Below are 288,358 nucleotides of genomic sequence, written 5' to 3'. Positions count from 1 at the left end.
GTCTGTGGAGTCGCCACTGGGGAGCCCCCTAGGTAAATCCATTCCCTCACTGCCTCTCAATAGGAGGTGATGAATTGGTTGCAGTCAGCCCCCCACTGGGGTGAGCCGTCGCCTGTCGTGACACAAGCAGAGCACATTGTGGCCTTTATGTCAGCACTTGTGATGGAGCAATCCCAATGTGGGGGGGCCTCACTAATCAATAATTAATCTAAACATTAAAACACATTTTCGTTGTGTGACAGGCCAATGGGGGAATCAGAGAGAGAGGGAGGGAAAGAAAGCGCTACTTTTCCAGGCGCAAGGTATGGTGTGGTGTCCACGCCACCCTCCCCGACCTAATTGCGCCCCACTCAGACTCCCTGCTGGTTTAAACAAGGTAAATCATCACAAAGTTTCTCCTCTGACCCTTAAAATGAATCTGTCACGACGGGATTGGGTTAAAGAGAGAAGCCCTGACACGTGATGAGCATTAAGTTCTCTTTGTAGATCGGCTCATACAGTATATACAGTGGGGCAAAAAAGTATTTAGTCAGCCACCAATTGTGCAAGTTCTCCCACTTAAAAAGATGAGAGAGGCCTGTAATTTTCATCATAGGTACACTTCAACTAAGACAGACAAAAGAAGAAAAAAAATCCTGAAAATGTGCAAATGATGGTGGAAAATAAGTATTTGGTCACCTACAAACAAGCAAGATTTCTGGCTCTCACAGACCTGTAAATTCTTCTTTAAGAGGCTCCTCTGTCCTCCACTCGTTTGAACTTGTTATCAGTATAAAAGACACCTGTCCACAACCTCAAACAGTCACACTCCAAACTCAACTATGGCCAAGACCAAAGAGCTGTCAAAGGACACCAGAAACAAAATTGTAGACCTGCACCAGGCTGGGAAGACTGAATCTGCAATAGGTAAGCAGCTTGGTTTGAAGAAATCAACTGTGGGAGCAATTATTAGGAAATGGAAGACATACAAGACCACTGACAATCTCCCTCGATCTGGGGCTCCACACAAGATCTCACCCTGTGGGGTCAAAATGATCACAAGAACGGTGAGCAAAAATCCCAGAACCTCACGGGGGGACCTAGTGAATGACCTGCAGAGAGCTGGGACCAAAGTAACAAAGCCTACCATCAGTAACACACTACGCCGCCAGGGACTCAAATCCTGCAGTGCCAGACGTGTACCCCTGCTTAAGCCAGTACATGTCCAGGCCCATCTGAAGTTTGGTAGAGAGCATTTGGATGATCCAGAAGAATATTGGGAGAATGTCATATGGTCAGATGAAACCAAAATATAACTTTTTGGTAAAAACTCAACTCGTCGTGTTTGGATGACAAAGAATGCTGAGTTGCAGCCAAAGAACACCATACCTACTGTGAAGCATGGGGGTGGAAACATCATGCTTTGGGGCTGTTTTTCTGCAAAGGGACCAGGACGACTGATCCGTCCGTGTAAAGGAAAGAATGAATGGGGCCATGTATCGTGAGATTTTGAGTGAAAACCTCCTTCCATCAGCAAGGCCATTGAAGATGAAACGTGGCTGGGTCTTTCAGCATGACAATGATCCCAAACACACCGCCCGGGCAACGAAGGAGTGGCTTCGTAAGAAGCATTTCCAGGTCCTGGAGTGGCCTAGCCAGTCTCCAGATCTCAACCCCATAGAAAATCTTTGGAGTGAGTTGAAAGTCCGTATTGCCCAGCAACAGCCCCAAAACATCACTGCTCTAGAGGAGATCTGCATGGAGGAATGGAACAAAATACCAGCAACAGTGTGTGAAAACCTTGTGAAGACTTTACAGAAAACGTTTGACCTCTGTCATTGCCAACAAAGGGTATATAACAAAGTAATGAGATAACATTTTGTTATTGACCAAATACTTATTTTCCACCATAATTTGCAAATAAATTCATTAAAAATACTACAATGTGATTTTCTGGATTTTTTTCTTCTCATTTTGTCTGTCATAGTTGAAGCGTACCTATGATGACAATTACAGGCCTCTCTCATCTTTTTAAGCAGGAGAACTTGCACAATTGGTGGCTGACTAAATACTTTTTTGCCCCACTGTATACACTAATGCATGTACTGTATCTAACACAGACACTTTTTCCAAACATTGCATCTCTCCCCAGACTTCACATAACATTTTCAATTTGCTGACTTTAGGGATGTTTTCTAAAAGGTTGCGAAATTAAATCATATGAACTAAAAAAAATAAAGTAATCACTGAAATTCATCTTTGGGGTAAGCTATGGGAATAGATGCTTGCAAATCTCAATCATATTTAATTTCAATCTCACATTTGGATGGATTTAGTTCCTGGAACAACACCAATGGAATAACTCTTCCTTCTCTCGAAACATAAATATTTCCATCATTGCTCAAATAGAACCCAGAGCCAAGCCACTGTCATACTTGAGTGATGGCATCTGTCAAACAAATGTGATGTGAAGAAGGGGTCTGATTATGTTGTATCATCCTGCATCTTTTGTCTTGTTGCCAGTGAGATGATGGAGGGACCTTCTGTCGAAGGTCAAAGCACTTTGTGTCAGACAGAAACTCATGTGTCCCAGAGACCCAGACAACACTGAGAAGCCGCAGATCAGATGCAGTAAAAGCCTCAGTTACAGAGAGAACATATGGATAACATGAGCGTGATTCAACACACATGTGAAAGCACTCTGAAATTATCTTCTGTAGGCACATGAGCACTGAGCCGGGGTTAAAATGGTGGGGTGTGGTTGGTTGGATCCCCACCCCATTGGGATGAGCAACAACAAAGTGGAGCTTAGATAGTGGAGCGTAGATTTTCATAGAAAATTATAATGGAATTTTGGGGAACAGTTATAAAACCTATAAAATCCCAATCCAACCCCATGTATGTGAGAAGCTTGTTGGGACATTTCAGTGACAGTGGAAGGAGACATTACTGACATGTCAGACATTACTGTTGCTGTAGAGGAGGATGTAACCATCAGAGCTGCATTGTCTAATCCTCAGTTATGTCAGCCAGACTCTACTCTTTGTTCGCTCAGGCTTACTAGCTTTAGAAAATTAGCCCACATAACACAGTGACCTGTAAAGAGAGGAGGAAATGGGTACACAAAGAATTAAACGAAGGCTAAGTAGGTTTAGAGGAGCCACATGTTCATTAAATGATAAGCAAATGTCATTTAGCTGTGATTCATGGTGTAGGAAGCACCAGTGACCCGGTCAATAAGAAGGTGGTCAGATGAAGCAGATGCTGAGCTTCAGGACTGATTTGCTAGCACAGACTGGAATATGTTCCAGGAATCCATCGATGGCATTGAGGAGTACACCACATCAGTCAGTGGCTTCATCAATAAGTGCATCGATGACGTTGTCCCCAAAGTGACCGTACGTACATACCCCAATCAAAAGCCATGGATTATAGGCAACGCCCACACTAAGCTAAAGGGTAGAGCTGCCGCTTTAAAGGAGCAGGACTCCAACCCGGAAGCTTATAAGAAATCCTGCAATACCCTCCAAAAAACCATCAAACAGGCAAAGCGTCAATAAAGGACTAAGACTGAATTGTACTACACCGGCTCCGACACTCGTCAAATGTGGCAGAGCTTGCAAACTATTACAGACTATAAAGGGAAGCACAGTGCGAGATGCCAAATGACAAGAACCTGTCAGACAAGCGAAATTGCTTCTATGCTCACTTCGAAGCAAGTAACAATGAAACATGCATGAGAACACCAGCTGTTCCGGACGACTGTGTGATCACGTTCTCCGCAGCCGATGTGAGTAAGAACTTTAAACAGGTCAACATTCACAAGGCCGGGTGGATTACCGGGACGTGTACTCCGAGCATGCGCTGACCAACTGGCAAGTGTCTTCACTGACATTTTCAACCACTGAGTCTGTAATACCAACATGTTTCAAACAGACCACCATAGTCCCTGTGCCCAAGAACACTAAGGTAACCTGCCTAAATGACTACCGACCCGTGGCACTCACGTCTGTAGCCATGAAGTGCTTTGAAAGGCTGGTCATAGCTCACATTAACACCATTATCCCAGACAACCTAGACCTACTCCAATTTGCATACTGCCCCAACAGATCCACAGATGATGCAATCTCTATTGCACTCAACACTGCCCTTTCCCACCTGGACAAAAGGGGTAGGCCGTCATTGTAAATAAGAATTTGTTCTTAACTGACTTGCCTAGTTAAATAAAGGTTAAATAAAAATAAATAACAAATTAAACACCTCTGTGAGAATGCTATTCATTGACAACTAGTGCCCTCAAAGGTCATCACTATGCTAAGGACCCTGGGACTAAACACCTCTCTCTGCAACTGGATCCTGGACTTCCTGACGGGCCGCCCCCTAGGTGGTAAAGGTAAGGAACAACACATCCACCACCCTGATCCTCAACTCGGGGGCCCCTCAGGGGTGCGTGGTCAGTCCCCTCCTGTACTCACTCACTCATGACTGCATGGACAGGTACGACTCCAACACCATCATCAAGTTTGCCGATGACACAACAGTGGTAGGCCTGATCACTGACAATGACGAGACAGCCTATAGGGAGGAGGTCAGAGACCTGGCCGTGTGGTGCCAGTACAACAACCTCTCCCTCAACGTGATCACGACAAAGGAGATGATTGTGGACTACAGGAAAAGGAGGGCCGAGCACTCTCCCATTCTCATCGACGAGGCTGTATTGGAACAGGTTGAGAGCTTCAAGTTCCTTGGTGTCCACATCACAAACAAACTATCATGGTCCAAACACACCAAGACAGTTGTGAAGAGGGCATGACAAAGCCTATTCCCCTTCAGGAGACTGAAAAGATTTGGCATGGGTCCTCAGATCTTCAAAAGGCTCTACAGCTGCACCATCGAGAGCATCCTGGTTGCATCACTGCCTGGTATCGCAACTGCTAGGCCTATGACCGCAAGGCACTACAGAGGGTAGTGCGTACGGCCCAGTACATCACTGGGGCCAAGCCTCCTGACATCCAGTACCTCTATACCAGGCAGTGTCAGAGGAAGGTCCTAAAAGTTGTCAAAGACTCCAGCCACCCTGGTCATAGACTGTTCTCTCTGCTACCGCACAGCAAGCAATACCGGAGCGCCAAGTCTTTGTCCAAAAGACTTCTTAACAGCTTCTACCCCTAAACCATAAGACTCCTGAACAGCTAATCAGCGGGCTACCCAGACCCCTCTGCTGCTACTCTCTGTTTATAATCTATGCATAGTCACTTTAACTCTACCTACATGTACATATTACCTCAATTACCGGTGCCCCCCACATTGACTCTGTACCGGTACCTCCTGTATATAGCCTCGCTTGTTATTTTGCTGCTGCTGTTTAATTATTTTTTGCTTTTAATTTTTCACTTATCTATTTTTCACTTAACAGTTGTTTTTTCCTTAAAACTTCTTAAAGCATTGTTGGTTAAGGGCTTGTAAGGTAATACCCGTTGTATTCGGCACATGTGACAAATACAATTCGATTTGATAGTAGGCAATAGTCTGTGCCAGGACCTGGAATTTCATCCTAATGCTTCAATTTCTTAAACGCACGATAGGGCTCTGTAGTGGAAATATGTTAGGAGCTTTCAGTCCTTGTCACTTGTCCAAAATCCTAACCAGAGATTAAATTGTGCAAATGGTAAATGGAGACTTAATGGTTAGAAGACTCCAGCCTCAATATCACTCGGCGGAGTGCACACACACACTCATGTATGGGTTTATAATTCATTAAGCTCTGAATATTAATTAAGTGAGATAACTATTTCTTTTTTGTTAAATCAGATTAGAAATGCTTACTCGATTCCCAATTAGTTCCTTAATTAAAGCTCTGTGAGCATGTTTGTGTGAAGCAGTGTTCGTTCCAAAACTAATACCCCATATGCTAATTTCTGGATGGAAAAGGACAGGGTCATCCAACAAGAGAAACAGAAATCTGTCTGTGTGGAGGTCACTTTGAAAGAGAGGTTCTAACAGCTCTAATAGTGACGCGAGTAGGGGGCTGGCTTACCATGAATAGGCTCTGTATCAGAAACACAGCTTCCTTTAATGGGCTAAAAAGAACAGACATTTGCGGCCTGAATCCGAACCTATTCATATTTACTGAGACGCTTAAAGTGGTCTTAATTCAAAGAGTGTCTGGGCACTTTTGAACCCATTATCTCAAAACAACTAATTTCTACTTCTTCAAAATGTAATTTCTTTGTGTGATGAGAGGTGAAAAACAGGTGGAGGAAAACAACGTCACGCACTTCTGCCGTTAACCATCTGGTGGCACTGTTCCAGCTCCTTTAAATCCATCACGTTACCTCATCCATAGTCATCCTCCCATTACAAGACTAAAAGCTTCAATGTCCACTGACTGAACAAAGGATGCCACTGTGGAGATTGTTTGTGGTTAAAAAGTTACATCTGATCACTCAGATCTTACTTTCATCAAGTCAGAGACACGATTTGCTCATGAGAGTCTCAGTGTCGTCCTATTATTGTCTGAATGTTTTGCTTATTGGTCCTGCAGGATTTGGGCATCAATGCAATAAACAATGAATCTTAGTTTATCTAAGGTCACCCCTCTGGTCACTCTGAGAAAATTGGTAAACATTTTTTTTTTTAAACATTCCAGACAAAATATCCTACATATTATGCTGTATATACATACACATACTGTATCACCATCATACACACTGTATCACCACAGATAGCAGTTAATGAGATGTATCACCTTATGCCTATATCTGTGGTGAGGATAAACTCTTCAATAGCAGTTTTGTATTAGAAGTCATTAGGCATAATTGCTGGAAGATTTCATTACGTTCTAATAGAGAAGAGCTCATTTTGACTGGCTAAGACCTTGCTATTACAATCATTTTTAGTTTCGCTCAGATAATATTATCTTTTGGTAGAAGAGATCATTTAAATGTTAATGATCAACCTCCTTCCTCACGATTTCTACTGCCTCCCCTTGTCAGTGTGTTACATAGGCTACTGTAAGTGAATTTAATTCAGAACAGCAGCCTCTGTACTGACGGTAGCCAGAAATGGACAAAGGCCCAGTATTCCCACTGTATATTGTACTGAAAAAAAATAGGGGTTACATTTGTACAATGCAAAATCTGTGTATATGTCAACAAAGAGCTTAGTCCGAAAAAAAAGTAAATGGACCAAATGCTAAAAAGTCGCACACAACATGACTCCAAAAATATACATAATCCCGTCCCTAATGCACCCCTCCATGTGCAGCTCTCCTTTGTGTGTGACACGATGGCTTCACTGCAGTGGGTCACGCCATGAGCTAGGATGGCCCTTAATATGAAAAAGGGTACAGCCCCCTCTCTTCTCAAAATGTGACTGTCAGAGCCTCCCCTTGCCCCCTCCTGGGCCCTCCTCAGTCCTAATGAGCCATCTCCTGGGGCAGGGCTTTAGCTTTACACTTGCCAGGGGTAAAGAGGCCATCATGTTGCACATTTAAAGACGACACATAGCCATGACTCCCCCCAATTGTGTTGGCTCATTTGTTTTGGTCGTAAAAAAAAAAAAATGTCCCAATATTTTGTCCTCCCCACTGGTAGGCTGGCTGTGACCAATTTGGTGAAGCGGGATGTTTTTTTTGTGGGACTGGAGAGACTGTCTCTCTCTGATGTCTGAGAATACACAGAGACTTACCCACAAAAGGCAGACACTTATAAGACGCTCTAAACATTCTAAACACATAACCATACCCATTCATGTGCACGTGCACACACACACACGCGCCCGCCCACACACACACACTGAGACGAGACCTCTGGGGACTGTGTGATTGCCGTCGGTGGCACATTTCAAAGCGGTAAATATCAAAAACAGCCTGAATGAGACCTGAACGTATGAAAAGAGACCTTTAGCTGCCACATTAAATATTGATGCTCTAAAGTTATGCAGATTGTTCATTGACCGGCTTCAGAAGGGAAATGGGGGAGAGAAAAACATGTTTGGCCTGACTCCATTGCTATTCTAATTAGTTTGGTTGATTTCTGAATTCTACTTGAATGTGCTCGCCTACCTCCTCATGTCAGCCGGATTGTAATTACCAGAAATAAACAAACAGTTAAAGGAATAATTAACTTAATATGCTGTCTTGCTAAAGTGGTCCTCTGGTATAACGTTAACACTTTGGCTTGCACAGAAAATACACACTTAGTGCTGTACTACCCTTTCACTGCCTCAATCAGGCACAACTACTTTCCCATAATGATTACGACCACAAATAACTGTTTATAAACGTGGATATCGACTTTACCCCTTCAGCATGCTTTTGTGGCCCAGTCGATGCCATGGAAGGTTGAGGGTTAGCAGACCACCACAGACGAGCTCACACTCCCTACACCTCTTATTACACTACGATCAGAGCCGACTGCAGATAATGATCAGCTAGGGGGAAATCAGATATTCAACATTTTGATGCTATATTTCTAATTATATAAAATATATGCAAAATTCCGCCAACAGGTTTCTGTGAAATGCCCCACACAACTAATAAGGCAAGCATAACTGTATACCGATTACTGAATTTGGGCACCTCGATATCATGGTTTGCATTTTCAACACCACAGTCAAACAGAGTATGTCAATCTGGACAAACAGGAAATACATCCCTCCCTACCATGTACACAGTATCAAAGGCTTAGCTTGACAATCTTCAAATGTCATAAAACGTTTTGGTGTTTTCTAAAATATGTCTTTTTCCATTCAACAAATTGCAGGTGCACAGGTTGGATTCTGGAATCATTTTAGAGTGGAGTGGACGAACGTGTGCAGGTTGCCTACGGGAGACTTTTGAAGAAGCCTAATCAGATTAAAACGTTGTGACTGGTTGTGTTTATGCCACGTAATACATTTTAAAAGTTAAATAACAACTATTTAGGCTATATTGAAGCATTAGGTTCTAGGTTCGTAAGGAATAGAAGTTCGGGGTGGAGAGGAGGCAGAGCGCACATTAAGCTTTCCTGAATAACTGAGCCTGCTGGGAACATAGGCCTCTGTGGCCACATTATTATAGGACGACTTGGGAGAATGATGATCTGCAACTGACCGTGCATCTCAGTATCAGAAGAAATTATACAGCCAGACTGGCCTGTAACTGTGCCTTTCTAGACCTTATAAACTGTCGATCCAAATTTGTCTAGGGTGGAAGAAATTAGGGCTAAAGTAAACCAGAGACAAAAACGCATTACCCTCCCCTGTGCCCAATAAAAAAAAACACACAACCCTCCCAAGCAAAAAAGAGACAATTGTCCCCTAAGTGGACAACCCCCCCAAGTAAATTTTGAACAGTATTAAAGAGAGAGTGCCCCTAAAAATCTACTTTTTTCGTTTTGAAAATGGGTATGAGTCAAACATTTATTCTAGTATCAGAATTGACTACAAAATAAATAGAATAATTTTGGTCATGAAGTCACTCTCGTCCAAAACAAGATTTGCGAGATGATAGAAAAAATTATGTACACTACCGTTCAAAAGTTTGGGGTCACATAGAAATGCCCTTGTTTTTGAGAGAAAAGCACATTTTTTGTCCATTAAAATAACATCAACTTGATCAGAAATACAGTGTAGACATTGTTAATGTTGTAAATTACTATTGTAGCTGGAAACGGCAGATTTTTTATGGAATATCTACATTTCTACCCGCAAAACTCCAGTCTCATCATCAACAGTGAAGAGGTGACTGCTGGATGCTGGCCTTCTAGGCAGAGTTCCTCTGTCCAGTGTCCATGTTCATTTGCCCATCTTAATCATTTGTTTTTATTGGTCAGTCTTCACTGCTGACTTTGAGACGGGTGTTTTGCCGGTACTATTTAAAGAAGCTGCCAGCTGAGGACTTGTGAGGCGTCTGTTCCTCAAACTAGACACTCTAATGTACTTGTTCTCTTGTGGATTGTGCACTGGGGCCTCCCACTCTTTCTATTCTGGTTAGAGCCAGTTTGTTCTGTTCTGTAAACACAGCGTTGTATGAGATCTTCAGTTTATTGGCCATTTCTCACATGGAATAGCCTTCATTTCTCAGAACAAGAATTGACTGACGAGTTTGATAAGAAAGTTATTTTTTTATGGCCATTTTGAGCCTGTAATCGAACCCACAAATGCTGATGCTCCAGATACTCAACTAGTCTATAGAAGGCCAGTTTTATTGCTTCTTTAATCAGAACAGCAGTGCTAACCTAATCAGCTGTGCTAACCTAATTGCAAAAGGGTTTTCTAATGATCAATTAGCCTTTTAAAATGATAAACTTGGATTAGCTAACACAACGTGCCATTGAAACACACGGGTGATGGTTGCTGATAATGGGCCTCTGTACTGTAGATATAAAAATCTGCAGTTTCCAGCTACAATAGTCATTTACAACATTAACAATGTCTACACCGTATTTGATCATCAATTTTCAATTTTATTTTATTTTAAAATGGACAAGATAAAGCGCTTTTCTTTCAAAAACAAGGACATTTCTAAGTGACCCCAAACTTTTGAACGGTAGTGTATGTCACGGAATGAATGGTACCGTAACAGTTTGGGTTGATTTTAATCCTGCCCTCATGCCCACATCTGACAGCACCCAAATAATCATCATTTTGGAACGCAGCTGCACATGACTCGATCGTAAAGATCATGGTAAATTTTACATTCAATATCCCTGTGGGTCTAGGGACCATAAGTAAATTAAACAGTTTATATGGGACAATATTTTAATTGCTCTAAAATTCAATGACAAATAAATCTCAAACCAACAATAAATGGTCAAAAAAAATCATATTCAAATATTGAAAGCATTTAATGAGACAACTTAAAGATATGCAACATGAAAATATTGTCCCATATACATTGTGCAATTTATTGATGGTCCCCAACTATACCCAGAGATAGGCTATTCAAAGTCAAACCAACTTTGCCACGGTAGCACACCAGCTAATTGGCCAAATTATTTGGCTAATTCTTCCCACCTGCGAACACACAAGAGAGTCACTCACAGTTATGGACACTAGCATTCAGTCATTGCCGCTAGCATTTCTTAATGAACCAAATCTAAAACACTCAAATATCTCAAATATCACATGAATACATATTAGACTTGGTAAAATGTATAGAATTGCAAGAAAATGTGCTTCAAAACTGCTAAACGTTCTCTGAACTCGTAAATTGATAGTGCAGTTTGTTTACATTACATGATGATATTGTGTTTGGTATTATTGTTATAGCCAACCCATAGAGAGAGTATTGCATTGTGGATTTTGCAGTTGACTTCAGCTGCAACAGATTTCCACAATGATTTTTCATGTAGCTTTTTTCCCATTATTTTGTTAACACTAATATGTGAGAACAATATTTTTTTGTGATTTACAGCAATGAGTGGGTGGATTTTTCCTTTAATCAGGGAATTAGACTGGGAGGGGGGGGGGTTGGAGTGGCAAGGTGAAAAAGGAAGAACTACATTACATAGAGCGAACAATGGAATGAGAATGTGTGCATGTGAGAGAGTCATGGGTTTAGAGAGAGACCATGGTTTTCTAATGCCACATGAAGCCTAATATCCTAATAGCATTTTATATCTTAATGTAAAATTCTACAACATCAATTACACTCTTGATGCTTAACGACGGCCCAATACGGCCGTTTAATCATATCAAATATCAAATCCAATTTGCCACGAATACGAATGTGGTCAGAAGATGCATATGTTACTCTACAGGACTGTTTTGCTAGCACAGGCTGGAATATGTTCCAAGATTCATTCAATGGCATTGAGGAGTATACCACCTCATCAATAAGTGCATCGACGATGACATCTCCACAGTAACCGTGCGTACATATCCAAACCAGAAGCCATGGATTACAGGCAACATCTGCACCCAGCTAAAGGCTAGAGCTGCCACTTTCAAGGAGCGGGATACTAATCCGGACACTTATGCCCTCAGACGAACCATCAAACAGGCAAAGCATCAATACTGGACTAAGATTGAATCGTACTACACCGGCTCTGATGCTTGTCGGATGTGGCAGGGCTTGCAAACTATTACGGACTACAAAGGGAAACCCTGCTGCGAGCTGCCCAGTGACGCGAGCCTACCAGACGAGCTAAATGCCTTTTTCTCTCACTTCGAGGTAAGCAACACTGAAGCATGCATGAGAGCACCAGCTGCTGCGGACGACTATGTGATCACGCTCTCCGTAGCCGATGTGAGCAAGACCTTAAAAACAGGTAAACATTCACAAGGCTGCGGGGCCTAACGGATTACCAGGACGTGTACTCAGAGCATGCGCTGACCAACTGGCAAGTGTCTTCACTGACATTTTCAACCTCCTGACCGAGACTGTAATACCTACATGTTTCAAGCAGACCACCATAGTCCTTGTGCCAAAGAAAGCAAAGGTAACCTTCCTAAATGACTACCGCCATTAGCCATCACGTCAGTAGCCACAAAGTGCTTTGAAAGGCTGGTCATGACTCACATCAACACCATTACCCAGGAAACCTAGACCCACTCCAATTCGCATACCGCCCCAACAGATGACGCAATCTCAATCGCACTCCACACTGCCCTTTCCCACCTGGACAAAAGGAACACCTGTGTGAGAATGCTGTTCATAGACTACAGCACAGCTTTCAATGCCATAGTTCCCACCAAGCTCATCACTAAGCTAAGGACCCTGGGACTAAACACCTCCTTCTGCAACTGGATCCTGGACTTGCTGACGGGCCGCCCTCAGGTGGTAAGGGTAGGCAACAACACATCTGCCACCCTGATCCTCAACACTGGGGCCCCTCAGGGGTGTGTGCTTAGTCCCCTCCCCCCTGTACTCCCTGTTCACCCACGACTGTGTGGCCAAAGTTAAAGCTTGGTCGCAAACGGGCCTTCCAAATGGACAATGATCCCAAGCCTACTTCCAAAGTTATGGCAAAATGGCTTAGGGACAACAAAGTCCAGCAATTGGAGTGGCCATCACAAAGCCCTGACCTCAATCCTATAGAACTGAAGAAGTGTGTGCGAGCAAGGAGGCCTACACACCTGACTCAGTTACACCAGCTCTGTCAGTAGGAATGGGCCAAAATTCACCCAACTTATTGTGGGAAGCTTGTGGAAGGCTACCCAAAACGTTTAACCCAAATTAAACAATTTAAAAGGCAATGCTACCAAATACAAATGGAGTGTTTGTAAACGTCTGACCCACTGGGAATGTAATGATAGAAATAAAAGCTGAAATAAATTATTCTCTCTACTATTATTCTGACATTTCACATTCTTAAAATAAAGTGGTGATCTTAACTTACCTAATACAGATAATGTTTACTATAAATAAATATCAGGAACTGTGAAAATCTGAGTTTAAATGTGTTTGGCTAATGTGTACGTAAACTTCCGACTTCAACTGTAGGTGGTTTCAGAGGAAGGCCCAAAAAAATTTCAATGACTCCAGTCACCCAAGTCATAGACTGTTCTCTCTGCTACCGCACGGCTAGTGGTACTGGAGCGCCAAGTTTAGGTCCAAAAGGCTCCATAACAGCTTCTACCCCAAAGCCATAAGACTCCTGAACAATTAATCAAATGGCCACCCGGACTATCTACATTGACCCCCCCCCCTTTGTTTTTACATTGCTGCTACCTGCTGTTCATTATCTATGCATAGTCATTTTACCTCTACCTACATGTATATTTTACCTCAATTACATCCACTAACCTGTACACTCACACATTGGCTCTGTATCGGTACCCCCTGTATATAGCCTCGTTATTTTATTGTGTTACTTTTCATACATTTTTTAAATGTTTTCTTAACTCTATTTCTTGAACTACATTGTTGCTTAAGGGCTTGTAAGTAAGCATTTCACGGTTGTATTCGGCGCATGTGACAAATAACATTTGATTTGATGACACGTCAATGACTAGTCTACAGTAAGACAGGCAGGGAATGTTAGAGCCCCAGGTAGGTTGACTTTCCCCCTCTCTTTCTGATTCTGATTCCACACTGCTGTCTGTTGCTACAGTGCTATGCAGCTCTCAGTGCGCCCGCTGTGACAGGTAGTGCCAGGGTCCTGTCTCCATCCCAGCGTGGCACAGTGTTACTGTGCATGTCCTGACTTTCTGTTCATCCTGCCACTCCAGCCCAGGGCTTGCAAACTATTACGGACTACAAAGGGAAACCCTGCTGCGAGCTGCCCAGTGACGCGAGCCTACCAGACGAGCTAAATGCCTTTTTCTCTCACTTCGAGGTAAGCAACACTGAAGCATGCATGAGAGCACCAGCTGCTGCGGACGACTATGTGATCACGCTCTCCGTAGCCGATGTGAGCAAGACCTTAAAAACAGGTAAACATTCACAAGGCTGCGGGGCCTAACGGATTACCAGGACGTGTACTCAGAGCATGCGCTGACCAACTGGCAAGTGTCTTCACTGACATTTTCAACCTCCTGACCGAGACTGTAATACCTACATGTTTCAAGCAGACCACCATAGTCCTTGTGCCAAAGAAAGCAAAGGTAACCTTCCTAAATGACTACCGCCATTAGCCATCACGTCAGTAGCCACAAAGTGCTTTGAAAGGCTGGTCATGACTCACATCAACACCATTACCCAGGAAACCTAGACCCACTCCAATTCGCATACCGCCCCAACAGATGACGCAATCTCAATCGCACTCCACACTGCCCTTTCCCACCTGGACAAAAGGAACACCTGTGTGAGAATGCTGTTCATAGACTACAGCACAGCTTTCAATGCCATAGTTCCCACCAAGCTCATCACTAAGCTAAGGACCCTGGGACTAAACACCTCCTTCTGCAACTGGATCCTGGACTTGCTGACGGGCCGCCCTCAGGTGGTAAGGGTAGGCAACAACACATCTGCCACCCTGATCCTCAACACTGGGGCCCCTCAGGGGTGTGTGCTTAGTCCCCTCCCCCCTGTACTCCCTGTTCACCCACGACTGTGTGGCCAAAGTTAAAGCTTGGTCGCAAACGGGCCTTCCAAATGGACAATGATCCCAAGCCTACTTCCAAAGTTATGGCAAAATGGCTTAAGGACAACAAAGTCCAGCAATGTCTGCTGCAGAGGAACAAGAGAGAGAGCATGAGAAACAAGTTTTGATATGTCATGGAAATAAAAAGTGCTGCAATTATAAAATAAAATAAAATCATATTTAAAAAGATGGAGAACAAACTATGAAGGAAAATTACTGGTATTTTGGTTCATGTACAGCCAACTAGTGCAACAAATTATATTATATTGCAATATTGTCAAAATTATACGATAGTCAAAAATAATATTACGATTTGTAACTGTATAGATCCCCCCCATCACTACTGCATACTATCACTTTACCTTACTGTTGAAGTTAAATGGTACTTTTGACAAATCACCCTGATATGAACCATATTAGAGCCATGTACACACAGAAGCAATTTAATTAGGGGTTGTGACAGAGCTTGTCAGTAGTTGGATGGGTGGTGTGATGAGCATATGTGTGTACCTGCAGGGGATATATTGTGAGTGAGAGAGACAGTGATGGATGGTATATGGTGTGTGTGTGTGTGTGTAGTGTGGCTGCATGTGTGTGAAAGAGAGAGTTTGTGTGTTTTTGTGAGAGAGAGAGAGAGAGAGAGAGAGAGAGAGAGAGAGAGAGAGAGAGAGAGAGAGAGAGAGAGAGAGTTTGTCTGGGTGTAAGGGATTATCATGCTAGTCTGATTGGCATGCAGGTACGGTAGCACAGTGTCTGAATTCATTTCCTTGCCGCCCTTTGACAAGCAGGTGCCACTCAATCATGTGAGCCCCATTCATTTGCCTTCCTGAGAGAACAGATGCTGGGTTGTTTCCTTAGCTTCTCTCCATTCTATATGTACACGCACACACACATAATGCAATATACACTTCAGTTAGTTTTAATGTGTGAACCTATTGTCTTACTACAGTATGCATCTGTTCCTTTACGAGTAGTGCTCTCGGCCTCTAGGGTAGATTCTGAGAAGGTTCACACCCAGCATTGACACTCAATACAGCATCTCACAGACAGAATGTGTCAGAGAGGCTGGCTGCTATCAGGCAGCAAGTAACTTTGTGGCCTCCTAGAGAGGCGACCCCTGGGGTTTAAAGTGGCCCTAGCCATCACCAGATCATCATCTCTCTCCAAAATGAAAGGCAGCAGCGAGTGAGAGAAGGTTTGTTCACATTGCCAAAGGTGACACTAACAAGGAGTCAAAGACATCCTTATACAGTACATTACAGGTAAAAAAAATTGAGGTATTTTGAAAGAGTGTTGTAAGCCAGGAATGTTGGACTACTGATAGAGTAGCCATCACAGGCTAAACATATCTGTTAGTGCAAATGACACGTGTCATCAAGTCATCAAGGAAGTGTTGCTGAATATTTGGATCTCTTACACATCCAAATAATGAGGGGATCACTCTCGCCACTACACACGGTTCCATAGGGATAGATGTGGTGAGTGGAGTCCAGCATCAGTAAGTATTTGAGAGGCTTATTTCTAAAAGTGGGCCCATTACACAGTGTGCAAGCTGACACCTCTCTAGCCAATCCAATCCAATCTAACGCCTCAGCTCTATTGCAGACGAGGCCATCATTATCCCCTCCTTTCCTCTTCTCTTCCCTCGCTCATCAGTGCCTACGTCACCCTGCCACTGACACCTGACCCTTGCCGGTCCCCAGGGTCAGCACCAGGCCTAATGAGTGAGCAACCTAACAATTTACAGCCACACAGACTAGACGAGGGAACAAGGGTTTACAGAGGACTTGGCTATTGGCCTGAGGGGCTAATCTCAACAGAGAGTCAGAGGAAACAATTAAATCCAACAACTTGTGAGAGCATTGCATTTCTAGCCATCCATTCAACTGTCTTGGGACAGGCAGGGTCTATCAACACTTCTAGATCTAGAAGTGTAGAAGTGTGGAGACCCCGAGGGAGCAGGTGTGGTTGTAGGCTGGCAGGAAACGAACCAGTATCCAGCTCTAACACATACAGCCACTCACATCCTCCACACTGGAATGGAGAAGTATGGCGAGGCTATAGAAGCAACACTGTGAAGAACTTACTTAATAGCTTCAAACAGCCTATGAACACTTACGCCCAGCAAAGTGCTGTTGTTCCTATTCACATCTGTCAATGTTTTGGGTATGTCTATGAGGAGGGATTTGGTGTCAATGCGCAGAACCATTGCTTTACTTTATATCCCTGCCAGTATTTTGGATCCTGAGGGGCTCATAGTAACAAGCTGACACCATTTTGTCCATTAAGTTGAAAATGAGCAGAGTCAGTGCCTTGTACTTTTACGAGCTTATCCCACTTGCCCGTGAATTCTGGTGCTCATGGTATGTCTGACGCCCAGGGCTTGGAAAATAGAAAACTATAACTGTATGTGTGAGTGTGTATATGAAGAGCGAGACAGCAAGAATCAGTATGCATGTGTGGGTGGCATTGTTTTACATGAAAAGGTTAGTCATTTAGCAGACACTCTTATCCAGAGCAATTTACAGTAGGAATGAGGGTTAAGAATGCCTTGCTCAGGGGCACAGACAGATTTTTCACCTAGTCGGCTCAGGGATTCGAACCAGCAACCTTTCGGTGACTGGCTCAGTGCTTTTAACCACCTTCATGCAACACTAGACACTTCTCTATATTCTGCATTCCATATTTCCACTGGGGGCCAGCACAGAACACACCTGAGGTGTGGCCTGGTCAGAGGGCCAGGTTAAAGGTCAGGTCTCGGGGCAGGATGTGTTTGGGTCTGAACTTTGCCTGTTGGTTCCAGAGCAGCCTCCTGGGGGAGTTGAGATAAAATGAATGAATGACACCACCCCGTTCCACCCAGCCAGCCAGGTACTGTGTCTGATGCAGCCCAGCAGGTTGGAAGGGAACCAAGCCAAGAATAACAGCAAGCTCCTGAATCAATGCACCATAGAAAACAATGGCAGAGACTGGTTGCTGCTCAAATCCCAAAAGCTTATCGAGTCCGCTGTGTGCTACCTCAGGGCGAAGGCTTTGCTTTTACAGGAGACACACATCTGGCGTCCAGGTTTGCCCCCTGGGGTCACTACCTGCTTCTACATCAACAGCCAACCTCAGACACACACAAACATCCCAAGAAAGGGTACACACGCATTCCATCTTCCACAGCGGGACAAGAGACCCATGGATGGCACCGTACTGAATGGCTGCCATCATGCGAGCTCTGACCCAACTTCGCTATTTTGTGATTCTTTTGGCGTTTATCTTCACATTTTTGGCAATATAGCCGCTATCATTTCTTATGATTCTTATGATTTTCTTATGATTGACAAGAACTTTTGTACATCAGATTGGCAGTTACTAACCTCAATTCTGGCCCCAACTTCGACTCATCTGCCCTGAGCTCTTTGTGTAATTCCTACCAAATGTTTGGGCTATCCAAGAGGAAACACCAGCAGAAAAGAGGCAGGAGAGGGGGAGCCCTGGTGAGATTAAGGCAAAGAGAAAACCAGTCACCTCTTCCCTCCATTCTATTGTCTTGACAATAAGATGGATGACCTCCGATCGCAGATTTGCTATCAACGGGACTCTTGCAACTGCAATATTCTCTGCTTTTCTGAAACATGGCTTTCGGACAAGATACCCCCCATGGCTATCCAACTCAATGGATTCTCAATTCACTGAGCAGACAGGGCATTGGATTCAGGGAAATTGAGAGGGGTAGGGGGATGCCTCTTCATCAACAGCAAATGGTCTGCTGACTTTGAAGTCTCAACCCATTGTTCATCCGTCTTGGAATAACTGATGGTCAAATGTTGACCCTTCTACATCCCGAGGGAGTCTTCAGCTGTTATCGTGACACCACTATGCTGAGGTGTGGTATGATCTTTTGATCTTTGAGGCATGAAAAGATAAAAACAGATGAAGACAACACAAATCCGAAAACACACATACAATTCTCTCTTAATGCTAGCTAGCTCATTCATTATGACACACGTAAGAAATATCTCTGGCCTGGCACTCCCAACTGTTCGCTGATGTCGTTCCAAACATCTGCCCTGTTTAGGACATCCCTGTATTTTTTAAAGTTTTGATGTAGAGCTTTGGGTGTAGCTCCACAAAATTAATCAGCCTCTCGTCCTCCATGTTGTCTGAATAAAAAATTATAATATTCGAACTCACCGCCAGCCTCAGAGGAATTTACCATTGTGCTCTCATTGAAAACCATGACATCTGGTTTGCTATCTAAACGTGTAGCATAATGCCCAACTTCCATGAACACATCTCCTTCGCCACTAGGGGTGATACATTTGACCAATGTTACTCTACCCACAAGCAAGCATACAGTACATACCCTTCAGCAAATCAGGTCATGACTATACACCTGCCTACAAGCAGAAGCTCAAACAGGAAGCACCCGAGACGTGCACCGTTGAGAAATGGTCCTCCGAATCGAAGGCTATGTCACAAGACTGCTTTGCTAGCGCTGCCTGGAATATGTTACGGGATTCTGCCCATAGCATCGACAAGCTAACCACCTCCGTCACCGGCTACATTAGGAAATACACTGCCAACATTGTCCCTACAGTGAAGGTTCACTGCTTCTCCGCATCCCCAATCAAAAGCTCTGGATTAACATTGAGGTTGGCGCTAAAATAAAGGACCGGGCTAAAGCACACAGGCCTATCGCAGCCAACCCATAGGCTGAGGACATGAACAAGTACTAGCAGTCCCTCTACGACCTCTGCAGCAGCCATCAAAGAAGTAAAAGGACATTATAGGAAAAAAGTGGAATCTCTGCCGCATGTGGCATTAAGGATTACAAAGGCCAAATCGTGATCAGGCCAAAGATGCCTCTCTACCAGACAAACTTAATGCATTTTATACACCCTTCGACAAAAACAACACCGAGCTGTGCATGAGGGCCTCCACTGACCCAGGGGACTCTCCAAGGCTGATGTGAGTAAGGTTTTTAAATCAGGTCAACACTTGTGAGGGCGGACAGTATTCCAGGGCGCATTGTCAGAGCAGGGCTTGACATTCACTTTTTGAGCCACTCCATCATACAAGTAGTACTGATGTTTTACTTGTCCAAAAGCTCAAGTAACAACATTTTTACAAAATTGTATGATGCAAGGAACCACTTTACAAAATACAATGCATTACTATCTTTTTTACAATAGAGAATCAGACAAAAAATGTATGCTACACTGCCTATTGGCATCTTTGCATATTCAAGCCTGTCTCAAAATACAACAATGCCCCTTAAAGGCTCTCCTGGAGGATGGTTGGTCCCCCTTGGTAGCCTACAAGATATTGCAACATTAGAATTACAACCAAAAGCGTATGTCTTTATAAAGTATTTCCCTCAAAATGAAGGGCATCCTGTCATCCCTTGGACGATAAAAACATCCAGACTCTGGGACAGTACTGGGATGACAGATCCAAAATTCATACAACCACTGCACATTAAAACATCTATAAAAAAGCAAATGAGGCTGATGCAACAAAATGTTGATAGTTTAATTTCTTCATATCATAAGCAACAACGCCCCCATGTATTTAGGCTACGAGCGAACGTTCCAAAATGCAATTAGCTTGAAAATTCTGTTCTCAAAAGCACTCTGGCACAGGTTTTCATCAAGGATGTTTCTATACTTTGCGCCATTCATCTTTGCCTCGATCCTGACTAGTCTCCCAGTCCATGCCCCTGAAAAACATCCTCACAGGAAGATGCTGCCACCACCATCCTTCACCGTAGGGATGGTGCCAGGTTTCCTCCAGACCTGATACTTGGCATTCAGGCCAAAGAGTTGAACCTTGGTTTCATCAGACCAGGGAATCTTGTTTCTCATGGTCTGAGAGTCTTTAGGTGCCTTTTGGCAATCTCCAAGCAAGCTGTCATGTGCCTTTTACTGAGGAGTGGCTTCCGTCTGGCCACTCTACCATAAAGGCCTGATTGGTGGAGTGCTGCAGAGAAAGTGGTCATCCTGGAAGATCTCCACAGGGGAACTCTAGAGCTCTGTCAGAGTGACCATCGGGTTCTTGGTAACCTCCCTGACTAAGGCGCTTCTCCCCTGATTGCTCTGATTGGCCGGGCGGCCAGCTCTAGGAAGAGTCTTGGTCAAACTTCAATTTAAGAATGATGGAGGCCACTGTGTTCTTAGAGACCTTCAATACTGCAGACATGTTTTGGTACCCTTTACCAGATCGGTGCTTATACACAATCCTGTCTCAGAGCTCTACGGACACTTCCTTCAACCTCATGGCTTGGTTTTAGCTCTGACATACACTGTCAACTGTGGGACCTTATATAGACAGGTGTGTGCCTTTCCAAATCATGTACAATCAATTGAACTTACCACAGGTGGACTCCAATTAAATTGTAGAAACATCAAGTTTCTGCATCAGATGACCTGGCCTCCCCAATCACCCGACCTCAACCGAATTGAGAAGGTTTGGGATGAGCTAGACCACAGAGTGAAGGAAAAGCTGCCAACAAGTGCTCAGCATATATGGGAACTCCTTCAAGACTGTTGGAAAAGCATTCCAGGTGAAGCTGATTGAGAGAATGCCAAGAGTGTGCAAAGCTGTCATCAAGGCAAAGGGTGACTACTTTGAAGAATCTCAAATATAGAATACATTTTGATTACTTTTTTGGTTACTAAATGATTCCATGTGTGTTATTTCATAGTTTTGATGTCTTCACTATCATTCTACAATGTAGAACGTAGTACAAATAAAGAAAAACACTTGAATGAGTGGGTGTGTCTAAACTTTTGACTGGTACTGTATGTGAAAATGTTGTTCAAATGTAGTACCACTTGTCACCAAGCTTAGGATCCTGGGACTGAACACCTCCCTCTGCAACTGGGTCCTGGACTTCCTGATGGACTGGGTAGCCAACTTCACCTCCACCATGCTGACCCTCAACATGGGGGTCCCATTGGGGTGTGTGGCTAGTCCCCTCCTGTACTCCCTGATCAACCACGACTGCATGGCTAAGCACAACTCCAACACAAGCATCAAGTTTGCTGACGACATGATAGTGGTAGGCCTAATCACTGGTGATGATGAGACCGCCTACAAAGAGGAAGATCTGTGGTGTCAGGACAACAACCTATCCCTCAATGTTAGTAAGACCAAGGAGCTGATCGTGGACTCGATGGGACAGCAGCGGAGCAGGTCGAGAGCTTGTGCAAATGTGCACAAATGTGTGCAAATCCCTAAGGAGTTAAAATGGTCTACATACGCAAACAGTTGTGAAGGCATGACAGAACCTCTTCCCGTTCAGGTTGAAAAGATTTGGCATCAAATCCTCAAAAAGTTATACAGCTGCACCATTGAGAGCATCTTGACTGGCTGCATCACTGCTTGGCATGGTAACTACACCGCCCTCAATTGCATGGCGCTACAGAGCGTGGTGCGGACGGCCCAGTACATCACTCGTTCTGAGCTCCCTGCCATACAGGACCTCTATATCAAGTGGTGTGAAAGGAAGGCCCGGAAAATTGTTAAAGACTCCAGCCATCCAATCCATAGACTGTTCTCGCTGCTTCCAAACATTAGCTGTACCGGAGAAACAAATCTGACACCAACAGGCTCCTTAACAGCATCTATCCCTAAGCCATAAGACTACTAAATAGCTCAAAATTGGCTACACATATGATCTGCATTGACCTTTCTATTTTATTTCTATTTTTACACCGACTATGCACACTCACGCTATGCACACTCCCTTAGACACACTCACACTTCATTTGCTCACACACACACCATTTTTTTTTTTGAATGGAGCAATATACAAACGTTTTTGAGAAAAATTATTTTAAAAATACAATTTTATTTAGTAAAGGTATTTATTGGTTTCTTTTCATGTTGATGAATGCAATGAATTGAAGGTAGGTGATGTAAAAATCTAAAGTTATTGATTTTAAGTTTGTGTCATTAGATTTGGGGTGGGTTGCGATCACAAAAAATTGTTGGGGAAAAAATGGGGTCCCCAGTGAAAAAGTTTGAATATCACTGCTCTGCACAAGGTTAAATACAATCATCATATGTACACTGCTGCTACTCTGTTTATCATATATCCTGATGGCTAGTCACCGTACCCCTATACACATCCAACCCTACCCCTCCAGTATCCCTGCACATTGCAAATATGGTATTGGCACTGATCCTGTAAATACAGTTGAAGTCGGAGGTTTACATACACCTTAGCAAAATACATTTAAACTCAGTTTTTCACAATTCCTGACATTTATTTCTAGTAAAAATTCCCTGTCTTAGGTCAGTTAGGATCACCACCTTATTTTAAGAATGTGAAATGTCAGAATAATAGTAGAGAGAACGATTGATTTCAGCTTTTATTTCTTTCATCACATTCCCAGTGGGTCAGAAGTTTACATACACTCAGTTAGTATTTGGTAGTATTGCCTTTAAATTGTTTAACTTGGGTCAAACGTTTTGGGTAGCCTTCCACAAGCAATAAGTTGGGTGAATTTTGGCCTATTCCTCCTGACAGAGCTGGTGGAAGGTTTGTAGGCCTCCTTGCTCGCACACACTTTTTCAGTTCTGCCAACAAATTTTCTATAGGATTGAGGTCAGGGTTTTGTGATGGCCACTCCAATACCTTGACTTTGCTGTCCTTAAGCAATTTTGCCACAACTTTGGAAGTATTCTTGGGGTCATTGTCAATTTGGAAGACCCATTTGCGACCAAGCTTTAACTTCCTGACTTATGTCTTGAGATGTTGCTTCAATATATCCACATATATTTCCCTCCTCATGAGGCCATCAATTTTGTGAAGTGCACCAGTCCCTCCTGCAGCAAAGCACCCACACAACATGATGCTGCCACCCCCATGCTTCACGGTTGGGATGGTGTTCTTCGGCTTGCAAGCCTCTCCCTTTTTCCTACAAACATAACGATGGTCATAATGGTCGATTTTTGTTTCATCAGACCAGAGGACATTTCTCCAAGAAGCACAATCTTTGTCCCCCTGTGCAGTTGCAAACCGTAATCTGGCTTTTTTTATGGCGGTTTTGGAGCAGTGGCTTCTTCCTTGCTGAGCGGCCTTCAGGTTATGTCGATATAGGACTCGTTTTACTGTGAATATAGATACTTTTGTACCTGTTTCCTCCAGCATCTTCACAGGGTCCTTTGCTGTTGTTCTGGGATTGATTTGCACTTTTCGCACCAAAGTATGTTTATCTCTAGGGGACAGAAGGCGTCTCCTTCCTGAACGGTATGATGGCTGCGAGATCCCATGGTGTTTATACTTGCGTACTGTTGTTTGTACAGATGAACGTGGTACCTTCAGGCATTTGGAAATTGCTCCCAAGGATGAACCAGACTTGTGGAGGTCTACAATTGTTTTTCTGAGGTCTTGGCTGATTTTGATTTTCTCATAATGTCAAGTAAAGAAACACTGAGTTTGAAGGTAGGCCTTGAAATACATCCACAGGTACACCTCCAATTGACTCAAATGATGTAAATTAGCCTATCAGAAGCTTCTAAAGCCATGACATCATTTTCTGGAATTTTCCAAGCTGTTTAAAGGCACAGTAAATTTAGTGTATGTAAACTTCTGACCCACTGGAATTGGGATGCAGTGAATTATAAGTGAAGTAATCGGTCTGTAAACAATTGTTGAAAAATTACTTGTGTCACGCACAAAGGAGATGTCCTAACCGACTTGCCAAAACTATAGTTTGTTAATAAGAAATATGTGGAGTGGTTGAAAAGTTTCAATGACTCTAACCTAAGTGTATGTAAACTTCCAACTTCAACTGTACATGTAGATTAGTTACTTTCTGTTCTTCTTCTTCTTATTTGTATTTTTGGTGTGTTTTTGTTCTACTTGATTTATTACATTTATAGTACTACTGATATTGATTACTGCATTTTTTGGAAATAGCAAGCAAGAAAGGCATTTCACTGTACGTGCATGCGACATAACTTTAAACAAACCCACACACTCATAGAAACTAGCCCTGTAGAATTCTCTGCAGAGGCACTAACACATACTTTAAGTACACTCTATTGACATCTCTGCACCAACAGCTACAGTCAAAGCATATGGCTTATGTACAGTATAAACGTTTGTTAAGCTGTCAAACACAAACATAGCATACACATATGCTCCTACAGGGAACATCCCATGCAGAGAGGAGTAGCTGTGGTGACATGTCGTAACAGTGGGGTGTTTTACAGGTTTAAGACAGTGGGTCTCATGCCAAAGTGTAAATCACACACTGCTGTTGTGCTGTGCTCACTCCCGCCGGCTCTCTCTTTGGGTGACAGGCAGGCCCAGACCTTGTCTCATCTGCTCCACACCTCAGCCCCAGTCCACAGAAACTCCCCGAATACAAACATGCAGCACAGTAAATACAGGGAGAAGTCTGCATTTACAGTCACTTCAGATTTGCACTGGCAGTAAATCAAACCCATCTGCATTTAATTATCCTTGGGATGAAAGTGGGGTTTCTGTAGAGTTGTCTGCGGTGACACTTTCTGCAGCACAAGCCTCCAACTGTAGGGACCTCCTACTTGCATTCAAGCTGCAAAATGCACATTTAAGCTGTAGAAGTCAGTGCAGAGCCCAACTATATAACATGTCACAACTTACAACAATGTGCATTTGTGTTGAATAAGACCAAACTATTCCATTCCCCTACCTTAATGTGGCTAAAATAGCCCCCAAAATATTAATTAGTTAATAATAATAATCCTTTCAGGTAAACATGCCTTTTGTGATTCCATTTGGACAAGAAGCTGTGAAGCCAGAGCACTACAAACACTAGAGGTATGAATGTAGTGAGGGTTTTGCCTATCCTGACATCAATTGCACAAAAGAACATTACATGAAGCGAAAGAGGAAGACAGGAAGGCTCCAAAGCCCTATTCCACCACAAAAGCAATTACCATTTTCTCATTGAAAGTGACAGATCCGCTTTGTAACACAAATGTATGTCCCTGTTTCTCTCCTCCATCTGCAGAGCCATTTGTTTCATAATGCTTTCTTTCTCTCACAGTCCCCCTCCCCCCTATCTCCTGTTTGGAATTATTGAGGAGGGAATTCCATGTCAAATTGACTGAGTGTGGTTGCCCTTGCACATATTATAATAGTTTTTCCTGAAGATTGTTTAAATGTGTCCTTCTGCCCATAAGGAAATTAAATAGGAGAGCCTAACACACAGGCATCCATTGCAAATAAAACAGAGAAAAGTTATACACAGTGCATTCAGAAAGTATTCATACTCCTTGACTTATTCCACATTGTGTTACAGCCTGAATTTAAAATGGATCAAATAAAATCTAAAATCACCCATCTAAACACAATACCCTATAATAACAAGGTGAAAACATTCTTTGCAAATTTATTGGAAATTAATTATGGATTAGACATTTCGATAAGTATTCACACCCGAGTCAATACATTTTAGCATCACCTTTGGCAGCGATAATGGCTATGAGTCTTTCTGGGTAAGTGTCTAAGAGCTTTGGATTGTACAATATTTGCCAATTATTATTTTCACAATTCTTCAAGCTCTGTCAAAATTGTTTGTTGGTCGTTGCTAGACAACCATTTTCAAGTCTTTCCATAGCTTTTCAAGCAGATTTAAGTCAAAACTAACTTGACCACTCAAAAACATTCACCGTCTTCTTGGTATGCAGACTGAACCAGGTTTTCCTCTATGATTTTACCTGTGCTTAGCCCATTCCGTTTACTTTTTATCCTGAAAAACTTCCCAGTCTTTAAAGGGGAATTTCACCTTGGGGGAATCTGGGCTTGTTTTCATCATGTCTAAGGCATTTTCTAGGACAATGAGATGTGTTTCATACATAATTGCCCAGGAGGAAGGCAGGTCAGGGCTTCGCGCATTGAATTATACATCCTATGATGGCTTCCTGTGTTTTGATGGGGGGGGTTCTAAAAATGTATGTAGTCCTGCTTTCGCAAAGGCTCTATGTTATACTGATCGCACCACATGTTTTTGTGGGTGTAGATATGATTGTCCTTGTTCGATAGAGCCATTGGACCTCTTTCTGCGATGTTCCTATAAGCGGATTCATTGCTAAATATACAAGCAGACACATTTTTTCCAGTCTCTGAAAGACTACAACTTGTGTTGGTCACTAATTCACGCTCTGGCCCCCTTCCCTCCCACAAGGTGTTTTTTTTTTAAAAGAGGCAGACAATAATTATTTGGGCAAAACTGAAATATTTTGATTTGAAAGAACTTACGAGACGCAATAGCTTCAAGTGATTGCTCTCATCAACATTAAATTGACGATGGAGCATCTATTAGCTACATGGTGACATTCAACCAACCGTAATATAGCGAAGAGGATTCGAAACAAAAGAGTTTGGCCAGCACCAAGTGAGCAGATGACAAATACGGTGCCTTCCTGCAAGCCACCTAGCTAACTTTAGTTTACCTACTAAAACACAGTGTATTGCTGGCTAACATAGTACTGTGTTACAGTGGGGGGAAATCAAAAAATATATGTTTACCAACCTAGTTAACTAGGTAGCCTAGCTAAACAACTATATCTATGCCAAAAAAATATAAGATGTTTTACAATCTGTGTTCCAGTTCCCGCCAATATTCAGCAAATGCAGACAGCCATTAAAGGGAAAGGGAAGGGGGATACCTAGTTAGTTGTACAACTGAATGCCTTCAACTGAAATGTGTCTTCTGCATTTAAGCCAAGAGGAGTGGGAGAACATTCCACAGGCTACAATCAACAGACAGATCAACTGTGTTGCGCTGCATGAGGCAAATGGTGGTCACACCAGATACTGACTGATTTTCTGACCACACCTTTACTTTTTTTTAAGGTATCTGTATTCCCAGTCATGTGAAATCCATAGATTAGGGCCTAATTCATTTACATTGACAGATTTGCTTATATGAACTATAACTCAGTAACATTTTTTAAATTGTTGCACGTTGCATTTATATGTTTCTTAAGTATATATATTTTTATTTTTATTATATATTTAAAATGTTTTACCCTTTTTCTCCCTAATTTTGTGGTATCCAATTGGTAGTTACAATCTTGTCCCATCGCTACAACTCCCATACGGACTTGGGAGAGGCGAAGGTCGAAAACCATGCGTCCTCCGAAACACGACCCTGCCAAGCAGCACTGCTTCTTGACACACTGCTCACTTAACCCGGAAGCCAGCCACATCAATTTGTCAGAGAAAAAACCGTGTCAGTGTGCCCAGCCCACCACAAAGTTGTTTTCATTGCAAGTTAAAGCTTGCTGATAGCTAGCCAGCTGAAGTTCGATGGCTGGCTGGCTTGCTAGCTAACATTGAACCTATTTGGTTAACTTTAGCTAGCTATGACAATCGGTTTGTTTTGCTAGTACTCTATGGATTGGGATTATAGTTCATTGTTTAGCTAGCTAGCTAATGTTAACATTACATGTCTAAACAAAAGACCCCAAGTGAAATCTTGCTCTTAGCTTAGGTTAGATTGCTGGCTTGCTAGCTAACACTAACTTACGTGTATGAACTGTGTGTAATGTTATTGTTTTCTCAGAATGCCATTTCACATTGCTACAGTGGTTCTTCCTTTAAAAGTTACACGCTTATGCCGCGACCGTTAGTGGTAGATGGTGGCATTATGTCATTGCACCACACTATCACAAGGGGGAGTTAGAACGCTGATCTATCCGTAGTCAAAACTGTGGCACAAATTGACTATATTTTCATAAATGAATGGAGGCGTTTTCAGGCTGAGAGTCTCTCTTTTCTGGCACTAGAGTCCTGCATCAGGTAACAACAACAAAAAACTGTCTGTGTTCCTGGAGTTAGGAGAGAACTTTTTTAAATAGGCAAGGTGGACTTTTGGTTTCTCTCCCTCTAAAATAAATAATCTAAATAACAAACTGTCTTTATTTACAAATTAGTAAGAATGTCTCACCCCATGTTCAAGAACAGCCCTTTCCCTTTATTCAGATTACAACCGCTCACTTCCGGTTATTTGAAAAATAAATCTCCAAAACTATCTATATTTTTTAAACAAGCCATAGAAAGTTGGTTGCAATTTCAGTTTAATCCACCAGAAAAGACAGAACAAATAACACAACAGATATTGTGGTTAAACTGAAATATAATAATTGATCCGAAAAATATATATAAATTGGAACCTTTATCAAGTGGAAGGGGGAAAAAGTAAGGAAGTTGTCTGTCGACCCTGCATTAAAGACCAGAATTAGTTAAAGAAAATTGTGATGAATAAAAATATATACCACTTTCATTTAAGGACCAAAAAATTGACAGCTGTGCCACATAGATTACAAAATAGTTGGGAAGAGATTCTCGATGTACCAATTCCATGGCACATGGTTTATGAATTGACATGCGATTTTCAGTTTATTCTAACCTACTGCAGGCCTAAAACCTGCAGGCCTAAAACCTACCTTCTAAATTAATGAGTTCTGAGAGCCGATCTGTTATCCAACGATTATTATTAACCCAGAGTTGCAAAGAAAGAGCCATATCTCAGACTGGCCAATAAAAAGAAAAGATTAAGATGGGCAAAAGAACACAGACACTAGACAGAGGAACTCTGCCTAGAAGACCAGCATCCCGGAGTCACCTCTTCCCTGTTGACGTTGAGACTGGCGTTTGGCGGGTACTATTTAATGAAGCTGCCAGGTGAGGACTTGTGAGGCATCTGTTTCTCAAACTAGACACTCTAATGTACTTGTCCTCTTGCTCAGTTGTGCACCGGGGCCTCCCACTCCTCTTTCTATCCTGGTTAGGGCCAGTTTGCGCTGTTCTGTGAAGGGAGTAGTACACAGCATTGTACGAGATCTTCAGTTTCTTGGCAATTTCTCGCATTGAATAGCCTTAACTTCTCAGAACAAGAATAGACTGATGAGTTTCAGAAGAAAGGTCTTTGTTTCTGGCCATTTGTGCCTGTAATCGAACCCACAAATGCTGATGCTCCAGATACTCAACTAGTCTAAAGAAGGCCAGTTTTATTTATTCTTTAATCAGAACAACAATTTTCAGCTGTGCTAACATAATTGCAAAAGGGTTTTCTAATGATCAATTAGCCTTTTAAAATAATAAACTTGGATTAGCTAACACAAGCGTGGATCACAGGCGTGATGGTTGCTGACAATGGCCTCTGTACGCCTATGTAGATATGTTATTTTTTTAATCTACAGTTTCCAGCTACAATAGTAATTTACAACATTAACAATGTCTACACTGTACTTCTGATCAATTTGATGTTATTTTAATGGACAAACAAGTATTTGATACACTGCTGATTTCGCAGATTTTCCTACTGACAAAGCATGTAGAGGTCTGTCAATTTTATCATAGGTACACTTCAACTTTGAGAGACGGAATCTAAAACAAACATCCAGAAAATCACATTGTATGATTTAAGTAATTAATTTGCATTTTATTGCATGACATAATTATTTGATCACCTATCCACCAGTAAGAATTCAGATCTCACTGACCTGTTCGTTTTTCTTTAAGAAGCCCTCCTGTTCTCCACTCATTACCTGTATTAACTGCACCTGTTTGAACTCGTTACCTGTATAAAAGACAACTGTCCACACACTCAATCGAACAGACTCCAACCTCTCCACAATGGCCAAGACCAGAGAGCTGTGTAAGGACATCAGGGGTAAATTGTAGACCTGCACAAGGCCGGGATGGGCTACAGGACAATAGGCAAGCAGCTTGGTGAGAAGGCAACAACTGTTGGCGCAATTATTAGAAAATGGAAGAAGTTCAAGATGACGGTCAATCACCCTCGGTCTGGGGCTCCATGCAAGATCTCACCTCGTGGGGCATCAATGATCATGAGGAAGGTGAGGGATCAGCCCAGAACTACATGGCAGGACCTGGTCAATGACCTGAAGAGAGCTGGGACCACAGTCTCAAAGAAAACCATTAGTAACACACTACGCCGTCATGGATTAATATCCTGCAGCGCACGCAAGGTCTCCCTGCTCAAGCCAGCGCATGTCCAGGCCCGTCTGAAGTTTGCCAATGACCATCTGGATGATCCAGAGGAGGAATGGGAGAAGGTCATGTGGTCTGATGAGACAAAAATAGAGCTTTTTGGTCTAAACTCCACTCGCCGTGTTTGGAGGAAGAAGAAGGATGAGTACAACCCCAAGAACACCATCGCAACCGTGAAGCATGGAGGTGGAAACACCATTCTTTGGGGATGCTTTTCTGCAAAGGGGACAGGACGACTGCACCGTATTGAGGGGAGGATGGATGGGGCCATATATCGCGAGATCTTGGCCAACAATCTCCTTCCCTCAGTAAGAGCATTAAAGATGGGTCGTGGCTGGGTCTTCCAGCATGACAATGACCCAAGTCACACAGCCAGGGCAACTAAGGAGGGGCTCCGTAAGAAGTATCTCAAGGTCCTGGAGTGGCCCAGCCAGTCTTCAGACCTGAACCCAATAGAAAATCTTTGGAGCGAGCTGAAAGTCCGTATTGCCCAGCGACAGCCCCGAAACCTGAAGGATCTGGAGAAGGTCTGTATGGACGAGTGGGCCAAAATCCCTGCTGCAGTGTGTGCAAACCTGGTCAAGAACTACAGGAAACGTATGATCTCTGTAATTGCAAAAAAAGGTTTCTGTACCAAATATTAAGTTCTGCTTTTCTGATGTATCAAATACTTATGTCATGCAATAAAATGCAAATTAATTACTTAAAAATCATACAATGTGATTTTCCCTCTCACAGTTGAAGTGTACCTATGATAAAAATTACAGACCTCTACATGCTTTATAAGTAGGAAAACGTGCAAAATCGGCAGTGTATCAAATACTTGTTCTCCCCACTGTATGTAATATATATATTTATATATAAGGGAGGCAGGTAAATACCTGAGCTGTGTAAAGACAGACAGAGGGGTGAAACAACTAATTGTAATTACATTTTAATGTTCTTTTGTTGTTTGCAGGTGCACTATCCTTCTGAACCTATGCAGCCAGGTCCCATCTACTTTTTACCTCCTCTCAAGTGTGGCTTGTTTGGTGTCTGCTGTTAAGGAATACCACAACAAGTCAACTACTTGATTGATGAAGGCATGTCATCCAGTACGGAGATTGCTGGTGTTGTGAAGGACAGCACTGTGACAGGGGTTCAATATCCCACAGCTGGTTGGACTGGAGGATGGTACGGTGCTGGTGGAAAGCTATGGCTGGCAACAACACCTGACTCCATACTTCAGGCCGCTGCCACAGATCAAGCAGATCCAGCACTTTAGGCCAATATAATTTTCATTGCATTGTATGAGGCTATTCTTCTTATCTAACTTGGGAGGTGAATTGATGTTGTGCAACGTTGTAATGTCTTCTATTTAAATGTTTTTATTTCCTGTTTTAAAGCTTTGATGCTCTGGAGCCTGGTATTGTCGCCAAGAAGAGTTCGGACTCAGTCGGGACCAGGTTTCACCTGCTGTCCAATTCACACACTTATCAAGAAAACATCCCTGGTCATCCCTACTGCATCTGATCTGGCAGACTCAAATGCTTTGTTTGTAAATTATGTCAGTGTTGGCGTGTGCCCCTGGCTATCAGTCAATTTTAAAAAATTAAAAATGTGCCATCTGGCTTAATATAAGGAATTCTATATGATTTATAATTTTACTTTTGATAATGAAGTACATTTCAGCAATTCCATTTACTTTTGATACTTAAGTATTTTTAAAACCAAATACTTTTAGACTTTTACATTTTCTATTAAGGTATCTTTACTCAAGTATGACAATTTAGTACTTTTCCCACCACTGGATGTGGCTGGGGGTTATAGCATTTCTTTGTTTCCTTGAGATGTTTTCAAAAACTTTATTGGAGTCCACCTGTGGTAAATTCAATTGATTGGACATGATTTGGAAAGGCACACACCTGTCTATATAAAGGTCCCACAGTTGACAGCAGATGTCAGAGCAAAAACCAAGCCATTAGGTTGAAAGAATTGTCCATATAGATCCGAGAAATGATTGTGCCCTGCAGCATTGAGGGTCCCCAAGAACACAGTGGCTTCCATCATTCTTAAATGGAATTAGTTTGGAACCACCAAGACTCTTCCTAGAGCTCGCCACCCACCATACTGAGAAATCTGGGGAGAAGGGTCTTGGTCAGGGAGGAGACCAAGAACCTGATGGTCACTGACAGCGCTCCGGAATTCCTCCGTGGAGATGGGAGAACCTTCCAGAAGGACAACCATCTCTGCAACACTCCACCAATCAGGCCTTTATGGTAGAGTGGACAGACGGAAGCCATTCCTCACTAAAAGGCACATGACAGCCCACTTATTGTTTCACAAAAGGCAACTAAAGGACTCTCAGACAATGGAAAAACAAGATTCTCTGGTCTGATGAAACCAAGATTGAACTCTTTGGCCTGGGACGAAGGTTCACCTTCCAACAGGACAATGAACCTAAGCACACAGCCAAGACAACGCAGGAGTGACTTCGGGACAAGTCTCAATGTCCTTGAGTGGCCCAGCCAGAGCCCGGACTTGAACTCGACTAAACATCTCTGGAGAGATCTGAAAATAGCTGTGCAGCGATAGTCCCCATTCATGCCTGACAGAGCTTGAGGATCTGCAGAGAATAATGGGAGAAACTCCAAGCTTGTAGTGTCATACGAAAGAAGACTCGATGAGTAATGCAAGATATAGAATCATTATTAAAATGGCTAGTGTTTCATTTCCTTAAATCAAAATCAAATCAAATGTATTTATAAAGCCCTTCTTACATCAGCTGATATCTCAAAATGCTGTACAGAAACCCAGCCTAAAACCCCAAACAGCAAGCAATGCAGGTGTAGAAGCACAGTGGCTAGGAAAAACTCCCTAGAAAGGCCAAAACCTAGGAAGAAACCTAGAGAGGAATCAGACTTTGAGGGGTGGTCAGTCCTTTTACAGTCCTAATCCACATTTTGTGGAGATTATAACAGAACATGGCCAAGATGTTCAAATGTTCATAGATGACCAGCAGGGTCAAATAATAATAATCACAGTGATTGTCAAGGGTGCAACAGGTGAAACAGCACCTGAGGAGTAAATGTCAGTTGGCTTTTCATAGCCAATCATTCAGAGTATCTCTACCGCTCCTGCGGTCTCTGGAGAGTTGAAAACAGCAGGCTTGGGACAGGTAGCACGTCCGATGAACAGGTCAGGGTTCCATAGCCGCAGGTGGAACAGTTGAAACTGGAGCACGGCCAGGTGGACTGGGGACAGCAAGGAGTCATCAGGCCAGGTAGTCCTGAGGCATGGTCCTAGGGTTCAGGTCCTCCAAGAGAGAGAGAGAGAAAGAATTAGAGAGAGCATACTTAAATTCACACAGGACACTGGATAAGACAGGGCCAAACAGGCAGGATATAACCCCACCCACTTTGCCAAAGCACAGCCCCCACACCACTAGAGGGATATCTTCAACCACCAACTTACCATCCTGAGACAAGGCCGAGTGTAGCCCACAATGATCTGCGCCACGGCACAACCCAAGGGGGGGCGCCAACCCAGACAGGAAGATCACATCAGTGACTCAACCCGCTCAAGTGACGCACCCCTCCTAGGGACAGCATGAAGGAGCACCAGTAAGCCAGTGACTCAGCCCCTGTAATAGGGTTAGAGGCAGAGAATCCCAGTGGAGAGAGGGGAACTGGCCAGGCAGAGACAGCAAGGGCGGTTTGTTACTCCAGTGCCTTTCTGTTCACCTTTCCGTTCACCTTAAAGTGGCTAGTGATTCCTCATCTATGTCTATAGGCAAAAGCCTCTGATGTGCTGGAGATGGCTGTTTAACAGTCAGTGGTGTAGTATAGAATATACAGATGAGATGGGTAATGTAACATGTAAACACGATTTAAAAGTGACTAAGATACCATAGAATAGCGTAGAGTGCAGTTTATACATATGAGATGAGTAATGCTAGATTCGGAAACATTAAAGTTGAATCAGTGTTTGAAATTCACTGCTCGACTGACGGACCTTACAGATAATTATATATGTGGGGTATAGAGATGAGGTAGTCATTAAAAAATAATGTTAAACACTATTATTGCACAAAGAGTGAGTCCATGCAACTGTAACACAACAAAATAAAATGTGGGAAAAGTCATGGACATGGTCAAAACGTATTCTATCATTTAATAAATAGGCCAGCGATTAACTTCTTCGAATGGTAAAAAGAAAAACATTATAATACTTCAGTCTAACCTGAAACCAGATAGAAATTGTGTACAAATGGTAAGACTTTTACAACTATTTTCAACAGAGGTATTAACACTGCTATTTATCTGATTCTGTTGATCTCAAATCAGTGAACTTGTCTACATTTATCATCAATAAACCAGATCAATATGGAATTATTGATCATGAAAGATGTGGAAAATGTGTTCCCTTGTCATATAACTGCTACAGTTATTATCAATACAGCATTGAGATTGCACTTCGGTTCATTGTTTTCCGCGATGCAAATATTGGATTGCGACTGAGGAAACCGTGTTAAATTTGGGTCCCAAGATTAAACCAGTTGAGATCCACTGAACATGGCCATGTCCACACATTTGCTATCATCTCTTGTTTTTCGAAAGATAATTGGTTTTGTGATTTGGCATATACCTCAACACCAATTGAGATAAAAACAGGTTGCACGTTTTTTGGCCCATTCCTCCATGCAGATATCCTCTAGAGCAGTGATGTTTTGGGGCTGTTGCTGGGCAACACGGACTTTCAACTCCTTCCAAAGCTTCCACATCTGCTAAAATCAAGAAGCTGCTCCAGTGGGCACACTATCACCAACAATGGACAATTGAGGAGTGGAAAAACGTTGCATGCGTTCAGCTTACTTGAGTGGCCTGCGCAGTCCCCAGACCTCAACCCAATTGAGAATCTTCGGGATGTGATGGAATGGGCTGTCCATGGCATGAATGTACCACAGCAACTGGGTGATGGTCCAATTTCTGACACCTTGTAGGATACCCCGAAGAAGTCAGGTTATTATGGAGGCAAAGGAGGGTCTGATGCGGTACTAGATGAGTGTACCTAATAAACTGTATACTGTACCAGTCAAAAGTTTGGACACACCTACTCATTCAAAGGTTTTTCTATATTTTTACTATTTTCTACATTGTAGAATAATAGTGAAGACATCAAATCTATGAAATAACACATATTGAATCACGCAGTAACCAAAACAAAAACTTGTTAAACAAATCAAAATATATTTTATATTTGAGATTCTTCAAAGTAACCCTTTGCCTTGATGATAGCTTTGCACACCCTTGAATGAGTAGGTGTGTCCAAACTTGTGACTGGTACTGTACACTCCTTAGTCTCTACACTCAATACATAGGGGGTGGCAGTGCTTGGTTCCAACCATGAAATTATCTGACTATTCACTGGGTTATCTGCACATCTTAATAGTGGTGAGCAACTGTATTCTCAGCCTGCAGAAACCACCACAAAGCCAGATTCATTTAAATACAAGGGGAATATGTTTGAAATAGAAATAGGTAATTGTATCTCGAGATAAACCAGGCTATGAATAAAAATGGCACCCGTCAATATACCGTTATCAAGCGTGACAAGGAAACTTGACATTTATCAAGAGGCCATGGCAGCACTCTCTTTAATTTGGACAGATCCAAGTCTTTTCTAGATGCACTTTGCTTACCATTCATACCTTTGTGTTCAGTAATCATCCATTCCCTACACACACCTCATTAATCTGTGATGTCCACCCCAGACCATCTGGTTGTGGAGCCTCCTCGCTGACCTTTAGGGTGAGGCCCATGCCTGGGAGTCCGTCTGCTCAAGCCCTGCTCTGCTCTACACAGGAGTCAGTTTTAGTCAGGATCCCAGACAGGGGGGGGGGGGGGGGGGGGGGGGGGGGCTGACCTTGATAAGAAATGGGGGATAATTATATCCATTTAAAGCAGAGGAGGGGTCAGTTCTGCTCTGTCTCAATCTGACAGGAGTGACAGTGCTTTCATCTAACAGCTCCATTACCACATTCTGTCTGACAATGTTCTGACATGACAGGACAGGTTGATGATGGCACACGGAGACTGGATCCACCCTGAGGTTTAAACTTTCACTTCGCCTCGTAAAACAGCCTCCTGTAAAAGACATAAGTAATTACACATACCTGGATAATACGGGAGATAAAACCCTGCCAGAATGACACAGCCTACATGATCCGTTTACCGCAATACTGACCACTGGCCTCTTGTCAGAGCGGTTTATTGCCTCTCCTCTCTTCATCTTTTCAGACTGGCCTTGCTGACTAACTGCTGAAAATGTTTAATATGCATTCAAACGACTTGACTGCTACTTGGAGTGTGCATAATAACCTAAATTGTACCCGCTCTATCGCAGCTCTCTGAAAAGGCTTTCCTTCACAATCAGAGAGATTGTGTGTGTGTGTGTGTGCTCTCTCGGTCAAACAGAGGCCACATTATTGCAGCAGACTACAGAACGACTGATCTGATCTGAATGGAGCCGCAGCACCGATTGACCTGAAAGTCAAATGGCGTGTGCAGAATCTCCCAGGCTAAGGCAAAATCAGGCAGGCTCTGCTGCTCCTAACGCCACTCATCTGTTCTCATCTAGAGCTCTGCTCTGGGCTGCGCAAACCTGCATTATATAGCACTCAATGTCTTTTATACTGCCGGCCCAGCCAGACCATGAGGAGAAGTCACTTCCAAACAAAGATTTCATGAGGACTCTGTCACTCTTTATTCACTTCACTGCTGACAAACCATGACCCCCCCCCCCCCCCCCCCCGATCCAGAACAGTCGCATTTATTCACACCCCGAATAGTGAAATATACGTCCCCACTTTGAATACCAAGGGAAGCTATAAACAGTTCCCCAAAATAAGAGCGTCCAGGAAATTAAAAGTATGGCATTTGAAACAACACAACCACATTTTCCTTTTAGCTAACCAGGCCTAAATTGGCACTTTTGCTCAAGAGCATAAAACATTCTAAGCTAAAGCTTAGTTCTGCTACACACTGATTTTTTTGTGTTATTTTATGTGTGCTTGTAATGCCGTCTCTTCACAGGGCTTGTAACTAGTTAATCCTCTAAGTGGTGAAGTTAGGGTAAAAAAATAAGTCAAAGCTGACAGCTAAGAGGGATGTGCATTAGGACTAAGTAAGAGAGGGGGGCAAAAAGGGAAGGTCAGTTTTTGTGTGAGAGTTAAGATCAATGTGTTTGGAGGTGAGGTAGGGCAATGGTTCAGATATTCACAAAGACAAATGGAAGCCCATTGTAGAAGACATTGTGATGATTAAAACTGCAGGGTAAGGCTCAGACAATTTACCACTCTCTCTCATCTACCACTTTGATTACTGCAGCCTGAGTCTGGTCAGACTGGCAGCATGTTTTAGAGATGCCTTGGTGCCGTTGTCACAATGGGTTGGGTACAGGTGTCCCATGGTGCACTTGTCCTGAGCACGTCCCTGGATAACTCAGGGAACAGTGGACAGAGGCTGACACAGTCAGTAGTAGTCCAATATTGAATGTCTTTGGTAAGCTGTTCTCTTCAGCTTCAGGTCAAGTTCATAGTAATAAGCCATCATTCTAGTGCAGTTTTGGAACTAAATTTCCAGTCTGCTTATTCTGTAAAATACAGACTAGCTAGAAAATCAATCCAGTGTTCAAGTAAGAAAGAAGTGGGATAAATTGTCTGTACAAACATAAAAATCAAGGCAACATTTTATTCACTCTGTGAAATTCAATTTTCCAGTACGTAACTGGCTGGGCATTAGCACTTGAGCCCAGCTAAGGAAATATGAAACCCTGAAATGAAAAGCCGGCAGTAAGCATGAGGTTCTTGGGCAGGAAATTACAGTATGTCTGAATTATCCTGCTCTTTCAAAGCAGTAGTGATTTCCCAAAAATGGCTGGCTAAAGGGTTATAGTGTGCCATGTCAAAATGACAGTATAATTATTAAGAGGAGTGCCTCTCTGCATTGGTAGAATAGAATAAGCTGAAAGGAGTCCAGAGAGCAGACATAACAATGAGGTAACTTGCGTTTTATATCTCAATCTCAAAATAAGTGTGTATAACTGCTTTTCTGAACATAAAATATACAGAGTTTAATTTATTGCACTATTTTTTCCCAACATCTTTTCTGCACCAGTTCCATAAGGTTGGAAGATGTACTCTGATCCCCATCCAGGGGGTCTGCCAGGGCCTCGTGACCTCTGTCCCCCTGCCCCTGGCTGAACAATGATGCTGGGTCACCTCTTCACCCCCCTGGCTAGATGGCTGCTCCTCGATGGGGTCCACCTCATGGCCAAGGTCACCCCCAGCTCCCCTCAAGGTCATCCCCCAGCCCCCCTCAAGGTCACCCCTTCCCTCCCAGCACGTGCCGTCCCAGGGACAGGGACACTTACCCTGTTTAACCCCAACCCCCAGCAGTGCACTGTTCAAATGGACAGGCAAAGAAAAATGAACCAGTATGTATGACAGTAATGAGTGAAGAGCTTAATTACACTAAAGTACATTACTTTAGATATCCTCTTCCCTAGATACATCCCATGCTATCTAATAGTAAGAAAAACACATACAAACCAAACATGTCCTGGAGATATTGGAATGACAAATGATATAAGATTTCATTACTGTTCACACAAAAAAAAGATGCTTACCATAAAACACAGAAGCATGAAAACTTAACATAGCAGTCCAAATGGTTTGATAGATCACAGATGTCTTGCATACATTATCCTGAATCAATTGGCACCTGTGTCATCCTAAGCGGACCACACCATTAAGAGAGGAGGGGGGTGGTATTGACTGGGGGCTATTATCCATGAGAGTGGATAGTACCTATCAGAAAGGCAGGGGTCCCTCCCTCTCCCCTTCAATAGAGCGACCCATCAGATCAATGCACAGGAAGAGAGTCCTCCCCCTGCAAAACTAATTATCTGAGCGTTTTATACAGCCAAGTCTCAGAGCTTTGTTTATGTAGGGTGCAATTAGGGAGATGGTCAATAAAAGCAGGAGGAGGCCTGACTGACAAAGGCACAATGGGAGAAGGTGAGAGGTGGGGTCACGTCAACGCTACCAGCGCACCGTCAATGATGCAACCCAGGGAGGAAGGGAGGGAGGTAGGCAGGGAAGGAATAATCACTGTGACTGAGAAGACTGCAGAAATACCAGATAACGACCATAAAGACAGGATTCAAGACCTAATGATGCAGGTTACCTTTAGTTTTCAGTGCAGTCCAAGTCAACTGCCCTGCTCAAGCATAGATTTCCCACAAGTATGGTGGTGTTGCTTTACACCAGCGAATCAGCACACACTATAAAGTTGTTGTGAATATTTATGATGTCTTTAAAGACAGGTGCTGCAAAGCAGCTGTAATCAGAATTGAGCGAGGCCTCCTCTTCCTGTCAATAGCCTCAAAGTCCACTGTTTGTTGTAGAAGCAGATGCTCTTCTTTAAGTTCATGACTGGGAAAGGACACTAGCAGGCCTTAGGAGGACCTTGTTCAGCCCGGCACAACCTCAATGCTACATACTTTTAATAAATGAGAATGAGTCCACAGTCCAAAGTCAAGTTTCTCATGTTCATAAAGTACTACTGTGGTTATTATAATGGAATTTAAGCCACAGCCTAAAATGTATTTCCATGTGGAAATGTGAAACAATATTCATGTAGGACATTTCTCTGAGGGGATAAAAATGTTTTGACAAAAAACAAAAAAAAATTATACAATAGAACAAACAGTGATTTTGTACTCTACTCTCTCTGAGACAGTCAATCGCAATATCAACATGTCACCAGAAGTGTCTACTCCGTCTGTGTGAATGGTTAGCACAGGGGGAGGCAGAGTGAAGCAAAACACTGATTTAGATTTTACCCCGCCTCCTATTTCCCACAGGGATGTAATGATAGCTTGTGTTCCCTGCATGTCTCAGGCCTACCATCTGTCAGGGGAGCTATTTTGGAGTCGTCTGAGAATGGTCCAGGTGGTAGCAGTTCTGTGGGGCGGAAGACCTTGAGTGGATTAATGTGGATTCACACTTTTAATAGAATACCAAGGTGTACTTTTTGGTTGAGTTTCATTTTTCATATTTTTTGTTTACCGTAAAACTTCAATTAAATGTCTAAAATAGCTGCTGTTCTTTTTAAATAGCCAGGCATCGGAAATCATTTCAGCAAATAAATGCCTGTTTCAAATAAATGTTGTGACTAAATAAATTATTTATGAGGTCTAATATTCCCACGGTCATGTTCATTAAACATTTATTTATTTTGTCACTGTTGCTAGCCATGGTGCCACCTTAGCCACGCTACCGCTCTCCATGGTACAGTATGTGTATGATAGGCAGCCCAGTCTGCAGATCTGCAATGGAGTAGTTATTATGTTTAAACTGGTCACAATATTTTATTTCAAAATGTTATTGAGCAAAACCTGTGTGCATTAAGGAAATAGACACCTGCCTCAAATAGAAGCCTGTCTCTAATAAGCGCTGAATGTGTTCAGTGATTGAAGCAAATAAAAGCCTGGGCTATTAATTGAAGTTGCATGGTAGTTTAATTTGACATATGTGTGTGTGTGTGTGTGTGTGTGTGTGTGTGTGTGTGCACATGAACAGGCTGGTTCTATATGGGCCTGGTCTGTCTCGCCTTCTCAATATATATACACTCTGTGGCCAGTTTATTAGTTACACCCATCTAGTACTGGGGTCAGACCCCGCTTTGCCTCCAGAACAGCCTGAATTCTCAGGGGCATGGAAACATAATTGGTTTCAAGGGACCCAACGTGTGCCAGGAAAATATTCCCCACACCATTACACCACCAGCCTATACCATTGACACCCAGGCAGGATGGGGCCATGGACTCATTCTGCTTACGCCATTAGCATGACGCAACAGGAACCGGGATTTGTGGGACCAGGCAATGTTTTTCCACTCCTCCATTGTCCAGCGTTGGTAATCGCATGCACACTGGAGCCGCTTCTTCTTGTTTTTAGCTGATACAACTGGAACCCAGTGTGGTCGTCTGCTGCAATAGCCCATTCGTGACAAGAATCGATGAGTTGTGCGTTCCGAGATGCCGTTCTGCACACCACTGTTGTACTGCAGTTATTTGCCTGTTGTGGCCTGCCTGTTAGCTTGCATGATTCTTGCCATTTTCCTTTGACCTCTCATCAATGAGCTGTTTTCACCCACAGGTCTGCCGCTGACTGGATGTTTTTTGTTTGTCGCAAACCCTAGACACTGTTGTGTGTGAAAAGCCCAGGACAGCAAGCTACAGCCATGTGACTCACAGCTTGTACAAGCAAACCATTCTCGTGAACGGGTTGGTGTACCTAATAAATGGACCACTGAGTGTATATAGCCATGTTAATGCTAATATGGTCACCACTTCATCTTACCCCCCAACCTGCCCTGCATGGCCCAGAAGCTTGTAAAACTCAGAGACCTTTTGTTAGTACTGCTCCATAGTGCGGATTCTTATCTTTAATTAAAACCTCTATTTCCCTTTGCAGATAGCGCATTTCCTCCTGGTCTAATTACTGCAGTCTAACTTGTGCATTAGCGTGTTGCTGGCTACCTGGCAGATGATTCATCCACAGAGCATTGATCCCTGACCAGCAGAGCTCCTAACATTCATTAAGACACTTTATACCACCAGGCCTGAAAATAGCAGCCTAGTGCACCACCTCTGATTAATACTCACAGATCACTACAGAGAACCACCACTACCAGTCTCTTCTACTCTGATGGTGCGTCATATACTCGCACCAGACATTCTTCAGTCAGTCATGTTTTACTGGTTCCTAACTCGTTAATAACATTATAGAAATAAATCAATTTCACAAGGTACACATTGGTTTCCCCTGAAGGAGTCCTTCAACTACATTGGAATTGATGGGATGAAAGTTAGAGCCCAGAGTAATTTTGCGGTTTTAGTTTGCATCCTGTCTTTTGAACAGAGATGTTAAGAATGACATGGTGGACCGAGTTAGCAGCTTCCCTGTCCTACAGGTATGCACACAAGTCTTCTTTGTTTGGGATTGTGCCCTGGAGGCATTCTGTGGGTACAGCACTGGTGGTGGTGCCTTCTAATCAGCGGAGAGGTAGGGACTCCCATGTGTGACTAAGGCCCTCTGGACAAACCAAAAAATAAGTGTTGTTGTGCTTCACCGTTCTCTCTGTCTGTGGGTTGTGACTGGAGGCTGGGGACTCCTCTGGGTTTGTGATCTCCAGACAGCAGCGTAGATCTAGTGAAGGAGACTGGGGCTGGCAGACACCACACATTATCCTGCCTCACTGTCTTAGGCTTTAACCTTATCATATCCCCGGGAATGAGTCCGCTCTGATTGTGCTAAGATTTGGGCAAAAAGTACCACAGTTTGTGGTTTTTACAAACTTTTTCAGGCATTTTGGTGTTCTCTAAATGTCTGCATTTGGGTAAAGCAAATCAGAGAATAGTTGAAAGTAAAAAATGAGTATTGCATTGCCCTGACTGTCTGTCATTTCTAATGGTAGTGGATGTCTCTGCATGTGTAAATGTACATAGTAAGCAGGTTGGCTCATGTTCTCTTTGTTACAGTTCTTCTGTCACACCACATTCTCTCTCTTTATATATTAGCCTTTTCCCCTTCAAAAGGAAAATAGACGTTCACATTGCATTTGTTTAAGAGATATTTCAAATTAAAGACGTACTCTAAATTCCCCAAAAGCAAATCAAATCAAAACAATATTTAAAAAATGTAAGATTGTTCTGGCAGTGAAACAAAGGATTTTCCAACTCAAAACATTTTCCTGCCACCCCCAACAGAACAGAGGAAAGAGTAAGCATCCCTTATCCCAGTGGAAGGCTCTCTTTGTTCTGAACACAATGGTGAACATCTTTGACAATATCAAAGAGTTCCAGTGTGTTTCTCAAACCAACTCACTAATGAGAGACGACCGTCCTGCACAATTGTGATTATAGCAGCTTCATTAACAGGCCGTCTGATGCAGTATAATACACTCTGTTCTGGAGCTGCTTCTGCTACAGCCACCATCAACTCCTCTCCTACTCACTCAGAACAACATCTGTTTGAGATGAGTGACAGGGAGAGAGAATAACTTACTGTTCAGGCATTATATACTGAATCATTAGCAGATTAAAAGAAATGTACATAAACATGACATGGGGTGGTAAATCTAATGGACGACTAGAACGGATTGTGTAATTACCCTAACACCTTCCAAACACACATCCTTGACCAGGGCTTGACATTAACACTTATCCACTTGCCCAACTATTCAACAAAAAAATAATTACTTGTCCCGGACAAGTGCAATATAGATTTAAGTTGTCCAAATGGACCAACAAAAAAAAAGAAACACGATATAAACCAATTACTCTGATCAGAATTGGATCAAAGTGGATGCAATGTGTTGCCCACTGATATCCTGCACAGCGCATCGGAGTAGAATTACTGCATTGAGAGGCACAAGTAGTCTTTCAATCACCCGTGGCCACCCCTACTTTAGATCTTTACATTTGTTTATATTAGATGCATTCTGACAAGCTCACGACGGTTGAGCAAGATTTCAAGATGTAATTGCGGGTAAAACACAATTTTTAAAACAACTACTGTTACTGTTGTTACAGAGAGGGTCTCAGCTTTCTGTGAGTGTAATTATTTCCCAACATTCAATATTGAGTAAATACCACCACTTTACAGAGTACATCATTGAGATGATGTGCTGGCGGAACGGAGCAGAACGCTGTGCGGACCCTTTTTAAATCCAGACATGGCCCTCGAGCCAAAAACTTTGCCCACCCCTGCTTTATATCTTTATAAACAGCTCAGAGAGGTAATGGCAGAGGGCCCATTTATCAGAGAAGTTTATCACTACAATAAGATTTAAAAAAAAATGTATCCACTGTTAATAAAAAACAAAACAAAGCCAAATCACTATAGGTTGTTATAGCCAGAGTCGTGGACTCGAGTTAAATGACTTAGGCTAGAGTCTGACTCGTGACTCGACAGAAAATAAAATATCTTGAGACTTGACTTGGAGCCTCAAGACCCGGGACTTGACTTTGACTTGAGACCAATTACTTAATTATCTGTTTTGTCACTCATTTCGTGGCACAGTCTCGGTGGACTACCTGCCATGCAACCAGAGACAGTAGCTGCAGCATCTCCCATGCAAAGAAAATGTGCAACAGATTGGTTAGTGAAATGCACTTGGCCCTCTGATTGGACTAGCAAACTATCAAGCAACACAGTTCGGGTGAGCTAGCTAACAGATAGCTTCACAGCAAATCAGCAACAGGATCGGGTGCAGCGCAAACGTCAAATTATAGTGAGAGGGGATTGCCATAATACATCAAAATTCAGCTCCAAAAATAGGTTTAGTGATCAAGAACATAAACAGTTTACTTTGTAAGCTCCCCAGCAATGGGACATCAAGCAACAATTAGGCCTAATCTCATAGGCCTACTGCTCTTTTGGTATGTCAAAATTGCTTGAAATTGTTCAGTTACTTATGAAGCTTGCATCTGGAATTTTCTTGTTAAAATGATTAGTCTCCACTAGCGCTCTCCAAACTCCGGCCAGTGGAGAGCACTTTGTTCTCGTGGAAATGTTTCCTGTTGCTTTCACACATTTAAATGCACATGTGGTAAAACTATATTCCATCTAATCCTTCAGTTCGCTGCAGCTAGTGACTGGAACGTGTTGTGGCTGCTCTACCTTCTTGCCCTTTGTGCTGTTGTCTGTGCCCAATACTGTTTATACCCGGTGCTGCTTCCATGTTGTGTTGCTACCACGTTGTTGTCATGTTGTGTTGTTACCATGCAATGTTGTCATCTTAGGTCTCTCAAATGTAGTGTTGTGTTGTCTCTTGTCGTGATGCGTGTTCTGTCCTACATATTTATTTAATTTATTTTTAATTCCCCGTCCCCGCAGGAGGCCTTTTGTCTTTTGGTAGGCCGCCATTGTAAATAAGAATTTGTTCTTAACCGACTTGCCTAGTTAAATAAATAAATCAAATTAAAAAACAATAACTACTAGTGTTTCATCATTCCATCCCTGTACTATTTATTGAAACACTTAGACATTTCTGTTTCATGTTTGACATGATACATTTTAGCGATGTTTACTATGCACATGACTCATGAGGTAGAAGTTCTGTTTATTTCATTCAATGTATGGATTCCTTTGTTCATATTTCCCGGTTGTGTGTAATAGGAGCATGGGTGCATCAGTGCACATAGAAATAAGCTACATGGCCTGCGAGGCATTCTTTGGAGTCAGTACATTGAATATGAGAAAAATTGGTCCATGTATGAATGGTGATGAAATATCATTAATAATCAAGTCTGATTAAGACTAATGTGCCAATGTAACAATGGATGGAACCAGTTTATTGGTTGTAATCATAGACATTAAAACCAGTAGAGAGTGATGGCGCTGACATCCTCCACTGTATTCCTATGGAAAACTCCCGATGTCGCATGAAGCCGGAAGTATTTGAATTTGAAGCATAACAAGGTAGTTAACCCACCGTTCCTAGGCCATCATTGAAAATAAGAATGTGTTCTTAACTGACTTGCCCAGTTAAATAAAGATGAAATAAAAAGGTGTAAAAAAAAAAATAAAAATAATAATAATAATAATAATAATAATAATAATAAATATATATATATGCCAAATCGGTGTCCAAAAATACAGATTTACGATTGTTATGAAAACTTGAAATCGGCCCTAATTAATCGGCCATTCCGATTAATCGGTCGACCTCTATTACATATCATCTGAAACATGGGCAACTGGATGCAACAGCAGAGAACAGATAATGGAAACAACTTGACCCTGAATTAAATTTAGTCTGCAGGGGACAGCACACCACTAGGAGGTTATTTCCACCACAGACTTCAGCAGTCATGCATCAAAGTCACAGCATCTAGCCTCTGTATTTACAGCCTGCTCGCCCCACACTGATATTGTTATGGATTATCCCATAAAATTGGGTTTTGTAATTTATCGTAGTTTATGGTTGGATTAATTGCTTGACCTTTTTGGCAGTGTATGTGCATCCACATGTGCATGCGTGTCTGACTCTTTTGAGAGAAAGGCACAGGATGACAGACAGATATGGGCTTACGGAAAGACCATGATTTCAACCAACCTCATGACCCAGCCTAAACCACCTACAGACCTGAAGGCACAGCTTGATGACCTACTGAACAAACAGTATCCCATGAAGATATTAACATAGTCATGGCCCAGTTACCCAATATTTCCATGCCAGTATACATCCAGCACCTGTCTTTCCAGATCATGTCGCCGAAACAAAAGGATTATTACATACCCATTCATAAATCCTATGTTTTGCGATTAATAATATAAGTACATCCAGTAATGAACCAAATCAGAGTGAACTACATTGGCTTCAACAGGAAATCAATTAGTGATCCCTCCAGTGATTTCTGCAGGATAGGCCTGAATCCCTTCTTTCCACATTTCATATCCAAACCTTTCTCCTACTCCTCCAAAAGTGGGCAAATGGTTCCACCCTCCCTAACCCCCCCTTCTCCTCCCTCCATCAATATTTGAGGTGCATTAGGCCTCCCATTAAAATGAGCAGTGTTTTATGGTAATTATTTTTGAGAAACATTGTTGATGGGGGAGATAATTATCTTTATTATTCAGGATCTATTATTCAGGCTGTGTGGAGCAGAGCGGCTCCTCCCCTCCGCTTAGGGCCCATTCCTTCCCACAAGTGGAAATAATTGTAATGTGGCAGATGTTTAATTACTGTTATTTTAAACAAAACAGATCATAATGAAGTGTGTATTATCCTTACATTACCACCCATCATATTCATATTCTCCTTCATGCCCAATATAAAGCCTATAGAGTGTTTGTTTTTTCTTGTGTAAATGTAGTTCTTAAAATGTTCATTAAGTATCACTATATCGCCCCTTTTATTAACAGGATTCCCCCCACATAAAGGCACAGAAGCTGAGCACAAACATTGAACCCAAATACCCAATAGATATAGAATACTACCTCTAGGAATAGTTATATCTGAGAAGGCTACTCACTCAGATTAATTAAAATATGTACATTTCCAAAGAAATGACCACCAAGCAACTTACTTTAGACTGAAAAGTTTGTGTAGGTCCAGTACATTTTATTTATTTATTTGTCCATCCGTAATTTGACTGAGAACACATTCTCATTTACAGCAACGACCTAGGGAATAGTTACAGAGGAGAGGGGGATGAATGAGCCAATTGTAAACTGGGGATGATTAGGTGACCGTGATGGTTTAAGAGACAGATTGGGAATTTAGCCAGGACACTACTCTTATGATAAGTGCCATGGGATCTTTAATGACCTCAGAGAGTCAGGACTAGAGGTCGACCGATTAATCGAAATGGCCGATTAATTGGGGCCGATTTCAAGTTTTCATAACAATCGGAAATCGGTATTTTTGGGCGCCGATTTGCCAATTAAAAAAAGTATACATATATTTTTTTATACCTTAATTTAACTAGGCAAGTCAGTTAACCTCTAGTGACACCCCATCCCGTGAACCGGACCGTTGTCATCATCTGACACTAATTAGCATAACACAACGGACATAAATATTACTAGAAAATATTCCTATTCATGAAAATCACAAGTGAAATATATTGAGACACAGCTTAGCCTTTTGTTAATCACCCTGTCATCTCAGATTTTCAAAATATGCTTTACAGCCAAAGCTAGACAAGCATTTGTGTAAGTTTATCGATAGCCTAGCATAGCATTTTGTCCAGCTAGCAGCAGGTAATTTGGTCACAGAAATCAGAAAAGCAATCAAATGAAATCTTTTATCTTTGATGAGCTTCGGATGTTTTCACTCACGAGACTCCCAGTTAGATAGCAAATGTTCCTTTTTTCCAAAAATATTATTTTTGTAGGCGAAATAGCTCCATTTGTTCTTCAGGTTTGGCTGAGAAATCGCCCGGAAATTGCAGTTACGAAAACGGTGAAAAATATTCCAAATTAGCTCCATAATATCAACAGAAACATGGCAAACGTTGTTTATAATCAATCCTCAAGGTGTTTTTCAAATATCTATTGATAATATATCCATTGGGACAATTAGTTTATCAGTAGGACCGATTGGAGTAATGGCTACCTCTATTTTACACGAGAATCTCTCTGGGAGCATCAGGTGACCACTTGCGCAATGTAGCAGCCTACGGGTATTCTTCAACATAAATGCATAAAACTACGTCAGAATGCTGTAGACACCTTCGGGAATACGGAGAAAGAGTAATCTGGTTGATAGCCCATTCACTGCTCAATAGGGACACATTGGAACGCAGTGCTTTCAGAACATGGGGCACTTCCGGATTGGATTTTTCTCAGGCTTTCGCCTGCAACATCAGTTCTGTTATACTCACAGACAATATTTTTACAGTTTTGGAAACTTTAGAGTGTTTTCTATCCTAAGCTGTCAATTATATGCATATTCTAGCATCTTGTCCTGACAAAATATCCCGTTTACTACGGGAACGTTTATTTTCCAAAAATGAAAATACTGCCTCCTAGTCACAAAATTAAGAACACATTCCTATTTTCAATGACGGCCTAGGAACTGTGGGTTAACTACCTTGTTCAGGGGCAGAACAACAGATTTTCACCTTGTCAGCTCAGGGGATCCAATCTTGCAACCTTACAGTTAACTAGTCCAATGCAATAACGACCTGCCTCTCTCTCGTTGCACTCCACAAGGAGACTGCCTGTTACGCAAATGCAGTAAGCCAAGGTAAATTGCTAGCTAGCATTAAACGTATCTTATATAAAACAATCAATCAATCATAATCACTAGTTAACTACACATAGTTGATGATATTACTAGATATAATCTAGTGTGTCCTGCGTTGCATATAATCTGACTGAGCATACAAGCATACAAGTATCTAAGTATCTGACTGAGCGGTGGCAGGCAGAAGCAGGCGTGTAAATATTCATTCAAACAGCACTTTTGTGCGTTTTGCCAGCAGCTCTTCGTTGTGCGTCAAGCATTGTGCTGTTTATGACTTCAAGCCTATCAACTCCCGAGATGAGGCTGGTGTAACCGAAGTGAAATGGCTAGCTAGTTAGCACGTGCTAATAGCGTTTCAAACGTCACTCGCTCTGAGCCTTCTAGTAGTTGTTCCCCTTGCTCTGCATGGGTAATGCTGCTTCGATGGTGGCTGTTGTCGTTGTGTTGCTGGTTCGAGCCCAGGGAGGAGCGAGGAGAGGGACGGAAGCTATACTGTTACACTGGCAATACTAAAGTGCCTATAAGAACATCCAATAGTCAAAGGTTAATGAAATACAAATGGTATAGAGGGAAATAGTCCTATAATTCCTATAATAACTACAACCTAAAACTTCTTACCTTGGAATATTGAAGACTCATGTTAAAAGGAACCACCAGCTTTCATATGTTCTCATGTTCTGAGCAAGGAACTTAAACGTTAGCTTTCTTACATAGCACATATTGCACTTTTACTTTCTTCTCCAACACTTTGTTTTTGCATTATTTAAACCAAATTGAACATGTTTCATTATTTACTTGAGGCTAAATTTATTTTATTGATGTATAATATTAAGTTAAAATAAGTGTTCATTCAGTATTGTTGTAATTGTCATTATTACAAATAAATAAATAAAAGTCGGCCGATTAATCGATATTGGCTTTTTTGGTCCTCCAATAATCGGTGTCGGTATTGAAAAATCCTAATCGGTCGACCTCTAGTCAGGACACCCATTTAACGTCCCATCCGAAAGACGGCACCCTACACAGGGCAGTGTCCCCAATCACTGCCCTGGGGCATTGGGATATTTTGTAGACCAGAGAAAAGAGTGCCTCCTACTGCCCCTCCAATACCACTTCCGGCAGCATCTGTTCTCCCATCCAGGGACTGACCAGGACCAACACTGCTTAGCTTCAGAAGCAAGCCAGCAGTGGTATGCAGGGTGGTATGTTGCTGTAAAGCATACTACCACAATTGGACTGGTAATAGTACTAAATCACAAATCTCCACTGCATTGTATGGCATAGCGCAACGCCAGGGTAAGCTGATGAATCAATGCGCTCTTTTGAAAATACCTTCTAAAACGACACCAAAGGAAACGAGCCTGCGTCTGATATGATCTGTATTTTTCTTAATAACAAGGGTAGGCACAAGAGCACTGGTCCCAAAGGACCACATCTATTATTCATCTAAAGATCTCATGAATTAGCAATGAGAATCTAACCATATATGTTTTATATCAGAAACAAGAAAAACAGTTACCACTAATATCTATTTTCCTTTGCGCGATTAGAAGTTCAAAAGAAGCATCTGATGTTCTGATACATTTGCAACGTGACTATTTTTTCAAACTGAAAGCATTATGGACAGAAAGACATGCCACGGTTTATGGTGCAAAATATCTATATATTTGATTCAATCGTTTCATGGTTGATGCCTATACATTTCATGTCCTATTGTATAATGAGCTCATGTCCAATGTATAATGACACTCAGAAGGAAAAATCACTCTTGCAATAGAGATGTCTCTCTCACACACACACACACACACACACACACACACACACACAAACTCAAATAAATGGGTGGTCTCAAAGAGCAGCCAGTGTAATGCAATGGAATTTATTCAGACTGAATGCATTTTCTCTGGTACTGTAAGTACAGTAAATAGATTGAGGGTTAGATAGAATACTCTTTATTCCCCCCATACATGCCTTCTCCATTTTCACTCTATTCCTGCCTTACTGTCCCATTTTTTTATACTGTAGCTGGCAAAATAGACTCCTTGTGAGGTCAAGAATCTGACCATATTGCAGAGGTAGTATTCTGACTCTAACCTTGTTGTCAGGTTACTTACTAAAGCTCTGAGTCAATATTTCTGCCAGGGTGAAAATATATTAGCAAGCAAATTACAGTAACTTGAATTCACTGCTTTGGACATTGTCCATATTTCAGGCTCAAACATATGGCCATTAGACTACGAATAAGATAAATAATACTACTTCATTCGAGCAAGATACAATCATCTTTTTCACCATTTCATACGACAGCAAAGGATTTGTTGTGATTCATTAATAAAACTATTATGAATCATTTGGACACAGCGTAACAATTGTCTTGTTTTTCCAACTTAATGTAGTGCAGTTAAGACGTCAGAGAGCACAATAGTTTATAATCCTTTCTACCATCTTGCTCTAGCAGTGAAGGTGTCCCTCGCCCTATGCCCCATCACTGCCTTTCTAGGGTTCCCTCTGACGCAGGTCGCTTTTAATTAAAACGTTGTACTAACCCTGAGCTGAGTGTGTTGCACACGACAGGGTACCATCCTCCTTTAGGGGAGTAGGCCTATCCCAGCACCCCCTATAGAGGATGTCAAGGGCCCGCTGGGATGGAGACGTGATAGGATCAGACGTAACGCAACTGTCTCCATCTAGGGTGGAGCTAAGACTGCCCTGCTCCACCAGCCCATCCCTCACTGGCCAGCCAACTACACTACAGCAACAGGAGAGACTGGAGCAAATCAAGAAGCTTAACCCAAATATTTGGCACGAGGGCACAAGTGATCTTTCACAGGTCAGACTGTCGTAGAGGGCCCTGAATAGGACTCACAAAGAGAAGCTCTCAAAGATGAATCCAATATGATGAATATTTTTGGTACAGCTTTTCAGCACATAGGACAGATGACTGAGGCATCACTGCCATGTTGTAAAAGTCAAATCCCTTACAGCATAAGCAACAGCTATAGCGAGCACAGGCCCCTTAAAGATGGAATCTGCAGTAACGGGAAACCGCATCCTCTGGCCACCACACCACTGTTATTGTTTTGTTGTCGAGCTGAGATACATCGAGTAGTACATATTGGGTTTCCCAACCCTGGTCCTCGAGTACCCCCAACAGTACACATTTGTATTGTAACCCTGAACACCTGATTCAATGAATCATCAAGCCCTCAATGAGTTGGATGTGGTGTGTTTGTCAACGGCTACAGCGAAACTGTGTACTGTTGGGGGTACTCAAAGACCAGGGTTGGGAGGACATGGAGCCTGACATCAGCCAAACAGGTTTAAGGCACACCAACTGTACAGGAGAACACAATCAGCTACAGTATAAAGCACTGTAATTACAGAAACCTCAGAAAAAAAATATTCAGAATCAATTCAAGATTATTTGTTGCTTTATTCTGAAATTTGAATTCTCCATTTTTGTAGTATTCTGCATAATTCAATTGTTCCTAAGGGGGAAGCCCTTAGCTAAAATGTAAATTCTTGAGGGAAGCCATCAGAATAGATGAGAACTATTCTTCAACATTTCGTGAGGCAGTTAACATATGCATGAAATGACTCGCATGAAAATAGATCGAGACAATGCGTGCATAGGTGCCAGGCTGAATGTGCCTGGTATCAGATTTGTGCCCAACTTTCTCTTTGCAGAACACAATTATGGACCGATTTACACCTCCTCGTCTCTGTTGGCCATTTATCTTAAGCAAAGTGCACTTAGGTTGAACTAAGCACAACAATGTTCTCTATTCATGAACACGATCAAAACAGGGCTGAATTGTCTGAATCGCATGCCATATGCTCATCCTCCATACACACAGGTTGCCTCTCCCTCAAAATGACTTTAAACTAAAGGGATTTAACTCTTCTGGTTTGTTATTTAAAATTCTGTTCGCACTAAGTCCATTTTCGAAAAGCATCAGATTGTGGCTAATTGATCTTGCCTGATGACAGGAAAGATGGCAATCTCAGGAATGTCTCAAATGGAAAATATGTAATGTTTGATATTAAAATACCTGCATACAATAAACTGCACACTGTAACCATTTTGTTTGACATTCATGTTTTCAACTGTTCGTAGACAAGTGTCTATGTCTACGAACAGCCCAGACGCTGCCTTAAACAATGCCTGATGAATATTCAAACATCTCCTGTACTACCAGGGAGGGAATTCCTACCAGCCATTTTAAAGAGTGTGCTGCAGTTAATTATATCAGTCCCTAAAATGGAGATCAGACGCCCAGTATTGTCTGATGCCCTCCAGCTTTTAATTAACTAAATTACAGGACACTTCTCCCCCACTGACGACTGTTAGGGGATTCATTCTGTTTTCACACAGCATAAAAGTGCTCCAGGTGTGAAAACTGGTCCTAATGAGGGAAGCTTTGTAAACTGCAGAAAACAAAATCTCCTAAAATAAAAAATTAACTATGCTTTGTCAATACTATGCATACAACTTTTTTTTATCAGTTTATTCATGTTTCAAACTATAATTTACAATCATTTCGCTATGTGGTCCCCAATACGTGGACCAGCCTTTTTTTTTACTGTTCAAGTACTCACATGGATTTTTCTGAGTACTCAATTTTAAAAAATAAGCTATTTTTAGAACAAGGGTCAAAATGGGAAAAATGTCTGCATTCATCGAAATGCCAACAGTGCCTAATTTATAACCATTACAGTTAACTAATCGCGTCATTATATATATATATATATATATATATATATATATATATATATATATATATATATATATATATATATATATATATATATATATATATATATATATATATATATATTTTTTATTTATTCAGTCAATCCAAAAAAACAAGTGCCATTTAAGATTAATTTATTGAAACGTAATATTTAATGGTTATATTATATCGTGGAACACAATCTTCAAAAGGGTAGTAACCTCAGCAGTGGTGTTACGATCTACTAGGTGTGGTGGGTGGAATCAGGCGCAGAGAGCAGGTTCAGTCGTTTTCCTCAGATTTATTCCCCAGCGCAACAAAAACAGTCACGCCAACACACAGGGCGTAAATACGTTGCTAGTCCAAAACAACTACAGGACTAAACAGTCCGGAGAATAAATACAATAATAAATCACACCAACAAAACACAGAGTAACAAAAACAAGCCCGCACAAATACCCAGCGGGCCTAGTGCCCTTAAATACCCTACAAACAAATCCTAATACAAAACAGGTGTACCCAATTAACCAATAACCCAAAACAAACGGAAAGGGAATCGATGGCAGCTAATAGGCCGGCGACGACGACCGTCGAGCACCGCCCGAACATGAAGAGGCACCATCCTCGGCGAGGTTCGTGACAGTACCCCCCCCCTGACGCGCGGCTCCCGCAGCGCGCCGACCCCGGCCTCGAGGACGACCCGGAGGACGAGGCGCAGGGCGATCCGGGTGGAGGCGATGGAAATCCCTCAAGAGGGAAGGATCTAAAATGTCCCTCCCCGGTACCCAGCACCTCTCCTCCGGACCGTACCCCTCCCAGTCCACGAGGTACTGCAGGCCCCTCACCCGGCGTCTCGAGTCCAGAATAGCTCGTACTGTGTACGCCGGGGACCCCTCGATGTCCAGAGGGGGTGGAGGGACCTCCGGTACCTCACCGTCTTGTAGGGGACCAGCTACCACCGGCCTGAGGAGAGACACATGAAACGAGGGGTTAATACGATAATAAGAGGGAAGTTGCAATCTATAACACACCTCGTTTATCCTCCTCAGGACTTTAAATGGCCCCACACACTGCGGCCCCAGCTTCCGGCAGGGCAGGCGGAGGGACAGGTTTCGGGTCGAGAGCCAGACCCTGTCCCCTGGTGCGAACACCGGGGCCTCACTGCGGTGGCGGTCAGCGTCTCTCTTCTGCCGTTCACTGGCCTGCCTGAGAGAATCCTGGACTGCCCGCCAGGTCTCTCTAGAGCGCTGTACCCACTCCTCCACCGCAGGAGCCTCGGTCTGACTCTGATGCCACGGAGCCAGGACCGGCTGGTAACCCAGTACACATTCGAATGGCGACATATTCGTGGACGAATGCCGAAGAGAATTCTGGGCTAACTCTGCCCATGGGACGTACCTTGCCCATTCTCCTGGCCGGTCCTGGCAATACGACCTCAGAAACCTGCCCACTTCCTGGTTTACTCTCTCCACCTGCCCATTACTTTCGGGGTGATAACCAGAGGTAAGGCTGACCGAGATCCCCAGACGCTCCATAAACGCCTTCCAAACCCGAGATGTGAACTGGGGACCCCGATCGGAGACGATATCCTCTGGGACCCCATAGTGCCGGAAGACGTGGGTAAAAAGAGCCTCTGCAGTCTGTAGGGCCGTAGGGAGACCAGGCAATGGAAGGAGACGGCAGGACTTAGAGAACCGATCCACAACGACCAGAACGGTAGTGTTCCCCTGAGAAGGGGGAAGATCAGTAAGGAAATCTACCGAGAGATGGGACCATGGCCGTTGTGGAATCGGGAGGGGCTGTAACTTCCCTCTAGGAAGGTGCCTAGGAGCCTTACTCTGGGCGCATACCGAACAGGAAGAGACATAGAGCCTCACATCCCTAGCTAAGGTGGGCCACCAGTATTTCCCTCTAAGACCCCGCACTGTCCTATCGATCCCCGGATGACCCGCAGACGGTAGTGTGTGAGCCCACCGAATCAACTTATCACGAACACCAAGCGGTACGTAACTTCTGCCAGTCGGACACTGTGCAGGCGCAGGTTCAACCCTCAACGCCCGCTCGATGTCCGCGTCCACCTCCCATACCACTGGGGCCACCAGCCGAGAAGCAGGAAGGATGGGAGTGGGTTCGATAGACCGGTCCTCGGTGTCATAGAGACGGGACAGCGCGTCGGCCTTAGTGTTGAGGGAACCTGGTCTGTAAGAGATCGTAAATCTAAAACGTGTAAAGAACATGGCCCACCTAGCCTGGCGCGGATTCAGTCTCCTCGCTGCACGAATATACTCCAGATTACGGTGATCAGTCCAGATGAGAAAAGGGTGTTTAGCCCCCTCTAGCCAGTGTCTCCACACCTTCAGGGCCTTTACCATAGCTAGTAACTCCCGGTCCCCCACATCATAGTTCCGCTCTGCCGGACCCAGCTTCTTAGAAAAGAAAGCGCAGGGACGGAGCTTCGGTGGCGTACCCGAGCGCTGAGACAGCACGGCTCCAACCCCAGCCTCGGACGCATCCACCTCCACTATGAATGCTAACGAAGGGTCCGGATGCGCCAACACGGGAGCCCCAGTGAACAGTGCCTTCAACTGGTTGAAGGCTCCATCAGCCTCTGCTGACCACCGCAAACGCACCGGCCCTCCCTTCAGCAGTGAGGTAATGGGCGCCGCTACTTGGCCAAAACCCCGGATAAACCTCCGGTAGTAATTGGCAAACCCTAAAAACCGCTGCACCTCCTTTACCGTGGTCGGAGTCGGCCAATTACGCACGGCGTTAACGCGGTCACACTCCATCATCATCCCCGAGCTGGAAATGCGATAACCCAAGAAGGAAACGGCTGGTTTGGAAAACACACATTTCTCAGCCTTGACGTATAGGTCATGCTCCAGCAGTCGCCCAAGAACCTTGCGCACCAGGGAAACATGCGCGGCGCGTGTGGCAGAATAAATCAAGATGTCATCAATATAGACTACCACACCCTGCCCGTGCAAGTCCCTGAGAATCTCATCTACAAAGGATTGAAAGACGGCTGGAGCATTTTTCAACCCATACGGCATGACGAGGTACTCATAGTGGCCTGATGTGGTACTAAACGCTGTTTTCCACTCGTCTCCTCCCCGAATACGCACCAGATTATACGCGCTCCTGAGGTCCAGTTTTGTGAAGAAACGCGCTCCGTGGAATGATTCCACCGCCGTAGCGATGAGAGGTAGCGGATAACTAAAACCCACTGTGATCGAATTGAGACCTCGATAATCAATGCACGGACGCAGACCTCCCTCCTTTTTCCTCACAAAAAAGAAACTCGAGGAGACGGGTGACATGGAGGGCCGAATGTACCCCTGTCTCAGAGCTTCCGTGACATATGTTTCCATAGCCAGCGTCTCCTCCTGTGACAGTGGGTACACATGACTCCGGGGAAGTGCAGCGTTCTCCAGGAGGTTTATCACGCAATCCCACCGTCGATGGGGTGGTAATTTGGTCGCTTTCCTCTTACTAAAAGCGATAGCCAAATCGGCATATTCGGGGGGAATGCGCACGGTGGAAACCTGGTCTGGACTCTCCACCGTCGTGGCACCGATGGAAACTCCTAAACACCTCTCTGAACACTCGTCTGACCACCCCTTAAGAGCCCCCTGTTTCCAGGAAATAAGGGGATTGTGAATAGCCAGCCAGGGAACCCCCAACACCACCGGAAACCCAGGTGAATCAATAAGGTAGAAACTGATCCTCTCCCTATGATTCCCCTGCGTTACCATGTCCAGCGGAATCGTGGACTCCCTGACCAGCCCTGACCCTAGCGGTCGGCTATCTAAGGAGTGCACGGGGACAGGTGGGTCTATCTGCACTAACGGAATACCCAATTTACGGGCGAGTCCACGATCCATAAAACTCACAGCTGCGCCTGAATCGACTAGCGCCTTATGCTGAAGAGAGGGGAAAAATGCAGGGAAAAAAACTAACAAAAACATGTGACCAACAGGGAGCTCTGGGTGAGTTTGGTGCTTACTCACCTGGGGTGGCCGAGGAGCGCTCTGCCGACCATCTCGACTCCCAGAGGGACTCCTCCAACACCGGTCCGAAGTGTGTCCTCTCCGTCCACAATAGGAGCAGGAGGAGCCCCCTCTGATCCCCCTAGATGCAGCTCCTCCCAACTCCATCGGAGTGGGAGTGGGAGAGCTGGACGGTGGAATTAACAGGACCCCTTCTGAACGCCCGCGGGCAGCTAGCAGGTTGTCCAATCGAATAGACATGTCTATTAGTTCATCCAGGGAGAGAGTTGTGTCCCTGCAAGCCAGCTCCCGGCGGACGTCCTCCCGGAGACTACACCGGTAATGGTCCATCAGGGCCCTGTCATTCCACCCAGCACCAGCAGCTAGGGTCCTAAACTCCAACGCGAAGTCCTGCGCGCTCCTCGTCTCCTGTCTGAGGTGGAACAGTCGCTCACCCGCCGCTTTACCCTCTGGTGGATGATCGAACACTGCTCGGAAACGGCGGGTGAACTCCAGGTAGTTGTCCCGAGCTGAGTCTGGACTGTTCCATACTGCGTTAGCCCAGTCCAGGGCCCTGCCCGTTAAACAGGAGACGAGGAGGCTCACACTCTCCTCACCCGAGGGAGCCGGACGCACGGTAGCCAGGTAGAGCTCCAGCTGGAGCAAAAATCCCTGGCACCCAGCAGCCGCTCCATCGTACTCCCTCGGGGGGGAGAGACGTAGTGCGCCGGACCCAGAGGACGATGTAGGTGGAGTAGGTGGTGTCGGGAGTGGGGGAGCTGGGGTAGATGTCGGGAGACCACTCCTCTCCCATCGTTCCATCCTCTCCATCATCTGGTCCATCGCGGTACCAATCCGATGGAGGACAGCGGTATGGTGATGAACGCGCTCCTCCATAGTGGGGAGAGGAGTGGTCGCTGCTCCTGCTGACTCCATTTCAAGGGTTGCGGGCTTCTGTTACGATCTACTAGGTGTGGTGGGTGGAATCAGGCGCAGAGAGCAGGTTCAGTCGTTTTCCTCAGATTTATTCCCCAGCGCAACAAAAACAGTCACGCCAACACACAGGGCGTAAATACGTTGCTAGTCCAAAACAACTACAGGACTAAACAGTCCGGAGAATAAATACAATAATAAATCACACCAACAAAACACAGAGTAACAAAAACAAGCCCGCACAAATACCCAGCGGGCCTAGTGCCCTTAAATACCCTACAAACAAATCCTAATACAAAACAGGTGTACCCAATTAACCAATAACCCAAAACAAACGGAAAGGGAATCGATGGCAGCTAATAGGCCGGCGACGACGACCGTCGAGCACCGCCCGAACAGGAAGAGGCACCATCCTCGGCGAGGTTCGTGACAAGTGGCGCTTGCTTGTAGAAGCAAATGGCTGTGCAATGGCATAGCCTTGTTTTGTTAATTTAGCAGACAAGACAATCTTAATTACCAAGCCCTTATCACAGTCAATACACCCATTTTATTGTAAAAATGTATCAATAATAATAATAATAATAAAACAGAATAAAATACAACAGAATAGTGCGAAGTGATTTGCATCTCGTGTCTTGGACATTTCCTCCCAAAGAGTGATCATTTGAAAACGGGGCTAAATTTGGCAAGTTCAAAGACATTTTTAAGGTTATAAACCAAAATGTGTCTTCTTTTCGATAAACAGACGTTGGATTTATACTGAACAAATATATAAAAGCAACATGTAAAGTGTTGGTCACATTTTTCATGAGCTGAAATAAAATGCTCCATTCGCACAAAAAGCTTATTTCTCTCAAATTTTGTTCACAATTGTGTTTACATCCCTGTTAATTAGCATTTCTCCTTTGCCAAGATAATCCATCCCCCTGACAGGTGTGGCATATCAAGAAGCTGATTAAACAGCATAATCATTACACAGGTGCACCTTGTGCTAGGGACAATAAAAGGTCACTCTAAAATGCACAGTTTGTCACACAACACAATGCCACAGATCTCTCAAGTTGAGGGAGCATGCAATAGGTATGCTGACTGCAGGAATATCCACCAGAGCAATTGCCAGAGAATTGAATGTTAATCTCTCTTCCATAAGCCGCCTCCAATGTTGTTTCCGAGAATTTGTCAGTACGTCCAACCCAGCCTCACAAGTGCAGACCACGTGTAACCATGCCAGCCCCACGACCTCCGAATTCGGCTTCTTCACCTGCGGGATCGTCTGAGACCAGACACTCGAACAGTTGATGAAACTGTAGGTTTGCACAACCAAAGATTTTCTGCACAAACTGTCAGAAACCGTCTCAGGCACGCTCATATGCGTGCTCGTCGTCCTCACCAGGGTTTTGACCTGACAGCAGTTCACCCATTGAGCATGTTTGGGATGCTCTGGATCGACATGTATGACATCGTGTTCCAGTTCTCGCCAATATCCAGGAATTTCACACAGCCATTGAAGAGGAGAGGGACAACATTCCACAGGCCACAATCAACAGCCTGATTAACTCTAAGCGAAGGAGATGTGTCATGCTGCATGAGGCAAATGATGGTCACACCAGATACTGACTGGTTTTTTGATCCACACCCCTACCTTATTCATTTTAAGGTATCTGTGACCAACAGAAGCATATGTGTATTCCCAGTCATGTCATGTCTATAGATTTGGCCCTAACTTTATTTAAATTGACTGATTTCCTTATATGAACTGTAACTCAGTAAAATATTTGAAATTGTGGCATGTTGCATTTATAATTTTTGTTCAGTGTACAGTAGTTAATTACGTCTATCCTCTGGAAGTTTCTAAATGGATTAACAATCCTCCATTGAACAGTGCATGGGGTTATGAGTTATGGACAGGACATCTGTCTGGTGAGCAGGCCTAGGCTTAACGATTCTGCTGAAAATACGCTCAGTTTTTGCATATTTTCAGTGTTTAACCTGCCTATGCTTAGGGGGGGTAATAGCCTAGGACAGGTATTCCCAAACTGCAGAATTCCCACAGGGGTACGCGCAATGCCGTCAGGAGTACGCCAAATAAAAATAAAAAAAAATGTGAATCACATTTTTATGTTATAAAATCTTCACATTTTCAAAAACATTTCCATTTATATTTTCCAACTAGGCTATACATTTGGGTGAGGATTTTTCTTGCCTGTAGCCTTGTTTCACTGCCAAAAATAAAATTAAACCATCTAGTATTCAGCGAACTAACAACACAATGTCAAATACAGGTAGCCTAGTCAAATAATTAACATCCAATCACATTGGCCGTAACTCTCTCGCGGGAAACCTTCACTCTTGCGCAGACATTTAGAAACGAAACACGGGAGTTTTTTTGAGTGAGAATAAACATAACTTTTCAGTAGTAAGACATGTATAAAAGCAACAGATTCCATTAATAAGCCAGCAGCATACCACCCTGCATTCCACTGCTGGCTTGCTTCTGAAGCTAAGCAGGGTTGGTCCTGGTCAGTCCCGGGATGGGAGAACAGATGCTGCTGGAAGTGGTGTTGGAAAGCCAGTAGGAGGCACTCTTTCCTCTGATCTAAAAAATATCCCAATGCCCCAGGGCATTGGGGACACTGCCCTGTGTAGGTTGCAGTCTTTCAGATGGGACATTAAACGGGTGTTATTACTGAGGTCATTAAAGATCTCATGGCACTTATCGTAAGAGTAGGGGTGTTAACCCTGGTGTCCTGGCTAAATTCCCAAGCTCTCCAGCATACAGCCACCTAATTAACCCCAGTTTACAATTGGCTCATTCATCCCCCTCCTCTCCCCTGTAACTATTCCCCAGGTTGTTGCTGTAAATTAAAATGTGTTCTCAGGCAACTTACCTGGTAAAATAAGAAGGGGCTAGAAGCATCTTATATGGTGAGTGGCTAGGACAGGTGAGCCCCATACTATTGTGGAGGACTTCATTCTTCCTGCTTATTCAAGCCAGTGAATGCCTTACAGCGGGATGTGTCAACAGACGTGGCGGGCCTGGTATATGTCTGTTATGTTTATGGGGGGTTAATTAAGGAAACCAGGACAACATGAGAGGATATTTTTAAAGAACTGGACAGCTTTTTGACATCAAATGGACTTTGGTGGTCAAGATGTGTTGGTATCTGTACTGATGGCGCAAAAGCCATGACAGCGAGACATAGTGGAGTGGTAATGTGCATGCAAGCAGTTGCTCCCGACGCCACTTGGGTACACTGCAGCATCCACCGAGAGGCTCTTGCTGCCAAGGGAATGCCTGACAGCTTGAAAGACGTTTTGGACACTACAGTGAAAATGGTTGATTTGGTTAAAGCAAGGCCCCTGAAATCTTGTGTATTTTCTGCATTATGCAATGATATGGGCAGCGACCATGTAACGCTTTTACAAAATATACTTTGCCCCTTGATAACCAGAAGTGCGCTGGTTATCAAGGGGCAAAGTATTGACCCTTTTTATTAATAGAGAGATGAACTTAAAGTATTTTCTTTATTGACCATAATTTTCACTTGTCTGACCGCTTGCATGATGACGAGCTTCTCACACGACTGGCCTATCTGGGTGATGTTTTTTTATCGCCTGAATGATCTGAATCTAGGATTACAGGGACTCTCCGCAACTATATTCAATGTGCGGGACAAAATTGAGGCTGATTAAGGAGTTGGAGCTCTTCTCCAACAGGTCCAACATGTCTTTCCATCATTGTATGATTTTATGTGCAAATGAACTCAAGCTTACGGATAATGTCAAATGTGATATAGCGAAGCACCTGAGTGAGCTGGGTACGCAATTACGCAGGTACTTTCCCGAAACGGTTCTGTGAAAATTGAAGCCACTGGCAGAGTTCTTGATAGTGCTGCGCTCAGAGTTTCTTGCCTTGGCAAATGGCGCTGTAAAGACACTGATGTCCTTTACAACCACGTACCTATGTGAGAGTGGATTCTTGGCCCTCACTAGCATGAAAACTAAATACAGGCACAGACTGTGTGTGGAAAATGATTTAAGACTGAGATCTCTCCAATACAACCCAACATTGCAGAGTTCTGTGCATCCTTTCAAGCACATCCTTCTCATTAACCTGTGGTGAGTTATTCACCATTTTTGATTAACAAAAAAAGGTTTTATATTTAAGATAGCTAAAAAAGAGCAAAATTATGATTCTTATTATATTGTGTGCCCTGGTCCTATAAGAGCTCTTTGTCACTTCCCACGATCCGGGTAGTGACAAAAACTCACACTCATTCTTATGTTCAATACATTTATTGTAGTGTGTCTGTGGCAGGCTTACAATGATGGCAAAAAAAACAACATTTTAGAGTGCAGTGACCCTGGTGCTAGAGGGGGTACACAGCTGGAGGTTGAATGTTTGAAGGGGTACAGGACAATAAAACTTGATCTCTGGTTAAAGATCGAGTTTTGACGTCAGTTCAAGTATTCGATTACTCATGCCCATACCTACAAGTACAGAGGACATTTGTAGAGGTCACAGTGCTGGTTTGCAATTATTGGCTTGGTTGTTCTAGCGGGGAGCCATGTCAGTGACCACCACCATCCTCCCTGTGAGTCATGGAACACAGTGGACCACCTGACCTCCCCACAGGGCCAACAGTAACACACTGATATACTCATCCTATGATTGGAGCCAGTGGGGAGAAAACCCCCATTTTAGCCGTGCACCTAAACGACACAGGTAGAGCTATTTCACAGACACAGGCGGAGATAGGAATTTGACCTGTTCCATCTGCAGCCGTTCCATCTGCAGCCCTTCCATCTGCAGCCCAAAACAGATCATTTGGACAGAGTGAAATTGCCTGGTTAAATTGAGTAGGATGGCTGAATATGTGTGCTGTGTGGCAGAGAGAGTAGAGTGGTAGCTAGTGTCTTATGTGATCAGCCAACACTCCCTCGGTCTCTGGAGATTACTGGAGTGGATCTCATCCCCCAGCTCACCTTCAGGCTCCTTCAAAAGTGGGACAAACATTCTCCCCTTCTCACCAGTAATAACCTGAACTAAACCTCCAGCCAAGCCTATTTGACGGGAAACATGATTAGATTCAAACTGCCCACATAGTCAATCTAATAAGGCTCATCAGCAATGAGTGGAGACAGAGCAAGGATGACGAGTAGTCATTTTACTTAAATATAATTACACCAAAAAACACCGACCTACGAAAATCAAAGTCATTTGAAAATAGGCTTACATACTCTTCCAAAATAATGGAACTGGTGCAGGGTGCAGGGCTAGTGGTAGAGTGCCGCAGCAGACCCCACATTGCCCCTAGAGGCACGGTTCCAACTCTGACTGTGGTCCTTCTCCATCTCAATCACTTCTTCACTGTATCTACCACTACAAAATACACTGCTCAAAAAAAATAAAGGGAACACTTAAACAACACAATGTAACTCCAAGTCAATCACACTTCTGTGAAATCAAACTGTCCACTTAGGAAGCAACACTGATTGACCACAAATGTCACATGCTATTGTGCAAACGGAATAGACAACAAGTGGAAATTATAGGCATTTAGCAAGACACCCCCAATAAAGGAGTGGTTCTGCAGGTGGTGACCAGACCACTTCTCAGTTCCAATGCTTCCTGGCTGATGTTTTGGTCACTTTTGAATGCTGGCGGTGCTTTCACTCTAGTGGTAGCATGAGACGGAGTCTACAACCCACACAAGTGGCTCAGGTAGTGCAGCTCATCCAGGATGGCACATCAATGCGAGCTGTGGCAAGAAGGTTTGCTGTGTCTGTCAGCGTAGTGTCCAGAGCATGGAGGCGCCAGTACATTAGGAGACGTGGAGGAGGCCGTAGGAGGGCAACAATCCAGCAGCAGGACCGCTACCTCCGCCTTTGCGCAAAGAGGAGCAGGAGGAGCACTGCCAGAGCCCTGCAACATGACCTCCAGCAGGCCACAAATGTGCATGTGTCTGCTCAAACGGTCAGAAACCCTCACTCCATGAGGGTGGTATGAGGGCCCGACGTCCACAGGTGGAGGTTGTGCTTACAGCCCAACACCGAGCAGGACGTTTGGCATTTGCCAGAGAACACCAAGATTGGTAAATTCGCCACTGGCGCCCTGTGCTCTTCACAGATGAAAGCAGGTTCACACTGAGCACGTGACAAACGTGACAGAGTCTGGAGACGCCATGGAGAACGTTCTGCTGCCTGCAACATCCTCCAGCATGACCGGTTTGGCGGTGGGTCAGTCATGGTGTGGGGTGGCATTTCTTTGGGGAGCAGGACATCCCTCCATGTGCTCGCCAGAGGTAGCCTGACTGCCATTAGGTACCGAGATGAGATCCTCAGACCCCTTGTGAGACCATATGCTGGTGCGGTTGGCCCTGGGTTCCTCCTAATGCAAGACAATGCTAGACCTCATGTGGCTGGAGTGTGTCAGAAGTTCCTGCAAGAGGAAGGCATTGATGCTATGGACTGGCTTGCCCGTTCCCCAGACCTGAATCCAATTGAGCACATCTGGGACATCATGTCTCGCTCCATCCACCAACGCAACGTTGCACCACAGACTGTCCAGGAGTTGGCGGATGCTTTAGTTCAGGTCTGGGAGGAGATCCCTCAGGAGACCATCCGCCACCTCATCAAGAGCATGCCCAGGCGTTGTAGGGAGGTCATACAGGCACGTGGAGGCCACACACACTACTGAGCCTCATTTTGACTTGTTTTAAGGACATTACATCAAAGTTGGATCAGCCTGTAGTGTGGTTTTCCACTTTAATTTTGAGTGTGACTCCAAATCCAGACCTCCATGGGTTGATACATTTGATTTCCATTGATCATTTTTGTGTGATTTTGTTGTCAGCACATTCAACTATGTAAAGAAAAAAGTATTTAATAAGAATATTTCATTCATTCAGATCTAGGATGTGTTATTTTAGTGTTCCCTTTATTTTTTTGAGCAGTGTACAAACAAATCTTTAAAAAATAAAAAAAACTATGGAATTTCTCAATCTTCTCCTGATGCAATATGAGCTGTGGCATACCAGCTAAGTAAAACACTCAGAGGATTCATGTTTCAAGCAAGAACCTTTGCCCTGTAACAATTCTTCACTATTCTAGGAGGGCTTTCTAAATGTCCTCATAAGGAGGGCTGCGCCTGAGGCTTGCTTAAAGGAGGCTCAGAGCTGAAGCTTTTTGAAGAAACCTGCTCCGTGACTGTCAAATGGAAAAGAGTGGTCTACAAAACCAACATATATTTTTTTAAGAGCACCCTAGTTTAAAAAAGTACCATTCAGACTGTCAAAGTCCCTGTGAATGATATCTATGAGCAGGGATGTTACAGTTAATTTAGTTCATTACAGTATTTCCTTTATCCCATGGCTTGCTCCAAGCAATATTTCAGGCTTTAGACTCAATTACTGACACATGACTCTAGTACACACAGTATACTACTGGAGAGATCAACATGATAGACATGTACTGTAAGGTAAGGAGAGAGGAGTTGTGCTCCACTCTGTCCAGCACCCCATTACACGTGTGGGATCAGGATATGATATGGGCTTTCTGTATCCCTCTCAATTTCTTTGGAGAGGCGGACCGCAGAGCTGACAGGCTGAGGCAGTTAATGTCATGCCCGTCTCTTGCCCTCTCTCCTCATCATCCTCTCGCTCTCTCTGGACCCACAGGACACAGCCTGTAACACATGCTCCTGTGAGTTAGACTGTGAACACTCACACATTAAGAGAGCCTTCAGACAGTGCTGACATATTCCAGGGCCCGTTTTAACAGATGGGCTTTTTATTGGTACTGTTTGTTGTAAAGAACCCCGCTCAAGGGTACAGCAGCTGTCCCACCACAAATTGGATAGAACCCCCTACCTCCATCCCCTTTGCCCCTCTCCTCCCCCTTAGAAAGCAGTTGAGTTCTGTGCATAAAACCATACTGCCTTGTGTCATATTATACCATATAATTATTCCTGGGCACATAGAATACCTACACATCACTCATTCAGATGCCACAGATTGGATGTCCTGATTGAACGAGAGACTACATTTACCTACCCACCAAATATCTCAAGTATTGCATTAACAAATACATATCGTTTTTTCCCCCCGGCTCAGCTCCGGTCCTGAGCTGGCACTGTGTAAAATCTCATTTCTGTGGCAACTTCAGCCGCACAGACCAGTCCAAGCCGCCATCACTCACTGGGCTCAATAACCTTGGACTCATTAACACCTTACAATATCACATTGCGGTAGAGGCTGTGTTGATGTTGATGTCTCCACTACTTTACTGTCCTGTCGGTCTCTCCCTGTTATTTATCTGGCCCACTGTGACCTACGCAATGACACATGAGCACCGCCCAATCGTCCATTCATCTCCTTGTTAAATTATGTACCAAAGAGATCAGGTTGTGATCAGAGGGCCGAGGTAAAGTATGCTGTGTGATGAAAACTCTGTCCGCTGAGTTACGAGCAGCCAGGAGTTCATCTGAAGTTCTGTTACAGAGCATTCTCCTCTTCCAAGCTCTCAAAAGCTGTAAAGATAGTTAGGTCTTGCATGTAAATCTATGGTTAGTTACATTCTGCATCGGAATGCAAAGGAGTCATTTGTCTTAGGGAAAATCCACTCAAAAGTTATATACATTACCGTTCAAAAGTTTGAGGTCAATTCTAAGAGACCTTATTTTTGAAAGAAAATATATTTTTTTGGTCCATTAAAATAACATAAAATTGATCAGAAGTACAGTGTAGACATTTTTAATGTTGTAAATGACTATTGTAGCTGGAAACGGCAGATTTTTTAAATGGAATATCTACATAGGCGTACAGAGGCCCATTATCAGCAACCATCACTCCTGTGTTCCAATGGCACATTGTGTTAGCTAATCCAAGTTTATCATTTTAAAAGGCTAATTGATCATTAGAAAACCCTTTTGCAAATATGTTAGCACAACTGAAAACTGGTGTTCTGAAAACTTGCCTTCTTTAGACTAGTTGAGTATCTGGAGCATCAGCATTTGTGGGTTTGATTACCAGCTCAAAATGGCCAGAAACAAATAACTTTCTTCTGAAACTGAGTCTATTCTTGTTCTGAGAGGTGAAGGCTATTCCATGCGAGAAATTGCCAAGAAACTGAATATCTTGTATTCGGCCCCCTTGAACTTTGCGACCTTTTGCCACATTTCAGGCTTCAAACATAAAGATATAAAACTGTATTTTTTTGTGAAGAATCAACAACAAGTGGGACACAATCATGAAGTGGACCGACATTTATTGGATATTTCAAACTTTCTTAACAAATCAAAAACTGAAAAATTGGGCGTGCAAAATTATTCAGCCCCCTTAAGTTAATACTTTGTAGCGCCACCTTTTGCTGCGATTACAGCTGTAAGTCGCTTGGGGTATGTCTCTATCAGTTTTGCACATCGAGAGACATTTTTTCCCATTCCTCCTTGCAAAACAGCTCGAGCTCAGTGAGGTTGGATGGAGAGCATTTGTGAACAGCAGTTTTCAGTTCTTTCCACAGATTCTCGATTGGATTCAGGTCTGGACTTTGACTTGGCCATTCTAACACCTGGATATGTTTATTTTTGAACCATTCCATTGTAGATTTTGCTTTATGTTTTGGATCATTGTCTTGTTGGAAGACAAATCTCCGTCCCAGTCTCAGGTCTTTTGCAGACTCCATCAGGTTTTCTTCCAGAATGGTCCTGTATTTGGCTCCATCCATCTTCCCATCAATTTTAACCATCTCCCCTGTCCCTGCTGAAGAAAAGCAGGCCCAAACCATGATGCTGCCACCACCACGTTTGACAGTGGGGATGGTGTGTTGAGCTGTGTTGCTTTTACGCCAAACATAACGTTTTGCATTGTTGCCAAAAAGTTCAATTTTGGTTTCATCTGACCAGAGCACCTTCTTCCACATGTTTGGTGTGTCTCCCTGGTGGCTTGTGGCAAACTTTAAACAACACTTTTTATGGATATCTTTAAGAAATGGCTTTCTTCTTGCGACTCTTCCATAAAGGCCAGATTTGTGCAATATACGACTGATTGTTGTCCTATGGACAGAGTCTCCCACCTCAGCTGTAGATCTCTGCAGTTCATCCAGAGTGATCATGGGCCTCTTGGCTGCATGTCTGATCAGTCTTCTCCTTGTATGAGCTGAAAGTTTAGAGGGACGGCCAGGTCTTGGTAGATTTGCAGTGGTCTGATACTCCTTCCATTTCAATATTATCGCTTGCACAGTGCTCCTTGGGATGTTTAAAGCTTGGGAAATCTTTTTCTATCCAAATCCGGCTTTAAACTTCTTCACAACAGTATCTCGGACCTGCCTGGTGTGTTCCTTGTTCTTCATGATGCTCTCTGCGCTTTTAACGGACCTCTGAGACTATCACAGTGCAGGTGCATTTATACGGAGACTTGATTACACACAGATGGATTGTATTTATCATCATTAGTCATTTAGGTCAACATTGGATCATTCAGAGATCCTCACTGAACTTCTGGAGAGAGTTTGCTGCATTGAAAGTAAAGGGGCTGAATAATTTTGCACGCCCAATTTTTCAGTTTTTGATTTGTTAAGAAAGTTTGAAATATCCAATAAATGTCGTTCCACTTCATGATTGTGTCCCACTTGATGTTGATTCTTCACAAAAAAATACAGTTTTATATCTTTATGTTTGAAGCCTGAAATGTGGCAAAAGGTTGCAAAGTTCAAGGGGGCCGAATACTTTCGCAAGGCACTGTATATATATATATATATATATATATATATATATATATATATATATATATATATATATTTTTTTTTTTTCTTCATTAGTCCACTTTTTATAGTTACAAAATGTTTTGGATGCCAGCAGACAAGTTTTGCATCATATGACGTGGCCGGTGACTAGGGTTGCAAAGGGTCAGAAACTTTCTGGGAAATATTCCATGGGAAGTTAAGCCTGGGAATTGTGCTTAAATTCATTTAAAAAAAGTTAGCTTAGAACAGTGAATCTTTTTTGTGGGATACACATATGGCAATTCCAGGTCTTGTGGCATATTTTGGTTAAACAATCCCCAATTTAATGGAATCGTAACCCTCTGTATGCACAGTGCATTCTTCCATCACATGTACAGCAGATTCTCAAGACCTTGCACAGTAATGAGATGCTATTGAACCCACACTACTACTTTCTGGTAAGTTTTGATTACAATACTGGGTGGGGTGAATATATTTTATACGACATACATGATTTTTTTGTTAACTAGTAAATTAGTAGCCTACAGTGTGTTTAAATCATTTCTAACTTGTAAACAATTTCTGCTAGTTAGTTTTTGCTACCATTTGCTAACTGAGGAGTGTTAATTCACCTGTTTCCATACATGCTTCATTTTAAACATTGATCTTACAAAGGAGTTGTTTAATCTAACTGCTTAACTATTTATCTGTATATGGAATTGTATTTTAATTTGTATTTACTCATTATTTTCTAATCTTTACAGGAAAATGCCACAGGCACTATTTGATGTGTGGAGACATTTCACTGCAGGTAATGTAGAAGGAAAAGCTGTGCAAATACTGTGCCAAATCATATGTGAAGAATGCAACAGAGATGCAGAATCATCTGACCAAGTGCATAAAGTTCCCTCAGCACTCACAACAAGCAACCTCGGAAAAGAAGTAGAGGGACTTTTGTCGAAGGTGAAAATGATGAATCAAACACCTTATCGATAGCAACAGCTCATGGTCCTCCTGGAATCAGAAGGTTTTTTGACTCAATGGAGGAACGTAGTCAGAGAAATGCTGATGAATGTCTTGAGCGAGCTGTGTATGCAACTGGTTCACCTCTGATGCTCACAGGCAATGTGTATTGGAAGAGATTTCTGAATGTTCTTGGCCCAGCATACACCCCTACAACCAGACATGCTTTATCTACTCATTTGCTGGATGCAGAGTTCAACAGAGTTCAAGTGAAGGTCAAGTAAATCAGAGAGAACGCAGACTGTATTGCAATCATCTCTGATGGGTGGTCGAATGTTCATGGCCAAGGAATAATTAACTACATCATCTCCACCTCTCAACCAGTATTCTACAAGAGCACAGACAAGGGACAACAGACACAGCAGTCTCTACATTGCAGATGAGCTGAAGGCGGTCATCAATGACCTTGGACCACAGAAGGTATTTGCACTGGTGACAGACAATGTGAACATGAAGGCTGCTTGGTCTAAAGTAGAGGAGTCCTACCCTCACATCACACCCATTGGCTGTGCTGCTCATGCATTGACTCTGCTCCTCAAGTACATCATGGCACTGAAAGCAATGGTTACACTCTACAAGAGAGCCAAGGAAATGGTTAGGTATGTGAAGGGTCATCAAGTTATAGCAGCCATCTATCTACCTCACCATGCAAAGTTAGAATAATAAGAGCACCACATTGAATCTGCCCAGAAACACCCTTTGGGGTGGTGTTGTCATCATGTTTGACAGTCTACTGGAGGGGAAGGAGTCTCTCCAAGAAATTGTCATATCACAGTCTGCCAATATGGACAGGCCCATCAAGAGGATCCTCCTGGATGATGTATTTTGGAAGAGAGTGGTAAGCAGCCTGAAACTCCTGAAACCTATAGCAGGAGCCATTGCACAGATTGGGGGAGACAATGCCATCCTGTCTGCAGATGTAACAGAAGAAATCCGTACTGCCCTGCCCACTTCAGGGTTGCTATAAGCAGAGGAAACTGCAGTTCTGAAATACATCAAAAAGCGTGAAGACTTCTGCCTGAAGCCCATACACGCCGCAGCATACATGTTGGACCCCAAGTATGCTGGCAAGAGCATCCTGTCTGGTGCAGAGATCAACAAGGCCTATGGTGTCATCACTACCGTGTCTCACCACCTTGGCCTGGATGAGGGCAAGGTTATTTTGCCGTCTGGCGAAGTACACTTCCAAGCAAGGGCTTTGGGATGGAGATGCAATATGGCAGTGGTGCCAACATATCTCATCAGCCACCTGGTGGAAGGGACATTGTTGATCTGAAGCTCTTTCTCCTGTTGCCTCCATCATCCTCCAAATCCCACCAACATCAGCCGCCTAAGAGCGCAACTGGTCTTTGTTTGGGAACACGCACGCCAAAGCACCCAGCAGGCTGACCAGTACAAGGTTTGAAAAATTGGTGGCCATCCAGGCAAATTTGGGGCTTTTTGAGCCTGACAGTGAGCCATCCTCAAAAATGTTGGAAAGTAACAGTGAAGATAAGGCCTCAGAGTCTGATGTTCAAGAGGTGGACATTGAGGAGATCCAGGGAGAAGACATGGAAGCCTAAAAGGAAGACAACCAAAGCTTTAGTTTCTAGACTATCATTTTACAGATGTATGTTGAAGATGATGGATCAATGAGCATCATTCAATATTCCCTTTCTTTTGTTGTTCAGTGAAATCATCCCATGTGAAGAGTCAATTCATTTGAATTAAAGTTCAATTTGTAACTAAATTGTTTTTTATATTACTATTGAAAGGATTTAATCATTTGCAATTATGTCTACATATGGTAAGGTAAAAGGTTTATCTTTCGGTCTCCATTTGATATGGTAAATATATCCAATGCGAAAAACATCTACATTTAAATGGTATTTATATTAATTTGCATATATTTCTGTTAATTCCCATGGAAAGTTTCTCTGAATATTCCCCAAAATGTGCAACCCTACCGGTGACACTGCTTTTTGAAAGCCCAATATCATTCAATATCATGGAAGAGGAACATGTGATGTGCTACTACACTGTGATACAAAATAACCAATGAGTCTTTACCTAAACTCCTGATGTCTGAGAGGCTAACAAGTGGTACGGTTTACAGGTACACATACATAGTCATGTTATTTTCAAAAGTGTTTCCCTGTATGAGCTATAACACCGTGTTTTTAATCTAAAATCATACTCACTCTGTGTGGGAACACAATTGGAGAGGGGGAGAAAATCTATATACATATTTTCTCTTAGCCCCAATTATTAACAACTGTCTATGATTTTTAGCAGAAGGTTGTGGAGTGATCATCGAGAGAGTAAGAGAGTAGAATGGATCTCCCCACCTTTTAGCAACAAATAAAACAGATATGAGGGGCAATATGTACATTAAGTATATGGGTATGTCATTATGTACATGAGGGGAAGGAAAGGGGATACCTAGTTAGTTGCACAACTAAATGTATTCAACTGAAATGAGTCTTCCACATTAAACCTAACACCTCTGAATCAGATCGGTGCAGGGGTCTGCCTTAATCAATGTGCATGTCATCGGCTCGCAGGGACCAGTTGTTGTTGGAGTTAACTGCCTTGCTCAAGGGCAGAACGGCAGTTCTTTCCACCTTTTTCCGACCTTTCGGTTACTAGCCCAATGCTCTTGACCGCTAGGCTACCGGTCGATCTCCCTGTTACTCATCTGTCCCACTGCGACCTACACTATGACATATAAGCATCGCCCAATTGACCTGCTTCACGATGACGAGCACATACAGGAGTTTTGCAAACAGCCGAGCCAACTAGTAAATATAATAGCATGCTGAAGTAAAAGTCACTACGCTCAAATCTGAGCGTGAATTGAGACATCCATTAGTGTCAAGACATTACATTTTAATATACGCCAATGAATTGAAATACATTTGATGAATAACACTGTGGTGTTATTAAATTGGCTCAGATATGCTGTAACTTCACTGAACAGAGTCTAAATATAAACATACAGTACTCTGTCTGCAAGGCAATGTCCTTGTCCATTACCAGTCTACAGCCCCAATTTAGAGAGAAGAATATGCAAGGCTTGTCAACCGTTCAGACAGCATTTCTTCCAAATAAGTCCCAAAATACAATTTATTTATTTACTTGCACTAATCGTAATTCAGTATACGCCAGCCTGGTCTGGTAATTACTGCATTCTGCATGCACTCACTAGCAATAAACTGGAACCTGGGTTATGGTAAAACACAAAACTGCAAACACGTGCAAAAACGTGTTACATAAATATGCATGGAATCGTAAACATGCACAATGCAACATGCAGAATGAGCATCCTTGATTAGGGTGTCCCCTGATATATTGGCCTTGGTACAGTAGCTGTGTACAGCAGGAACAGGGAATACAGAGTAGTAGTAGAGACAACTTCTTCTAATTGGCCAGAGATCATTATTACCATGATGATGCCCTTTCACAACAGTATTTTAGTGGCAGCATTCAAAATGTCAGCCCAGTTGGGTAATTACCATATCCCAGTTTCCAGCACAACCCAATATCCTTCCTTTACAAATACCACAGATAAAATCTTTGTCCAGAAGACGGTCAAAACCAGTTGCTAGGCTTTTGTCAAAGATTTAACCACATATTTTGCACAATGCAGACAATTGAGTTCCAGTAAATCCATCAAACTGTAATAAAGATACAATCTAATTAATTACAAAGAGGAAATTACTGGACATAATTGCAGTGCCGCTAGAAATTTAGCTGAGCTTTGTCCAAAGAATCATGTCACTTAAATTCAATTTTGCTGTTGAAACAAAACTGACCGACAGGACTAAACAAAAGGAGACAAGGGTTTTAAAAATGGAGGCATGAATGAAATAGATTACATTATGTTAGTAGATTTCAAATGCAGGGTGTTACAGCAGTACAAACACAGCTGGCATATCAACTAAACATTTCTTAATTCCATTTTTTACTGACAAATTTAATGCAGATGTTATCAAGGACAAGACAAACGTGTCCTCCAGAACAAAAGCGTAACACTGGTATGAGAGTAAAACAATTATAGCAGATAAACAGCAAGTAATTCAATCTATGGGGCAGGACATGTCATGTCAGGGGGGTGTATTGATTGACGGTCCATACCAGGTTTATATTGATCCAGGGCACAGCATGTGCTGATGCATCATTGTGTAAATTAAAGTCACTTACTAGTCTCCACCACCACCTTCAGCTATAGGCTGAAGAAAAATGGCCAGCTACAACATCTTTAGAGGAATACAAGATCTGGGTTGCATTCAAGATTTCAATGCTTTAGACCATTTTGGTCTACATTTCCTGTCTATAAACTATACAACTGTCCGCTCCATTGTCACCTGTTTAGGAGGTGTTGCAGCTGAGGAATAATAACATACTGGATTGCACTCAGTCCACATCATAGCTCCCCTGCATGGACAAACTCAGAATCCATATGCCATTTATTAAATACTGTAATTAACGTCTGGCTGAGAATGAGATGAACTTTGATTTCATTGATCTGCTCAGGCCTGGATGAGGAGAATTGATGGGCTACAATGGATAGGCTCAACCTCCAAACTGTGAATCTGTTGTGGCTGGAGGATTTATTGAACACATTACAGCGGAGAGCAGAAACAAGCCTGTGTCACCAGCATGACAAATATCATTACAGAACAAAAACTATAGTTTGTGGGGACTTAATCATACAGACAAAATACATAGTCCCAGTCCTTCCCTGTGTTCAAAGGTGCTGCCAAAAGCCTTTTACAGGGGTAAGAGTGGCAGTGTCAACAAACAAAGGGGAGGTAGAGGTAGGTGGGTCCTCCCATAGACAGGCTGTGCTGTCACCAGGGGCATGGAGGTGGCTGATATTACCTGGGACACAGCTACTGCACCATGACTGAGACAGGGGCTGCCGGCCCTATGGGTTGGGGGCTTCTTCTGCCATACTGTCCCTGACAGGACACCACCAAACACAGACACACACAGAGGAGTAGGGGAAGAAGACATGGCACCATGCACTCAGGAACCTGCTCCTTTTTCTGCAAATTTCCTGATGCTGTCTGCCACCCTCTTTACCAGATTAACTGCACAGGGCGGAATGAAGGGAAGAAGAGAGAGTGGGCATAGGAACGAGAGGGTGGGGGAGCTGGGTTGAGTGCCGTCAAAGTGCCTTTCTCTTCTATTTTCTCCTCTCCATCTCTGGCTCAGCCTGTGTGTAAAATGAGTGCCTGTGCAACTGTGGGCAATCCAGACAGTGAATGGTGCCCTGGGGGTCCAAATTGAAACTATTTTCCAGCTCACCAGGGGATCCAAAGAGGGTAGAGGAAGGAGAGTTGAGAGGACTGGCAGAGAGGAGACTCAACATGGAGGCCAAAGTACAGTACACGGTGTTAGTGCGGGTACACCTTAAGTTCCTACATGCTCTCAACATACTAGAACAGATAGATAGGTCTGTGCATAGTAGGAATAGCAATGGACAGTACACACAGCGCTCCAGCCCACCTATTATAATTTCATCCATCATGTCAGGTCTCTGGGACCAAAGGCCTTGGACCTGCATCCTTTCTCCAGTGGCTGGCCAGAGTGCATGAGGCTGACCTTCAACCCTGAGACACACAACCACACACTATTGTATTGCTGTCACAAATCCCCTGCCCTCTCTGTCCCCTGTGTGGGTGTAATTTCATTAGGGACTCAGGCCCCAGCCCGGCCTGCATGGACCTGGTCTCTATACGGCTGCATATCTTAACATGAGCCTTTCCATAATCCTGACCTTGGGCACTATTAACAACCTGGCTGTTTGTGTTTGAGAGGCCTCTCCTCTACATCCTGTTTAATAATGAAATACCCCTCCACTCCCAATGCAACAACACTCTAGTCACTTGGATTACTCTCACCTATCTTTACTCTCACCTAAGCTTTTGGGTACTTTCTGAGAGAAGGTTTATTGGATAATCAGTCAATCCATTAAATTTGGAATATATTGAGTTTTCCTGAATCTCATTTGGTTTGGTTTCTAGTCTCCTCTCTCCCGTTCATTCCTTTATCCTTCCTCACAGTAAGATAACATTTGTATTTTATTATAGCTAAAAATAGAATTTGGACATAGATTGCAAATATACATCAGCTAGAACAGATATCTTTTAACAATATATTTCTGAAATATTCTTGAATACATATCATTAACGCAGAATTATCCAGCTTGTTTCTATTTGTTAGTCAAGTCAATCAATCAAAGCAGGTCACTCTGACAAGACATGACCGTGGTGAGTGATTGGGTCAGATGGACACTCTTCACCCTCTCTTTAAAAGGCAAAGAGGGGCACGGCTGTGTTCCTTTACAACACATTAGGCCAAATTCAATCCAGGAAGGGTGGAGGTTGCCGTCCTAATCTGGTTAGGGAATATTTCCTCGTCTTGATAATTGGTTTAGCACTCAACCTGAAGTTGTAATTACATCACTAGGTTAATATCAGCATTGGGCTTCTGTTAATTTAATTATGGGAGGAGTGGGTGAGCATAGCTGTTAAATCCTGTTGATTGCGTTATGGACTATATTTTTCAGAGCTACTAAATGGGTGATTCACTGGCTCACGCTTTCCCCAAGTTAATCTAATCAATACCCCAGCAGACATGAAGCACAAGTGACAGATGAATCACTGATTCAAAATAAGACAATCACACTTTTACAGCTCTTGTACGACGTAAACATTCACCAACCCACACAAACTGACGCTGCTTAAAATGCACACTGACTAATTATCCCCATTATCCCACTCTGATAGTCTTGGCATCGGCCAGATCGCACAGACTCTTCTCAGTATTTAATCCAAATCACATATCCTGAGCATCAGTGATTCCTGAGAGGCGAGGAGTCAGGAACAACAGAAGGCACACCTCACCAATAACAACTCATCCTAATGCTTACACTGGCTCCAAACCAGGCTGGCATCTCATGATTGGCGAAGAATTGTGCAACTCAACTGTTCCTGTCAATCCGTGGTCCTCTGTAGAATTATATATTTTTTAACAGGCCTTCAAAATTGCATAAAGAATTCAGTTTCAGTATGCTCAGGGTCTTTTTGCTGAGATATGGATGATCAACCATCAGCTTATATTCACTAGAAGACAGTTGAGATCAATTGAACTATTCCCCGCTGATGAATAGTGGAGCTCATGACAAATCTCTTAATATCTTGGTCTCTTTATGTGCACAAATATTCAACAGTATTGAATAATACTCACTGAAGACTAGATTGATTTGGGAAGATAGGTCAGTAGGCTTTTGGTAGGTCATTTGTCAAAATAGAGAAATCCTCACAAATTAAATCCTCTGGGGGGTGGATCCCAGCATCATGCTCACACACAGATGATGCTAGACTACTGTGCAACACTGGCCCAATTCCCATACAATACCATAATGTTTACTCCATGCCTCTTCCTTTGTAGGATGCACACTTGTGATTTTTACATGCCGTTTCATTCTTTGAAAGACACAAACAGCTCTTTCTAGAGTGCTGGCATTGTGGTGCGTTCCAGACCCAGTGCAGCTCCCCCCCAGGGCAGGACCCACCAAGGCTCTTCCTAGAGCTAGCCGCCCGGCCAAACTGAGCAATTGGGGGAGGTGATAAAGAACCCGATCGTCACTTTGACAGAGTTCCTCTGTAGAGATGGGAGAACAATTCAGAAAGACAACCATCTCTGCAGCACTCCACCAATCATGCCTTTATGGTAGAGTGGCCAGACGGAAGCCACTCCTCAGGAAAGGGCACATGACAGCCTGTTTGGAGTTTGACAAAAGGCACCTAAAGGACTATCAGACCATGAGAAACAAGATTCTCTGGTCTGATGAAACCAAGATAGAACTCTTTGGCCTGAGTGTCAAGTATCACATCTGGAAGAAACTTGGCACCATCCCTACGGTGAAGAATGGTGGTGGCAGCGTCATGCTGTGCGGATGTTTTTCCAGCGGCAGGGACAGAGATTAGTCAGGATTAGAGGTCGACCGATTAATCGGAATGGCCGATTAATTAGGGCCGATTTCAAGTTTTCATAACAATCGGAAATCGGTATTTTCGGGCGCCGATTTGCCGTTTTTATTATTTGATATATATAATTTTTTTATACCTTTATTTAACTAGGCAAGTCAGTTAAGAACACATTCTTATTTTCAATGACGGCCTAGGAACGGTGGGTTAACTGCCTTGTTCAGGTGTAGAACGACAGATTGTCACCTTGTCAGCTCGGGGGATCCAATCTTGCAACCATACAGTTAACTAGTCCAACACAATAACGACCTGCTTCTCTCTCGTTGCCCTCCACTGTTATGCAAATGCAGTAAGCCAAGGTAAATGGATGGCTAGCATTAAACTTATCTTATAAAAAACAATCATTCATAACTACACATGGTTGATGGTATTACTAGATATTATATAGCGTGTCCTGCGTTGCATATAATCTGACTGAGCATACAAGCATCTAAGTATCTGCCTGAGCGGTGGTAGGCAGAAGCAGGAGCGTAAACATTCATTCAAACAGCATTTTCGTGCGTTTTGCCAGCAGCTCTTCGTTGTGCGTCAAGCATTGCGCTGTTTATGACTTCAAGCCTATCAACTCCCGAGATTAGGCTGGTATAACCAAAGTGAAATGGCTAGCTAGTTAGCGCGCGCTAATAGCGTTTCAAACGTCACTCACTCTGAGCCTTGGAGTGGTTGTTCCCCTTGCTCTGCATTGGTAATGCTGCTTCGACGTTGGCTGTTGTCGTTGTGTTGCTGGTTCAAGCCCAGGGAGGAGCGAGGAGAGGGACGGAAGCTATACTGTTACACTGGCAATACTAAAGTGCCTATAAGAACATCCAATAGTCAAAGGTTAATGAAATACAAATAGTATAGAGGGAAATAGTCCTATAAGTCCTATAATAACTACAACCTAAAACTTCTTAGCTGGGAATATTGAAGACTCATGTTAAAAGGAACCACCAGCTTTCATATGTTCTCATGTTCTGAGCAAGGAACTGAAAAGTTAGCTTTCTTACATGGCACATATTGCACTTTCTCCTCCAACACTTTATTTTTGCATTATTTAAACCAAATTGAACACGTTTCATTATTTACTTGAGGCTAAATAGATTTTATTGATGTATTATATTAAGGTAAAATAAGTGTTCATTTAGTATTGTTGTAATTGTCATTATTACAAATAAAAATAGGCTGATTAATCGGTATCGGCTTTTTTGGTCCTCCAATAATCGGTATCAGCGTTGAAAAATCATAATCGGTCGACCTCTAGTTGGGATCGAGGGAAAGATTAACGGAGCATAGTGCAGAGAGATCCTTGATGAAAACCTGCTCCAGAGCACTCAGGACCACCTCAGACCCTAAGCACACAGCCAAGACAACGCAGGAGTGACTTCAGGACAAGTCTATGAATATCCTTGAGTGGCCCAGCCAGAGCCAGGACTTGAACGTGATCGAACATCTCTGGAGGGACCTGAAAATAGCTGTGCAGCGACGCTCCCCATCCAGTCTTACAGAGCTTGAGAGGATCTGCAGAGAAGAATGGGAGAAACACCACAAATACAGGTGTGCCAAGCTTGTAGTGTCATACCCAAAAAGACTCGAGGCAGTAATCGCTGCCAAAGGTGGTTCAACAAAGTACTGAGTAAAGAGTCTGAATACCTATGTAAATGTGATATTTCAGTTAAATAGTCTCAACGTCAACAGTGAAGAGGCGACTCCGGGATGATGGCCTTCTAGGGACAGTTGCAAAAAAAAAGACCAAAAAAAGCCGTATCTCAGACTGGCTTTTTTTTTTTAAGATGGCCAAAAGAACACACACTGGACAGAGGAACTCTGCCTAGAAGGCCAGCATCCCGGATTCACCTCTTCACTGTTGACATTGAGACTGGTGTTTTGCAGGTATTATTTAATGAAGCTGCCAGGTGAGGACTTGTGAGGTGTCTGTTTCTCAAACTAGACACTCTAATGTACTTGTCCTTTTGCTCAGTTGTGCACCTGGGCCTCCCACTCCTCTTTCTATTCTGGTTAGAGCCAGTTTGCGCTGTTCTGTGAAGGGAGTAGTACACAGTGTTGTAACAGACCTTCAGTTTCTTGGCAATGTCTTGCATGGAATAGCCTTCATTTCTCAGAACAAGAATAGACTGACGAGTTTCAGAAGTTCTTTGTTTCTGGCCATTTTGAGCCTATAATTGAACCCACAAATGCTGATGCGCCAGACACTCAACTAGTCTAAAGAAGGCCAGTTTTATTGCTTCTTTAAATCAGAACAACAGTTTTCAGCTGTGCTAACATAATTGCAAAAGGGTTTTCTAATGATAAATTAGCCTTTTTAAAATGATACACTTGGGTTAGCTAACACAACGTGCCATTGGAACACAGGAGTGATGGTTGCTGATAATGGGCCTCTGTACACCTATGTAGATATTCCATCAAAAATAAATAAAAAATAAGTTTCCAGCTACAATAGTCATTTACAACATTAACAATGTCTACACTGTATTTCTGATCAATTTGTTAATTTAAAAGGACCAAAAAATGACATTTTCTTTCAAAAACAAGAACATTTCTAAGTGACCCCAAACCTTTGAACGGTAGTGTAAATATTACCTCGGCTAACCAGTGCCCCCGCACATTGACTCTGTACCGGTACCCCCTGTATATAGCCTCGCTACTGTTACTTTAATGTTGCTCCTTAATTATTTTTCTTATTTTTTTACTTTACTTTACAGTTTATTTTAGTAAATATTTTTAAGACTTAAAAAATAAAAACTGCACTGTTGGTTAAGGGCTTGTAAGTAAGCGTTTCACTGTAAAGGTCTACTACACCTGTTGTATTCGATGCATGTGACATAACATTTGATTTGAGAGCGAGCGAAAAGAGACTTCATTTGAATAAGAACATTATACTGCCAAATGGGTTGAAGAACAGTAACATATCCAAACTCTCAATCCAGGGCATTCAGACATGGTATTCACACATACAATACCTGAGGAAGAGGGGGATGGAGGTTAAGAGTGAGAGATAGTGAGTGCTGTACAGTATGCACTCATTTTCCGTCTATCTGACATGTCAGATCCCTCTACCACATGTAGTAAAGCTTTCTAAGGGCTCACAACTCACAGCGATTGTGCACCAGCCAACGATACACATCACATCCATGAAAGTGTCTGTGTGTACGCGCATCTCTGCCTCATGAGATTTGCTTTGTTTGTGATCAACCATAGCCATACTGCAGTAACAATATCTGTGAGTGTGTATGTGCTCAAGACTATTTATGTTCTAGAGCTCCCTCGGTTGTTATCATGTAACCTTATTTATCAAAGCATTTGGAGGTTTTATGATGTGATTTACTGTATATGGACTTGTGGCACGTTAATGATGCCAGCGAGCCATGCCTGCCATCCATATTCATGAACTGTGTTAGGGGAGCAGTGGGAGGAGCACCACTACGTGTACCAATGCCAAAACTCTCCCAGGCACGAAGTCTGGAGAGCAGAGCTGCCAAAGGCAAGAGTTCACCTGCCTGTAGGGCCCACCTGTACAGTACAGTAGGACCAGGCAGACGATTAATGGCTGAACGGGAACAAAGGAAATACATGCTGACTTTTGGATATCTGATGCATTTATCATTCCTCCTGACATTTTGAATCACATACAGTAAAAGGCTGGGAGGAGAGCAGAGTGGTAAGTGCACTCCTGGATCTAAAGAGTTACCTATCACACTGCCCGTGGACTCGTAGCAGGAAAGGGAGTCAGCTAGTGAAACCTTCAACTCCCCAAATTCCATCTCAGTAGCCAAATCCACCATGTTTAAAAGCGATACTGGGTCGATATAGCAATGCAGCTGGCGGTTAACTGCTTTTGGACAATAAGTCAATGAATGAAGGCAATAAGCCCAAAAGCTTTATCCTATTTGGCAACTAGATTTAGAAACGGGGATTACAATGTTCAACTGATAAATCAGCATGGCCGAGCAGCAGATCCTTAACTTGTCCACAGACCCAAAGGGTCACCGGTTCAATCCCAGGATGTGATTTGGCATACAGCTGCCATCAGCAGAGGAGTGCATTTCATTTGCAGTGGATTACAAAAGGGAAGGTTTGCATTTTGAAGTGCTGGTAGAATTTGAATTCCACCAATTAACTGTAGAGCTGCGCAAATACTGTTACAGTTTCAAAGTAAGCATCAAGAGCCACATTCAAAGCAACCAATCCTGTTTAAGGATGATGTTAATTCTACCCTTCCCTCTATACTATCCATTTCAATTAAGGAGCAGCAGGATTTCACGTTCTATTAGCCATCATGGCCTAATCAATGAGCTGTGGCCCCAAAACATCTGACAGCTAATTACTAGGGCAGTTCTGTCTGTACTGTCGGCCAGTCAGGTAAGCATCGGTAATTAAAAGCAGGGATAAATATCTATTCAAGATCCCTGTTACTGGGAGGCAGCAGGGAGAGCAAAAATTATTGTACTGAGACTCCTGGCTGAAACCTAATTTGCTGCTGAACCAATCAATAAAACCATTTCATCTGGGTTGCTCTGAACAACATATACTAAAACACAAAGAACATTTCCTTGGGGACATTGAAGAGCATCTTGTTCTTGTTCTTTTGATGAAGACATTTTTCTTTTAGAAAGATGCCTGGTGTAAAAGGAGCAGTGTGTAGTGTAGTCAAGAACATCTCTTTTGTCCCCTTCGAGTCTCCAAAGCCTTACATCTGTACTTTCATTACCGTGTTCACACAATGGACTGGAGAGTTGACTCATCCACCACAGTCAACATACATTCCTTTGATACAATACAGAACGCACACGTGTGTATCAATCAATCAGAGTACCTCAAAATTATGTCCTTTTCGTCACCCGGCATGTATAATCCCATTAGCAGTCTCACATAATGGTCCACAGTATATAACATGGATTGCACTTATCAAACAAGCAAATATCATTCAATATGTGTTCAGAATGACCAAACAAATTACTGGTATGTTGGAGTGTCTGAAATAATTAGCTTTGACTATAAAAAGTTCAGTTCAGTCATGCCACCAGAATTATAGCACATACCGTAGCACTGCTCATAAAAGCAAAGGCCGTCCACTTTTTTCTATATACTTTTCCACAGGAGAGACATCGGTAAAGGAAAATAATTAGAACACTCCTATCAAAGCCATCTATGCATCTTTTGATATCCAAACGTCTTTGTAGAACAAGCAGGTACTGTGGGCCGCTGGAGAGCAAGGCCCTATATACCTTACCTCCAGAGCATAGATTGAGGTAATCCCATGGGGAAATTGCTATCACAGCCTTGGTAAAACATGATTACAGCACATACATCTGACATAGATCTGAGAGAAGGCCTGGTCTCTCGGAATGCCAATGGACCAGAGAGGCAAACTCACTACGGTAGTAAGATCACATGTAAATGAATAAAATCACTAGGGGAAAGTTGAACTGATGCTGGAGAGAGCGAGAGAAGAGACAGAGTTCTCCGGATTCTCCCACCCTCTCCATCATCCTACCCATGCACCCCGTCTCAAGTTTCCTCGCCCCCACTCATTACCAGTGTGCCAAGTGGCCCCACAGATACCCTGAGTGTGAGAGGAGTGGATGTGTGGGTCTCAGGTCAGGGAGGCCAGGCTCTAATGAGAGCTATGGCTGGATGAAAGGAGTACTCCTGGGCTGGAATGGACGGGAGAGTGATGGGGCTGTTGACACGGGGCCAGGGGGTGAGAGCCACATGGTTTAAGCTGTTGATGTGGGTCATCGTGTTTAGGTGTCAGCACATGAGAGGGCGTGTGAGAAATCCAAGTCTCTCCACAGCCCAGAACCACTTCAAAGTTCTTCCCTGACATGGGTTCCTGGAATGGGTTCCTGTTGTTTAACATCTGTTTGCACTTCACACCATTACTCCTTCTACTCACAACAGTAAACAGGCTGCTTTCCATTGGCAGGTAATTACACTGCCTGTCAGCCATTTAAAGAAAGCCATGAAACAGCAGTGTAGCCAGTCATGCTCCCCGGGCCTGGGTGTCCTTAAGAAATGTTTGCCGAACAAGTTCTATTTTGTTGGCCTCCGATAATGATAGTTAGATTGTACTTTTAACCACTATCAGGAAACAACACTCAAGTGTTAGTTTCATCAGCTGTTTTACAATATGGCATAAATCACACAAAAACATTTTTTGACTGCACTGTGCATTTAAAGTTCACATTGGCTGTTTGAAGTGACTCAAATCCTTTTTTTGCATACACAGTACATATACACAAAAGTATGTGGACAACCTTAAAATTAGTGGATTCGGCTATTTCAGCCACACCTGTTGCTGACAGGTGTATAAAATTGAGCACACAGCCATACAATCTCCATAGACAAACATTAGCAGTAGAATGACTATACTGAAGACCTCAGTGACTTTCAACGTGGCACCGTCATAGGATGCCACCTTTCCAACAATTCAATTTGTCAAATTTCTGCCCTGCTAGAGCTGCCCCGGTCAATAGCAAGTGCTGTTATTGTGAAGTGGAAAGGTCTAGGAGCTACAATGGCTCAGCCGCATAGTGGTAGGCCACACTTGCGCACAAAACGGGCCCGCTGAGTGCTGAAGCAAGTAATAGTCTGTCCTCGGGTGCAACACTCTCTACCGAGTTCCCAACTGCCCCTGGAAGCAACATCAGCACAAGAACTGTTCGTCTGGAGCTTCATGAAATGGGTTTCAATGGCCGAGCAGCCGCACACAAGCCTAAGATCCGCATGCACAATGCCAAGCGTCGGCTGAAGTGTTCTCTGGAGTGAGGAATCACGCTTCACCATCTGGCAGTCCGACGGAGGAATTTGGGTTTGGCGGATGCCAGGAGAACGTTACCTGTCCGAATGCAGTGCCAACTGTAAAGTTTGGTGGAGGAGGAATAATGGTATGGGGCTGCTTTTCATGGTTCAGTCTAGGCCCCTTAGTTCCAGTGAAGGGAAATCTTAACGCTACAGCATACAGTGACATTCTATATGATTCTGTGCTTCCAACTTTGTGGCAACAGTTTGGGGAAGGCAGGAAGCCTAGTGGTTAGAGCGGGCCAGTAACCAAAAGGTTGCTGGATCGAATCCCAGAGCAGACAAGGTAAAAATATATTGTTCTGCCCCTGAACAAGGCAGTTAACCCAGTTATATGTGGAAGACGCATTTCAGTTGAAGGCATTCAGTTGTACAACTGACTAGGTATCCTCGTTGAACAAACCGAGGTCCATTCAGAAATGGTTTGTCGGGATCGGTGTGGAAGAACTTGACTGGCCTGTACAGAGCCTTGCCCTCAACCCCATCGATCACCTTTGGGATGAATTGGAACGCTGACATGCTGACCAGACCGTGCACCATCACAGACCGTGCGCCAGTTGATTTTGTCAACCCACACCAGACGAGATCAGGATACGCTGGTTGAAATATCAAAATGAACTCTGAACCAACTATATTCATTTGGGGACAGGTCAAAAAGCATTAAACATTTATGGCAATTTAGCAAGCTAGCTTGATGTAGCTAGCTAATTTGCCCTGGGATATAACCACTAGGTTGTTAATTTACCTGACATGCACAAGGTCCTCTACTCTGACAATTAATCCACAGATAAAAGGGTAAACTGAGTTCTTCTAGTAATCTCTTCTCCTTCAGGCTTATTCTTCTGACTTTATATGGCGGTTGGCAACCAACTTAACAGTGCACGTGACACGAGCAGTGTGGTCAGCATGTGACTGCAAACCAGGCCTAATCGCCCAACATCAGTGCCCAACCTCACTAATGCTTATGTGGCTGAAGGGAAGCAAGTCCCCTCAGCAATGTTCCAACATCTAGTGGAAAGCCTTCCCAGAAGAGTGGAGGCTGTTATAGCAGCAAAGGCGGGACCAACTCCATATTAATGCCCATGATTCTGGAATGAGATGTTTGACGAGCAGGTGTCCACTTACTTTTTATCATAACTATTAAGTTAACCATCTAAAATGTGCTAAATGCATTTGGTTTGCTAATTTTGTAGCTAGTTAGCTATCTAGTTAAGTGATTAGCTTCTTCCAAAATCACACTTTGCTTGGTTACAGTAGAGAATCCTGGTTCAAGAGCCTTGCTGTCTAATATTAGTTTTTTTGCGTGCAGCATACTGAGTGGCATTTTTTGAGTTACTTGTATAAGTTGATGAGCTGAGATCATGTCTATCCTGCAAATATTTAGGTCAGAGACTGCATTACATTTTGGCAATGTGCTCGTTATCATTTAGTTATCATTCTCTATGGGATTTTACATGTAATTGTTGGCATTGCTAACTTTCGGATTACATAAACTCAGTGGGGTTTGAAAATAGCACCCCTTGAGTTAAGTGCCGGTAGTACCAAATATCCTGGTATGGCACAAGGTCGGTATGAAGGTATGACAATCTAGATACCGTTTAAGCCTAAAGAAAAGAATAGGCTAAGTGAATTTCGGCTCAACATTACCGCATATGGTACGTGCAAATTCGCTCACATTATATGGGACGTGCTAATTCATCCTTGGTGTACATTTTTGGGACTGCAACCACAGTGCACACAACATACACACCCAGGTACCAAGAGGCGGGACAGACAGACTGTCAAACCAGCAGTTTCCCTGTCATCGCTCACTTTGTGACTGACAGGTGCCTATCCTATCAATAGATTGCTAGATGATGCATATCGTTCATTCTAGCGTTTCTCTTACGCCTGACACGCTATCTTAATTCTAGCAAGAGAGCGTTGGCAGACTTTTTTTCTGACTAGCAAATTGAAAAGTAGCCTAGTTAATTTAAGCGGGAAAAGTACTTAAAATTAGTCTGTAATCTGCTGTATAGCCGACACTAGTGGAAAACACTGAAACAGATGGCAAATAAAAACAGAGCATGTCCACAACATAGTTGGTAAGTTATGTAAGCATTCACCAGTTGAGTCTTAAGTACTCATTTAAATGAATTCCAGAGAGTGAGTAATGATAGATTGTAAGCCCCTTTGCTGTAAACAAATGCAGAGCAGGGGAGTACCTACTAGTACCTCAGACCTGACTAGTGAAGCACCAGAGACACAAGGAAGAATGATCCAACCCATCATGGCATCAAAGGATGCATTGATTCTCCACCTTCTTTGGCTGTGGATGAATAGTGATGAGAAAGCGAGGGGATTGTACCAGTCTGCAAGCCAAATCAAATAGGCAAACAGCAGGACATGATGCTTCCTGCCAGACAGGCCACCGTCACGGCAACTGTTGTCACGGTACAGAGCTGCCAGGCTTGGTTTGATCAGCATGCGGAGCGGAGGCTGGGATGTGATGTCAGGATGAGAGGAGAGAGTAATGGAGGAAGGGATGGCGGGGGTCTTAAATGTTATGTAATTAACCTCTTCACTTCGCTGTATTCCACTTCAGAAATCAAAACGATTGACAGCTTCCTGTCAGCAGCCTGCACCAATCAGCCCCTAATCTCCCTAACAGAGAGAGAAAACACAAAGACCGTGTTGAGCCCGTCAGCGTCGTGGTGTCACTGACAGAATGAGGAGACACACTGCTGACGACTTCGTTTTGACAATGAAAGGCATTCTCACTGCGGAGATGCAAATTTGGGGCAATTTAAACAAATTATCCTCAGTAAGCATCCTCATCATACGAGTGCATATTGGGGCGGCAGGTAGCCTAAAGCGTTGGGCCAGTAACCGAAATCTGTCGTTAAGAACTAATTCTACCAGAGAAGAGTGGGTTAACTGCTTAAATTTAAAAAATACAAAACTAAATATTAAAAAGACAAAACAAAGGGGATTCAGACAGAAAAGCAAAAGAGGATGGGGTAAGGGATGATTCCACCTCAAAAACAACAAGAAAGAGGATTGCCATTCCCACCATCTTATGTTCTGAAATCGGTTTTGTTGATAGAACGTGGCACCATCACAGAGAAGATTGAGATCAAAATAATGTTGCAGAAATTAAGCTAATTGATTACATTAAATTGCTATTTTGAATTTGTAGGATTTATATTATATTCAATAATTATAGCACCTAATATCCAATTTAGACTAAACTTTTTTCTAGCAATGAGTTTGACATGAGGAATCCAAAGGAATGGTCCAAAGCCAGCCATGGACCCGCAACACCCCACACCAATCCCACCCCAAAAACAAGTACATAGTATCAGTTCTCTGTGTCTGACAAGTAGTATGGAGCTGCGGCTCTGAGTATTGTTTTTCATCCTATGTAATGTATTCCCAATGAATTTGGTAATAGTTTCTCTCTTCAGAGAAAGGTTTATGTCCCATCCTATATCCTGATATTACCAGGTTCTGACCACTATATGTGATGTTCCTGCAATTAGGTGAAAAAAGTTTTGAAGTTTTTTCCCCTTCCCCCTAATGATGATGAAGGGATAGTTCCACCACTCAATCCCCACCCCCTTTGTCACTTTGATATAACCTAGGTTTAGCCTACTCTATTGACATGGTATGACAGCAACCCATGCTTTGGTTTTGTAGGCCACTGTTTAAAATGCTAACTTTTTAGCATTTGTGGCACAAATACAATGCAAGTCAATGGTATCTATATTAGCATTGTCATGTTCATGTTCAAATCACCCTAAAGTATATATATATATATATATATATATATATATATATATATATATATATATATATATATATATATATATATATATATATATATATATATATATATATATTATTAATTAGGATATAGATTATTTTTATTTAAAGCGCAGAAATTATATAGATACCATTGACTTGGGTTTGTGCCACAAATGCTTAGGATGCTCTGGTAAGGAAACCAATAAATCATATTGTAATTTGTGGGAAAACTATGCCTTCAACATTGAGGGGGGAGAAAAGAAAATCACTTAACAGCAGGAACAGTACCATCTAGTGGTCAGAACCTGGTAAATAACAGGATGTAGGATGGGACATGAATTATTAATTAAGTTGTTAGGTTTATCTGAACGGGGTTAAATAAAAACATCAAATTAGGGTTGGAAACTTTCCTGTAAATTTCCAGAATTTTTCTGGAAATTTTCCATGGGAAGTTAAGCCCGGGATTTTGGGAATTTTGCTTAAATTCATTTTTAAAAGGTTAGCTTATAACAGTGAACCTTTTCTGTGGGATACACAAAGCAATTATAGGACTTCTGGCATATTTTGGTTAAACAATCCCCAATACAATGGAATTGCAACCCTCAGCGTGCACAGTACATTCTTCTATCACATGTGCAGTGCACTCTTCAATCACATGTGCAGCTTATTCTCAAGACCTTGCACACTAATGAGATGCTATTGAGCCCACACTACTACTTTCTGGTAAGTTTTGATAACAATACTGGGTGGGGTGAATATATTTTATATGACATACATGATTTTTTGTTAACTAGTAAATAGTACCCTACAACAAAGTGTGTTTAAATAATTTCTAACTTGTTAACAGTTTCTGATTGCAGATGTAACAGAATAAATCTGTACTGCCCTGCCCACTTCACTGTTGCTTCAAGCAGAGGAAACTGCAGTTCTGAAATACATCAAAAAGTGTGAAGACTTCTGGCTGAAGCCCATACACGCCGCAGCGTACATGTTGGATCCCAAGTATGCTGGCAAGAGCATCCTGTCTGGTGCAGAGATCAACAAGGCCTATGGTGTTTGCCACCTTGGCCTGGATGAGGGCAAGTTTCTAGGCAGTCTGGTGAAGTACACTTCCAAGCAAGGGCTTTGGGATGGAGATGCAATATGGCGGTCGTGCCAACATATCTAATCAGCCACCTGGTGGAAGGGACTTTGTGGATCTGAGGCTCTTTCCCCTGTTGCCTGCATCCTCCAAATTCCACCAACATCAGCTGCCTAAGACCCCAAACAAGGATTGGTTGCGAACACACACACCAAAGCACGCAACAGGCTGACCAATACAATGGTTGAAAAATCGGTAGCTATCAGGACAAATTTGAGGATATTTTAGCCTGACAGCGAGCCATCCTCAATGAGGTTGGAAAGTGACAGTGAAGACGAGGCCTCAGAGCCTGATGTTCAAGAAGTGGACATTGAGGAGGTCCAGGGAGAAGACATGGAAGCCTGAGAGGAAGACAACCAAAGCTTTAGTTTCTAGACTATCATTTTACAGATGTATGTCTTAAACGTTTTTGGGAGATGCGATGGATCATTGGGGATCATTCAATATTCCCTTTTGTTGTTCAGTGAAATCATCCCATGTGAAGAGTCAACTCATTTAATTAAAGTTCAAGTAGTAACTAAATTGTTTTTTTTCTATTGGAAGGATTTAATAATTTGCAATTATGTCTACTTATGATAAGGTAAAAGGTTTATGTTTGTCGCCATGTGATATGGTAAATATAGCCAATGCAAAAAGCATCTACATTTAAATGGTATTAATATTAATCTGCATATATTTCCACGGAATGTTTCCACCAATGAATATTCCCCAAAATGTGCAACCCTACATAGGATGAAGAAACAATACTCCTCTTTGATGGCAATCACTTCACTCTCTCCCAATTCACCAGTGGATACTAGAGGTCGAACAATTAATCGGAATGGCCGATTTCAAGTTTTCATAACAATCGGAAATCGGTATTTTTGGGCGCCGATTAAATTATATATTTTTTTATACCTTTATTTAACTAGGCAAGTCAGTTAAGAACACATTCTTATTTTCAATGACGGCCTAGGAACAGTGAGTTAACTGTCTTGTTCAGGGGCAGAACAACAGATTTTCACCTTGTCAGCTCGGGGGATCAATCTTGCAACCTTACAGTTAACTAGTCCAACGTTCTAACCACCTGCCTCTCATTGCACTCCACGAGGAGCCTGCCTGTTATGCGAATGCAGTAGAAGCCAAGGTAAGTTGCTAGCTAGCATTAAACTTATCTTATATTAAAAATAAATAAAAAAATCACTAGTTATAACTACACATGGTTGATGATATTACTCGTGTCCTGCGTTGCTTATAATCGATGCAACGCTGGGGGATGATTTAACAAAAGCACATTTGCGAAAAAGGCACAATCGTTTGAATGTGCTTAACCATAAACACCAATGCCTTTCTTAAAATCAATACACAGAAGTATATATTTTTAAACCTGAATATTTAACTAAAAGAAATACAGGTTAGCAGGCAATATTAACCAGGTGAAATTGTGTCATTTCTCTTGCGTTCATTGCACGCAGAGTCAGGGTATATGCAACAGTTTGGGCCGCCTGGCTCATTACGAACTAATTTGCCAGAATTTTACGTAATTATGACATAACATTGAAGGTTGTGCAATGTAACAAGAATATTCCGTATTTCACTGAACTAAACGTTTTATAGTGATAGTTTCCGGATTCTACCATATTAATGACCAAAGGCTCGTATTTCTGTGTGTTATTATGTTATAATTAAGTCTATGATTTGATAGAGCAGTCTGACTGAGCGATGGTAGGCAGCAGCAGGCTCGTAAGCATTCATTCAAACAGCACTTTCGTGCGTTTTGCCAGCAGCTCTTCGCAAGCACAGCGCTGTTTATGACTTCAAGCATATCAGCCTAATGGCTGGTGTAACCGATGTGAAATGGCTAGCTAGTTAGCTGGGTGTGCGCTAATAGCGTTTCAAACATCACTCGCTCTGAGACTTGGGAGTAGTTATTCCCCTTGCTCTGCAAGGGCCGCGGCTTTTGTGGAGCGATGGGTAACGATGCTTCGAGTGTGGCTGTTCTCGATGTGTTGCTGGTTCGAGCCCAGGTAGGGGCGAGGAGAGGGACGGAAGCTATACTGTTACACTGGCAATACTATAGTGCCTATAAGAACATCCAATAGTCAAAGGTTAATGAAATACAAATGGTATAGAGAGAAATAGTCCTATAAATACTATATTAACTACAACCTAAAACCTCTTACCTTGGAATATTGAAGTCTCATGGTAAAAGGAACCAGCAACTTTCATATGTTCTCATGTTCTGAGCAAGGAACTCAAATGTTAACTTTTTTACATGGCACATATTGCACTTTTACTTCCAACACTTTGTTTTTGCATTATTTAAACCAAATTGAACATGTTTCATTATTTATTTGAGGCTAAACTGATAATTATTGATGTATTATATTAAGTTAAAATAAGCGTTCATTCAGTATTGTTGTAATTGTCATTACAAATAAACGTACAAAATAAAATAAATAAATAAGTAAATAAATAAATAAATAAATAAATATTGGCTTTTTTGATCCTCCAATAAATCGGTATCGGCGTTAAAAACCCCCAGAATCGGTCGACCTTTAGTAGATACAATTACTATTAGAAGTTAGAACAGAATTAGTGACCGTGAGAATGAATGGTGCTGGTGAAGAAACAATTGAGGCCTGGACAAATACACTTGACTCTAAACACATACACATACAAATAGAGACTTGTTGGCTGGGTGAATGGGAGTTTAAAACAAATGCATTTTATTTAACTATGCAAGTCCGTTAAAAATAAATTCTTATTTACAATGATGACCTACCCCGAACCCGGACGACGTTGGGCCAATTGGGCGGCGCACAATCACAGCTGGTTGTGATACAGCCTGGTTAGGGGTGGAGGCCCACTTTTTGTTTTCTTTTTATGTTTATACTGAATGTATTATTACTTAAACTATATATTTCTTACTTTTGTTTTTCTTTTGAGTGGCAGCCCACAGGTACATTTATTTGGATTCCGCATGTCTAAAAAAAGTTGCCAAAATCGGATGCAAGGTTTTATTTATTGAATGTTATATCAATTCTATAAATAAAAAATGGCCAATTAGGGTCAAATCAATCATCTTTCTCTCAGACATCAAATTATATTTCAACAAAAGATTTTTGCAGCAATGCTAATCTTATCGGTTTATAACAAACTATTTCAGAACAATCCAAGATTGTGGGTGTCATGGTTTATTCTAATGACATGGAACAACACGTAATCGAGTGGTCCAGCCTGTGCTAGTCTACTTAATCCAGATACTACATGTAGGCCTACTCTGTGCACATTTATACTTCCCATTCCTTTTAGAAATATAGACTAGGTGTGCGGCTTGATTAGCTTCCCACGGGGCCAAGTCAATGTCTATTACACGTTGGTTCAACATCATTTCATTGAAATGTGGAAACAATGTTGATTCAACCAGCGTGTGCCCAGTGGGTTGCCTCTATCCTTTGTTGATGAATACACTTCCACTTGCCTTCTCATGAAAACTCTTGCAGATAACTTATGAATGTCATATAACCTAGATACCCACTGAGGAGAGTTGGTATCTATATTCTGTTTTTTATTTATGTGGACTATAATGTACTGTAACACATGTGGTTGTTACGAATCCCTTTTGGCCCGACAGTCTAGGGGGGGATGGTAGTGAGACCCGTAACATAACTCATGTAAATTATAATAGTGACAAAGTAAAAGTGAACGAAATAACCACGACAACCGAAATAATACCGTCAAACTCAGGGTTTATTTCTAAACACACGGTAATGGGGGGGAAGCAGGAAAAAGGGGCTGAGCTGGACCCAAGGAAAGAAACAATAAGTATTCAAAACACCCCTAAGCTAGACTAGCCTATTTCAACAACAGCTAACTAACTAACCAAAATACAGTGGGTGGTCCGCCCAGTTCTAACTAGTGTGTTTTAACAAAGTTTACCTACGGGTAGTGTATGCCCATGGGCGACTTGTCTTGGTTTCCCCTTTTCCCACCAGCAAACACCATAAGCAAAAACAATACTCACAGGAGATGACAAAGTGATATGGAGGTGCTCAAACAAAAGAAGAGGTTAATTAATACACAAAGAGAGAGATCTACATACATGGCATTTACAAAGAGATTGTGCTACTGAAATCTATCAAGAACAGCTATCTACCAACATGGCATTACAAAGATTGAGCTCTCCTGAAATCTACCAAGAACAGCTATCTACCAACATGGCATTACAAAGATTGAGCTCTTGAACAAACAAATGATGGGGTTTTTAAACCATGGGGAAGGAACTATGATAGGGTAGGAAACAGGAGGAGGTGTGTCTTCTGATTGATGGGTTGATTGTTGACTGATTGGGGAGTAATGATTTCCCCTGTGAGGGGAGAAGGAGAGAAAAGAAACACACACAGGATACACACAGACACAGGATACCTGTATCCGTAACAGTGGTATAGGGCCAATATACCACAGCTAAGAACGGTTCTTAAGCACGACGCAATGCGGAGTGCCTGGACACAGCCTTTAGCCATGATATATTGGCCATATATCACAAACCCCCGGGGTGCCTTATTGCTATTATAAACTGTTTACCAACTGCATTAGAGCAGTAAAAATAAGTTGTCATACCTGTGTTATACGGTATGATATACCACGGCTGTCAGCCAATCAACATTCAGGGCTCAAATCACCCAGTTTATAATTCCCAATATAGCACTCCTGTTTGGACTTCAAGGTAGAGATGGCACCACAGAGCAAATGAAACATTAAGGCACAAGAGGAACTTTATTTGAGAGGCTGAGTGAGAAACTTGTGTTTTGTGAAAGTTGTTTTTGTTCGGACAGAACAGGCGATTCATCATGGAGGGAGACGGACAGACAGCAGAGTGACCTGCCTGCCTACTGCATAAGGGCTGCTGAGAAAGAAATCAAAGCTCTGTGAAATCAAATGTCTCCCTCCTACAACATGCTGCCTACAAAGCCAAACACTCCATCCTGCTCTGCTATGAGCAAAAACAGGAAATCCAATAAATATTATCTACTTCTATAATGGATATCTGCAACCACAGTTAACCCAAAGAAATGGGACAAATGATGTATATGGAAGGGGCAAGCCTCATTAAAATGAAAAGGCACAGGACACCAAAAAGTAATTCCAGACAAATAAGGTTTTTGGTTGTACTATTTTTTTATTAGACAAAACTAAAAAAGATTCACAGACAGATCCACAAAACTAGACATGACATTGGCAAGGACTTATTGCACAACTGTCAAACAAAATTAAGAATAAAAGGACAAAGACACCAACTTAGACATACATACATTTAATGACATTCTTGCACAGAACATTTTAATGTGTTTGCAAATACATTTAGAAAGAATTAGAAATATAAATACACCGACTCAAATACCCAGGTATTTGAAATAAGTATTTAAAAGTCCTTTTAAACACAAATTTTGTTAACAATGTTTTTTATTACAAATAACCATTCAAATTCAAGTATTGTGTATTTGAAAATACGCTGAAAAGGGTATTTTTCATAGACATGTATTTGAACCCACATCTGGTTCCAACACTCTAGTTAATATTTTTTCTAAGAAATTGTCAGTCAGACAGGAAATATAAAACCTTACAGAGAGCCTACCTATCATGTTAGTATCCTTTTCTGACTCAAATAGAGTGCAGATCTACATTTTGTGATAAACAAATATAAGAAACTTAAGTTATATTTCCTATTACCAGGTAATGTACTGTTTATATACATTTAGTTTCCATAAGGGGCCCATTTATCTGCGAATTATGCAATGCTTCCCAAGGATAGTTCCATAGGGGTGTGTTTTTAGGGAGTGATATTGATTCTTGTAAAATCAATTTTATTTTCATCCATATTGCTAGAGTGTTCTTAACTTATGAAGCTGTTAATGTTTTTAGCTTAATTCTTTGAAAATTGACATGTGAAAAGATTCTGGGGATGAGAATGCCAATCTTCAATATGTTCCCATTGTTCCTCTTTCATGCATATGTAACAAGTAAAAGCCTAGCCAAATCAGATTATTCAACCCCTAGATGTGACAAATAATATGCCTAGTTCTTCAATTCATGTCTCCACCATTTTTTTAGTGCTGAGATGAACACGCATGGCACAACCAAAATGGTTCTCAAAATAACAGAATGTGACTGTGGAGCATGAGCTAAAAATATAGAATGGAGGCAATAAGGGAAAAGTATTGTCAGGTTACGATTTGAAGTTCCATTACTGCCAAAAATATGCAGGATGCACAGCTGTCAATATGATCTCCAGGAGTTATAGCATAGAGAGCTAATCCACAGTATTTTCCCCACACTTTTTACAAGATCTGATCTATAGATAAACATGAGGACAGAGCCAGATAAGCCTCTTACACATCTCTTTATCTGTAACTAATGTAGGGACACTCAAAATTCATAATCTGAACAAATCCATCGGACTTTGAGATCAGTTCAGAACATTATATCCATGTTCTATCTGTGGCCCTATGCACCACCTCAATAACCAGAGTTAGTTCAGAAGGTGGCTGTGTCCTGCTGACAAGAAAGTCATCAATAGAGAACAACAAAGTAGGCCTCCCTTGAAGCCAGCCACTCGCCTGTGTCCTTGGGCCCCTTTCCGGCTCATTGGAGTGGGAAGAACAAGGGAGCCACCCTGCAGCCCTGGTTCTGCTGTCCACCAGATGGTGGCTGCTGGGAGCCAGCTAAGGGCCTGCCTGGTGGTGGTCAATGAAACTTTATTGGGGAGGGGGCCGTCCTATATGAATAAATGTCTTCAGACAGACTAATTAAAAAGGGTCTCTTCATTACTGCAGCCCATCTGTTAAGGGAAGGACATGATGGAATTACTCACTGACTAGTCAGATCCACAACAGAACGTCCTGAAGCCGTCCCAACGCTGCACCTCTTCTCCAATAACATTATTTAGGTATGTATATGGGACTAAAGAGATTTCTTTATGGCCACCAGGTCTTAGGAGGACCATCTACAGATATTTAACTGGGCTGGCAACTTTTACACACCAAAGCTCTGGCAGGAGGACACAGTCATTAGCCTGATTTCATCTGATGTAGAGAGCAACCTATCTGTTGGATGTAATGCAACTTAATACAGCCAATTAGAATAGGTTAATCACAAAAGTCATTGCGTATGCACTACAAATAGAAGATGACATTGACATCAGTATTCTAAAAGTATGTCACATTACTCTTTAAACAAAGAGTATGTTTACGGAATACTTCAGTTTATCGACATTAATCAATCTACCCAGGGATACAAAGACCACCAAAACAAAAAGGGCACTGTGATAGACAATGGTTCCCCGCCCTCATCAACATTTTCATAAGGTCAAGAATTCTGGTCAACTTCTAAAAATGTTTGCCAGTACATAATTTGAGCGTTAGATCCCCATCGGGCCCAGTCTCTCCCACCTGCTGTAAGATACAAAGATAGAGACTGATTAAAATCCTCTGAGGAGGATTAGATATGACACGGAGGGGCTAGCAGGTGGCCAGCAGGTGACCACACTAATTTGCTTTAGTATCTTACTCATCTATTCATGCACTGCACTGCTAAATGGCGTATCCACAAGGTCTAGTACAGGTCAGTGGAAATCCACAGAACAATGATCATTTTAGGGGTGTGAACGTTTAAACGAAATTGGGATCCTTAACATTGAGAAATCTCTAACCGAAAAAGAGTTAAAATCACAGTGCAAAACATTATTTTCATGTTAAAGCCTAACTAGACAATGGGCTATAAAAGCCTGAGGAAAGTTGTGTAATTTGAATGTAGACTCAGCAATATGAAGTAGAAGCAGAAAGTAAACAGCATAGTGGGTCAATTTCCACAACAACTAGCGTTAAAGCGCAAGGCTCACATGCTAACCACACCGCTCGAGTTGCAAAATAAATTGACACATACATTATTCAATAATTTCATCCAAACTGCCTGCGCGCGGCAATGACCCTCTGCGTAGCCAGGTGCTGTTTTTAAGCATGCAAGTCCCGCTTCTCCTCTCCCCTCATTGGTTTTTAGGAGCATTTGCCCACGTGGGTGATTGAAAGCTGAACAGAGATCCACACTCCAGTCCAGTTGGTGGTGGTAATGCACCTTAAAGTTGGTTGCCAAAAGCCATATAAAGTCCAAAGAAGAAGAGTGAAGGTGGAGGGATTACTAGAAACTGCATCACTTTTGTACATTGCGCTGTTTCGTACAATTTACCTTCTTTTAGTGCCCAAACAACGTAATACTTACAGGTCAACTGTAATATGAATAACATTGTAAAGCACAATTTCTCCCTTCTCCAGCAAAATCAATGACGAGACCGTCATGCTGCCCGTCTCTGCATGATTGAAAAAAGGCAACAAACTCCATCGGGTCTTTTTAAAAATGGCAGGTGGGGAAGTGAAACCTACTGCGTTAAAAGTGTAAGCCGTGTAGGGAAACTGTTTTTTTTCACACGATATGACCAACTTATCACATCTAAAATGTAAATAAATATAAAGAGTTTATATAATGTACCTATTTGAAGGTTTGTGTCAAATTTGAGTCAGGTTTTTAGGGAAGCGCTAAAGTGATCTTCAGAAGTAAACAGCGGCTGTCACGGCTTTTGAGAGTCATGATGGCTTGCAATGATGAGGATGCAAAAAAAAGAATGCATAGCCTCCCGGGTGGCGCAGTGGTTAAGGGCGCTGTACTGCAGCGCCAGCTGTGCTACCAGAGACTCTGGGTTTGCGCCCAGGCTCTGTCGTAACCGGCCGCGACCGGGGGGTCCGTGGGGCGACGCACAATTGGCATAGCGTCGTCCGGGTTAGGGAGTGCTTGGCCGGTAAGGAAATCCTTCTCATCGCGCGCCAGCGACTCCTGTGGCGGGCCGGGCGCAGTGCGCGCCAACCAAGGTTGCCAGGTGCACGGTGTTTCCTCCGACACATTGGTGCGGCTGGCTTCCGGGTTGGATGCGCGCTGTGTTAAGAAGCAGTGCGGCTTGGTTGGGTTGTGTATCGGAGGACGCATGACTTTCAACCTTCGTCTCTCCCGAGCCCGTACGGGAGTTGTAGCGATGAGACAAGATAGTAGCTACTAAAAAACAATTGGATACCACGAAATTGGGGAGAAAAAGGGGGTAACATTTAAAAAAATAAATGAATGCATTCAGTTGTACAATTGACTTGGTATCCCCCTGTCCCTTTCTTGTTTTTGAACTGGTGGAACGAGGCTGTACAGCACAAAATTAGTTGCAAATGCAACTAGTGACACATCAAGATGTAAATGTACCGCATCAGAGGGGTTCGTTTTTCACATTTTCTCAAATAAGGGGAACATTAAAATAACACATCCTAGATCTGAATGAATGAAATATTCTTATTAAATACTTTTCTTTACATAGTTGAATGTGCTGACAACAAAATCACACAAAAATGATCAATGGAAATCAAATTTATCAACCCATGGAGGTCTGGATTTGGAGTCACACTTAAAATTAAAGTGGAAAACCACACTACGGGCTGATCCAACTTTGATGTAATGTCCTTAAAACAAGTCAAAATGAGGCTCAGTAGTGTGTGTGGCCTCCATGTGCCTGTATGACCTCCCTACAACGCCTGGGCATGCTCCTGATGAGGTGGCGGATGGTCTCCTGAGGGATCTCCTCCCAGACCTGGACTAAAGCATCCGCCAACTCCTGGACAGTCTGTGGTGCAACATGGCATTGGTGGATGGAGCGAGACATGATGTCCCAGATGTGCTCAATTGGATTCAGGTCTGGGGAACGGGCAAGCCAGTCCATAGCATCAATGCCTTCCTCTTGCAGGAACTGCTGACACACTCCAGCCACATGAGGTCTAGCATAGTCTTGCATTAGGAGGAACCCAGGGCCAACCGCACCAGCATATGGTCTCACAAGGGGTCTGAGGATCTCATCTCGATACCTAATGGCAGTCAGGCTACCTCTGGCGAGCACATGGAGGGCTGTGCGGCCCCCCCAAAGAAATGCCACCCCACACCATGACTGACCCACCGCCAAACCGGTCATGCTGGAGGATGTTGCAGGCAGCAGAACGTTCTCCACGCGTCTCCAGACTGTCACATGTGCTCAGTGTGAACCTGCTTTCATCTGTGAAGAGCACAGGGCGCCAGTGGCAAATTTGCCAATCTTGGTGTTCTGGCAAATGCCAAACATCCTGCACGGTGTTGGGCTGTGAGCACAACCCCCACCTGTGGACGTCGGGCCCTCATGGAGTCTGTTTCTGACCGTTTGAGCAGACACATGCACATTTGTGGCCTGTTGGAGGTCATTTTGCACGGCTCTGGCAGTGCTCCTCCTGCTCCTCCTTGCACAAAGGCGGAGATAGCGGTCCTGCTGCTGGGTTGTGGAGGAGGCCGTAGCAGGGCCACGTCTCCTGATGTACTGGCCTGTCTCCTGGTAGCGCCTTCATGCTCTGGACACTATGCTGACAGACACAGCAAACCTTCTTGCCACAGCTCGCATTGATGTGCCATCCTGGATGAGCTGCACTACCTGAGCCACTTGTGTGGGTTGTAGACTCCGTCTCATGCTACCACTAGAGTGAAAGCACCGACAGCATTCAAAAGTGACCAAAACATCAGCCAGGAAGCATAGGAACTGAGAAGTGGTCTGTGGTCCCCACCTGCAGAACCACTCCTTTATTGGGGGTGTCTTGCTAAATGCCTATAATTTCCACCTGTTGTCTATTCCATTTGCACAACAGCATGTGAAATGTATTGTCAATCAGTGTTGCTTCCTAAGTGGACAGTTTGATTTCACAGAAGTGTGATTGACTTGGAGTTACATTGTGTTGTTTAAGTGTTCCCTTTATTTTTGAGCAGTGTACTATTAGTCTATTAGTCCATTGCCCTGACATGTCAATGAAACATGTCAACTTTTTGCTGTTTTGGTGCGCTAGCTACCATACTGTGAACAGCGTGAAACTAACCTGAAACGAACATGCGTAAATATTGTGTGAGAGAGCTAAGTGTTGCATCTCGATTATCTCAATATCCTAGCCTATTCATTGATGAAAGGTAAAAAAAAATTGCAAGCCAAGAAATTGCGAGTTACAGCATTCCATTGCAAGATACAGCTTTTGATTACCGATAGATGGGCCTAGTGCACGGTTCTGACTACTTGCCTGGTGGCCGAACTGCCTATACTGTGCCCCTCCCCTCGCTCTCCGTTCCTCAATAGTTTGCTATGAAAGATGCAAGTGTTTGTGTTCTCGGAAGTACGTCAACAAATCAGTCACCTCCGTACCAAAAATACTGAATCTTATTCCTAGTGGAATCGACTCGACACAGAAATGGAAGTCGACATTGGGAGTCAACTCCCCACCACAACTTCATCGTAGTTAACAGTTGGAAAGGCAAGCTACAGCAGATGGTGATTTACAGGATTTTTCTCCCCAATTGGAAGTTAGTCTTGTCCCATCGCTGCAAATCCCCTACGGACTCGGGAGAGGCGAAGGTTGAGAGCCATGCGTCCTCCGAAACGCGACCCTGCCAAGCCGCACTGCTCGCTTAACCTGGAAGCCAGCCGCACTAATGTGTCCGAGGAAACACTGTCCAGTTGGCGACCGAAGTTAGCTTGCAGGTGCCCGGCCCGCCACAAGGAGTCAATAGAGCGCGATGGGACAAGGAAATTCCAGGGGAAAAAATCCCAGCCGGCCAAACCCTCCCCTAACCCGGACGACGCTGGGCCAATTGTGCGCCTGTAGTGACCCGGGTCTGTAGACCGCTGCACCACATTTCTAACACACCAGCCCATTTTCTTCCTCCAGGCCCCCACACCGGCACATTTTCTTCCCTTGATGACCCCATTTTTTTTGCCAGATAATGAGAATTTTGCACAAAATACCCAAGTTAGACAGGCCCACTGGGTTAAAGATGGATCAGCCCATTTGGCATTTGAACCTTTATTGATCAAAGAAGAACCCAAACTCCACTCTGTAGCTACTATAATCTATTTCCCTACTTCAAATACTTGTCAACAGGACAGATTATAAATGTAGTCTGCAAGCATACTAATAAGTTTGTATATTATAAACCGAGTCAAAGTACTCCATCTATGTAACCATGACAGCCAATTCAGAGGCAGACAGTATGTGTCCATTCTAAACAACCAGCAGGTCAGTCAGGCAAAGTGAGGGAGTAATATAAAGGATGAGGATGACACTGCTCTGTTGTCTGATGCCACTGCCAGCCTCCTGTCAGAAATGATCAGAACTGGGCTGTGTGTGTGTCTCCATTACCTCAGCTCTCGGCTCCTGGAGGTGGATAGACACAGCAGCTTGCCAATGCTCCCAGATCAAAACACACCAGGCCAACCCATCCACTGACCTATGTCCAGACCAACCCCTCAGCCCTGTGATTGGCAAAACACAAGCAGTTGAAGAAGGGCGGTCTTCATGAGGCCTGAAGATGTTTCACTTTGAGGCTAGTGCCATGATGACAATCATATTCCCATTGTCACAGAGGCCTAGCTCATGCCCTTACCCTCACATGCTTTGCTTCGAGCAAGATTCCATAAAGTCTTTAGTCTTTAGTTACAGATCACTCCAGCTGTCTCCAAAAAAGGCAATTCATTCCCTTTCACATAATGAATTGGTCTGGCTTTGATTTGATTTTATCTGAACTCAATATCAGAGTGTTAGACCTATATGTCTATACACCCAGAACTTAGAGCCCTTAAACAGTAAATCCAATAGGACCCTAGATCTTAACGCCCTATTTAAGAGCGGAGGTGGACTCACTAATGTCATCTGTTTTGGGGAGAATTAGTCAATAGTTACGAGCCCCCTAAAGCAGGGACGGAGATGTGTTAGCCTTACATCTCCTCTAGCCTCTGATAATTTAAGGACATTTCCCCAAACCAGCTTGCTTTAATTACTGGGAAAATGGCAGCATTTGGTCAGGTTTATGGCTCTTCCTGAGAGAGCAGGCTTGGGTTTAGACGGTGCAATCTGTGGGATTGCAGTTGCAGCTGTAAATCCAAACATGAGCTGTCACTAACAATGCCCAGGGTAGCTCCAGCCTCCAGGTACCCCAACAGAGCATGGGGACTACATTCTATTGTTTTCCATCTACGTGGACAATGGGTAGGGCAAATAACTGGTCAATTTACCACTACATCAGATTGACAGTCTGTGCTGTCGTTGTAAACAAGTCATTGGGGTATTACCATCTCATTTATGAAATGGTTACATTCAGTCACTCCTGGGAATATGGGCCATCAGCTGGGTAATGTTCTTCTCAATTAACTAGGAAATACAGACATCACATCAGTCTGTTTCACTCATGAATCAAAGCTGCACTCATATGGGGAGGGAGGGGGAGAAGGAGCTAAATAAAATGTAAATTAAGTGGGACAGTATTAGGATACAACTTTGGTCCAGTGTGAGGAAAAAAAATACGTTACATTTATTTTCAGATGACAGTGCGTGCTAACACAGAAAAGGGAACATCGAAACTATGATGAAACTTGTTTGAAGCGAGGGACTCCTTTACTTCTCAAATGAACTAATTATTATTCTCATAACAAATCTGACTCCCTGTTCGTATAAGGAGATCCCTAAAGGACAAACGGAGCAGGGGAAGACTAGGTCTAGTGGGCCAGGAGCACACAGACTCAGCAGCTATCAGTACTCAGCAACAGGCCTGACCAACTGTCTGCATGTAGACACAAAGCACCTCGCTCAGAGCAGTGGGAAACCGTCCGAGCTGTCAGGGGAATTAATGACTTATCATAAGAAACTCACTGTCCGCCAAACAACTGCTGGCTTAAATCTGGGAAGAAAAAAAACCTCATACAGTTCTTAGCCAATGTAAATGAAAGTGTGTTATGTAAAATAAATTCAAAACAATACTTTAAGGTAGAAATGCAAGAGAATGTGGATGATTTCTCTCACTACATGGCCAAAAGTATGTGCTCATCCAACATCTCATTCCAAAATCATGGACATTAATATGGAGTTGGTCCCCACTTTGCTGCAATAACAGCATCCACTCTTCTGGGAAGGCTTTCCACCAGATGTCATTGTATGCTGTAGCATTAAGATTTCCCTTCACTGGATCTAAGAGGCCAAGCCCGAACTATGGAAAACAGCCCCAGACCATTATTCCTCCACCAAACTTTACAGTTGCTTCCATAGGCAGTTTGGAACTTGGTAGTGAGTGTTGCAAACCAGGACAGATGATTTTTCAGGACTCTGCAGTCCCGTTCTGTGAGCTTGTGTGGCCTACCACTTTGCAGCTGAGCCATTTCCACTTCACAATAACAGCACTTACAGTTGACCGGGGCAGTTCTAGCAGGGCAGAAATTTGACAAACTGACTTGTTGGAAAGGTGGCATCCTATGACGGTGCCATGTTGAAAGTCACTTATCTTTTCAGTACGAGCCATTCAACTGACAATGTTTGTCTATGGAGAATGCATGGCTGTGTGCTCAATTACATACACCTGTCAGCAACAGGTGTGGCTGAAATAGCAGAATCCACTAATTTGAAGAGGTGTCTATATACTTGTAGTGTATCTAGAACTATGGTGTTTATCACCAGGAATCAAATGTGCAAGAGATAGAGATATTCTCTTCACCACTAAGAGCTCTGAGTTGGCCCTCCTTTCCTGAGTCAAAGAGCACCCAGACCGAGTACGGCTAAAGGCTAAACCCAGCCCACCCGTGGAATGGATTTGAAACACGGCAACCAGCTGCTCCTGCCAGCCTGCCACGTCTCCCTCCTATGCTTTTAATCAAATTAAAATAACAGGGAGGAGGCAAGACGGTATCGCTCAGCATGGCGGAAGGTCTACCTCTCCACTCATCTATATTACACACCTGGAATATCACATAGTTGAGAACCATATTTGATAGCGGTGCTATTAATCTTGCTACACTTCTAATATCTCTTTGATGGCTGCATATTTAACTTTTGTCATTGCACAAAAATGCTTATGTATGCACCTGGGAGATTAATCATCACAAGCAGTTATTTGACGGCAATAATAAAATTAAATGAATACATCTGTGGAAACAGTTTCTTTTTAGAAAAGGGGGTGATGTGAATATTGGTCAGTTACCAGTTTTGGGCTCAAGACCACTAAAGCTAGACCGATTCAAGACCAGGAGGGCGGGTCGAGGGTTTGGAGACCAAGTCAAGACCAGAAGAATGCGAGTCCAAGTCAAGACCAGAAGGGAGGGTAGAGGGGTTGGAGACCAAGTCAAGACCAGGATTGTAGTGGTGTCAAATCACCACCATAATATGACTTCAAAATGTCCAGTATTTCTGTGTTCATTTTTCAGAACAACATATGGATTCTTTAGACATTGGTGAAAAAAATGCAAAGCCACTGACAAATGATCACCAACCCAAACAGGGCTATTATAATAGATAAAAACACAATATGTTACAAATTCCCACACTCTCCGCTTACTAATAGTGAGCGTGCAAATGTTCAAATATCCCCCACTATTCCCTACCAGCGAGTCAAGGAAATTTGACGAGCGCGACAAAGTTTGAAGATGTTTTTCAACGAAAGTAAAGGACCGTAATGCTAAGAATAAAGTAGGAAGCCTAGGCTTCAATAGTCGATACAATATTAATGTGTCGTGAAAAGATCTGATATTTGACCTAGCAACGTGGTTTTATGGCCTGACTGAATGAAAGCTAATGACCTTTTCCACTCCGCTGGTCTCCGGAAGAAATTACGAACCGGTCTCGAGTCCAGACTTACAACAAACAACACGGTTGGTTACTGAGCTTACCAAACAGTGACTGTGTGGAATTGAGGTAGACTCCCAATCAAATCAAGCATCTGATTGTGAACTGTTGAGCAGATGAGGCCAACAGGTCACTCAACTGTCTGTGTGTGGTGGTGGACGAATTATCGGGTGAATAGAGATATAAATGGGTTTATATTCTTCAGTACCACTAGCCTACCCACCCCTCGCTTTTTATTCTGGCCACCAATCTGTCTGATAAATCCCTACACGAGCAGAGTTGGCTCATAGGCCAGGCTATTAACCGCAAATGAAACTCAAATTACTTGGTCAAAGAGAGCATAGTCTTTGAAGTAACATATACGAACTAATGTATTCATTATTGTAGGCAATTCTGCTCACCCGGTGTTGCATTTGCAAATGGTCAGTTCCTCCTGCGCAAGCCCAATTCCCGCTTCGCGTTGGCAGAAAACATTGAAAGTCTAAAATACGTTTGACGTATACGTATTTCGCTAGTACTTAACTATTTTGATACATTTGCGTTCCAATTGAGGTTGAAAAAACTTAAACTGTTAAGCCTTCATTACGTTCTCAACCTAACATGACTTTCAATCTAGTTTGACGACCAATATGTGGCTTTGAATTATGTAGGCCAAACCATTGGGCCTAACAGAATGGTTTGTTTCAAGACAACCAATGAAGAACAATGTATTCACAATGTCAGCAATAAGAAGAAACGTAATTTATTCACAGATAAAACTCAACACGAGCTGCCATATCTTACATTTATACACAAGGTCAGAAAATCCTATACAAAACCAAGGACATTAGAAAATATGGGTTTTTATATGAAATATGACATACGTAAACTTTCTTGAAATGTTTCGGTTTGGTAATAGTAATTTAATTCATGAAACAAACCCCACATTAGGGAGAGCAGAGGCTATATTATAAAAATCAAAATGGTAAAAATGGAATAGAAATCATTCTTAGAAATCAATAAAAATCTCATGCAGCATCTTCAGAAAGGGCCTGAGAGTATCTTTGAAAGAAAACAAATTAATATTTTAGTTATAAATCAAACACCAAAATACAACAAAAGCTAGTTTCTTAGTAGATAACTAAAACCAGTCAATCATCTTTGTCCTCACCGTTTTAAGAGAAGTAATTCAGACACACACATTCTGGCCACTACATACAATTGGTTGATTGATTTTATTTGCCATACAACATCAACATCTGAAGTTGCTTCATTGCATGCATAAACTGTGGTTTCTCATGGCCTTTAGTTAGGACATTACTCTTGAAGCCTATCCTAGTCTTTGATTGAGACATCAGGTTAAATTAGCAAAGAAAATAGAATGTTGGAGAGAAGTGTTATATATATGTAGCTTTGAAGCAGATCTAAGGGAGGGTTCTGAGTCATTGCAAACTGTCTGTGCTGTTGATCTACACTACATGACCAAAAGTATGTGGACAGCTGCTTGTCGAATATTTTATTCTAAAATCATGATGATGGAGGCTGTTATGGAGGCTGCCATAACAGCCTCCACTCTTCTGGGAAGGCTTTCCACTAGATGTTGGAAAATTGTTGTGGGGACTTGCTTCCATTCAGCCTCAAGAGCATTAGTGAGGTTGAGCACTGTGGTTGGGCGATTCGGCCTGGCTCCCAGTTGACGTTCCAATTCATTCCAAAAGTGTTCGATGGGGTTTCATGCTGAAACAGGAAAGGGTCTTCCCCAAACTGTTGCCACAAAGTTGGAAGCACAGAATTGTTTAGAATGTCATTGTATACTGTAGCGTTAAGCTTTCCCTTCACTGTAACTAAGGCGCATAGGCCGAACTATGAAAAAAGGCCCTAGACCATTAATTCCTCCTCTACCAAACTTTACAGTTGGCACCTTGCATTCGGGCAGGTAGCGTTCTCCTGGCATCCGCCAAACCCAAATCCATCAGTCGGACTGCAAGATTGTGATGCGTGATTCATCACGCCAGAGAACGCGTTTCCACTGCTACAGAGTCCAATGGCAGCGAGCTTTACACCACTCCAGCTGACGCTTGGGATTGCCCATGGTGATCTTAGGCTTGTGTGCGGCTGCTCGGCCAATGAAAACCCGTTTCATGAAGTTCCAGACGAACAGTTCTTGTGCTGACATTGCTTCCAGAGGTAGTTTGGAACTCGGTAGTGAGTGTTGCAACCGAGGACAGAGGATTTTTACACACTTCAGCACTCGTAGTCCCGTTCTGTGAGCTTGTGTGGCCTACCACTTCGCGGCTGGGCTATTGTTGCTTCTAGACATTTCCACTTCACAATAACAGCACTTACAGTTAACCGGGGCAGCTCTAGCAGGGCAGAAATTTGACTAACTGACTTGTTTAAAAGGTGGCATCCTATGGCGTTGCCACGTTGAAAGTCACTGAGCTCTTCAGTAAGGCCATTCTACTGCCAATGTTTGTCTATGCACATTGCATGACTGTGTGCTCACTTTTATATACCACAGGTGTAGCTGAAATAGCCGAATCCACTAATCTGAAGGAGTGTCCACATACTTTTGTATATATAGTGTATGAGGTTCTTATAGTGGGAGTGAGAATGTTGGAATGCATAGAACCAAGGCTTGGCACCAGTAAAAAGAGTACAACACGAGCCGTATAATTACCTTTGCTTGTGGCATCTCATCTATGCCCTTTTGTTTGTGTCAGTAGAACCCAGTTGAGGCTCATCTAGGGATAAAAATGTACGCACTGACAAGCACCACTATGCCTTGTCAGTGCGCACTGGACTCGGGACACCCCTAACACAGAGCACCAGAGAGAGCTTACTGTCACACCCATGAATCATGGCGTACACACAGCCTGTTGGGAGCAGGCCCTGTATGGTGTATGATATGTTCTGCCATTGCCAAATTTTCTATTAAATAAACAAGGGGCAAACATAGCTCAGCTCCACATACTTTCCTCTCCCCTTTTCTACACCTCCACCATCACCCACCTCAGCACCTCCACCGGGGCCCTTTGGGATCAAGGCAACTGGAGGGAGGAAACATTTACTCAACCCTGCTAGCTTTCACAGCCCCGCTGGCAGTGGTTGAGTGATAACAGCAAACCAAGTCCTTGACAAGATAACACAGACCTGGTTTAAAAAGGTAGAAAAACTACAGAACAAGAAAGATAACATAAGGCGCAAAGAGGCTGGATAAATGGGCAAAATGCTGACTGAGGTTGGTTTGAAACATGAGAAAAGGCAAAGTTTGGGAACGCAATAACATTAGCTTATTGCTCTTCCTTTTTCTTCTTACATTTTTTTTACCTACAAATTATATTTTTACACACATAATCATATAAATACACTATACAATGCAATATAAAATTATTATTTCTTAAAAGGAATATGTTCAGGGTTTGCTTAGGTATGCTGGTTATGATACTAGCACCATACAAAAAATTATGACTCAAAATAAGTTGAGTGAAAAAGGCACTTTTGGTTGTCGTTGAATGACTCTTGGGTAAATGATGGCCTCTCTCTCATCATGCAGGAAACACAGACATCGTTGTTGTCTGTGCACACGTTTCTCTCCCATTCCAGCAAGAACATGTCCAGAACAACGAGGCACTGTAGATAAGTCGGTTCAGATCTCCTCTGTCTTCATGCAAAGACCCTCGTCCTGTTTGTCTCATCTTTTGTCTTTTAGTTTTTCTTGTCACTTCATTCCAGCAATATGAACTGGCTGCTACATTTCATCATCATTCCTTTCTCACTTTCTGGATTCTCCATCTCTCATTTCGCACCTTCTCAGACTTCCACTTCTCGAAGTCCCTCTTGAGTGTCAGGCGGTGATGCCACACTGATGTCGAAGCATGTCACCATCATGACACGTGACTTGCATATGTTGACACAGAAATCCAGCTCCTCTGTGACCTGACTCAGGGCCTCCAGGTACTCCTGGGACTCCTTGTTCAAATCCTGGTCCACCTCAACTGGAAGAGAAGAGACAGGAGAGCAGAGGAGTAAAGTCATGGTCACCTACAGTCAACAGAAATACTGTCCACAGAATCAAGTTAACTATCAATAGGAAGATAACTTTCTATTTTGGTGGGGAATATGAAGAATAAAAAGGTATAAATTCCCATATTCCCCTATCCTGGAATAGTCTAGCAGATACTCACACTCTCCTATCCACTTGCAAGGGTCCATCATCAACCGGGTCTTGGTGTCCTCTAGCTCTTCCTTCAGTGTCTCGTGTTTGACCTTCAGCTCCCTGATCTGCTGATGCCGCCGCTCCAGAACCTTCAGCTTACTGTTGAAGTACAGCAGCCCCTGAGAGAGCGACAGCGAGAAAGAGAGAGAGAAACAATAGGGTGGTGAGTGACAGGAACTGTTTGAAATTCAGAGTAAGCTTGAAGATGAAGATTCATGGCCGTCATCGGACTAGCATTTTTTGCTGCTGCTAAAGAATTGCAGGATATACAGACACAGTTGTGTATATTAACATTTCTGGACATTTTCCAGGTATTGTAATATAAGAATACTGGTTTCCTGTCACAATGGGCCGAAACCTAATTTGAGATCTGTGCATGCAATTAATGCCTGTTCTTCCCTCACTCCAAACTATTCCCCAACTCCCATTACAGAATAATGAAGCCTCAGCCATCCAGAAAAATCAACATACCTTCTCAACATCTAGGAATGGCTGTTAAAGAGGAGAAAAGGGAAGAAGAGTAAATACAAAAGGTCATAAATATTATCTTACTCTAGACAGAGTTAACAGTTAGAACAAACAAACATGAACACAAACAGACATGAATATACAGAGTACTGAACCCTGTGTATATATACACACACAGAAAAATCCATGGGAACACAAATAGACATGTGAATATACACACATTGAAACAAGCCTTGATGCACACATGACATGGTATTCCAAAACTGGTCTGGGAATGATGGTCTTCAATTTGTCTTTCACAGCCATTCAACCAGTGATGGCTGGGAAAGACAAATTGAAGATAATCTTTTCCTAATTGAAACTAAATCAAACCACCACCAGCTGATTTAATATCTTCTCTTAACAAATCCCTGTCTGGCTACCTCAAACTTGTGGGAGCAGTTAATGACCCATAGCAAGTAGCGCCAGCCATAAAGAGCCATCAGGCAGCCAGGGATGGGCCACGGTGATGGCTGATGGGCTGTGGAGGGGGGAATGCACATTCATCACAAATTCCTGGACTGCTCTTTTCACCACCACCCCTTCCCCCTCCGTCAACCAGCACCAGCCTCAGTCATATCTAAACCAATGAACCCCAGACAGTAATTGCGTCCTGATCTCTTCACATTCCTTCAAAAGTCCGGAGAGCGTAACACTGGGCTCTGACTGTGGTCACACAGACACTTAAAGGTGCCGGGAATCACCATTGGGCAGACTTTGAAAGACAAACGTCTAAGATGCATATTTTCATCTTGTTCTTTAATAAGGAACTGGTGAAGGAGTTAGCCAAGACCTTCCCACGATGCCATGCCTGGCTTCAATGTAGCACATTCAGAATATTGCTGAGATCAATGTAGCACATTCAGAATATTGCTGAGCCTGACATTGCTAAGCAGCATGTATGTAGTGATGAACATGAACCTAATGACAGGACTCTAAAATAAGTTCAGTTACAGTATGGGGAGCTTGTATTACAGACAGTAAGCGTGACCCCTCGCTCACCTCGGCTGAGTCCTCCTGACGCCTCCTCTGGAGCCGTTCCACATCATCAATCTCATACACCTTAATCTCAAAGGGCTCCTTTAGTGCTCCTGACATGGGCGGCAGATCCACCCACTGGCCAGCTGTGCCAGTCTTCTTCCCCAGGGATGAGGTGTCTGGCAGGGGGGCCGGGATGAGCCGCCGTCGCTGGAGCCCTGGCGAGACACAGACAAACAGGCACATCAATTACTGCTGGAAATATACAAATGGCAATATCTGCCAGGGCCGAGAGTAAATATGTATGAGGCTGAGATGGAGATGTAAAGTGATAGCAGGCTTTAACACAGACCTCCTGAGCGTGCTGTTGATTGCATATGTATAAGGCTTTCACCACCGTCTATATCATAGTCCTACCACATTATATGAATTGAAAAGGTTGACTATATAAATCTACGAGAGCTGAAACATGGTCACGGGGAAGTTGGAGAAAGCGACAGGTTGTACTCGATGTTGTTTGGGGATTCTGTGCTATACTTCTCTGCCATGCTGCTTCGATCTGGAGAACTGCAGAACTGTAGTTCTTATTTCAGATGGGAACACCACTCAGTCTGCTTTTCAGCATGACACATCTAGTTAAAGTCAACAGCAGTGAACCTTGACCCTTAACAACCCTTAACTAGGGATTTTCTAAGCTGCTCTGTGCAAGAACACTGCTTTTCCAAAGCAATTAGGGGGAATTTATAGACGTGCTTTGTGACTTCTAGACAAGAGGCTTTTACAGAGACAGTTGGACATATGTCCTCCATTAATGACCTTCTCCATTATTTAACAAGTGGACTGTTTGACATCACATAGAGGCTTGTAAAAAAACATCAAAGACTGGACTTAAACAAGAAGGCTTGTAAGGACCTAAGTAATGCTTGGGATTTTATGGAACTTTCACATGTTTTTGATTCCCTAACAGTATGCGGTTGTACAGGATATTATCAGAGATGATGCATAATGATGTATACAGATTCAGAGCTCTTACCATTGCGTTTCTTCGGGGACTTTGAGGTCCTGGGGCGGCCTGAGGAAGACATCCCACTCTCGCTCATGGAGTCATGTGCAGAAGATGCACTGCCTGTGGCCTCGCTGTCACGGATCATGCTCTCATAACCACTGCTGCCCCCGCTGTGGTAGAAGAGGGCTGTTCGGCCCATGGCTGGGGGTAACTCTCCACTCAGAACACTGCTGTTGTCACTGCCGTGTCCACTGCTGTAGCGCTGCGGTCTCCTGGGGGCTGTGATCTTACTGTAGGGTGAGGGCAGCATGGCCACAGGGGACTTGTCATCACTCAGGTTCACCCCACTGTCATTACCACTATCAGAGTCCCCTGAGCCCCTCAGGTGTTTGCCTGATGTGCTGCCTGATGCCAGCTCACTGACCCGGCTGTTGGCTGCCCGCATGGCCTGCCTGGTGCCCATGATGGTGCCCCGGCCAGGCTTGCTGTTGACGGCTGCGGTGGCCCGAGGGGCAGAGGTCTTACCAGTTGGGGGGAGGTTGGCATTTAGGTTCCTGGTGGCTGGAGCTGCCAGGGACTTGGTGGAGGAGCTCAGGCCTTTAGAGTTGCTCGCTGACAACAAACGGGCCTTACTTCCATTGACCGCTCCTACCACTCTGGGGTTAACACTACCTTTGACCTGCCCAGGTTTACCTAGAGCACCTGTGGTGCAACATGGGGAAGGTGGGGAGGTAGCAATGGCAGAGCTGCTTGAGATGGGTAAACCAAATCTGGGAATTGGCCTGCTGGATATGCTGCTGCCCAGGCTGGCCCCACTGTTCTCTCGGCTGAGGGTGGGTTTGGAGCCCACCATGGACATGAGGTCACATCTCTCCAGAGACGTCTGACTGCCGTAATGCTTCTTTCCAGCATCCCCTCTGACCTTCAGGCTGGATGTGGCTTTGGCCGAGGTGTAGTCACCCTTGAGGCTGGATATTTTGAGGCTGTTGGAGTCTCCTCTGCAGCGGACCTCTAGCTCATCCTCTGACGCTGTCCCCCTGGTGAGTAAGGGCCTCCCTGCTTCTCCATACGCAGACTTTAAGGCACTTTGGTGCAGCAGGGTCTTGTTCTTCTGATCCAGACTGGATTTGCGCACTGGGGGGAGGGGAGGTGAGTTACCACCAGGTTTGGGGAGCATGCTGGATTTCTGCCCATTGGTCTTCCCATTTTTCCCCAGAGAGGAAAACTTGAGACTGTTGGTTGTAGCTGTGATGTCCTGGGTGGTGACCTTGGTCTCCGGGGAGGCATGGATGACAGGCACGGTGCCTAGGGTGGTGGCCCCTCGTCTGAGCTGAGGCATCTTGCTGGGGGACCCTGCTTTCTTGCTGGGCGACTTCTCACAGCCGTCCACCACCCTCTGGGCTGAGGTAGAGCCCTGCACCTTGGGCTGGAGAGGTACGCTGTTGCTGTTGAAAACACCAGCTTTTCGGCAGGGAATGCCACTCACTGGGGTTCTGGGGAGCTTGCTGGTGGCAGTGGCACTGGGGACTGGGAGCTGAGGTTCATAGTGGTTGTCAATGCGCTGCCAGGGGTCCTCCTGCTTGACTTCCTGTCTCTGTGGTTCATGACTGCTGCTGTTGCTGTTACTATGGGTGATGGATGAGGTAGGTTTAATTTTCCTGGGAAGACTGGAGTGGACTATGTAAGGGCCATGGGAGGGTTGTGAAGAGGAACTGAGAAAGTTCACTTTCGCTGTTTTGAATGGGAATCTGAGGGATCCTTTGGTTAAGTCGGGAGACGGAGGGCACTTTGTCAGGGACAGTTTGCTAGACGCTGCGCTGTCACTGTCTAGTTCAGAAAAGCTAAAGCCACTGTCATTCAGGGAGTTCTTGGTGTCCCTTGGGGATGATTCACAGTGAAACATACCCAGGGAATCCAGATACAAGGTGCCTTCTGGGCCGATGTGCTTAGTCTGTGGGAGGAAGACGTCTGCCGAGTGGGCCCCTTCACTCTCCAGAGTACAGACGCTGACCTCACTGAGCCAGGAGCTGATGGACGAGCCCCTGCTGCCCACACACACAAATGCGTCATCCTGTAAGGGGGTGTGCACCTCAATGTTGACTGCACTCCCCACAGTTGACGTGTAGGCGTCAAACTCATCGTTGATGCTGCTGATGATGCTGACGGGCCGGGAGCCGGAGGCCAGGGCCTGCAGGGAGCAGTCGCTGTTGAAGCTGATGATGCTGGAGGGCCGACCGTTGTCTATGATGCTGCCGATGGACAGCTCCTCCACCACAGTGAACACCAACTCATCCTCTCCGTTCAGCTCTACAGGCTGCTGCAGGGTCACCGTAGCCCGGAGGATGTCCCTGTCCAGGCACCTCTCTCTCAGGGTGGAGCGTAGCTGGCACACTTCTACTGGTCCCCTGGTCTGGGCTCTACCAAGAAAAGGGGAATCCCCAGACTCCCCCCGTTTCCCAGTCTGATGGCTCATTCCCACGGGCGGCATTCTAGTGGTGGACCTCTCCTCTGCCTCTCTGTTGCCTCTGTGTGAGTCTCTCTGCTGTGGGGGAGGGGGAGCAGGCTTGGGTAAGGGCTTCTTGTTGAAGTAGACCTTCTCCCGCACCACTGGCTCGGAGGCTGGCACCATGGCCACATCCTGTTCGATTGGGCTAGCCCGGCTCTCTGACATCATCACCTTCTCACCATCAGCACTCGTTCTGCACACGCTCTCTGAAACCCCTCTGGAATGTTCCAGTTTAGACTTTGAGGGGCTTACCTGGGGGCTGCTGGATGGCGGAGTGGCTACAGATTTAGGAGGAAGTTTGGGTGAGATATTATCCTGGGAGAAGGAGGCTTTAGTTACAGTCTTTAGGGAAGCTGAGCCAGGGCCTTCCTTTGCCTTGCTGTCCATCTGTGGGCTAGCCTGACTTCCCCTACCCTCTCCAACGAACGCTGTAGGCTCCTCGCTGCCGTCAATACATTCCAGGCGTTCCTGCAGCTCAGCAAACGTGTTGCACATGAAGAAGTGGTCTCTGTCCAGGGGGCCCTCTTTCCCAGAACGCTTCCTGTTCAGAGAGGGGATGATTGGAACAAAGGCAGGGGGGCCCTCGTTGTCACTCAGCTCCCTATCAGAGATGGCGGCGCCGCCCGGACCCACGTAGATGACGGTGTCGCAGGATTGCTCGCTGCTGGAAGAGTAGTCTGGGTCGCTGAGCAGGGAGGGCAAGTCCGGGTCCAGAGCTACCGTCCGGGGGTGGAAGGGTCTGAGGTGGGGCGGCCGACGGATCCTCCCCTCCTCGCAGGAACTCTCCCCTCCAGAGGAGCTGGATGCATACTGCAAGACAGCCAGAAACTTACAAAACAGTGTATATGGGATATGTGTAAAATGCTTAGTACAAGACTGCTACATAATTTGAATGTCTGCACGCGTCTTATATTCAAGATATAACATCATTACTTTAGACTTATTTAAACAGTCTTTATATCATTTTTCCGCATGTCTCTCTTTCAATTTATATTTAATTCAATCGTGTAATAATAAATCCCTTTTAAAATGGCCAGTCAATACATTTAAAGGTTAAAAGTGCACATCAATAGGCACACTGAAATTTATGTCAATAATATGAATTGGTGTGCGTGGAATGCATTATAATCACGCCGGAGACCAATGCAAAATAAATACATGATGTCGTTCCACCTAATTATCTGGAGTAATTATTTCCCTAATCCTTAGGCAGCCCTATTGATTACATGATTATGTGTTGAGAAGCCAAGAAAAACTAGCTCTGAATTATGGCACTAATAACCTTGCATTAACAGAGGTCCCGATTCATTTCATGCCATGAAATGGTGAACAATGCAACTTCTGTTAATAACACCACTGTAATACACTCTTGAGATCACTAAAAACGTATATAATTGTGAGAACCTATGCCTTTCCCTCATCAAAACAGTAAGTGCTGTGTTCATCGAAATATGCTCAAATAGAGAATACCCATGCGGCTATACCACTGTTTACGGCCTATGATACTGAAAGCTCTTCGAGTCGAGACACAGACCTTGGACTTCTTCTTCCTCATGCGGTGGATGCGTGAGGCCAGCTGGATGGTGGTGAGGGACTCAGCGTAGTTAGCAGAGGAGTCAGAGATGTGGGCGATCATGGTGGTTCTGCAGTTAATGTTCCCCAGCGACTCTCTCAGCAGCATCGTCAGTTTGCTGTCCCTAGAGATGATACGTTCACACACACCATTATTATCATTACTGCTCATGAAACGGCAGGATCTTTCAGTGCCTTATATCCCCGTCTGTGCTAATGACTAGCAAACAAACGTTAGTGTTGGTTGACATTCAACCAGTGTCCTTAACACGTAATATTAGTCTGCCAGAGACTCATTTCATATTCTTCAACTGTTATTTTCGGTTCTAACCTCTTAGTATATTTCCTTTACACTACAGGCTCTATTTTCGGCTGGCGGTAAGGAGGCACAATGTCAAATGCACGTTAGTTTGCAATTTTGTCATGTAAAAACTGGTGCACTGGCATTTTCCAGTCCTAACGCCAGGTTTGGTAATTTACCTGTCTACCCTCAGCTCACCTCCACTGTGGTGGGATGGCTGGCAATATGAGGCGTGTCCTTAAAAATACTTGCAAAAAGGACAATTTCATGCAGTGCTAAATGGGAAGTTAAGACTCTTAACGGTAAACACATCTGATAATGGCATGGATTTTGAGAGCAGAAGCGCAGCCTATCCAGTAGTACCCATAGTAGAGACATGTGCATTTTGTGAATCTTCTATTTAGAAACAAACTATTGGTTTCCCCCCAAAAAACTATTGGTTTCTGCCCAATACCCAATACTATTTTGAATGATTGCTGTTGGTTTAAAAAGTAGATGGGGGGGGGGGCCTCCCGGGTGGGGCAGTGGCTAAGGGCGCTGTACACCAGAGACTCTGGGTTCGCGCCCAGGCTCTGTCGTAACCGGCCGCGACCGGGAGGTCCGTGGGGCGACGCACAATTGGCCTAGCGTCGTCCGGGTTAGGGAGGGTTTGGCCGTTAGGGATATCCTTGTCTCATCGCACACCAGCGACTCCTGTGGCGGGCCGGGCACAGTGCGTGCTAACCAAGGTTGCCAGGTGCACAGTGTTTCCTCCGACACATTGTTGCGGCTGGCTTCCAGGTTGGATGCGCGCTGTGTTAAGAAGCAGTGCGGCTTGGTTGGGTTGTGTATCGGAGGACGCATGACTTTCAACCTTCGTCTGTCCCGAGCCCGTACGGGAGTTGTAGCTATGAGTTGTAGCTACTAACAATTGGATACCACGAAATTAGGGAGAAAAGTTTGAATGTGTGTAAAAACCCTCCATGGTCTAAGTTACGTTGTTATATGCCCACAGGGAGCAACTATGGTGCTGTAACTGTATTTAGACAGCCTATTTAAAACAATATATATTTTAGTTTTGATTAAAATTTGATAACAATTAGGCTATACACGGTCTTTTAGTCCTTATCAATAGCCTTGTGAATTTAATCTAGCTTATTTACTACATTTGGCATGTCCATGTCCAGACTGCAATTTACAGTAGGCCTAGCCCCTATATCAGTGTGAATACTATAGCATATGTTTAACAATGTATTTCTATATTGAAGCAATGCAACTAGAACATGTTCAACATATTTAGCAAATGTGGGGCAGGCTACTTAACAAACTAGACTATAACGGACTAACATTCCAATTGGAGTTGATGACAATGCAATACACAAGACCGTAAATACACAACTTGAAGCAACCACATATTTAGCCATGAAGCATGTTCTGATTGGCCAGTGAGGGGCCAAACCTTGACACACCCTTAACTGGTTTTCAGCAAAACCCACCGCCAGCAAATGTGCCTATAATTGTGGTGGTGAAAATAGCAGAAATATTTCTGACACACCCACGAACCTATAGTGCCACCGCCAGCACTTAGATTTACCATTGCGCTAGGTTTGGTAAAATAGAGCCCTCAGTATGCATTGCATTACCCAAATTAAATGTTATCTGTCTATTGACCTCATTTCTGATTCCATAGTGTAGCAAAATCCAGGCTGTATCACAACCGGCCGTGATTGGGAGTCCCATAAACCGAGCATAATTGGCTCAGCGTTGTTCGAGTTCAGCCAGTGTCGGCAGTCATTGTAAATAAGAATTTGTTCTTAACGGACTTGCCTAGTTAAGGTTAAATTAAATTTAAAAAACTACATGGCTGAGAATGATACATATCTTTAAATCTATAGCAAGCTAGATAAACACAGCCTTGATAGTGAAGGTAAATGTACATGAATAAACTTGTCTCAAACATTTTGATTACGTACTCGACTTCATACTTGACACTGGTTTTACATAATCAAGGTATAAAAAGTACAAAACTAGTTCCCCTACCTGTAAGGTACATGCTTGGCTCCATTGGCTAAAGCCATGATAACATTGCCCAGCGCGGTGAGAGACAGACACAGGCCTCCCCCTCCGTCTCTGCTCTTACTTAGCACCTTCTCACAGCTCCCCAGGTCTATAAGGTGCAGCCTGCTCCGTCCGCCCGACACTGTAGATGACACAGGAGGAAGAGCCAGGTGAGGTTATATCCCAGCACAGACACTCCCTCTGAAGGAAGACAGGGTTCCCACGTGCTGCTGCGCCATTTAGGCAGGAGTGGCACAGCCCAAACCAGACCAGACATGGCAGTCTGATTTATTCACAAGTAAGCCTTTCGGTCTGAAGTGATTCAAATCTGGGCTGAGATTGTCTCAGTTTAACAGACAGGTAATAAGGTTCCAGAAATGAAAGGATCTTGTTGTCACATGGATACAAAAACTAGTTTGGGGGGCTGTGCTATAAAATAAAAAATGAATACAGTAATTCAGTGTAGACGGAACATGAGCAGAATTTATCCAAATGTTATTCAGCAGCGAGGCAGCACATTGTAATGTAATGTAGGTCACTGATATGTTATTTCACATGATTGGGAGAAAATTACAGAGTTTCAGACTAGGCGGCGAACCATTAAACTCTTGTCAGCAATACTTAGAAATGGAGTGCTTGAAATAAAGGTCAAATTAAATGTAAAAAATCTGCGCGCACTCTCCCTCCGCTTAGCACAACACATGGCTGCAAGCAAGCCACTTTTTTTATATAGAGGCTAGTGCGCACCCATCCATAAACACTACAAATGAGAGGCTTCAGGTTTTTTATCCATTCAGAGTTATTCAGACTTTATCCACCATCTAGCCCAGTGTGGTGCAGTCACCTATGGCTATGGTGGTTACCTCTGGGAACACAGACACTTGAAGAACTATCATCAGCACCAGAACTGATGAGGGAAATTACATCTGCTACTTAACACTATCATTAAGGCATAACAAAGTCATCATCATTAAACTACTGTAGGTCATTAGTTTTACTCGATTAAGTCCATAATCAGCCAGTGAAATATTTTTTCTGTTCATGTGCAGCAATATGGTTCAGTGCATTTATCTCTTGCGGAAGAATCGAAAAGGTCAGAGCACTTGTTGAATCGAGTGAAATTATTAATAGAATAGCAGAATGATGAATGAAAATCAAACTATCACAGTCAAAGACACTAGGACACACAGAGTGACACTAGAGTTCAGAGAGAGCCTCACTTCATGTAGTACTGATAGATAGTATAGTAGTAATAGTGTTGTAGTAGTAGTTGTACTCACTGCCTCCCTTGCCGCTCTTCTCCATGCGGTACTGGTAGATGTGCAGTGTGAACAGCATATGAGAGTTGCGTCTCTCCTCTTCATCTGTGTCTGGCCTGCTGGTGCTGCGTGCTGCGATGGCTGCATCCAGGAAGAAGGCTGCCTTCTCTGCTGTGGGGGCGCGGAGCTCGCTCTGGTTCTGGAGCTGAGGGGGGGGGGTAAAAAAGATCAGGGGTAGAGAGAAGGAAAGAGCATGGAGTTGGAGAGTGAGGGAAAAGGGAACAGAGGAAGGAGAGAGGAAAAAGGAGAGAGTGAGAGAGGGGAGACAGTTAATTGGACCCAAGCACACATTTCTTGCCCATTAGATTGGGTCTCCGAGGCAATTATAGGGAAACAGATATGCACACAGAGGGAGGAGGATTAGGGGAGGTAATGGAGGAGCAGGGGGCAGGGGCACTTTCCTCCACACGGATGTGGTGGTGGATGGGTGTGGAGAGGGGGGCATCTAGTAGGGAGGCCACATCACGTGGTTACTAAGAGGAGGAGGAGCTGTGAGGATCTTCACAGGACTTCAGGCAGCCTTTGAAGTCACAGTCCACACAGAACCCCAAAAAACAACATCAGACGGCAACACCTGTCAGTGCCTTCAATCCCCCATCCCCCCAACTAGTCCCGTTGTGCTGCAGAGGACCAGAGCTAACACAGAGGTAATAGATGCTGATGGATGCTGACAGGGGAGTCAATAAAAAGGTATGGAAAAGACGTCGATATTGTGGATGTCTTTGGTGAAAATATAGAGCAGGGATTATTGAGATGGGTAAGGCAGGGCAATATGGGCTCAGAGTACACAGAGGAAAGACCTGGGAGATGAAAGAACTGACAATACAAAGGCCTAAATCTTTGGGGCAGACAGAGGTAGATGGCAGTGAGAATCAGATCAATACACAGACACTAATATATACCAGACAGAGAGAGAGAGAGACGGAGAGGGAGAGAAATGGAGAGGGAGAACAAAGAAAGGCAAGAAAACGGGCACATATCTAGACGCCTTTTTTCCCCTCACTTGAGTGCCACAGATGGGGTCCTCACGCAGGTAGACCCCTGGGGACTGTCCATCCTGCAGGCTTCCTATGGACACCTCAGACAGGAGGTCCTTCAGAGCCTCGTCCTTCCCACAGATCTCCACGGCAGACACGCGGACAGAGAAACGCGTGCCCGTCTTTTCCTTGCGCTCATTGATGAGCTTGAAGAGCCAGGAGATGGCGCAGGGCACAATGCCCAGGCTCTGGGTGGAGCCGTCTTTGCCAATCATGGTGAACGTCTTGCCTGGAGACGGAGGAGAGGGTGAGAGGAAAGGCGTATGGAGACATTAATATATAAGTAATACAGCCTGCTGCTCATGCTGTCTGGATTGGGTACAGTTGATTGGGAATCTACTGTCTCTATAATAACTTGTGAAGGGGGTGATTCAAGGAACAATCACTGTAGGATGAGCACAGTGGAGAACAAAAGGGAAAATGAAGCTTGTTTTGAGAAATGACAGCCCCTCAGACTGGGTGAAGAATCCAGGTCAATGGGTAAAATTAAAGACACCCCTCACCACCGTCTCTCACTAGCCCTTGCTCATCCAAACTCTATATTGTCTTCTCCTCAGCTCACTCCCGTGCACCACTAAACAATTTGTGAATGTGAACATCGAAGCAGGCTATGAAAAATAGTGTTTTTCTTTGCCTGATGAGGGGAGTAGAGGGGCTTACTTACCGAGCCTGACGTGGCCGAAGCAGAAGATGCAGCCGTCCGCACCATTCACCACGGACTGGATGACCTCAGACACCGTCCCTGAGCACACCTCCGCCTGACGGAGACAGAGAGGGAGAAACATAGAGAGTGTGTGAGAGAGAGCGATAGGGGGATTAGAGGGCAGAACAGAGTTGCCTGGCTGTTACTCAATCACCGTCAAGTAAACATGTCCTCAGTGTCTGGCCCTTCCACTTTGATCTTAATTTGGCCATGGTTCTACTAGACTGTAAGGTCTGGACTGGGAGAGGAGAGGTTAGATATAACTGGACTATGAAAGGAGAGCTTAGATATAAGTGGACTGAATTCAATTCATTCCCCAGACTTAAAAGCCCCAGCTGTTGAGGCCCATACTGGGAAGAATGCTCCCGACCCAAGAAAGGCATTTTTTCACTAAGTCCCTGGACTGCACCCAGCCAGCATACACAGTCTGCAACTGCTTGGTCCTTACTTGAGAGGCATCTTGGGTAAACACTGCGTCGAAAGCGAAGATCTTTGGGATGGCCACAGTGGCTCTCCTGTGCCCTGAATTGGTGTGGTCGTTGACTGAGGGGTCGTAAAGGGTCAACTGCTTCTTCCTGGGGTCCACCTTCAGGAAGGACATGGACTCGGACGAATCAGGAGCCTCCAGGGAGGGGCAGATACGCATCATCACTTTCACCTGCAACACCAGGAGAGGAGAGGGAAAGCGAGAGAACATAGATGTAAGTAAATATGGCAAATGTGTTAGCACACACATTAAAAACAGATATAACAGGCAGATAACATGGCACATTCAGTACACACAGCAACAGGAGACATGGGAGGAATTTGTAATGGAGAGAGAACAGAGTCAACACAAAGCCTAATGGTGTCAGTGTACGGTTGAGATTGTAAATCATAACAGTAATGACTGTGACTCTGAGCCGACCACCATGCTGAGGGATTATCCAACTAGCAGGCTGCTCTCTGGACCAAGAGCAACTCTGTAGCATTGAAACATATGGCCTCTCTCTCTCTCTGATCTGTTTGTATTGAGTCTAAACTTAGTCCATAGATTCTGTGTCGCTTCAGTTGTCACGATACACCATGATCCTAGCAGGATGGTATGTCACTGGTCGTGTTCAAGGTGTTGATTTAGCACACCTCTACTGTGACATCTCTCATCTAGTCTAATGTTGGAACTATGTTATGGCCATGACAAGTGGAGCTATTCTGCCAGCTGTGTCTGTTGGCACTTCCTGAACTGGAGAGAGCAGGTTTCATCTGCATAGGTGAAGCTGTGTGTGTGTGGTGTATGCGCGGGTTTTAATCTATGTCAGTCTCCCTGACTAAACCCCTCAAACAAATTCACACTTTTTATTCTGTGACAACCATTTATAAAGAACATGTAGGAGCGGATGATTCCTTTGATAAGAGAAACATCCTCACTCTGTCAACATTTTATTGTGAAAACTCAACCTTGACTATCTTGTAGTATGACAGACAGGAGACAAACATCTCTGTTGTCCGGCAGAGGAATGGATAATGGTGCTTCTCCTCGCTCTGAAAAATCCCTGAAAGCTCAGTGCGTTTCGGGTTTAGCATAATGGTAGTCAATCCACTGAACCAGTGTATTGGCACGCTCCCCCACTCCTTCATGGTTACAAACAGCTTGAGATTTAACAACCATACATTGATAAGGAGTTCAATCTGGGACAATAAAAATAACTAAAACTTCCGTCGCAAAAAAACCAAAATGACTATGATGCCTGTGAGAGGCTCTGTGGTATGAAGCAGCTGATTATAATTCTAACTGTTCCCCCACCTCCCCTTTCTGCAAAGGCAGCAAAACCTACACCTAAGTCTGGTCCTTTCATCCTCTGTGTGTCTCTCCTATGTCATTCGCAGCACGCCCACACAAAAGGCCTATTGTTCCCATGGCTTGTTTATAAATATTGCCACAGATCCTGGCTCCGGCACTAAGGAACAATGTGTGGTGGCGATTCCATTCTGCCACAGAGGGAATTCCTCTCCAGTGTTCCGGCAGCCAAGTGCAAACTCTCTTTGTGCTCCGTGGGGAGCTGTTATCGTGACTGACGTGTACATATGTTGAGCAAATTACATTTGCTATGACATTTAAACCGGGCTCCCATATATGACTGCTGAGCCAACCGGGTGAGGGAGCGATAGCTAACGTCTAGAGCTGCTATATTTACATTGGCAGAGATGTGATACCAGGGCCGGCGAGGATCGGCTGGAGCCGCTGCATTTTAACACCTCGGGCCTCTCTGCTAATGGCCCTGTTCCCCTATCTCTTGATCCCACCAAGAAATCCATTAGCTGGGATTTCCCCCAGCCACCCCTCTACATGTCCAAACCCTCCACAAAACACATTGAATGGCTGTAGTCTGGGTCAGCATTGACATCAACTCTTCATGGATGGATATGCGTGTCTTGAATAAATGCATAAGAAAACATCACAGCACCCATTCCCCTCATTGTTTCAGTCATTTCTTCAGAAATGCACACTGTAGATTAGGTGTAAAGGAGCTGGGATGAATTGTCTACCGCAGACAAAAGAATGTTGGCAACTCAAATCGTGTTGGCTGCGGTTCCTCAAACAAGCATTGTTTCACAGCAGTGAACTCTTGGTAGTCTGAACCAGGTGACTGCAAACTTCAAAAATGTCTGAGACACAATGACAGGTTGAGTTTCCCATAACAGTGTGCTTAATGAAGAGGAAACCTGGGGTTATAGACTCAGAACAATGCTGTAAACAAGCTGATTTCCCTTTTCAAAACAAGCCTATGGCTGTCACAGATGTCTAGCTCAGTGAATCAGGTGTAGGGAGAGGAAGCGTCTTAATAACGCCTGTCTTTTATGAAGTGAGATTTACAATATGGGACAAAATCTCAATGGCGTGGAAATTTGGCAGAGTAAGTAGCGACTTCCCAACCAGGTGGGATCTAATCTTGTTAGGGGACTTCTTCTACTCTATAAATACAGAATCTCAGTCCAGCAAACAATACCCAATAAACCCGAGAGGAAAGATGTGTTTATACAGCACTGACGCTAATGACAGACCAATCACCGACATCCAGCAGCTAGCAGAAATCCACTGTAATAATGTTTGCAAACTTTCAGCTTAAAGTGAATTTGATTGGATTTTTGTATTTTCTTTCCCTCACAAACTGTAGTCAATTCAGAGGGAGGAATGTGGCCCTAACAAACTGAATTCATGACATTCCAGCAGGCTTATCTGCCTGCATCTGTATGGACTGGACCAGACGACTGGCTGCCTATAGACTAATGTGTCGCCACTGTGCATTCTCCCATTTAAAATGTCAATCACTCATACATACTGTCTATGCGTGTATGTGGGTGTATGTGTGTGTATGTACAAACGTTTATGTGTCTGTGTGTATGTGTCTGTGTGTGTGCCTGTTGCTCCTTACCTTTCCCATCCCGGGGTTCTCCTTGACCTTTGAGACGGCGTGAAGCAGGCATGGTGGGGCGGGGGGCGGTGAGAGCTGCAGGGTGCCACTGAAGTTGGTGGGGTAGATGGAGGGCTGCTGGGCTCCGGAATGCAGCAGGGAGGGAGACTGGTGCTTCTTCCGCTTGGACGAGAGGTTCAGCTTCTGAGCTGCCCTGGGAGGAGCAAACACAAGAGTTTAGCCTAACTTCAAAAACATACAATTTAGCCAGCCATCTGTAATATGCTGGGCAGGAAGGAAGAAACTTCATAGGAGCCACCAGGCATCTCTTTCTTCCATAGTCGACTGGGAAAGCGCGCTCCCGACCCTCCTCCACTCCCAATGCTACCTCCCTTTCAACTCCCCACTTCCTACCTGGGGCCAAGGCTTTGTAAAACGCTTCAGTTCTTCACTTCAAAACAGCAACATAGAATTCTCAAACGCTTTAATTTCAGCACTCCAATTGCTCATGCACTGCTAAAGACACAATGAAGCCCAATTCTGCAGCAGGGGTTTGCAGGTGTCTACATAAGAAAAGCAGCCATTGACACCTGTGTTGTCAGTGGGCCAGCAGATGCTTGTCATGGTGCTAATGTACACTCAATTAATAAATGTATCTTCGTCAAACACGACACACCTGTCAGGAACATGACAGGTAAGGATGGCTGTGTCGCAGTTGTGCCGTACAGGTAAGGCTGTTGCAGTGATTGCAGTGCCACGGTAATCTCCTTCTATGCACTCTGGACATGCGTTTGTAGTACCTAACTTGCTTAACGACCTGCCGGTAACGGTCTGGTATTCAGTACTCTATTGTCCCTCTAACCACTCTGACGTCAATGCAAATGCAGTCGAAAATCACATCAAACACTGATCATCAAAACAGCACTATGTTTTTAAAACTCACCATTAGGCGACATTTTGTTACCTCACTGTGATGATCAGTTTGAAGAAAGAAGTTCAACAACGGGTTGCTTCAAAGCCAAACACAACAAAATGGACTGTGCTTTCTAAGGTGATTATTAACTCAAAGCATTTAAGATGTTGCATGTAGAACACCCATAAGCATATTAGAGCTTATGCATATGCTTATATGAGTCCGAACCCCCCCCCCCCACCCATATTAAAATAATGACTGTGTAATAGCCTACAGCATATTATGCACGGCAGAAAAACATATACAAAAATATCTAAAGGTGTCTTTGGAACATAATTGGTCTAGCCTATACTCCAAAATTAAACTAATTCTTGTAATCACCTTTGAGTGTGGACTGTATTATTATGCATATTGGATGGACTGGTTACCTTATGCTATACTCCTAACTTTCTATCCATGAGTCTGGGAGAGAACGTATAGGCCTAGGCGATGCTGTTGGTTCATTGATGTGCAGGGTGGCTTACAGAGTTAGCCTTCAGTTACAGCAAATTTTATATTTGATTTTGAATAGCCTAGTAATAGGCAATTTCTTATATTTTCATAATTAATTGGCTGATATTACCTTTAACTACAGAATATCTCACCACTGTGCGTTTACTTGGCACAGAGTTTGTGCAGAATATCACCTGTCGCGCAGCGAGGCTGCATTCTCCTCAAACAATGGTTGATGTGTGAAGTGAAATAAGTGTTCTTATAAACCCAGACATGTCTATATCCTGTGTGGTTGCCACTAAAACGACGACGATCCCAGCTGTTACAATATTATTTCTCAGCAACTCCGCTATAAAACCGGATTAGCCTACCCGGGATGATTTAAGAACGAACTGAGGAAAAGCAGTCTCCCATTCGCTATTTGAGTGCATATACAGTGGGGAGAACAAGTATTTGATACACTGCCGATTTTGCAGGTTTTCCTATTTACAAAGCATGTAGAGGTCTGTCTTTTTTATCATAGGTACACTTCAACTGTGAGAGACGGAATCTAAAACAAAAATCCAGAAAATCACATTGTATAATTTTTAAGTAATTACTTTATTTTCTTAACTCTTCTTGAACTGCACTGATGGTTAAGGGCTTGTAAGTAAGCATTTCACGGTAATGTCTACTCTTGTTGTATTCGGCGCATGTGAGAAATAAAGTTTGATTTGGTGAGGATGACGAGCACGCATATGAGCGTCCCTGAGACGGTTTCTGACCGTTTGGGCAGAAATTCTTCGATTGTGCAAACCTACAGTTTCATCAACTGTCCGAGTCTCTGGTCTCAGACGATCCCGCAGGTGAGAAGCCAGATGTGGAGGTCCTGGGTTGGCGTGGTTATATGTAGTCTGCAGTTGTATTGGATGTTCTGCCACATTCTCTAAAATGACGTTGGAGGCTTATGTTAGATAAATGAACATTCAATTATCTGGCAACAGGACATTCCTGCAGTCAGCATGCCAACTGTACACTACCTCAAATCTTGAGACATCTGTGGCATTGTGCTGTGAGACCAAACTGCACATTTTAGACATGTTCCCAGTACAAGGTGCACCTGTGTAATGATCATGCTGTTTAATCAGCTTCTTGATATGCCACACCTGTCAGGTGGATGGATTATCTTTCAAAGGAGAAACGCTCACTTACAGGGATGTGAACAAATTTGTGAACAAAATGAGAGAAACAAGCTTTTGGTGGGATATTTTATCACAGCTCATGAAACATGGGACCAACACATTTGACATATTATTAAAGACAAGATTAAATTGAGAATAGTCTGTTGGGTAAAATATGATCCTTTGATGAGAGAACAGCGTGTGCAGCCTGAGGCATGGAATAGAGCTAAAGCTTTTTGGGGACTTTTTTTGAATAGTCAATAGCCTACAGTCACACCATGCAGCTCATGTATGTTTTGATTTCTAAGACATTCTACGGTTTGTATTATTCACAACAAAATTTGCCAAATAACTCAATCTAGTGTATTATTACTTTTACGCTCAACATAGCCAATTCATATGCACACTCGCTCAGGAATAGGAAAAATATCCTTTATTTTATTCAGTTCAATTATATTATTTTTAGTATAGAATCATATAATATAAAATAATGGCAGTGAAACGTATCTTGTCTGCTAAATGAACTAGCCTACAGCATGGCGCATAGCCAGATAACATACAATAGACTGATTCACATTCTGTTCTTCTGAAATACATTTTCTTCATATCATGTTTCTTTAGATCTGCCTAAAATAAATGAGGGATTTATTGTGACGGTGTATATTAAATGGATTTATTGTGACGGTGTATATTAAATGGATTTATTGTGACGGTGTATATTAAATGGATTTATTGTGACGGTGTATATTAAATGGATTTATTGTGACGGTGTATATTAAATGGATTTATTGTGACGGTGTATATTAAATGGATTTATTGTGACGGTGTATATTAAATGGATTTATTGTGACGGTGTATATTAAATGGATTTATTGTGACGGTGTATATTAAATGGATTTATTGTGACGGTGTATATTAAATGGATTTATTGTGACGGTGTATATTAAATGGATTTATTGTGACGGTGTATATTAAATGGATTTATTGTGACGGTGTATATTAAATGGATTTATTGTGACGGTGTATATTAAATGGATTTATTGTGACGGTGTATATTAAATGGATTTATTGTGACGGTGTATATTAAATGGATTTATTGTGACGGTGTATATTAAATGGATTTATTGTGACGGTGTATATTAAATGGATTTATTGTGACGGTGTATATTAAATGGATTTATTGTGACGGTGTATATTAAATGGATTTATTGTGACGGTGTATATTAAATGGATTTATTGTGACGGTGTATATTAAATGGATTTATTGTGACGGTGTATATTAAATGGATTTATTGTGACGGTGTATATTAAATGGATTTATTGTGACGGTGTATATTAAATGGATTTATTGTGACGGTGTATATTAAATGGATTTATTGTGACGGTGTATATTAAATGGATTTATTGTGACGGTGTATATTAAATGGATTTATTGTGACGGTGTATATTAAATGGATTTATTGTGACGGTGTATATTAAATGGATTTATTGTGACGGTGTATATTAAATGGATTTATTGTGACGGTGTATATTAAATGGATTTATTGTGACGGTGTATATTAAATGGATTTATTGTGACGGTGTATATTAAATGGATTTATTGTGACGGTGTATATTAAATGGATTTATTGTGACGGTGTATATTAAATGGATTTATTGTGACGGTGTATATTAAATGGATTTATTGTGACGGTGTATATTAAATGGATTTATTGTGACGGTGTATATTAAATGGATTTATTGTGACGGTGTATATTAAATGGATTTATTGTGACGGTGTATATTAAATGGATTTATTGTGACGGTGTATATTAAATGGATTTATTGTGACGGTGTATATTAAATGGATTTATTGTGACGGTGTATATTAAATGGATTTATTGTGACGGTGTATATTAAATGGATTTATTGTGACGGTGTATATTAAATGGATTTATTGTGACGGTGTATATTAAATGGATTTATTGTGACGGTGTATATTAAATGGATTTATTGTGACGGTGTATATTAAATGGATTTATTGTGACGGTGTATATTAAATGGATTTATTTGACTTTTTAAAATGTAGATGTTCCAAAGGCACGCATCAGCGGCTTGTATGCATGAGGCCTGGAGATGCTAAACATGTTTATGTTAATGAACACTCATTTACCGTGAGACCTGCAGATATTTGCATGACAATAACCGACTGACAAAATGACCACCACAGCCCTACTTACAGGCAATGGAAAAGTGATTGTGACAAGAAACGTTTCATATTTCATATGTTACTCTGGTATAAAGATTGTTGGGGGCTCCTGATCATGTCCCATAGAATCAATGACTGATTCCAGAATCTCCCATTCACTGAGTCCTGTGATGGACAGATTTGGTGAGGAGAGTGAGAGAAATAGATCTCTCCTGGTACTGTGGACAAGTTAGACCCGAAGTCTCATTAAGTGGTTGTCTTTAAACAGTTCCGCTGTTCTGGCGTTTAGCAGGGCTCTCAAGGTAAGATCTAACTCTGTGATGACACTAATTAAAATCCACTGTCATCCTTCTCGCTCTCTCGGAGGCGGAGAGTGAACACTGGAGAAGAATAGATTGGCCAGCTGAGTGAGACGCACGCATTCCTTTCAGTCTTAACTCTTGCTGCTCGCAAGACAGTGCCAATATCTGACTGCAACTCTACCAGCTCTGTAACAGTCAGCCACACTTATAACAGCCAGTGATATGGCACCACTGTGTATCAGTTACCACCAAACTTAATCTTTAAAGTCAAGGTCAGAGTAAAGGAATACGCACAGGAAATTCCATGCGTTGAATGCTTTTCAGTCACACAGTTAAGAATCAGAGAGATGCAAGAGACAAAGAAGCCATTGTCAATAAGAGGGAGAGAGTGACAGAGAGAAATAAAGATGGTATGAGTGATGAAAAGAGGAGAAATGTGAAGAGGGAGGGTTACAGCTAGCGAGAGAGAGACAGTTCATGTGTGTCTCTCTCAGTGAGAGGCTGTAGCCTGAGAGCCCAGCATCCTGAGCTCATTAGTCCTGTTCTGGGCTCCTTCGGACAGGGTGGGCTGCTGCCAAAATATACCCCTCTCTACCCCCTGGAGTGACAGCCACACCCCTCCCCACCTTGCCCCCTCCCCAGTACAGCACGCCCCATGCAGCGACAGCCCAAGAGCACAATCAGGGAACACACCGCTGGCTGATGGAATAATTATTGCATCCAAGAGGGTTACAGGAGGAGGCTCTCCCCAGGGACCAGCCTGTGTATGATAGTATGAGGAAGAGAGTGTGAGGGAGAAAATGAGATGGAATAGATGAATGCGAGATGGTAAAAAATAAAGAGAAACTCGGCACATACAGTGTGTGTGTGCCATTTGGTGTGTGTGTGTGCTTGTGTACATGTCAGTCTGCACATTTCAGTCTGCACATGTATGAAAGGGAGGCTGCATTACACATTCATTGTTCAACAGAAAGTCTCTCTCTCTCTCAGATGAGTCACATTGAGATGCGATTGTAGAGATGCAAGGAATCTGCCAACATGACAAAGACACACAGCAACAAACAGCAAAATACAATTAACATTCGGATAGGAGTCATAGGTTCCCTTTTTTCGCTTTTTCCCCCTGTCCCTCTGGGAGCCCATACGGCATTGCAGGGTATGCCTGTAACCTTGAGGGTTAGAGCCAGTCACACAATGAGAAGAAAAGGCACGTGTGTCTGCTTGAAAGGCAAGAGAGTCAGGTTTGTATTCTGCTGTTCCGTCAGAGCCACTCAATGGGTGATAAGCAATAACAGTGAGTGCTCGCCTCTGTAACAACGCACACACACCCTAATGGGGAAATTAATTGCTTGTCACATGGCTTTCCCTCTCTTTCTATTTCCCCCTCACCTTCAATGGAACATGTGCAGGGAGGAGAGACTCAGATTCCCTCACACACTACAGCTTGCCCACCTGTTCAACACACATCTCCATACTAATGAAGGCATTTCAGTTCACACATCGTGGGTCTGAATGCATGCTCAGACACATTAACTGCATTTCAGTACACACACCGTGGGTCTGAATGCATGCTCAAACACATTAACTGCATTTCAGTACACACACCTTGGGTCTGAATGCATGCTCAAACATATTAACTGCATTTCAGTACACACACCGTGGGTCTGAATGCATGCTCAAACACATTAACTGCATTTCAGTACACACACCGTGGGTCTGAATGCATGCTAAAACACATGAACTGCATTTCAGTACACACACCTTGGGTCTGAATGCATGCTCAAACACATTAACTGCATTTCAGTACACACACTGTGGGTCTGAATGCATGCTCAAACACATTAACTGCATTTCAGTACACACACCGTGGGTCTGAATGCATGCTCAAACACATTAACTGCATTTCAGTACACACACATTGGGTCTGAATGCATGCTCAAACACATTAACTGCATTTCAGTACACACACACCGTGGGTCTGAATGCATGCTCAAGCACATTAACTGCATTTCAGTACACACACCGTGGGTCTGAATGCATGCTAAAACACATTAACTGCATTTCAGTACACACACCTTGGGTCTGAATGCATGCTCAAACACATTAACTGCATTTCAGTACACACACCTTGGGTCTGAATGCATGCTCAAACACATGAACTGCACTTCAGCGCAACACAGAAGAGGGAAGCAAGTTAGAGGATTATCAAGCAATACAGCACTATAAGTAGGAAGCAAACAACCTGCTTCAGTCTCTCTCAAATATTTTTTACAACATGCATGTCAAATTATGAAGGTTTAGTTCAAATACTACATTGTATTTGGGCACTATTGGACAATCTAATAAAAAGACAGTAGAAAAGACAGAGATAGAGAGTACTTACAGCTCTTTCCAATCCATTATCTAGTTAGTTGTCATAGTCAAAGAGCGCAAAAGTGTTCAAGCTCAACTTTAGGGTCCATGTCTCCATTTCCAAGGTTCTCCATTACTTTGGCATGAGAGAAGCAGAAAGAGGCGGGGCCGATCCCTTGCTGGGGCAAGGGGGGTCCTTTTTACTCTGATCACAATTATCGAGGGTTCCACTTGATTTCACAACGGTTTGTAAGGAGCAAAGGGGACGGGGTGGGCACCAACGTCATCCTAGCTGACTGGGAGAGGGGGGTGGATAGTAAAGAGGTCCCAGTGAGGAGGTCCAGGGGGTCCAGACAGGTGTTCAGGTTGAAGCGAGAGGAGAAGGCAGAGAAGAAGAGATCAGAGGGGAGAAAAGCACCTCTCTGTACTCTGTACATATTCCAGTGAAACAAACACCTGTTCTGTGTCCGCGTCTGTGTTCTGTGTCCACGCCTCTCCAAAGTTCAGTCTCAGTTCAGAGATCCAATACCTCCAATAGAAGCAGATTCTCCAGCACTTTGGCAAGATGTTCTTACTCCTATCTCTCTCTAATTCACTCTCATTTTCTGTCCTTTTCTTTTTCAGCCTCTTCTTTTCTGCCCTCTTCTCTTTTAGCCTCTCCTTTTCTGCCCTCTTCTCTTTTAGCCTCTCCTTTTCTGCCCTCTTCTCTTTTAGCCTCTCCTTTTCTGCCCTCTTCTCTTTTAGCCTCTCCTTTTCTGCCCTCTTCTCTTTCAGCCTCTCCTTTTCTGCCCTCTTCTCTTTCAGCCTCTCCTTTTCTGCCCTCTTCTCTTTCAGCCTCTCCTTTTTTACCTTCTCCTTTTTCTTCCCTTTCACTTCTCACCTCGCTCTTCATCCAACTGGTTTGTGTTTATTTCTTCCCTCTGTTACTCCCTCCCATCCATGCTGTTACATCTCTGCCGTGTGGCTGTAGCAGGGAGTCCTGGTGGCTGTGTCCTTCCCTGTGCCCCGTGCCTCTGGTTGTGGGGATGAGGGGGCGGCAGCAGTCAGAGACATCCAGGAGGGGGAGAGAGAACCAGTGTGGAGCCTGGGCTAGGAGGGCTTCAGGGGAATGGGGAGAATTCCTGCTCCCGTTCCGGCTCTCAATCCTGCTCCTGCTGCCGGAGAAATGCTGGCAGCTGTCCTGCCGTGTCTCTCTCTCCTTTCCTCTCTCCCTCTCTCTCCTGCGCCCTCTCGCTCTCTCTTCTCAGCCCAGCCCCTTTTCCCTCCGACAGCCATACGAGGTGTCAGCACTCTACTGCTGGCTGCTCGCGGTGTTATCGGCAAGTGCTCTCGCTCTCTTTCTCCACACACTGACACAAGCGTGCGCACACACACACACACACACACACACACACACACACACACACACACACACACACACACACACACACACACACACACACACACACACACACACACACACACAATGAATACTTAATGCATAAATGAACGCTCTCTACTTTTGCCTATCCAAGACTTCAAACAGATTTGGTTAGTATGCCTACAGCACATGCATGTGTGTGCCTGTCTGTCTGTCTGTGTGTTTTTGTTTTACTATCCTTGTGGGTACCAGAAGTCCTCACAAGGATAGTAAAACAAGGACAATTCAGAGACAAGGAAAAATGCTATTTTAGACTTAGGGGTTAGGTTTAGGGTTAGGGTTACAATTACGGTTAGGCTTACAATTAAAGTTGGGGTTAGGGGTTACGGTTAGGTTTAGATGTTTGGGTTAGGTATAGTTTTAGGGTTAGGGTTTTGGGGTTACGGTTAGGCTTAAGTTTAGGGTTATGGTTAGGTTAGGTCAAGGGTTAAGGTTAGATTTAGGGAAAATAGGATTTTGGATGGAAATCAATTATTTGGTCCACACAAGGGTAGCAATACAAAACTGTGTGTGTGTGTGTGTGTGTGTGTGTGTGTGTGTGTGTGTGTGTGTGTGTGTTTCTTTGTCTTTAGCTGAGAATGTAATTAGTTAGATGAATGAGATAATGTCATTAATTATAAGGAGTGACACATAGATAAGAAGCGAGATACTTAAGTGTGTGAAGACGGATAGACCATTGAATCAGATGCTGGCTGAGCGATGCTATGACTCAATGGAAAGAGGGAGGGGAGGAGGACAGACAATGAACAGATGAGAGGCAGATTTATGCTGGGCAGACAGAGACCGAGAGGACACTCAATCTGGTCAAGGGGAAAAGGGGGAAAGCGTGTATGAATGGGCGAAGCTAGTATGACAGTGGCCTGTATTTCCATGACTGCCAATTTACCAGAAGGTAAAAGCTCTCCTCTGGTCTTGTTTAAAAGTCAGTCTGATTTCCACACCATTAGGGTGAGCAGAGTGGCTCTGCAATTCAGCAGACAAATACAGTCACTACAGAGCTTTCCCACTGACACATTGCCCCATCTGAGCTACAATGGATTCTGGTTTCTGGATTCTGGAGGCACAAAACAAGCTACACGGTCCCCCATAATGCAAACAAAATTCAGTATAGAGTGACTTAGTTCACATATGATACCTTGGATGTTTTTGAAGGGCAGTGATATGGAAAACCCCACCGACCCCTGGCCACCTCCTACCTACAGATCCACTGACCCCCTTCAGAACAAGACTGACAGCGATCAAAACTAATGTGGGCATTGGTCATCGTGACAACTTTGGTGAGGGGGGAGGCGTGGACATAGAACAGGTGTTTGTTTCACTGGAATATGTGAAATGTCAACCACTTGAAGAATTGGGGAATCCCTACTGTTGACCAATCACCGACAAAAGGGTGTAGACTTCGTCTACCGACTTCGGCTTGCCTCAAGAAAAATTGTTGTGCGCACGAACAGCCGAAAAGCCCTTGCCGAAGACCAAAACGTTGTCATAATATATGCATGCGGACTCCTTTAAACCCATTGGGATCAGGCTCGGTGTGGTTTCATGTGTACATCAAAACAGGGTAACTATAGGGTGTCACCATTGGGCCAAACTCTCAATGTCACCCTCTGTATAGACCCTTTGGACAGATAACAACTATAATATATAGAAATGAGCCAAGGTAAGATAAATGCAAGAACAGCACTGGCAGCACAAATAAAGGCTCTGCTAGGCTTTTGTTAATGATAGAAAGGACAACTACATTTGGGGCTGGCCTGCAGCAGGGGGGGGGGGGGGGGGGGGGGGGGGGGGTTCTGCTGCTTTCAAAGCTTCACAGTTTGGCCTGTTGTCAATAATCTCTCTGAATCCCTTTTCAGGCTTTGTCAAATTAGCAAGAGAAATTCCACTGGCCTGGAGAGTCATTAGTTGGCGCACCCATTAGCTTGTTTGTGCAAATGTGTCTCTGTTCCTCAGTCCAGCTCCAAAGCTCTTTAGGTAGCAGGACCTTTTCCAGCCTAATTACCATGTTGGCTCCATTTACTATCCCTGACATTTTCTTTCTCCGGTTTCTTCTCTTTTCTCACCAGACAAGATAACGGTGCTCTGGCCATTCATGCATGGATCCGATCACTGGGGTTGATATCAGACTGCATTAACCCCTCCAGTGTGGGTCTGCCTTCTCTGGTGATTAGCAGCAACCAAGCTCCTGTCTGTCTGAATGGAGATAGAAGCTCTGGGCTCCAGCCAGACCGTACATGTAAAACACACTGATAACAACCACATCACAATGAACCCACCTCAATGCAGTAGCAGACCTGCTGGAGTCTGTCTCTCCTGCTCTCAACAGGTAAGACTAGAGGTTAATAGTTATAGGTTTGTAATGGATTAAAGGAATGGCCAAAACAGTGTCTTACGTGTAGCAAACAAAGAAGTGCCACATCAGCATATGTGTTCAGTATTGATTGATCTCTAGGTTTCTTCCTAGGTTCCTGCCTTTCTATGGAGTTATTCCTAACCACTGTGCTTCTACATCTGCATTGCTTGCTGTTCTGTATCAGCACTTTGTGACATCTGGTGATTTAAAAAGGGCTTTATAAATACATTAGATTTGATTGCATGCATGTGTTTGTCAATCAGCAAAGGTGTGTTTTGATTAAAGGAACCATCAATAGGATTTCTCCCTGGAGCTCAGATCTGGTGTATACCTCATCCTATTGACGGGCTGACCTTGACATGGACTCCCATGGTGCCATAAGGGTGAGAGAAACATACTATATATTCATGTTGTTTGAAGTCCTATGTACGGTGACTCAACTGTAGGGGAGAAACAGAGGGTTTGTTGGACTGCTGTTTTATATCACCACATTTGGGCACCAAAACAAGGCCAATCGTCCACCTCTACAGAACACTGACAGTGTTGAGGACATCAACAGCACCTCGCCAAAAATTATGTTGGAGTAAACAACATCTGCATCTCTGCAGTGGCCTGGATTGGCCGGAGAATCAGGTCATGTACAGACTGACCGACAGACAGACAGACAGACCATTGCTAAGCCTCTCTCTGATTAAGCTGAGATGACATCAGGACAGGCTTGGGCAGGGGACTGGACATAGAGATGATAAATAATAATATGAATAATACATGGGACTTAGTGTATAGCACTTTTCATGGACACAAAGTCGCTTTACAATTATAGAAAAACAACAATTAAAAAGAAAACAACAAAACAGTCTGTCACACCCTGATCTGTTTCACTTGTCTTTGTGCCCATCTCCACCCCCCTCCAGGTGTCGCCCATCGTCCCCATTATCCCCAGTGTATTTTTACCTGTGTTCTCTGCTGGTATGTTGCCAGTACGTTTTGTTTGTCAAGCCAACCAGCGGTTTTCCCCTTGCTCCTGTCTGTTTCTAGTTCCTGTTTTCTAGTTTTCCTGGTTTTGACCATTCTGCCTGCCCTGACCCGACCCTGAGACTGCCTGCCGTTCTGTACCTTTTGGACTCTGATCTGGATTACTGACCTCTGCCTGGCCTTGACCTGTTGTTTTGCCTGCCCCCTGTTCTAGTAATAAACTTTTGTTACTGCGACATTGTCTGCATCTGGGTCTTCCCTGAAACATGATTGAGACAAAACAAAACATCAGACTAAACAAAACATGACTAAAGAGAGGGGTGAGCTCAAAGAAGGGAAAGAGTGTGATGCATTAGTCTATGGGAGGAGAGGGTTGTGATTTGGATACGAACCTGGGTAAGGTGCTGCTCAGTATGGTGAAGAGAGGAGTGACTTTCGGGGGGGGGGGGGGGGGGGGGGTATTTAGGTGTGGCTTTAGGAGGGACTGAAAGATAGTGATGGTCTCCGAGTCAAGAATGGCTAGAGGGAGGGAGTTTCAGAGGAGCAACCCTGGGGAAGGCCCTGTCGCTGAAGCTCCTGAGCTTCGACCTGGGAATGACAAGGTAGCCTCCTGTCGTGGAACGATGTGTGTGTGTGTGTGTGTGGGTTGGTGGGGGAGACGAAAGTCTGAGAGGTAAGGAGGGGCAAGGTGGTGAAGGGCTTTGTAGGTCAGAAGGAGGATCCTGTAATCAATGCGTTGGGAGAGAGGGAGCCAGTGGAGTTCATGGAGGACAGGGGCGATGTGCTGATAGGACTTAGTATGGGTGAGGAGTCGGGCTGCAGAGTTTTGAACCATTTGGAGCTTATGGAGGGAGCTTGAGTTGATGCTGGAGACTAGTGAGTTGCAGTAGTCAAGACAGAAGGAGATGTATGATGTAATAGTGTAGCCCTGGCCTGGCAGCAGGAAGGCACGCGCACCAGATCAAAATTTACTATCAGGGCCACTGGGTAGATCATTAAGAACAGGGAAAAAACACTCACACACAAAGCTTTTCACCACAGGGAATTGAGGTAGCTAGCTATATCTCAGTGGACCAGAGACCCCATCTAAGTTCCCATGAATCCCCGGTTCCACTGAGGGACAGTTTCTCCTGATGTATGTTGGGTGATGTACATTGGGGCAAAAAAGTATTTAGTCAGCCATCAATTGTGCAAGTTCTCCCACTTAAAAAGATGAGAGAGGCCTGTAATTTTCATCATAGGTACACTTCAACTATGACAGACAAAATGAGAAGAAAAAAAATCCAGAAAATCACATTGTAGGATTTTTAAGGAATTTATTAGCACATTTTTTGAGAACTTGCACAATTGGTGGCTGACTAAATACTTTTTTGCCCCACTGTATATATACATGCATTAGCCCCAACACTGACTACATGTGGAGTGTATAGAGTGGAGGATATTCAGAGTGGGCTCTTAAATAACCTGTGGCGATGTGGGAAAATGGCTGCTTATACAGTGTGGAGGGGTCTAGTGTTACCTGGGCCCCTGGGGGAGGAGTGGAGGAGAGTGGGCTCTGCATGTCCACTTCTCAAACTGGAGCTGTGGAATGACAAGGCTGACGTGTGTCACGACTTCCGCCCATGTTGGCTCCCCTGCCTGTTCGGGCGGTGCTTGGCGGTCGTCGTCGCCGTCCTACTAGCCGCTACCGATCCCTTCTTCGTTTGTCTGTTGGTTTTGTCTTATTAGTTTCACTTGTGTTTATTTTGGTTTAATTAGCTTCCCTATATGTAGTAGTTTGACTCGCCTTTGTTTTGTGCGGGATTGTCTTTATGTTACGTGTGTGCATGTTAGGTAGTGGTGGATTGTCTTTATGTTACGTGTGTGCATGTTAGGTAGTGGTGGATTGTCTTAATGTTACGTGTGTGCATGTTAGGTAGTGGTGGATTGTCTTAATGTTACGTGTGTGCATGTTAGGTAGTGGTGGATTGTCTTAATGTTATGTGTGTGCATGTTAGGTAGTGGTGGATTGTCTTAATGTTACGTGTGTGCATGTTAGGTAGTGGTGTATTGTCTTAATGTTACGTGTGTGCATGTTAGGTAGTGGTGGATTGTCTTTATGTTACGTGTGTGCATGTTAGGTAGTGGTGGATTGTCTCTATGTTATGTGTGTGCATGTTAGGTAGTGGTGGATTGTCTTTATGTTACGTGTGTGCATGTTAGGTAGTGGTGGATTGTCTTAATGTTACGTGTGTGCATGTTAGGTAGTGGTGGATTGTCTTAATGTTACGTGTGTGCATGTTAGGTAGTGGTGTATTGTCTTAATGTTACGTGTGTGCATGTTAGGTAGTGGTGGATTGTCTTAATGTTACGTGTGTGCATGTTAGGTAGTGGTGGATTGTCTCTATGTTATGTGTGTGCATGTTAGGTAGTGGTGGATTGTCTCTATGTTATGTGTGTGCATGTTAGGTAGTGGTGTATTGTCTTAATGTTACGTGTGTGCATGTTAGGTAGTGGTGTATTGTCTTAATGTTACGTGTGTGCATGTTAGGTAGTGGTGGATTGTCTCTATGTTATGCGTGTGCATGTTAGGTAGTGGTGGATTGTCTTTATGTTACGTGTGTGCATGTTAGGTAGTGGTGGATTGTCTTTATGTTACGTGTGTGCATGTTAGGTAGTGGTGGATTGTCTTTATGTTACGTGTGTGCATGTTAGGTAGTGGTGGATTGTCTTTATGTTACGTGTGTGCATGTTAGGTAGTGGTGGATTGTCTTTATGTTACGTGTGTGCATGTTAGTTAGTGGTGGATTGTCTTAATGTTACGTGTGTGCATGTTAGGTAGTGGTGGATTGTCTCTATGTTATGTGTGTGCATGTTAGGTAGTGGTGGATTGTCTCTATGTTATGTGTGTGCATGTTAGGTAGTGGTGTATTGTCTTAATGTTACGTGTGTGCATGTTAGGTAGTGGTGGATTGTCTTTATGTTACGTGTGTGCATGTTAGGTAGTGGTGTATTGTCTTAATGTTACATGTGTGCATGTTAGGTAGTGGTGGATTGTCTTAATGTTACGTGTGTGCATGTTAGGTAGTGGTGGATTGTCTTTATGTTACGTGTGTGCATGTTAGGTAGTGGTGGATTGTCTTTATGTTACGTGTGTGCATGTTAGGTAGTGGCGTCTGATTCCTGCACCCACCTAGTCCCGCGTGACAACGTGTGATATCAGTGTGTCGCCCATGGTTTAGTCTGGCTGTGAGCTCTGCCTCCTCTTTAGCTGGGATGTTAACCTCAGTGAAATCCACCAGGATAAACGTTCCTCTGTTGTCTCTCGACCTTTCTCTATTCTCTACATAACCCCATCTCACTAAATGCAACTCATGCCTAAAACTGCAACTCATCACAGAAAATTCTAAGAATTTGTTCAAAGAGCATTTAGACCACACACAATGGGGCCCTGAATATTTTTGCAATTTTGCTTGTTTTATAGCATTGGCAATAACTTCTAGCTTCTCATCTCTGTTTTTCACCCTGTCCTTATTCGTTCCCGTCTTGCATCCATATTCAGGTTCCCTTCAACAAAACAACTCAAAGGGATGGCAACTCTAGTTCATTATCTACTTGGTCACTATAGAAGAGTGTGTCTCTCCAGTCATCTTTCTGCAGAACATTAAAATGGAGGAGCAAACAGGCTTATCTCACTGCCCGTCAAAATCTTATCAATCTTAAGCCTCTACCTCTTAACTGACTTCCGTCCTGCAGTCTTCATGGTGCTCTAAAGGGATGGTCCTTTCTGCTAGGTTCGTTTACACAGCATCCAGGAGGAAGTGGACAAATACCTCTAGGCTAGGATTTATTGAGTTTCTATAAAGCCTAACCAGAAATAGATAGATGAATCCCTGGCAGGCCAACCAGGCAGCTATGAATGTGATGTCCTGTAACCTGACCAATAACCTGCTTACATCGTTACAAACGCACTGGACTGAAGCTTTGGAGAAAAGCCTTTTGTTCCAACAGGATGTGCAACATGCTCTTTGTGTCGACACGCTGGCTGGCCTTGGACACAGAATACCAAATGGGGCATAATTTGTATGCTGACTGCCCAAGGCTGCGGGTATCTTTGCTGCACTGATCTCTGGTCAATTAGCCAAGCAGAATCCACACACATACAAAGACCTACAGTACAGGGTATATTCAGTCCTACACAGTCCACAGACAGTCCTACAGTACAGGGTACATTCAGTCCTACACAGTCCACAGACAGTCCTACAGTACAGGGTACATTCAGTCCTACACAGTCCACAGACAGTCCTACAGTACAGGGTACATTCAGTCCTACACAGTCCACAGACAGTCCTACAGTACAGGGTACATTGAGTCCTACACAGTCCACAGACAGTCCTACAGTACAGGGTACATTGAGTCCTACACAGTCCACAGACAGTCCTACAGTACAGGGTACATTCAGTCCTACACAGTCCAACAGTACAGGGTACATTCAGTCCTACACAGTCCAAAGACAGTCCTACAGTACAGGGTACATTCAGTCCTACACAGTCCACAGACAGTCCTACAGTACAGGGTACATTCAGTCCTACACAGTCCACAGACAGTCCTACAGTACAGGGTACATTCAGTCCTACACAGTCCACAGACAGTCCTACAGTACAGGGCACATTCAGTCCTACACAGTCCACAGACAGTCCTACAGTACAGGGTACATTCAGTCCTACACAGTCCACAGACAGTCCTACAGTACAGGGTACATTCAGTCCTACACAGTCCACAGACAGTCCTACAGTACAGGGTACATTCAGTCCTACACAGTCCACAGACAGTCCTACAGTACAGGGTACATTGAGTCCTACACAGTCCACAGACAGTCCTACAGTACAGGGTACATTCAGTCCTACACAGTCCACTAACTGTCCTACAGTAAAGGGTATAGCTGCGCTATAAAGACTGGACTGCTGTCACATCACAGCTCTTGGTTATTCTCTGCTAAAATGCAACGCAAAGCACAGAAACTGTGAAAATATGGTTGATCTATACGACATATAAAGAATATTTCTCTCCCTTTCGCTTGAGTAAAGCAAAAAAGGCACCACTGTGTAAAAACACCACAATCTCTCATGATCTCCTTAGCATTCATGTGAAACTCCATGTGGAATGAGGTGGGAAAGGAGCGATTAAGGCGATGGAGATAGAGAACAGACGACCCACAGAAAAAGGGGGAGTAAGGGAGAGACAGGGAGAAAAAAACAGAGTAAGGTAAAGATGGGGAGGAAGGGAAATGACATGGAGAGAAGAGAGCTGGAATAGGTGAGAGAGAAATAGACTAGAAAATAGACAGAGACCACAGGAGAGAGAAAGAATGTTTAAGGGGGAGAACGAATGAGAGAGAGGGAGGGAGGGAGACAAGGGTGTGTCTCAGCGGGAGGGGGATAGTGAGTGTGTGTGTGTGTGTGTGTGTGTGTGTGTGTGTGTGTGTGTGCGGTGGTCTGTACAGCCTGGTCCTCTCTAGGATCACTGAGTTGGCCTGGTGCCAGTGAGGGGCTGTCTGAGAGGAGGCAAATCATTTTCTGCCTGAGAAAGTAACACAGAAAAATTATCATTGGGGCTCCGCCACAGTCAGCTTGGAATTGCTTTATTCCCAAAGTGCACCAAGACGGGAATCCCCTGTCGACCTAAAATACATGGAACAGTTGGAGTCTAAATGGAAAACATTCTAATTAAAATTGCAAAACTCCTGGTTCTGTGTTTTTTATTTTAACTAGTCTAGCCAGTTAAGAACAAATTCTTATTTACAATGACGGCCTACTTGTAAAGCCCCTCGGCCAAAACCTCCCATTACCCGGACAACGCTGGGCCAATTGTGCGTCACCCTACGGGACTCCCGATCACAGCCGGTAGTGATACCGCCTGGGTGCCTTAAACCAGTGCCTTAAACCGCTGCGCCACTCAGGAGGCCTGTGTTGCACTGGGCAGAGGTAGACTTTGGCAGTTGCTTGTATCCACTGAGGGGCAGATTGTATTTTTAGGTCCTGGAGTCATTTTGTTGGATACCAGCTCAAGGAATCAAGGTTTATGCCAACAATGCCAATAGAATCAATCCCAATGAATGTAGCATGAAACAGAATCTACAATGCCAAGGTTGACTCCTTAGCGATGAGGGAGGGAGTGTTGTTGGAGATGCAGCCAGGGACCTATAAGGGATGTGTGAGCTGAAACACCTCCCTGCCACAGCTTCCTGTGCCTTTGTGTTTCCCCCACTGCCCATAAAGAATTGTGTCCCCAGAAGTCAAGCCCAGAACTCCTACACCCTACAGCCCCCCTCCTTTCCCCAGCTTCCATCCCACTTCGCGCCCATCCAATTGAGAGGCCAAGCACCCCTCCAAGGAGGGTTTAGAGTGGCCACAGGAGGGATCAGAGGGGGGTAAAAGTCAATCATTCCATTTGCCTCCTTAATGGTATACACAAACACGCTGTGCTAATGTGGCCTCTCCAAGCGTCTGCTTAAGCACAGGTGGGGAAGCCCAAGTAGAGGACTTTAGCTCGGAAGCCTCCATTTGTCATTCTGAGATAGAGGGACCAATTTTTGGCCCCTGGAGGAGAGATCTACAAATCGTTGTCAAAATGTCTTCATCCAGTAGGAAAATATATCTTCTGCAGATTGACCATAACTGACTTACTAGAGTCTTACACACCAGGAGAGGAGAGAAGTGTTGGAGGAAAAGGAGAAAATACACCATGCTGACTTGGTGTAAACTGCTGACTTGGTGTAAACTGCTGACTTGGTGTAAACTGCTGACTTGGTGTAAACTGCTGACTTGGTGTAAACTGCTGACTTGGTGTAAACTGCTGATTTGAACTATTTGGAGAAAATCATATTTTTCCCCTGATTTGATGCAGTGTGTGACAGATTATAATGAAGATATGATTCTCCCTTCTTTCTGGGCTGTAGCATCCCCACCCCCTACTGCTTACAAAGATTAACAGCTACTTTCATCTCCTGCAGAATATTTTCTACTGCTCCACTGATGCTGTTTCCAGGTACTCCACCACACTGGTATGTTGTCTTCACAGGTTGCAGAGGATGTGGAATAAAATTACACTTCCAACATGTCTTGAGCTGAAACCCACTCGCCCACGTCTTCGCTGAAAGCCTCAAGAGCACATTTGTGCTCAGAGCAACACAGTACTGTAAAGCAGAATGTGCAGTGAATGTGGAATATTCATTCAATACCACGACATCAAGCTGTCATTGGCTGATACAAGAGAGAGATCGGGAGGGAGAGAAAGACAAGAGAGGGATGGGGAGGGAGAGAAAGACAAGAGAGGGATGGGGAGGGAGAGAAAGACAAGAGAGGGATGGGGAGGGAGAGAAAGACAAGAGAGAGATGGGGAGGGAGAGAAAGACGAGAGAGAGATGGGGAGGGAGAGAAAGACGAGAGGGATGGGGAGGGAGAGAAAGACAAGAGAGAGATGGGGAGGGAGAGAAAGACAAGAGAGAGATGGGGAGGGAGAGAAAGACAAGAGAGAGATGGGGAGGGAGAGAAAGACAAGAGAGAGATGGGGAGGGAGAGAAAGACAAGAGAGATGGGGAGGGAGAGAAAGACAAGAGAGATGGGGAGGGAGAGAAAGACAAGAGAGATGGGGAGGGAGAGAAAGACAAGAGAGAGATGGGGAGGGAGAGAAAGACAAGAGAGAGATGGGGAGGGAGAGAAAGACAAGAGAGAGATGGGGAGGGAGAGAAAGACAAGAGAGAGATGGGGAGGGAGAGAAAGACAAGAGAGAGATGGGGAGGGAGAGAAAGACAAGAGAGAGATGGGGAGGGAGAGAAAGACAAGAGAGAGATGGGGAGGGAGAGAAAGACAAGAGAGAGATGGGGAGGGAGAGAAAGACAAGAGAGGGATGGGGAGGGAGAGAAAGACAAGAGAGGGATGGGGAGGGAGAGAAAGACAAGAGGGATGGGGAGGGAGAGAAAGACAAGAGAGATGGGGAGGGAGAGAAAGACAAGAGGGATGGGGAGGGAGAGAAAGACAAGAGGGATGGGGAGGGAGAGAAAGACAAGAGAGAGATGGGGAGGGAGAGAAAGACAAGCGAGAGATGGGGAGGGAGAGAAAGACAAGAGAGAGATGGGGAGGGAGAGAAAGACAAGAGAGAGATGGGGAGGGAGAGAAAGACAAGAGAGGGATGGGGAGGGAGAGAAAGACAAGAGAGAGATGGGGAGGGAGAGAAAGACGAGAGAGAGATGGGGAGGGAGAGAAAGACGAGAGGGATGGGGAGGGAGAGAAAGACAAGAGAGAGATGGGGAGGGAGAGAAAGACAAGAGAGAGATGGGGAGGGAGAGAAAGACAAGAGAGAGATGGGGAGGGAGAGAAAGACAAGAGAGAGATGGGGAGGGAGAGAAAGACAAGAGAGATGGGGAGGGAGAGAAAGACAAGAGAGATGGGGAGGGAGAGAAAGACAAGAGAGATGGGGAGGGAGAGAAAGACAAGAGAGAGATGGGGAGGGAGAGAAAGACAAGAGAGAGATGGGGAGGGAGAGAAAGACAAGAGAGAGATGGGGAGGGAGAGAAAGACAAGAGAGAGATGGGGAGGGAGAGAAAGACAAGAGAGAGATGGGGAGGGAGAGAAAGACAAGAGAGAGATGGGGAGGGAGAGAAAGACAAGAGAGAGATGGGGAGGGAGAGAAAGACAAGAGAGGGATGGGGAGGGAGAGAAAGACAAGAGAGGGATGGGGAGGGAGAGAAAGACAAGAGGGATGGGGAGGGAGAGAAAGACAAGAGAGATGGGGAGGGAGAGAAAGACAAGAGGGATGGGGAGGGAGAGAAAGACAAGAGGGATGGGGAGGGAGAGAAAGACAAGAGAGAGATGGGGAGGGAGAGAAAGACAAGAGAGAGATGGGGAGGGAGAGAAAGACAAGAGAGAGATGGGGAGGGAGAGAAAGACAAGAGAGAGATGGGGAGGGAGAGAAAGACAAGAGAGGGATGGGGAGGGAGAGAAAGACAAGAGAGAGATGGGGAGGGAGAGAAAGACAAGAGAGAGATGGGGAGGGCGTTTTCTTGCGCCACTCCTCTCTGTCATTAATCAGAGCCTGGCAGGGTAAGACACCTAGCGATTATTTATTTGCTTTCCTCCACGCCGAGGCTATCACAACAACCAGGCCAGGCCGAGCCCCACAGGCTGCTGGGAACACATTTGGGAGTGATTAATCAGCGGAGCGGGGGGGGGGGGGGGGGGGATTCAAACATGTGTTCCTTAATCTGCCATCTATATACCAGTCAATACGCAATCCTGGGAAAACATGAGGGATCCAAGTCTAGTAAAAATGGGTTCGAGGGGAGGAGAGCGCATGGAAGCATGGTTGGGATTTGGGAATCCAAAAAGGCTAGAGGAATTCCTAGGTTCTGAACAAAGCTATTCTAAGAGTCTGGGGTAGGGAGAGATAGAGAGGGTCTACAGTGTTGTACAACACCAACACTGGTGAGCTTTAAGGTTTAGTAATGTAGAGGTGTGACCGTAAATATTAAACAGAGCCAGAGCTCAGTGACTACTACAGTATTATTCAGGTCAATAAGAGGCTTACACACATATAGTCTCACACACACACACTCCCACACACACTCCCACACACATTCCCACACTCATACACATCCACATCCACACTCAAAGTCACATAGTCAGCTAGGGATAATGGGATTTCTAGCACTGCAGCAGGCTCTCACGTGCTGGGTCATGAACTGACTACGAACTATAATCCAATTCATTCCAGACAGTTTGCATGGAGCCAGTGGCAGGCAGGCAGGCTGCAAACACAAACACAAGATAAACCCTGTCCACACTAGGGTTTTATTGATCCTGCCTTTTTACCAAGAAGAAGACACTGTCCCATCTCTGATTCAAAACTCCAACCATGGCCAGTGTTACCCAACATAAAGAGGACCCTGTAGCAGATCAACAGTAGCCCCCACCCAAGGCAAGCAAGAAGAACAGCAGGAGACGTTCATGAGAGACTTCCCATAGTGGAGGTAGACAATCAGTCAACACTGTTGACCTGGATCCATGTGCAGAGAACTGTGGTTCCCATTCAACTGTTGGACAGTCATCCAGGCCCAAAGCCCCGAAGCCAGGGAAGAGAAGCAGGAGAACAGTGGAGAGGTGGTGGAGTAGTACATCTATTCACCCTATTATTGAGGATCAGGTAAGAGCTTATCTACCTGTCCTGACAATGGCCCTCTGTCCTCTATGGTAATGCGAGCTTCATCAGAAACACCATGAACATCCACATTGAAAAACAATGGAGGTTAGATGGATCAGCAACACACACAGGGAGTTCAGGGGCACTGTGTTTGTGTGAATTAGAATGACTGTGGTCTGATATATAGAGAACTACCGGTTGGGGAAATCAACTCACACTGAATAGGCCTAAGACGCACTAAATATGAATAACTAATAGCAAGGCCGGGACCTGGGAGAGGCAGACAGGCTGACACTGTGGAGCGGAGGGGCTGGAGGACACAGAAACACAGCGGCCCAGTGGGAGCCATCTTGTTTCTGCAGACTGAGGAAATAAAGCCAGGGTGAGCTCATGGGAGAAGGGACCACACGCTATGTTGTGGTTCAGGGAGACAATAGGTCGTAACATTCCATGCAGGCAGCTATTGCAATTAACTTGTATTCTTATTCCAGCCTCTCTCTCTTGTCTCCAGCACAATCCAGAGAGGCCTGCAATTGTAATGACAATGATAATAGTCTGAATTTGCATGACACCTCTCACTGAGGGATGCCATAGAGATTTACAGTACATGTTGTAGGGTTAGCTGGCCTCAACCCCAACCACTGTAATGCATAGAATCCAGCCGGGTGGGAGAATATCAGCTCAGAGGCTCCTATCACTTAACACTAATGCCCAGATCACTGCAGCCCATCAGGGTTCCTATAGCACCTCCATTAATAGCCTCATCATCTGTGTGAATGGGAAGTCCTGGTTGGCCATGGGCAGAGGAACAGTCTAACAGGCCTGGTTATGTGCTGCCTAAATGCTGAGGCCACAGTCTCTCTCCTACCCACATGACATTTAACACATCCTGGCCTTTTAGATCACCACCACCAGCACACGCTGAGACAAAGGCACTGTCATGTCAGGTGACAGGCACACAGGACGTAGTGGGTCTCCCTCTAACATCCCCTCGTTTCCCCCTGCGTGAAAGGAATCGGTCACAGCCCAACCACTGCCCCACAGGGCTGACTCTATGCCCCAGTGTTAGCCAGCGCTTAGAGTCAGCGTTTCAGCCTTTTGTCAGCTCCAGCAAACATCCCCCCTGCTATGTAAGTGGGCCAGGCCAACCAGACTTCCTGACTCAGGTGTTTAGGGGGAATGGACACGGTTCCAGTCAGCACTCTCCTCGGGGCTATCACTCCCATCCCTGTCCCTCCCCGCCAGTCCTCTCTCTGTGTATGCTAACCATGCAGGCCACAACCGCCTCCACCATGACTGTCACAACACAGGCCTTCCCACAGATACCCAGGGGTCACAGCAGCATCTTATCCTTAGAGATGGGCATGTCCAGGGGAGGGCAGTGCCAGTCTATACCACAGCAGTGGTGGTCTGATGAGGTGGCACTATCTATACTGTGCAGCAGACTGCACTACACTGCCCAGGACAGCCAGATGAAGTATAAGGGATTGGCTTGAGAGGAAGGGTCTGCAATATGGATACACTCAGGCTGTTCTAAGATGACTTACAATCCCTCCAATTTCCTCCAAGAAACCAAGAACCAAAACTACAGTATCTACAGCTGCCAATACTTAATCAATTAAACAAACTTAGCAAAACTGACTAAAAAAGTTAAATGGGCAAATGAGGGGATCTATCATCTGACCCATTCCATATACAGTACCATGTTGGGTATAACAGAAGAAGGGGGTCTGAGGGAGGAGCTGAGAGGTGGGTGGGGGTGTGGGCTATAGGCAGGGGGTGGAGGCTGTGATATTGGGGTAGAAGGGATGTGGGGTGATCCACCTGGTTATTGCTAGTGGTGATAGTAGGCCCCCCAAGAAAAGGAAGGGGCCTGCCTGGTGGCCTGCTGCAGATCCCTGAGGCGGTGGGTCTAGGCTGAATCTCCATCAACACCTCCCCACTGATGATGCTAGACAGGCCCCTGATAGCTTTTCACACCTGGCCTTATCTGGAGGTTACACTGCCAGAGCCCGCTGCTCTGCTCTCCACTGACAGACATTAGCCCCAGCAAGCCTGATTATGACAGGGAAATAACAGCTGGTGTTTTAACCCAGAGTAAACAAATGCTTTATTTCCACTGAGGATTTACGCCTGGGCTGGCCCCCGTGTCTCACTGGGCCATGGCTCCGTTAGACCTGGTCTAATCAAAATCTAATCTAATTTTATTGGTCACATGTGCCGAATACAACAGGTGTAGACTTGGAGCCAAGGCAAGGTCCTGGGTACTTTCAGCTGGCATTTACAATACATAACAATGTCTAACTGTGCATTTTAAGACCTTCTCACAAAACAACAGTCTTGAATGATGCAGAAGTTGTTAATTATGCGTCTCACAAGTCTTTAGTCCTGATGGAAACACAGTAACACTAGAGCCTACATGAACCTAAAACACTGGTGAGGGGGTAAGTCTCAATGGAATAGCAGCAAAGAGACCAATAGCATGGCACAGCCTAACCACCACCCACCCACCAAACCCTCACCAACCCACTCACCACCCATCAACCCACCAGCGCTTCTGTTGATCTATTCAGGATCTTTTTTAGATTCTATGTCTCCCAAAAAACAAAACCAACTAAAGGTATGGATAAATGAATTCCTGCTGAACACAGAAGCTAGTGTTAACTTTGCAACTCCACTCTGCTTACCCTCTTCAGAATAAAGCTAGAGTCTTAACTTGCATTTCAATGGTGTTCTCTCCTGACTAAGCATTCTGCTCACATTCTCCCATCGCTAGAAACACCCATCTTTGTGAAGCTCGACAAAACCATTACCCTGTCACCTTCAGGGATCACACAGAACAACTCCACCACAAAATCAACACTACACACTGACTGCAGCACAATCAGCAGCAGGAGTATAAACACACCCAAACACGGCAGCTGCATCGCCCATCAAACTAAGTTGTGTATCTCCTCCAGCCCTGGGTTGGGGTGTGTGTGACTTACTTGAGTCCCATGGTGGTGAGGTGTCCAGCGTTCCCCTCCACAGGTTCTGACCTCCTCCTCCTGAAACCGGTGGTCTGGAGCATCACCCCAAGCATGCTGACGGTGTGTGTGTGAGAGGCTCTCGGCAGCACTCCACTCTCCCTGCCTGCATCCACTCAGTCCCTTTATCCCCTGGCCCAGCCCAGAGCAGAGCCGCTCCACAGCTCCCTCCACTCAGCATTCATCTATCAGACAATATATCCCTGACACAGATCTCCCCTGTCACTCACAACGCAGCCAGACAAACAAACACTGCATTTCCCTTCTATATCCAGCCTCACAGTCTCCCTGTCTCTCCTATCTTCTCTAGTCGAAGTGGAGCGTGTGTGTGAGTGGCCCATGGTACACTTCATCCCCACGTTCCTGCCTCCAACCTCAACCCCACCACTACACCAACCCACCACTATTCCACCCCCCACCACCTCAACCCACCCCCTCCCCCACCACTATACCACCCCACCACTATACCACCCCCACCCCTATATCCACCACTACACAAACCCACACCCACCACTACACCAACCCACCTCCACCACTACACCAACGCAACCCCAACTCCAATAACAATCACACGGGAAAAAGGCCACTGGCACACAAACAAAGAGAAAGAGAAAGAGAAAGAGAGAGAGAAAGAGAGAGAGAGAGAGAGAGAGACAATCACCTGGTTCTACATTCATGAATTGTAGCCGGGTCTACAGCTTTCAAGGGGATGTTGTTGCAACAAAACTTTGATTAAGATATTTGTATGGAGAGCTCCAAAAATGTTGATTAGCGTGCCTCAGGCATATTTATTCACATTAATTGGCCAGCTTTCATGTTAGTCATGGGGAGTTGTTTCTATGGTTACTTTGCACAGTCTCAGTGATGAAGCAGCACACAATACTTCAGACACAAAGACTAGGCAGGCCTTGTCTGGGGAGAAGCTGGACTGTTCTCCTGCAATTACAGGAGAATGCCTTCCCAACCCACAATCACAGTGATTACTGCAGTACACACACACACACTCACCTGGGCAGCAGCAGCTCCAGGGCTGCACAGGGCCGTAACGACACTTCCTCCTGTGAGGACACTGCTCCAGGGCCACATTCCTGCTAACAGCTGTTCTCCCTACCCCACGCCCCTACCCTGAACCCGCCTGTCCCTGGACACTGCAAACACTCCTCTTAGCTTTAAGGTTTGCTCTCCTCTCTTACTCAGAACAGAAAAAGTTGTTCCGAGCATTGAGAAGAACTGCTCTGCGGTTAGCATTCCCTTCCCTCTCCCTCTCTTTTTCCCCTTCCCCTCATGGGTCCCAAGGGATAGAAACACACCTCATTCCCAATCATCAGGTGTTAATAGAACAGAGGGATGAGCAGGGTGGACGGTGTGTCGGCAGTGGACACGTCATTTAGTCGAGCAGCCAGAGCCCCTGCTGGGAACACTGCCTGCTCTCATTACTAAACGCTGTGTCAATACACTAATCACATGCTCCGTCACAAAGCAATCAGTATTCAACACGCTAGTAAGCTGAATGAGCACCCCCATCCTCCTCCCTTCCCTCCTCCTCTCTTCTCCTCCCGCCTCCCAGCCCTTCCCTACCCCCTCCCTCCTTCCCTTCATCCTCCCTCCTTCCCTTCATCCTCCCTCTGTATACTGAAACACACACACTGACCACTCTGCTTGGACAGACCCTGACCTTTAACCCCTCCTGCCTAGAGGCTATTTTATGGTCCATCTAATAGCCAATTGCTCATTATTGACCCTGGCCAATCTTTGTTTCAGCACACTCTGGTTGATAGGGGGAAAATAATGGGTGACAGCAAGAGTTGAATGGGGATTGTAAAATGTCAATACTAAACTACATGTTGTATGCTTATTTGCTTTGACCAAAGCATTTCATGTCATTGAACAATACCTTTACATTGTGAAAAATGGCTCCCTACTGAAGCTATAAGACACCATTCTTCATGAATGATGGTGAGATTGAGAAAATAACAGATTTAAAAATGAAAAAATAAATAGAAAAATGAAAGCTTAGAAGACTTTTGATGAGCAATCAGCAACCAGTAATGACAGCGTAGTAAAAGGAGAGTAATAGTTCAGCTTCAATTGTTGAATTCATATCGAGGCCCATTTCCTGCCTACATAATGATCAGAGACATTATGGAGAGGAGACCCAACCTAAACCATTTTCCCTGGGCAGGGAGTAGGGGAGCCACATGAGAGAACTCAGCTTAACTGAGTAGACTCCCAGCAGACGACAACACTGAGAGTAATGGTAGTTGGAGTTTCTGGGTTGTCAAATGAACATTTATAATCAAATGCTTTTTTAATGGACCAGACACGTTTAAAATAATGTTGAATGCTTGAGTTAAACAATTCATTATCTGCACCAGAGGCAATCACTTAGAGGAAGTGGTATTCTCTCTCTCCTTCCCTCTTTCTCAGTCTCCTCTTTTCCCTCAGCATCTACCTAATTGCATTCTAATTAAAATGTCATCTGTGAGTTGGACAGCTTTCCTGAATGTCAGACAAGTGTCTGTGGAGCATTCTACACTCCAGACAGGAGCAACCATTGTTTGGTTATTCTGCTCAAATATCCTGGCCTCAGCACTTTCACATGGATTTCACTAATTGTATCTTTAGAGGACAAAAAGGAATATTAATCACAAATATGTTTTCAATCAGCCCCAAAAGATGAAGGGCTAATTTGTTAATTCAAATGTCAATGGGAGAGAGTGAGAGTGAGAAGAAGGAGATTTGTTAAACACAGTTGTGCTTGCTGACCTCTGAGAACTAAAACACTGTTACTGCAATCAGCAGTGGTGAACACAACCCTAGCCTGCACACTGACCCTGATAGAGTAAAGATGAAGATGACGGTGATGACAATGATGATGAATGACGATGATGATGGAGGCTTACATTCTAGTGCTTAAAGCAGTGCAGGTGCTTGTGGAGGCAACAGCTGCAGTACCTGAGGAAGTGGGTGTGCTTCCAGTCTAGCCCAGTGCATCTCAACCGCCTACCGCCCAGCCGTCCACCGCCCTGTATCTGAATCTGTGGAATGTGATGCTGTTTAAAGCTGTCCGGGCCCCGTCATCACCATCCTTCTCCTCGCCAAGTCAAACAACACACATTCCTGGCAGGGAAGTATCTCTGGGATGAAATGAAAGGTGGAACCCTTCACTGCTTCCACCACCTCCCCTCCTGTCCCACCAGGACGCAACTGACGGGAAAAAACAAGTCCCCCTCCCTTACTGAGAGACACACACAGCACAGCTTGTCCAGCCCTCTCTTTTTGAGCACTCGTCCAAAGAAAACAGTAGAAATAATAAATCAGCCTCTGAAATGAACCCTGTCCACATCTAGGTCACAACTCACTGTTGTTCACGCTTGACCCGCCAAGTATCTCACAGGAAGTGACACGTACAGGAAGTGACACATTTAGAAGAGCATTTGGAATATCCTCCTTGCCAAGGGAGAGGCCCCATGGTCCCGGTCTTATACTTTGACCCCACTAAGTTTGGCAAGGGGAGCTCATTCTGAGAGTTTGGAGAAAGCCAAGCTCCTTCCCTGTTCCCTCTGAATGTCACCGTCACACTTCACAAAGTCCCCCTCTCCTGTCTTCTCTGCCTCCCAGGGTTCTGCCTCCCAGGGTGCAATGCTCTAACAACCCAATAGATCATCCTTACCCAGCTTCCCTCAGGATAAAATTAATTATGTCACACAGCTCCTTGGGGAGTCGAGGCTGTACAGGGAATGTACACACCGACCAATCTGCCTGAAACTCTAGCAATGACATCCTACCGCATTAGAGCAGCCTATGGAGAGCTGTCTGTACCCCCAGCGGAGGCACACATATCCTCCAGAGCATTAGCATTGCCATAGCTAAATGGAGCAACTCATTCTGAATGTACACAAGATCAACACTAAATACAAGTTACATTAATATATTACTACAACAAACTGCACTAGAAACTTTTAATGGAACCAAACAACAAAAAACACAGGTGTACATACTGTGTGTGCATACTAAAGAAAAGCACAATAGTACAAACTATGTGCTTGAACCTAAGCCCCTTTGTGAGACACCGTCTTTACATGTATAACATTATATAATACCATTATCCATTCACGGGCACTGGCGCCTAGCTAAATGTATGCTCACAGTCTATTCTCCACACAGCGTTCCAGCACAGCCTAATGTATGCTCACAGTCTATTCTCCACACAGCGTTCCAGCACAGCCTAATGTATGCTCACAGTCTATTCTCCACACAGCGTTCCAGCACAGCCTAATGTATGCTCACAGTCTATTCTCCACACAGTGTTCCAGCACAGCCTAATGTATGCTCACAGTCTATAATAATGCTCACAGTCTGCCATAATTCAACAATGGCAAGGACAACATCTTCATGGATTAGGTCCACATCACGCTAGACTCTACACTCCTCGGCTGTCCCCATAGGAGAACACTTTTTGGTTACAGGTAGAACTCTATGGAAAGGGTTCTACATGGAACTCAAAGGGTTCTCCTATGGGCACAGTGGAAGAACCCTTTAAGGTTCTAGATGGAACCTTTGTTTCTAAGAGTGTAGTGCAGCAATAAACCATGACCTTATTGTGTAAAGACAAGTCTCCACACAGATCCCTTCCACAACAGCATGCCATACAGAGGTAGCCAACCACACACACCCTAAAGCCACCACAATACAGCACAGCAGATCCTAATCATCATCACTCTCAGCCCTTTGTCAGATTCTCTCTTCAGTTGTGATTTCAGTGAAAGGGGGGTTGTGTGTACTGTGGACGCTGCTTACCTGATGAAGAAGGAGGCCGCCGCAGATGCGCTCTGAGTGGAGGTGGATGTGGAGGTGGGGCCAGGGGGGCCGACGGCACACTGTCCCAGCTGGACGGGGCTATTCTGTCGGCTGGGTGTCAGGTGACAGCGGGAGCTGGGGACAGGGGCCATGGTAGGGCCAGGGATGTCCCTCTCTGCCTCCTCCATCAGACCTTGTGCCTACAGAGGGACAGAGAGACAGACAGAGCATTAGCAATGAGTGGGCCTCAAGGGTTAACCACCACTACTGGTCCTCCACACCTCTCTTCCAGTCCATTTACTCCCTCTCTCAGGACAATTCACCTCAGCACCAACTAACTACCCACAAGATGGCAAGGGCCCTGTACTGGACTGTAGTGTACTGGACAGGGCTGTAGTGTACTGGACAGGACTGTAGTGTACTGGACAGGACTGTAGTGTACAGGACTGTAGTGTACTGGACCTGACTGTAGTGTACTGGACCTGATTGTAGTGTACAGGACTGGACTATAGTGTACCTGACTGTAGTGTACTGGACCTGATTGTAGTGTACTGGACCTGATTGTAGTGTACAGGACTGGACTATAGTGTACCTGACTGTAGTGTACTGGACCTGACTGTAGTGTACTGGACCTGACTGTAGTGTACTGGACCTGACTGTAGTGTACAGGACTGGACTGTAGTGTACTGGACTGGACTGTAGTGTACCTGACTGTAGTGTACTGGACTGTAGTGTACTGGACTGTAGTGTACTGGACTGTAGTGTACCTGACTGTAGTGTACTGGACTGTAGTGTACTGGACTGTAGTGTACAGGACTGGACTATAGTGTACAGGACTGGACAATAGTGTACCTGACTGTAGTGTACTGGACCTGACTGTAGTGTACTGGACCTGATTGTAGTGTACAGGACTGGACTGTAGTGTACAGGACTGGACTGTAGTGTACAGGACTGTAGTGTACTGGACCTGACTGTAGTGTACTGGACCTGATTGTAGTGTACTGGACTGGACTGTAGGGCACTGGACTGTAGTGTACAGGATTGGACTGTAGTGTACAGGACTGGACTGTAGGGTACAGGACTGGACTGTAGTGTACAGGACTGGACTGTAGGGTACTGGACTGGACTGTAGGGTACTGGACTGGACTGTAGGGTACTGGACTGTAGTGTACAGGACTGGACTGTAGTGTACAGGATTGGACTTTAGTGGAAATCAAATCAAAGTTTATTTGTCACGTGCGCTGAATACAACAGGTGTAAACCTTACAGTGAAATGCTTACTTACAGGCTCTAACCAATGGTGCCAAAAAAAGGTATGTGTGTGTGTGTGTGTGTAGGTAAGTAAAGAAATAAAACAACAGTAGAAAGACATTTGAAAAAAGAGTAGCAAGGCCATATACAGACACCTGTTAGTCAGGCTTATAGAGGTAGTATGTACATGTAGGTATCGTTAATGTGACTGTGCATATATGATGAACAGAGAGTAGCAGAAGCGTAAAAAGAGGGGTTGGCGGGTGGTGGGACACAATGCAGATAGCCCGGTTAGCCAGTGTGCGGGAGCACTGGTTGGTCGGGCCAATTTAGGTAGTATGTACATGAATGTATAGTTAAAGTGACTGCAAATATTATAAACAGAGTAGCAGAAGCGTAAAAGGGGGGTTGGGGGGGCACACAATGCAAATAGTCCGGGTAACCATTGGTTACCTGTTCGGGAGTCTTATGGCTTGGGGGTAAAAACTGTTGAGAAGCCTTTTTGTCCTAGACTTGGCACTCCGGTACCACTTGCCATGCGGTAGTAGAGAGAACAGTCTATGACTAGGGTCTTTGACAATTTTTAGGGCCTTCCTCTGACACCGCCTGGTGTAGAGGTCCTGGATGGCAGGCAGCATTGCCCCAGTGATGTACTGGGCCGTATGCACTACCCTCTGTAGTGCCTTGCGGTCAGAGGCCGAGCAATTGCCGTACCAGGCAGTGATGCAACCGGCTCTCGATGTTGTAGCTGTAGAACCTTTTGAGGATCTCAGGACCCATGCCAAATCTTTTTAGTTTCCGGAGGGGGAATAGGCTTTGTCGTGCCCTCTTCACGACTGTCTTGGTGTGTTTGGACCAATCTAGTTTGTTGTTGATGTGGACACCAAGGAATTTGAAGCTTTCAACCTGCTCCACTACAGCCCCGTCGATTAGAATGGGGACGTGCTCGGTGCTGCTTTTCCTGTAGTCCACAATCATCTCCTTAGTCTTGGTTAAATTGAGGGATAGGTTGTTATTCTGGCACCACCCGGCCAGGTCTCTGACCTCCTCCCTAAAGGCTGTCTCGTCGTTGTCGGTGATCAGGCCTACCACTGTTGTGTCGTCAGCAAACTTAATGATGGTGTTAGAGTCGTGCCTGGCCATGCAGCCGTGGGTGAACAGGGAGTACAGGAGGGGACTGAGCACGCACCCCTGGGGAGCCCCAGTGTTGAGGATCAGCGTGGCAGATGTGTTGCTACCTACCCTCAACACCTGGGGGCGGCCTGTCAGGAAGTCCAGGATCCAGTTGCAGAGGGAGGTGTTTAGTCCCAGGATCCTTAGCTTGGTGATGAGCTTTGAGGGTGCTATGGTGTTGAACGCTGAGCTGTAGTCAATGAACAGCATTCTCACATAGGTGTTCCTTTTGTCCAGGTGGGAAAGGGCAGTGTGGAGTGCAATAGAGATTGCGTCATCTGTGGATCAGTTTGGGCGGTATGCAAATTGGAGTGGGTCTAGGGTGTCTGGGATAATGGTGTTGATGTGAGCCATTACCAGCCTTTCAAAGCACTTCATGGCAAAGGACGTGAGTGCTACGGGTCTGTAATAATTTAGGCAGGTTGCCTTTGTGTTCTTGGGCACAGGGACTATGGTGGTTTGCTTGAAGCATGTTGGTATTACAGACTCAATCAGGGACATGTTGAAAATGTCAGTGAAGACACCTGCCAGTTGGTCAGCACATGCCCGGAGCACACGTCCTGGTAATCCGTCTGGCCCCGCAGCCTTGTGTATGTTGACCTGTTTAGAGGTCTTACTCACGTCGGCTACGGATAGCGTGATCACACAGTCGTCCGGAACAGCTGATGCTCTCATGCATGCCTCAATGTTGCTTGCCTCGAAGTGATTTAGTACTGGACTGTACTTTACTGGACTGTAGTGTACTGGACTGCTCATTGAGTCTGGCAACACTCATGATGCTACATGGTGTGAATGGTAATTAAGTGATAGCCTATATCTAATTACAGTTTAGCCATATACACACAGTCCCAGTCAAACGTTTGGACACACCTACTCATTCAAGGGTTTTTCTTTATTTTGTATTATTTTCTACATTTTAGAAAAACAGTGAAGACATCAAAACTATTAAATAACATATATGCAATGTAGTAACCACAAAAGTGTTAAACACATGAAAAGCTGTAACCAAGGCAAAGGGCAGCTACTTTGAAGAATCTCAAATACATTTTAATTTGTTTAGCACTTTTTGGGTTACTACAAGATTCCATATGTGTCATTTCATCGTTTTGATGTCTTCACTAATTTTCTACAATGTAGAACATAGTAAAAATAAAGAAAAACCCTGGAATGAGTGTTACTGTACATCAGCAGCTAATTTGGCATGTGTGAACAACTTAACGCACAGCTTGACTTAAACAGGAAAATATTTAACCCCCAACAACGAAAGAAACCTACACATCTACACACAAACCATAAGCAGTGAAATACTACAGTGGACACTTTTCTCTGATAGGCCCATGAATCTTGCTGTGTGAAAGTATGTTACAGGTTGAGATGTAGAGGGGCAACAAAGCAGAGCCTGTCTGCAGCGCTGCCTGCCAACTGGGGTATGAGTCAGACGCAGAAGGAAGCTGCCTCAGCCTGGCCCCAGGAGTGGTAATGACTATGGGTGATGAGGCAGGTCCCAGGCTGCTGTTGGAGTGCTGGCCTGGGGAGAGAGAGACAGGTAGTAGGGGGATAGGGGGTAGTGGGGTTCAGCTGGAAGTAGAACAGTGATCTCTCTCTCTTTGGTCCAGCAGAGGGAGTGCTGACAAAGTCCACTGATCACCCTGGCAGCCCATAATAAAAAGCACGGTTCCTACTAGGGTCTCCATAACAACACAGGGTTAATCCTCACCCTAAATCACTACTATATCAAACTGTACACTGATCAGTGAAAGTGTACAAGAACCAGTTTGAACAAATGGTAGAGTTAAGCCTGTAGTTTCCCTTCACATTCATCCTGGTGACACATCCACTGGGTAACCAGCAACCTGAAGTCAAACACGGTATGTCGCTTGACAGGATATATTTTGTCAACACCAACCAGTCCCTCTGCATATTTACTCGCTCAGTGTTTGCCCTCGATTCATGTTTGATAATTATAACAACATCATTTACAATCTTCTTATAAAGTGTAGGCTCTCCAGTGTATGCCATCTGTCAAAGGAGGTAGACAGCTGAACTATTTACAGTGCATTCAAAAAGTATTCAGACCCCTTGACTTTTTCCACATTTTGTTACGTATTCTAAAATGTATTAAACTATTTTTTTTATTCATCAATTTACACACAAAATCTCATAATGACAAAGCAAAAACAGGATTTTAGATTTTTTTTGCTAATGTATAAAAGAAAAAAGAAACATATTTAAAAATGAAGTATTCAGACCCTTTACTCAGTACTTTGTTGAAGCGCCTTTGGCACCGTTTAAAGCCTAGAGTCTTCTTGGGTATGACGCTACAAGCTTGGCACACCTGTATTTGGGGAGTTTCTCCCATTCTTCTCTGCAGATCCTCTAAAGTTCTGTCAGGGTGGGTGAGAGCCTCGCTGCACAGCTATTTTCAGGTCTCTCCAGAGATGCTTGATCGGGTTCAAGTCCAGCCTCTGGCTGGGCTCTCAAGAACATTCAGAGAAGCCACTCCTGCATTGTCTTGGCTGTGTGCTTAGGGTCATTGTCCTGTTGGAAGGTGACCGTTCGCCCCAGTCTGAGGTCCTGAGTGCTCTGGAGCAGGTTTTCACCAAGGATCTCTCTGTAATTTGCTCTGTTCATCTTTCCCTTGACCTGTCGTTGTAAAACATCCCCACAGCATGATGCTGCCACCACCAATCTTCACCGTAGGGAGGGTGGCTGGTTTCTTCCAGATGTGACACTTGGCATTCAGGCCAAAGAGTTTAATCTCAGACCAGAGAATCTTGTTTCTCATGGTCTGAGAGTCCTTTAAGTGCCGTTTGGCAAACTCCAAGCGGGCTGTCATGTGACATTTATTTCTGGCCTGATTGGTGGAGTGCTGCAGAGATGGTTGTCCTTCTGGAAGGTTCTCCAATCGCCACAGAGGAACTCTGGAGTTCTGTCAGAGTTACCATCGGATTCTTGGTAAACTCCCTGACCAAAAGCCCTTCTCCCCCGATTGCTCAGTTTGGCAGCCATCTCTAGGAAGAGTCTTGGTGGTTCCAAACTTCTTCCATTTAAGAGTGATGGAGGCCACCGTGTTCTTGCAGACATTCAATGCTGCAAACATTTTTCGGGACTCTTCCCCAGATCTGTGCCTCGACAAAATCCTGTCTCTGAACTCTAAGGACAATTCATTTGATCTCATGGCTTTCCTTTGACCTCATGTCTTGGTTTTTGCTCTGACATGCACTGTAAACTGTGGGACCCTATATAGACAGGTGTGTCTTTCCAAATAATTTTCAATCAATTGAATTTACAACGGGTGGACTCAAATCAAGTTGTAGAAAAATCTCAAGCATGATCAATGGAAACAGGATGCACCTCAGCTCAATTTCGAGTCACATGGCAAAGGGTCTGAATACTTATGTAAATAAGGTATTTCTGTTTTTCATCTTTAATACATTTGTAAAAATTCTAAAAACCTGTTTTCACTTTGTCATTATGGGGTAGTGTGTGTAAATTGATGACTTACATTTTTTTTTAATGCATTTTAGAAAAATGCTGCAATGTAAAAAAAAAAAGTGGAAAAAGTCAACGGGTCTGAATACTTTCCGAATGTGCTGTATATATACATAGCTGACATGCGAGTGCTATACATCAACATGCAGCGGCATACATTAAGACATTCACATGAACACAGGCACCTCCGGCAGTAAGGCTATACCTCATACAAGCACTGACACTATAAGCTTGTCATGATCACCACAATCACCACATGGTTGTTTTTAATCCCAAGGGAATAACTCATTGACTATATCTCTGAGAGCCATTTGTGCTCGCCTGTTATTATTAATAACCACAAACTTATTAGACGCCCGACATCCATGTTATGTTGTTCCTGATATCCATGGATATATAAGACTAAGCATTGAACATGCTTATCTAGGAAGGCATTTCCGCTGTGTTGAAAGTCCATCATGGTCCGGGTTCGATCCCAGGCTGTGTCGTAGCCGGCTGCAACCGGGAGACCCGTGAGGCGGTGCACAATTGGCCCAGGGTCGTCTGGGTTTTGGGAGGGTTTGACCGCCCGGGATGTCCTTGTCCCATCTTGCTCTAGCTACTCCTGGTGGCGGGCCGGGCACAGGCACGCTGACTTCGGTCGCCAGCTGGACAGTGTTTCCTCTGACACATTAGTGCGGCTGGCTTCCGGGTTAAGCGAGCATTGTGTTAAGAAGCAGTGTGGCTTGGCAGGGTCGTGTTTCAGAGGACGCATGGCTCTCGACCTTTGCTTCTCCCGAGTCAGTATGGGAGTTGCAGCAATGGGACAAGACTGTATCTACCAATTGGATATCACGAAATTGAGGAGAAAAAAGAGGGTAAAAAGTACCAGAAAAAATAAAGTCCATCATGATGGGACAGCAAGGGCCTCTTGTACGTGTGTACAAGTCAGGGTTATGATTTCTGAAGTGCGTGATGGAGAGACGGCTCATTTCAGTTTGCGCCCCGAGCGCAGATTCTTGTCACACACCTGACGGAGCAGAAAGACTAACGACAGCATGTGACAGGACGGGAACTCAACACGTACAAGAGAGATGTACCTGTGTGACATCATCCAAAAAGACTAAAGTACTTCACACACTTAGGCAGTAAGCCTATCTGGACAGCTCATCCACAACTCTGTCATAGATTAAGTCAATGCTGGTGTCAGGTTTTAGAATCAAGTGGCAGCAGGTTCGAGGAGCGGAGGGGCTCTCGTTGGGGGTGTAACCAGAATAAACAGCTCACCATAACACATATATGTCAGAGAGCATTACCCCAGGAGAGCGACTCAGGCAACCTGCTCTCCAATGCAGCAGGCTGTTATGACCACTGATGTCCCTGGTTGAGTCCCTGGTTAAGGGATAAGCATGCTGTATGTCCTGGTCAGGTAATTAGGCACTCTCAGGGGTATCATGTGTCCAGGACCATTGACACTGAGTGTCAGTAATGAGGGGACCTACCACCTTTAAACCCCCAACCCCATGGCCCGACCGATAGCGACTGCTTCCCAGGGAGAGGAAGAGGGTGATGTGGAGAAGGAGAGACAGTAAGCTTCCAATACAAGCAGTCTCAAGCCAAACGGGCTCAGTGACTCCCTCCCCATCAGCAGTCTAAAGAGCCTCCTCCTCTCAGAGCCCGAGCCTAGCAGCGATCCCCAGTGACCTCTGATTCCACTGTTCGACAGGCCATTACTGCCGAGATGAAATAGTGGAGAGGTCACACCGGGCCAACAACACACACTAAACCCCCAGGGTCAAGAGCAGCGGTTTTAGCAGATTATTGCGCATGTGATTGTGGATTTTGCAGAGCAGAGGGCAAATCACAGACTTGGGCCAATCAATTAGTCGTTTTGTAGTGTGCACTGTTCAGTTCAGCATTCACTACTCACACTCTAATGTTACTTAGAATGACTGAACTGTTAATCTAACCACATCCAACATCAGGGGTTAGAAGTTAGAGGTTTTAAATGAACAATGGAGTGGGGAATTCAACAACAGATGCTGTGATTTTAACTTTGTCAGGTTTTGGGAGACTGGAGTTCTGTAGCCGACCTCAGAGGTAGGATGTGCAGTCTCCTCCATTTAACACAATGACCCATTCTCTCAGTGAGCCCATTATCCCAGCTGTTAACTGTGATAGATTGTTTAGATTCTATTCTAGTGTAAAGTGGACCCCAAATGTAATTCCAAGCCAGAGCGTTTTTACTATATATATTGTGAAGGTTTCAAGGTGCCCTATAATGGGCTGTGTGCTGATAGACTAGAGCCTGAGGCCCCAGAATAAGACACTCTGTAGGATTGCTGTCAACAGGGGCCTTCTCCCTTCCTTCGTCTGCCCACCGCTCTGAAGAGTTTTACACTGTCCCCCCAAAGAAATCAAGTGGGTAATTGTGAATTAAAGCGCAAGCCTTTCGGGCACAGCGCAGCTCCGAATCCTCCATGGCCCATGTGGGTTTTCTGTCATTCTGAGGGATCTTGTTTTTAATGAAAGAAATGGGCTTTCAAAAATAATGCCAGGAACATTTCTGCTGTGTTTGTAAGTCAGTATCCTGAAGGGCCATTTGTGTCTCTGAGGAGGCCCAGGCTCAACCATGTGGCATTGTGCAACGCTTCATCCCAGCTCCCATCGGCTCTAATTGCTTTTAGACATGTAGGAGGAGAGCACAAGTCGGTCTCTCTCCCTATATGCAGGGCCTTTTGATTTGCCCTAGATTGCACAGATGCTGTTAAAAGCTTCTGGCGGCCTCACATAAACTGGCACTAAAGGCACTTGTTGACAGTCAAAGAGGAGAAAAACCTGTTCCAGAATAAGGAATAACACTGGCAGACGCCGTAATTGAGTCCAATGCCATATTAAGTAGAGGCAGCAAAAACAAAAATAAAACTGAAGAGCCATTAACAGCTTCTGATTGACAACATAAAAGCAGAAAAGATTAGCTGGTGAGTTTGCTCAGTGCACTCAGACTCCCTAGTGTAGAATGTCACAGCAGTGTGTAAGACACAGGTTAGAGGCTTGGACCAAATGTCCCTCTCACTGCAGGAAGAAACCTCTTCAATATAAAAGGACAACATCCCATAATGATAAGCCTGGAGTAAAGTATATTACATGGGGAATGTGTCTGTATGGAGCCATATAGTATGCCTGAGAGGAGCGTTACGGGGAGATTGTAAGGTGGTCATTGTGTCTTGGTCTCCCCAGGTAGACAGTACCACACAGGAGCCATTACCCCTGATGAATGACAGGTCCAAGGTCTACGTCAAGTTCTTCTCATTTCTCTAAAGGTTTAAGATTGTCCATTGTCAAACGTTGTTCTGACCAAGGTTATTGAAAAACGTTGAAGACAACACTGATAAGAGTAACAAGCTGTCTTTTCAAAACATTTACTAGATGTGCTTTGATGCATGCTACCCCCAGACAAGGTAAACAGTGTATCTGTATAAATAGTAATAATGATGAACATTGAAGGGTAGAGCACATACCGGGCTGGACTGAGGGAGGAAGTTGTTGACTCTGGAGATGCTCCACATGCCTTCCAGGTACTGCTGGGCCTGGATGGTGACCGATCCCAGGGTCCCGGTCAGCTGCCCTCCCCCAACCATCACCTGGACACTGGTCTTGGGCCCAGCAGAGACAGAGGAGCCCTGCAGACAGCCCAGCTCCCGGCGCCCCCTCTCCCCTAGGGGCAGGACATTGTGGGCATGGGGGTGGGCTTTGGAGGGCTGCCTCACATGGGCACTGGAGGAAGAGTGTGTCAGTCTATGGGGCTGCCCAGTGAGGGTGGTGGATGGCAAAGCGGGCATGTTGTGGCTCAGGATCAGGGCTGGGGCGCCTACTGTCTGCAGGGCCTCCTGCCTCAGCTGGTGGAGGGGAGTAGAACACACCTGGCAGCATCTATCATGGCTCCCAGGCACTTGGAGCTGGTCGAAGACGAAGGCTGCGTAGCCAGGGTCCTGCAGAGGAAACACACAGAGAGGGGGGAGGGGCGGTCAACTTAACATGGTTCCATTGAGAAGAAAAAAACATGGTATACTACGTCATATCTCCATATCAGCATTATTGAGGGGTTTCCTGGGTGTTGTTCATATTTTCCAGGCGTGCCAGACAATGGCTATCAGTGTGGTCCCTCCCAGAGGCTGCCCTCTGATCTTAGCTCTACCTCCCTCCATGTCTGCCCTAACCACATCCACATCCTCCACCTCAGGAATTCAGTTTGTTTAGACTGAGCTGCTCTGGTTGAAACCAGAGACAGCAGATCATGTTGCTGGTAGATGTGCTCATAGCTGCCTGCCTGGGCCCTGGACCCAAGTCAAACAACAGGGGCAAATGAAAAGAGATAAAAGGAAGTTTGAGGCATTAGTGAAAGACGCATTCCTCTGGAACACCAACTCAGTCAGACCCTTCTCCAACTTTCTGCAAGGCTGTTTAAGGCCCCAGAACAAATGAACCTCATGAAGGGTTTTGCGCGGCACCGCCTTATAGAAGGAGACCAGTAGAGAGAGGTGTGTCCTTTCCCTCTGTCTGTTAAAAGACTCCCTGAGGTGTCCTCAGCTGGAGAGGAAGGGAGTTGTGGGGGTTTAGAGGGGGAACTACAAAATAAAACAACAGCTGAGCCAATCCTAGGAGCTCAGTGTGGAATATTTACATATGAGAACAGTCCCAGCATGAAAACATATGATAAAACACCCAGTGTGAAAAAACCCATCTCCTCCTGATGTCAACTCACAAAACCCAGCCTTTCACTAGCGATTACAAGTCAAGTGGTCTCCACTGTTCTTATCATGCAAGTGAGGTTCTAAGACCACTTTTACTCTCACACACACACACACACACACACACACACACACACACACACACACACACACACACACACACACACACACACACACACACACACACACACACACACACACACACACACACACACACACACACACACACACACACACACACACACACACACGCAGTCTCATAAGAGGCATAAAGGGGCAGTAACCTCCCGGCCACTGGAGCAGAGCTCTAAGACAGGAGCCCACAGATACATAATGTTTATGGGGCCTCTGTTCCTCAGAGCCTCTGTGGTGATCAGGAGGAGTGAGACGGCCTGGCCAAACAACGACACTGCCTTAACGCAGTACCACTTAATACTGCAGTCTCCACAGAGCCACAACCCAGGGACTTTAAATCTCTTCCCTCTGAAGACAGCTCAATACAGAGACCTTTAGGTGACCTCTATGTTAGAGCTCTATGCTTATACCTACAGTATAAATGGTTATCATTATTATGAGTATATTGCACTCCACTCCCTCTATTGCTCTTGCTTACTAACAGCCAAGCCACGGCAGAGGACATTGAATCATCATCTTCATTTGGTCCCTGAGTCTAAGCAGCCCCTATATATCAATGCTCTATCCACAGCACGGATCCAGTCCTCGTGATAAGAGAGATCGATCGCCAGGCACGAAGATCCAGAAAGGGACATACAGTGCCCACAGAACGCCCCTGGAGAGAGGATGCTGCTGGGCTTGGCCCTTGGCAGGACACGGCTGTGCTGGTCCCCTAGTAAGTCACCCTGGATAAGAGCATCTGCTAAATTACTCAAATGTAAATATGTAAAAGTGAATGGTTTTTCAAGGGAGAATTCAAAGGAGCAAAATGGGTTTAATATGGTTTACTTAGTGATATACTTTGATAAATGATTGATCCCACGATACTGACACTATTGGTAATGCATAGTCAGAATTGATGTTAGGCTGGAATAGACTAAGTCTGAGCATTTACTGTAGATGATGTCCCAGGTCTTATCGTAGTGTTGGGTGGGGTTATGTTGGCTAATGGAGGAGATGTTTGCTACAATTATCTTCTTAAGAGCACTTATGACAACATTCCAATGAACATGCATTTATGGAAAGGTGGCTTAAAATGTAAACACCATAAAGCTTTGGAGAACGATCTGAGGCTGGGAGACACTGATACATGTGAGGGACCTAACCTGAAGGCATTCTATTTCAACCTGTTTAACAAAAGGGCAGGTTCTGAATTCACCAGGTCTGAGACTAATCAGAAGAGAAATCGGAAAGAGAGAGCGAGAGAGGAGGGGGGAGAACATATCACCACAGATATGCTCCAGTCTGGAAACGGTCTTTGGTTGTGAGAGGGGACATTAAAGCAGTCATAATCAGAGTAACCTACCCTGGTCTCCTGGGCTCCCCTCCACCCATTCCTTACCCTTCAGCCTCCCACCAAGCCAACCATACCTCACCTCAGGCCATGACTATATGAAAGAAATCAATTCCTCTCTCCCCATACCGTCCTCCATGCATTTGTTAGTTGTTGATTTAGGAGAGCCAATAAAAACAGCCACAAAGCTCCGCCCATCTGCTATTCTGTAGGGTTCTGTAGATTAGAGAGCAGGCTTCCCTTGTGAAGCAGTCTTCCCTTGTGAAGCTGTCTTCCCTTGTGAAGCTGTCTTCCCTTGTGAAGCTGTGCTTTATGCTCTGGGGAAGAGTGAGCCAGAGGTCAGGGGTAGGAAGTGGATCATGGTGATGATAATGATGATGATGGTTATGATAGTGGAGAGGATGATGCTAGCCCAGCTTGGAGGTGGAGAGTCTGAAGGGCAGATAATATGTGATTGTCTCCACATCAAGTATGACGTCAGCGAGCCTTCAATCTAAAATAATGGGATAGGGCATGACTTTAAGTCAGACCTTGGCTCTTTGCCTGTCTTGTTTTAAGGACTTCTCATACGATTTCAACCCGAAGTGCAGTCTGTCAAAATTCTCACAAACACACACCTCAAAAAAATCACGTCTTTTGGTAGGGAAGCTGTTTCCAATATTTGTTTCCAATGTACAGATAACAAAATTGGATTTTACAGGCAAGTTCTGAGATATTTTAAACACAAACCGGTGGCCTGAAGAGGTTGTGTAATGCCTAATGTGGAATACATGAGACATGTGACATACTATACATGCATTGAGGCCTGACCCCATATTCGCAGCAAGCAGGGAACGTCCTGAGGACATTCGGCGACGTTCCAGTTTGGTCCCTTAAGCGTTTCAGGCGTGACGTTATCCCACTGCCGTTCTGAGACTTTAATTTTACTCGTCTTTAGGACGACATGTGATGGTCCCAAGGGAACGTTCTCTGGGGGACCTTTTTAATAGTTCCCGGTTTGTCCAGGGGATGTTTTTAGGACGTTCTTGGGATGTTGTGTCATGGTCCCCTGAACGTTCTTGGAACGTTGTGTCATGGTCCCCTGGGGGTTTTTGTCAAGTGATGGTCCCAGGTGTCCCAAACCATTATATAGTAAAGTAATGAAATGGTATGGGGGTTGTAAGGTAAGTGGTACACTATTCAGATAAAATAACAATATGATTACATTTAACATGATCACTAGTAACGACTTTTCAATATGACCCCCACCCGGGATGTGATCTCACAACCTCTGGATTTGGGGTATGCTAATCTTTCTGCTGAATTGCAGAAGTCCCCGACACATTCATTACCTTTAATACATCTCAGCACTTAGCAAAAAAGTGCCATCTAGAGGTCGGCCGATTAATTCGGGCCAATTTCAAGTTTTCATAACAAAATCGGTAACTCTTTTTGGATGCCAAAAATCTTCACATAATCACTAGTTAACTACACATGGTTGATGATTTTACTAGGTTAACTAGATTGTCCTGCGTTGCAGAAAATAAATGTGGTGCCTGTTAATTTATCATTGAATCACAGCCTACTTCAACTTCGCCAAACGGGTGATGATTTAACAAAAACGCAATCTTTGCACAAATGTACCTAACCATAAACATCAATGCCTTTCTTAAAATCAATACACAGAAGTATATATATTTTTAAACCTGCATATTTAGTTAAAAGAAATTCAAGTTAGCAGGCAATAGTAACTAGAGAAATTGTGTCCTTCTCTTGCGTTCAGTGCAAGCAGAGTCAGGGTATATGCAACAGTTTGGGCTGCCTGGCTCGTTGCGAACTGTGAACTAATTTGTCAGAATTTTACATAATTATGACATAACATTGAAGGTTGTCAATTTAACAGTAATATTTAAACTTAAGGTTGCCACCCGTTCGATAAAATACAGAACAGTTCCGTATTTCACTGAAAGAATAAACGTTTTATTTTCGAAATGATAGTTTCCGGATTTGACCGTATTAATGAACAAAGGCTCGTATTTCTGCGTTTATTATATTATAATTAAGTCTATGATTTGATATTTGATAGAGCAGTCTGACTGAGTGGTGGAAGGCAGCAGCAGGCTCGTAAGCATTCATTCAAACAGCACTTTACTGCATTTGCAAGCAGCTCTTAGCAATGCTTGAAGCACAGCACTGTTTATGATTTCAAGCCTATCAACTCCCTAGATTAGGCTGGCCATACTAAAGTGCCTATAAGAACATCCAATAGTCAAAGGTATATGAAATACAAATGGTATAGAGAGAAATAGTCGATGCATCATAATTCCTAATATAACTACAACCTAAAACTTCTGAACTGGGAACATTGAAGAACTGGGAATATTGAACCACCAGCTTTCATATGTTCTCATGTTCTGAGCAAGGAACTTAAACGTAAACTTTTTTACATGGCACATATTGCACTTTTACTTTCTTCTTCAACACTGTGTTTTTGCATTATTTAAACCAAATTGAACGTTTCATTATTTATTTGAGACTAAATAGATTTTATGTATTATATTATTATATTAAAATAAAAAAAGTGTTCATTGTTCATTCAGTATTGTTGTAATTGTCATTATTACAAATATATATATAAAAAATATTATTATTATTTTTTTTTATTTATTATTATTATTTTTAAATCGGTCGATTAAATCGGTATCAGCTTTTTTTGGTCCTCCAATAATCGGTATCGCCGTTGAAAAATCATAAATCGGTCGACCTCTAATCATCAATTAATCTGACTATTCTCTCATTGATTTCATTGGGTTTTCAGTGTTATTCTGTTTTAATGGTACTCCTGAATCATTATGATAAATATAATAGTTTTTCAGTGTATTTTTAACAGAGCTGAGATTTACTTTGAAGTGCAAAGTGTAGGAATAGGTCTACAGGTGAAATCTGAAAATGGTGGTGTAGCAGGAAGATTGGAATTCCGTGAACCAAGTGGTGGTGAGTTCAAATCCCAGGTGCGGACATGTTGAATAATAATTACTGTATGAATAAACATACACAATGTAATCATGTATGTCAAATATGTTAGTTTAAAACACTATGTTAAAGCACCGTTTGTGTGTGGGTGTCCCTAGCATTTGACAAAGAGCTGTGACTGGATCAGTGGTTCACCAATCAGGGCCTTGATAGGCTTGGCAACTGTAACAAGGGGTGATGTGCAATGAAACGAGGGTGCGTGTTCCCTGGGTAAAAAAAAAAAAATTTGGGTGGGGGGAGAACGTTTCTTTGCGACCATCAGGTGATATCCCCGGGACAGAGCCATCAGGTGACATCCCAGGGACAAAACCTCCAGTGGATCATGACACAACATCCCAAGAACATCCTAAAACGTCATCGGGGGACGTCCCCGAGACCAACCGGGACGTCCTAATGACTCATTATTGTTTGCAGGGTTGTTTGTTGTGAGTGTAAAGAAAAGCCCAGTTTGAGAGACATTTTTAATGAGCTGCATCAACACAATACAAGTATTCCAGACACGCCAGGCCATTGAGAGACATGATGTCCTAGGCTTCTTCAACCATTGTTAGGTACAAGTGGAAGACCACTAGGCTTCAGAGCTCAAGCACTCTAGAGAGAGGGAATGCGAGTTAGGGACATGGAGAGAGAGAGAGAATAAGAAGGGGGAACCCCTTGCTTGTGGGCTTGTGGGTCGTTGTGTTGGGTTATTGCCTGTCAACAAGGATCTTTATTTAACTCTGGGGACGAATGAAGTCAGATGCTGTGGCCTTATTATGGAAAGGAGGCCGGCATGCAATGGAAAATAAGTGCCTGTGGAATGGACTGTAGGTCTACATAGACACACACGTTTGTCTTTCTGTCAGTTGTTCACACAAACGATGAGGAGAAACAGCAGACGGGCAGCAGGAGAGGTCAGAGAAAAACGTTCTGGGTGGTGAGTGTCATCAGAAAGCCTTTGCCCAGGGGCTGATGGAAAGAAGCATAGCAGTAACAGAGAAGAGAGAGGAGAGAGAGAGAAAGAGAGAGATGTGCATGATTTCTCTCTGCCTGGGTCCTCTGGGTACCTCGATGCAAATGGAGCCAGGCAAAGTCACACAGGGAATGATTTGGGAAATCGTCTCAATTTACCCCGCCTCACTGTCTCCCTTCCTGCACCCACATGAAAACCACAAGCAGGGTGGGAAGCCTACGTTTACCGTTTGATGAAATTCAGCCACGGATCGGCCAACCGGATACAGAAAGCCGACCCGTGACTTACTTAAAATCAGGAAGATGCATGAAGCTCCTCGCCAGACTAAAGACTTTCAGGCCCATCGCCAGACTAAAGACCTTTAAGCATGCTCCATTAAAAGTAAGACACTCTGGGAAACAGTACTTTCTATTCCATCGAGATGAGGAGTGCCTGTTAGATGGGGAGCAGTGACCTTCACCACAGAGCAGCTCACTGTGTTTCTGTGGCCATTCACTTAAAAGAAACAAGAGGCAGTACAGCCACAGCACACCCACAAGATTTCATAAGATTAAGTCTCCCATTTCTTCTTCCAGTTTGCTTTTGTACTATTTTACAGGGAAACTTTCCCCCCGATGACTCAGTAGGTCAAAACTGTGCTGCGTCTCTCCACACTAGAACCCATAACCAACAGCATTATCGTTGTTAACAGTAACACAAGCAATACAATACTTCAGAGTTTTCATACTTCCTATAACAGTGTATAAAACCAACAGGACCGACCACACAACAACACAGTTGCCGCATCTGGCACCTTTTAAAAACTGGAAATCCTCCACTCTCCCTTCTCTAATTTCTCCATAAGGACAGCTTAAGACAGTCTGAGCTGTCTCTGTTTACTTGGCCTCTGACACCTTTGGCCCCATCAGTAGTGCTGTCCCAGTGTGTTTCAATGGGACTAGGCCCTAATAAACCACAGGGGCCTACGGACAGGTCCCACAGTGAGGACGAGAGCTGCCAACAGGGCTACTTTCCCACAGGTAGCCTGGGCTCTCCCTGACAGCCAGGCCAGAGAAACAAGCACAGCTGCAGGCCTGCCCCTGGATGACCACAGGCCATTAAAACAGATTACATTCCCAGGATAAAAGAAGCACATCTAGTGGTAATCCCTCCCAACCTCACCCCCTCCATACCAATACCCTAAACTCTCTCCCCCCTCAGCCGTCCCCAGCAGACCCATACATCTCATTTGACATCAGGAGCATTTAATGCTGAACCACCAGTAGTAGTAGTGGGCAACAGACCACTAAGTTTAACCACTCCTGTTGAGTCCTGTGTCGCTAGCGAAGACAATGAGTCAGGATCTCACACTAGCATGCTGTTTACCTCTGTGGGAACGTCTCCTGTGGCACACAAACTGGGATGTGTCATCAAACAAACATCAAACAGATGTTGCCTGCCTGCCTGCGTTGCAGGAGAACATTCATGCATTGCAGGAAATTAAAAACTTCATACGCCTTTTTAAACCTCAAATACACTAAAAGTTAAACATTTCCTGAATTGCAGGAATGTTCTCCTGCAACAGGTTGATCAAATGTATATCCTACATCTGTAGCAACAGCACTGGGTTGTAGTTATTTGTCTGCATGATAAAATAAAAACACAATTCCAGAGATAGAATATCCACCTTAATTTCAGCATGATTCATGATGTTGTATATCTGGACGCCATTGTAATAGAAAATAAAAACATTCAAATAGTACATTACGGTATATTCCCCAAGTATAGCCCTTGTGAAATCCTCTTCATGCCGCATCAAAATGAATCCCTATTGATCAATGTTGAACACATGCTTTCATGTGTAAGTACGTTATTAGGCGATAACTCTACTCGCGGAAATACTGGGTTTGCCAATGATTTTACTATATATTTTTCAAGTATAACCAATGTATGCAGAACTGCCTTAAATCACTTTCCAACAAAAGAGCAACAGCAAATTGCATCACTATTTAACATGAGCGCTATCAGAAAATTAATTTTACCTGTACTTTTTAGATGACAGGGCGAGGAGTTGATTAATCCTTTTTCCGCGTTGATGTTGTGAACACGGACTGCTGCAAACGCTAGCGCTGAACTTTCACAAGGCGCTTCTGAGTAGGAGGAGTAGCCTGGGTTAGCGTACAACATGATTGACTGGAGTGTTTCCGGAACCTGATTCACGCGAGCCCACTTAGTCAATGGGAAGGCCTACACGATCAAGTCTACCTGGCCCACTTACTCAATGGTAAGGCCTATTCGATCAAGTCTACCTGGCCCACTTACTCAATGGTAAGGCCTATACGATCAAGTCTTCCATGGAATCGATTCGTATCTCAAAGAAGCATATTTTAGCAGGACAGTCCTAGATCAACAATTTATGTCTGTTTTGACATTTTTCAAACATCTCATCATTTAAAGCTGCAATATGTAACTTTTTGGTCAACGACCAAATTCACATAGAAATGTGTGTTATAAATCGTTATTCTCATTGAAAGCAAGCCTAAGATGCGGTAGATAAGTTCTATGTGGGCTATTTAAATGCTTCCGGTTCGTTTTTTTTGCTTCTTTTAATTTCGGTTTTGTACACCAGCTTCAAACATCTGAAAATACAACATTTTTGGTTCTGGAAAACATATTTAAACAGCGGTTTAGATGGTACAACGATTCGCTACCCTATACTTGCTTGTTTTGTCTCATAAACTGAAATTAGGCAAACTTTTAGAATTTTAGCAACCAGGACATGGCAGAGCGATTTCTGCATAGTGCATCTTTAATGCAGTAGAGCCTAAACATCAAGACAAATGGAAGCGCTGGGCATAAGTGAGAGTTGTTCAAATAAATACACATTTGTCAAGCTACTTCCTGCCTTTTGTGCAGTGGATATGTATGTGCAGTATTCAAATGATTGTTACGTACAGTATTTAGCCATAGATAATGCAACAGGATGTGTATAATGTGCTATGTATCACATTACATATGATAGCAGGGGTATATTACTGTATGGTTACAGTGCCACTCCTTTTCTATTATTTATAAAACAAGCAGATGCCACTGTCTATCAAACAATCAGCCATAGTTAGACACTATGGATCAAGTAGAATGCATGATTTAATGGAGCCCTGTCAAGCAAGCTTCCTGCAATCAAATTACCTCATATAATGACATGTCACGGCTGGCCCATTTGTTCTTGTCACTCATGTTACCCAAGAGAGAACGCAATAGGATTCTAGCTACCTTTCATACTATAACTGTGTCATGTCAGCGATTACAAGAATGTGCAGTGCCTTATATGAATCACTGCTATCAAGGTGGGAGGAATAGGTGAAAAGGAGTGACTGACTGGACCTTATTGCTCCCCATTTGTGTGTGCGTGTGTGCGTGTGTGTGCGTGTGTGTGTGTGTGCGTGTGTGTGCCCCTTGTGTGTCCATCTGTCTGTTTACACCACATCCATCCATCACTCCAACCTTTCCTCACTTGGTCAGTTAATTACCTTTTCCTGTTCACTCATGCACACAAAGAAAACAAGCTCCTTTCAGACTGTTTGGACAAACTTCATCCCTCCCTTGCTCCTTTCACCGTCTCTCTCTCTCTCCCGCATGGATCCAATGCAGCCGTCGGCACACTGTTTTTACTCCAGATCAGTCAAGCTGTCATCGTCTGGGCTAGGCTACAGGCTACGGATAAACTGGGGAGCTAGACTCCCCTGTGAGAGAGTGAATGACTTCACCAACTGACATCTTCATCAATGACATCATGGCAGTGGACACTACTGTAATTACTACTCAAGCTTTCAATAGGTACATACTCTATAGAGCAATATTCTGTTTCAGTGGGGAGCAGGGGATTCAAACATAGCAGACCACTTTGGAGAAGAGAAAAGAAACGTCGCTGAAAATGGTCTCACTGCAACCACTCTACAACACAGACAGGGATACATCTGTGTGACAGTGTGTTTCCATTTCACCAGTGTAGCATTACACCTACAGTAGTATGATGAAATATACTGAACAAAAATATAAACGCAACATGCACAATATCAAAGATTTTACTGAATACAGTTTATAGAAGGAAATCAGTCAATTTAAATAAATTCATAGGCCCTAATTTACGGATTTCACATGACTGGGCAGGGGCGCAGGCATGGGGGAGCCTGGCCCAGCCAATCAGAATGAGTTTTTGCCCAGAAAAGGGCTTTATTACAAACAGAAATACTCCTCAGTTTTATCAGCTGTCTGGGTGGCTGGTCTCAGACGATCCTGCAGGTGAAGAATCCGGATGTAGAGGTCCTGGGTTGGCGTGGTTACACGTAGTTTGCAGTTGTGAAGCCGGTTGGATGTACTGCCACATTCTCTAAAACGACTTAGGAGGTGGCTTATGGTAGTGAAAATAACATTTAATTCTCTGGCATTCCCGCAGTCAAAATTTGAGACATCTGTGGCATTGTGATGTGACAAAACTGCAAATTTTATAGTGGCCTTTTATTTTCCCCAGCACAAGGTGAACCTGTGTAATGATCATGCTGTTTAATCAGCTTCTTGATCTGCCACACCTGTCAGGTGGATGGATTATCTTGGCAAAGGAGATATGCTTACTAACGGGAAAGTAAAACATTTGTGCACAAAATTTGAGAGAAATACCTTTGTTGTGCATATGGAACATTTCTGGGATCTTTTATTTCAGCTCATGAAACATGGGACCAACACTTTACATGTTGTGTTTATATTTTCAGGATATATGTTTTTCTCTTACACCAGAGATCTTTACTCTGTTGCCTGTGGCCAATCTGGAGGAGGCCAAGCAGAAGCAGCAGCAGCACTCACGCTCATCTCTCCCACCAGGGAGACACTTGTGAGTGTATTTATGCATGCTGCTCACCAGCTACTCTGCACTTCTAATTAGAATACCTGATATACCGCCCCTGGAAACTCTCCAGACCAAATCATTCTCATTTTTTACTAGATTTACTGAAACAAACAAAAATAAATATACCATGAAAAATTCAGCAGGCAACTGGAGAGTCAGGAGCCAGGTGTTGTTTTAAGCTCTGCAGGTATGGAGGAGAAGGAAGAGGCGAGGGTAGGGGAAAGGAGGAAGAGGCGAGGGTAGGGGGAAGGAGGAAGAGGCTAGAGACCCCATCTCAGCTCAGGAACACCCTACTAATGAGAACTGTACTGGTTGGAGTTCTACACACTGGAAGACCCTTGTCAATGAACCAGTCCAACTCCATCTTGCCCTCCTTGTTGGTGCTTGCTGCTAGTGAAATAGAAAAGTAACTTTTTCAAGTAAATCTCTTGAAAGTGTCAAAAGGAAGAAAAAGAACATCTCTCTCTCATCTATCGCTCTCTCTCTCCCTGTCCAGTTTTGAGTTTTTCAGATCCTGCTGCTCCTAGACTCACTGTGCCCCAGGGAGCAGCAGGGGTTTGAACAGAGACAGAGGATCACGTCTGCTCCCAGAATAAAATGTCTGTCAGATCAGTCTGATAGCTTTTGAGGCGAGACTCAACAGAAATGTAGTTTGGTATGGACAGTTAGGCTACAGCTGGGAGGCGATAGGCCTTGTTCCCTGTGGTACAGGTTTAGTCTCAAGAAGAACCATCTAGATTAACGCAGTGAGATAGAGATGTTTCATGCTGTAGTAGGTGGGCTCCAAAAGCTTTCACTTTATACACTGAATACACTGCCCTTACATGACATACACTGACCAGGTGAAAGCTATAATTCTTTATTGATGTCACCTGTTAAATCCACTTCAATCAGTGTAGATAAAGTGGAGGAGACATGTTAAAGAAAGATTTTTAAGCCTTGAGACAACTGGCCCATTCAGACGGTGAATGGGCAAGACAAAATATATAAGTGCCTTTGAATGGATTATGGCAGTAGGTGCCAGGCGCACTGGTTTGAGTGTGTCAAGAACTGCAACGCTGCTGTTTTTTTTTACGCTCAACAGATTCCCGTGTGTATCAAGAATGGTCCGCCATCCAAAGGATATCCAGCCAACTTGACACAACTGTGGGAAGCATTGGAGTCAACATGGCCAGCATCGCTGTAGAGCGCTTGACACCTTGTAGAGTCCATGCCTCGATAAATTGAGGCTGTTCTGAGGGCAAAAGGCGGTGCAACTCAATATTAGGAAGGTGTTCCTAATGTTTTGTAAACTAAGTGTATATTGGTATTCGATGCCATACACTGGGGCTTGTAAAGAGACCTATTTCTGTACATGAAGAGAACCCACTCCAGACTTTCAGTGCAGAGGAGGATGCTGATACAACAGCTGTAGCTAAAGTGGCTTCAGCATAGTGTTTCACTTCCTACCCAATATTTACAGAGTAAAAACAGCCAGCTGTCTCTCCTCGCCTGTGTGAATTATCCCACCCTTCAAGACCCATTTCATTAGTCCCATTCCATTCGTGTCACTGAGAGTTTGGTTGTTTGTGAATCTGTTAATCATTCATTCCCTCCATGTAAGATTCTGCTAGACAAACTAACTGAGAAGACAAGATGATGATGAGCAAACCTGCAATCACAAAACGAACTGGTAAAGGTTGAAGAAGCAGCACAGGTCTTTACGGCTGGTAATCCACAGAACAGCTCTCTTAAAGCCACAGAGATGGAAAACTTTACCTGCAGCCAGTAGCAGACTAACTGAGAGGAAAACTTTAATTATTGAATGAAAATGCAAGCACAGAGAGGAAAATATTAAAACATAATTAATTTAATGCGATTTCTCAATAGCATTTGTCTCAAATTAATCAACACATCAGCATGATCAGAATTCAGCTGGAGACTCTTACCTCCCTCACTAGCTTAAAGCACCAGCTGTCAGAGCAGCTCACAGATCACTGCACCTGTACATAGCTAATTTCTAAATAGCCCATCCAACTACCTCATCCCCATACTTTATTTATTTATCTTGCTCCTTTGCACCCCAGTATCTCAACTTGCACATTCATCCTTTGCACATCCTACCATTCCAGTGTTTAATTGCTATATTGTAATTACTCTGCTACCATGGCCTATGTATTGCCTTAACTCTCTTATCCTACCTCATTTGCACATGCTGTATATAGATTTTGTACTGTATTATTGATTGTATGTTTGTTTATTCCATGTGTAACTCTGTTGTTGTATGTGTCAAACTGCTTTGCTTTATCTTGGCCAGGTCGCAGTTGCAAATGAGGATTTGTTCTTGTCACGCCCTGACCTTAGTTATCTTTGTTTTCTTTATTATTTTGGTTAGGTCAGGGTGTGACGAGGGTGGTATGTGTGTTTTTGTCTTGTCTAGGGTTTTTTGTATACCTATGGGATTTTGGTATTGTCTAGGTAAATGTAGGTATATGGTGGCCTGAATTGGTTCCCAATCAGAGACAGCTGTTTATCGTTGTCTCTGATTGGGGATCCTATTTAGGTTGACATTTTTTCCATTTTGGTTTTGTGGGTTATTGTCTATGTGTAGTTGCATGTCAGCACTCGTGTTATATAGCGTCACGTTCGTTTTGTTATTTTGTTAGTTTGTTTAGTGTTCTTCATTTAATAAAGAAGAATGTATTCATATCACGCTGCGCCTTGGTCTCCTCGTTATGGCGAACGTGACAGAATAACCCACCAAACCAGAACCAAGCAGCGTGAAAAGGAGGAACAGCGCTGAATGGGGAGATGGACCTGGGAGGAGATATTAGATGGAGCAAGACCCTGGACACAGCCGGGGGAGTATCGCCGTCCTAAGGAGGAGTTAGAGGCAGCAAAAGCTGAACGGCGATACTATGAGGAAAAATACAGGAGAATAGAGGAACAGCGACAATATGAAGGCATTGCCCAGTACCACCAGTGCCAACACCACGCATCAGGCCTCCAGTGCACCTCCAGAGCCCAGTACGCCCTGTTCCTCCTCCCCACACTCGCCCTGTGGTGCGTGTCACCAGCCCAGTACCACCAGTGCCAACACCACGCATCAGGCCTCCAGTGCACCTCCAGAGCCCAGTACGCCCTGTTCCTCCTCCCCACACTCGCCCTGTGGTGCGTGTCACCAGCCCAGTACCACCAGTGCCAACACCACGCATCAGGCCTCCAGTGCCCCTCCAGAGCCCAGTACGCCCTGTTCCTCCTCCCCACACTCGCCCTGAGGTGCGTGTCACCAGCCCAGTACCACCAGTGCCAACACCACGCATCAGGCCTCCAGTGCACCTCCAGAGCCCAGTACGCCTTGTTCCTCCTCCCCACACTCGCCCTGAGGTGCGTGTCACCAGCCCAGTACCACCAGTGCCAACACCACGCATCAGGCCTCCAGTGCACCTCCAGAGCCCAGTACACCCTGTTCCTCCTCCCCACACTCGCCCTGAGGTGCGTGTCACCAGCCCAGTACCACCAGTGCCAACACCACGCATCAGGCCTCCAGTGCACCTCCAGAGCCCAGTACGCCCTGTTCCTCCTCCCCACACTCGCCCTGAGGTGCGTGTCACCAGCCCGGTACCACCAGTTCCAGCACCACGCACCAGGCCTACAGAGCGTCCGGCGACGGTACCCAGTCCGGAGCGTCCGGCGACGGTACCCAGTCCGGAGCGTCCGGCGACGGTACCCAGTCCGGAGCGTCCGGCGACGGTACCCAGTCCGGAGCGTCCGGCGACGGTACCCAGTCCGGAGCGTCCGGCGACGGTACCCAGTCCGGAGCGTCCGGCGACGGTCCCCAGTCCGGAGCGTCCGGCGACGGTCCCCAGTCCGGAGCGTCCGGCGACGGTCCCCAGTCCGGAGCGTCCGGCGACGGTCCCCAGTCCGGAGCGTCCGGCGACGGTCCCCAGTCCGGAACATCCGGCGATGATCCACGCAGCGAGGGTCCCCAGCCCGAGGCCTACGGCAAGGATCCACAGTCCAGAGCATCCGATGATGATCCACCGGTCAGTGCTACAAGAGCGGACTCAGTGTAAAGAAGGAGGGTGGCGTCCAGAACCAGAGCCGCCACCAAGGTTAGATGCCCATCCAGACCCTCCCATAAAGGTTTAGGTTTGCGGCCGGGAGACCGCACCTTTGGGGGGGTACTGTCACACCCTGACCTTAGTTATCTTTGTTTTCTTTATTATTTTGGTTAGGTCAGGGTGTGACGAGGGTGGTATGTGTGTTTTTGTCTTGTCTAGGGTTTTTTGTATATCTATGGGGTTTTGGTATTATCTAGGTAAATGTAGGTCTATGGTGGCCTGAATTGGTTCCCAATCAGAGACAGCTGTTTATCGTTGTTTCAAAATTGGGGATCCAATTTAGGTTGCCATTTTTCCATTTTGGTTTTGTGGGTTATTGTCTGTGTAGTTGCATGTCAGCACTGGTGTTATATAGCGTCGCGTTCGTTTTGTTAGTTTGTTTAGTGTTATTTGTTTAATAAAGAATGTATTCATATCACGCTGTGCCTTGGTCTCATCAATATGACGAATGTGACAGTTCTCAACTAGCCTACTTGGTTAAATAAAGGTGAAATAAATAAAAAAGAATTTACTGATGAGTTTTGCATATGAGCAAAAGAAAAGTGGATCGCTAAACCTACTGTCTTTGTAAAACAACATTAATTATTTTTATTGAAATCATTTTGACTGTCAGAAGAAAGAAACGACCAAATGCATATTTCTATGTACTTGTCAGAATAAAGCTGTATGCAGCTGACGACAAGGTGAAATGTTGAGTACATTCACACAATTATTCTATCCACTCCCCTGGTGGAATGGATGGTACAGTAATTATGCTGGCAAACTGCCAGGTCTCTGTACTGTATTCTGCTCCACTGTTCTATCTCCTTGAGCTCAGCTGTGCTGAGCCTCCCGGCTCCATCCCAGGCTTCTATGGGGTTGTTATCTCTGTGACTGGCATCCTTTGTGTATCCACAAAGATGCAGTGTCAGCAGAACAATAGAACAGAGAGTGGCAAGTGACAGTATGGCAACTGCAGCACATGTTAGCATACAGGAACACAGAGGCCTGGTATAGAAGGAAATACCAATTTAACCACGAAAGAACATATCACCATGCTAATAATGGCCCATAAGATAATGCCATTTTCACTAAGTTGAGCATTCAGCATCAATTTAGACTTCGCAGTCAGGGAATGACATGTTAATTGAAAATTGCAGCCATGGTGTAGACATGTTGATGGTGAGAGAGTATTGATAGGAAAACATCTCTAGGAAAAGTGTGCTGTGGCTTACCAGGACTGGCTGTTTTCTCCTGGCTAATTGAGATGTCTAGACATATACAATTGAATCTCCATAAGATAGAGGGGGTTCTGCCTTTCCCCTTATCTGGTGAGGGAAACGGGACTACTAATCCACTTAATGATTGTAAAGACTTTTCTTTCTTTTTCCCAGTGAATACTATGCTTATCAAGACTGGTTACAATGGCCATTTCACCACTTTGTCTGCTAGGAACAATGGAATACTGTGTAGCCCACAATAAAAACCAGGGAGCTACTTCCACCATTTCACTTTACATTCAAATGAGTTGGGGGTGGTCTGGTGGGTTGACGGGAGACCAAATTGGACCTGAAGAGAGACAGAAATAAATAGGTGATTTTTGCTAAATGTGCATTATACATTTTACAAGCTCACTCAAGGGCCATTAATTCAGTGACAGAATATCCTTCCTCTCTACAGTGAGGATTAGGTATCTAATACACCTTTTAAAATCAACCTCTTGTACTGTATAATCCTACACATACTGTAGACAGATATACTGTGCGTTCACATGCAAACACACTTGCACGCGCGCGCACACACACCCAAAATAGTGACAATTTGCTGAGGCTTTACGGAATATCCACCTGTCTGAGGGAGCTGGTACATGTGCTGAAAGGCACTGACAAATCACTGCCACATTAGAGCCACAGTAACCGACAGCACAACCAATTACACAAGAAAAGAGTTATAATCCAACTGCTATTGTCATGGCACAAAAGCTAATATTAGCAGATAAAAACAGGCGCAACAGTCATTTCTCATCTGCATATGAATTAATGGGGTTTGGAGAGGGGTGGGAGTTTTAATCAGGTTTTTGTTGACTAGATTCTGCTGTTCCCTTCCCTCCAGATCTATCTGTACACATTGCCTGTCAGAACCTGTAGGAGTCAGGGAGTGCAGGTCAGGCTGGCATTGACACAGAGAGGGCAATGAGAGAAACAGACTGGATGCATTCTGTTCAGACCTGCAGGCTCATAGCTGCTTGGTGTGGACATGGCCTTGCCTCCACAGGAGGAACATGGAACATGGCAAACAACGTCAAAATAGAAAGCAGGGGGGGAAATGCTTTCCAGCAGCAAGATTTTTACTTTTGCTCAAGGGTCCAGTGGTATTTGTCTAAGCCTCTGTCTACACGACCCCCGGGCTCGATACTGATGTTAGGCTTTTACTCCACTAAAGAGCATGAGTAACAGAGCAGATAAATAACACTATTCACAGCAAGAGGAGAGGAGAGCATCACAGTGCAATATATCTATAATATATTTATGATACCAGGAGTGTGGAGAACAACTGAAATCAGCATAATGTCTGGGGAGCCTGGGCTCATGCATGTCAAAGCTGCCCGTTCATATCCTCTCATTTTTAGGGGGAAACGCAAATTCGACGGTATTACCATCATGTCATGCCCGAAACACATACTACATCAATGTCTCCTGCACGAAGAACATCAAAATGAGCCTGGAAATTATCTAATGGTACCACACACACACATATGCACATACACACACGCACACAGTGTTCAGAGATGCAGGAGCATGCTCTGTCCGTGCTCTGGGTTTGATTGTGGGGCTGTGGGGTCAAAGGGCACCTAATTGTGCGCTTCGTGGAGGTCAGCATCAGTGTGGCCTTCTGACAGAGCCGTGGAACACCACCTGAAGCTCTGTCAGGAAGACAAATGAACTACGACCTCTCTGCTGATGACATCGACCCCAGTCAGCAAACACGGGCCACATCTTAATCTGGGTCATGCTGCTACATGCACGTTTACACAGGGCTGTGGGGCCCTCTGGGATGGATACTTCTCTGGCGATCATATTCTCAGTTAGTTCTAAAATATTAAGGCTGAAACACAGACACCTTATGATGAGAGATTCCATCTCATCTCTCAGCCAGTCTCATCAGTGGCCTTCTATGGCTAGCCCATGACCAGCGACTCCTCTCCAGACTCACTCAGGGCTTCAGCGCAGAGACAGTGATCTATCTCTAAATTTGCTGAAATTGCTCCCTTCAATCTCTCTGTAACAGCCAAGCATATTGGTCAACCTGTCACCTAAATGAGCAGGTACACAGGCTGCTGGGACAATGCAGGACCGGACGACAGGGCCCTTGGTTCAATCTGTTTAATCTAACAATGACATTCTTGAGTAAGCAGTCTTTTTAAAGGCCCATAAAACAACCTAACTAAATCTTGCCACAAACTCCTGGTATTCGACAGGAATACCTTGCAGCTATTCCAGCTGGCTTCTAAACAATAAAGTAAAACCGGCAGAGCAGGAGATGGTTCTCATTTTTTCACCAGTCAATAATTAGCCAGCTTTCTAATCAGCTGTATGTGCAGCATACCTTTCCATTTACCCATGTGAGTGCAGACACTATGCCCTGACCCTCCATAGCGTCAGCTCTGACTCTTCTGCCTGCACCACACTGCTAGTTTAGCTCACGCTGGAATGCACACACACTTAAAAGCACATCTCCCACTGGACACTAGGTGTGAGGAGTTGTCTTCCTGTTGTAACTATTAACAAATAGGTGTGATGGATGGATGGAATAGGATAAAATAACAAGACCATTCCCTACACTGTGGAAAACGCATTGTGTTTTGAGGTCAGGGGATCATCCAGAAAAGGAGGGTCCAGTTTTAAAAATGATTAGCGAAATGCCAGCAGTGACTTCCTTTCCTAAACAGAGGCTGAAATCACATGAGGCTGGCCTGGCCACCCGCTCTGGCTAGGTGGAGCCTGCTCAATCTCCACTGCCCGTGTCTGCTTCTCTGAAGGGACGAATCGCTCAATAACGCGGTGGAGTATCCTGCTGTGGGTCACGCCCTTTACAGGCTTGTTTTCCCAGCTAGGATGGTCACTGTCAGGGAGGCCTGTTGGACTTCAAGCCAACAGAACATCAAGGCAGCACTTTCCTATCCTCCCTCCAGCCGCTGTCAGGTCCTGTTTGTCAGGAAGCAGGGGATGATAGCACATCGACACAAACAAGCAGAGATTACCTCCGCGCCACGGCAGCAGCAGTCCTCAGGTGGCAGTGCCTGGGTAGGAAATCTCACTCCATAGGAGAGCTCACTCACACACTAACACACACATCTACACAGTCATCCCTGGATCACCAGTCTAGTGTCCTGGTTTCCTGAGCGCAACACCAAAAGTCATCACATAAAACACATCCCTCCAGCCTCTCAGTGGTGTGTCAGAGGAACAGGGCACAGACAAAGGAGGGTAATAAAACAGACCTCCAATGTCATGGTGGTCTGTCGCTACGGGACCCCTAGGACAACATTGGGTGGGTCAGCGTCAGGGCAATGTCAATATCACGCTGGGGCTGAGAGGAGAGCTTTGAAGGCCAAGGGAGGTGTGGACGGGTTCCGTTTCTTGTCCAACTCTGGGACTTTTTTTGGAATGTGTGCCTTTCATGTTCTCAGGAAGCCCCACGCAGTGAGACACAACAAGAGTGTCGGGGCCATTCTGGGGCCTTTGTTGACGGAGCGTGAGCCAAAGAAGGAGCGGGACACTTGACTGCCCTCTCTCATCTCCACTCCCCTTGTTTATGAGCTAATTAAGCGTTGTTCAGTTCTATTTCCACAACACCCCCATTCCTCTTGCTACTCATAACCGTGACTTTCAATTGGCTAACTCGTTCCTTTACGGCCCCCTCTATAACATAACCCCCCCCCTTTAGAACAGCTTTCTGTGTGGTTCACCACCCTCTAACTACAGCTTACTATGGCCACCCCTTCCCTACTGGGGCTAATAAACATTTATCTAACTCATGACTGCAATATCATGTAGATTACACTGCAAAGGCACGTTTAGGGCATATTGTAATGTGGATGTAAAAATATAATGTAGCCTTTAGATATACTTTAGATAGAGTGAGAGAGAAAACTTGACAAAAAGATAGAGACAGAAACAGAGGGCTCATATCCACAGATAACCGGTTCAAATCCAGTTCAAATGTGCTCTCACGTCTTAAGTGACCTACAGACTTTTATTGGGAGTTCAAGTGTGGCCCTGTCTGACCCCACCATACGACGCTGGGGCCCCACCAGCCTTGCAGGAACAAAGACATGAGGGCATGACGGCCCCGTGTTAGACACGGGGGGTCACTGGACGGTCAGTGAAGCGGACCACATCTCAACGGCAGGATTTCCTGACGTAATGTGTAGTATCTCTGACGTTGGAGACTGCTCCATAGCCTGTAAGTCATGTTTGTGCAATATACTACTCAGAGACAAAGTAGGGACTGGATGTTGTAAAAAAAAAAACAGGAGCTTAATAGCTGAGGACTGGGGTGGTCTAAAATAGGAACAAGGACAAACAGAGTGAAGGAAATGTCGACCGGTTTAGGAGAGGTCAGTTCCAGGAACACAGAAAGGAATAGAAAAGACAAAGTTAGTGATGAACAATACAACGGTTTCATAATCAATTGAAGTTATAACCCTGTGTGAGGACTCACTGGTATCCCGTTACATCCATTCAGAGCAAATCAACTGAAACAGAATTGAAATTGACCATGATCATTGACAACACAATAAAGTGGCCTGAAAGGCTCCTGAGGTCCAGTCAAAGAACAACATTGCTAAGTATGACTAAGGCCTCCCTTGGTAACCAGAGCACTACTTGGATGCTAAACTGAAGCTGACGCAACCATTAAAACACTGTGCGTAAATAAAACAATGCAGTTAAGTTTGACCACATAATAGTTTTACTGCCCATTTGTTGTCTGGACTTGTGGTGGACATTTCAAGATGACCCTGGTTTTCTAAAGGAGCTATTTCCCACCACAGACTCCAGGGCTCCAGGCACAGAGGACTCAGAGAGGGGAAGTGGGCAGGAGATTGCCCAGGGTCTATGGCCAGGCCATCATCCACCACCTGCACCCCCACCTCTACCGCTCCATCCCCCCTCCCAGCAGTAAAGTTGTGCAGGAATCCATCAAGGTCACACACAGAGTTGTACTCCCCAAGAGCTTCCCTCCCTGTCAAGGGGCTTCTGAAGAAGGGAAGGATTCACGTTCAAAGGCATTCCAGCTATGTTTGCTGGATACATACATTTAGAGTGGTAAAAAAGGAGTCCAAACTAATTCTCTGAAGTACACAAAACACCCTGGCCTGGGAAGTTCCATAGCAACCATATGTCTAGTGATCATGAGACACAGCAAAACTGGGTTGGATTTCAGCTAGCCTTGTTTTCCAGGGTTCTAGCTTCAATGTGAGAATACAGTGTTTGGCCACGCTATCAGAAGCACTCTAACCCCCAACTAAACGCCCACTGATACCAACTCCAGTATAACATCAGAGTAATATCTGCAGGCCAATTAATGACATCCCATTAGAAACAGAGGCTGTAATCAGGGCGTATTGTAGCAACGGACTGGAGATAAGCAGGGAGAGGAACCAGAACCAGGGAGAGGAGTGATGGTGATGAGGAATCAGCTCAACACCTAGCAGGGCATCAGGTCCTCTCACAGAGATACTCTCACAGTCAACGCCCTGGCAACTTAGGAGAAAGCAACTTATACACTTGGCTGTTATAGAGAGCTAAAAATAAGGTAAGGAAGGCTCACACAAACACACACAGCTTGGGAGTGAGGAGTAGGACTTGGCTGGAGGTCCGTATTGTGTGTCCTGAGTATAAGTTCCCAGGCTACAGGGAGAGGAGAATGAGGAGTAACTGGATAGCTTTTATTGTTTGTGGTGAATTGATAGTGAGCATTGAGGAGGGGAGCAGATTGGGACTCGTAAAGAGACAGAGGTGTGAGTTTAAGTGCCCAGCACAGTGAGGGGATTATACTAGGGCTCTTCTGGCGAACCATGTGAAGACAGAGTGACATCATAAACTGGCGCCACGGTAACAGAGGGGAGGAATAAAGAATCATCCTCATTTATGTGTTAGTTACGGAGAGTGTCACAGTGAAGTGTGTGGGTGTGTGAACGCGTTTCGGTGTGTGTTTTTGTGCTGTGTTCACAGCTTTCTAGTCACCTTGGTATTTCAGTGAGTGAGTGTCTGCCTGTCCTCTGATGTTATCTGCCCCCCCCACCCCACCCACACACACACACACACACACACACACACACACACACTGGAAGATAGTCTTGCCATCCATTCCATGAGCTAATGACAGTCTCTAATTAAGTACACCCATTCCCCTCCCTCTTAGCCTCTGCCATCGCTTTAATGTTACCCCACCCAGCCAGTGCCCCCCAGCACCCCCCAGTACCTCCCAGTACTCCCCAGTACCTCCCAATACCCCCCAGTACCTCCCAGTACTCCCCAGTACCCTCCAGTACCTCCAAGTACTCCCCAGTACCCCCCAGTACCTCCCAGTACTCTACCCCCCAGTACCTCCAAGTACTTCCCAGTACCTCCCAGTACCCCCCAGTACCTCCCAGTACCCCCCAGTACCCCCCAGTATCTCCAAGTACTCCCCAGTACCCCCCAGTACTTCCCAGTACCTCCCGGTAGCCACCAGTACCCCCCAGTACCTCCCAGTACCCCAGTACCTCCCAGTACCCCTCAGTATCCCCAGTACCTCCCAGTACCCCCCAGTCCCCCCTAGTACCTCCCAATACATCCCAGTACCCCCCAGTACCTCCCAGTATCTCCCAGTACCTCCCAGTGCCTCCCAATCCCCCCCAGTGCTCTGCAGAAGGCTCACCTAAGGATTGCTCATCACACAAAAACATTCTGTAAACTCAGCCAACACTGGCACAAGCATGCCAGGTGACAGATAAAGAGCTACATGAGACAATAAGGAGGAGGATTTATCAGGTGTCATTTATTACCTTCTGTGCCAATTTGAAGCTATCGTTCAGGACAAAGTGTTTAGAGAAATCAAAAGAGATGAGGGGTGACATAACCACGTTGTAAATAATAACGACTTTCATAACAGCATGGTCACCAAGGAGGGAGGGAGACTTATCATCTCTTTATGCTACAGTTAATCTACTGTTTGTGTAAGCAAAGAAACACACTCTCTCTCTCTCTGAATATCCCAGTCAGTCAAACAATGATAAGGCAGTCTAGTCTTGGCAGCTCTGGAAATGATCCAGAGACTACAGAGACTCCATAGCTACAGTTGCCAGGGCAGCAGTAGTCAAGCCTGCCACTTGGGAAAATACATTCATGTAACAACAGTGCAGATAGTATCTGAGGAAAATCCATCAAACGGTGCTGTAGCCAGAGTTGGCCTCCTCATAGTTCTCTCTTTCCAACAATTTAGCTTTTGTTTCTCAATGTAATGGTGACATTCCTTTCATTGTGAGGAGGAGTGCAATGTCGTTCTCTTCAATGAAGACTGGTATATTGCTCAGTCATTTTACAAGTAATTGAATAGACATATTCACACAAGGGGCCAGATTCAGAAAATGCTAAATATCCTTGAAGCCTATTTGAGTCAACTTAATCAGGGTTGCCATAGAGATAACGACACAATCAGACACCTCATCAGAGCTGAATTGATTTCTAATAGAGCAGCATTGACCTCTAACCTGCTGTTATGTAACAGAGAAGTACAGAGAGACGGGGTGAGGCATTTCGCGATTCCCAAAACCGTTCTAACTTCCCTCAGCCTGTCTAGTCTAATGTGAGTAATGAATAGTTCCACATCAGCAGTGTTTGTCTCTTGTCTATTAGAAGCAGTCAGTCTGCAGTCAGTGTAAGTGTTGCCTGGTCCTGTGAGAAGCTGTGAGGAGCTGTGAGGAGCTGCAAGCCCAGAAAAAGCCATCACCCTCCCAGAATCCTTGTCACACTGCAAGGGCAAAGTGCTGAGGCAGCAGCCAGACACCCAAGCAGATAGAGCCTGTTGGTATTCCCATCACGCAAGCACACACACACACACACACACACACACACACACACACACACACACACACACACACACACACACACACACACACACACACACACACACACACACACACACACACACACACACACACACACACACACACACACACAGTGGTGTAAAGAACTTAAGTAAAAACACTTGAAAGTATTACTTAAGTAGTTTTTTGGGGTATCTGTACTTTACTTTACTATTTATATTTTTTACAACTTTTACTTTGACTTCACTTCGTTCCGAAAGAAAATTATGTACTTTTAACTCCAAATATTTTCCCTGAAACCCAAAAGTATTTCTTGCATTTTGAATGCTTAGCAGGACAGGAAAATGGTTCAATTAACACACTCAAGAGAACATCCCTGGTCATCCCTACTGCCTCTTATCTGGCAGACTCACTGAACAGAGAACATCCCTGGTCATCCCTACTGCCTCTTATCTGGCAGACTCACTAAACAGAGAACATCCCTGGTCATCCCTACTGCCTCTGATCTGGCAGACTCACTAAACAGAGAACATCCCTGGTCATCCCTACTGCCTCTGATCTGGCAGACTCACTAAACAGAGAACATCCCTGGTCATCCCTACTGCCTCTGATCTGGCAGACTCACTAAACAGAGAACATCCCTGGTCATCCCTACTGCCTCTTATCTGGCAGACTCACTGAACAGAGAACATCCCTGGTCATCCCTACTGCCTCTTATCTGGCAGACTCACTAAACAGAGAACATCCCTGGTCATCCCTACTGCCTCTGATCTGGCAGACTCACTAAACAGAGAACATCCCTGGTCATCCCTACTGCCTCTTATCTGGCAGACTCACTGAACAGAGAACATCCCTGGTCATCCCTACTGCCTCTTATCTGGCAGACTCACTAAACAGAGAACATCCCTGGTCATCCCTACTGCCTCTTATCTGGAGGACTCACTAAACAGAGAACATCCCTGGTCATCCCTACTGCCTCTTATCTGGCAGACTCACTAAACAGAGAACATCCCTGGTCATCCCTACTGCCTCTTATCTGGCAGACTCACTAAACAGAGAACATCCCTGGTCATCCCTACTGCCTCTTATCTGGCAGACTCACTAAACAGAGAACATCCCTGGTCATCCCTACTGCCTCTTATCTGGCAGACTCACTAAACAGAGAACATCCCTGGTCATCCCTACTGCCTCTGATCTGGAGGACTCACTGAACAGAGAACATCCCTGGTCATCCCTACTGCCTCTTATCTGGCAGACTCACTAAACAGAGAACATCCCTGGTCATCCCTACTGCCTCTTATCTGGCAGACTCACTAAACAGAGAACATCCCTGGTCATCCCTACTGCCTCTTATCTGGCAGACTCACTAAACAGAGAACATCCCTGGTCATCCCTACTGCCTCTTATCTGGCAGACTCACTAAACAGAGAACATCCCTGGTCATCCCTACTGCCTCTTATCTGGCAGACTCACTAAACAGAGAACATCCCTGGTCATCCCTACTGCCTCTTATCTGGCAGACTCACTAAACAGAGAACATCCCTGGTCATCCCTACTGCCTCTTATCTGGCAGACTCACTAAACAGAGAACATCCCTGGTCATCCCTACTGCCTCTTATCTGGCAGACTCACTAAACAGAGAACATCCCTGGTCATCCCTACTGCCTCTTATCTGGCAGACTCACTAAACACAAATGCTTCATTTGTAAATGAACTGTTGGAGTGTGTGCCCCTAGCTAAATGTAAATAAAAAACACAACACAATTGTGCCATCTGGTTTGCTTAATATAAGGAATTTTAAATTGTTTATACTTGTACTTTTACTTTGATACATTTTAGAAATAAAATTTCCTTTTCATACTTAAATATGTTTAAAACCAAATACTTTTGGACTTTTACTCAAGTAGTACTTTACTGGGTGGCTTTCACTTTTACTTGAGTCATTTTCTATTAAGGTATCTTTACCTTTACTCAAGTATGACAGTTGGGTACTCTTTCCACGACTACATACATACACTCGGTACTGGTACCCCTGTATATAGCCCCATGTGTTGCTTTTTTGGTATTCTTTTTTTAACTTTCATTTATTTAGAAAATATTTTCTTAACTCTTATTTTCTTAAAAGTGCATTGTTATTTAAGGGCTTGTATGTAAGCATTTCACTGTAAGGTCCTGCTGTATTCGGCGCATGTGACAAATACAATTTGATTTGATTTGACATATACACACATTCGGACACACACATAGGTCCAGCAGGCAGAGTCGTATGGAACTGGCCTATCACCTTCCCTAAGTCTGCATTTACAGTCACAGAGTAACCAAGGACATAGCAACTGTATAGGGGCATTGCCAAGAAATGTGTCACTATTGACTATGGTTTCCATGATGGTTTCATGATGCTTTTTCCCAAATAGTAAACAAACATGCCCCATTCCGCAGGTTCAGGGTTAAAGGGCGGGATAATCCATGGTTTTCTTCTGAGCTGTCTTGTATTGTTCACGACCGTAATCTAGCCTGGGCTAAAGCAAGGAAATCATGTTCTGATGCTGATTGGCTTATTTTTAGGCAGTTACGAAACAAGTGTTCTTTTCTTCGATGAAGGCTGAATATTTTATGTCTGTTACCACTGATAACCTGAATGACCCTAGAAAGTTTTGGAAGTCTATTAAGTCTATGTCTGGTAACAGTAATGTTAATGAATTACCGTCATGTGTAATGAAGGCTTTTGTTGCTGTGTATGACAAAACTGAAATGCTGAATTTTTTCTATGAGCACTTTGTATCATCTGGTGTTTGATTCAGTGTCCTCTGCCTCTGTACAACCCTGTGTGGATGAACCAGTGAGAGCTGGTCAAACTTTTAGCTTTTTGCCATTCTCAGTGCAGATGGTACATAAAGCCATGAAATTCTTAGATCAGAGAAAGCCTGCAGGTCCTGATCTTTTGGATCCCTGCTTTTTAAATCTGGCAGCTGATTTCAAAGCTGAAACACTTACATATCTGTTCAATTTAACCCTGGAATGTAAGGAAATTCCAAAAATCTGGAAATCAGCATTTGTTCTACCACTTTTAACCTTTTGTGACTAGGGGGCAGTATTTTCATTTTTTGGAAAAATAATGTTCCCGTAGTAAACAGGATATTTTGTCAGGACAAGATGCTAGAATATGCGTATAATTGACAGCTTAGGATAGAAAACACTCTAAAGTTTCCAAAACTATACAAATATTGTCTGTGAGTATAACAGAACTGATGTTGCAGGCGAAAGCCTGAGAAAAATCCAATCCGGAAGTGCCTCATGTTTTGAAAGCGCTGCGTTCCAATGCGTCCCTATTGAGCAGTGAATGGGGCTATCAACCAGATTACTCTTTCTCCGTATTCCCGAAGGTGTCTACAGCATTTTGACGTAGTTTTACGCATTTATGTTGAAGAATACCCGTAAGCGACTACATTGCGCAAGTGGTCACCTGATGGCTCCCAGAGTGACTCTCGCGTAAAATACAGAGGTAGCCATTATTCCAATCGGTCCTACTGAAAAACTAATTGTCCCGGTGGATATATTATCAAATAGATATTTGAAAAACACCTTGAGGATTGATTATAAACAACGTTTCTGTCGATATTATGGAGCTAATTTGGAATATTTTTCGCCGTTTTCGTGACTGCAATTTCTGGGCGATTTCTCAGCCAAACGTGAAGAACAAACGGAACTATTTCGCCTACAAAAATTATATTTTTGGAAAAAATGAACATTGGCTATTTAACTGGGAGTCTTGTGAGTGAAAACATCCGAAGCTCATCAAAGGTAAACGATTTAATTTGATTGCTTTTCCGTTACCAAGTTACCTGCTGCTAGTTGGACAAAATGCTATGCTAGGCTATCGATAAACTTACACAAATGCTTGTCTAGCTTTGGCTGTAAAGCATATTTTGAAAATCTGAGATGACAGGGTGATTAACAAAAGGCTAAGCTGTGTCTCAATATATTTCACTTGTGATTTTCATGAATAGGAATATTTTCTAGGAATATTTATGTCCGTTGCGTTATGCTAATTAGTTGATTACACTCCCGCCTGCGGGATGGGGAGTCCCTAAGGGGGAGATACAGCTCTTTTAAATAATTATAGGCCGATCTCAAAGCTGTCACCCCTGGTGAAAATACTTTAAACCCTTGTGAGTGAACAGCTAAAATAGTTTTTATTTACTAACTCTATTTTATCAATGTACCAATCGGGCTTCAGGAAGAAGCATAGCACAATTACAGCAGCCATGAAGGTTTTAAATTATATCACTGAAGCCCTTGACAAAAAAGGCTTTTGATACAGTTGATCATGCTATACTAAGGCAGAGATTGTCGAGTGTAGGTCTTTCGGAGCATGCAGTTGCATGATTTGCTAACTATCTGTCTGATAGAACTCAGTGCACTCAATTTGATGGACTCAAGTCTGTTAAATTGTCTGTCTGTAATGTTGTGTCCTAAGGCTCTGTACCTGGTCCTCTCTTATTCAATATTTATATAAATAATTTAGACCAAATGTCCAAAATGCACAACTTCATTTTTATGCTGATGATACTATTATTTACTGTTGTGCCTCGTCTCTTATAAAAGCTTTCCAGAACTGGCAAAATGCTTTTTATACTGTTCAACATACCTTGTGTCAATTGAAGCTTATCCTCAATACTGACAAAACTAAACTAATGGTGTTTTCTAAAGCAAGAAATAAACCTTAGCTTTTCACCTAGTATTACCTGTCAGGGCAATGAGATTGGGACTGTAACCTCATATAAATATCTTGGAACTTTAATTGATGACGGCCTCACTTTTAAATTACATATTCAACAATTTACAAAAAAAAATTAAGCTGAAATTGGGATTTTATTTTAGGAATAAGGCCTGTTTTTCTTTTGAAGCCAGAAGGCGGCTAGTATCAGCTACATTTATGCCTTTACTAGACTATGGGGATATTTTATATATGAATGCTTCCGCTCAGTGTTTCAGACCAATTGACACCCTTTACCATGGCACTTTGAGATTTATTTTAAACTGCAAAACCCTTACGCACCACTGCACTTTGTATACCAGGGTTGGCTGGCCTTCTCTCGTCACTCGTAGGCTCAGTCACTGGTATACTTTTATTTACAAAGCCATTTTGGGTTTACTACCTTTTTATTTGGGCATTTTTATTGTTCAGAAATGTGGTGGGTACACTCTTCATTCGCTGGACTTTATCCTGCTAACTGTTCCAAATGTCCGAACTGAATTTGGTAAAAGGGCTTTTATGTACTCTGCGCCATCGTCTTGGAACGCTTTACAAAATACTTTTAAACTGGAAGAACTTGTCCCGATTAGTATTTTTAAAATCACTGATGAATGATCTTGAGACTGATTCTGTTTTTAATTTGCTGTTTTTGATTTTGTTATACTCTTGTGAATTCTATGGTTTTCACTAGATTACTTGTAGTTTTTCATGAGGTTTGTCTGTAATTTTTGTAATGACTTGGTGCTGCCTATCTTGGCTAGGACGCTCTTGAAAAAGAGATTCTAAATCTCAATGAGCCCTTCCTGGTTAAATAAAGGTTTAATAATAGTACAAATACAAGCATAGACTGATAGCAGTTGGTTTTCTATGTTCAACCAGCCAAATGGCCTAGAGACTGTATTTCAATGAGAAGTATTGACTACTAAACAATTAGGATTGTCCTTGTTGCTCTTGTAGTGAGATTTAAGAATATTCTCAGCACAAATTCATCCAATGTCTCTCTCTCTCTCTCTCTCTCTCTCTCTCTCTCTCTCTCTCTCTTTCTCTCTCTCTCTCTCTCTCTCTCTCTAGCTATCTTTTTCTTTCTTGTTGTCATGCCCTGACCATAGAGAGCTGTTTATTCTTTATGTTGGTTGGGTCGGGGTGTGATTTAGGGTGGGTTATCTAGGGGGATTGTATTTCTATGGTGGCCTGATTTGGTTCCCAATCAGAGGCAGCTGTTTATCGTTGTCTCTGATTGGGGATCATATTTAGGTAGCCATTTTCCCATTGTGCTTTGTGGGATCTTGACTATGTTTGTGTGTAGTTGCTTTCTGCACTGCATGTAGCGTCACGGTTCATTTATTTACTTTATTGTTTTTGTGCTTTAAGTTTCTCTTCTAAATAAAAGGATGGAAACATACCACGCTGCATCTTGGTCCACTCATTTCAACAAGCGTGACACTTGTACACACACATCCACACTCATCTCTGCTCAAGGAGCGGGATGCTCAACCATGAAATGAGCAGTAACATGAACTTTGACTGGCATTTTCACACAGAGTAGATATTTACGGAGCACCGTATATCAGGGTAAACTCCCAACAATACAGAATATGCCAGCGTATACCAAAGAGGCAGTTGGAGACAAACTAACACTGCTGCTCAACCCCCATCTCTCTCTCTCACACACACACACACACACACACACACACACACACACACACACACACACACACACACACACACACACACACACAGGCACACACACACACAGACACACACAGTCACGTGCACTCACAATTGGTAAACACTGTCAAACAGGGCTGTCTTGTATTGGCAGGTGAGCCAGAGACAAAGCAGATTTCCATAAACAGATGTCCAGTTGAGACTGAGGGGGGAAAGCAAACACGACAAGTCAAGTCTAGATTACCCACAATGCCCATAGTGATCCAACCTGAGGAGGGGAGGCTCACCTGCCACGCCCCGAGAGGCTGGACTTTGCCGAATGCAGATCCATCTTGGCAAGGATACACAGCGCTGGCGTTCTCTTTCTGCACATTGCTCTAAGGCTGGTGATTTGTCTTCTACCAATTTATTGTGCTTTATGGAGCCAGGGGAAGAATACTTCAAACTCAGCCCACTTCTCTGATAATCACACTGGAAATGTATCTGAACAATTATGTTTTCTCCGATACTCTGAATCAATTCCAGAGATGTGCTCCTGACAGCCAGGCTATGGTACATCTCAGTTCATTATGATGCATCAGGGCAGCCTGACAGCACACGACAATCTATGTCCACACACAAACACAAACACACTGGCTGTCAGGAGCACACACACACACTTCTTCCTCGTGAGCTAGTCATGCTGATTTGTGACTCATTTCAGGAGACTAGGCATATGTCGAGCATCACTACTTCACAGAAGAGGCATTTGAACGTAAACATTTTTTTTTTTTATCAAAAAAACTCTGGAACATATGAACTTCCATGTGCCTCAATAACAAACTTGCATGCCATCTGTAATTATGAATAAAAAATTTAAATTACGAGCCAAGTTGGCTTAGCCACAGAAAAAGACAGAGGCTGAGATAATGAATGGGCTGGATATGCCGAGAGATGAGTTCGGATTGATCTGCCATGTAGTATGCTTCTGTTTATAACATAAACTGCTCAGTATGTGTAGGTAATCCTTTCTAATGCAGCTTTTTATAAAGATATCAGGAAGAACTGTGATAATGTTGCTAATGCTCTCCACTCTCCACTTTCTGGAGGACCAAGTTTTGAAATCAGTGGAATTCCCGGTGGAAGCAAAGTATGATCGCTCAGGAGATGGAGGAAATTCAGGCGTTTGTTTATGCGGAGGGTGTCGAACATCTTAAAACTAAGGGCAACCATTTCATCTGTGAAATAGAGGGGAAAGCATTCATTAATGTATATGGGTAAGAGTGTCTCATTAGCTACATTTTCAGATATGATACATTTCTAATTCTGTCAGAAAGTAATTTTCATTGTAAGTTGAGGCATACTATTGGCTAGCTAGCTAACGTTAGCTGGCTGACTCGCTCACTAGCTAAAAATACGTGTATGATTTTTGTAGTAATATTATTCGTATCTCAGAGCCATTTGTATTGCTATTCATAGCCTAATGTTAGCTAGCTAGCTAATACTGAACCTAGTTGGTTAGCTTTATCTGCCTGTAGATTCATGCAGGGTAGTAATGTTATGAGTTCATTGTTTAGCTAGCTACATGTCTAAACAAAAGACTCCACTTTGCAACTAACCAATTCACTGTACTGTTTACACATTCTGTATCCTGTGCATGTGACAAATAAACTTAGATTATATTTGATAGATTGTGTGTTTACCAAAGACAGTAATGTGAAGAACAGCATGACCTGAACCAAAGTAAAATCAGGATATAAAGTTAGGTCAACGAGACAGTGTCCAAGTTCTAAAATTCCCCTGTAGAATGCTTTGCTTTTAATCCGTCACACTCACAACAGCAAGCCGTTTTCTGTAATTAGCTTGTCATTAACTTGTAAATAATGATCTTGTTGTGAGTTTGTTTTCCTGTAATAATGAATACAAATTGCTTCAAGTTAAGACGTTGCCAGCTATATGATATGGTTATTATTTGAACTGGCTAGCCAGTTAACTAAACAAGCTAGAAACAAACCAAAACATTGTTAAGAAAGTTGCTTTAAGTTGCCTGGTTTGCTTGATTGCCATATACTAAATTCATTTTTAAAGGGATGGGTTTATTGGTGTTAAAATACACCAGTTGTGCTATTTTGGACCACCAGGCTGCTGATGTCATGCAGCCTGTCGTATTTGTGTCACTGGGGACATGTCCCCCCCACATTCCGAAATGCCCCCCCCCAGTTTTATCATTGGAATGTGATACAAAATGAGGAAATGGTGTGCTTTAGGACCACGTGGACGCCTCCGAGCGGTCGGGTAGGCTGTTTGGAGTGTTATCCGACTGTATTTTTTAAAATATAGAATTTACAAAAATATATGTCCCCCCAGTTGCGCCCCTGACTAAAACATTCAAGGGTCATTTTTTCAAATTTGGGGTTACAAGCTTATCAACTTTCAAAGCAGAATTACTTTCCCATTGTTCCTCAACTGTAGTGTATGATATACCATTTTCTAGCTCTGAGTCGCTACTTTTATCCAATGTAAAAAACACAATTTCAAATTCTTCTACATAAGACCGAATAGAGGCGGTCGGTCATATTTATGCATCCCAGTCACACCTCTTTGTTCAGTCTGTTGTTGACTCATTGATATTTCTTCTCATGTCTCATGTCACATTGTTTTCATGCTCTAGGACAGACCACTGGACTGCCATCATATAACATATTGCCCAATAAAGCAGGAGTGCACATCAATTGTTTTACTTTGGTCTGGGGTATTTCCCCAAACAATCCTTAACCCAACAGGAGCCATCTCATTGAATTACATACAGAGTTGGGCATACTATTACGTATGATGTTGACCATTCAACCAAACTGACCTTGAGCAACACAAAAGTGAGATGTTTCTTCCAATACTGATCCTTCCTTTTATTGGGGGATTCCTCACTTCAATGAATTCTGTAAAATCATCTCTCAACCCTCTAGATAATTATAGAGGAGTAATGGGACTACTTCATAAACTGAACATTCTCTCTTCTCAAAGAGACAACAACAGGGGGAATGTTTGTCATTGCTGGTCTCCTTCATGTTAAAAAAAAAATTATACTCTTAGTACAAAACTCCAAACCGGTCACACTTGTAACGCAGTCAGTTTTTCATTCAAAACCTGTCATTATGCATTCATTTGGATTGTAAACATCTCTCACAACACATGTTTATTGTTAAATGTAATGAGAACATTGGTTAAATCCCCAAAACACAACATAATGATCTCGTTTCAATTTAGTTGTTTTAACTACCAGTTAATCCAATAGCAGATAATGCAAGATACGTCCCTTTAGAAGTGATGAAAGTAGCATGCTACAGTACTGTAAATTACAGTAGATTACACGGTTTTCACATTAGGCAATACACTTACATTACTCATCAAAATTGATGACGCTATATGGTAACAAACCAATTTAAAATCTATAGGTTTACCAAACGCCAAGTAATTAACCATTAAGCGCAGTTGGATTATGTGATGGTAAAATGTATTTAAATAAATTGAAAGAGAATCATGAAAAGTATTGTGAGTAATGCATTGTGAAAGGCAATTACCTTATATGAAAAGTATTTCTAGATAAAACACTGGTGAAAAAGTTACTGTGTGATTTTGTGTGTTGTACTTATTAGTCTATTGAAAATGTGCCTAAAGTTTAGAAAAAACATCCTTTTTGGTGATCTGTTTTCAGTTTTGTACTATTTTACCATATACTTTCAAAGGCTTGAGCGCTCTGAATCGTTTGAAGGTCATCATGTTGAATGATTATGGGAGAGCACAGGTGGAGCTTGCTTGTTTCACGGTAGGTATGACAACAATTCTAAGCTTTCACTAACATTAAAGACTAGAATTATGAAGCTAAACCCCCAGCACTAAGCTGCTCTCCCCTTCACCAGGTAAATGGGAGAACATCTGGACTGCCCCTTTTGCATCCAGTGCCAGCCAGCAGCAGTAGAGCCAGATGGTCTGAGCGGAGCACGTCTGTGTTTGTGGCTTGTCTAATCTTGTCCAGAGTCCGTCTGCGGTAGACTATCTCAGCACAGTGAGGAGTGCTGCCGAGAGGGGAGGAAAGGCAGCTATTCCAGTACCTAAACAGATTCCTCTACCCTGCCCTGATGACCAGTGATGAGCATCAGCCTCCATGCTGTATGTATAAGCCTAGGTATGCCACACAGGCCAACCAACCAAAGTCCCCCTCGAAAGCTGTTTCCTGTGGCCCCGCCCTGAAGTGGACGGCCGTTTCCTCTTGTTGTTGCCAGACTGGAATAGAATCCGGAGGGGCATGGGGTGTAGGTGGGGGGGAGGGGGAGACCAACACATTATTGCTTTCTCTCAGCCACACGTTGTCCTGTTTACAGACACTTGTCTCTTAGACACCACAAATGTGGTCATATGTGCAGACAATCATCCAGCAGAAGAAACAATCAACTGGCACAGTCTGGGAATGATGTGTTAATGAGGTGACCAGCTAATGAAAATAGCAAATCAAAAGTAGAACCAAAGAGTCACTGAGTGCAGAAGCAGAGTGTGATGAGATTGTCCTCTGCTCCAACTCTGTACTGTTGACTGAGCCACGCAGATACCGCAGGGCTTGGCTGTGATTGATGCCTGTGTTATCTCTGCTGGTTGACATCAGATTATTGCTCTGCAGTTTAATACTGCGCACATGCCATAAAGCACAGCAGCACAGCCTAGCTGGCCTCACCAGAAAGGACATGGAGAAGGAGGCAGCCCACCTCACAGTGCACTCCTCTCCCCAGGCAAGGCTCTCTCTCAGCAGGTTCTGCAGGGTGGGACCTCACCCCTTCACCTCTACCCCCATCCCCGCCCAACCAATTACAACCAAACTATCCATAGCTCATATGATTGCTAGTGAACAAAATAATGTATGATCCTACTTTTTTTCTTCAATGTGGTCATACTCTGTATCTACCTTAGGTTTTATGACTTCCCACAATCCTCCCACAACCCCTTCCTTCCCCTGTCCTCATCAGTCTTGTCCACAACCCCCCTGCGGTGGACCTGGCAGCGTACACCTGTTCCAGCCCAGCCCGGCTACCTGAAACCCTATCCCACCCTATCCCACAGCAGAGGCTGGGAGAGCTGACAGACGGGTCAGAGGTCAATCAACAAAGGTAGAGGTAACCCCCCCAGGCAAGCCTGAGAAACAGCAGCTAGCCAGGTGGACAGGCTCACTCAGTCTGACCCCTCCATCTCTCTTTCACTCTCGCTCTCTCTCTCCCTATCTCTCTCTCCCTCACATGTACCCGCACATACATAAACACATTAATTTATGCAAAGTTCAGTATAAATGTGTTCCCTAAAGTTTGGACACTAATGATACCTCTTCAGAAACTTAAATTTCTTGATTTGGATGCCTGGTGATCCCTGGCACTTACCCTGTCAACTCAACTCTGAATAGGCAGATGAGAAATTAACACGGTGATTGTGTAAGCTCTGAAACTTCACCTAGGGCTACAAAGGTGGTGATGCATACATACTGAAATGGTCCAGATGGGTTGTTGTTCATGGCAACCAAAAACTTTCTTGAAATATCCTCTACAAAACACTTACATAAGCCCATAGTGGGATTTAGGAAAGTGTACCTAGCCTGGACAGACAGGCACACACACACACACACACACACACACGCGCGCGCGCGCGCGCGCACACACACACACACACACACACTCTAAATACATAGTCAACTAACTAGGAGTACCTGTTCATCGTCCACTCTAACACATCAATAGAATTATTCATTATCAGCTTGTGAGGAAATAGCAGGCCTGTTCAGTCAGACTGCAAACACCAATAAGGCCAGCTCTCCACTGACCTCTACCTCCAACTGCTCGGATTAATCCAAGTCTTCAAGCCCATAAACCCCTGCAAGGCTTTCTCTGTTAGTCATTCTGTGTATCATGAAGTCCACTTAATTGCAGTTGATGAAGTCCACACTGTGTTCATATTCCTAGGTGTTAGTATATAAGTAGCTATGTGGGGGTGTTGGTTGTGGTGCTTGTTTCACTGACCTGTACCCCTTGGTTTAGTACTAACACAAGATCTACTTATCTCTTCCAGCCATCACAACAACTCTGCATAAACTCACACTGGCCCTGGAACTGGCTCTGACTGTACTATGAACAAAGACAAACACACAAAGACTAATTCATAGACATACACAATGTAAGTGACAGGAATCTAAAAAAAACATTCCAACCTATGACTATATTGAATATATATATATATATATATATATATATATATATATATATATATATATATATATACAGTGCCTTGCGAAAGTATTCGGCCCCCTTGAACTTTGCGACCTTTTGCCACATTTCAGGCTTCAAACATAAAGATATAAAACTGTATTTTTTTGTGAAGAATCAACAACAAGTGGGACACAATCATGAAGTGGAATGACATTTATTGGATATTTCAAACTTTTTTAACATATCAAAAACTTAAAAATTGGGCGTGCAAAATTATTCAGCCCCCTTAAGTTAATACTCTTACATCAAATGCAATGAGAATACAAACTCACCTGAAGGGAAACACGAAGGAAAGTTTGTAAGGGAAATGATTTCTTTGTACAGTGCATTTCATGAACTATAAACTTTGCTTCACAAGGAGCTTCAAGGATACATGCTTTGAAAGCAGAGTGACGATATGCCAGCTTGTATACAGTACCTAACAAACAATAGCCTGGCTGCATTTCTTTCACTGAGCCCTTTCTTTTATTTCAAGGTTTGGGTGATAGTCAGAGATAGGGAGGGAGGATACTTATTTCAACCACCATATCAAGTAACTGTCAGCCTGTCTAGAATAGGACCAGTGGCTTTAGAAGCTGCTGCCTGGCCATGGCTGAGGAATTAAAGCTTCTGTGGGTCACAATACCGCCAGGCTTTAGGGCCTGTAGAAACCCAACAGACCATTGTTGTCACTGACAGCCCCCTCACCTTTTCATGAGACAGCTGACAGTGCAGACAAAAAAAAACGTCCTCCTCCCAATTCATCAAACGGCATGGCCAAAATATTGACTAACCCTTTCAGGGCAGAAACCATCAGAAGGGGTGGATGAAGGGGGTATCGTTCATTAAATGCAGGTGGATCTGAGCCAGGTGTACAGGTCTGGTCTTTCTATAGGCATGTTGAATGTTGACAGATCCTCTGATTACGGCTGAGGGGTAATTAGTGCTTTGAACTTGAGGTTAGCCTTCACGTGATCATCTTCCCCCCTATTATACCTCACCTTGCCTTCATGTCCAGCCACCTGAAATACAGTGTGTAATTTCTGCTGCAGCCATCCGGAATGTCTGATGTTTACTATTCAAATTGTTTGTTGGTTTTTAGTTATATTAATCAAATGCTGTACATTAACCGGGTGAATGCCTTTGATTAAGGGAGAAAATCAAGTCTGCAGAACCTGTATCTCCATTTAATCAGCCTCTTCGGTATCTGTCCTTTAAGCTAAATCCATTCTACCAGGGCTTCTTTCAATGTGCTGCTGTCTAACAATGTCTGGTTAATGTGTGTCCAAGTCACTGTATTTTACTGTAGAGCATTAAGTGAGGTGAAGTGGTATGTGTGATGTCAGACAAAGCACATGCCAGCTATAAATATGAAAACAAAAGATGTGGGGGACACAGGAACTGCTCCTCTGTGAACGAGACAGGCACTTAATGGCAGAGAGCGTGGAAAAAGACTAATTGCTGCCACTGGCTGTTCAGGCTGCAGCAGACCATAAAGAAAATCATGTGTCACATTCATTGTTCTAATGCTGACCCTGCGTTTCCCTCGACAACACCTCACAGCAATGCAGCAACCGTCTCCCTCCCAGCCCAGCTGTAGTGTATGCTGGCTGCTGCTACTCTGAGCTCCTACAGGTTGACACTGAGCCAGTGGCCCAGAGCATAGAGACACTAGGAAGAACAGAAGTTCTTCAAGTTCCTAACAACATTAGACTGATCTGAGAGGGTTCTTTGAAGGACAAACAGGATAACACGAAAGCCACCTCTGAGGCATTTCACTGTCTGTGCATTTCCCAGTAAACCCAGGCTTCAGCATAGTACACTCTTTCAAACCAAATTGTCTTCCTTGAACGTTTCTGCTGGCTGCTACTGATACTGTACTCAAACAATAAGTATTCTGGAACTGGAGGAGGGGTTGTTTGGGGAGGCAGGCTGACTTCCTCATCACAAACAAATGGGACGGCAGGAGGATAGAGGGAAACCCTCACATAAACAGCTCCCTCTCTCACTTTCCCAGGGTAAACTCAGATGGCCCCCATCCACTATGACAGGTACAGCAGAACTCTGTAGCTCTGGTGCCAGGAGCTCAAACATCCCACAACAGTCATCTTTCCACCACACATCACATGGCCCTCTTCCACCAAAGAAAATCTGTGAAAGCCATCCATCTACGACCACATCCAGCTAGACCTTCCAGGTGGGCAGCACAGGCCCAATGGGACAATGGAGCCCTTTCTCCTGCAGCTGGAGAAATCGATACTATGAGGGGAGCACTATAAGAGCACCCTGCCTTGGCTGTTTACTACCTTAGAATTAGGGCCCAATTTAGCCATCAACATGTGCATAATGGGAGAAGGAAGGGGCAGCCCCCATCCCACCCTTCAACCGCTCTACACCTGGAGAGGACCACACAGGTAACCGAGAGGGGAGGGTTCAGTTCTCATGGAGAAGGACTGGCAGGTGGGATAGTGTACATCTGTTGGGGGGGGGGGGGGTTACCCGGATCTGATATGATTTAGACCATCCCCACAGAGGAACTCGACCACATACAGATGAACACTTGAGTGCTGAAGTTAAATTCCTCCCAAAAGTTTTCCCCAATCGTTTATCTTATCTCCCTTTTCCCATAAGAAACGAGGTGCTGAGGGGGTTCAGAGGAGGCTGGAGGGCTTGTAATCCAAGCTAAGCATGAGACAGTCCCTCCAACACGACAACAAAGGAGTACAAACCCTGGGGCAAACTCACGCAGCAGTGACATCAACAAAAAGGGCCTAAATTTAACAGCGGTGGGAATTGTGGGGCGAGCCATACAGGAACACTTTCAATGCATTGCGAAGGTCAACTGGGATTTGACTTCCTCCTCAGACTCCTCCACTAGCAGCTTGCTTATTCCCTCCTCCCCCCCTACTCTCCCCGACAGCAAAATAAAGACAGAAGCATTGTTTAGCAAGACAATGGGCCACTTCCAGAGACCTTTCAGTCTCAGACACTGAGTTTTCACATCCATAAACAGCGTGTGGCTGTGAGCAGCGAAACAAAATACTTCACAGGAAGACTGGGACATTATAATTAGTGTCATTACCCTACAGCTTCTCATGACTCCAGTATTCACAGAGGAGAAGGACTTGATATGTATTACCTCTGCACCCAGCCAGAGGACAACCGCAGCTCTATAATAAGGTGTGTTTGTATGGGGAGTTATAGCCACAGCTACTACATGCTGGGAATACAGAGCTCACAAGGAGTTTCACAGCCATGTCTCACCCTGCCTTTGTGTACCCATCGTAATAGAGTCTAGACTATGGCATAAGCACGTGGGCAGTGGGCTCAAACCTATTAGCAACTAGCCTGTACCCCTGCACACTGACTCGGTACCGGTGCCACCTCTATATAGCCTCGTTATTCTTATTGTGTTACTTTTTATTATTACTTTTTATTTTAGTCTACTTGGTAAATATTTTCTTCTTGAACTGCACTGTTGGTTAAGGGCTTGTAAGTAAGCATTTTACTGTAAAGTCTACCCTTGTTGTATTCGGCGCATGTGGCAAATAAAGTTTGATTTGATTTGAGGTGCCCGTCAGTGATGAGGGCCACAGAGCAAAGCTGGGGAACGGGTCATGACCCTGACTTAGTCAGAATCACACTGTATGCCTTCACTGCTAGCTACACTGGGAGGAGGATGGCAAAAATAATTATTCTTAGCATGCCATCTGTGTGCCCCTCTATGACCTGCTGTATGGAACCCAGGCAGCCTGTCCCTGTTACGCCAGCAGAGCATGAGGTTAACAAACACATCTCCCATTAGTACCTGCCTCATAATGAAAGAGCCACCTCACTGGAATCATTTCAAGTGAGTGGGGGAAGGAGGTTATTACCATGCCATTGCAATATTATCCAAAAATCAACCAACAACATTATCAACTATGTAACCTTGGTGTAACGTTTATGAAAATTATTATTTAGCATTATTGGTACTTAAAAGGCAATCAGCACTTGAGACTCATATTAAAGTAAAAAATTGCTTCACAAACCTTTAGTGAACTTGGGTCTGTCAAGGCCAGCGCTTGCCTCTTCAGCTCTGTCACATTCATTTGACATTGTTGGCAAAAGCTTTCTTTTCCATCCCTTCTCTCCGACTCTGAGACGGTCACGGACCCTGCGCCCTCCGGGGGTGGTCGGCTGCTGCACCGCGCGTCCTTTGCCAAGTGAAGTAGTTTCCTGGGACTCAGATCAACAGGAAACGGCGACTCTCCGCTAGGACAACCTTCCACCTTCGCCATTAGAGAAAAGCAACTCGGTTAAAATAAATTCACAGGTAGGACAATACGCTGGCGAGACGCAGAAGTCCAGGTGTGGAAGTCTACTTGTCTGGAGTTGTTGGTTGACTGACAACCTGCATGAATGTCATAGGTAGACATGAGCACTACCAATTTGAAGAGGCAGGCTAAATGGGTTCCAAGACAAAAGGGTTGCGCTGCTGCGACAGGTTCTATTGAAAATCGGAACTGGTAATTTTAACTTTATGCATATAACACTTACAGTAAACATGCGGTTGTCAGGATCCAGTCCATGAGTTGCATTTCCCCAAAATGAGTTCATTCTCCCGGGTCTGGGTATCCCTAGTAGACGTGGTTCTCACATACACTCAATTATTAAGAATAATTTGTACAATGAAGAGTAGTCGTAGTTGTAAATTGAAGTGTCACTTCTAAATCTGCCAGCGAGTAAAAACATATTATAGGCTAACCATGGTTGTGTCCTGCACTTGATCCGTACTATGACGGGACAATCCTAGAGAAGTTTTGGCACACACTCTTTTAAATGGGTGGGGAAAACTTTTGAAAAACTTTTTGGCGCATGATTGGACACCGCAATAGTAAATCACTTAAAATCATAACCGTAGGTGCATGGATCAGACAGGGTAATTCAACGTGTGAGTTGTATTAGGTTTATAGGTTATTAGGCTAGCTATTTATAAAGCTGAAATTGGCCATTGTATTGGCTTCTATTATCAATGCATTACACTAGTAAAATGACTAAGTTATTCATATAGCTTAATTTCGTAATATTATTTGAAATATAGTGATTTTTATTTTAGATTATTGTAATCAATGGTTTTATCCATTCTTGGTGTCAGTCACGCGAGCAGACACAGTTGCAGACATTGCTTCACTGACACGTCCCGTTCTTGCTACTTTGGCGCCATCCTCTGGTAAATAGAAAGATTGCAGGATGGTTTTCGCAAAATAAGGGGTACAAGTTAAATATTTAATTAACACACTTTAAATATTTGATGTTGATGATGTAAGCCTCGTACTTCGTTGTGAGAATCCTTTCTACCCTCACATGACCCAATTGCAGCCTTTTGTCTGTCTGTCTGTCTGTGTCGTCGACTGGGTTGAGTGGCTTTACGCTTGGCAGCGCAACTGGTTGCAAATTATAGGCGTCCTTATGGGGTTAACAGAATGAAGCCAATTTAATACTGCCAAACGTTTATTTTGTAATTACACATGCAGCATAACATAAGCTATTCACCACACAAGGCAAATACAAAATTATCTGAATAATTTATCATAGATAAGAAAATTATGTTTTTATCTGAAGCTACGGCCATGGTTAATGAGCCGGAGTCACAATTCAAAAAATAGATAGTCTAATATTATTGATAGTTACACAGTCTTTAGGAGATCAGGAATCAGGATAGGCTATTCCATTTCTTCCCCACTTCAGTTTTGTGTGACTCTCATTGCATTTAGAAATGAATCATTCTATCATCAAATTAAATGTTGGACAGTGATAGGGAAATCAAGTCTGTCATTGTGGCCTTTACTGACACTTGCGTGCGCTTTGACTGATTACGAGTGTTCATTTTTGGTTATAACTGCTCAGCGCCTTTAACAGCGAATGAGCGCAGAGATTACAGTAGCCTTATTGTCTATTAAAGCATTGAATGTTCGGGAAGACAAAGCCCCATCCACCCTGCTACTCTATACTTGGTTCAAACTTTTAAAAATTATTTTAAAGAAGAGAAATCCAAGTCAGTGATCACGCTACGAAGTTGGCAACGTAGATAAGGCGCAGCTGGGAGCTGTTCATGGTCCTGAAATGTACTGGAAATCCAGGTCTGTGGCTTTACTGGTCACTTTGTGTATCAACTTACTTACTTATTAACGTTATATTTTTCAAGGTAGTTGGGCGAGTGGATTAGGCTACATTTTATGTTTGAGCAGCCTATGTTTCGGCTATTTGGTGTAGCGTGCACTCACTCACCTTTGCTTTTCTCCTTAGAAGATGACTGGTAAATCCAAATATGATATCGGAGTCCACGAAGAATCTACCCAGATCTATGAGACTGGGGTTGGGCTTGTCAGCTCCAGACGAGCCCGAGGAGTTTGGTAAAGCCATGAGGGAAATGTGCGTAATATTCCACGCCGTGGGTTACCGAATTGACATCTATATTTGTATATTCGTTTCCATTTCAGGATATATTTTCATAGATCCCAAACAATTGCATGGTTTCAATCCAAAAGGTATTCCGGACATCCAACAATGACTCGGAGAGAGCTTACTGTCTCTCCATGACCGCTCCACTCAATGCCCAACAATTGCGGCGTGTGCGCAAAAATATATCTCCTGTGCATGGCCAGCAGTCCAGCAAGACAATAAACCGATACAATCCATCCGTAATCCAAACCTTTATATCCACAGGTAGAGTATTTGTTTTTTAACTCCTCACGCCTGGTCTTTCAGCTCGCAGGTCTCGGAACGCAATCACATGCGCCTAAGGAGGATCACCTTTTGCAGTCCCCCCCCCCCCCCCCCCCCCCCCCCTCCTGCTCTCTCGCTCGCTCACTCACTCACCCAGTTGTGTAATTCCTCCTTGCTGCGCTTCCTGCCGACTTGCTGGAGGCTCCAACATGTATTTATCAAAGCAAACACGCACGAGAGAACAGCGGAATCCAACAGCTTCCCAATTACCCGGTTTGAGATCTTTGGTGGAACTTGTGCCATGACCCATTTAACTTAGTTGGATCGTCTTGTTTTTTAAAATTTTTTATTAAACTATTTTGTAGAGAAAACTCTGCATTTGTCAGTGCACTGTACGTAGTCAGCTCTTGCACTTACGTCTGTGTGTAGCTTAGTGGAGTTTGGGCTATTAATTACGAGGCTAATAGATGGCTTAGTGGAGTTTGGGCTATTAATTACGAGGCTAATAGATGGCTTAGTGGAGTTTGGGCTATTAATTACGAGGCTAATGGATGGCTTAGTGGAGTTTGGGCTATTAATTACGAGGCTAATGGATGGCTTAGTGGAGTTTGGGCTATTAATTACGAGGCTAATGGATGGCTTAGTGGAGTTTGGGCTATTAATTACGAGGCTAATGGATGGCTTAGTGGAGTTTGGCTATTAATTACGAGGCTAATAGGTGGCTTAGTGGAGTTTGGGCCATTAATTACGAGGCTAATGGATGGCTTAGTGGAGTTTGGGCTATTAATTACGAGGCTAATGGATGGCTTAGTGGAGTTTGGGCTATTAATTACGAGGCTAATAGATGGCTTAGTGGAGTTTGGGCTATTAATTACGAGGCTAATAGATGGCTTAGCTGCCCTCCAGTTCCAGATACAATTCGGACTTTTAAATAAATATTAATGTCTTATTTTCAAAGTATTTTCAAATACAGAGCTGTTTGAGTTGCAATTTTAATAAAGTAGATAATATCTATTTTGTGTGCTTTGAAAGCTGAACAGGGATGTTCTTTTAATAAAAATATGATCTGCTGTACACAGACCGAGGACTTCGTTTATAAGCAGACGGTCTTAACCGCCATAACGAACTCATTGGTACCTGGCACCCTTTGAAAATGTCATCTCTTTAAAGCACTTCGAAAGTTTGGTAGGTGTGAATGTTTTCAAGTCTGATTTTAGATTATATTTAATTTCATCATTATGCGAGAGCAGAATACAATTTGATACACAATGATGTGTGCTCATGGGTTTAATCAAAATGTAGGAATTGGGTAGGCTATATTATTCAACCTTTATTTATTTAGATTTGGGCCATTTAAATAAAATACATCTTTAAAAGCAAGATTAACCTGAGGGATATAAAGGTGGCTTAAATTATGGTTGGTTTATCAGTGTTGTGGGGATACCCATAATAACCTCTATATGTGACCCTTTCTAAGGCCCAGTTATGTCCTTTGCCTACCCACAACAAACAGACACTCACTCAAACACACACTATTACGCACGGACACAACCACAGCTCATTCTTTTTTGAACGGATTCACTGGATTTCCAGGAGACCGATAATTGGCCTATTCTCTGTAGTAAAGATGATTTACCATGTCCGACCGAAACTCAGTTCCCACCTGGAGGAGGTTCGGGTCACCCCTGATGAACTTTCGGATCGCATCCCGTGGAACTACTACCCCTACATCTGCTGCCTTTGCGCGTGTAGGAAAATCGCTATGGGCATCTCATTATACTGCTCAATATCTTACCCAACTTGCAAACCTTCGCAGTGCACGGGGCTTCATGAGAACCGTTTAGCAAATAACCGTAATGTTGTTGGCACACTGCTGAGATCAGAGGAAATAAAGCGGCGTCTGGGATGGAGACTGGAGAGAATAATCTGTGGATGGCTCTTTAATAAATTATTCATACGTCAATACAACAAAGCAAATGTTATTCCCTTAGAACTATCAAGATCATCATCATTATTCCTAGCGGTGTAAGATTTTATTATCTTATATTTGTCCATCAATAAATGAAAAACAGTTATTGAAAACAAAACAACAACAAAAAATACATTTTGTTGTATTCATTGTACTCTCCCTCTGACACAAAAATATATAGTTATCCACCGGGAACAAAAATGTAAAACTGTCTGGAATCCAATTGGCCCTTTCCTTCAGCACCTCGGACAGCGACCATGCCCAATGCGCTGTTTGGACTTCAGGAACAGTCGGACAACACGAGGCTATATTGACATTATAACACAAGGTGGCACACGAGAGAGAGATAGAGAGAGAGAGAGAGAGAGAGAGAGGAGACGGAGAGAGAGCAGGGTTGGGGGAGAGAGATATAGAGAGCGAGAAATGCTTACAAATCAAACAAGGTTAGGGTGAACATTAGTGTAAACATGTAGGTCAATCTTGTAAAAATAAAACAATGAATGTAACCAACTGCTTTCAGATGTCAAAAATGGTCTTGACATCTTATATTAGACTATGCTAAAGACATGACATGAAATTAGTCTAATCCACACAATTGAATTAAGAATCTCATCACTTTACTATAGCATATCAGCCTAAACTACTCAATGATTCAAGATCTTCAAAGCAGTGCAGGTTACTCCATGTATTGCCTTGGAAGTATTTGTCCGCCTGATCAAGTGGTCCTAAACATTTCACAATTTTGGCAAAGAACTGTTGAACTGTTAAGAACCACTCCACCAGAGAGACCAAACCACAAGTCATCACTTCTTCAGGTGACCACGTCAGTCCAAAACTGGCATAAAGAGCAGAAACAGTAGCCGACTTCATATTTTACAGCAGTTTGAAATACTTTTCTTGTCGCCTGAACTGACAAAGTTCATTCATAGGCCTACTATAGTAAGCTAAATACTAGGCATACGTTTTCAAAGGTTATCTCACCGTGAGTGGCGGTTTCATCTGAGCAGTCCATGCCTATGCTGTGTCTGTGTGGCTTTGGTGAGCCGCGGCTCTTTATATATAGTGTTTTGGGGTAGGTTCATACAAGCCTTTCATTCAACGAGGAATGAAGGCCAGGCAGGTCTGACCGGCTGAGCTGGGTTCCACCAGCAACTTGTGTTGCCTGACAGACAGCCGCCTTCATGACGAAGCCAAGCCAAGTGTAGTCACTAATACTCTCTGCACATTGCTTTAAGCTTTTTATCTAAAGTATCAAATCTGTACCAAACAATGAATAATAGTCCTTGCTAAATATTGATCAGATTTATACCACACAAGTATAGCCTACATTAGGCTACATAGGCTAATGACTTAAATATACAGTTATAGAATGAGAAATACTGCACGGATTCCATTTAACATTGTTCTATAGCCAAACAATAGGCAGCATACTTTTGGGTGTCATGGGTTGCTTAACTTTGAGGTACTATGGAACAGTGGAGTAGTCTTGAATTATGATTCTTTATCCATTCATAGAGTATATTATCGTCACCCGCACAGACACATACAGTATTCTCCCCCATGCTGTTCCACCAGGGGAATGGTTTTATAATTTACGTAAGTACTGCGCAGCCCCAACCCCTTATTATTTACGTTGATCTCCTTGGGAGAATGCAGGGAGGGATTTCAGGTAGCTAATGCAAATGATCCCCAACAACAGAATTCAAATACTTCAATACTTCATATGGAAAGCATTACCACAGGAAAATAAACTTGAGGAAGCAGGCAACCGGCCCTGAAAACTTGTCTTCTGGCATATTTCAGAAAGATGTTTGTGTCAGGCATGTGTATGAGACTTCCTCTGAGAATGCATTGTGTGAGAGCCTGACTTCCCACATGATTCATTCACAATGACAATACAGATTCCAATGCTGGCTACAATAGTATTTCATTGAAGTGCATGTGCTGTAACAGAACTGCATTATCTTCAACATCTCTCCTGGCAACTTCTCAACCTCTCCTCTCTTACAGCAGTAAACCACTGCTCACAGAAACTAGAAACCACTGGTGACTAAGACTAAGACTAAAATTGTCATTTATATCGTAACACATTGAATATATATTTGAATATATATTGTAAATGGACCAATGTATTTAATTAAACTTAACAACAGCATGTGAGATTTCCAGTGATTCTCTCTGAATTAATGAAGGCAGCTGACAATCCTGAGCTGATTAACATGTGACAGTGGGGGAAAACAGAACATAGAAATGTCCTGTTGTCCAAAAACCTGCATGCTTCAGTTACATCATACATGTATTCCTTTTATCACAGAACAGTATAAAGTTATATGATACCTCTTCTACTAGTTACACAATAGTACAGATATATGCATGACAACAACCATGGACGTGGACTGACACATACAAATTATAATGTTATTCACATTTAGTTAACCCTTGTTTGGTCTTCATGTTTTTGTTATTCACCAATGTTCGCGGGTCTGATGGACCCACAACATTATTGGGTTTTTAAAACAATACGACCATAATTTATGTAAAAATACTTAATACTTAGATGTTGACTTATATCAATTACAAGAAAAATAGACAGCATACATGGTTCATATTTGCTATTTACCCCTGCTAGATCACATTTATCAATTAAAGCGCTATTCATTTTTGTAAAATAAAATGTATTTAAAAAATCATTTATAATCAAGTTATGGGTAGAATAAATCATGTTTATCTTGAACAAATATATATTAAACAAGGTTTTCATCTCTATTGATGGTTATTGCTTTGAACTGAACAAATTGGAAGGACACATTTTACATACAGTATTTTACGGAAATGATAAATGAGCCCCATTGAACACAAATTAAGGCCAGTCTACACACCACATGAGGGACAGAGTTTTACTGTGTGTGTTTGTTGCAAATGTATTTCTTGCACTTGATCCATGTGTACTGTGTCTTCCTGTCCTTTTTGGGTCCACACACATCGCATCACTTCTTCTTGTTGCTACCGGCTGTAATCTAGAATGATGAAAACACTTAGTTCAGGAATTTTTCTAACATCTCACTCACTTATATAGTTACAGCAGGCCAAGGCAGGTGAGTCAGACACACACACATGCAACATCACTCACACTTACTTCCAGTATTTGAGCACCCGCATCCTCCTCCTGAATCCTCTTCACGATGGCTGCAGAAGCTGGGGTCCTTGGGATATGTTGCCTCCTCTGGATTTGAGGTCTTACCAATACCATGCCCAGCTCCTCGAGAAAGAGCTGTCTCCTCTGGAGCATACCTCTGTTCCAATCTGGGTTTAACACCATCCAGATGACAAACGCGTTGTACTCCGAGATGTCCAAGATGTTGAAGAATATCACAAGTGGCCAGCGTAGTGTTCTTCTGTTGCAGCTGTAGCCAGTCACCAGCTTGTCTAAATTGTCCACCCCTCCTTTTCTGGCATTATAATCCATTATGATTTCTGTTTTTTGATGTTCCTGGCCACAGATTCTCCCATCCCTATGCAGCGTACTCATGAGTACCACATTTTTGTCTTTCTTCGTTACGTAGGACACTAGGGACGTGTCGGCGGTGAACACAAACTTAGAGGAATTGATAGGCCTATTCCATGTATTCAACAGCTGATGTGGGAGCTCTGGCTTGTTTTTTCGTACTGTTAATACCATCGTCAGCCTGCTCTTGAGGAGCTTCTGTCCCAGCTTGTGCGAAGTAAAAAAGTTATCGCGTGTGATGTTGTGGCCATGGAGGCCATGTCACGTCCAGGACAACCCGCATCCCTTGGTTCTTCTCAGGGGCTCCTCCATCTGGCTTCCCCATATACACTTGCAAGTTCCACGCATATGATGAAGCAGCATCACAGGCAGCCCAGATCCTGATTCCATATTTTGCAAGTTTAGACGGTATGTACTGCCTGAAGGGGCAGCGGCCCCTAAATGGCATTAGCTGCTCAACAACTGTAACATTGGGCCCAGGGTTGTAAAACAGGGGAAGGCGGTCCAACCACTTTCCTGATTGCAGCTAGCTTGTCTTTCTGCCGCCGAGCTGGTCTGGTGTCTCGGTTATCGAAGCAGATAATCCTGGAAATAATGTGGAAGTTTTCCAGAGACATTGTTGCACGGAAAAGTTATTTGCCAGTTTCTGCATCCCACAGTGATTCTGTGGATTCCCAATTGAATCTGAAAACACCAGCAAGGATAAGAACCCCAAAGTATGCATGTAAATTAGTTTGGTCCATCTCCTTCCATCTCTCTCCAAAAACACACATTCCCTCCAAATGAGTGCAGTCCAGAATGATTTTCTGGATGGTGTCTGGGATGAACCGTTCAAAAGAAGACTTTATGTCCTGAACATGAGTAACTGCCATCCACGTCGGCCCTGATTGCATCCTTATCACATTGGCAGCAAGACGGGGAGGCCAATTCCTTGTGCAAGAAGACCATTCAATTCCACCATTTTTTTACATCCCCATTTCTTCTCCTGCAGGCTGCTGATGAGCTGGTTGCTGACAGGCTGGTCCTGGGGCTGGCTGCTGATGAGCTGGTTGCTGACGGGCTGGTCCTGGGGCTGGCTGCTGATGAGCTGGTTGCTGACGGGCTGGTCCTGGGGCTGGCTGCTGATGAGCTGGTTGCTGACGGGCTAGTCCTGGGGCTGGCTGCTGATGAGCTGGTTACTGAGGGGCTGGCCCTGGGGCTGGCTGCTGATGAGCTGGTTACTGACGGGCTGGTCCTTGGGCTGGCTGCTGATGAGCTGGTTACTGAGGGGCTGGCCCTGGGGCTGGCTGCTGATGAGCTGGTTACTGACGGGCTGGTGTGGTGGTTAATTTATTTACTATCAAATGAGGAGAGAGAAACGTATCACACAAGTCAGAGTTATACTTAAACTACATCTTTATTCACTTATTAAGAAGGGAGCAGGTCAACACAACACACACAAAAAAGTAAATTGATTGAGTGCTCTACGATAATGATGGCTGGTCGACAAATCACCCCCAGATGATTTGTTGAGAGTCCCGAGACAAAAGTACAAAGGTCTTTTATAGCCAAGATACACCCCCTTCGACCTACATGACGAACAACAGATGTATAGAATGGGTCACAAGGTTAAGATTTGTATGAAAGATACTTATAATTCACAGCAGAGAGTATCTCATTATGTAGAGACCAGGGTCTGGCTCTGGAGTCGTCTCTCCCTGGTACCTTATAGAACAGAAACATTAACTCATGTTCTGGAATGCGGTATCCCCAAAGACATCGTATATCGCCTGTCAGTGTTATCTCCCAGAGGCCCATCCTCAGTAGAACACACACAGATGAGCGTTCTAACAACCCCTTATTCTGTTGCATAAAACAACCATTTGATGCAATAAAAATATTATAACAATCTTGTAGTTTCCACCATACTGGTCCTGGGGCTGGCTGAGGGTCAATCTCATCCTCTTCTTCCAACTCACTGTCAGACTCCGAATTGACAGAGACACGATGCTCATATTTGGAAAATTGTTAATCTTCCAAAGTGGAAGACGCTCCTTCCACACTAGCTTCCCTCTCTGCAAAAAATGATTTCCAAAGCCTTATGAGCAGAGATGATTTTTGCCATATTAAATGATTGTGGTAAGGAGCCACACATGGGAAAATACAGACCTTTTTACAAGGTATCGAAATAATGGATTGTAAAAACATTGTACAGATTCCCGCAAGATATTGTGTAGTTTCACACACTACAAAGGGTAAAGAGTGTGAGAAAAGTGGGAGACAGGCAGGCAGACAGACAGGTTCTTGGTGCTATGTTGAAACAACAGGCCCAAGGAGGAGGAAGACAGAGTGAAGGCACACCTACACACACACACACACAATTTTCCACACTTTTATTGTGTTTTGGGGGGTCAACAGCTGGTTTGATATCCAGCTATAACCTTCCTCTCAGCCTGGGCTGTCAGAGAGAAGAAACAAGTAAGCAGGAGGCAACAAAAACAGAAGAGGAAGTACAAAACTATGGAAGACGATGTGGGTTGGAATTTCACATTGATGGAATTTTGAGTAACTGTATGTCTCTGCAAGTTGCTTTAGATAAAAGCATCTGCTGAATGACATTTTTATCGACTACAGAGGGAGCTGGGTTTATATGCTAAGAGAGCTGTGCGTTAGCAGGATAGAGGAACGAATTGCACTGTTTTACAAACAGGAAACACCTCAGTTATCTGTACTTTCAGAAGGAGGTAGAGCTAAAATATGGACTGCATGAATGATACATAATTGGGAAAATAAACATCTAGGCAAATTTCACAATGATTTCAGCTTAGAATAAATGGCACTTTGAATGTGCTTTATGAAGTGCTTAGTATAAGGTACAGCATTGTACTCTGTGCTTCCAATGAACACTGATTATACTCTAATAATACAAACAGAGTGAATTGCTTCCACATACAACATAGTATACGGTGGTACATACACATAGATATAGTGCTGCCCGTTCTAGGCACAGTGTATCAATATTACTTGACATGTTGTTGTTCTACCAGTAGTTTTACAGCGTACAGTTCTCTAACTGTACTTGGGATGGACGCAAATATATAAAAGGCTTGAATGAATCTCTATATAAAATTGTCCATTGTATGAGTGAAATGGAAAGACAGAGAGAGAGTGATGGGGATGGATGGAGAGATCAAAGAGAAAGGCAAAAGTGTTGAGGATCTTTGTCTTCAGGGTCCTTTTGGACAGGCTGAGAACTCGATGTACTCTTCATTCTGAAACACAGAAGGAGAAAGAGTTCAAAGTTGAATCTGGAGCAGTGCTGTTCAATACAAAGACCAGCTGCGATAACGTCAAAGGAATGCTGGTTTTGCAATCTCTGCTACTAATCCACATACTGCATACAGGAAATGTTTGCAGGCACCAGGCTGTCATCACACCAGACATCACAGACATTTACAAAAGCCAGGCAGACTACCACAGCATGGTTTTGTGTCACAGTCTAATCGAACTCACCCAGGCAGCCATTTTGCAAAAACACCTGTTCAAGCCAGGCTACAATGAGTGATACTCATGTAGATCACACAGCGATGCAACACATCACCATACATTGAAATGAGAGACACAGGTGAGTCACAGCACAGAGTGAGGCATGACCACCAAGCAGAGGAGAACCCAAAGCACTAGCTGTGGCTATTCCAGTGTTACCTCAGCATTACCTCATAATCAACATGGGGAAAACACAAAATCACAACATTTACCTCATAATTTTCATCAAACAGAGGCTGTAAGTAAGCAAAAAAACACATCATTGGAACACATGGTGAAGTTTAATGAAACTACGTCCCTATTCTGTAGCCTACATGGTTTTACTTTAAATATAGCCCATATTGAATCTAATATACGGAGCCATCGGAAAGTGCTCAGACCCCTTGACGTTTTCCACATTTTGTTAGGTTACAGCCTTACTCCTCATCAATCTATACGCAATACCCCATAACAACAAAGCAAAAACCGTTTGAAATGCTTGCTAAAATATAAAAAAATGAAAAAATGAAATATCACATTTACATAAGTATTCAGACCATTTACTCAGTACTTTGTTGAAGTATCTTTGGCAGCAATTACAGCCTTGAATCTTCTTGAGTATGACGCTTGGCACACCTGTATTTGGGTATGACGCTTGGCACACCTGTATTTGGGGAGTTTCTCTCATTATTCTCTGCAGGTCCTCTTAAGCTCTGTTAGGTTGGATGGGGAGCGTCACTGCACAGCTATTTTCAGGTCTCTCCAGAGATGTTTCATGGTGTTCAAGTCTGGTCTTTGGCTGGGCCACTCAAGGACATTCAGAGACTTGTCCCGATGCCACTCCTGCGTTGTCTTGGCTGTGTGCTTAGGGTCATTGTCCTGTTGGAACGTGAACCCCTCACCCCAGTCTGAGGTCCTGAGCGTTCTGGAGCAGGTTTTCATCAAGGATCTCTCTGTACTTTGCTCCGTTCAGCTTTGCCTTGTTCCTGAATAGTCTCCCAGTCCCTGAAAAACATGCTGCCACCACCATGCTTCACTGTAGGGATGGTGTCAGATTTCAACCTGACAGAGCCTGAGAGGATCTGCAGAGAATAATGGGAAACTCCCGAAATACAGGTGTGCCAAGCTTGAAGCTTCATACCCAAGAAGACTCGAGGCTGTAATCGCTGCCAAAGGTGCTTCAACAACGTACTTAGTAAAGGGTCTGAATACTTATGTAAATGTCATATTTCCGTTTTTAAAAACTGTTTTTGCTTTCATGTTAGGGTCATGTCATTTTAAGGTATTGTGTGTAAAAAATATATATTTTTAATCCATTTTTAATCCAATATATATTTTTAATCAAGAGGTCTGAATACTTTCTGAATGCACTATCCATGTTACATAACTAGTCTGGTTTACCTTTACCATACACATCCTTTACTATCCATGTTACATAACTGTTCTGGCTTAACGTCCTGAAAAACTACTATAGTATAAACATTATAGTATTCACTGTAGTGTTTTTGCAGGCTAAAGTCAGCAAAAACACTAGTATTTACAGTTCAATATAGAATAAATACTGTAGTAAAAAAAAATATTTTTGCGGACTGTAGTATACTGTAGTATTTGCTGTAGTGTTTAGGCAGACTATAGTATTTACTGTAGTGTTCTGCAGACTTGCTGACATTACTATTATAGTGTTTTTATTTTATCATCTTAAACATTGAAGTGTGGGCTTTCTCCTTGAGAAAACCTACTAGAGAAATTATAAAAAATAACATTTTCATTAACCTGTAAGTAAGTAGGACTGGGATCTGAACACATAGAAAGAGCAGAATTTCTGAACCTTTAACCCTAAACCCACTCCAATTCACATACCGCACTAACAGATGACACAATCTCAATTGCACTTCACACTACCCTCTCCCACCTGGACAAGAGGGGATATAACTATGTGAGAATGCTATTCATAGACTACAGCTCAGCGTTCAACACCATAGTCCCCTTCAAGTTCATCACAAAGCTAGGGACCTTGCTGTCTCTGCCTGGCCGGTTCCCCTCTCTCCACTGTGATTCTCTGCCTCTGACCCTATTACAGGGGCTGAGTCACTGGCTATGGAACCCTGACCTGTTCACCAGACATGCTACCTTGTCCCAGACCTGCTGTTTTTGACTCTCTCACTCTACCGTACCTGCGTCTCAAACCCTGAATGCTCGGTTATGAAAGCCAACTGACATTTACTCCTGGGGTGCTGACCTGTTGCACCCTCTACAACCACTGTGATTATTATTATTTGACCCTGCTGGTCATCTATGAACGTTTGAACATCTTGGCCAATAACTGTTATAATCTCCACCCGGCACAGCCAGAAGAGGACTGGCCACCCCTAAGAGCCTGGTGCCTCTAGGTTTCTTCCTAGGTTCCTTCCTTTATAGGGAGTTTTTCCCAGCCAGAGTGCTTCTACACCTGCATTGCTTGCTGTTTGGGGTTTTAGGCTGTGTTTCTGTACAGCACTTTGTGACATCTGCTGATGTAAAAAGGGCTTTATAAATACATTTGCTTGATTTGATTGACTGAACCCCTCCCTCTGTAACTGGATCCTGGACTTCCTGACTGACCTGCCCCAGGTGGTGAGGGTAGGCAAATACACCTCCGCCACACTGACCCTCAACACGGGGGCCCCTCAGGGGTGTGTGATTAGTGCGTGGCTATGCATGACTCCAACATCATCATCAAGTTTGCTGACAACATGACGGTGGTAGGTGCGGCCCAAGGTGCGGACTCCCGGCCGCACACCTAAACCCATAGGGGAGGGTCCGGGTGGGCGTCTGTCCACGGTGGCGGCTCCGGCGCGGGACGTGGACCCCACTCCAACAAAGTCTCAGTCCGCCTGCATCGCGTCCTTAGATTGGCGACCCTCGCCGCCGACCTTGGCCTAGTAACCCTTACCAAGGGCCCCACTGGACTGAGGGGCAGCTCGGGACTGAGGTAGTTCGGGACTGAGGGGTAGCTCGGGACTGAGGAGTAGCTCGGGACTGAGGGGTAGCTCGGGACTGAGGGGTAGCTCGGGACTGAGGGGTAGCTCGGGACTGAGGGGTAGCTCGGGACTGAGGGGTAGCTTGGGACTGAGGGGTAGCTCGGGACTGAGAGAAAGCTCGGGACTGAGAGGAAGCTCGGGACTGAGAGGAAGCTCGGGACTGAGAGGAAGCTCAGTACCGAGAGGAAGCTCAGTACCGAGAGGAAGCTCAGGTAGGTTGATGGCTCTGCCAGATCCTGGCTGGCTGGTGGTTCTGGCAGATCCTGGCTGACTGGCGGTTCCGGCTGCTCCATGCAGACTGGCGGCTCCGGCTGCTCCATGCAGACTGGCGGCTCTGGCTGCTCCATGCAGACTGGCGGCTCTGGCTGCTCCATGCAGACTGGCGGCTCTGGCTGCTCCATGCAGACTGGCGGCTCTGGCTGCTCCATGCAGACTGGCGGCTCTGGCTGCTCCATGCAGATTGGCGGCTCTGGCTGCTCCATGCAGACTGGCGGCTCTGGCTGCTCCATGCAGACTGGCGGCTCTGGCTGCTCCTTGCAGACTGGCAGCTCCTTGCAGACTGGCAGCTCCTTGCAGACTGGCAGCTCTGGCTGCTCCTTGCAGACTGGCAGCTCTGGCTGCTCCTTGCAGACTGGCAGCTCTGGCTGCTCCTTGCAGACTGGCAGCTCTGGCTGCTCCTTGCAGACTGGCAGCTCTGGCTGCTCCTTGCAGACTGGCAGCTCTGGCAGCGCTGAAAAGGCGGGAGACTCCGGCAGCGCTGTAGAGGAGGAAGGCTCTGGCAGCACTAGACAGGCAGGAGACTCCGGCAGCGCTGGAGAGGAGGAAGGCTCTGGCAGCGCTGGACAGGCGAAGCGCACTGTAGGCCTGGTGCGTGGTGCTGGCACTGGTGGTACTGGGCCGAGGACACGCACAGGAAGCCTGGTGCGGGGAGCTGCCACCGGAGGGCTGGTGCGTGGAGGTGGTACTGGATAGACCGGACCGTGCAGGCGCACTGGAGCTCTTGAGCACCGAGCCTGCCCAACCTTACCTGGTTGAATGCTCCCGGTCGCCCTGCCAGTGCGGCGAGGTGGAATAACCCGCACTGGGCTATGCAGGCAAACCGGGGACACCGTGCGCAAGGCTGGTGCCATGTAAGCCGGCCCAAGGAGACGCACTGGAGACCAGATGCGTAGAGCCGGCTTCATGACACTTGGCTCGATGCTTACTCTAGCCCGGCCGATACGAGGAGCTGGTAAGTACTGCATCGGGCTATGCACCCGCACTGGGGACACCGTGCGCTCCACAGCATAACACAGTGCCTGCCCGGTCTCTCTAGCCCCCCGGTAAGCACAGGAAGTTGGCGCAGGTCTCCTACCTGGCGTCGCCATACTCCCTGTGTGCCTCCCCCAAGACATTTTTGGGGCTGACTCTCGGGCTTCCATCCGTGTCGCCGTGCTGCCTCCTCATACCAGCGCCTCTCCGCTTTCGCCGCCTCCAGCTCTTCTTTGGGGCGGCCATATTCTCCAGGCTGAGCCCAGGGTCCTTTACCATCCAATATCTCCTCCCATGTCCAGAAATCTGGATTTCGCTGCTCCTGCTGCCTGTCACCACGCCGCTTGGTCCTTTTGTGGTGGGTGATTCTGTTGCGGTTTTCTTCCGTCGAAGGAGAGGCGGACCAAAATGCAGCGTGGTTATTTCAATTCATGTTTAATAAAAGATAAACACGAACAATACAAAACAATAAACGTAACGTGAAAACCTAAACCGTCTATTCTGGTGCAAACTAACACAGAGACAGGAACAATCACCCACGAAACACTCAAAGAATATGGCTGCCAAAATATGGTTCCCAATCAGAGACAACGATAAACACCTGCCTCTGATTGAGAACCACTCCAGGCAGCCATAGACTATTCTAGACAACCCCACTAACCACTATCCCATAACCTACAACAAACCACTAGACAAAACACACCACATAAAATAACCCATGTCACACCCTGGCCTGATCAAAAGAATAAAGAAAACACAAAATACTAAGACCAGGGCGTGACAGAGAAACAGTTTTCAAGTACAGATACTATATACAGTGTACTACAATCAAGGAAAAGATGACACGTGCAAAGCAGAATCAAGCTCACAGTGCGAGTCAGAGATCAGTTGAAACTGAAACGATTAGGGGGAACACTAGTGATCCATCATTGTTTGAGCTATGCTTTATTATGACTGCAACGTGCATTAGTCATTTTTCTAGCAAGTTCTCATAGTCTCTGTTGACAGTGACAAGTTGTGGCACTGTGACTGGGTGCTAAACGAGTAGGGACAAGTTCCGGATGCCCCCACAGTTAACCACCCACACATGGAGCCTGAGCAGAACGTCTCAGCAGCTCCAAGGATGCACTACACAATGGTGGAGACAAAAGGCACAGCTCCATGGCCAGAACCAGGGACTTTCATGGAATTTAAACTTAGAACATCCATCAAATGTTTAAAAGGTTAAATGCACACACTACGGTATGTGTCGGTCATGCACGTTTAAATCTACTTTGAGATTGAGACAGTGGCAAGCCAAGGCTAATGTATTTCAGTCCTTTTCCTAGAGACAAGGGACCGTTTCTGTCATCCATGAAGCTGTGGACAGGCAGGTAAGACTGGTTCAAGACACTACCCTTCGCTGTACTGTGTTTCAATCCTTATATGGTCATCGGGAAGGAACAATAGTTGGCTTTTGAAATGTGGTTTAAACTTAGGAGGAAATGGCATAAAGCCTAAAAACGAAAACAATCTGTCTGAAATAAAATGGATATTTATTTCAAGTAACTCTTACAAAATGGAACATATTGCATTATCACAAAGAGCTGTAACAAAACAGAGATTTTGACAGTGTAAGAGAGACAGAATGGGATATGGCTATTTCCCCAACCAAGCGTCGAAGGTTATTTATGCTACCAGGTCCCACTCAGCAACCCTCAAGGTCCCACTCAAGACAACATGGGCTTGTCTGTGCCTGCCCTGCCAACGGTTTACATCCACCTCTCTCAATGCGAGTTCACACACACACACACACACACACATTTCTCCTTGAGGCACCCACAGCGTGATACTAAACACTGCAGCCTGGAATGTTTTACATTCCCCAAATAAATGATATGAGCACACAGCAATGTCAATGAATGATTCAAAAAACATGAACATAATAACAATTTGGGGTAAAAATGAATACTGGAGGTATTAGAAGATTACAATTAGCCCAATTGGCAGCTAATTATTGTGGTGGCCTTTAAACTCCATTAGGACTCTTCCTCTGGTTTCAACCCCCATCTGAGAGCCCCAGTAGCAGTCATTCCCTCCTGGACATGATAGTCATTTAGCAGGCCCAGACTCCCTGCCTCAGACACTGTAATGAGCTGCCGTCTAACTGCCTGCTGTTTGTACACCATTCGCTCTAAAGACTGCCATGGAAATATAAGGAGGTTGTTAATGGCCAACGGGGGATTTCAAATGTCCCACTTAATTCTGTGTGAATGATATCATTACTGTGTGATGCACACACCACTCCCTGGGCAGATAGAAGAAGTCATTTAGAATTGGCTACTGGGGGCTTGAATCATAAGGGATGGGTGAACATCTATTGTAGAGGCAAAGCTGTTAAGGACATATCATACTCCATTCCCACAACCCCCCCCCCCCCACACACACACACACACACACACACACACGCACACACACACACAAAGAAATGTAAAGCTATTGTCTTGGCCCACATGTTAGCTTATTTCTACCTGAAATGCATAGCGTTGCGCAGGGGTATGCGATCTTTGGCATGGACGGTGGCTCCCTGGTCCTGTAGATACTGCACCACTTTGAGGTGGCCCTCACTGGCAGCGATGTGCAGAGGGGTGCGTCCATCATAGTCCCCCAGACTCAGGTTACTGCCCTGATGACAAGAAACGCATCACATACTGTAAATTACGTTGTGATGGCACCACGGTGTATATAAAACAGTGTATTGAGGTATCAAACCCATGTAGTGTACGTTGTGCTACACATGTACCTGGAGCATACCTTTCTGAATGGTGACAGTGGCTGTGTCTGAATACCTGTAATTGTGTTCTAAATAGTAGGCCTTTTGGGTATGCAAAAATAGAACGGTTGATAGTATGTGAAATTTACTCAGCATTTGAGAATGCTTAAATGCCAGGACATACTAATTTTGGCATTTCGTCCAGTAGAATTGAGGAAGATAATCGTCTTTCCAGACCCACGTGTGTTTGACAGCAAGCAGCTGCTAATCATATAAGTGGGTTCGCTGTTCCAAAAGGAACGAATGGCGGAAATCAACGTAATTGCACATTAGATGACGCATTCTAAGTATGAATGAGCATAGTGTATTGATATTTGTAGCTTGCTGCATTCGTTTTCACTAAACAGTTTTGCTAAAGTAGTAGGGAAGACAGATTTCTGACACAGCCAGTTTCATCTTGAATTGATAGACATTTTTAAAAGAGTAGCCAATCCATTCCTATATTCATACTGAAATATAACCCCAATAAAACAAGCTCCAAAGACCAAAATAAGTGGGTTATTTCAAATGAAATTGACTGGAAACACTAGGCAATCATCCTCATGTCTAAAGTTAACTGCAAAGGAGACCGTATCAAAATCAATCTTTACATCTAACACATTATGACTACTGAGGTTCCAGTCAGCTATCTCATGAAACTCAGCAGGAATCTTTGGTACGCACTGCACTGACAGGTTCAACCAGATGTACCGTGGGACTAAGGGAGTAATACAATCACACACATTTGACAGTGCATTGTCTGTGTTATCAGTCTGGGAACATGCGTGTCCAAGAACACTAACAACATATGGACTGAACTCTCCCCTCCTCATAAAATATGAGCTTGTTGCAGTGATTATTTTTACTAACAGACTTTGGGGTGGCAGGGTAGCCTAGTGGTTAGAGCGTTGGACTGGTAACTGAAAGGTTGCAAGTTTGAATCCCCGAGCTGACAAGGTACAAATCTGTTCTGCCACTGAACAGGCAGTTAACCCACTGTTCCTAGGCCGTCATTGAAAATAAGAATTTGTTCTTAACTGACTTGCCTAGTAAAATAAAATTGTGATTACTGTTCCACACCATCTCCTTTAAGGCATCTAAGGCCCCCACGTCTCCAATCTTAGAAGCAGCACAAGCTAAGGTGGGGGTCAGGGCATCCCTTATGGTTTCTATAGAGAAACAGTAAATGAATGTTTTATGTAATGTGTTATGAGTGATGTAAAAAATACACTATAAAGTTGGATTCAACACATTTTTTTCAAATCTACTTTAGACTACTTGTGACATTGTTCCCCTAGCGCTGGGCAGTGCAACGACTAGAAAAAGTTGTTTTTTTTGTACTACAATGGGAACTCTGTCCTCTCAGATAAGCCAGAGCCTGATAAAAACCTGTTAGGTGGAAGGTAACCCTGCAGTCTCAGTGGTGGTGACAGTGTGACGTGGCCTCACCTTCTTACTATTAATGCTCAGGGACTTGGAGATGACCTGAATGAAGCGACTGTCGCTCAGAGTGAGCTTGGCCCCCTGCAGGTCACCGATCATCTCCCCCCGCAGGTTCTGACTCAGCATCTGGACACATAACACACAGACAGCACAACACAGACACAGTCAGGGCAACACAGACAGAACAACACACAAGACACAGTCAGGGCAAATCAGACAGCACAACACACAGACACAGTCAGGGCAACACAGACAGCACAACACACAGACACAGTCAGGGCAACACAGACAGCACAACACACAGATACAGTCAAGCATGATCAAAGATGTCATCAGCTTGTCACTTCTATGATCCTTTTATCGCCATGTGAATCAACTCTGATATCTACTTCTCTTTACACTCTAATGTGATATTTGTTTCATACATAGGACTCAGACATGTCACTAGGGTTGGGCTTCAGAATTCTCTCTACAAAGGGCCAACATTGTGTAGGGATTGAAGGACTGTGCATTTAGACTATGAATCCTAATGTCCTCCTGGCCTCTATGTTTAGCTCCTTCCTGGCCAGCATGTAGGACAGCTTGCAGAGTGCAGCCTCAGAAGTCATGTCACTGCCTGCCACCAGCCCTGCATCACTCAGGACCTGAGTAGACCAGGAAGAAATGTTAAGGACACACATCCATCCACATCATACTCTCCCATTAAACATACATTGTCTTCTTGTCTACCATTCTGATGGCATATGATGTGGTGACAGAACCCCTCAGACACTGGGTGCAGTTAACAATGATCACACCGCTCTCTGTGGTATTCCGGAACTCCTTCAGCAGGTCAGCTTGGTCTCCAGGACGACGCCCTCCATGGGTGACTGCAGGAAGGACTTCACCTGTAGAGAAAGAGAGAGCGAGAAGATAGGCCATTTTAGTCTGGCTGGTAGGAAAAGAGGGAGAGAAGTGTACAGCGCAAGCTAGGATAGGGTTTAACAATAGGCCCAGACTTTACCAGCCCCCCTGCCTCCCCCCAGTCCATCTGGTGCCCATGCCACCCAGGCTGTCTCTCAGTCTCATGGTGATTCACTGGCTCTAGGAAAGCTCTTTACCACACCAGCCCTGGCATCTGGAGAGGAGATGGCTCAAATGGCCAGGCATGGGGAACCATTAACATCAAGGTGCTAAGAGACAGCGTCATTTCACCTGGCAACCCTTGGACTTTAGACCTAACTTGTGCAGGCAGGGAAATATAGCAAGAGCTGGGCATAGCCCCAAATCCTCCATTGGATTCGGATCAAGCCTCTAGCTAGCCAAAAATGTGTGCAACACAGATTCCTAAATAACCCCCATGATGGCAAAGACCGTGGAAGGCAGAGGAGAGCCTGATGCATAATCAAAAAAGAAGCAAGTGATTCAAATAGATAAAAAAGCAACATGGCAGAGGGACCAGATTGAGACAGTAAAGTCATCCTCCCCCCAGTCTGTAGATAGGGAGGTGTATCTAAGTGTTTAAATGTCGGTGCCAAGACCCTCGTTTTTAGTGGGTAATTGGACATGCCCCATAACCCTGTCTCATTTTGTCACTGGGCTTAGTGCTGCTGGCAACCCCAGAGCAGATCCTGGCTGTATGCAGACCACTTGGAACACCCATATGATGGTGGCTTGTCAGAAAACACAGTAGGGCCTTCATGAGAGGATTCACCACAACACAGCTGCAATGAAGACTTTTAGATGAAGGTGGCTCCAAATGGGGATATCCTGATTTAGTCTTTCTACAACAGGATATTACTATACTGAACAAGAATATAAACGCAACATGTAAAGTGGTCCAATGTTTCATGAGCTGAAATTAAAGATCCCAGACATTTTCAATACGCACAAAAAGCTTATTTCTCACAAATTTCCGGAACATATTTGTTTACATCCCTGTTCTCCTTTGCTAAGATAATCCATGCACCATACAGGTGTGGCTTATCAAGAAGCTGATTAAACAGCATGGCTATTACAGAGATGCACCTTGTGCAGGGGTCATTAAAAGGCCACTCTAAAATGTGCAGTTTTGTCACACAACACAATGTCACAGATGTCTCAAGTTGAGGGAGAGTGCAATTGTCATGCTGACTGCAGGAATGTCCACCAGAGCTGTTGCCAGAGAATGTAATGTTCCTTTCTCTACCATAAGCCACCACCAACGTCATTTTAGAGAATTTGGCAGTACGTCCAACCATCCTCACAACCAAGTGTAACCACGCCAGGCCAGGACCTCCACATTCAGCTTCTTCACCTGCGGGATCATCTGAGACCAGTCATCCGGACAGCTAATGAAACTGTGAAGTATTTCTATCTGTAATAATGCCCTTTTGTGGGGAAAACACATTTGATTGGCTGGGTCTGTCTCCCGAGTGGGTGGGCCTATGCCTTCCCAGGCCCACCCACGGCTGTGCCCCTGCCCAGTCATGTGAAATCCATAGATTAGGGCGGAGTGAATTTATTTCAACTGACTGATTTCCCTATATGAACTGTAACTCAGTAAAATCATTGAAATTGTTGCATGTTGCATTTATATTTCTGTTCAGTATATATTACTTTGAGTATTACAGTATATCAGAAGTAGGAAAGACAGTTGTGGTTTAATGATGTGGTTAAATGGGAAACAGGCACAGGGCAGAGCCACTATCCACCCCTTTTCACCTCCACCCCATCCCCACCCTGGGAAGCCTCTTACGGTCACTGCAGTGATGCCTGGGAAGAGCCGCAGCAGACCCACGTTACGGTTCATCTGAGTGCTCACTTTGAACCGTGCGGTCGTGTTCACCCTCAATACTGTGTCCCAGTTAACTTAAATAAGAATGATGTTCATGGGAGGACACCACGGAAGAAGCCACTGCTGTCCAAAAAAACATTACTGCACGTCTGAAGTTCGCAAAAGAGCACCTGGATGTTCCACAGCGCTTCTGGCAAAATATTCTGTGGACAGAATAAACTAGTTGAGTTGTTTGGAAGGAACACACAATACTATGTGTGGAGAAAAAAAGGTACAGCACACCAACAGTATGGTGGAAGTATGGTGGAGGGAGCATCATGGTTTGGGGCTGCTTTGCTGCCTCAGGGCCTGGGCAGCTTGCTGTCATCGACGGAAAAATGTATTCCCAAGTTAATCAAGACATTTTTCAGGAGAATGTAAGGCTATCTGTCTGCCAATTGAAGCTCAACAGAAGTTGGGTGATGCAACAGGACAACGAAGTAAATCAAAACACAGAAGTAAATCAACAACAGAATGGCTTCAACAGAAGAAAACAGAAGAAAATACGCCTTCTGGAGTGGCCCAGTCCTAACCTCAACCCGATTTAAAAAGCTGTGGCATGACCTAGAGAGCAGTTCAAGCCAGGCATCCTAAGAATATTGCTGAACTGAAACAGTTTTGTAATGATGAATGGTCCAAAATTCCTCCTGACCGTTGTGCAGGTCTGATCCGCGACTACAGAAAATATTTGGTTGAGGTTATTACTGCCAAAGGAGGGTCCACCAGTTATTAAATCCAAGGGTTAAAATACTTTTTCCCACCCTGCACTGTGAATGTTTACACTGTGTGTTCAATAAAGACATGAAACCGTATAATTGTTTGTGTGTTATTAGTTTAAGCAGACTGTGTTTGTCTATTGTTGTGACTTAGATGAAGATCAGATCAAATTTTATGACCAATTTATGCCGAAATCCAGGTAATTCCAAAGGGTTCACATACTTTTTCTTGCCACTATATATATGCCCTTCAACAGACACAACGCTAAGGTAAATTAACGCTTGGCTATTTTGTGCTATTGATTTAAAACTATTTTGGGATAGGGGGCAGTATTTTCACTTTTGGATGAATAGCGTGCCCAGAGTGAACTGCCTCCTACTCTGTCCCAGGTGCTAATATATGCATATTATTATTAGTATTTGATAGAAAACACTCTTAAGTTTCTAAAACTGTTTGAATGATGTCTTTGAGTATAACATAACTCATATGGCAGGCAAAAACCTGAGAAAAATCCAACCAGGAAGTGGAACATCTGAGGTTTGTAGTTTTTCAAAGCTTAGCCTACCGAATACACATTGAGATATGGATAAAGTTGCATTTCCTACGGCTTCCACTAGATGTCAACCGTCTTCAGAAACTTGAATGAGGATTCTACTATAAAGGACTACTCTGGCAGAGTGCCTCGGTCTCATGACGCGCGCTCCCGACAGAGTTACCTCTCGTTCCAGTGCAATTCTCCAGTTGGAACATTATTGATGTTTTATGTTAAAAATATCCTAACGATTGATTCCATACATCGTTTGACATGTTTCTAAAGGACTGTAACGGAACTATTCAAGTTTTTGTCTGGACGAAGTGCCTGCGCCTCATGAAGATGGATTACTGGGCTGAACACGCTAACAACTATTTGGCTGTTTGGACATAAATGATGGACTTTACAGAACTTTATGGAACAAATCAGTCATTTATTGTCGAACTGGGATTCCTGGGAGTGCCTTCTGATGAAGATCATCAAAGGTAAATGAATATTTATGGTGTTATTTTTAACTTCTATTGACTCCAAAATGGCAGATATTCCTCTGGCTGTTTTGGGTTCTCAGCTCCGTTCTCAGATTATGCTTTTTCCGTAAAGTTTTTTTTAAATCTGACACAGCGGTTGCATTAAGGAGAAGTCTATCTTTAATTTTGTGAAAAACACTTGTATCTTTTATCAATGTTTATTATGAGTATCTCTGCAAAATCACCGGATGTTTTGGAATCAAAACATTACTGCACGTAAGGCGCCAATGTAAACTGAGATTTTTGGATATAAATATGCACATTATCGAACAAAACATACATGTATTGTGTAACATGATGTCCTATGAGTGTCATCTGATGAAGATCAGATGGAAAAATAGCTGTGTTGTTTTGACTTGGCTATGACCTAACATAATCATATGTTGTGCTTTTGCTGTAAAGCAGTTTTGAAATCGGACACGATGGGTAGATTAACAAGATGTTTATCTTTCATTTGCAGTATTGGACTTGTTAATGTGTGAAAGTTACATATTTCTAAAAAATATTTTGGAATTTCGCGCGCTGCCTTTTCAGCAGAATGTTGTCGAGGGGTTCCGCTAGCGGAACGCCTGCCCTAGAAAGGTTTTAACAGAGCATATGACAGAGCCATTAATAAAACACAATTACAACTACATTTTCCTCATATCTTCATTTAAAATGTATCAATCCGTCTTTATTGATAGCAGCACATTCTCTAGATACAGCATCCGTTAAAGGCCCCAGAGAGTGTGTACGTTTGTTATTCCGCGACTCTTAAAGACAAACACCCTTTGACACAACTCTGAAGTCTCGTCTGGCAGTTTCAGGTCAGGTCCTGTATTGCGACACTCACACATTCTCATGCTTTACTGAACAGTCTTGTTAGACAAGAGGTTTAAGGCTTTTGTTGCCTATTGTCTGACAACATAGCTCATTCTCACACCTTTATCAATCAGGTACAACATAGCCTCTACTATCTCAGTGGATTTGATTTATGTTGAAATTCGAAATAAGTTATATCACAAAAGCTCAAATCCACAGCAGCTTAAAAAGCTAGACAGACACACTTCAGCAAGATGAAAAATAATTTCAGTACAAAAGATATGCAATGGGGAATTAGTCTGATATAAGTAATAGCAACTGGGAATTGAAGATTTCATTCATCAACACTTGATGATTGTGTGGCGCAGCGGTCTAAGGCACTTTGTTCTTAGTTGACTTTCCTAGTTAACCTGTTGGATCTCTAGGGGCGCTATTTCATTTTTGGATAAAAAACGTTCCCGTTTTAAGCGCGATATTTTGTCACGAAAAGATGGATGTGCGACTTGGAATGTCCTGAAACACACTGAGAAAACTGTTTATCAACAGGATAAGATCCTTAGTTTGATCATTATCCAAATGTTCCATTTGAGAGGGTAACTTCTTCAGCATCTCTGAATTACATAGGCGTTCACCTTGCTGTAACGTATGGCGTAACTCCAACCCGTCCTCCTTATCCTCATCTAGGTCCCAGCCAGGCTTCAGCACCACCGCAGCCACACTGGAGACGGCGGGCTGGACCGGCTTACTTGAGGAGCTGTCGGGAGACTCGCGCACATAATATGTTTTCAGCATGTTAACATGACACACACGGGAAGAACGCCTTCGATCTGGTGTCTTTATCACATAATTGGTGTCATTGAGTTTCTTTTCCACCAGATATGGTCCAGAAAAACGTGCTGACAGAGATGAGCCAGGGATTTGCAACAAAACTAAAACTTGATCCCCTGGTGCAAATGAACGGCCAACAGCCTTTTTGTCATAATGCAACTTCATGCGTTTTTGAGACGAGGAGAGAGACTTTTGGGCTAACGCACATGCGGTGTGCAGTCTCTCCCGCATCTTACTGACATATTCCAACACATTTTTAGGGGCGCTACTGGGTGTAGGAGATAAGATATGCTCCTTCAAAACTTTCAGCGGACCCCGTGGGGTGTGTCCAAACACAAGGTCAGCAGGGCTGAACCCTAAGGACTCTTGTATCGTTTCCCTTATAGCAAATAGGACAAAGGGTACCCCCTCATCCCAATCAGTACTGGTATCCATACAATACTTGCGTAGCATTGCCTTCAGCGTCTGATGCCAGCGTTCTAGAGCCCCTTGACTCTCTGGATGATACGGACTAGAGACCTGATGGGAAATACACAATGTCTTTAACACATTTGAAAACAGTTTAGACATGAAGTTGGATCCCTGATCAGTTTGGATTACTTTAGGGAGTCCAAACGTAGAGAATAACTTCACTAGTGCCTTCACCACAGTCTTAGCCGTTATAGTACGGAGAGGAATAGCCTCTGGGTATCGAGTAGCACTGCACATTATTGTTAGTAGGAACTGGTTACCTGACCTGGTTTTCGGCAATGGACCTACACAATCAATTATCACTCTTTCAAACGGTTCCCCCACCACAGGAATCGGGCAGAGTGGCGCTCGTGGAACTGTTTGATTCACTTTCCCAGTGAGTTGACATATGTGACATGTTTTACAAAATTGGACCACGTCAGACTTCAAACCTGGCCAGAAGAAATGACGAAGGACCCGGTTATAAGTCTTTGTGATCCCCAAGTGTCCAGACCACGCCTGGTCATGGGCGAGTGACAGCACCTGCTGTCGGAACGGTGTAGGAACAACCACTTGACACACTTCACTCCAGTCATTAATGGTGTCATGAGATGCCCATTTACGCATCAAAACTCCTGCTTCCATAAAGTAGGCGGTCTCTCTAGTTTTAGCTTCCTCAATGGAAATTACCGAAGCAAAACACTTGCGAAGACTGGTGTCTTCTTTTTGACATTCAATCACCTTCTCAGGGGTGACAGACAAAAGAATGTCATGTAATTGGGGCACAATTTCGTTTTCCCCTGCCTTAGTTTTTACGGGGGTAAAAACTGTCGGCATTGCAGAAGGCATACTCGGTGCATTGTCTTCTACCTCAACATTCTCAAAAATAGAACTAGCCAAATCCACCACATCTCCTAGCTTGCGAGATTGTGCCCTCGTTAACACACAAGCAGGAAAAACATGTGGAAATGCTTGAACCAATTTCTCATCTGTAGTTCTGATTTCTGGATTGTCTACTACCTCTAACACAGGAGTGACATTACCACCAGCAATATCATTCCCTAGTAGCAATGTGACTCCTTTTACTGGCAGTGTAGATACTACACCAACACGGAAACGTCCTGATACCAAGTCTGACACTAAGTGGACCCAGTGTAATGGTACAGGTATGGTTTTTGTGTCTATCCCCTGTAATATGACATGTGAGCCACAATACGTTTCAGAAGACCAGGGTAAAGCATCAGTAATGATTACTGACTGCGCCGCCCCGGTGTCTCGTAGGATTTGGATAGGCTTTTGATCAGCTTGTTCTCCTGTTAAGGAAACATAACCGGTAGAGATAAACGGAGCATAGACAGGATCCGGTTTCTCAAATGCTGAATCAACAACTCGATCCAATGGACGAGCCAAAGACTTGACTAAACCCAAACTTTTCATTTTTGGGGACGGTGACTGGGACTGTTTCGGTTTATTTTTCAAAACTGGGCAGTCCGCGATCACGTGACCCTTTTGGTGACAGTAAAAACATTCACGGATTTCATGAAAAGGCTTAGGGTTGTCAGAGGAAAAGCGACCTGAACGAGGAACTGATGACGTAATCGTCCGGCCTTCAAAACGAGGTGCACCAAAGACAGTCTTGTGTGTCAAAGCGTACTCATCTGCCAACACTGCTGCTTGGGCCAATGTCACCACCTTCTGTTCATTTAAATTAACTACAATTATATCTGGGAGGTTGCCTTTAAAGTCCTCCAACAGCATCAACTCCTTAATATCAGCAAAGGTGTTAGCTTTGCTGGCTGAACACCAGCGACTAAACAGAGACTCTTTGTCCCTAGCAAATTCAACAAATGTACGTTGAGAGAGTTTCTTGTGGTTCCTGAAGCGCTGTCTATAAGCTTCAGGCACCAACTCATAAGCCCGCAACACGGTAGTTTTAACTGTATCGTAGTGTAAACTGTCTTCCAGGGAGAGAGCAGCTACTACTTCCTGGGCTTTCCCAGACAATTTACATTGTAACAGGAGCGGCCAAACCTTGAGTGGCCAATGCAGCGCAGCGGCTACACGCTCAAACGCAGAGAAATAAGAATAAACTTCCGACTCTCGGAATGGAGGGACTAAAGCTATGTTTTTACTCACATCGAAGTGGGTTGGATGATGAGCAGCTTGTGGAGTCGCACTGGAGCGAGCCTCTAGCTCCAGTTGTCGGATCCTCACCTCCTTGTCAGCTTCTATTTTCCTAATTTCAAGTTCAAAATTAATCTGTCTCTCTTTATCTTTTTGCTCCATTTCTAACCGAGCCAGCCTCACCTTCAGCCTAGCACTTCCATCTGAACGACGCGAAGCAGAAGATAAAGGATCGAATCGGGGCAATGTAAAAGGGGTACGAGGAACCCCTTCCTCCGCCTTGTCCTCTGACTTGGCATCAGAAGGTCTACCCGTCTCCTCTCCTTGCAATGAGAGAATCCGTTCTCTCACTAAACCCTCCCTGACTAGCACCAAAAGCTCAGCCTTTAGGGCTTTCTCAGGGACAACAAATCCATAATGGTCAGCTATAGCTATAAGGTCTACTTTACGAAACCTCACCAAACAATCAATAGAGGGCGCTTCAAAAAACTTAGAGATGGCTGATGCAGCCATCTTATACAATGCAGTCTCCTGAACACACTAACTAAACAAGTCATCCAAACTCACAACCTACCATCACACCTCAATCACTAACCACAGAGAGCTCAGAGCAGCAGGGTCCGGTGGGTTTAATGGAAAATTCCCGGATGAGCCCCCATTATGTTACGCACGCCTCTATGAAGAGGGAACGCAACACCCTGCTACAACTAAACTCTCTGTGAAGTGAAAAAGGTATGGACTGTAGGTGCGAGTAAGGATGACAACAGGCAGAATGTGGTACCGTTTTACAAGGACTTTATTCCTGTACACGGTAATATGGGGAAAAGGGGCTGGACGGAACCAAAGCAAAGAAAGTACATCTCAAAGCCCCCCCCTCTCCTATCTTACCTGCCTACCCACTACTTACCTAATTTAGCACCACCTGGTGCCCTAACCAAAATACAGGGAGTGGTCCGCCCAGGTCTTACCTAGTGTGCCTAGACAGTGAATATACTACGGGTATATGTATGCCCGCGGGCCTCTTGCCTAAGCACTCCCAAGGTGCCTTCCCCTTCCCCCCTGGGAACAAATGAAACAGAATATTAAACAATTTCACAAACAAACTAAGAAACAGAGGACGTCAAATAAGCTCTACCTGAGCAACAAACTCACAGAACATACCCACTCTCAGCAATGAACTCCCAGCAAAATCAACCTCTAGCAAAAACTCTCTATCACAAACAATCGCTCAGCAATGACCTCAGCAAAATCTCTCTAGCAAAATCTCTCTAGCAAAAAACTCTCAGCAATCCCTACCTCCAAAATCTCCCTCTCCTGAACAGAACACTGGCTTTTATATAGCTTCAGAAGGAATCAGGTAATTGGAGACAGCTGCGTCTTGATGAGGGGGCGGGGTCAGCTCTCCAATTAGCCCTGGAGTCGACCAATCAGCTGCTTGAGGGATTTCAGGAAGCCATTTCCTGAAATAAACACATGCAAATACACAACCTACAACACATAAACTGGGGAACGTAACATCGACTATGCATATTCTTGACAGTTTTTGAAAGAAAACACTCTGAAGTTTCAGAATCTGCAAAGATATTGTCTGTAAGTGCCCCAGAACTCATTCTACAGGCGAAACCAAGATGATGCGTCAAGCAGGAAATGAGCAGAATCTCTGAAGCTCTGTTTTCCATTGTCTCCTTATATGGCTGTGATTGCGCAAGGAATGAGCCTACACTTTCTGTCGTTTCCCCAAGGTGTTTGCAGCATTGTGACGTATTTGTAGGCATATCATTGGAAGATTGACCATAAGAGACTACATTTTCCAAGTGTCCGCCTGGTGTCCTGCGTGGAATTCGGTGCGCAAACGCCAGCTGCTTGTACTTTTCCATTTGATTGAGGGGAGAAACCATGCTTCCACGAACGATATATCATTGAAGAGATATGTGAAAAACACCTTGAGGATTGATTCTAAACAACGTTTGCCATGTTTTCAGTCGATATTATGGAGTTAATTTGGAAAAAAGTTTGCGTTTTGAGGACTGAATTTTCGTTTTTTTTTTGGTAGCCAAATGTGATGTACAAAACGGAGCTATTTCTAATATACAAAGAATCTTTTTTGGAAAAACTGAGCATCTGCTATCTAACTGAGAGTCTCCTCATTGAAAACATCCAAAGTTCTTCAAAGGTAAATGATTTTATTTGAAGGCTTTTATGTTTTTGTTGAAATCTTGCGTGCTGGATGCTAACGCTAATGCTAACGCTAAATGCTACGCTAGCTAGCCACTTTTACACAAATGATTGTTTTCCTATGGTTGAGAAGCATATTTTGAAAATCTGAGATGACAGTGTTGTTTACAAAAGGCTAAGCTTGAGAGATGGCATATTTATTTCATTTCATTTGCGATTTTCATGAATAGTTAACGTTGCGTTATGGTAATGAGCTTAGGTCTGTAAATAGAATCCCGGATCCGGGTTTGGTCGACGCAACAGGTTAAATAAAGGTTAAAATAAATTATTCAAGTTCACATTCAAAAACAGGTACAGGTGACTTGTAGGCAACTGAGCTGCCAAGAAGCCTCCCTCCACTTGTCACGACTTCCATCAAAGGTGGCTCCTCTCCCTGTTCGGACGGTGCTCGGCGGTCGTCGTCGCCGGCCTACTAGCTGCCACCGATCCATTTTTCCTTTTCGTCTGTCTGTATTGTTTACACCTGTGTCCTATTAGTTGATTTCGGGGGGTTTATTTACCATCGCTGCCTGCTAGTCTTTGTGAGGAATTGTTTGCTGTGGTATCTTTGTTAGGGGTGCGTGTCTGCACCACAGGGTTTTCTTTTACACAGCAGATTGTACCGTTTGGTATATGTTTAGGAGTAGAGGTTTCTCCTCCGTGTGTAACGTTTATTTCTCTGTGGGTGGCAACCTCGTTTGGGCATATTCTCCCCCATGTTGTTGCTGAGTTGGGACGTCTTAAATAAACGATTGTGCCACTGGGGCTTCCTTGTTCTCCTGCTCCTGATTCCTGCACCTCCCTCCTTTAAGGAGGCTCCTAACACCACTCTTCACCTCAGGAATTGAAAACTGACCGGCGATCAGCAGTGTCTCCAAGAGGTTGTTTCTTCCATCGTTCCTCGTCTCATAGATCGGCACCTGCAAGAGGTCATATAAATAACATATCTCGCTTCTGTTATCTTATCTTCATCAGGCAGTTCAGCCATAAGGATGGCAGGTGTATCTGGGAGCCGGTGAGGATGGCAGGCTTCCCCAGGTGCTCACACATGACGTACAGAAAAGATGCTGTGTAGGCCATGGTGTCCGTGCCATGGAGGATGACAAAACCGTCATATTTCTCGTAGTGTTTCTGGAACCAAGAGACAATAAAGAGAACAGGATCAGACTTGAAGTTCCAAGGTCAAAATGTGTAGTCTACATCTTGCCACGTGCTTTTTGAAACGACTACTGTATTTATTACAAAAGCAACAGTACAGTACCACAAACAGCATGGTTAAATAAAAAATTGTGATAACTGACTTTTACTTCAGGGAATGATTTGAGACTGTTGTATTATTGTAATACATTATGTAATACATAATGCATCTGCTTCTGCATCTGGTTAAAGTCAGCAGGGTTATGGTTAGTGTTCGAGTGAGAAATGACAACACCAAGTACCTCAATGTCCTTCCCAATTGTAGCCCAGTCAACTATGGTCATATTGCAAGAGTCCAGCAAAGGGCTGTACTCTAAAAAAGTGTACACTATCCTCTTATTCAGTTGACAGCCTGTGAAAAGACACACGTTTACTTTGAGTCACAATCATCCAATAATAAACAAATCACAGAAAACACCCTGAAAGAAACGCAGCGCATTTACAACCGAGCAGACTGTTTACACGGATACACATAAACAATCAAGGTTAAGCAAATGAGGCGATCACGTTTTTAAAAATGGAAATCACTTTAGGGGGTCTTTGTCTTGGATGTTTTGTTTACTTTACAAAGGCAGTGAGACTTGGTTCTGTTTACATTAGAGAGGAACGAGGTTAAAGAAAGGAAAAGACTGAGACAAGCCTAGTCTACTTTATGAAGACAAAGTCTATTTGGCCTTCTGTTTCAGCAGCAGGGTGCCCAAACCAGTTCCAAAGCGTGAGGTGTGAATTATGGACGTGTGGTGGAGGGGGCATGGATTAGCTCATTTTAGAGGGGAAGGGGGAGACGCCCTAGGAAGTTTTGTTGTTTCTTCTGCTCAGTATGACACTGTATGGGGAGTTACTAATTTGAGGATGTTCTGAGGGGTGGTTGTTAGATGTGTGGAGGGGGGATGACTACTTAGATCTCTGCAACGCTTTAAAAAAGGGATGGGTTCATGTCTTAGCGAGACCCCATGCTCTAATTATAGGGTCAGTTGCTCCTGGCCTCCCATGCATATTAATGACTCCTCTAACCATGTTGTCCTAGCACCCTAATAAGATAGTGTGCCTCTGCTAAGCAGCTGTGAAAAGATTTTCAATTTAATCTCCCTTTTTAAGACACGGGACGGGACACGGCCACCCCCCCACATTACCATAAGACAGCTAGAAACACGGATGGGGGGTGCACATCATCCCCTAGTTGGGGGTTCAATAGAACAGCAGGGGAATAGCAAGTTCACCCCTCAGCACCTAACCAGGGGCCTAAAGACACCACCCTAATTAGCCCTGGCTCCACACACAATCCTCAAACATATGTTGTTGATAATCTTAAAGCGATAGTGCCGCTGGAAACAATATTAAAATCACCAATTATTCATTTATCTCCTGGTGTAGCCAACAGTGTGGTAGGGAAACAGGTATTAGCATACCGAGGGTAGGTTGCTGCCCCGTGGCCTAACCTGCTGATGAGGAGCAGAGTATTGGGAAGGGAGAGGAGCAAACAGGAGTTTGAGGTAAAGGCTTCCCACAGAGAATTTCACTACCACTTTTCTCTCGCAGCTTTTCAATAAATCAATAAACCAATTGCCTACTGCACACACTTCAAAATTCAAGTAATGTTAGGATATAATGATATCAGCTTTGCCAATTTCATTTCAAGTCCACTGCACATGCTCACTGCAAAGTGCAAACTAAGTATTTCAGGCATTAGGGACATTTATTAGCAATGTTTAGTGACAGCTAGTTTGTGTTAATCAAACTGTGCTGCCACACAAAGGAACATAATGATAGTAATAATGAAAAAAAACCTCACAGAAGCAAGGAGGAAAGAGGATGATTGAATCAACTACTGAACTTAATGAGACTGATATAATTATTTTTAGGGACGAAAGGTGATGTCCTATGAATCCCCTGTGAGGCTGTTGAAGTGATCAGGGCGTGAGGAACAAAGGGCTAGGGAGGTGACACATGGCAGTTCTCCAAACAGTGCCAGCAGCCCCCCCACACACATGCACATGCGCACACACAAACAGTCTTGCTCAGACTAGCTTGAAAAATACTGTGCTTGTGTAGTCCTCTTATCAGTCCCCTATAACCCAGCCCCATCCTGCCAGCCTCTATCTGTGGTCCAGAGCTGCTCTGAGTGGATTTGAGGTTGAGGGGCTGAGCCCTGCATGTGTATCTGTATGGATTAGCGTGCAGGCAGACAGGGGCGCCCCCAATGGCCCCAACACTGCAGGCCAAGAGAAGAGAGGAGGCTGCTGGGAGTGATTTGACCCAAGGTTCCTTGGTCTGGGCTCAGCCTCCATCTGGAGGGGCGATAGTGGGCACCCCTTGGACCCGACCTGCCAGGACCCCATTCAGCAGAGGGCCCTCTCGCTGCTCCTGAACACACAGACCCAGACTACAAGGATGAAACACACTTAACACAGATTAGTCTCACTCCCTGCAAGCGTGACACCAGCAACCCCTCGCAGGCCTATTCGCTCCCCGACAGCAGAAAGCTCCTGGGGGTGCTTGGGGTATTACAGAAACATTGTGATAACTCGCCTGTGCTGCACTGTTTTTAGTTAGACATGAACCAATGAGATTACCTCTCTCTCTAGAGGGAGCGAAACAAATTATCTGAAGAGATGGAATAAGGGCATAAGGTCAGGCAGCCGTGAAAACCACTACAGACATGCTGCTTCACAACTCCCTGCAGGTGTGTGCTCGTAGGATCACTCCCTGATAGATTCAAACACAGACACGACTGAGCAGCAAACTGTTCCTGCCAGGCACGTTTTGACACCAGGTGGGACGAATACAGAGGAATCAAACCACTCTCAAACACACAGCATAGCGTAGCGTAGTGTAGCGCAGGCATACAGTATGCTACCAGTACTACAGGACCCTTTTGATAGTTCATCAGCGTGGTGTGTCAGCACCCTGTCAAAACAACACAGAGAGTTTTAGAGTGACATGTTCCCAGGCATGCAGGGAATAGAAACGTGTGATATTATAGCCTGTAGGTCTACTGCTATGGAGGAGCCATACTGAACTGATTTTGGGGGAGGATCTCAACCTTTATCCTGACATGATATGCTGTACACGACAATGTGTTTTGTCAAGGAACCTTTTAAAAAGCCTTGTAGATTGAAAAAGCCTTGAAATCTGGCAATGTCTTATCTTTGAATTTGACTGTCAAATTAAGCAGCTCAAATTAATTAGCAACAGTTTACACCCTGTTGTAAATCAGGGGTAAGAACTTTCAGCTATCTCCCTCTCCAAATTCACACAGGAATGTGCCTTTGTTTCACAGACATTTCCCACCGAAACTCTAACACATTCTAAAAGTTTATAAAGGAAATACTGTAACTAGAAAAGTATATACACTACATGTACAAAGTCTCCATCCTTGACGTTGTGTATGAAATATGAAAAATTATGAAAGCGTTTTTGTTAAGAGAGGGATGTGATCTTAGAAACTATAAGAGGAAATTGTTTCTATAACTTTGTACAACTGAGTAGTCACCGCACCTTGAGTGAAGTCAGAGAGCGTGTCAGCGTCACAAACTGCCCCTTTTGAATGAACTGCATAAAATGTTGGGTTAAGAATTAACATATCAGACCAGAGAGGCGTGTAGCTGCAGCTCACGTCCGAAGTGGTTTGAACTCTGAAATCTCAACACGAGGTAGAGACAATAACGTCACCTCCTGGAAAATCACTGGTACGGCTGATTAGCTGTCCTAAGTAAAATATCTAGAAAAGTGAATTTAAGTGGGACCATTCTGCTACTCTTCTCAAAACATCGTATTACGGAACTCTCATCACCCAATGGGAACCATCGACACGGCTGGCTAGCCTATCTTCAAAGAGGCAGCTTCAGGAGTGAATGGAAAGTAGAATAAACTGTAGTTTTGTTCAGGACTACACGACAAATCACCGGATACTGGACGACGGCAGAGAACAACAGTAGAAGAGACGGGTGGGGACCCCTTTTGGACAATCAGAGCCTTACAAGCGTGCCGCGGAAAGGCCTAACACCCTTTCTAAGAAGATCTAGTTCCGACAGCGATACACAGCAATTTCTTACTCCAAATGGGCGGCAGTTCATGTGAAAAGTATATGATTACTGTGAGAGTAGTTTCTAAAAATGTACCAACGATAAGTGTCTCTTTCTTTCTCTTTCTCCCTCCCTCTCCATCTCTATTGTGTCAGTCCGCTAGGGACCTGTTTCTAATGTATTAAGTCTGTATGTTTATCCTGTGTTATCATTTAGTTAGCGAGTAAATAAATTATTAAACCAACTTATGTGGTACTGAATCATAAGTAAGGCTGGGTTTTTGCAGATTCAGGACGTTACGACTGTTGAGAATGATGATATGATATGAGGTTATGATTAATACGTTGACTGTTTTATGGATGTGATAGGTAAAGACCATTTAGAGTTTAATTCGGGAGATGGCAATTCTTTTAAACAACCGCTCTCATGGTGCCCCAAATCCTAATGAGTTAATTGTTACATGATTCATTTAATCAGGTAGCAATTACATATATTTAGTTTATTAGATAAATATCAGTCATCAGATTAATGAAAATAAAGTCACAACAATACAATAGACTCCTGTGTAAAGAAATGGTAAGGGCGTAAACATGTATGTATCGTAGTAGAGGAGGTAGGTAGAGGTTCAGATATTTCTATAAGAGTAGATAGAACTACTATTAGCCTAGTCTGTTAGTCTTTTATTATCTGTATTGAACTCAAAGCTCTCCATCTGAGGTTTGTCAGTCAAATAGCACAAGGCTACATTAGTCTAAATCTACAATGATGAGCTGTTGCATGGAGGTCAAACATTTCTCTTTTCACAGTTTGAATGATTGTACACTGTACGAAGATTGTAAAATAAAGTAAAACATCTTGACATTTAACTAACCAATATATTAATAACAGCAAAGGCAAAGTAAAAAGAATAAACAGAAATAGGGATAGAAGGCTGCAGAGGAGCCCTGGAGAGGAGTGAGGTGAAGGGAGAGGTGGAGCCAGGAGAGAGGTGGAGTGTATGGGTGACTTACGGCAGGACCAGGGTGTTCTCCTGTGGGCCACTCGTGCTGTAGTATTCGTACATATGGGACTGCACAGCATACTCCTCATCATGGAGGATGGGAAGCTTTCGCAGGGCCTTCACAAGCGCATTAGGCTCTGGGGACAGCACTGTGTATGAGAGACAGAGAGAAACAGAGTTGAGAAGGTGACGTTACCATTAGAGTATGGAGCAACAAATCAGTCAGAGTTCAGGTAGGGTGAGCTCAACAACAGCCTATATAGATCTGAGTCTGATGTTTATTTTGTAAAGAGAGGGCTCGGACATAGCCTAGGGACCTTGGGTTGGAGAGTGTAGCAATATGGTAGAGTCTAGGGCCGGGAAGATACCAGTATCGCGATATTCGTTAGTATAGTGGCAAGGAAACAAAACACGAAGTAGATGTAACTTCTTTAGGAAAACAGCCCTAATGTTGGAAACAAACATCATGTCACAGAGACACATGTATTTATTTTCCGAGCTATAGCACTAAATATTTTACATACAGCAGGTTTTTAAAAGGACCAAATCATGAAGACTACTTCGTGTTTTCATTTTTGCCATAGGAAGAAAATATGGCAATACTGGTATCGTCCCATTCTGTTATTGTCCAGGCCCTAGTAAAGTTTACTTTCTTGTTAATTAGGAAGTCAAACAGAAAGACTACCTCAAGAGCATTTTTGCAATAACGCAAATAAATAAATAAAATGTGTAAGTAATCAAGTCTTTTCAAGTTCATTATCAGGTTTACCATTCTCAGTCTATCATGCCTTGTGTTATACTCAACCCTAGTGGCAAACTTGAGAATCATCTCCATATGAAAAGTAGGCTGTGTTAGAAAATGACTTTTTTAAATGACTTTTTTTATTTCACCTTTATTTAACCAGGTATGCTAGTTGAGAACAAGTTCTCATTTGCAACTGCGACCTGGCCAAGATAAAGCATAGTAATTTGACACATACAACAACACAGAGTTACACATGGAATAAACAAAACATAGTTAATAATACAGTAGAACAAAACAAAATATAATATATACAATATAGCAATTAAAACACTGGAATGGTAGGTGTGCAGAAGATGAATGTGCATGTAGAGATACTGGGGTGCAAAGGAGCAAGATAAATAAATAAATACAGTATGGGGATGAGGTAGGTAGATATATGGGCTATTTACAGATGGGCTATGTACAGGTGCAGTGATCTGTGAGCTACATTAGTCTAATCATTCATGTATTGTGAAATAACTTATATAACTCATCATAGGACAACAGCCCACCAGAATATGCTAATGTAATACACCAGGGACAGACCCCGGGTCTTCAATGGTAAATTAGTTAGTGCCTTTCCCAAAAAATGAGTTCCTAAAGTGGGAGAAGGATGCATGCAGCGTGGTATGCTGGCACGTGACTGCTAATGCATTTCAATGGGAGAGGTGAGGCAGGGCAGCTGAGAGGCGTGAAACCTGAGTGGAATGAGACGGCTGACTAAAAGTGGACCGCCAGCCACTGTGGACCACTAGCCACTGGCTAGATGTAAAGATTGCATAAAGACAAAACCTTAGACTTCCAAACTGAGCCTTTGGAATAGTGTTTTTATACAGTAGGCCCTATACCTAGAAACTATGGTCACATGAATTATGGTGTAGTGTTTACTGTTTACTCCAAGTACCACCAACATCAGTGGATGCTAAATGAAATGAGAAGGGCTGGTCAGCCTAGAGCAGGGCTCCCCAACTGGTGGCCTGCAGGAGATTTATTTGGTCCCCCAAGTTTTCTTACAAAATAGAGGGATAGACAGTATGTGATCATAAGGGTTTTTATTTTGTTTTTACTATTTTCTACATTGTAGAATAACAGTGAAGACATCAAAACTATGAAATATCATGTACAGTATGTAATCATGTAGTAACAAAATATTTTATGGAGGGTTAGAAATGTTTTAGTCAAATATATCCTTTTGGGCATCTTGCGGCCAATTTGCAGTCTACAAATTCTTTGTAATTATGTTTCGGCCCCCTCACCATCCGCTCAAGAATAAAATCATCCTGCGGCTGAATCTAGTTGATGATCCCTGGCGTAGACATACCCTTCATCAGACATTTTATCCAAAGTGCTTAACAGTAAAATTGTGTACATGCCCCAAAAACAATGCTTAACAGGTGTGCCTTGTTAAAGTAAATTTGGGGAAATTATGTGGATAAATTGAAGCGACATTTCAAGACATCAGTCAGGAAGTTAAAGCTTGGTCACAAATGGGTCTTCCAAATGGACAATGACCCCAAGCATACTTCCAAAGTTGTGGCAAAATGACTTAAGGACAACAAAGTCAAGGTATTGGAGTGGCCATCACAAAGCCCTGACCTCAATCCCATAGAAGATTTGTGGGCAGACCTGAAAAGGTGTGTGCGAGCAAGGAGGCCTACAAACCTGACTCAGTTACCCCAGCTCTGTCAGGAGAAATAGGCCAAAATTCACCCAACGTATTGTGGGAAGCTTGTGGAAGGCTACCCAAAACGTTTGACCCGAGTTAAACAATTTAAAGGCAATGCTACCAAATACTAATTGATTGTATGTAAACTTCTAACCCACTGGGAATGTGATGAAAGAAATAACAGCTGAAAGAAATTATTATTATTCTATTATTCTGACATTTCACATTCTTAAAATAAGGTGGTGTTCCTAACTGACCTAAAACAGGGAATTTTTATTAGGATTAAATGTCAGGAATTGTGAAAAACTGAGTTTAAATGTAATTGGTTAAGGTGTATGTAAACTTCTGACTATATATATATATATATATAGAGAGAGAGAGAGACTCCCTATAAAGAAGAGAAGACACAATTCAATTCAGAGGGCTTTATTGGCGTGGGAAACATGTTTACATTTCGAAAGCAAATTAAACATATCATAAATAAAAGTGAAATAAGCAATATAAATGAACAGTAAACATTACACTCATATTTTGGCTATATAGTTTTGTAGTGATGTGCAAATAGTTAAAGTACAAAAGGTAAAATAAATAGACATAAATATGAGTTGCATTTACAATGGTGTTTGTTCATTACTGGTTTCCCTTTTCTTGAGGCAACAGGTCACAAATCTTGCTGCTGTGAGGCACTGTAACGGGGTGAGTGACTGGTTGCCGGGAAGTCAGGCAGAGGAGAGCAGAGATGGGTGATAACAGGATAACTTTAATATACACCCTGACCCAAAGGCACAGGCGAGGCAGCACAAAGCACAACCACGGCAACATGAACCGGATTAAACAAAACAAACAAACCTAGGTTTGAAACAAACCTAGCGCAAGCCAGCTTGTAGCGTAACACCCTACACAAAGAACAATTCCACACACAGACATGGGGGAAACAGAGGGTAATATACATTTAGTCTGGTGAGGGAATGTGAACCAGGTGTGCGGGAAAACAAGACAAAACAAATGGAAAATGAAAGGTGGATCAGCGATGGCTAGAAGAACGGTGACGTCGACCGCCGAACGCCGCCCGAACAAGGAGAGGGACCGACTTCAGCGGAAGTTGTGACAGTATCCCCCTTGACGCGCGGCTCCATCAGTGCGCCGACACCGGCCTCGGGGACGACCCAGAGGGCGAGGTGCAGGGCGATCCGGATGAAGACGGTGGAACTCCCGCAGCATAGAAGGGTCCAAAACATCCTCCACCGGGACCCAGCATCTCTCCTCCGGACCGTACCCCTCCCAGGCCCCCGCCCGATGCCTCGATTCCAGTATGGAGCACGCCGGGGCCCCCTCGATGTCCAAAAGGACCTCCCGCACCTCCTGGAGCGGGCAAGCCATCACCGGCCTGAGGAGAGACACATGGGAATGAGGGGTTAATACGGTAATCGGGAGGAAGCTGTAACCGGTAACTAACCTCGTTCCGTCTCCTCTGGACTTTAATTGGCCCCACAAACCGTGGCCCCAGCTTCCAGTAGGGCAGGCGGAGGGACAGATTTCGGGTCGAGAGCCAGAACACCGGGGCCTCACTGCGGTGATGGTCTGCGCTGGCCTTCTGGCGCAGCACGGCCCGCTGGAGATGAACATGGGTGGCGTCCCAGGTCTCCTCCACGCACCTGAACCAATCGTCCACCGCAGGAGTCTCGGTCTGACTCTGATGCCAATACTGGCATCCCAGTATGCACTGGAAGGGCGAGAGGTTAGTGGAGGAGTGGCGGAGCGAGTTCTAAGCCATCTCGGCTCAGGGCACGAATGCCGCCCACTCCCCCGGCCGGTCCTGACAATAAGACCGCAGAAACCTACCCACATCCTGGTTCACTCTCTCCACCTGCCCATTACTCTCGGGGTGAAAATCCGAGGTAAGGCTGATCGAGACCCCCAGACGTTCCATGAATGCCCTCCAGACCCTCGAAGTGAACTGGGGACCCCGATCAAACACTGGTGCCGGAAGACGTGTGTAAACAAGGCCTCCGCAGTCTGTAGGGCCGTAGGGACACCGGGCAGAGGGAGGAGACGGCAGGACTTGTAAAAACGGTCCACAACGTCCAGGATCGTGGTGTTACCCTGTGAGGGAGGAAGATCGGGGAGGAAATCGACCGACAGATGCGACCAAGGCCGTTGTGGAACGAGTAAGGGGTGTAGCTTACCTCTGGGCAGGTGCCTAGGAGCTTTACACTGGGTGCACACTGAGCAGGAGGAAACATAAACCCTCACGTCCTTAGCCAAGGTGGGCCACCAGTACTTCCCTCTCAGACAGCGTACTGTCCGATGCCTGGACGACCAGAGGAGGGTGATGGGTGGGCCCAATAGATCAACCGGTCATGGACAGCAGACGGAACGTACAGATGCCCAGCGGGACACTGGAGTGGAGCAGGCTCTGCACGTAACGTCCGCTCAATGTCCACGTCCAGCTCCCAAACTACCGGCGCCACCAGGCAGGAGTCCGGGAGTGTAGGGGTAGGATCCATGGGCCGCTCCTCTGTGTCATACAGCCGGGACAATGCGTCTGCCTTAACATTCTGGGAACCTGGTCTGAAAGAAAGGGTGAAAACAAAACGGGTATAAAACATGGCCACCTTGCCTGACGAGGATTCAGTCTCCTCACTGCCTGGATGTACTCCAGGTTGAGGTGGTCAGTCCAAATGAGAAAAGGGTGTTGAGCCCACTCAAGCCAATGCCTCCACGCCTTCAATGCCTTCACCACAGCCGACAGCTCCCGGTCCCTCACATCATAGTTTCACTCCGTCGGGCTGAGCTTCTTCGAAAAGAAGGCACAGGGGTGGAGCTTCGGTGGCGTACCCGAGCGCTGAGAGAGCACGGCTCCTATCCCAGCCTCAGACGCGTCCACCTCCACCGTGAACGCCAAAGGGGGATCCAGATGGACCAGCACGGGAGCCGAGGTAAACAGAGCCCTTAGGTGACCAAAAGCATGTTCGCCTCAACCGACCACTGCAAACGCACCAGGCCCCCCTTCAGCAGTGAGGTAATGGGATAAACCTCGGATAAACCTCCGGTAGTAATTGGCAAACCCTAAAAAACACTGCACCTCCTTTACTGTGGTGGGAGTCGGCCAATTACGCATGGCTGAAATGCGGTCACTCTCTATCTCCACCCCTGAGGTGGAAATGTGGTATCCTAGGAAGGAGATGGACTGCTGGAAGAACATGCATTTCTCAGCCTTGACATACAGGTCATGCTCCAACAGTCGACCAAGCACCCTGCACTCCAAGGACACATGCTCGGCGCAAAGGCTTGGAAGACTGACGGAGCATTCATCAACCCGTACGGCATGACGAGGTACTCATAATGCCCTGAGGTGGTACTGAACACGGTCTTCCACTCGTCTCCCTCCCGGATACGCACCAGGTTGTAAGCGCTCCTGAGATCTAGTTTAGTAAAGAAGCTCGCCCTGTGCATTGACTCAATCGTGGTAACTATACCTCACAGTGATCTGGTTCAGGCCTCGATAGTCAGACCTCCCTCCTTCTTCTTCTTCACAAAAAAAGAAACTTGAGGAGGCGAAGTGGAGGACCGAATGTACCCCTGACGCAGAGATTCAGAGACATATGTCTCCATAACTGCCGTTTCCGCCTGTGACATGGGATACACGTGACTCCTGGGAAGTGCAGCATCTACCTGAAGGTTTATCGCACAATCCCCCCGACGATTGTGCAATAAAAAATCTGAATATTCAGGGGGAATGCGCATGGTGGAGACCTGGTCTGGACTTTCCACCGTAGTAGCACCAATGGAAACCCCCAAACACCTCCCCGTGCACTCTTGCGACCTCCCCGTGAGAGCCCTCCGTTGCCATGAAACAGTGGGGTCATGACAGGCTAACCAGGGAAGGCCTAGCACCATGGGAAATGCAGGAGAGTCAGTGAGGAAGAGACTGATTCTCTCCCTGTGGCCTCCCTGATAAAGCCGGACCCTAATGGTCGACTGTCCAACGCGTGAACTGGAAAGGGCCTAACCACTGGAACAATGGGGATCCCTAAACTATGGGCGAATGCTCTGTCGATAAAATTCCCAGCCGCGCCTGAATCGACGAGCGCCTTATGTTGGGAATATGGGCAAAACTCAGGGAAGTTGGCTTGCAAAAACAGGTGGGCAACAGAGGGCTCTGGGTGAGAATGGTGCAAGCTCACCTGGGATGACGCCAGAACGCTCTGCCTTCTGCCTCAACCCCCAGTGGACCAACCCGACACCGACCGGCAGTGTGCCCTCTGCGGCCACAGATGGTGCACGTGTAGGCCCCCCCTCCGGCCTCCCTGAGCGCAGCACCCCCCAGCTCCATAGGCACCGGAGCGGTGGTGCTGGGAGATGGAACCCGACAGTGCCGAGTCTAAACGTCCGTCAAAGGTGAGGGTGGTGTCCCTGCAGGCCAACTCCCGATGGACATCCTCGTGCAAGCTGCAGCGATAGTGGTTGATCAGGGCCCTGTCGTTCCATCCCGCTCCGGCGGCCACGGCCCGGAAGTCCATGGTGAACTCCTGTGCGCTCCTCGTCCCCTGCCTCAAGACGTAGGATAGCCATTTAATTAATTTTGGGTCAGTCACAGTGGTCAGGTATTCTGCCACTGTGTACTCTGTTTAGAGCATTCTAGTTTGTTCTGGTTTTTTTGTTAATTCTTTTCAATATTTTAAGTATTTTATTTTATTTTTTCAAATGATTTGGGTCTAATTGTGTTGCTGTCTTGGGGCTCTATGTTTGTGTTTTTGAACAGAGCCCCAGGTCCACCATGCTTAGAGGCCTTAACTCCAGGTTCATCTCTCTGTAGGTGATAGCACTGATTCCCAAAGTGGATTCCCAAGGTTTGGGAATCACTTCCTTTTAGGTGGTTGTAGAATTTAACACAGCCAACTTTTCCACTCTGGAGAATCCCTGTGAGATTAGGGGACATGACACAGTATCAGAGATATGTGACTCATTAAATTAATCAAAGGGATGCTGATTTAATTCTCAAGTGAGTGCCATTTATTTGACTTACTGTGAAATAACCTTTGATGAATCAAAAGGATAATTTTATGAGGTCTATGTATTGTATCTATTCATAGTATGATTTTACATTCCTCTAAATGAGAAAGATGTATTGATGAAGATCTTTGTTATTACACAACTGTCCTTTCTCAACTTGTGTAATAATGTAAAAAATAAATGCTCAACTCCATTGCTATGCAAATACAATGCAATTGTCACATGTTAATACAATGGTTCTACCACAGGAAATACACAGTTACTATACTGGTATAGCTAATTATTGAACTTCCATTGTTTTGCTATTCCTTCCTCCATAAGGTGATACACAGAAGCCACCGACAACTAAATGCAGAAGCTACTGACTGCCATGAAGCATGGACTACACAGGTACCAAGTCCAGCAGCATAAGGGCCTGCTCCGTAGCCTAGAGTTGGAACATAGATACTGTATGAGGGGGATCGAGCAGCAGCAGAGACCGTACTAAAGGGCATTGGGGAAACAGAGGCCTGGCTGCTGTCCCTCGTCCCAGAGTTCCAGAGCAAAGACTCCCTGCAGCTCCATTCTTCCTGCCCTCAATGATGCACAGACAGAACAGGGAGCACCAGGGCCCAGATGACCACATCTGTGGATGGGAGGAGTAACACAAAGGAACCTCAACTCGGCATGAGATTAGCCTTGGACCACTGTGCCGGTACAGAGACTAACATGGTATGCTACTTGGGCAACCTTGACGTTTGCAGATATAAGACACAGACACATGGCCATCATCCAGACGATGGAACCCTTCAGGAAATGGCAACACATGATCTTTGTCATCTACAGGTCATCCAGACACCAACGGCCTCAACCAACGGCCTTAACTGTACGGCAAGCGGGACAGGAGAGCCAAGTCTAGGACCAAAAGGCCCCTTAACAGTTTCCACCTCCAAGTAATAAGACTGCTGAACAATTAAGCAAATGGCCACCTGGACTATTTTCATTACCTCGACTAACCTGTACCCCCGCACATTGACTTGGTACCGGTACCCCATGTATATAGCCTCGTTATTGATATGATATTTTATTGTGTTGCTTTATAAAAAATACAAATAAAATTCACCTTAGTTAATTTAGTAAATATTTTGTTAACTCTATTTCTTGAACTGCAATGTTGGTTAAGGGCTTGTAATTAAGCATTTCACCGTAAGGTATTAGGCGCATGTGACAAACACAATTTCATTTTAACCAGCCCACAGGTCATAACTCCAGCAAGCATCAGAACAGAGAGTATCCCTCTCACATGCGTCCACACAGAGGTTCAAACAGCCGAACAAAACTGATAGATATTAGTCCACCTACCACCACTACGAATTTGAGTGGGGCATCTGGCTACCGATCTCCTGCATCGTTCGTAAATAATTTCAGTAAAATGAAAGACAACGCTGATGTATGCCACAAGGTGGTGATATTAGACTTTGCACCGAGGACAGTATTCATACAGTAACCTAGTCTACATAAAACAAATGTTAAGGAAATACATAGGAAGCCTACATTTAAATATATATGTTTGTTAAGCATACCACGTGTAGTATTTTAAATTTACAAATACATATTGTTACTGATGCAATTTCGTTATTTAATTAATGGCCATGATTTTTAGTACATTCGCACCATGCCTTTACTTTTAATCAATGGACCGCATTTTTGACAATGCTTGTGATGTCAGAGTAATCCGGGGAGCAGAAATGGCTCCTCTGAACACAGCGTGCACAAACCAACTGAATGAGCCAGAGGAAGTGGCGGGTGATGTAGTCCACACCTTTCCGGTAGATCAGAGTTGTAAGCACAGACAGAACAATGAGACAGATATTTCACCAGACGTATAAATGTGAAGCCCGGTTCCACTTACTACCAAATATGGTGATGAACGGAAGTCCAGTAGCCCGAAAGTCGGAGAAGTTGGAGCGAGAAAGATTTTGGCCGACAGGTCATTAAGGTAATTTTCTCATCAATGAAACATTTGATCTTGATACCGTTTCCCAAACTATAATCTGTAACAAACAGAGTGGACTGCGTTTTATAGACTTTACCCTTCGCCAAAGTTTTTAAAAATTGCGTTGTTTAGAAGGAGTGCAAGGGCGAATTGATTTATTGCACATGCGCACTTCAGAGTAGGCGTTCCTTAACTGAAATATGCAAATAAATGATAGAATGCACCAATAGTATCTAACTAGCTTGTGCTTGGCTCTGCCCACCTCCTTGCTTGTCCTGCCCACTATTAATTTGCTCCCATTGGAAACGACAGGTTCTGGTCTATCTTGGGTTTGCTATAATAATCTTTGGTAGTAGCACTTCAACTCGACTGAAAAGGAGAGAAACGAAAGCAGGTTGGAAATTACTGAGAGAGGAGGGGGGAAACAGAAGGTAATATATTTTTTATTTATTTTGAGATTTGTGTAAAATATTATAAAGGGTACATACTAACGTCTGCATTTTCAATTTCGTTGACCTATCCACAATGCAGCGTGAAGTAGCTAGCAAGCTAGAAGTTAGCATTTAGCTGACGTTAGCTAGCAGCCGTCACCTTGCTAAATTGAGCTTTCTGACACTCATCCCAAACCTTTTCTGTTTCAGGGGGACAAGAGGGGGTATTTTTGGATTAAATCAATGACCTTAGTCACCGGGACTTTAGGATCACGGGCTCCTACGAACGAGTGGGTAGCCCAGTGCGACGTTTGATGGAATAGTTGCAGACAATTGCCTTTCTCCTCAGGTGGTGCTGGTCGAAACAAGGGCGAGGAGGGGGACCTCGAAACACACTCACCAAGAGGAAGTCCGGAGTACCGCAGTGTTTTTGGAGGGCCTATTCGATTTCCTTGGTCTATCAACAGCCCCCGCCCCTCTGACCCGGAATTTAATAGAAATCGATAGGAATAAGAAATCGATAATATTAACATTTTGTGACCGCTACAATTAAGAAGTATACGGCTTGTCATACAATTTACTTTCCAAACCTTTGGGTACATATTTGAACTTGGATGCCTCAAACTCTGAGCAGTAAGTTATTAGCAGCAATCCTCATAGTTACTGATTTGTCACCAGGCATAAGCTTATTGTTGCCAGTTTATTTGACAGACCGACACATTCGTTAAGCATTGATTTGATCCTGACTGCTCAGGGTGAGCTTCATATTTCACACCATGTCCATTGATAGTTAGTTGCAGGGTTACGCCTGATTAAGCAAATAAATCAAGTTGAAAGCTGCATGGTTTGACATTAAGGAAGTAATACAGGACGTACTGAAGAACCCAACCAGTTTTTTTAATTTGACAAGGAATATTTATGCACTGTTTTCATGATGGGGAAAATGCTTTCGAAAATCTTTGGCAACAAGGAGATGAGAATATTGATGCTTGGACTTGATGCTGCTGGAAAGACCACCATCCTTTACAAACTGAAACTTGGACAGTCAGTCACCACAATTCCCACTGTTGGTTTCAATGTCGAGACTGTCACCTACAAAAACGTAAAATTCAATGTATGGGACGTTGGAGGCCAAGATAAGATCCGGCCCCTGTGGCGACACTACTATACGGGCACTCAAGGGTTAATCTTTGTTGTGGATTGTGCAGACAGAGATCGCATCGATGAGGCGAGGCAGGAACTCCATCGCATCATTAATGACCGTGAAATGAGGGACGCCATCATCTTGATTTTTGCCAATAAGCAGGACCTGCCAGATGCCATGAAGCCGCATGAAATCCAAGAGAAACTAGGATTGACCCGCATCAGAGATAGGAATTGGTATGTTCAGCCCTCCTGTGCGACCACGGGAGACGGACTATATGAGGGGTTGACATGGCTAACATCAAATTACAAATCTTAATGATTGAGTGATGACTATTTTTAGAATACTTTTTTTTTTTTTTTTACTTTGAAGTTAAATAACTTAACTTCTAAAATGAATACAATAAATAAGTTTTGATTTATCCATTTATTTGATTACTATGATCCTATAGCTAATTTATCTTTATAAACTGGGTTTGCTGGTTTATAGGTTGCCTCTACTCTGTAGCAAGCTTATGTCACATTCTTTTTTGTGGCTTGATGAATACACAATTAAATGGGTTCATAATTCAAAACTAAAGTTTACCGCCTTTGCCTATTCTTTACCCCATTTTTAATAGATTTTCTAATGGAGCTGGATTTCAATATTTTCATTTGGGCTAAGGCTTGGTTATGCTTTTAAGACACACTTGATTGAGTAACAAGTGTCTGTTTCCTAGTTTTTCCTTTCAGAACTAAAGTCTGTTTAGTCAAGCTTGTTCTGGACAACTAGCTACAACACCTTTTTATATTAAACATGTTTTAATACAGAAACCCAGTAGCAAATTGCGGTATCCCATGTCTTACATTTCATTTTCAGTATTCTGGACATTGTGACAATTATGTCTGAAAATACATTATGTAGTGCTTGGACTAACCATCTGGAACACATTTGCACAAGTGATTCCCTTCAGTGGGCTATATTGTGATTTATCCCAAATTGTGCTCAAGCATAAAACTGAAACAGGCTTCTGGTAACTCAAACATGCTTTTTAGAATGCAGGTTTTGTTAATGGGTAGCCTAACATTGATGGTTATGTAACCAATTGACTCAATATTCCAAAGGAATATCATTCAGCTCAGATCTCAACCTACTACCATTAATATGTCTCTGGATATGAGACCTATCACTTGACTAAATCTGCAGCATGAGTACAGAAGTACAGTAACCCTACAGCAAAGTGGACCTTGTCATTCAATGGGAGAGAACAGCTCCCTGGTGAAACGATAAGTCATCTTTTGGTTCAGCTTTCTTACTCATGTTGACTTGGAGAACCATGTATAGAACAATGTCATTGTAATGTCTAACAAATAATAAAGTAATTTTAAATGCCTAATTTTCTTGTTTTGATCATAACCTGAACTTTCTCAAAAGTGGTTAAAGCAACACAGTTCTCATATTACATATCTTCCTTAGGACTCAAAATCCATCATAAAGAATGCTAGAGACAAGATTGTAATTGGTCTTTGCTAATAGTTGACCACCTTTGCACTGCGAAAATTGTTATCTGATCCCCCTTTGAGGAATGTTTTGCAGAGCTTGCACTTGATGTGCTGCAGAATGCAGCTGTTCAATATCCAACACAAACTTTTACAGCATTTCATTCAAATAAGTAGGCCTAATGAGTCATTATTCTGTTATGTGAAGAACACAATGTCTTGGTGAAGTGTTGCATTGAAACTTTCCTGGGCAGTTTATATAGCTGTCCACCAAAATAAAAAAGCCTGTTTTGTCACTCTGTCACCATTGGGAAATATGTTTTTCATTTTACCCCATGTAAAAAAACAAAAACAGGAAGTCCAACTGGTCTCAGCGGAATAACTACAGAGCCACATGACTAGCCTCCATTGAGGTTTGGGTGACTGACTGGCTGCACAAATTGTTGGAGCAATACAGCTGTTTGTGAATTCTGTGCTCACTTGTTTGTGCTTGATATTGAGCCAATGCTGGGTTGTCAGCTGTTACTTCCTCTGCTTGTGGTTCAAAACAGGCTACAAATTCTGCCCTCCCCTCAATCTTTGTTTAGAAAGAACCTACATAATTCCTGTATGCCCAGTACAAAAAAAGTGTAAGAAAAACATTTGTACATGTTAAATCTAGTTTATTGAGGTACTTTACGGCATCGTTTAGAAAAAAACATCCTGTTTTTTGTACAGTTTTGTCAAGGGTTTTGGGCTGAATCAGACTTACCGAAAGAGGTCAACATCTGTTACCAAGTTCTTGTGTCCTCTCCAGTTAGAATCAGTAAGCAATCCAGCTGCATGCTGGTTTGTATCTTGTCTGGGGTCCTGTGAATATTATAAACTGTCCACCAGATTGGTTAAACTCTGAAAACTTGTTTTTGTTTGTAAAAATTGTCCTGCTAAATGTGCTTTTTTATTGGGTGTTTTATCTTTGCCTCAAGGTAAAATATACGTTAAGGATTTAAATAAAAGGTCACAATGGGACAATGTCTCTAGTTACTCATTCATCTGTGTACTATCTCACACAAGGCAGTAATGGTGCCTTGGCCTTGTAAGACCCAGAAATACATTTTCTGGTCATTTAATTACCCCTCAGTGTTTTTCAAGTCTTGACTTAATCAGTCTTATTGAGTAGTCATTAAAACAGTCAAAAGAATAGGACCAGAGACTCAGGCCTTTATAATCACAGACACACTGACTTGATCAGTCGAAGAACCAGCTGGAGCTTGTCTGGTTGGCACATACTGAACAGGGGTGCCAAGGCCATCATCTGTAGTCAGCCTACTGGTTTAGGAGGAGAGAAGTTCACTGAACCTGGAGTCAAAAGCCCAGAGAGAGACAGGCTTGACTTTTAAACCTGAGAAAGTCATAGAAGGACAGATGTAAAAAAGGAGGACCGAGCACGCCCCCATTCTCATCGACGGGGCTGTAGTGGAGCAGGTTGAGAGCTTCAAGTTCCTTGGTGTCCACATCAACAACAAACTAGAATGGTCCAAACACACCAAGACAGTCGTGAAGAGGGCACAACAAAGCCTATTCCCCCTCAGGAAACTAAAAAGATTTGGCATGGGTCCTCAGATCCTCAAAAGGTTCTACAGCTGCAACATCGAGAACATCCTGACTGGTTGCATCACTGCCTGGTATGGGAATTGCTCGGCCTCTGACCGCAAGGTACTACAGAGGGTAGTGTGTACGGCCCAGTACATCACTGGGGCTAAGCTGCCTGCCATCCAGGACCTCTACACCAGGCGGTGTCAGAGGAAGGCCATAAAAATTGTCAAAGACCCCAGCCACCCCAGTCATAGAGTGTTCTCTCTACTATCGCATGGCAAGCGGTACCGGAGTGCCAAGTCTAGGACAAAAAGGCTTCTCAACAGTTTTTACCCCCAAGCCATAAGGCTCCTGAACATGGCTACCCAGACTATTTGCATTGTGTGCCCCCTCCCCAACCCCTCTTTTTACGCTGCTGCTGCTACTCTCTGTTTGTCATATATGCATAGTCACTTTAACTATACATTCATTTACATACTACCTCAATTGGGCCGACCAACCAGTGGCTAACCGGGCTATCTGCATTGTGTCCCACCACCCACCACCTGCCAACCCCTCTTTTACGCTACTGCTACTCTCTGTTCATCATATATGCAGTCACTTTAACCATATCTACATGTACATACCACCTCATATCAGCCTGACTAACCGGTGTCTGTACATAGCCTCACTACTTTTATAGCCTCGCTACTGTATATAGCCTGTCTTTTTACTGTTGTGTTATTTCTTTACCTACCTATTGTTCACCTAATACCTTTTTTTGCGCTATTGGTTAGAGCCTGTAAGTAAGCATTTCATTTGATGTCTACACCTGTTGTATTCGGCGCACGTGACAAATAAAGGTATTAGGTATTATTTGATTTGATGTACAACCTGAATGACTCTCATAGCCCACGCAACGGGAGGTTGTCAGTATTAGTAAAATATGGCTTTTGTTTGACTGGTGTTCACAAGTAAAGATAGACCAAGACTAGTGGCTACGGGATGTGTCTCCTCTTCCTGGACAGAGGATGGATGGTATGGATAGAACCTCATCAGCCTGGGGTGTGTGACTGGCATCCCTCAACAGTGATCCCCCTCCAATCGATGTTGAAGGACGGAGGACACATCTTTCAGCGTCCCACAAAATCAATACCTGGCCGTGCCACAGAGAGAGATATTCAATAGGATATTTATTGATCCCCATTGAAAATTGCAGTGAAGAGGCAAGGTCTGATGAATAAATTCAATAGAATTGTCAGAATCCCGCATTAATGCTTGTTATAGGAGAGGACAAGACCCAGACCAAGCCCCCCCAAGTCATGCAGTTCCGCGGCCAACTGTCATTTTTCGAACATTGTCAATCATTTCATATTGTTTTTATGTTTTTAATAATCTGACTGATTGGATTGTATTTGTATTGATGTCATTTACGTTCTTTTTTTAATTGAAACTTATTTTTTTAACTATTAAACATACTGATTGAGTCTTTGTATATTAAATGGTTGCCTAAAATAGCACTGTGAATGTAAATACAAATGGTGCATGCACCATTATATATATATATTGCTATATTGTGTTGGAGCCGTATTTCTTGAGGTCACAGGCTCTATGAATATGATTAACTGCTTGGTCTGTGTAGTCCTGTATGCCCCATGTATAAAGTCCAAGTGCAGTTAAAAACGTGATTTTCCTCCGTTTTATATATATTTCCACACTGTGAGGTTGGAATAATACTGTGAAATTGTGTAAGGTGTAAGAGCTGTTTGAAAAGACCGCCTGAAATTTCAGCCCATTTTGGTGAGATGGCGGTTTGTCCTGCCTGGTGACATCGCCAGGTGTTAAGTTCCAAACCTCTCTAACAATAACAGCTAGTTTTCAGTTTTCCCCTCCCCACTCAGACCACTTCCAGTCTAGTAAAATTATTTATTGTAAAATTGCTCTTTAGCTATTTTCCTTTGTTTTTGAAAATTTTAATTGAAAATCACAGTAAGGTACTTTATTGTTTCCCAGAAATTATTTGATATTGAGATAAAAACGGCTGCATTGTACCTTTAATTAACAAGATTAGCAATAGTACTCCATTAGAGACAGACAGAGAGACACCGAGGAGGCATGATAGAAGGAATAAAATAAAGTTTGCTCTACTCTCAATGCATTTTCCCACAAAAGGTGGGTAAACAGCATTTACTTGCGTTTACCCTCCACTACACCACTGGTTTGATATTAAGCAATAAGTGATACTGTTTACCATGCATTTCATGTATTACATTCAATACAACAGTCACACTTAACATGTCAAGTCATTTTGCTGTATATAAAGAGTACTGCCTTAGCATTAAGATCGGTGCATACGCCCTCTAAGTCAAAGGCAAAGGGACAAGTGGAGGCATGCAGGAGGCGGAGCTAAGGACAAACAGAGGTAATTATCCATGCACATGTGTGTGTCCATATCCACACACAGTCAGTTGGCTATGGACTGATTCTGGCCTCATTCAGTGTGTGGAAAAGCTGCTGCAGAGCTAGCCTATTGCAGAGGCTAGGGTATTTGTTTTAGCACTGGTTTCCGTCAAACAGGTCAGGTGACGTCGACCCACATATGATACAGGCACTGGAGAGATGTATCACACAAACCACATGCCACGAGCAAAAGTGATTTATAGCGCTGGTAAAACACACACATAAAAACATTGAAACATGCTTTCTTGCATTTTCTCAGATCAAGGAGCTGGTGTGCTTGTGTGTTGGTGTCAACACATGCACTCTGTCGCCCTCCTCCCAGTAGGAGCTCGGTCAAGGGCCTTCATTAGGACACTAACTTCAGTTTAATTGGGCAGTAATGGCTACTGTGGTTCTCCGTGCTTCATTACTACCACATGTTCTCCACAACCTTTGATAGCCACATGTCCCTGAGGGGGAGGACAGAGACAGTCAGACAGGTTTTATGACCATTCATCTCTTCTCCCGCTGGGGTTGGCTGGAATCCCAGAGACTTCCTGAAAGGACAAGATGTCGAGGAATGGGTTTTCATGCCAATGTGATGCACTTGATAGATGCACCAATGTCTGACGGATGTGTCAACAGTTGGGATTGGTCTTAGATACGCTGCCATTGTGGAATGATCATAGATGTGGTCATGGAGCATGTGCAGTGTCAGTGTTCCAGGACCCAAGTAAACCACAGCATATGACAGTGATATGGAAAAGGATCAGGAAGCATGTGTTCACTGAACTTCAGTGTTACCAGTGGTGTACGGCCACGTGTTCTTGGAACCCTACCAATGAAGCCTCAATCATAAGTATCTCCCCATTGAATCTGGCAAAGTGTTAAGCACTTGACTTCTGTATGGTAAACTGACATAGCAGGAGGGTGAGGGCGTAACTATATGCAAAGGTTTCTCCAAGAATGTGCAAGACAAATTCATCAGCAGGCCAGAATGCGCTGTTTGCTGGGCCGGTGACTATGGTTACTACATAATGGGGCCAGTGGAGTGGTTTTGGTATCACTGAGGTAAGACCGTTTCAACTGTTTCCCGTACTGGAGTTACTCTACGCTACATAGAAAGGGGAAGTCGGAAAAGAAAACAAAAGAGACAGTAAACGTGAACAATTTCACATTGCACTCTTGGCCAGATTGAAGTCTTTGCCCGGTCTAGGCGAATATTTAACATGACCTGTGATAAACCTGTTGAGTGGTACAGCATTGTAGAAATGACCTCAGCCTGATCCCTGTCTATGGTGTTTAGGCTTACTAAAGTATCAGGCCTTGTGAGTAACTCACCTCTGTCCCGCTCTCCTCTGCTCTTAGTTTGGGCTGTGAGTGTAGTCAACTGATGGTCCAATGCTGTAGCTTATGTTCAGCCACCACACCCAGGGGGATAATCAGTTTGTGGTTCGTGAGTCATGCACACACACAGTGTTTCAGGCAGATTATTTTACATCTGCCAAGGGAGCCCCACTCTAAACCACATTCCACAAAACTCTGTTGGGTAACTGCTTATCCTCAAGAACAGTAAAACATCCATTATTCAACCCAGTGAGGGAACCTCTCTCCTCTGGTAATCACGTGCCGAATACAACAGGTGTAAACCTTGCCATGAAATGCTTACTGAAAAGCCCTTAACCAAAAATGCAGTTCAAGAAATAGAGTTAAGAAAATATTTACTAAATAAACTAAAGTAAAAAATGTTATCATAAAAGTAACACAAGAAAACGACATAACAACAACGAGGCTGTATACAGGGGGGTACCGGTACCGAGTCAATGTGCGTTGGGTAATCCCAACCCACAGCGAGTTAGCTACCTCTAATGCTACACTGTCAATCATCTACACACACACACAGATGTGCTCAGTTTAAAGCTGGGACAGGAAGTGGTTTGAAGTTAGCTCTGGGTTTCCTGCTGGGACTCAGATACTTAAATGAAGTCATACGTGCAGACCAGGGTGAAAATACATACAGCTGCTGTCTGTGAGCAAAATAGAGACTTGAGGTTGAGGATTGGTTATCACTAATGAATGTATGTTGGTGTAAATACCAGTGCTGGAAAAAGTACCCAGTTGTCATACTTGAGTAAAAGTAAAGATACCTTAGTAGAACATAACTAAAGTAATAGGGAAAACACTACTTTGGTAAAAGTCTAAAAGTATTTGGTTATAAATATACTTAAGTATCAAAAGTAAAAGAAAAAGTAAATCGTAAAAATCAAAAATAGTAAATCATTTCAAATTGCTTATATTAAGCAAACCAGACAGCACAATGTATTATTTATTTACAGATAGCCAGGTACACACTCCAACACAAACAAAGCATTTATGTTTAGTTGAGTCGGCCAGATCAAAGGCAGTAGGAAAGTGTTTAGTCCCAGGGTCCTTAGCTTAGTGATAAGCTTTGTGGACACTATGGTGTTGAACGCTGAGCTATAGTCAATGAACAGCATTCTCACGTAGGTGTTCCTTTTGTCCAGGTGGGAAATGGCAGGGTGGAGTGCGATTGAGATTGAGTTATCTGTGGATCTGTGGGGCAGTATGCGAATTGGAGTGGGTCTAGGGTTTCTGGCATGATGGTGTTGATGTGAGCCATGACCAGCCTTTCAAAGCACTTCATGGCTACTGACGTGAGTGCTACAGGGCGGTATTCATTTAGGCACATTACCTTCGCTTTCTTGGGCACAGCGACAATGGTGGTCTGCTTGAAACGTGTAGGTATTACAGACTCGGTCAGTTGAATGTATGGAGTAAAAAGTACATTATTTTCTTTAGGAATGTAGTGAAGTAAAAGTAAAAGTTGTAAAAAATAGAAATGGTAAAGTAAAGTACAGATACCCCCAAAAAACTACTTAAGTAGAGACAGAGAGGGGGAGAGACAGTGACAGAGGGAGAGACAGAGAGGGTGAGGAACAGAGAGGGGTAGAGACCGGGATAGAAATCGCAAACAGTAGGGAGGCAGGGGTTGAATGGAGTCCTCTTATAAATAAATAGCGACTGGTGGTCAGTGCTCTTTGGTGGACTGAGGCGGTGACATGAGCCTGTTAACCACCATAGCAATTTAATAAATTAAACTAAAGAAGAGCCCAGTCTAGTTGGCAGCTTGTGCATTGACCCATAATCATGATCGTTACTTTTAAACAGAAATGCATTACGACTCACATAACACTCGTTTGTGAGGAACTCAGTAGGGGGCTTCTATTTATATCATATCATATGAAAGCCTGAAGTTTGTCTGTATAGGCCACCTGGGGTATTGTAGCATGCCTATCACAGCTGTGTAAGGGTGTGACCACACAGAAAAGCTGATTTACAGTACTGTATGTTTGTCCCAGAATGCCTGGCCTCATATGGAGAGAGCACTGTGTTTGATCACCTGTACAGGATAAGGAGTAGAGAGAAGTGCTGGATCCAATGCTGGTCTCACTCCTTGATATGTGCTGTACAGTAGGAAGAACAGCACTTCAGACTACATCTGTTGTTGAGGGGAAAATAAATAATTTCTAAATCTAGTTTATTACACATGTATAACTTCCTCATTGGATATTTTACCCTCCACCTTCTGTGTGTGGGTATGTGTGCTTGTGTGTGAGTACAGTATGTGTGTGTTTTCTCTCTGTATCAGGTATTGTGAGTTAAAGGGCCCATATTTGTTTTGCACCTTTGTTCAAGACTTAGAGTAGAGGTGCAGCACTGACCTCTGTTATAATGGAATCAATTAGATTTACATATAGAACACAGACACTTCTCATACTCAGTTGAGGTTAACTTGACACTCGCAGGGGCTTTGAAGAGGGGGGAGGCAGGTGCTCAGGAGTATTTCTGTCTGTAATAAAGCCCTTTTGTAGGGAACAACTCATTCTGATTGGTTGGGCCAGACTATGCCCTCTCAGGCTCACCGATGGCTGTGCCCCTGCCCAGTCATGTGACATCCATAGATTATGGTCTAATGAGTTTATTTCTATGGACTGATTCCTTATATGAACTGTAACAGCAAAATCTTTGAAATTGTTGCATTTATATTTTTGTTCATTATATCTCTCATTATCTATGTCATATACATATAAGTGGTGTTTGCAGAGACTGGTGGTTGCTGGTGATATTCACTGAGTGGCACTTGTGACAATGTTTAGGGACTAACCTACTCCACCAGTGACAGGGTGATGGAGATGCAGCATTCACCGCTCAGAGACTTCTCATTACACTCCATCGACAGAGGAGCTCACCACCACAGTGTCACACTCAATGACTGACTATGTCTGTGTGGCTGACAGGATCCCATCTAATTGCAGTAGTGTCAGGGTTCAGAGTGACAGCGTGGCCCGTTATACAGCAGCCTCTGACTGCCTGAAGGAACTCCAGAGAGCCACAGCCCCTACAACCAGCCCGGCACTGCTTTGCTCACAGCCTCACACTACAGAGACTCAGACTGGTGAGAGGTAATGACTCAGGGAAACACTGGGGCTGGCCCCCCTCCATCTTCCTGCCTGCAGGGAGGGGTGGAGTCAACACTGTGGCTGCATCAGCTAGTTTTAATGTCGTTGCTACATCCGTTTATTCTCTAGAACTGGGCTTTGCTCCATTGGCACTATACACTCATTTTTAAATCAAATCACATTTTATTCATCACATGCATCATAACATAAACAACAGGTGTAGTGAAATGCTTACTTACGGGCCCTTCCCAACAAAGCAGAGAGAAAAATAATATAAAGTTAATAACACAAGGAATAAATCCACAATAAGGAACGATAACTAGGCTACATACACAGGGTATCAGTACTGAGTTGTTTTCTAGGGCTACGAGGTAATTACGGTAGATACAGTGCCTTCACAAAGTATTCACAGAGTTTGAATTTTTCCACATTTTGTTGTTACAGCCTGAATTTAAAATGGATTACATTTAGATGTTGTGTCACTACACACAATACCCCATCATGTCAAAGCAATCTTAGGGAGGAGGTCTTTGGGGAGGGATTTTGTCATATCAGAGGAGCCCCACTTTAACAGTCACAGTCTATTTTTAATCATCTCAATCTGATATCTATTCTTCAACTTCTATCTTAAGTAGAGCTCCACTTTAACCTTCCCAGTCTATTTTTAATAATCTCAATCTGATTTCTATTCAGTTTCTTTCTTAAGTAGGCAAGAAAATAAGTGTTCTTTTGTAACACAGAGACAGCATCTCCTGGCTGGGCTGAGCTGGAGGCAGCAGTGTGATGACGATGGCACAAAGGCTCCTCTGTGTCACTGGGCTGTGATGCAGCAGTCTCTCTCTCTCGCCTCGCTCGCCACTCTCTCTTTCTCGCCACTGTTGTAGTTAGGGTGAGGCTGCTTCCTCATGTTATTTTGAGTACCCTTCCATAGGGACCCAGAAGAGGTATGCAGTTCGTGGAATTTATGCAAAGGTTTGGGAATGTGCTCCATAAGGGTGCAATACGTCTCGACACCGATAGTGTGTTACTAAGAAAATATGTTTTAGTCTAGCGAGAATGCTAAACACATTTACAGAGCACTTCCTAACCTGCGGATTAGGATCTACATGCAAGACTAACACACAAAGAGGGAAACAGTAGTCCTATCACATGGTCATCATCATAATGACTTCATGTTTTCGCTTTTCACAGAATTGTGAACAAGGAGGATGTGGTACTTGGAAATTGCAATGTGTAGGCAGGCTTACAGAAGTATGCTCCACATGTTGAGGTTTTTGCAGTTATAGCGCCATCTGTTGGAAAAATTGCCTCGGAATACAGTATTTCCCAAACATTGGCCACCAGCAGTCCTTCTTGTTTTGCTGATTAGTATATTTCAAAAAGAGTTATACCATTCACACATACAGCATAACTATAAAACTACAGAATTACATTTCCTGAAGAAAGTGTGTATGCTTGCGAGTCTTGGAGTATTTATGGTTGTAAAATAAGTAGTGGTAGTGGTAGTGACTGCAGTGGTAATGGTAGTAGTACTAATGGTAGTAGTACTAATGGTAGTAATATGGTTGTCATAGGCCTATCAAGGCACAAGGCGAGACCCAGATGCAGACACAGGAGGCAGATGGTTGGAGTCTTACAATATTTATTAATCCAAAGGGGTAGGCAAGAGAATGGTCGTGGACAGGCAAAAAGGTCAAAACCAGATCAGAGTCCAGGAGGTACAGAGTGGCAGACAGACTCGTGGTCAAGGCAGGCAGAATAGTGAGGCAGGCGGGTACAAAGTCCAGAAAGAGGCAAGGGTCAAAACCGGGAGGACTCGAAAAAGGAGAATGCGAAAAGCAGGAGAACGGGAAAACGCTGGTTGACTTGGAAACATACAAGACGAAATGGCACAGAGAGACAGGAAACACAGGGATAAATACACTGGGGAAAATCAGCGACACCTGGAGGGGGTGGAGACAATCACCAGGACAGGTGAAACAGATCAGGGCGTGACAAGGCCATGGTTTAGTTAAAGTGAGACATTTAGTTTTTTTTTGTAGGTGTGGAGTTTTATAGTGGGTTATAGCAGGATAGTATAGTAGGCTAGAGTGGTTACTATATTATCCTATGCCATATAATGTGTATTTAAACTCTGAAAATGTTTTAGTTTTAACATTCTGAAAGGTCTGTGGCAGTGATTTCAGTTTGGCGAAGCCTTCATTCCGCCATTGAAATGAATGGGGATACAACAAGCAGTATAGTTTATAAAGAATAAATGATAGAGAAAAGCTGTGTTGAAGCAATCTATGTTGAGTCAGTCTGCACATGTCAGCGTTGGGTTGGTGTTTGTAGCTGAAGCGGATCAAGTGCAGTGGTGAATCCAAATATTTCCCATTCAAGCCTATGGAGCTTTTATGAAGATATAAAATGGTTCTAGTTCAAAAAGTATAAATGGTATCAAAAAGCTGTATACAAGCACACTGTTACAGACCAGTTTGCACGTTTAAAAGTTTGAATGGCGTTTCTTGTAAAACAAATTGTAGACTAGTTATGACCAGAATTTATACCATTCAAGTCTAGGCCCATTGAAATGCCCAGTCTAGGCCCATTGAAATGCCCAGTCTAGGCCCATTGAAATGCCCAGTCTAGGCCCGTTGATTTATGGAAATATGGTTGTAGTGTTAAAAGTATGAGAAGTAGGATCAAAACGTTTAGTTTTTTTCAAGCACACAGAGGACAGTCAGACTGCACGTTTTAAAGTTGTTTTGGTGTTGGTAGCTTTAACCATTTAAAGGTGGCAGTGGAAAGACAATAATAAGAATTAACTATTTCTAAAGTTGTGCTTGGCTTTCAGCAAGCACACCTTATAATTAGAAAATGACATTTCCTGAAGTAAATGTGTGTGCTTGCTAGTCTTGAAGTATTTATGGTTGTGGAATAGTAGTAGCAGTGGTAGTGATGGCAGTAGTGATGGTGTTAGTACTAATGGTAGTAATAGGGTTGTCATAGGTTATGGGTTAGTTATAGTGACCTATTTTGGGGTGCGTTGTAGGTGTGTAGTTATTATAGTGGGTTATAGTGGGCTATTATAGTAGACTAGAGTGAGTACATGAAAGTTCTGTGGTAGTGATTTCAGTCTAGAATTTTGAAGCCTGCATTCCGCCATTGAAATGAATGGGGATACAACAACATTTATAGTTTATGAAGTATACTGTAGATGGTAGAGAAAAGCTGTGTTGAAGCAATCCAGTGGTGACCCGTCATTCAGGGCAGAGATTATTTGTGCCCTCCCTGTTTAGTTTATTTAGCTTTGTGATGCAATTCCATTCTTCATTATAAGGTTACTGATAAGAAATAGTACATTATTTTCTACTATGACTGTGCCCATATGTCACGACTTTTACCGAAGGTAGTTCATCTCCCTGTTCGGGCGGCGCTCGGCACTTGGCGTCGTCGGTCTACTAGCCATCACCGATCCCTTTTTCTTTTTCTGTTTGTTTTGTCTTTGGTTCTTTTTCACACCTGGTTTCGTTTGCTTTCATTTCTGTGTGTATATATTTACCCTGTTGCCTGCCAAGGTTTGTGCGGGATTATTCTTTCATTGTGATGTGCTCGGTGAGGTTATGCTGTTCTTTGTTTTCAATGTTTCTTAAGAGTGTTATTGTCGGAACTTTGTTTGTTCCTCTGTGCGTTTGTACGGGTTCTCTGTTGTCGAGGGCATTGTACTTTTTTTGATTGTGCTTGCCAATCTCTGCTCTCCGGCACCTGACTGAATCAGCAGGAGCGGACGCGCTCCCAACATCTATGGAGAAGCGTGTTCAACACCACACGGCAGTGCTACACCGGCTGGGGACCACGATGGATCAGGTGATGGCGACCATGGAAAGATGGGAGAGAGGTGGCCTTCCCACACCCCAACCAGTACTAAAACCCTCTCCTTCATTGCCTGGGTCCAGTGGTATTCGACTTGCACTCCCGAGGGAGTACGATGGAACGGCGGCCGGGTGCCAGGGGTTCTTACTCCAGATGGAATTATACCTGGCACCGTTCACCCGACTCCGTCGGGAGGTGAGAGCATGAACGCCCTCGTCTCCTGCCTCTCAGGCAAAGCCTTGGAGTGGGCCAACGCGGTATGGAACAATCCTGACTCGGTGAGGGACCACTACCCAGAGTTCACCCGCCGCTTTCGGGCCATGTTCGACCACCCACCTGAGGGCCAAGCGGTGGGTGAACGGCTGTTCCATCTAAGGCAGGAGAAGAGGAGTGCTCAGGACTTCACGCTAGAGTTCCGGACCTTGGCCGCTGGCGCGGGATGGAACGACAGGGCCCTGATCGATCACTATAGGTGCAGTTTGCGAGAGGACTTCCGTAGGGAGCTAGCCTGTAGAGACACCACCCTCTCCTTGGACCAGCTGATAGACATGCCCATTCGGTTGAACAACTTCGGGTCCTGTCAGTTCGTTCCATCCCCCAGCCCCTCCACTCCAACGCCCATGGAGCTAGGAGGTGCTGCAGGGAGGGCGACCGGAGGAGGGGGCTTTTCCTGTACCAGCTGTGGTCGTAGAGTGCTGCTGACTGGTGCTGGAGGTATCCTTCAGGGAGTCGAGACGCCAGGCCGAGCACCGCTCGGACACCTCAGGTGTGTCGGCAACAGGCTCACCCAGAGCCCCCTGTTGGTCACATGTAAGTGTTGATTTTTTTCCCTGAATTTCCCCTCATTCCCGGCATAAGGCGCTAGTAGATTCAGGCGCAGCATGGAATTTTATTGACCGCGGTTTAGCGCATAGGTTAGGGATCCCCCTTGTTCAGCTTGACAAACCCTTCCCAGTGCACGCCTTAGATAGCCGACCATTAGGGTCAGGGCTAGTTAGGGAGGCCACGGCTCCACTGGGCATGGTTATGCAGGAGGGTCATGAGGAGAGAATTAGTCTCTTCCTCATTGATTCTCCTGCGTTTCCGGTGATGCTGGGGATACCCTGGTTGGCCTGTCACAACCCCAGGATTTCGTGGCAACAGAGGGCTCTAATGGGGTGGTCGGCTGAGGCGGACAGGGCTTTTGGTTGCCTGAAGGCTCTTTTCACCTCGGCTCCCGTGCTGGCGCATCCAAATCCCTCTTTGGCATTCATAGTGGAGGTGGACGCGTCTGAAACTGGGATTGGAGCCGTGCTCTCACAGCGCCTTTCTTTTTGCGGAAGCTCAGCCCGGCGGAGCGAAACTATGACGTGGGGGATCGGGAGTTGCTGGCTGTTGTCAGGGCCCTGAAGGTGTGGAGATATTGGCTTTTTCTCATAACACCCTTTTCTCATCTGGACTGACCACCGTAATCTAGAGTACATTCGGGCAGTGAGGAGACTGAGCCCTCGTCAGGCAAGGTGGGCTATATTTTTCACACAATTTAGGTTCACCATCTCCTATAGACCAGGCTCCCAGAACACTAAGGCAGACGCGCTGTTCCGACTGTATGATAAGGAGGAGCGGGCCATCGATCCTACTCCCATCCTCCCGGCCTCTTGTCTGGTGGCAACGGTGAGGTGGGAGGTGGACTTGCGTGTAGAACCTACTCCACCACACTGTCCAGCTGGACGGGTGTACGTTCCGCTGGAAGTTCGGGACAGGCTGATTTGGTGGGCTCACACGTCTCCCTCCTCTGGTTATCCGGGGATCAGTAGGACGGTGCGATGTCTTAGTGGGAAGTACTGGTGGTCCACTTTAGCCAAGGACGTGAGAGTTTATGTGTCCTCCTGCTCGGTGTGCGCTCAGTGCAAGGCTCCTGGGTAGCTGCCCAGAGGGAAGTTACAACCCCTTCCCGTTCCACAGCGGCCTTGGTCACACCTGTCGGTTGACTTCCTGACCGATCTGTCTCCGTCACATTGCAACACCACAATCCTGGTCGTTGTGGACCGGTCTTCTAAGTCCTGTCGTCTCCTCCCTTTGCCCGGTCTCCCTACGGCCCTACAGACTGCGGAGGCCCTGTTTACTCACGTCTTCCGGCACTACGGGGTGCCTGAGGACATTGTTTCTGATCGGGGTCCCCAGTTCACGTCCAGGGTGTGGAAGGCCTTCATGGAATGTTTGGGGGTCTCGGTCAGCCTTACCTCGGGTTTTCACCCCGAGAGTAATGGGCAGGTGGAAAGACTGAACCAGGATGTGGGTACGTTTCTGCGGGACCGGCCAGGGGAGTGGGCGAAGTATATCCCATGGGCAGAGAGGCCCAGAACTCACTCCGCCACTCCTCTACGAACCTATCGCCCTTCCAGTGCGTGTTGGGCTATCAGCCGGTTCTGGTACCATGGCATCAGAGCCAGTCCGAGGCTCCTGTGGTGGATGATTGGGTGAGGCGCTCAAGGTAGACCTGGGAGGCCGCCCACGGGTACCTTAAACGGGCCAAAGGGCGGCAGAAGGCAAGTGCTGACCGCCACCGCAGCGAGGCGGGGGACCGGGTCTGGCTCTCGACCCGAAACCTGCCCCTCCGCCTGCCCTGCCGGAAGCTGGGTCCGCAGTTTGTGGGGCCGTTTAAAGTCCTGAGGAGAATAAACAAGGTGTTATAGGTTATAGCTCCCCCTTATTACCGTATTAACCCCTCGTTTCATGTGTCTCTCCTCAGGCTGGTGATGAAGCTGAGGTGCTGGATGTTCCTCCGCCCCCCATGGACATCGAGGGGGCGCTGGCGTATGCAGTTCGGTCCATACTGGACTCGAGGTGTCGGGTGAGGGGCCTTCAGTACCTCTTGGATTGGGAGGGGTACGGTCCGGAGGAAAGATGCTGGTGGAGGAGGTATTGGACCCATCTATGATGAGAGAGTTTCATCGCCTCCATCCGGATCGTTATGCCATTCTTTGTTTTCATGGTTTCATAAGAGTGTTATTGTCGTGTGTTTGTACGGGTTCTCTGTTGTCGAGGGTGTTGTACTTTTTGGATTGTGCCATACCTGTGTTGGTGGACATGCCAATTAAAGTATGCTTCTCAGACATCTCTGCTCTCCTGCGCCTGACTCCTTCACCTACCTCCTAAACGCAACATTATCACACCATAGGAGCAAAGCAGTAAGTAAAAGCCTAAAATAAAAGCAGGAAGCCTGTGCTGTAATTTGGTGAATCAACTCAGCTGACATCACAAAAAATACATTCCATTGCATGAGGTCCTCTGGCTTTCTCATCCAATGAGTTTTGAGAGAGGACGCAAGAGTATGTAATTGGGATCTTCCCTGTGTTTTGCACAACTCCACGGTTCTCAAACCTTGAACCCAGAGAGCTACCGTCCTATTGGTTTTCAATCCAACCCCAATCAAGCTCACCTGTTCGAGTAGAAACCTAAAATACGGTTGCTCTCCAAGAATATGTTTGTAAATCCCTGGTCTTACTAATGCTGAATGACAGTGTGAATAGCATAGTAACTGAGTAATTGTTGTTTTATGTTTTATAATAACAGCACATTGGTTATTACATTTTTTTTTACTACAATTGTATTTCTGAAAATATTATTAGTATAAGAAGTAATGAGCCTCCAACTTCCTGGAATCCATTGTAGCTGCTGTTGGGGTCAGGGTAGTTAGATGGAATTGCTGCCACCACAGAGGCTGGGAGAACCCATTGTTGGCCTTGACCTAGATGTTCTCCCTTCAGCATCCACTCCAGGGTGATCTGATAAGAGACCAGTCTATTGTCTGGAGAGACAATAGGCCTAGGCCTATACAACATAAAATATAACAGGCCCAGGGATAATTGCATATTCATTTATCAGCCATATTGATGATGGCACAACACATTTACATTTAGGTAATTTAGCAGATGAGCAACTAACAGGAGCAGTTAGGATTTATACTTCTTACACTGTTCGGTAATATACATTATTTTATGTAGACCCAGATTACGGAGTGTGTGTCCCATACAGTGTATTTCTATGGCGCGCATCCACTCGTTCTAGACACTGTTCACCTAGCCATCATTGTCAAACAAATTTGAAAGGGCCGACAGTAGCCAGTTACATTATGGGGTATAGGCAGGACACTCGAAAACACAGCTGGAAGGATGTCATTAGGTAGGCTATGAGTAATATTAGCCAAAACACTTACGCTTCAGAGAGCTTCCCATTGGCCCGTCATGTGGCACTTCATTTCCAGTTGATCCTGGGCATTCTGAAGAAAGTCTCCAACACATATTACCTGGTCCCATTCTCGAGAGCCGACCTCTGCCAATGTCTGTTGGTATAGGTAAGGCATCTCCCGCAACTGCACCACCACCCAGGTAGCACAAACATCTGGCTCATATCTGGCCTGGTTCCTGCATGCCAGATCTAAAACTGCTACCCCAGGTCCGGCAGCCGGGTTCTGGTCCAATCGGCCCAGCAATGGCCCAAATCCGCTCTATTCTACCCCCCCCCCCCCCCCAAAAAAAAACAATATTTATATAGGTAGTACTATTATTTTAAAACAGGGATGCAACTGGTGAGGGTCCAAAAAGGTGACAATATTTTCAGAGAATAACAAGTACAGTGGCAAGAAAAAGTATGTGAACTCTTTGGAATTACCTGGATTTCTGCATAAATTGGTCAAACAATTTGATCTGATCTTCATCTAAGTAACGAGTTGATGTTCATCAGTCCACGGTAAGACAAATTGTCTATAAATGGAGAAGGTTCAGCACTGTTGCTACTCTCTCTAGGACTGGCCATCCTGCAAAAATAACTGCAAGAGCACAGCGCAGAATGCTCAATGAGGTTATATCCTAGTGTCAGTTAAAGACTTACAGAAATCTCTGGAACATGCTAACATCTCTGTTGACGAGTCTACGACACGTAAAATACTAAACAAGAATGGTGTTCATGGGAGGACACTAAGGAAGCCACTGCTGTCCAAAAAAAACATTGCTGAAGTTTGCAAAAGAGCACCTGGATGTTCCACAGCGCTACTGGTAAAATATTCTGTGGACAGATTCAACTAAAGTTGAGTTGTTTGGAAGGAACACACAACACTATGTGTGGAGAAAAAAATGGCACAGCACACTAACATCAAAACCTCATCCCAACTGTAAAGTATGGTGGAGGGAGCATCTTGGTTTGGGTCTGCTTTGCTGCCTCAGGGCCTGGACAGCTTGCTATTGTCTACGGAAAAATGAATTCACAAGTTTATCAAAACTTTTGCAGTGGAATATTAGGCTATCTGTCCACCAATTGAAGGTCAACAGAAGTTGGGTGATGCAACAGGACAGTGACCCAAAAGACAGAAGTAATTCAATAACAGAATGGCTTCAACAGAAGAAAATATGCCCAGTCAGAGTCCTGACCTCAACCCGATTGAGATGCAGTGGAAAGGTCTCAAGAGAGCGGTTCACACCAGACATCCCAAGAATATTGCTGAACTGAAACAGCTTTGTAAAAAGGAATGGTCCAAAATTCCTCCTGACCGTTGTGCAGGTCTGATCCGCAACTACAGAAAACGCTTGGTTGAGGTTATTGCTTCCAAAGGAGGGTCAACTAGTTATTAAATCCAAGGGATCACATACTTTTCCCACCCTGTACTGTGAATATTTACACAGTGTGTTCAATAAAGACATGAAAACGTATAATTGTTTGTGAGTTTAAGCAGACTGTGTTTGTCTATTGTTGTGACTTAGATGAAGATCAGATCAAATTGTATGACAAATTTAAGCAGAAATCCAGGTAATTCCAGGGTTCACATACTTTTTCTTGCCACTGTACATAATACATGTAATCTCAATACTCTGGAAACATGTTTGTGGTAGGCTGACATTGCTTAATTGATTACGTGGGTCAAGTTTTATCCGCAGAAGTGTAGTGTGCCATATCACAACGTGTTGCTGTTCTCACAAGCGGCATGATTTTCTGAAACCGGCCTATAGGCCTATTTGTTTGGCAAGAGAGCTGTGCATGCTGCATCTCGCTGTAGTAGGCTATGTTTTGGTTATTTGGATCTCCATTCACCTTTTGTTTACTGCGTTTGTTTACTGTTAATGTAACTAGCCTCAATATAGATTGTGTCATGCCTTTATCGATCTGATATTTTGTTTCCTAGGCCTACCACCTGGTACCGCTGTTTTGTTCTGTTTGCATTCACAATTGTGTCGGTATTCTAAGCCAAACTGCTATTCAGTATTATTGTTTGCATGCATGAATAACTAGACTACTACTTTCAGATTTAGTTTGCATTATTTTGTGAAGACAGCTGTGTGTACGGCTGCATTCACATAGGGTAATTCACCTATTACAAAGAGCCTATCTTGTAGCCTACTGTACATTCATGACCAAAACGGCCTTGCTTTAGTGTTTAGGGCGCTGTCCATTCTGCTGATACAGCGCATAGGAGATAGGCTACAGATTTCACGTCAACCTGTCACTTCAAAAGCACTCAATCAATGGTCTCAAAGTCTCAGCATTTGAACTTTGTTCATTGTGGTATAGCGTGATATAAGTACCCCCCCAAATGTTGCCCCATCACCGATTTCAACTGCCCCCTTAGTCACTTTATCTTGGCGCCGGGTCTGGAGAGCAGCTGAGTAGACTAATGGCTGGTTAGGCCATTAGGGGATGTGGCTGGCTGCTCACAGCTGTCACACGTGATATTATTGGATGAATTACTCATTCTGATATGACATATTACGCTCTGAACTCTGATATTCTATTTGTAGGATACGTAGAGATGCATTCTATGTTCAGTCATTAATTTCAATATGAGAAACAAACACCATTATTCATTGGCGGGTGGTAATGTTAGCTAGCCAGTTTAGATGCTAGCTAGCTGACGTTAATAAGTCACTCTGCACTCCCATGCAAATCTATTTTACAGTAAAAAAAAAAAATAAAAAAAAAACATTTTAAGAGAGCTTAAGTTTTAACATTGTATAGCAGGAGAAACAGGCGGAAGAGTTGAGAGACCATCTGAAATGCTGCTCAATGATACCATGTACTGAACCTCTCCTCCATCCCTCTCATGTTGTGTCCTCACCACCCAGGGAAGCGGGAGACTCAATACCAGCTCTGTGTCAAAGTAATTAGGCTAAACATATGCTGGCCAAGGAGAAGAGGGGACGAATAAGAAGCCCTACAGTCCAGTGGCACTTGGAAAGCATACAGAGGGAGAAGACGGAGAAAAGAGAGCCACTGGGAGTAATTATCTCAAATGATCTGTTCTGGTTATTTATAGCACAAGCAACAAATGGCAATTAATCTCTCAGTGAAATTGCTACATCCCTCCTGCCTTTTCCTGTATTATCCGCCAAGAAGGCCTTGAGGGATTTGAGAGTGGGGGTGGTGGTCTGTGATTCATTCAACTAACACGTACCCTTTCATCTCTGTACGGTCGTTCGCGTGTGTGTGTGTGTGTGTGTGTGTGTGGCTGGGGGGATGACAACAAAAGCAGTTTTTTTTGCTGAGCGTGTGAGAGCCATTTAAGTGGTTAACCCAGTTCAGCAATTAAAGAACACATAATAATCCATGCCAAAAGCCTTGATTATCTAACTAAGTCCACTGTTTAATCATCCAAAATTGGATTATGTGGAGCTAATTATTCTTTGTCTGACCCTTTTGTCCGACTTCCTTTAGATTAAAACAAATCTGTTTGAATTCACATTCCAATGAATTTGAAATTAGAAGTTTTGGTAAATAAATACAAAGGTCAAACTTTAAACTTTGGAACACAAGCCCAAACTCAGGGGAGTGAATAGTATACATCACAGATGGTCCTTTAAGCAGGTTTTAGGATAGTAGGTTTTTCTCAATCCTCTTTAGAATCATTGCTAAGTGGACCACTTGACTGGACCCAGACAATGACCGGTAGAGTTTGATTACTACCAGGGTAAACTCCCTAATCAACAATAATTAATCTGCTAAATTTGATTCATATAAGTCATTTATTAGCAAGTATTTAACATGGTGTTTGAACCCTGCCCACCTCTATTTGTACATTATTTTGAGTCTCTCCATATAGCTGAAGAGAGGGCATTGGAGGCAAACCTTCCCACTACACTACAGACCCACTGTGTAAACAGAGATCAGTATGAAAGGCTGCCTGGGGGCCAATGTATACCTGTGGGAGTTTGGGGCGTGCTTCATGGTTTATGCTTGAAAAAGAGCTATAATCTTCCTACTAATCTGTGGCTTGGTGAGGAATTCCCTCTGTATGGAGGTCATTTAGGAAAGATGGCTATATGCTGGATGTACTTGGTGATGCATGATCACTGAAATATAGTATAGAGTATAGAATAACAAAGACATTGAACAGGCTACTTGTATAATTGCTCAAAAGCTAAATTAAATGGTAAATTATATGGTGGCTCGTTTGTATTAATTGTGGTGAATGTCTACTTTAGCTTCTTATATGTAACCTCTGAACAAACATTAACACTACATTTAGAATTAGGTAATGATCCCATTGCATGTTCATATCTAGCAGCACCTCTTGTCACCCTTTTCCATTGTGAGCAACTATTGCCCCCTAGTGCTCAGGAATGGAGGTGGCTGTGGTCATTTCTATAAAAATCATCCCAGGTCTCATGTGTTAGTTTAGTGGACCCATCTGTTTGTGACATACGACAGGCAATGGGTGCTAATCATAGAAGCAGGTCACAGGAGAGGACATGGCTAGAACCATTCCCATCCACCGGGTCTGTTCCCCAGGTATCTGTTTGCATGGAATCTAGTAATCAGCAAATGTAAATTATTTGTGAATTTATGGGGAAAGTGCCAACTCCTATGGCTGGACGCTGTTTGGGCTTGATGGATGTATCTGTCATCTGTCACCTTGTCATCTGGCCTTATCCGAATGGCCTGTGTTCCCTGGAACTTGTCTGCCAAGGAAGTCGTCTCAATCTGCTTCTCCTCCTCCATCTTGTAGTGGAGTAGACAAAGAACAGCAAGACGATTGTTCCAATCAGTGCTGGTCACAAGTCGTGGAAACCGAAGGCAGCGGCATTCTGCTAAGCAGACTGGAGTGTCTGCGAGAGGTCCAGAGCAGATTGACATGAGGAACAGCTTTGCCGCCCTGGTGCCTGATCTACCTGCCCCTTCATCGCTGGTACTGCCTGTGTCTGTGATGACTCCAAATACGCTGACTCCAGCAGCGGCTTCATAGTCGAGTCTGACTCCTTTCCCTCTCTCTGGATCTGACAGGGCACTGCCTGCTGTGGGAGGTCTGGACCTATCGCCGGGAGCTGCGGGCATACGCTATCCTGCTTCTTGTGGGCCCGAGAAAGCTTCCACAAATTGTGTGAAGTAGGAATGGGCGGATCTTTCCATCTCCTTTTCCAGCAAATGTATTGGGTAGTTTAATGATGAGAAATGTCTCAGTCTCTAGAGCAAAAACTTACAGGACATCAATAAGCTGCTCCCAAACATTTTAAATCTGCATAATCTAATTGAGTCTATCATAGTTAATGTTGGATTCAATGACATTATGAAGGTTAGCTCAGAAAAGCTGAATATGGATTTTAAAGAACTGATTGGGTCTTTGCTTGACACCAACGCCAACGCCCCATAATTTCTGGCCCTGTACCCTCCCTAAATCGTAGCACTGAACGTTTCAGCAGACTTTTAGACCTCCATAACTGGCTACGTGATTATTGCAGCTCTGTGGGTGTAACATCTATTGACAATTCTGATACCTTTTGGAAACAAAGTTTGTTTTATAAGGAGAATGGGATCCACCCAAATCATTTGGGTTCCAGGATCCTTCCACAGCATTATTAGGCTGCGTTGAGACAATGACACAAGCCCAGCTCAGTTAATCCCTACCATTATGTTGCTGAGTTGTAATAATGCTTCAGCAAATGTACATTACTCAGGTGTGTTGGAAGACACAACTTAAGTAACCTAATTTATATCCCTCTAACTGTCCTAAATGCCTCTGCTAATCCTACAGCTATTGAACACAGCAATCATGTGCCTATGAACCAGAGATACTGTTTGCACTGAGGGGGTGTGCCCTAGTAGGAAGTCCACTGTGTGCAGGTCACCATGCACTAACATAAATAAAATGAGCATGTCTACTGCTAAGCTTCCCAGTAAAGCAATGAAAACAATCAAGCATTGCAGAAAAGTGCTAAAAATAGCCCACATTAACATATGTAGCTTAAGAAACAAGGTCAATAGAATCAACAATTGCTAGTTAGAGATGACATTCATATTCTGACCATTTCTGAAACTCACTTAGATATTACCTTTGATGATATAGTGGTAGCAATACATGGTTAGAACATCAACAGAAAAGAGAGAAATGCCAATGGTGGAGGTGTTGCTGTTTGTATTTAGAACCACATTCCTGTAAAGCTTAGAGAGGATTGCATGTTAAACACTGTTGACGTAATATGGCCATAGGTTCATCTGCCATACTTAAAGCCCATTATTGTGGAAAGCTGCTATACACCATTGTGTTTGACCAGATACAATGCTATTTTACTGTAAACAAATTGACAACAGACTTTCAGCACACTTATACGTAAGGACATTCAACAAGCACAGCACTTACAGAAAAGACTGATGATTAAAAATATTGTGGGAGCTGATTTGTTAGACTTCAGTGTGGCTTTTGACATTATCAATCATAGTCTGCTGATGGAAAACATATGTGTTATGGCTTTACATCCCCTGCTATATTGTGGCTAAAGAGTATCCTGTCTAACAGAACACAGAGGGTGTTCTTTAATGGAAGCCTCTCCAACATAATCCAGGTATAATCAGGAATTCCCCAAGGCAGCTGTCTAGGCCCCTTACTTTTTTCAATCTTTTCTAATGACATGCCACTAGCTATGAGTAAAGCCAGTGTGTCTATGTATATGGATGACTCAACACCATACATGTCAGCAAGTGAAATCGTTGCAACACTTAAACAAAGAGCTGCAGTTAGTTTCCGAACGGGTGGCAAGGAATAAGTTAGTCCTAAATATTTCAAAAACGAAAAGCACTGTTTTCGTGATAAATCATTCACTAAACCCCTAAATCTTGTAATAAATAATGTGGAAATTGAGCAAGTTGAGGGGAGTAAACTGCTTGGAGTAACCCAGGATTGTAAACTGTCAATGTAAAAACACAGTAGCTAAGATGGAGACAAGACTGTCCATAAAAAAAGCGCTTCTCTTTTTAACAACACTATCAACAAGGCAGGTCCTACAGGTCCTAGTTTTGTCACACCTGGACTATTGTTCAGTCTTGTGGTCAGGTGCCACAAAGAGGGCCCTCGGAAAATGACAAAAGGCTCAGAACAGGGCAGCACGGCTGGCCCTTAAGTGTACACAGAGCTAACATTATTTTTATTATTTAGCTAGACAAGTCAGCTAAGAACAAATTCTTATTTTACAATGTTGGCCTACCCCGGCCAAACCCTCCCCTAACCTGGACGACGCTGGGCCAATTGTGCACCGTCCTATGGGACTCCCGATCACAGCCGGTTGTGATACAGCCAGGGATCAAACCAGGGATTGTAGTGACACCTCTAGCACTGAGATGCAGTGCCTTAGACCACTGCACCACTCAGGAGTCCTTTAATAACATGAATAATATGCATGTAAATCTCAAATGGTTCAAAGTGGAGGCAAGATTGACTTCATCACTACTTGTTTTTGTAAGAAGTGTTGACATGCTGAATGCACCGAGGTGTAGGTTTAAACCACTAACACGCAGCTCGGACACCCATGCATACCCCACAAGGTATGCCACCAAAGGTCTATTCACAATCCCCAGGTCCAGAACAGACTATGGTAGGTGCCCAATACGACATAGAGCCATGGCTACATGGAACTCTATTCCACATCAGGTAACTGATGCAAGCAGTAGAATCAGATATAATAAAAATAAATACACCTTACGGAACAGTGGGGACTGTGAGGAAACTCACAGAAAGTGAAGAGACACTGTTTACTCAGTACTTTGTTGAAGCACCTTTGGCAGCGATTACAGCCTTGAGTCTTCTAGGGTATGATGCTACAAGCTTGGCATTCTTCTCTGCAGATCCTCTTAAGCTCTGTCAGGTTGGATGGGGAGCGTTGCTGCACAGCTACGAGCACTCTGGACCTCAGTCTGGAGCAAAGGTTCACATTCCAACAGGACTACGACCCTAAGGATACAGCCAAGACAACGCAGGAGTGGCTTCAGGACAAGTCTTGAATGTCCTTGAGTGGCCCTGCCAAAGCCTGGACTTTAACCTGATAAAACATCTCTGGAGAGACCTGAAAATACCTGTGCAGCAACGCTCCCCATCCAACCTGACAGAGCTTGAGGTGATCTGTAGAGAATAGTGGGAGAAACTCCCCAAATACAGGTGTGCCTAGCTTGTAGTGGTTAAAATTGTGCCGGAAGAAATGGCAGCAGTTTTACGGGTGCCCAACCAATTGTGCTATTGTGTGGTTTTTTTTCGTGTTATTTGTAACTTATTTTGTACATAATGTTTCTGCAACCGTATCTTACGGCAAAGAAGAGCTTCTGGATATCAGGACAGCGATCATTCACCTCGGATTAGACAAAGATTTTTTCTTCAACAAGCAGGACGCACAGGACATTCTCCGAACACCCGACAAGGCCAACATCCCAGTTATTGGCAAGAGGAAGAGATGCAGGTACAGAGGACACAGAGGGGGTGCCTCATAAGGATTCGCAGAAGGCGAGTGGAAAGCTGCCGTTACCGTCAATATTACTCACCAACATGCAATCATTGGACTATAAATTAGACAGGGTACAATCACGAATATCCTACCAACGGGACATCAAAAACTGTAATATCTTATGTTTCACAGAATCATGGCTGAATGATGACATGGATATTCAGCTAGCGGGATATACGCTGCATCGGCAAGATAGAACAGCACACTCCGGTAAGACAAGGGGGGGCGGTCTGTGCATATTTGTAAAGAACAGCTGGTGCATGAAATCGAAGGTTTTGCTCGCCTGAAGTAGAGTATCTTGTGATAAAATTCAAACCACACTATTTGCCTAGAGAGTTTTCAGCTATACTTTTCGTGGCTGGTTATTTACCATCACAGATGGATGCTGGCACGCACTCAGTCAGCTGTATACGGAAATAAGCAAACAGGAAACTGCTCACGCAGAGGCGGCACTCCTAGTGTCCGAAGACTTTAAAGCCGGGAAACTTAAATCAGTTCTACCTAATTTCTATCAACATATCAAATGTGCAACCAGAGGAAAAACAATTCTAGATCACCTGTACTCCACACACAGAGATGCATACAAAGCTCTCCCTCGCCCTCCATTTGGTAAATCCGACCACAATTCTATCCTCCTGATTCCTGCTTACAAGCAAAAATTAAAGCAGGATGCACCAGTGACTCGTTCTATAAAAAAGGGGTCAGGTGAAGCAGATGCTAAACTACAGGACTGTTTTGCTATCACAGACTGAAACATGTTCCGGGATTCTTCCGATAGCATTGAGGAGTACACCACATCAGTCACTGGCTTTATCAATAAGTTCATCGAGGACGTCATCCCCAAAGTGACTGTACGTACATACCCCAACCAGAAGCCATGGATTACAGACAACATTCGCACTGAGCTAAAGGGTAGAGCTGCCGCTTTCAAGGTGTGGGACTCTAACCCGGAAGCTTATAAGAAATCCTGCTATGCCCTCCGACGAACCATCAAACAGGCAAAGCGTCAATACATGGCTAAGATTCAATCATACTACACCGGCTCCGACACTCGTCTTATGTGGCAGGGTTTGCAAACTATTACAGACTACAAAGGGAAGCACAGCCGCAAGCTGCCCAATGACACGAGCCTACCAGATGAGCTAAATCACTTCTATGCTCGTTTCGAAGCAAGCAACACTGAGGCATACATGAGAGCATCAGCTGTTCCGGACAACTGTGTGATCACACTCTCCGTAGCCGACGTGAGTAAGACTTTTAAACAGGTCAACATTCACAAGGCTGCGGGGCCAGACGGAGTACCAGGACGTGTGTTCCGGGCATGTGCTGACCAACTGGCAGAATTATCATTGGGAATTTTCAATCCCAATGATAATAACTAACACGTATTTAAGCTTTGACCAATCCCCGAGGTTTGTAAGACCCTGGGTTTAATAATAATTAGGCAAAGACTCCGTTTATGCAAAAGGTCCGTAAAGTTTATTCACGAGAACGTTCCATGCCATTTTATAACTCACTCCCTCCCTACCTAATACACGCACATACATACACACAAACAGTAGGTGGGATGTATCTTTCCTCATAGTTCTCACCACTCGTTTATCACTTCCAAGGTGGCAGTTCCCTCCTTCCGGGATTAGAGGAACCTTGACAGGACTCCCTGTCCCGTCGTAAGTTTCTCAGAGTTCTAACCAGGTCAGGTCATACACGGTTTAATTGTTCTCTGTATTTTCTTAGTCACACACACACACATTTTTACTTGTCTCGACCAAACCTTATTAGACTGAAGTTTATCATTCTAATTCATTATACATGTTACATAATCTAATAATTTCTAATAGTGACGTTTGTCTAATTATTCATTATATATGTTACATAATGTCATGGTGACAACCATAGAGAGGTTTTTATTCTCTATTTTGGTTAGGCCAGGGTGTGACTAGGGTGGGAATTCTAGTTTCTTTATTTCTATGTTGGTGTGGTTCCCAATCAGAGGCAGCTGTCTATCGTTGTCTCTGATTGGGGATCATATATAAGTTGTCCTTTTTCATTTGGGTTTTGTGGGTAGTTGTTTTCTGTTTAGTGTCTGCACCTGACAGGAATGTTTTGGTTTTCCCTCTTTGTTATTTTGTTCGAGTGTTTTGAGTATTAAATTGATCATGAACACTTACCACGCTGCGTTTTGGTCCACTCCTTCATACGACGATCGCTACAGAACTACCCACCACCAAAGGAACAAGCAGCATGGCCAGCAGGAGTAGGGATCCTGGACCCGGGAGAAGAGTGAGTGGAGGACTCATGGACATGGGAGGAGGTTATGGCAGGGGACAAGACCCGGCTATAGTAACAGGCGGAATCAGCAAGGGAGGAACGGCGGCGATACCAGGAGTCACGGCAAGGAGGCAAGCACGAGAGGCAGCCCCAAAATATATTTTTTGGGGGGGAGGCACACGGGGAGAGTGGCAGAGTCAGGGTTCAGATCTGAGCCAACTCCCCTTGCTTACCGTGGGGAGCGAGTGACCAGTCAAGCACCGTGCTATCCGGTTCTGAGCACCATGCCTTCAGTGAGCATCGACAGCCCGGTGCGCTCTTTGCAAGCTCCCCGCAGTGGCCGTGCTAGAGTGGGCATTGAGCCAGGACGGATTGTGCCGGCTCAGCGTTCCTGGCCTCCGTTGCGTCTCTTTGGTTATCCTGCGCCAGCTCTACGCATGGTGTCCCCAGTTCACCAGCAAAGCCCAGTGCGGCCTGTTCCAGCTCCCCACACTACAGGGGGTATCCAGCCAGGATGAGTTATGCCAGCTCTACGCTCCAGACCTCCGGTGCGCCTCCACGGTCCAGTGTGTCCTGCGCTGGCTCTACGCACTATGCCTCCAGTGCGCCGTCATAGCCCAGTGCGTCCTGTGCCAGCTCTCCACACTCACCGAGTGTGGCAGCTCCACTCACTAGGCTGCCAGTACGTCTCCTCAGTACGGTGAGACCTGTTCCGGCTCCACGTAGGAAGCCTCCAGTGATGATCCATGGCACAAAGCCTCCAGGGATGATCCATGGCACGGAGCCTGCAGTGATGGTCCCCAGCCCAGAGCCTGCAGCGACGGTCCGCAGTCCGGAGCCTGCAGCGACGGTCCCCAGTCCGAAGCCTGCAGCGACAGTCCGGAGCCTGCAGCGATGATCGGTGGTCTGGTTCCTCCGGCGATGATCTGCGGCCCGGTTCCTCCAGTGAAGGTCCATGCACCAGGGCTGCCACCAAAGTGGAGGGATCTGCGGGCGGATTGGGGTCTACGTCCCGCACCAGAGCCGCCGCCGTGAAGAGATGCCCACCCGGACCCTCCCCTTTAGAGTCAGGTTTTGCGGCCGGAGTCCGCACCTTTTGGGGGGGTACTGTCACGCCCTGGCCATAGAGAGGTTTTTATTCTCTATTTTGGTTAGGCCAGGGTATGACTAGGCATTCTAGTTTCTTTAATTCTATGTTGGTGTGGTTCCCAATCACAGGCAGCTGTCTATTGTTGTCTCTGATTGGGGATCATATATAAGTTGTCCTTTTTCATTTGGGTTTTGTGGGTAGTTGTTTTCTGTTTAGTGTCTGCACCTGACAGGACTGTTTCATTTATCCCTCTTTGTTATTTTGTTTGAGTGTTTTGAGTATTAAATTGATCATGAACACTTACCACGCTGCGTTTTGGTCCACTCCTTCATATGACGATCATTACACATAATCTAATAATTAAGTTTCAGGGTGGAATTGTTTAGTCATTACCTTAAACATATAAATTCCCCTGACTGAGTCTGTAATACCAACATGTTTCAAGCAGACCACCATAGTCCTTGTGCCCAAGAACACGAAGGCAACCTGCCTAAATGACTACAGACCCGTAGCACTCACATCCGTAGCCATGAAGTGCTTTGAAAGGCTGATAATGGCTCACATCAACACCATTATTACAGAAACCCTAGACGCACTCCAATTTACATACTGCCCAAACAGATCCACAGATGATGCAATCTCTATTGCACTCAACACTGCCCTTTCCCACCTGGACAAAAGGAACACCTACGTGAGAATGCTATTCATTGACTACAGCTCAGCGTTCAACACCAGAGTACCCTCAAAGCTCATCACTAAGTTAAGGATCCTGGGACTAAACACCTCCCTCTGCAACTGGATCCTGGACTTCCTGACGGGACGCCCCCAGATGGTGAGGGTAGGTAGCAACACATCTGCCATGCTGATCCTCTACATTGGAGCCCCTCGGGGTGCATGCTCAGTCCCCTCCTGTACTCCCTGTTCACCCACGACTGCATGGCCAGGCATGACCCCAACACCATCACTAAGTTTGCATACAACACAACAGTGGCCTGATCACCAACAATGATGAGACAGCCTATAGGGAGGAGGTCAGAGACCTGACTGGGTGGTGCCAGAATAACAACCTATCCCTCAAAGTAACCAACACTAAGGAGATGATTGTGCAGTACAGGAAAAGGAGGACCGAGCACACCCCCATTCTCATCGACGGGGCTGTAGTGGAGCAGGTTGAGAGCTTCAAGTTCCTTGGTGTCCACATCACCAACAAACTAGAATGGTCCAAACACACCAAGACAGTCGTGTAGAGGGTACGACAAAGCCTATTCCCCCTCAGGAAACTAAAAGGATTTGGCATGGGTCCTCAGATCCTCAAAAGGTTCTACAGCTGCAACATCGAGGGCATCCTGACTGGTTGCATCACTGCCTGGTATGGCAATTGCTCGGCCTCCAAAGACCCCAGCCACCCCAGTCACAGACTGTTCTCTCTACTACTGCATGGTAAGTGACACTGGCGTGTCAAGTCTAGGACTAAAAGGCTTCTCAACAGTTTTTACCCCCAAGCCATAAGACTCCTGAACAGGTAATCAAATGGCAACAATCCGTCTTTTACGCTGCTGCTACTCTCTGTTTATCATATATGCATGGTCACTTTAACTATACATTCATGTACATACTACCTCAATTGGCCCGACCAACCAGTGCTCCCGCACATTGGCTAACTGGGCTATCTGCACTGTGTCCCGCCGCCCTCCAACCCCTCTTTTACGCTACTGCTACTCTCTGTTTATCATATATGCATAGTCACTTTAACCATATCTACATGTACATACTACCTCAATCAGCCCGACTAACCAGTGTCTGTATATAGCCTAGCTACTGTTATTTTTTCCAATGTTGGTTAGAGTTAAGTAAGCATTCGGCGCACGTGACAAATGAACTTTGATTTGATTTGTAGCATCATACCCTAGAAGACTCGAGGATGTAATCGCTGCCAAAGGTGCTTCAACAAAGTACTGAGTAAGGGGTCTGAATACTTTTGTAAATATGTCATCCGATTATTTTTTTATAAAACAAAATACAAAAAAATTGTTTTGCTTTTTCATTATGGATTATTTTGTGTAGATTATGAGAGGAGAAAAAACATTTTAGAATAAGGCTCTAACGTAACAATATGTGGAAAAAGTAAAGGGATCTGAATACTTTCTGAATGTACTGTACATAATAGGAATAATTTTTAGTTGAGGTCTTCCAATATTAGTGCTCTACCCTCTAAACGCAATCACATAATGTTGGGGTCCATCCTTTAAAACACTGCTTTATATCCGTCGTTTTCTCAACATATCTTACAAAATATGTATATTGTTCTGTTTGTTCCGATATCTTGTTCTCTGGTGTTGTGAACTCTTCGCCACTTAATCCACGCCCACCTAGACGTGTAGCACAACCCACCTGGCGAAATGCTACCGAAGATGGTGGATAAATTAAGATAAGTAACTCAGGCCGTTTACCATTGGGGAAAAAATAGTCTGTTTCGGTCTATTTAAGGGGGTGGCTCTCCCATAGATACCAATGTGATATAGCAGCCGGGGCTGGTCTACTGCTGCGTTCATATCAACTGGGAACTCGGTCTTCTCCGAATTCAGTGCGTTCAATACAGCTGGAAACTCGGAAATAAACTAGTTCCAACTGGGGAAAATATTTTGAACAGGCATGAACAGGGAACTCCCGACTTTCCGACCTGAGTATCAATGGCAAGATGATTTGACCTAGGTTTTTTCCCCAAGATCCCAGTTGTTGTGGAAGCACCATTAATGTCTGCTTTACAATTACAAATGCAGCTGTGTGTGAACTGTGCCTGGTATTACGTG

The 288,358-nt window shown here is 44.1% G+C and overlaps 2 protein-coding genes, 1 non-coding gene and 1 pseudogene across 4 annotated transcripts; 1 reads left to right on the top strand and 3 right to left on the bottom strand.

Moving 5' to 3' along the window:
• Positions 1–107,432: 107,432 nt before the first annotated feature.
• On the bottom strand, positions 107,433–207,934 carry LOC139383919 (kinesin-like protein KIF26A). Of its 2 annotated transcripts, XM_071128530.1 has the most exons (15): positions 207,265–207,934; positions 165,833–166,303; positions 156,417–156,616; positions 126,281–126,473; positions 123,316–123,525; positions 122,829–122,922; positions 122,131–122,393; positions 121,089–121,272; positions 119,791–119,950; positions 117,433–117,595; positions 113,420–116,708; positions 112,411–112,604; positions 111,373–111,393; positions 110,870–111,020; positions 107,433–110,680 (listed from the first exon to the last, which is right to left on the bottom strand). In XM_071128530.1, exons 1-15 carry the CDS (start codon positions 207,511–207,513, stop codon positions 110,496–110,498), a joined length of 6,027 nt encoding a protein of 2,008 aa, XP_070984631.1. In that variant the 5' UTR covers positions 207,514–207,934; the 3' UTR covers positions 107,433–110,495. The 2 variants fall into 2 exon arrangements, with proteins under 2 accessions (XP_070984631.1, XP_070984632.1); XM_071128531.1 differs by lacking the exons at positions 156,417–156,616; positions 165,833–166,303; positions 207,265–207,934 and adding an exon at positions 133,698–133,763.
• Positions 207,935–213,726: 5,792 nt separating this feature from the next.
• Positions 213,727–217,409, bottom strand: LOC139383587 (piggyBac transposable element-derived protein 4-like; annotated as a pseudogene).
• A 3,222-nt stretch (positions 217,410–220,631) lies between these two features.
• On the bottom strand, positions 220,632–220,684 carry LOC139384233 (U7 small nuclear RNA). Its single transcript, XR_011628823.1, has one exon. It is a non-coding gene; the product is annotated as a U7 small nuclear RNA (small nuclear RNA).
• Positions 220,685–255,219: 34,535 nt separating this feature from the next.
• Positions 255,220–256,204, top strand: LOC139383451 (ADP-ribosylation factor 6-like). Its single transcript, XM_071128000.1, has one exon. The coding sequence runs from the start codon at positions 255,437–255,439 to the stop codon at positions 255,965–255,967; it is 531 nt and encodes a 176-aa protein (XP_070984101.1). The 5' UTR covers positions 255,220–255,436; the 3' UTR covers positions 255,968–256,204.
• Positions 256,205–288,358: the final 32,154 nt, after the last annotated feature.

The sequence above is a fragment of the Oncorhynchus clarkii genome, chromosome 25 (genome assembly GCF_045791955.1).
Source record: "Oncorhynchus clarkii lewisi isolate Uvic-CL-2024 chromosome 25, UVic_Ocla_1.0, whole genome shotgun sequence".
NCBI lineage: Eukaryota > Metazoa > Chordata > Actinopteri > Salmoniformes > Salmonidae > Oncorhynchus > Oncorhynchus clarkii.
Note: the sequence above shows the minus strand (reverse complement) of the source record. Positions and strands in the feature narration are given on the sequence as shown.

Bases quoted from the DNA above. Each gene is read 5' to 3' on its own strand.
- LOC139383451 (XM_071128000.1), top strand. From the start codon at position 255,437: ATGATGGGGAAAATGCTTTCGAAAATCTTTGGCAACAAGGAGATGAGA.
- LOC139383919 (XM_071128530.1), bottom strand. From the start codon at position 207,513: ATGGCGAAGGTGGAAGGTTGTCCTAGCGGAGAGTCGCCGTTTCCTGTT. The intron at 156,617-165,832 runs GTATGTGCTCTA...GTCCCTCTGTAG, and splicing joins TCCTCCCTCAGTCCAGCCCG to GCACAAGGTCTGATGGAGGA. The intron at 123,526-126,280 runs GTAAGGAGCAAC...CTGGTGTTGCAG, and splicing joins AGAACCCCGGGATGGGAAAG to GTGAAAGTGATGATGCGTAT.